Genomic DNA, 288,358 nt, shown 5'->3' on the forward strand with positions numbered 1-288,358 from the left:
TTCTTCAGTTCCAATTCCCATTGGGTGATTATCTTGCTTCCCTTGCTTTCAGGTTCACATATTGGTCCTGATAGAGACTGACTAGAGATATCTCTGCTCTGCTAATCACGCAGATGGGGTAGCAACATTGGTATACCCATCCTTATTAAGAAAACTCTTCCTTATCTTTCTGTTCACTCCCAAAACAATGATCTGAGAGCACTATTTTAAACACAGAATCATAGAACCATAGAATCAATTGAGTTGAAAGGGACTCTTAAAGGCCACCTAGTCCAATACCCCTGCAATGAACAGAGACACCTACAGCTACATCAGGTCCTCAGTCCCATCCAGCTTGACTTTGAGTGTCCTCAGGGATGGAGCTTCCATTACCTCTCTGTGCAACCTGTGCCAATGCTTCACTGTTTATATTGTAAAAAACTTCTTCATTACGTCCAGTGTAAATCTTCCCTCCCTTAGTCTGAAACCATTTCCCCTTGTTCTAATACAAGAGACCCTGCTAGAGAGTCTGTTCCCTTCTTTCTTGTAGCATCTCAATGTTTATCTCCTTCCACTGCAGTCAGATACCACACACTATCTCCACTGTCAGATATTAAGCAGCATGAGCACAAATTCCATTACAGAATCACAGAAACACCAAGGTTGGAAAAGACCTACAAGATCATCCAGTCCAACCATTCACCTATCACCAATAATTCTCACCAAACCATGTCCTTCAGCACAATGTCTAAACATTCCTTGAACACCTCCATTTAGGGTCAAATATTGCTCAGATATGGTAAGCACCGGAAATTCCAACAGTCACAAAGGTTAAATACTTTTTTAACAAGAATTCAAGTTGCAATGACCTGAAATCCTTCAAACTCAGGCTGGGCAGCTTGTCAGAGGCTGGTTCCAAGTGCTAGATCCCAGACAGGATTCAGAATGTCTTGTCCTGTCCTGCAGGTGAGCTGAAAAAGTCAAGTTATCCTCAGCATTTTGCCAGCAAAGGATCCTGGACTGCATTCATGATCGCCCACTACAGGGTAGTATAAATCATAACATAATGCCTTGTCAAAACTACGGTCCATCAGTCCATGATGGAGAAGTGTCCAGGAGCACCCCAAGCAGTTGCTGTCACCCCAGAGCAATGTACTGACCCTCAGTTCTGTGCACCCAGCCATAAAATGGCAGCAATAATACTGATTTTTCAGGATTGATATGAAGCTTAGTAAAGCTGGTTTAAGTGCTTTGTTATGCTTGAGCAAAAAAGGAAATTATTATAATTTTAAATGAAGATTAATTATAAAACTGTTAACATAAGCATATTAGAGAAATGAATGGCGAGGCAGCAATTTAAGTCGCTTTCTTGCGAGATAATTTCATATGCATCTTGTTATCGCTAATCCCCACTTTCCTAAATCCAGTGCTTGTTTCCCTGCACTAAAGCTAAGAGGCAATATGCCATCACTGAAATGCTGATTGAAAAATTAGCCTCCATGCAGAACTGTTCTAATCACTATATGCTATACATCTGCCTGTCACAGCTTCAGCGTGGAAAATAGAGCAGTGCACCAAGATGGCATTTGTAGCAAGTCTCTCTTGCAATTTTGTACAAGAATCCTCTTGCCTTGCACTCTTCCCTTAATCTGGTAATGATATAAAATCCTTTCCTAAGCGCGCTGCTTGGATGAAAACTTAGGACTAAAAAGCATATAATGCTGAAGATGGTACAGATCCTGTAATAAAGGAATTAAGCAAAATAACCTAATTATGTTTGATGTACAAAATTATCAAAGCAAGTATTGATTCAGTTCCTAGTCCCTAAATCTCCTGTAAATATGTTCTATGAGCTTATGCCCCATCACTTATGCAATGCATGCAAATAAAGACAGAGCTCCAGGCTCATCTTCAAATAGAAAATAAAAGGAAAAATCAGCCAACCCACCTCATTGCATCCTCCAGTCTATTTGCATTACAGAGTCTCCTCAGAAAAGTTAAATCACCATAAAATCTGTTTAAATCTTCTAAGAGGATAAATATTTCAGGCTAAAACAATGCATCTTCATAAAATCTCCCCTGCACTTGTACAACTTCCCTCCCAGAATTTAGGAAAGCATTGGTGGTTTTTGGAAATCAAGTCAAATGAACAAACATTCAAAATACTTGTCTTTGTTCTCTAGCATCTTCCCTTTCTCTCATCCTGTTCTCACTACAATGTGTTACATGAGATTTCACTACTAAACACAGCACTAGGCGAACAAACAAAGGCGCATGGATTTATTGCACACGGATTTATTGCACACAAAGACAAATCATTTAAATGCCTTAGTTATAGGGCTCCTAACACCTCCTTCCAAACAAACAAACAAACGACAAAAAACACCTAGAATCAGAAGTACAGAAAGTTAACTGATTGCATTACATTTTGTTTGGGTAACAAGCCTGACAAACCAAAGCATAAAGGTAGTGGTGAATATACATGCAACTAAGGAATTAAGCTACACAATTCTACAGCGTGTAGAATAGTGCAGAAGAGCACACATGCTCATAAAAGGCCCAGTTCTGCATCCTGAGTAAAGAGGCCTAAATTCTGCTGGTCAGTTGTGCTTCACATCTCACAAGACAAAGTTGCAGCAAACACCAACATAGCTTGTTTGTTTTTTTTTTTTCTTTGAGTAATTCTGTACTGAATGCAGTACAGAGATGTCATCAGTAGAAAGCTGAAGTTTAACATGAAAAAAAAAAAAGGCCTCAGTGCCATATAAGGAACATTATACTAAAGATACACCATTATCTGACAGCAAGCACTTGAAACTTAATGGTAATATCAGCTATTTTTTTTTTTTTTATAAGCATTTGGGACCTCACCTGAACTGAAAGAAAACGCTTGCATCACATACTACGGAGCAACATTCAACATCAACTCATACAACACCAATAGCAGAGCTGCAATGAAAATCTTGATCATTCTGATTACTTCCTAAACTAACAGCTTAGAGCCTATACACCTCTTTTTACTATAGGAATAAAGATTCTAGACAGAAACAGCACATTATTTTACTGTAGTATTATCACTATTCAATACAGCGTAATGGCTTATAACTCTCTTGATACCATTTTTTAATGCTCATACATGGTAATAAAGACCAAAGTTTCACTAATGCACATTTAGGAAATCTACTGGGAGTTACACCAAGTGCTACTTACATAAGTATAAACGCATTTTGTTTATTTATTTTAACAGTTACATACTCACTGAAGTTACTATGAACAATATGAGGTTGACTTATAACCAACATGAAAAACCTCTCCATGCATTGAGACGTTATCAACATTACGAAGTTTCATGTGCCATGAGTGAAATGTTTTATCAGAAAGATAAATCCAACATAATGGTGCCATTAACTACGGTTATTAATTCTGCCTCCATTTTGCTACATTTATACCATGTCTGTTAGTAATCTTCCCATATGCTCATCCTTTGGAGCAGAGATTCAGTCTTTCCAAAACGTAGCTCAGTGCTACAGCACAAAGGTCAGAAAAGACAGATACATTCACTTCAGTGGGGAAACAGAAGGCATTTATTGCACTCTCTTTCTGAGACAGATCTTAACTCCAAGACGAAGCTGTTCATTAGAACATAAGGATCGAAAGAAAATAAATTTCAAGTGTCTGGAGCAAGTGTCCATATGGAAGAAAAAAATAAAAACAGCCGAAGAAATTTTGCAATGATGAAAGGTAAGTTGGTTTTTCATTGGCTGTTTTCTATTACTAGAAAAAGACATGGCATTCAGTGAACAAAGTAGAACAAGTGCTGATTCCTGGATTAGGCAGTGGCAAAAGTATTTTGAGCATCATTATGATTATTTTTTGTGATGAACTGAGGACTTAACTGATTAAATAAAGCTTTTTAGATAAGGAAGCACAATATTGCTAATCCTGGTGACTGATATTAAAAAAGCTTCCTCTTCTTCACCCTTACAATGAGTTCTGGAATGAAGCCAAAACAGTTCTGCTGACATCTGCAGAAAGCGGGAGAGGAACAAAGGAAAGCAGTAGAGGCCAGGCTTCTTCCTCCCCCCACCACTCTTCATTGAAGCAAGTACATTTGGGAGGTATAAAGGGAGAAACACTCATAGCTGCCATCATGTACAGAAGCATAAGGTAACCATTTCTAGCATTTTAGATTCACCAAGATCTAAGGCAGTAACTCTTACCATCAGCATGCAAAAAAGGCTGCTCAATACAACAGATAAAGGATCTGACAGTAAAAATCCTTCTAAACAACGATTTAGAACAATATTCTCAGAACATCCCTATATTTCACTACTAACGCAGTTCTTTTGAAATGGCATCTGTTTTAATATAAGTGTTTTTAAATTGCAAAAGGTCTGCAAAACTATTAATATGGAGCAAGTGGGATGCGAGCAAGTAGTGGTAGTGGTTGGTCAGAAGGAGCTCATGTGGTAAGATCAGTAGAAGACCAAAGTATGCTGTGTAGCCCTGCAGGATGAGTCACAAAAGGCCTAACAGCCTCCTGCTGAGGGGGAATACACATGAAACCATAGGTTAAGTTGCTCTACAAGGACAGCCATCACGAAGTAGCATTTGTCATGCTTCAGGAGTTGAGCCTTGTTTGGTAATTTCCTTAGCTCTTCTTTTTCATATATAAACACCTGCTAAGTAAACTTACGCTTATGCTTAAAGATGACAAAAATGAGTTTTCTGAGCACCAGAAAGTTTCTCTGCAGCATGGTCAGGTTTGAGGTCGGAGCTTAAGCTATGATTTGAATGATCAGCACTTACAATTCAAGTAGGGCTTTGTTGGTGACAGTCAAACTCTGACAGGAGATTGCAAGTTTATTACTTCCCCCCCTATGCTTTTTCTTCACTGTAAAATAAAGCAATTTTGGGGTCACGTCATAGAATGACAGTTGGAAAAGACCACTAAGATAATTTAGTCCAACTGTCAATTGTTTGATTTAGAGAGTGCTGAGTCTCTAGGAAATAATTTTAACTACAATGTTGTCATTTTACTAACTGCTACTATTGCCTTCACTTCGTTAATGCAGGAGCTGGGTTCACCAGTGTACCACACTCTCTCCAGCCCTAAGTCAACATTGCTTCTTCAGACACACCCAACAGATCTAGACCAAAACTGCTCAAAGTCTGCTCTGAACTGTTCTGATCTCTTACAAGTTGCATAATAGAGAATTCACATAAATTAAGGAACCAGTCAAAAAGCACTCTTAGTGTGGGGGAAAAACATACAGCACTTGCTCAAGTGCTTGATGCTCCTTGAGGTCCCCAAGCCATTCTACGATTCTATTATTTAAAAATCCCAAAAGCTGTAGCACTCACCAGCTTAGGCGACACTACCAGTGATAAAACCACAGGACAGCACGGAAGATGTTCCTTACTACTGAAAAAAGTATTTGGAGAGGAGGAAGGAGGAAAGAATCCATAGCTTTCCTTGCATTTTATTAAAAACACCGGAATTTAATTGTGTCAAAAATCACACACATTTATAATAGCATTTAAAATTTGAGTCACACTTCAAATTTTTCTTTCATTCATTGATAAGAATAAAGTAGCAATAAGAGTGGTCTGGCAGCCTAGGAGCTACAAAAAAGGACCTCACCACTCATTTACCATCAGCACAAAGGAAACATCCAGGCTGTCTGTGCATCATACCATTTTCATGATCCACCAAGGTTCCACTACCAGTTAACAGGTTTGACTACCTGGTGTGCAGATCACAGTTGTCAGGCCAACAAACTCTCAAGCTCACCAGGCACATCCGTGCTAAGATTCAGGTGAATATTTTTTTTTCCAATATGCCTGTTCACACACTGCCAGGAGCATTAAACTAAATAGAATGCAAATGACAGCTTCTGTAAAACATCATAGTCCCAATGAAATCAATAGAATTGCACTGAGGATTGGAGCCTATACCTCATCTCAGCTAACAGTGGCCATGTGAAAAAATTCCAGAACCAAGGTGACATCTATGCCTATATTTTTTCAGAATATATATTTTAAAAAAAGGATTGCACTGTAAGTTTCTTGGATTAAGGAGCACATAACATCTTGAAAACATGGGTTTTACTATCTATAGATTATCGCAATTTGTCCAGACAAGTATACTTGCCAAACTCCTCTCTTACAAAAGGCATCCGCCATATTCCCTTATGCAGCTTGATAATAAAATTAATTTTAAGCACAGCAGCAAATTAAGCTTTCATAGTGCCATAAAAATGTCCATCAACACACGGATGACTGAAATCTAACAAAATTAATGCAGACGCATAAGTAGGATTGCGATACATAATTACCACATGCAGATTTTTTCAGGAACAGCTCAATGATTTTTCTTTCTTGTGAATTTTTTCTTTGTTTCAGGAGGTGCTGTTGCATTAAAAGTTTCACTTGTTTTTATCTTTGAGCTCTTATTTAAAGATGTGAGCCATTCTTCAAGCACCAATTTCTGTGGTGGACTGTCTGCAGAGTGTTTGAGCTAGGCATAGGGTAGGGAAGTTAAGTGGCAGATATCTTCCAACAGAAGGAATCGTGATCAGAAAAGGGCTTACTTCTAAAAGAACAGAGACAAGAGCATTTATTCATATAACATCATAGCTCAATACGCCATCTGGTTCTGATGTGCAACCAACAAAAACCTTCATGTCCATGCTATGAAACACATGGAAATGAATTTCTCCCTGATCTCTGTCATGCTCTCTTTACTTCAATGCTAGCAGCTTACAATGGAAGCAAATCCTCCCATCCCTCTTCCTCCTGTCCCTATCACTGCAGTGCTGGTGGGTCGGAGCAAGAAGTATCTACAGTACTGCTCAGACCACTCCATCCCATACACAGCTCCAAAGAAGTAACCCTGGTAAATAGAGCCCAAGCCGCATTTTATTCCAGAAACAAACACAGAAAGGAAGTGGATTAGGAAGTCTCTGTATCATATACTGCATTGATTTATACAAACTAACCTGTGATAGCAGCCATGTAAACACAGAATTGTATACAGGGCAAGTTACTCCATAGGCTGCTGTACAAACAGAGCCTTTAATGATGGCTTCTTAACCACCCAGAACCAGAACTCCTCCTCGAGGTGTGCTTCACAGCCTCATAGTTCTTTCAAAGACCCTGCAGTCTTACAATGCAAATATTTTTATTCCTGGGATAGGAGCAGTAGCTTCACCTAATGTCAACTAGAAGTCATAATTTGCTCTGCAAGTAGAACTTTTTATTCACATTAAATATCTAGAAAAGAGATCATAAATCAGGAAGGAGTTAGAAAGTGTTGAAGATGGCAACATATAATATGTAAAAGATGACCAAATATCTATCTAAAAAAACCCCCAAAAATACCAACTAAGATACAATCAGATTCCTGGAATATCAGAGAGCTCAAGTAATCATTAGAGCATTCTTTGTTGTTATCTTGTTCTTACTTTTAATCCAACTATTTGGTTAATGGCCACTGAAGGCAGCAACCTAGGTTTTTCAAGTTACAGACAGGCTGAACAACTCCAATTCTTTAAAAAAAAAAAAAAAAAAAAAAAAAAAAAAACAAACAACAACTACACACAAAGCTATCCACTATCCAGAAGCTCAAGCACATCCATTTAATAATTATTTCTCATACTCATGGCAGATTAGTTGTTCTAATAAATTTCACTAGCACCTCAGAGCACAGTAATAATGCACAAGTGGTGGTACCATCCCTGCAATGGTCCTCTTCTCACCAACCTGCCACCCATACAGAGGTCTGCATTCACCACAAGGACACTGCAGAGCCTGAGGATCAACCTGTGTATCTACAGGGAGTTGGGAAAAATCCCAGAAAACTCAGCTTTCTGGAGAGTCCTCCTCTGTCCATACCTGCCAGACCTTTCACTTGCTCCCGTTGGCAGACTGAGACACGAGATCATTTTTGTAACAACAGCACATAAATAGGCACAGAAATCAGAAAACACATTAAGAAGTGTAGAAGAGGAAATAGGGAAAGCATTTCCTTATGTGGTTACAGAATACTTCCTACCACTTCATGTACTACAGGTATGCCATGACCATACACACAGCTGAGTTCACAGATGCTTTGGTCTCCTTCCTACCTCTTTGCTGGCACCATTCTCTGTGCTCTGATTCAGCATTTTCATTTATTCCTCTGCATGCTATTTAAATTATCTTTATACAACATGTACAGATGACACTGAAAAACTATTCCAAGATTCAGAGGACATTTGTTTGACACTGTTCCCATATTCTGCAGCAATACTGCTGGATGTTTCATAAGGTTGGGAGGAGAGCCTGCCAAACATTGAATTCACCTTCCAGGTGGCACAGAGGTAATGCTTCCATCAGCAACTCAACAAATACAGCAGAGATACCAGCATTTCACCTGAGACATTCACCTGGCACAGGGAAGTATAAGAGTCATTAAGTTTACTCCTTTTCACTAAGCACAGACTGACATGGCAAAATAAATTCATTTGATCATCAGTATTACAGAGTGAAACTAAAGACCTGGAGAACCCCTGAAGACAGACATCTGCATTTTAACATCCATGTCTCAACAAGCATTCAGAAAGATGATGAATGTGCACTTCGGTCTTATGATAAATAAATAAAATAAAGGCATCATCTTTATTAAACAACATCAAACCCAAAAGTCAAAATTTGTCACATGTTCCCAAAATCTTGTGATACCACAAAGGAATAACCTTCATGGAACTGCTGGAATGATTTGAAGCCTTGAGCTGTAAGATATTCAATTTTTTTTTTTTTTATTTTTATTTAATTTTTTATTTTTTTAAATGAATAAGGATGAAAAGCCTACTTTTTATTAAAAGGAAGCTCACAGTTTCTCATATGTATGTGTCACTGAGCCTAGGGCTTTTTAAATAGCTGCAAGAGTTGAGAAAACTGCATTTCAGTATCACTTAATTAAAATATGAATTTTACCAGCCGCAAAGAATATCAAATGACAAACTAAGGACGAAGGAAGAAGGGATATGCACCAGAGTGAGAAGTAAAAGCAGAAAAAAGAATTCTGGCTTCAGAAGGGAATTAAAACACCCTGCACAACACTATCCAAAAAAAGTTTGTCTCATTTGTTGTCGTACAGCAGATTTTATAGACACAAGCTTTTCCTGCTAAGGAAGACAGGGAAGCAAAACACCAACTTCTCCAGAAATCATGCTCTGAGCTCCTCTGACAAAAGTCTACTGTAACTACCAAACTCACTTAGTGTTTACACTGGCTAGATGAAGTTCAGAATTTGACTTTATGTATTCTGCATTTAAACTGATGAGTAAAAGAGAAATGAGATTTTGTACACAAAACATAGCCTTGGTTACACGATACAAAAGCAAGACTCTCTAAAGATTAAAAGGTACTTAATTATTTAAGAACTCACAAAACCAAAATTACTGTATCTCAGGTGCTTTGCTCATCTGCATAGATATATCAAGCCTGGCCTCCCCTTTCACACAATTTCCAACAAAACAAACTCTGTGCCCACCAGCCCTAGCACTTAGCTTATTTTCATATGCAAAAATACCCCAGAGTTTTTTCACTACATAATTTCATGAATATTAATAAATAAAGCTTTGTTCTCCAAATGCTGCTCTTCCTGACCATTTTGAAAATGTTTATTTTTGTCTTCCATACGGGCAGTTCTCTGAACAGTATAGGATAAGACTCTTTTTTCCTTTGAAAGTTAAAAGCAAAGTTTTGAACAAGGTTTCTGACTTCACATACAACTTCCACTGTTATAAAATCTTGTTTCCATGAACAGGAATGTTTGGATGAAGAATGAATGAACTTGCATGTGTATATGAACAATATTAACTGAAGAGATCCTGAACAGAAAGTATAAATATTTTTATATCAAAGCTAAAGATTTCAAGTTGTCCTGACTTCATGTAAGTTTCACAGGACTGTATCTACATCTGATCACAACTCATAAAGGGCATTATATTCCTAAAGAGACACAGACTTTCCTTCCTGTGGAGCTGGGTATTCAGAGCAGGACCACACATTCTTTGATTTTTCTCTTAAATATACTCAATAGTTCTGACTCTCAACAAGACATCGTCTGGAAGGAAATTTTCTCAAGTAAATCTCCACTTACAGCATCTCTGAGGAAAAAGATAGCATCAAGCAAACTCCTCATCACATAGTTTCTGAAAACCGCTGTTTGTGTTGATCACCCATCTTCATAAAATCACTGAGGTTGGAAAAGGCCACTGAGGCCACTAAGTCCAACCCCCAATCCACCCCACCAAGCCCACTGACCACATCCCTCAGTGCCACATCTCCATGGTTCTTGAATGCCTCCAGGGATGGTAATGCTACCACCTGGGCAGCCTGTTCCAATGCCTCACCACTCGTTCTAAAAAGCAATCTCTCCCAGTATCCAAGCTGAACTGAAAAAAAAAAAAAACTTAAAAAACAGATGGGAAGAACAAAGCTAGAGGAAATTACTCAGAAGAGAGCACTGAACTCATAGAGAAAGTCAACCAAACACAACATGCATGATTTAAATACTGTGCAACAGTATTCATAGCTGCAATACTCAAAGGCATCTTGGTGACCTGAGGGACAAATGATCAAGTCACACAGCTTGTAGGCAGAAGTATCACTGTGTTCCATGAAGACAAAATGAGCACTGAGCTTTGCATATACCACTAAATGCTATAGAAGTGGGGATTACACTCAGCTTCTTCAAAAGCAATTTTCAACATATTCACCAATTTTTAGAATATTCACGGTGAGAGGGTATGAACTCACACCTATGGGCTAATCATGTTAGCACATAGACAATATCATCAAAATTCCATGCAACTTATCTGATTTAATTGCAGACATGTTAACAAAATCCTGTATTTATTATATTAGAATAAAATTGCACAACACATACTTGCCATGAGTCATATTTTGCTGTTACAAGTTTACACAAACTGTTATTATCTACAACTAGCAAATTACCTCTGTGCTGCTAAACACAGAAATTAAAATTGAAAAAAAAAAAACAGTGGTATGGTTTTGCACTTAATTCAAAGCTCAGCCAAACCCAATCATATAACAAGAGTTAAGTCTCACAGATGTAAGAATCAACATACTACATCAAGATAAAGTCTGCCTTGCTAACAAGAGCTGCTTTTGATCAGATTCCATAGACCTTAATTTCTAAGAATTCAAATGCATCATGGTGGTAATACAGGGAAGTTTTCAAGTTCTAAATGAGCACCTTACACTGAATGTCCACAAGTCAGGGGAGAAGACATCCTGACTGGGATTCTTTCATGAAGTATTACTCATGTCGAATACATGGTTTCCTGCCTTGGAGGCATGTTAAATTCCAACAGTACACAACATCTTTCAATGGTCTCATACACATTGCTTTTCACTACATTCTCACACATTTTACTCCAGAACAGAATCATGTAGATAAAACCACCTAATCTTTTCTTTTTGTTTCTTCTTTCCAGCAGTTCTACTAAGGATGACAATGGCACATTATCAGACACTTACTTTATTACGCTATTAGCCACGTACCGCTATTGCCCACCAGTCTGTATGTACTGCAGGTGTTCATCTTTGCCTAATCTACAGAATCATAGAAATTCTATATTTTGCTGGAAAGTAGGAACATTTTGATGACTTGAATTTATACACTATTTTCGCAATAGCCTCAGAAATGGAATATGACCTTAACCATTAATAGCAGCCAGATCACAGAAGACTTTCATGAAATCTACAGAGCAACTTGTACCTGATTCTTTTATTCAAAACTCTTGACTTCCTGTTCATGCTGACTGTGGTGACAGGAGCTAGTCAATATCTAGCTGTTATTAAGATGGGGAAAAATGTGTATAAGCATATTTTGAATGGAAATTTGTTTACCCTAAAGACTTGCAAGATTTCACAATGTCTATTCTCTAATTACATGAGACACATAAAACCAGCTCTGCATATCCCAAAGATAAGCCAGAATAACCTTAGAGAAAACATCAATGAAAACATCTTAAGTAATTTTGGTCCTAAAATTACTCCTGTAGATTTGCATATGCTTAAAGACAGTGTACTTAAAAAAAAAAAAAAAAAAAATTTGATTTTTATCTCTATTCTCAGAATTTGTTTTCTTGCTGTAAATTTCTTCATCCCAGGACAGGAAAATATGTCACAAATCCTCTTATGCCTCCTCAGTCATCTCACAGACAGAGAAACCAAATCACCTTTCCTCTCACTTGCCTCAAATAAAAGAAATATAAAACAATAATAAAACAGGGTCTCTCATCTTAGTTTTATTATCTTTGTCTTCACTCTTCCACCAAAGCCATATTGCCAACACATCTGATAGCAACATGTACAACACAGAACCGATATACTTGGAAAAGGCATTTACAACAAGAAAACATTAAGCTCAAGTGCATGAAGAGTTACTAGAAGCTGAAATTTTATCCTCACACTTAAAATAGTCAGCATTCACTCTGGCACTGTTATTCTGCCAAGGAACATGATTTAATAAAATGGTATATTGTCAACTCACCACAGCATGTGCTATGCCTCATCTATAGGAAATGGTTTGAAGGCATCAGCTTCACACATGAGTTGCCATAGCTGATACTGGAGATGGGCTGGCTGCTGGTACAGCTTTCTAACACTAGCCCTAGACATTAAAAAAAAAAGAGAAAAACATTTGGGTTTGGGGGTTTTAGGCAAGTTAAACACAGACAAACTAAGTTAAACCAGAGCATCAATACTTGCATGTCACACAACAAAGAAATTTACGATTTTTCTGATATTCCCATTCAGGAAAGTATCTATATGGACCATTAGTTTACTTGCTTACCTGGAAATAAAAAATGTTAAAGACCAAAAATAACACAAAATGAAGTGCTGCTTAAATGGGAAAGAGGTGTCATGCTTATTTTTCACAAAAAAATAAAAGTGGAAAAATAAAGGATGGCAAATCCAACTGTTCAGGACCTCATGTTCAAAACTATTCCCAGTTACAACACACTGCATTACAAATCATGAAACTGTCCTTAAGTCTGTTTCTATTTCATCTTTTCAGATGAGATCTTCTGATTTTTCCTTGGAGGAGGAAACTTCAGCAACCTGCACTGAAATGCTGAGATTTATACACAGGCATCTATTAATAATAGCTGGGGATTACACTGTAATTTGACTTGTGATCAAAAGTTGGCAACAGAAGTGCTTTATGAAACGTTGATACACCGAGGCATAAGGAAAGCCCTTGGATTGCTGCTGTCTATGAAATTACGATGCTCTTAAAAAGCACCACCACAACAAAACACTTTGAAATGATGGAGCATTCGTACTTCCATACAAGCTTAAGAAACAGGGTAAGCAGCAAATGTAAGAAGCTGTGAGAATAAACAGTAACTGAGAAGAGAAACAATTGCATACCACTCTGGTGTCTAACTACTGAACAAAACCCCAAGCATACAAATAGGTGATGAGTGTTAAGCAGAAGGCAACTGCATTCATCATTGATCATCACTAAACTCTGGGCAGTATTTTCTTACCATTGTTTTGCATTGTCTTCAAATAACTCCAAAGAAAAGTGAACTGTATCTTGGAAGTCATGGAATATAAATAAAAACCTATATGTTAAAACAACTGCTTTATCAGTGAGAGACCACAACACTTTACATCCAAATCACAAACTCCCCAACTCCCTGAGATGTAATTCATAATTCCAAGTTACCTGATCCATTGCTGTGAAATCCTGCTGAAACAGCTATTGATGGAATTTTGCTCTTCAGAGCCTTCTGCTTTCAGTGTTTATTACAACACAGAAAATTGGCATCTATGCTAGGAGCTGGAAGTACCCTAAATTTTCCATACCTCACTGTGATACAAACAAGAGCCTATAATCATGAAGTCACGATGGTGTTCTTAATCCTGGACAAGAAAAGAACCTCAGTGTAAAAGCACAACTGCTCTTCCCACCCCACCCCACCTCCCCCTCCCTAAAAGAGGCTCTGATTCTGTCATATTCTCCAGACTTAATCCAAAGATAAAGTTAATGACCTTCCCTTCCCTCGACCTGGAGGTGAGAACACTACTGCCACCAGCACATTCACATGCAAAATTAAAAATAAATCAATCAATCACTGTTTAATGAACAAACAAAACAGACTAAGAAGTATTAAGAGTTGAGCTTCCTGTCCTTCTATATTAAGCACAGCTAGTGTGAAGGGCACTTTTGGCCTAACAAAACCAGGTGCATTAGGCTAAAAGGGAAATACAACAACTCAGCTGAAGGACAACTGTTCAATTTCTGCAGACTGTAGGTCATGGAATCCTGTACCACCTTCAGTCTTGCTTTAATCTATCCTTACATCTCATTATCACTGAGAAAGATAAAAGGAAACCAATTTCTACTACCTCACATTTCACATCAACAAAGTTACACATTGCTTTCAGTTTCAGACCAACACCATTACTTGAGTACAAAAGCTTTTTTGTTTCTCTGAAAGACATGTTCCTATGTCTATCTACACAGATGGTGCTGCAAGAAAGAAGCTTACAGCAAGAGCAGCATTGCCCCTCCTAGCTGCTGCCCTTCATTAGGGTCAATTTTTCTTGCAGGTGGCCCCATTCAAACCACTATTTCATAAAGTCAGTGACAAGGCAGAAATGTTGGTAGCAAAGCTGTTGGTTTTGGGATCCAGAGAAGTCTGATGGGATTTTGATGATTTTGATTCTGATGTTGGTTTTGGGATTCAGAGAACTCTGACAAAACAGAGCAGCAGCTATGGTAGCATTGCAATCATTAGACCTTCAGGTTCTGATTTCTAATAGTGGTGTTTTAAATTCAAGATGGAATGGGAGGGTCTGTGGATATAAGATTGGTCACCATAAACAAGCAAACAGGAAAAAAAAAAAAAAAAAAAAATCAGTAACACACACAACAGTCTTAACTTTGTTCTGAAGGCTTATCAGCACACTGACAATATTTTTTGTTGCTTAAGAATTATCCCAAGAACTGACCCAGTTTACAGTGCATAAGAGTTTAAGAGATACCAATTTTTAAAGCTGGGGGTGCAAGTGCAGATTTTCCATTTTCCAAATCTTAATACAAATATGATATTCTAAAGAGCAATGCCAATATCCCATTTCTTCCAGGCTGCTTCATCTCCCCCTTCCTGCATAAGTTGTACAACTGACTGCAAATCGTGGGAGAGTTTTGTGACATTTCCAAATACAATGGTAGAGACATTTTGATGGCTTTCTCTTTGTTTTCTAAAGTGAAATTTAATACCGTAGCACTACTGGAAGATTTCTTGCCTTATAACAGCTGATTAATTACAATTAATTCCCTAAATGGCTATAAACATGCCAATGACTGACAGCAACAAAATAATCATAATAATTATAAACAAACAATCATAATTAAAAACAACAAAAACCCACACATTCCCAAAATCTGCTCACTAAAAGTTCTCTCAGTGCAGACATTTCCAACAACAGGAGAACATTTGCTAGCACCAAGCAGGCAGACAGGCAACTGAAATCAACCAGTTTTTCCACATCAAGTAATTTTTGCCCTTACCCATTTAGAAACATGCCTGTAATCCTAACACTGTTCAATACAGTAACAATTACACCAGGACTCAGATTAATTCTGCATGCTCTGGAGCAGCAGGATGGAGCACCGTGTGAGCACACAGCTCACTGAGGGTCAGGAGAAGGAATATGGTTTAATGGCCGAGGTCAAATCACCTTTGTCATTCACATCTGCTCCCCCCAGGAGAAAGCCATTAGCTCAGCCAGTTGAAAGGTATTTCCTTGCCACCTTTCCTAGCATCAAGACAGTGAGCACACAGCAGGAGTATGAGGAAGAAAACACTGCTCTGGAGCTTTCTTGGCTGATGGCTACAGAGCAGCATTCTGAAATAGGGTTAAAGATCCGAGGTTTGGAGAACCTCCCCAAGGCACAAAACCAAAGCAAGCTTACATGTGGGCAAAGGTAACAGCCCTGTGCAGAAACAAGGCCATCTCATCCCATTTAAACCTTTCCCATTTTCTGAAGCTGGCTTTACATTCTGTATCCTTTAAAAACCTGATTGCAGACTTCTCCCAGGCATTTACGTTTTTCTCTTTAAAAAAAAAAAAATAAAAAAAAATAAACAAACAACTCCAGTCCATTCAACTCCATTATTCTTTTCCCCCTCCCCCCAGAAATCTGTATTTTCAAGGACTGTTGGTATGACTTTAAACAGATCTCTGGCAAAACTCACACAGAGTACATCACAGGAGGGAAAGGCTGCAGTGAATATACCATGTAGCTATGCAGCAAAAGGAGCCCATGTAAAGAACTGAAAGCCACTGAAGACAAACGCCATGGAACATGCCCAGTTTGAGTCGCTGGGAGCACAACAATGCTGACACTTCATTAGGCAAATACCATTTGTTTTCTTTCTTTTTAGGTCCCTCCGTAGAAGAAAAACTACTGTTTCTTCTTGTAACAAGAGCTTTTCTGCCAAAATATCTCCCTGCAAAGCAGCACTAATTCCACTGCAGTATTCAGCAAGTGTTGAGCTCTTTTGCAGAGCAGCTGCCCTGCAGCGTGCTGTAAACACCTCTCCCAAAGCTCCCATGGTGCCATCAGACGCAGTCAGCTTTTCCATTCACTTATGCTGGAGCAGTCACACAGAAGACCAATGGTTTCCTTGGACAGCTTACTTACAGGACATTTCCACACTCAGAACAGCTTTTCAGATCCTTCTGAAAAGCTTCCTTCCACCAGCACCTTTTTCCCTTTCTCTCTCCATTGAGCCACTTTGCTGAAGGCCAAGACTTATGTCATAAAAAAAATCATAGAATCATAAAGAATCAAAAAGACCTCTCAGATCATCATGCCCAACCTCTGACCTATCCCCATCATGCCCACTAACTCATGCCCTCCAAATTTCCATTTGCTTAGCATCACCTTCTCTTCTGCTTTCAGATTCTCATTTTATATGGCTTTACATGGACAATACAACTCCCATAATGTACTCTTTGCTGCTGAATTGTGCACTGAGACCCCTCTTTCCTCCCAAAGCCCCCAGGCAGCAGTGAGGCTGAGCAAACCACAACTGTTTACATGAGCCAGCTGGCGAAGCACTGTCACCCCATCCATGATGTGCGCTGCTCTCACAACCAATGAAACACCCAAACACACGCTTTTACAGACCCTAACACAGGAACACGATTCTCAGCCACAATACATAGGGATGCAGCCATCCCACTCCAATTCAGCATTTGCTCCATTAATCTGCCTTCTGTTCCCCCATCCTTAAAGCAACACTCAGCATCCATCACCCCACCCCACAAGAGCAGGTCAGTCTTTGACCACCAGTGTCAGATGCCTACCATTCCGTGCTGCCTCTGTCCTCCTCACCCAGCCACCTTCCCCCAGCTGCACGTCAGGTGGTATTGTTAAGCCACATTCCAAACAGTGCCAAGGAAGAGATGAGCTTCTTATTAAAAATATAAATAAAAATAAAATAAAAAAAGGTGGGCAGCTGGATCCAATGTTCTCCTTTAAAGAATTACATAAAAGAGAATGGAGGAGAAAAGAAAAAGGGGAGGCAAAATGTCTGATGATAACAGAATAAAAGAAGAGCTTGGTTGCTGAATCACGCTCTGTCACTGCCTGGGAACCATTGTGCAGCTGATGCTGGCTGTACCATTGTGGAAGGACCGGAGGAGACAGGCGGAGCGATGGGGAATGGGGCTGCCATGGCAACGAGCAGGAGCGCACATGACGTCAAAGCGCAAAGGTCTGCAGGGGGGGTAGAGGGGGAGCAGGGAGAAATAGGATCTGCAGACATAGCTCCGGTACCTCCCGGGGAACCGGGACAGAGTGGACTGCAGGGGGAGGCTGCAGCACCAGTCAGTGCAGAAAGGAGTGATAATAGCAGCATTGCTCAGTGCAGATATGCTCTGCTGTTTGCATCAGCTGCTCTACACACAGGAATAGATACCCATCACACTCCAAAAAAAAAAAAAAAAAAAAACAAACAAAAAAAACAAACCAATATCTGAAATTAATTTGTTTTGTGCTCTACAAGGGAAAGAAATCACAACAAATATAGCCATCACTGCAGCCATCCATGCTGCTATTGCCAGATGCATGTAGCAATGAAGCTTCTAAAAACAGAATCCCTTGGAAATCCAAGGAACAGCCAGAGATCTGTCCCTTCCTACTGGCATGCCTCATATCTCCAGACCTACAACATGCCACTTTTTGTGGGCCCAATGACTTGTAGTAACATCATGCTTTGAGCTATCACCTGGATTGGTGATGACTACTGACCCGCTCGGGTTGACAGCTAGGCAGAACACATTTCTTCTGTGTGCAAATGGCAGATCTCTTTTGACATTTAACAGCAAATGAAGTACACTAGTAACACTTACTGCACTGGATCAGTCTTTCACAAAATTTAGAATGGGATAAGAGCAAGTCAGAAATATTGTCCCGAGTTGGAAGGGACTCATAAGGATCATTGAGTCTAACACCTATCTCCACACAGAACCACCCGAAAATCAGACCCAACATCTGAGAGCACTGTCCAAAAGCTCCTTGAACTCCAACCTGGGGCTGTGACCACTACCCCATGGTGCCTGTTCCATGCCCACAACCCTCTAGCAAAGTACCTGTTCCTAACCTCAACCTGACCCTTCCCAACACAGCTCCATGCTGTTCCCTCCAGCCCTATTGCTGTCACTGGAGAGCAGAGCTCAGCACTGTCCCTCTACTCAATGTGAGGAGCTGTAGGCTGCCACAAAGTCTCCCCTCAGCTCCTCTGCTCTGGGTTGAGCAAACCCAGGAACCTCAGTCACGTTTTACATTCCAGACCTTTCATCACCTTCATAGATCTCCATTAGATACTCTTTGGAGAAATGGGGAAATTTTACCCTGCTGGAATACTGATCTCCTTAGAAAGAAAATTCCATTCAGTGCATCAATCACATGGGGCAAGTACAGCTCCAAGAAGCCCAACGTGCTCTTCCAGACAACAGTCCAAATACTCCACAGGTTTTATCATTGCCAGAGCCATACACAGGCCTGCATGACCCAGAACCATAGCAGATGTTATTAAGTTTAGGCCAGGTAAGTGAGAATGGCCTTCAGAACAGTTAAAGAGCCTTCAGCAAGCCATACAGTAACACGCAATGCAATCAATGAACACTTCCACATGTTAAACATAACTACGGATGAAGTCAAGTCACAAGCTCTGCTGAGTCCATGAAAAGTGGTGAGGCGATGGAACAGACTGCCCAGGGAAGGGCCATCCCTGGAAGTGTTTAAGAACCATGATGAGGCACTGAGGGACATAGTAGAGATGTGTTGAGTGGTTGGATGATCTTAGTGGTCTTTTCCAATCTTCACGATTCTATGATTCTCAGGAAAGGTTAGAGTAGAAGAAGGTATGGGTTAACAGTAATACAAACATGAGTGAAGTGGTTGTTTAGAGAAGGAGAAAGATAGAGAGCTGATAAAATGAGTTTCATTGAAGTTCCTGTACCTTCTTTTCTGATTTAAAAGGCTCAGGAGACTCAGCCTTTTGTAGTACAGAACTTCCCCTTTTTTTTTTTTTTTTTTTACTTCAAATGAACTCACAGATAACTACACTGAATGTACAATCCAGGAGATGGATGCTATACTGTACATCTGCGGCCCATTGTCATTAGAGAGACTGAGAGCACAGGTGTGGGAACAGCAGCAATTGCTTCCATTCAGAATTGTGTTCAAGGGGAAAAAAAATGGAGAGAACTTATAAAATAACTCCACTAAGCTGAAATTCTGGTCCACTTAGACATGAAAATCACTGGAAATTCACTATGGCCTCATGCGCAAGGTTATAAACATGGGGTGGTGTTCCAAAGCTGTTAGACTCAAGATATCAGCTTTTATATGCATCTGTGAGCTGTCTGCAGTGTAACTCCATTGCACAGAACTTCTCAGCCAGTTTTAGTGAAGTGCAAGACTTTCAAATTCCTTCATTGACTTTAGTGTATTATTTTTCTGTAGAATAATTACTGATGAAGGCTGGTCTGGACTTAATCTCAGCCAAAAGAAAGAACCACCTTTGATTTTGTGCTTATCATCATCAGAATGCCTTTAAAAGCTATTGCCTTTTCCTCATGACCATTACACAAGCAGCTAAGAGAGTATGGCTGATAGACAAGTCCACTTTAAGGAAATTATTACTTCACAAGTTGAAAAAGGGCTTCTGTGTGATAAAGAACTGAAAACACTGCTCAAGCCAAAAGAGATACTACCCATGTATTTCTAAATCAGTATCATATATATATATATCTATACTACATCTTGCATTAAGCAGTAGAGGACAGTACTTAACATAGGAAAAGTACACAAACATACACATAAATGAGAAGGATTCCAATGCGCTCACACTCACTGCAATTAGAAAAAAAGCAGTCCTGACCTGAAGCCAACAGATACCACTAGAGGTGTACAGGCATACATTACTGGGCAGTGAAACAGACAAAGAAATTGTACTGTTAAGTACTACATAAACAAAAGGAAGGAGCAATGAATAACTTAAAGCATACATGCACTGTAGAAACAGGAGCTTCTTAAAGGGCATGACAATGCTGTTTGTAAATTCAATTGCTGCATTTTTAGTGAAAATTATTTTAGCAGTGATTTATCTACATAAATACCAAGAAAAGTACTTCAGCGTACCATAGCACTGCTGTTTTTGAGACAATCACTCACCTTCATTATACAGTCCACTGTCAAGGGCTGTATGACCTCTAAAATTCTCACAGGTGAACACACACCAACAAGAATAATAGAGTTTTAAACTTATTGTGGATATTTTTAGTATCCCAGTGACACAATGCATTATATCCTAAAATAGAGGAGATTTAGATTGAGTATAAGAAAGACATGTATATGTTAGTATATGTTGAACATAAGACCGACCCTTATATGTTAAGGGTGGCAAGGCATTGGCACAGGATCCCCAGAGAGGCAGTGGAAGCCCCATCCCTTCAGATGCTCAAAGTAAGGATAGACAGGTCTCTGATCACCTTGATCTGGCTGCAGGTATCATTGTTCATTGCAGGGGGGTTGGACTAGGTGGCCTTTCAGGATTCATTCCAATGCAAATGATTCTATGATGAGATGCTAATGGTGCCTTAAACTGAATGCTTTCTACAAAAAGAAGTGGTAAATTTAAATTGTCCTATGAAGGTGAAAACAAAAGCCTGCATACGTACCATGTATTTTTTGAAATTGCCATTTCCTGCATACAATAGCTCTTCTGAAGACCACTGTTTAATGCTTGGTTTACCCTGCAGAGCTACATATGACACATATCAAAGATTCAGTTGTAAATGATTCCAACACTAAACAGAATTTAAACTTGTTCCATGAAGAAAAACAAACAAATTCACTCCTTTCCCTATACACAACATGAATACGCTGTCACCACCTAACACACCACAGCTTCACCTGAAAAATCACAACACGCTCACTGGTAACTTCTGTGAGCATTTCTACATAGCAGTTCACCATGCCTCAACCTTAAGATTTAATCCTACACTGACAGGTGGCATCAAGCCTGCCTGAAGATACTATTTGTTATATTATATTTATTATTTTAGTAAGTTGTGCTCCATGCACGCATTCTGAAAGAATATAGTTTTCTGCCTTGACTTTGATGGACAGTAAAAGTCCCAGCCATGTAACATGTTCCAAAAGTTAGGATTCATGAATGTTGAGCCAAAAAGTTCTCCGGGCTTTATTCAAAGTTGCTCAGACCTATGGAAATGAGAAAATAAACATCCTGATCTGGTAAGCTGCATTGATCTCACTGTCCTATTGACAGTTCAACCTTCTCTTCTACTGAAGTTTGTTCCTTGAAAAACTTAAGCCCTCCCATGCACTGCCTTTTCTTAAAAGCACATTTGTTGGTAAATTATTTGTCTGGGAGACATTTCTCTTACTCAAATTGCTTCTTGGATCACCACTCAGGCAACACATAGATGTTTCTCATGCTTACCAGGAGATGTTTTGCATATACAGATACCCAGTTTCATGTGTCTTGCACACTAGCAAGCCCCTGCTCCCATGAAGAAGCCAAAGCGCTCCAACTAGAACTGAGATGATACCATGTCAGAACTGGCAGCACATGATTCATTTAGTTTAGTGCAGTCGGTCCTTGCAGTTCATTTCCATAGTTCTCTCCTTTTCCCAAATGGGAGAAATTACTCAATTTAAACAGTTTGTGTAGTTAAACAATTTGAAAAGTTTGAAAGAAGTGGTTCTTCCAATCTGTGAGCAGAACAATGGTGAACAGGAATTTCTGGACTCTAGGAGTCAAGAACTGTCAGCAAATCAAAACAAAATAACATACGAATTCTCATTTGTGCCTTAGAAAATTCATCCACAGCAAGATGTCAGACACCCAGTGCACCATATAGGGGATGCGTGCTCTCAAAGTAGAGAGAATCCTCTTCACCAATAGCCTCTTTATGGGCACAATGCCAAAGGAATGGTTGCAGTGCTCTGAAATGCTGGGTGAGGGCCAGAGAGCATGCATTGCATGAGATGCTGGGATGGAGCTTTCCTTTCCCAAACACCACGATCAAAGGGACCTTTGGCTGCCTCGTCCCAGCAGCAGTAGCTTAGGCTCTCCCAATTCCATGCCATACTGGCCAGCACAGAATTGGAGAGATAGAAACAGCAACTGGAAAAATCACGTTTTCCTCCTTCTCGCACAGCTCCAAAGAAAATTCAAGGTCTCTATCCAGATGCATTGCAAGGCAAAACAGACAACTGTAATTTAATGCCACTCTCTGATCGAGCTTGCTGAGACAAGCAACAAATTCAGGACAAGAGCCTTGTTAATTCCACAACATACTCTCAGCTGCTTCCATTATGTACATCTGGCAGACCAACATTTTCAAGCACCATATTTTAATATTAATTTTGGAATGCAATAACAGCTAAGTGAGGATGATGAGCAAACTTGTCAAGCCAGACAGGTCCATAAATTCCCCAAAGGTGCAGACTGAAATTAGTCTAATTTCAAGCCAACATCTTTTCATTTCAGAATTGAAATAATAGCTGAGATACAATAGAGCCTGTGTTCTCTGGCTGTTCTGATTCTACTAATTGTGATGCTATTTGTGCTTCAAACTTACCCTGCACTTCATTGCCTGAACATACTTGTCTTTGTGTTTCATTTCATTCTGCCATATTGCAAAGGATGCCATAGAAACAGTAAGATAAAAAAGGGACACTCATGAAATGAAAATTCTGCCTAGGACAGAGAAACATGGATCCCAATCTGTTTATCTCAGTGAGGAAAAAACCGATCACAGTGTCTAACTACTTACAGTGGAACAATAAATCTGCTCTAGATACTCTCAGTCAAGGAAGTTGGGACAAATCTACATCCAGCATTTCAAATATGAATCTAGACAAAGTCAGAAAACAAGAACATCTACAAGCTCTGCAAGTTTTGCCAGAAGTACAAGACAGGCATCAATTTCATCTTGCGCTATTTCTGTAGATGGGGAAAGCAAGACTGTAACCTACCTGAATAGAAATAAAAGCTGAGAGGACTGCTAATGTTGACTGAGAACAGTTGTAGAGGCCAATTTCAGATTTTGTTTTTCCACAACCAGTCTATTTTGCTGATGCTGCAGTACCATGCTACATGTTCCATACAAACCACTCAGTGACATTTCACACTGCACTGATGCCTATGTTTATTCAAGTGAATTGAGTCCTCACTGAGCTCTGTTATCAGCTCTACACCAACCAGGTGCCAATTCACTCCCAGCCAGGTTGCAGTGTATGATATGCTCTAACTTATTTCTCATTGCTATCATTCAGATGAAGCAACATTAAAACAGAGCTCTGACATGGAAGAAAATACTATTTCTTTCTTTTCATCAACATCTCTAGGTGATGCTTTGGCATGGATTCCTTCCTTCTGGTACTTCACCCCCAAGAACAAAGTTCTGAGTGCCCTAACCCTAATGTTTCAAGCTCAAACATCTCACTGATGCTTTAATATGGTTCTATACAATTCTGTCATATTGTTACTGCATCTGAGGAGCCTAAAGACAAAAATAAGGTTCACTGAGCTTCACAAATAACAAACTACTACCTTTGTGTATAATACAATAACGTTTCTCCCCAAGGAGACGTAAGAACACTTCTTGACATTCAACATAGCTCAAAACATAGTTTAATAAAGAAATTATTATCTAGTGAAGTAGAACAGAAATGCCATCAACAGATAACACACCAAGAGGAATATATTTCTGAGTTCTTTCACTTTCTTGCAGTACACCATATGAAGATGCCACTGTTCAAGTATCCAACCGATTATGGTTGGCCCACACATTTTGTAAAGTTGAAAGGCAATATATATTGAGAATATTAATTTAAGCAGTAATATAATCATTTATATTGAAACTTCTGAACAGTTATCACCTTCACATGAAGGAAACAACATTCTCTTTCTCTAATTACAAGATTTACAGGAACAGAACACTTTTTTTTTTCCTTCCTGCAATAAAACAGTACTTCAAATACCTATTAATAGAATTCATGAGAAATTCATCAAAAAGACTCTTGGAAGGCAAAAATAAGAGCAGAAAAGTTATCTAAACTGGACAGAAATGACTGCACACACCAATTTAATAAGTAATTTTTTACACAAAAAAATTAGATTTTTTAAAAAAGACATTTCCCCAAATAAAAAATAATTTGAAGAATTTCATTCGTATGAATACTTACTAACTAGACAGGAAAAAGCACTGTTCTGTTTTTAATCTTTTCATAGGTATAACATGAATTCTCACAGTAAGTTGAGTAATGCTTTAGTTCTGCATTTGTGCAGCTCAAAATCTATATATGTATTTTTCCTGGAGAACAGAAACATCTTTTGCCCATGTATTTGAACTAAGAGACCTCAACCCATCACCTAACCTGCAGTCATGTGGCTTTATGTTACATGTTCTCATTAACACAGAACACTCCTGAAACAGAGAGGGTTAATGGTTTTGTCATTAAAAAAAGCAAGCTGGAAGATCTGGCTTTACTACCAGTAGCAACAAATGGAAATTGCTGCCAGATACAAGCATCTCCTTCAATTTGTGCTGTTACCCAGCAGGCACTTACAGTAAAGCTTTTGTTCTGAATTGACACTGAAATGATTGTTAAAGACGACTTGAGAGGAAAAAAGAAAATACAACACTCATCTCTTCGTAAGTTAACTGGGGAAAGAAGACATGCCAGTCCATGGGATTCCTAAATACACCATAGAGTTTGAGTTCTCTTTTCTCCTTAGATAGTTTCAGACTAGCAGCAGGAATAGGAACAAATTCCAAACTAATTTTAGCTTCTTTCCTATCACAAAAAAAAAAAAAAAAAAAAAAAAAAAAATCACAGAACAGATGGACAAAATGCTGTGCGATGAAACTTTTGCTGAGGACTCCTGCTCCCTACAGAAAAACTGCCTGAAATAGCCACTTAGATGCTGGCCCAGATCACTTCACTGAGCACAATCTTTGTTATGCATCTTTAGATACTTCTAGGTTCAGTAGTAACCTCAATATCTGGGAACAGTACGCGGATCATAGAATCAGAGTGGCCTCAGTTGAAAAGGACCGCAATAATCATCTAGTTTCAGCCTTTTTGCTATTTACCAACCAGTAGAACAGACTCCCCAGAGCCACATCCAGCCTGGCCTTGAATGCCTCCAGGAACGGGTCATCCACAGCCTCCTTGGGCAACCTGTTCCAGTACATCACCACCCTCTGTATGAAAAGCTTCCTCCTAAATGGATGTATCTCCCTTTGAAGCCTGTGGCTCCCTGAATGGAACCCAAATCTCAAATCTGTGTACCAATACTTCCTGTACAATTTTGGAGAGAAAATAGTGTTCAGCAAAGCCTATGCATAAGCAGGCAGGGAGGATAGCAACCAACTATCCACCATTAAGCAAATAGTCACTGTAACAATACGCCTGAATCCCTTACTTTGCCTAAGAGATTGACTCCGTGTCTCTCTTCTCATCACCTTGGGTGTCCACAGCTGTACTTCAAACGGTGAAAGAAGGATCACTTAATTTCTGCAGCACAGCTAGAATAAGAGGCAGTACTCGTAGCACAGCCACTTTTCCAGACAGGAACAAACGTGGAGATGCACTGTGTGTAAGTGAATGGAAAATCCAGAGATGGAAACAAAACCAAGAAAAGTAATTCACCTGTGCAAGGAAAACAAGATTCTGCATTTCGTTACAAGAGCTGCCCAAGTATACTGAACTCTGTGGGCACCCAAGAAAACTCAGGGCAGTACTCCAATCACATGGCTACTGGTGTGGCAGGCACTCATCTTCACATCTTTCTCTCTTTGGTTGCCTTTATAAACAAGGCAGATACAGTTGTGTTCAGGGAGAGACATGTTATGAATCTTTTCAGCTCTCAGCAGTCAGTTGCAGCTCACTTTTTTCTCTCTTCTGCTTTTTGCTCACTTCATTTAATTACTTCAGTTTTTTTTTTTTTTCCTAATTGAGAAGATTTACTTCTTTCAGAAGTATTACTGCAAACAAGCTACTTTTGCAAATATAATGAAGAAGGAACAAGACTTAAGTACAATGTCCACTGTTATTAGGGAATAATAGAAAGCTCTGCCATAGGACCTCTTCCTTCAGCCCATTCACAGTAAGCAGTACTCAAACAGTTTGTCTTAGAAAAATCAAGAGGATGGCTCAAGCCTTTCCAAACATAAAACAACCAATCAAAGCCTAGGACAGCACAACAAATAACAAGTAGCAAGCTTTCACTCAACAATTAATTTACACTCAGTATTTGTCTTTTGTTGATAGTAATACCTCCTTAAGTCTTGTGCACTTAGCTTACTTAAAGCATTAACAGCCAGGTCTGCATTCCTTGAGAGCATTTTAGAAATTCATCAAGAACTCTGTTTTGACATGATCAGTTAGAGCACTATTTCAGACTTGTTAACCAGTGACCAGAAAGATTTCTCATAAACAAGAACCCTGTGCTCTTCCTTGATCCCAGAAGTGCAATATCTAGCAAGACTGAAATCTCTGCCTAAAAAAGAAAAATTTACTTCCTACACCAATGAGAGATGCCATTTCTATTCAGCAGTGCTTGTTTCTTCCCCCCCCCACCCAATAATAGCCAGAGGACTTCTCTGCCAGAGCTGGTCCATTTTTGCATCTTTGCAGAAGTATGACAACACAGTCAGGTTTAGTTACTGAATCTTTATACAGCTATGTCTCTACGTGAAAAGACAATTAGATCTAAACAATCAGAAGAAATAATCATTTATTCATGCTTTCCCAGAAAATAGAGAAACAACACTGTTTTTCTAAAACTCCTCTATACAGCAAACATTGCATATATTTTATCATATGTATGCACATCTATGTACTTACAGAGTAAGGAGCTGCTTTTTTATAAAAACATAGAAGAGCAAGTAAAAAAAAAAATCTACTTTTATTTAATAATACCATAACTCTTATGATGGTTTTCCATAGAACAGAGGAAACAATTAGAATTTATTTCTCTATTTCCAAATTATATTCATATCTAAGTTTATCAGACAGGTATGTACAGAAGCAACACCTACAAATCTGTGATTATGCAATCTATTTTAACTGGCTTTTAAAGAGCAAGTATTTCTCCCCATATTGCTCAAGTCTCGACACAGGAAAACACCGCTTAAGCCAGAAGCATAAGGTGGAACACACTGTAGATATGGCTGTTCTAATATCAGGTTCCAAATTATTGGCATCTTTGAGGAAGACAAAGGAAAACTGACTTGTCATGATCACCATACTTATATCCTACGTAACTTATGCACTTGCTTTAGAACTTTCCTGATTCTGACACAGCACAGAAAAAAAGAGTGGGGTTTACTTTTTTTTTTTTCTTCTCCTTTCCCCCCACCCCTTTTTCAAGCTTAGTCTTTTATAGTTTGACTTTTGGTTGCAGAGTGAGAGGAAGACTTCCTCATAGAGCTCAGAAAAGCCACCATTCTGAACTCCTTGGCCATCCCTACACAATCAGAGCATGGCACCTACATTTGTACAATACTAGAAACATGCATATCTTTTGATGGCAACTATACAGACCACAAGCATGAACTCTTGCTGCCATTAACCCTCATCCTGAAATCATCTAAGTTAGAGAAGGATTTCATGAACTGCTGCTGTCACCAGCTTTGCGCTCCTTATACTTAAACCTCCTAATATTTATTACATAAGATCTTGAAGCCCATGGATGTCTTTATACCTCACTGCAAGTCATAAAAACCTTCCAGTGAGCTCAGTAGCAATGCTCCAAGTCCTCAGGCAGCCATTTGTCATCTCTTAGGTAAACCCATGCCTCACAAAATAAGATTGCTCTCCTCTAACACTGCATATTAAGAAACGTGGCAGAATAGAGTATTTTCAACTCATGAGAGAAGGAGTAACACAAGAGAAACAATGACTACAGAAATGATGCAAAAAATGGAGGGTGTGGGAGAGTTAAAGACAGCCAGTAACTATGCAAAAACACATTACAAGGAAAAATCAATAATTAAAGACAGATTGTTAAAAAAATAAATGGAAAGGGAGACAGTTCAAAATTACCCCTTTCCCAAACCATAATTGGATTTTTAGGTGAGCATCCACAGAAGAAACAACACTTACTGATATTTATTAAGTTAGCACAAGAGAATACCAGTTACTCCAGTTACTGTAACAGCCCACAACAGCAAGAGCATGAAGAACTAAGGCAGAAAGGTGACACATGCAAAGTTTGTGAACGTGAGAAAAGCATCTCGGCATCTGTTTTCAAGAATGAACAACAACAAAAAAAAAAAAAAACAAAAAAACCCAACAAACAAAAACACCTTTTCACAGGCTGGAATCTGCACTTCTACATGGAGTAAGGCTGTCTGTTCATTCTGATTACAACCAATGGAATGAGGTACAGACTGCAAGCAACATTCGCTAGCATTAACACCTGTATGCACAACAGCACAATCAAAAACAACACAACACCCACAGTTTGAAGTTATTGAAACCTTTCTCATCCATAGGTAAAGTTGAAACTGCTCAAAACCCTGGTATAAAAGATGCCAGGGAAGATAGAGCCAGGATTTATTACTCAACAACCAAACTTAAATACATAGAGAAATTAATATAAAAATGTAACCAATAGCCCTTCCAGTCCCACATGGCCAGCTGGCACTGAATGATGAGTGAAAGCACTGCAAAGTACTTTTTCTCTTGCTGTTATATCACTGCAGTTTTTATATGCAGTACATGGCACATTGCCACTTCCATTTTTGAGTGCAAAAGCCTTGCACAGAGAACAGGGAGTACAGCCAATAGAACCAGATCTACTGGGGACTTCAAATGAAAATTCATTGTTTCACACGTGAAAAGCAATGATATTTTTTTCTTTATTTACTCCTGATGTTCAACATTAATTATTTAATCAAGCAAGCTAATAGGAGAAGCATATCTAAAAAGGCATCTGTTTGTAAACTCTGCTTAAAACTCCCTTTTTCAAAGACCTTTACAGCTACCTACGTATGAATGGCAGAGTCTGCAACAGGTGAAGGCACAGAGCCATCCCATCTCAACACCCCCAGATTCCAGAGAAGTCAATGCTTTCAGCCTTACCAACCATCTGCAGAACCTGGAGTCTTTATAAGTTCTAACCTACTTGATGGTGCACCAAGCAGAAAAATCACCTGAGGTCAATACTCAGCTCTACATCACTTCCATGCTGTCTTAGAGAGGTCAGTCTCAAACTAAAAATGTTCAGGTATGGCTAGATAGGGCACTGAGAGGGCACAGCGGGTGGGGCTAGATAGTCTTAGCAGTCATTTCCAACCTTAAGGCTTCTATGATTTTAAAATGGATATTTGTGCATGAACACCACTAGAGGTAGCATTTTCAACCAAGAAAAATGCATGACATATTCCACACATAGAGAAAAACGATAGTAAACATAGCTGCTTTAAATAAGTTCAGGATAACCCAAGCAAGATAGAGGTCACAATCTGGTAATAAAGAAGGAATTGCTTACCCTTTTCCAAGGATCAGGGCTCATCAAACACTCCCAAGGAAGCAATCTCCAAACAGAGAACTTTCCTATGTGGCAGCCAGCCCTTAAATGAGATTAGGGACTTCCAATCACACAGGTGAGTTGCTTCCACCTGTGCTCCCAGGGCTGGCTACACCCCTTCACCAGGTGCTCAATCACTTGTTCAAGCCCTGATATAACAGTTTCCATACACCATGTAATCGCAAACAAGTGAGCACTTAATAAATGATACTAAAAATTCACCTTTTTTCTGGTACAGAGCAAAGGGAAGTGCATACCACCTCCAGGTGAACCACTGATTCAACTTATAAAAAAGAATACAACAGCAAAAAGCAGCATTTACAGCAGCGGGTGGATTTTTTTCATTCTGTATCTGTTGATGTAAGAGTCAAAGTATCCTTCACATGTCTTTGTTGTTTGGTTCTTAAAAAGTAACCACAGAACACAGAACTGCACAGACCAGGACAGCCACAAAGGACAGAAGAGACACTCAGTACTCAAAGCATAGTTTCAAAGCATAATCCTTTATGTCAAGGGTCTCCATTTGTAAATGGCAAAGAATATACGCGCCTTGTCAAATTTCTATAACAAATGTGAAGGCATAAGACTTCAGATTATTCCATTCATCCCACAGCTTGTCAATAGCTTATTTCTGTCTGCATTACGTACCACACTGTACCTGCGGTGCTTTGTCTTGAACATTTCCTCCTTAAGCATTTGAATTCCTACTGAACAGGACAAACAGGCAGGTTATGAGACAGCATCCCTCTCTCAAATACCACAGTCTCCTAAACACATTCTAGAGAAACTGGTAAGCGGGTTAGAAATCTGAAAATAAAAGGATAAGAGCAAGAGAATTAAAATCAATACACTTCATGTTAACAGTCATGCTGTCAGCATACTGACAACAGTATGTCAGCTTCACAGTATTATGTGAGCATTGCAAAGCATGATTATTGGTGCTGCTGATACTAATTGTTGCACCACATCTACCAAAACAAGCAAATAAAACCATCAAATGATACTTCATTTACAAAGCCAGATTCACATTTATAGGGTTTTGGTGCAGAAGTCCAACTATTTACTGGATTTCCCATGCCAGAGTATATGAAGTGTTAAATATCTCATGTTCCTAAGGGGTATGTTGGTTACAGAAGTGGTTAATAAAGGTTTTCAGGGTTGTTTCCAGCCAGGTTATGATCCCTTGTTTTCGAGCACACTCCCTGTGTATTTTACAAGACAGCTGTTAAGCACATTGAGTGCCATTAAAGTATGAAGGAGATGTTACAGCTGCAGCAATTGCAAGAGGGATATATGCTGTTCTTTGCTTCCAAAGAGGAAATTACGCAAGGACACACATCATATTATAAAATTAGAATTACTGGATTAATCTGAGCATTAAATCCCTGAATGTCAATCAGATTCTTCCAGAAATCCTCATATTAATCCAGGCTGTCTGTTCACTAAATAAGTAGCATCCATGGGGGCTTTGACCCACACACCACAAAAATCGACTGGCGTGACTAATTAAAAAAGCAATAATGACAAAGTGTTAATCCTTAGCTTACAATTTCCTCCGTGTGAAAAATCCAAAACTTCATGACTGTTTGGATGCTTGATAGGTACAATACTGCATGGCTGCAGGAGCTTGACTAAAGCAGCAGCAAAAGAAAGAAAAAAAAAGTAAAACAAAACCTCATGTTGTGCATGAGGAGATTCAGGTTGGATGTAAGGGGAAAAATTCTTCTAAGGAAGAGTGGTGAGCCATTAGAACAGGCTGTCTAGCAAGGCAGTGGCATCACCACCCCTGGGGGTGTTGAAGAATCGTGGAGATGTGTCACTGAGGGACAGGATTAGTGAGCATAGCGGGGATGGGTGGGTGGTTGCACTAGATGAACTTAGAGGTCTTTCTAATCTTAATGGCTCTACAGTTCTACTTAATAAATACTGGAGATGGTTTTAAGAAATGAACTCAGATACTCTTCCCTGATTACAGCCCATGGAGAATAATTCTGGCTGTTCACATTTATTCCAGAGGGGCATCACCTTGTTTTTTCTGGCTTTCCTCAGGAGCACAGCTATGCGTATGGGAATTGTTGAGTCACTGCCTGAACCCCTGATTGAGCACCTGGGGAAAGGACCCAGTCAGCCCTGGGAGCACATGTTGAATAAGGTTGAATAAAACAATATATGAGCTGAAACTTATGTTTGTTTCCATGAACCAAAGTGCAAATTGTGCTTACAACAAGTGTGCGCTGTAAGCGTAGACTTACAGAAATAAATTTCTAGGTTCACAGCAGTTTTATTAAAATAAGGACATCAAAGATTAAATAGTCTTACAATTTCTCCCATGATTAACATTTTGGGTGAAGAAATTTTTTCCAAGTGAGATAACTGCTTTTATTCTCTGCCAACTTGGTTATGCTAATTTTAGAAGTAATTCCTGATTGTTATGACTGCTATTTGCATTAATTATGTTGTACTGCTTTTCAAGAGATGTGCAATTCAGAGCAAGAATGCAGTGAAACATTAATAGGCATGTATGTGAGGTGGGGCGGCATGCAGTGATGTGTCACGCCAGCACTTGTTGGTTTAAAATTGGAGATTAGCATCCCCAGAGCTGGGCAGAAAGTCCTCCATCTAGAACACCTCCCCATCTACGGAGAACTCTTAGCACTTAACCAGAATAGAATAAAGTCAATCATTCAGCACAGCTCTCGTCACAACTACGTGCGTGGTTGTGCTCATCTCTCCTATGTGCCCCCGTTTCTGCATGTGCTGGGATGAGTGCCAAATGTGCACCGCCTCCTTTCTGAGCATGCCCATGCAGTAGATGTAGGGACAGGATTTTCCAGGAAGTCCTCCTGGCTTCTTTACTTCCTAAGAAAAGGGAGTTCTGGGTCTCTTGGATGAGGAATACTCCCCCTGTGAGAGACAAGTGTTTCTGGTCTCACCTGTGTGTCCCCCAAGGACTGCCCCAAAAACCCAGATATTGCACCCGCTTCAAGCACTGATTGCATGACAGGAATAGCATCATTCTTAACACTAGTGAACTGGGTCCTTCCAAGCAGTTTAAACAGCTCCTGAAGGACTAATTCTGTCCTTGGCTTACATGGAAAAAAACACAAACACAAAAGCCTACTTTCCATTATTCTAATAACATTCTAAGGGGCTCTTGCTCCCTTTCTGCTCCCATTTCAGCCAAGTCACTGACTTACATATAGGATGGAAATGATACCGTTGAAGCTGTATGGACATTCATACTTAGGTTTTACTGGGCTGTCAGGCACGTGGTGCATTACTTGATTTCAGATTTCAGATAGTAAGTCCAGCAAAGATTGTTTGTTTGTTTGTTTGTTTGTTTTAATGTAGACTTATTGCCAAGGGAAAAGAGAAAGAAAAATCAATACTTCCATTCACCATGGAGAACGGTGGTAATTTACACCTGTCATGGATCAATAATACATTGCCAATCTTTTTCAAGTTTGCCTTCATTTAAGAGGTTCCAGTGCTGATACCCAACTGCAGAGAAATCTGCAAATCAATTGGCTTTAATGGCTCTACTGCCTGAGCTTAGCATGAAGATCTGTTTTGTGCTTGTGCAGAACCAAGCTCGCTTTGTCACACTCTGTCACACACCTTCAAGCACTACAGCAGACAAATATATTTTATTATTCCTTTATATTAGAACTGAGGTCACACGCTCCTTCTGCATGTCCTACGCAGGCAGTTCAGCTCCACTCAAACTCAACTCCTTCACATAGAAGCTTTCCCAGTGCCCCATGGTACATGCATGGACACCATTTTCAACAACCAGCAGTGATTACTGCTTTTCAAAGTTTTTTTTTTGTGAGTTGTAATTTTTACTTACATATTTCATTGCAAGTACCCTAAGTAAAGTGAGCAAAAAACCCTCAAATGTGCATAAGGTAAAAAAAGGGTCACCCTGTAGCCTCTTCTACACATGATGCGATGGAAAGCAGAAATCCAGAACGAGCACTCCACAGCCGAATTTCATTACCCTCATTTTGTAAATTCTATCTTCAAGTTTAATATTTAGGCTGCAGCACCAGGAATGGCCTTTTAAGCTTTCAGTCTTCTGAGAGGCTGCCATCGTGTGGCACTTGGGGATGCTGTTCACTGCCTCAAATAAATGGCTTGTACATGCTCTAAAGTGAATGTAGTGCACATACTCCGGATGCTTCATAAGTAGATAAATACTTCCTCATTCCTGTTCAGTAGCAGCTTCAAGACAAGGCTGTGACGACTTCTGTGTGTCAGTTGTATTGCAGTGCAGTTCATGAGCTGGGGCTCAGCTGAAGAACTTTTATTTCCATCAGAGAAGCAGTGAACTTGAGCATATATTCAACTTCATATGCATTATGTGGTACTGCTGCCATATTAAGCCATAAATCCCAAATGCTAAATGTGCTGTGCACCATCTCAAGAACCACTTCTCATGATTGCTTCACTCCCTTCACCTATTTTTCACTTGATTTGGACTATGGGTGGAGGGTAACGGGCAATCTCTTAGAGCTCATTCCTTCAGTCAGTAATGTGTATATCCGATAAATCAATGGAGTTTTAGAATGAGAACTTAAGGATTTTACCCTGTGCCTGGTGAACTGATTCAACTTCAGTTCAGTTATCTAGTTTAAAGCCCTCTCTACAAGTCCCGCCAGCTCCTGGGCAAGTATCCATCTCCCTTTTGGAGACAAGCAATTCCCATCAGTAGACCTCAGGCCAGATGCCGAGTAGACCACCCCATGATCAAAGAATCCAAAATTTTTACGCTTGCACCAGCCTCTCAGCCATGCATTTATAAGATGGCTTTTCCTGGTCATCTCAGCGTTCATCCCTGTCACCAAGGGAATGCTGGCAAACACTGCTTGTATGCCCGCTCCATCAACTAACTTCCCCAGTCTCCTAAAATCATTTTTTATAATCCTCAGGCTTCTAACAGGGATCTCATCACTGCCGGCCTGAACTATCAATAGAGGATAATAATCAGAGGGGCGGATAAGGCTGGGGAGTTTTCTAGAAATATCCCTGACCCGGGCTGCAGGAAGGCAGCACACCTCCCTACGGGTAGGGTCAGGACGACATATTGGACCCTCTGTTCCTCTCAGAAGAGAGTCACCTACAACTACCACTCTCCTTTCTTTCTTGGAGGAGGCAGTCTTTAAACGCGGAGCTGACCGCCTCACCTTAGGCAAGCTTGGCGGCAGTGCTCCCACGTTATCATCTGTCACCTCTCCCTCTGGCTTCAGGGTTTCATACCTATTACAGAGAGGGATCAGGGGAACCGAGGTAGGTCGAGAACTTGGGGGTTGCCTGCGACGCCGGGATGAGACCAGCTGCCATTCCTCATCTTCTCTCAAGCTGTCTCTCCCTGTTTGACTACAATGAGAGAGAGGGTCCATTTTCTGCATGGGAAACATGAGAACATACGATTGTCTGTACATAACTTCCAGGAGGCTGTACTAAAGGAGCTATGTTAACACCCGCTTTGAAATGTACAATTTACATATATCTGAGCTGCCAATCTAGCATTCTAATGAAACTTTTGTATGTCAATCAATTGGCTTCGAACTCTCTTTTGGGGAACACCTTACAGTGGTGTTGTTCCAATCCAGGAAGTTTTTTGCACAGAGAAATCGTATCACATTGCCAAGTGTGCAAAAACAGTAAGGAGTAGGTACATCATGTCAATTCAATGACTGTGTCCTCCTACAATATATAATTTAAATAAGAAGTAATGTGGCATGGTAAGCCATGTTTCTTTAAATAATACAGTAGTAAGGCCTTGAGGATTTATGGTTCAATTAGAATTAGGCAGTTGAAAGTTTGGGGTCCAGTCAACAGCTTAAAAACAGAAGTATGATGAAAACAGTCAGACCCAATATAGCTCCAAAACCACTCTTCTAATCCATCCTTCTTTGGAACTTCACTTCTATAGCTCTATGTATCTGTTCTCACCTTCTGACACTATCATTTATGACCACTTTTTGCTTCTCCCTTGGAAACGGTTTGACAGTCTAAAACGGCTGCTATCTTCTCTGGATGGAGCACTACGAATTTAAGAGGGCTATAAAAAGATGCAATCAATGAAGAGAATTGCATGCCACTGCAAGTGTTGGCATTTGAAATTTCAAGCTTTATTTGTGGCTTGGCTCCATACAGAGTAGACACCTGACAGTTTGCAATTTGACATGACTTTGGCCAACAGGTGAGTGGTGATTCGTAATGAGTTTGGAAATAATCACAATTGTTCAGTAGTGCACTTTGAAATGCACCAAGTGACACTCATATCTATGGATATGAGTATCATCAGGAGTTATTTTTCACTTTTTTATAAGAAAGAAACCACATAAAGTGATCTAAGACTTTTTTTTCTCCACGTGCAATTAAACAAAAACTGTTTTTTTTTCCAACTCTTTCTCTCACTAAAAAATCAAAAATGAAAAAATAAAAAGGCACCACCACAAAACCCAACAGATTAAACTGTAGTATTTACCTTCAAAGTGTAGGAATAGTGATCTCTGAGCACTCTGCTGATAGCAAATGCTGTCCAACGCATACTGGAATTTTTTCAAATAATTATATCTTTCCTAAACATCTAGGTCAGCACAGCAACCTGAACTGAGGCACAGCGCACCATGAAGATCCTGGCCGAGGACAGTTATCTCTGCTTTGCTTATTCACGCTCAATAGGATTTTCATGAAAGTAAATTATTCTCCTCATTGTTTCTACTCTGAAGTAAAAAGGATGTTCAGATGAGAGATCTGCATCTGCAAGGTCTTCTGCCAGGGTTACCATCCCAGCTTGTCAGTCTCAGAGTTTCTGTGGCAGAAATACTGTATCAGAACAATTATTTTGCATGTACAGAAAAGGGAAATTGTTTTCTCCTCTGATAATAATCTAATTAATTCAAACAGTTACAAAAATAGGGGACACTAAAAGAATTTGAGAAGTCTTCAGGCAAGGAGTAAGAGCATGACCAAATCATGCTATTCAGCAAAGTACTGTATTACAAACATCTAATGGAACACTCTTGATAGCTAGCCAAAAGAAATGCACACATGGTGGCAGAGCTAAATTACCATGTCTCACAAAACAAGGTTATATATTACAAAATGGAATACCTATGCTTTTTTGGAGAAGTTTCAAGCTTACTGTTTCTGTGGTGCAAAGTGAATTTGCAGAGTTGGTTACCTGCAGTCTTCCCTTTAAAACTGGTTATTTCCCTTCTTTAAGCCTCAGGATTTTTTCTTATTTGATGTTTAATACTCTCCATGCTTTTAAGTGTCCCTTGTGGTTCTTCCTCATCTGTGACAGAAAATGTAACCACCACTAATGCAACATGGGTCTTACTTACATTCATAAAAATGGCAGCAGATGCTTGAATATTTATAGACTGCAGCAGCTTAAGATAAATATAACATGATGTATTTACATAACACCAGTTTAAAAGGCCAACAATGCACTCAGTGTGTAGGCACTGATTCAAGACTCTGGATGAGAGGCTCACAGCCTGTGGTAAGCCCCACTCCTCCTTCCTTCTCTTCAACCTCACTCTTTCTCAAAGAATTTGGGGTTTTGTTTTGGGGAATCCACGAACCTCATAGATGGCACTGAAAACTGGTTGGAGTTTGCAATGTAGCAAGGAGGCATCAGATGCTTACACAAATTTTTCTTTAAGTTTTAACTCCCCCACCCCAAAATAGTATCTTAAAGCCCTTTCTGTTCTGTATGTTAATCACGAAAGTAGAATTTTTTTGCTGAGATTTAAGGTGGTAAAACAACTTTTTCTTTTGCTTTATCGCTTTAGAAAACTAGCAATTCCCATACTGAGCTAATTTTATATGACTAGTAATGGCATTCAGTATTAGGAGCTAACACTGGAATTGCAGGTGGTAAAGAATCTAAAGACAGAGCTGCCTTTTTATTTTTATTATAATTATTATTATTATTATTACATTTGTTTGTTTTAAGGAAGCTATTGTTAGCCTGCAGATGTACTCACATAATTTCAGTAGAGCATGTCAATTCTTGCTAAGAGCTCAAAAATTCAGGCTTTATTCAAACATCTATTTCCTGGATTTGGATCACAGTTGTTTATATTTGCAAGGTTTGTTCTGCAGCTACTTTTATTTTTAGCATTAAATCATTCTCTGTAATTTGGCTTCATCCATGCAGATACTTGGTCCGAGTGACTCGCACTTTGCAGAAAATCTAACAGAGCATTGGAATTAGTAAGTAAAAAGAAGAGTGGGAAGATTCTAGCAGTGAGTATCAGTAATCCTTGAGGAATTGTACTTAGAATTGTCCAAGAGGAAATTTTACAAGGATAAAAAGGCTATTGTCAAGTGTGAAGTCAAGCTCCAATGATGACCTCCAAGATGTTCTTCCTCTTCCAGAGCCGAAAAGGAAGAGCACATTTGGAGTTTGCCTTGAGGACAGAATTTATCCTTACATTCATCAAGAGGAAAAAGGTTTTGCCTTGTGAGGAACTGCCACTTTCCCAAGGTAGGAAGCATGCTTCCCTGACATTTTGTTGCTTGAACTCTCTGCCTAGTCTCTGATAGAAGTGAAACAGTTTGTGGTTCAACTTTTCTGTGGTTCAATTCTTTTCTGTTCTGCGTTTATGGGCACTACCAGTTAGCAGGCTTTTGGTTTGGCTTGACAGCCCTGTATGCATCTGATTTAAGAGCTATATCTTACAAGCCGAGTTTAAATGGGCTGTTTTACCAGATTATGCAGTTTGACACAAAGATATGCCTGGCTTGTCTTCCAGAGTAGACAGAAGGGAGAGTTGGTTTAATAGCACAGAAGGTTTAGTGTTTCTGCTTCCATATCACTTGACTTTGATTGCAGAACATATACTGAAGGCAGATAAGAGGAAGTGTCCTGTATTTTCTGCATAGCTGCTGCCCTTGTGAACTGAGATTACTAGAGACACTTTAAACAATTAAATAGTCAGTCTGATTACGTAGTAAATCATTCAGACTGAAACAGACTTTGTAGCGATGCAAACCATAAGACTGCTGCATGGGAGCCTGGAGGTTCAGCAGGTAGGGGCAAAATGAGATAGACCCGGGGAAAAAAAAAGTCTGCTCATCTCTGTGCATATTGTATATTTGAGACACAAATGAAATTCACTGTAACATATGCTAAATCCTTCAAGGTTTTTCATTACATAGGGGCAAGATGGACACATCACGCTATTGCAGTTTGAAGCGTGGCACGTTTACAAGGGTAGCATCTCAATCTTTTCACTGTGTTTTCTGAGAAATTTATCAAGAGCTATGCTTTGAAAAAAGGTCTGTGACGTTTTTGTTTGGCTCTTTTTTTTTTTTTTTTTTTTTTTTAATACAGAACACACATTACTACACAAGTTCTAGGTAGATGAATTAAAACACCTTCAAGAAAGTAATTGCAATAATGTCTTTAGCAAAGCCAGCATGACACTCAAGAGCAGAATGTTCAGCTTAGTTCTTGATCTCCCCATGATATACTACTTATCCAGAGATGAAACAACAAGCAGAAAGAACTGTGGCAGGATTGGTCCTGGGTCTTGCCTAAAAGGTAGAAAGTTTAAAAGAGGAGAGGGAGAAGAGCCAGCAAAAGATTTAGGATCAGCAATTTATGAACTTAAACTGTCATTCATGCGTTGAATAGAAATGAGTAGTCATTCCTCCCAGAAGCATGGGGAGATCAAGGTAGCTGCTGCATAGGAAATGATAGAGGAGTGCTCTGCATGTGTTGTGCCACTGCCTTCTCCAATACAGCAGTGCTGGGCTCTCACTTCTGCCCTCCAACCTAAATTTATGTAAACCATTCTCTAATATCTTATTTCTTTTGAGTTTGTTGGGTGTTTTTACATGCACACTGTCAGCGTGCATCTGTTGACTGCATGAGTCATGTGGTTTGGACTGAATGAATTAAATTCAGTTTGCAGGTAACAAAACAGAAATTCTGTTCTCTTGCAGTTTTTCACGCTGGCGCAGGACTGAAATCATCTCCCTATCAAGGAATGTTGGTTGTAGTCCACCCTGGACTCTAAATAAAACCTTAGAGAATTGAGTCAGGCCCTGTGTAAATTAGGGAAACCTGTGCTTCCATTCGACCTCGTATCTCTTCATTTTCAAACCCCACTGTATTTTACTAGCAGAATTTTACTGCTCAACCAAAACCTTCTCTTGGTTTGACTCCATCTTCCCAGCCCAAATCAAAGTCATTCTCCTGATGTGTTCTTCAGTGCTCAATGCACACCTACTTACTCTGTATCCCTCTTCTGAAGAATTTATTTCAAAATTTTTTTAATTCCTAAGAGGGAAATCAGTATTTGCAACTATTATTTTTATGTCTATTCACCAACACGGGCATTAATTTCCTTCCAACCTGTGACTTTTTATTGCATTTGTGAGTTGCAGTGTATTTGGCTCATCACAGTAACATCTAGATTAATTGAAGTATTGAAAACCAGGACCAGCATACTGAGAAGCATGACTTACCCAAGGCATGTTTCAACATGGCATTATGGTTCTATTACAGTGCACTGGAATTGAAGTTTGCACAAAACAGAGAGCGTATCTAGACCCATGCAAAGATACCACAGCTGAGTTTTCATTTTTCTTTTCCCCCTTTGCTTAAACAGTAAAACTTAACACAGAATTAAAACACAAATAATTTAAATTGTCTTAAAAATTGTGCATAACCTATTTGTCAGGAAACAAAAAGCCGTCACATTGGGAATCCACAGCACCTGCTGTCACCACTTTTACCTGCAGAACGCTGGTTTAAACTCAGCAGCACCTTAAACCAAACCTGAAAGCGATCCTCCAGGTAGTAAACCGTCCTGGCTCAGGAGTAGGGCACAGCTCCAGGAGCGAGGCATCCCCACAGCTGATTGCAGTTATGTGTGTGTTGGCACAGAGAACAGGAGGAATGCAGCCAGCATGGGCAACCACAGCTCTTGGTTTGTCTGCTGAGTTTCCAGAAGAATGATATGCATGGTTGTGCTGTGCAGGGAGCAGTGTTATGACCAGTACATGTTCCCTGAACAATGTTTAGACCTCCCAGCCTGACCAGCTAGCCTCAGATTCTGGCTCCCACAGCTAATCAGTGACACCCCTCATCTACGTGAGAAGGGCAGTCCCACCTTAAACACTAGCTTCTGTCTTGTCTGAGTGGATGGTGTGTGAGCTGGCAGTCTGCACCAAAACATTAGGCTCTGCTGCAGCAGACTCCTGCTGGCTCCCTGTATAGACAGCTGTCCATCTTTACTCAGTAGGTCCCCTGCCTCAGTCCCATAGCAGTGCTCCACCTCATCCCTCATCAGGCAAGGTTTATAATAGCTGAGTGTGCTTTTGATCTCTGGGAAAAACAGGCCTGGCTGGCAGCACAGGAACAGATGAATGAATAGTTCATGAACTGTTCTCCTAAGGGCCTGTGAATTGCCTCCAGAGATGCTTCGTTTTTGTCATGGTTCATACTCTGCTCACTTTCCATTACAGCTTCCTTTGATGCAAGTCCCTTCAGCCAGCCAGACAAATACCAATTAAGTCAACTGCGATATATTCACTATTAATACTAAATTATACAAATACCTCCTTCATTACCCACATGCACTATTAGGGCATGCCTACACATGGAAACCATTATGGAACCAGACAGGTATGAATCTGAAGCTGTTTCACACACCTTCCCAAGTGAGCTCTGGATATAACACAAAATGCACATTTGCCAGAATGAATTAAGTAAAACCTCACCACAGTGTTGAGTCTGGGTTAAAAGTGGCTACAGGAAGAGGTAGCACCACATCATACAATCGCATAATATAATGAGTTGGAAGGGAACCATAAGGATTTTGAGTCTCACTCCAACAATCATCCCGTTCTGCCAAAACCAAAGTGCTGTAGTTCAGCCCAATATAAAGAAGGTGCTGTTAAAACTACCATCCACTGATGTATCTGATATAATAATAATAGAAACAATCTTAGCAGTGATGAGAGAGAGCACTAAGAGAGCACTTTCTGCTATGAAGTATGCAAAACTTATTTGCAAACACTGCTTTGAACAACTGTAGCCATTATTTCTACTGAACTGTAGATTATGATTCAGCAATCTGACCCTAAAAAAAAAGAGGGGAACACAAAAAATAAAGCCATAAATTTATCTAATTGTTACAGTTAACTGCTATGACCAGAAAACAAAGAGTGCCATCCGTATCTGAACAACAGGAAATACTGCTGCTCAGAGATACCCATTTGGTCTCAATCCAAGTCCCTTCCCACTTGCCTTACAGTTAGGAATTATAGCCATGCTCATAATAGTATTCTAACATCACAGATTCAAATCCAGTGAAGTCCTGCCGAATATAAATCATCTTAAACCTCTTTAGCATGAAGAGAAGAATACAGAAGCAGAGAGATTTTCCATTCTCACATTCAGGAGATTCATAAATGAAGTTGTATTGCGTGCAAAACTCATTATCCTGCATTTCTTGGAGTAAAAAAAAAGGGGGGGGAGGGGGGACAGATTTGCATCACACTCATTTTTCTGGCTTCAAATTTTCTCTGCTCTACTATTATTGACATGCCACTTGTTTTGTTGCTGACAAGCATTTTGGCAGCAGAGCTACCATCACTAACAGTGAATACATGCATTATAACAGCACCTAAAAGCCAAGCAGGAACATGACCTTTGCTACTGTTATCACTTCCCAAGCGTAGACACTCTGTAGAATCGTGGCAGTTGATATCAACAGGGCATCTGCTGCATATAATTTTATTTGCTGAGAATTGCTGGTCTGGAGACGCAGAATGATGGTCTGGGGGCCATTAGCAGCCCCCAGAGCTGTGCTGCTCTGACCTCCTGAGGCTCCCTGCTTTGCAGGCAGCTGCTCTGCCACATATTTCTCCTCATCAATCCTCAACATTAGCATGGGGGGCTGCCAGCAGCCAGGAAGGCGGCCCGTGAAACAGTCTGGCTAATGGTGTCTGCACAGAAAGCCATTTAGAGCCAAAAAAATCTCAGAAAAAACAGTGCAACATTAACTTTGGTAACCTTTCTGTAGAGATGATTTTTCAGAAGAAATGCTATTAACCAAGGGCACATGCCTATCGCCTATACACAGCAATTTCATGTCTATTTGCTCCCTTGTTCTCCTCCTCTCTCCTGTTTACTACAGCTTTGCATGTCCACATCAGAAGTGCCCATGCTCTTATCTTTTCTCCGACCTTCCCCCCACATTTACACAGCCCAGAAAATATTCGTTCTAGCAAGTTGGATCTTTCTCAGCTACTTTACACTCTCGCTGCTGGATAAAATGCTGCTCACAGATCTTTCAGCAGTAATCTCTTGAAGTTCCTCTCCTCCACATTCTTATGAAAACCTAAAATACCTGCTTTGCATATCATTTAACAGAAAAATCTTTTATGTACTAATTTTAATATTTGCAAAAAACTCTCTGTGAGACATTGAAAAAAACATTTAGCCAAGAATAAAATTAAGCTTAATTATCCTGTTACGCCAGAGCACTTCAAATAGAGATTCTTACAAACAGAAAGGAAGACAGAAGCCATTCTGAGCACAAGAGAATCCAGCATTTACAAGGCACTGTCAGCATCTGCCACCAATCTGGTTAATTCAGCAAACTTGTGTGGGGCAACATCACCCACTGCTGTTTTCTGGTGGGGGCTGGAGATGAGATTACAGCACCAACCTAGTTCTGCCGCTTACTATGCGCATTGATTGAAGCATCCTGGTAGCCTGCTTTTATGTCTGTACTGCTCTGAACTTACACTAATGAATGTAATGTTATGCAGTCATCCCCTGTGATTGGAGCAGAAGGTCATTAGTTCCTAGGAGGAATTTTTTTCTGCAGGCTGTGCTGATGAACTGTAAAAGCATTGCCTATTGCACAGTGAAGGAGAGACCAAGAGTAGCACTGGGCTGGACGGGCTGAACTGCTTGCTGTACTCCCAGCTTGGAGCTGAATGCTGAACTCCCACAAACATTATTAATATGGGAAGTGCATAGAAATACAGCAAGAGAGAGGCGAGAGCAAATGACCATTATACCATCTCATAACTGATAGCTGAAAATCTCTGAGTGCACTCTCATGTCAGGTAACATTGTCAGCTTGGCCTTAGAACATGACTTATTCCGTTATAGACAAATGACAAAATGGATTATTGACTGAAGCCTCAGTTTCACTCAAGTACCTTGATACCAACTTTCCTGGAAGAATTGCTTCCACATGATAACCACCAGTCAACAAGTACTCTGCATGAAATCACCATGGTTGTTTTTAGAGCCTTTGTGCTCAAATAGCTTTGACCTCAGTCCTCTGAATGCCTTGCCACTCTCTACTCCACTGCATGAAAAGGAGCAGGTTTTGTCCTTTGCCACCTACATCCATTATCATGCTCTCCCAGCACTGCTTCTGCCAACCATGTCAACTTATGTCAAATGCTGGAAGTACTCTGTTACTTGCTTCTCAATGTAAGAAACAGTTCTGAAATGTGTGCTTTTAATCTGAAGAAGCAGGACGATAATAGGAGCATCGTGATGACTGTTAAGGATGCAAATCAACTTCATCACCACAGCCAAAATGCTAATGAAACTTCACACAAAAGAGAAAGATGTGATGCTGTGAATTGATCACGATGGCAGCGGACACGTTATTGGCAATATTTTCCATGTTCACTGTGCCTGCTTAATTTTTCTGGTCTGCCTAGATAATTTCTGCGCAGAGAATGAGGTGGAGCTTTGTTGTCCTGGACTGCGTTGCAAGAAACGAAAGATACCAGCACTAAGCCACATAACTGGAAACAGAAAATTCCTTGAGGAATTGAACAACAGTTACTGGAATATCTTTCCAAAGGTAAAGACAAGCTTTAAACCTGGACATTAACAGATTCTGCCTAACACAAGTTTCCAAAAATCATTCAAAGATACTTGGAAGAATATGGTTCAACACAGTTTGAGTTGATTTTAAATGGTATAGCTGCAGTGAACTTGTCTGATATTTTATTGAACCAATACAGGGTCCTCAACCACAAGACAGCTTAACCCAAAGAAAAACTCTGTGCAGGTTCAGCTCCAAGAAACAGATCACCATGGCATGAGTTGAGTGATAGGAATACTAAGAAGTAAAGTACAGGAGTAGATCACAGCAGCAGTAAGAAAGGTTTCAAATTTATCCAGGAACCATCATCAAAATGAGCAGGGCTAAACAGGAGCCTCAGCTGACTGTGAGGCCCACATCAGATACCACGATCTTTGTCATTCAGTTTAAAAATCAGAATTAACACAGTAAACAGTTTCCTTCTCTCACCATTTGCACCAACATTTGTGATTGTGGCTAGCCAACACAAAACATTCTCCTTCCTATTATCTTGATTTCTGTCTTTTTCTCATTTGCATCCAAACTGGATGTGCACTAGACATGTTTACAGTAATTACCGTCCTAACTTGGGCCTCTGAACCCAAGATAACACAAATAATTGTTCCACGAACACCACGTGTAATGCTCCACTCTAGGCTGTTATTTTCCTGAAATGTAAACCTCATATTTATTGCCCCGTATACTTACCACATCTAATTAGTATTTATCTAATGCACATGCTACAGAGAGCACCTCTTTGAGGCTACATTCTTAGATCTCAACTGGGGGTCAGCGATAATTGCAATACATTTGAGTGACAGTAGAGGGAAGCCAAGATGTCTTAACACCTTCTGAAGATACAACTCACAGTCTTAAAGACAAAGATAAAAACAGGAAAGGTCTTGTGGATGGTATAGGAAACATCAGTTACACCTACTATGTATACATTTCCAAATAGGCTGGCCTTTCACTGCACAGCTTGGCTGCTTTTTGTTGGCACTCTGCAGGCAGTTCCTCTGGCTGTTTCCTTGATTATGTTATGATCCTGAGAGTTTCCACAGCTTAACACTTCACAGAAGTCTCAACTCGGAAAGCTTAGCTGGTCAATATGCACTGTAAATATAGGTGGTTAATGTGTTCTTCCTTATTTGCAGTTTGTAGTACAGTTGCCTTGCTAATTTCTCCTCTGCTCATCAGTTCTGCAGGTCTCTGTTTTGTTTTGTTTTGCTCAGCACCCATCACATTGCTAAGGCATTCAAGATGTACAGTGCGTCTCTCTGTGTGTCCCTTTGCCAGTCTTACAGAAAGGATTCCATACTCCTGTAGTACTGGGGTAATTCAGTCACAACAGTGGTCAAAGCACGGTTTATATCCCTGTTCTGAGCTGCAGTGACCACAGGGATGTGCTAGAGTACCCCAAAAAGCACTGGCTCTATAGATCAACTTCTCTTTGAGTTGCCCCTTCTCCCACCTTCTTACTCGTTACCACTACATTTCCTCTCAAACCTCTCTGTTCTTTGAATACTGACTGCTCAATGTTGGTGATATCCTTGTAGGGTATTTGATACAAGAGCTCTGGTAACTTTAGTCAGGTCATCAATTCTCTTAAATTAGTGCCCCATTTGCCATCCCCAGCATGCTGCTCCTTCTCATCCAGCTCTCTTTTTCAAAAGCGACACAGACTAGTGCTAACCATTGGCACATGTACCTTTATGTATCTGTTTATCTTCACTCCCCAACAAGAGGGAGGAACAAAACAAAACAAAAAAAAACATTTGATATACAAAATAAGCTGATGGTAACACAATGTCAAAAATAGCTTATGTTAAGTGCAAGGGAGAAAAGCCTTGATATAAAGCTTGATTGCAACAACATTTCAATTTACCAGTTTAAATACAAGACTTGAATTAAAATATTTCTTGAGATACATCTCTCACTCTCTAAGATGTTTTTTTTTTTTTTAAATTTATATACACATATCCAGTTGTGACACTTGACAGTAGTCTCATGAAGCATCCAAAGAGTATGACTTGATAAGTACACACTGTAGATATGAGTGGTTAACATGTACGATTTCTTCCTTCAAGAGTCTATAACATTATGTTGAGTGCTAGCCTCAGACAGACAGGTGACCAGCCACCTGACTCAGTATAATACCCCTAAGCCCTTTCCCAGCATCCCACAGTCAAAGCCTCCAATGCTCACTGGATCCAGATGGTGTTGCCCCTTTCTGGTCTGCGAGGCTCCACTGTCAGTTCTCCAAAAGTAGAGAAAAACTGCTCCATTTCCTTCTGCAGCATGTCGTTCCTCTTCTCTGCATCCTCTTTGGCCCGTTCTGCATTACGCATTTTGATTTCCACCATAGTGAACTTCTTCCGCTCTTGATCCAGCTCTTCATGCAGGGCTATCATTTCCGTCTCCAGGGTGAGATTTCTCTGTTCCAAGCTGCAGAAACCAAAATAAAAGCAGACAGCTCCTGAACAGCACTCCTCCCATTCAGTTGTGTAGAAATGCACACCATCACAATTTCATGCAATTGCATTTTCATTTACAAAGCTTAGATTGAGTTTCTTAGAAGTTTACCTACAAAGCACAGTTTCATCAGCAATCCATTCCCAAATGGCTTCTCTACTCTGTAGCTCATTTAGAAAATGCACGATACCAGCCACTGGTTATTGCGCACAGGGACAACCAGCTCCACTCAATTCTCTAGCAAGCAACCTAGGGAAGTCTTTTACTCCTGCAAATACTGGTTCCCAGCTCCCACTGTAGTTGTAATTGTGTCATTTAAGCGGTCAAAATAATGCTCTGAGTCCCTGATTTTTATCAGCTGATTTAAATCTATTTACAAGAATAGTCTGACAGTCCGAAAACTACAGCTGGAGTGATCTAAGACACTGATTTCATTGAAAGTCTCAGCCTCCAAAGAGCAGGCATCAATTAATGAAATCATTATGGAAGCTACTGATTTCATTAGTTAGATTCCAGAGAAACTTGTAAGGTTCTGGATTTATTTCTGGTGCCATTAGGACAATACGTCACAACTGTGGCAAAGGATTGCTTTGCAACAAACCCAGTTGAGTTGTGATACTAGAAGAAAAATTTAACACATCAGCTCTGAAAGAAATGAGATGGTAACACCGCTCCATCTTACCTTTTTATCCTTGTCTCATACTCAAGTTTTTGTTTGGCCATCTCTTGCTTCAAGCTGGACACCAGGCTGTGCAGAGCACTATGATTGTTAGTACTGTTGGCAACAAACGTTTCACTGTTATCACTGCTGCTGGTGGCTCTGCTGCTATGGCCCCCCACACTCCTTCGGTCACTTCTGTTCTCATAGTCACCAGTGTTAGAGAGGTCTTCCTGTGGTGGTCCATCCAGCACAGAGTCTTCAAAGTTACCCGCAAAGAAGTCCTGCTCTGGGCAGGTGGTGGTGGATGAACGACAGGAGTTAGAGTGCTCAGGGAGGGATATTTCACAGGAGGATGTTGACCAGGTAGCACTGTCCACACTCTGTTTGTCATCAGAGTTCACTGTGGAGAACTGCTGGTGGACATTGTCATAGGTGGAGAGCCTATTGTGCTGACCCGACTCACTCACTGATTCCTTCTGCTTGTTGTCCCTCAGTGTGACACAGCCATTGGGTGCCCAGCCTGGGCTTCGGCTGTTGAGGGTGTTGGTGAGCCCATCAGTGCTAGATACTCCCATCCTCACACCTCCATTCTGCATGCTTTGTGTGCCCATCTTAGTCACCGGTCCTTTCAGGGAGGATGTCCTCCTGGCTTGCAGGGTACAGTTTGGTAAGGTCTGGCTCTTCTCATGGCTCTCCACAGAGCTGCTGAACGACCCGTTGGTGACTATGCCACTGCCTTTATTAAAAGCAGGATTTTTTTTCACCGTGAGTGGTGGGCTTCTGGTGACATCTAATTTCTGGATGCTGTTTCTAGGGCTATTGGTCTTGCTGCCTGGCAGCGCAGTTGGAGACTCATTGTCCATGCTTCCCCTTTGGGGAGACTCAGGTTTATCCCAAGAGCAGCGCCTCACTGCTGTCTCCTTTGTGTTGTTGTTCTCTTTGTTTTGTAGTTGTCCAACGATTGCCTTTTTTGGCACTTCATTGTTATTGTTGCACACTTCGGGTCCCACATCAGGGTCTGCATCCTTGGGAAACAGCTCTTCATGTTTGCTTATCATCACTGACATTAACTGCTGGACTACTACCGTACCTGAAAGAAGGTACCAAGCAAGCACATGGTAATTAATGACCTGTTTGGGGCATAAATAAACTTAATGGCTCAGATTCCACAAATACTTAGCAAAAATCCTATTTATAGAAACATTTACCCAAAATAACCACAGTTTTTTTACCCAAAATGACTACCAGTTTAACACCCTGGATGTTTAAGGTGTCCAAAATGCATCTGCATACCAGGACAGATCAGCACCACCTCTTCTTTCCATCAGAACAAGCCAGCATTCCTCACAGACCCCATAATAACAGCAATTTTTGCAAAGACACTATTGCCATGACAGTTTTTGCATCCCCGAGATACTACGGAAGGAGTTTATGAGCAGCAAATGATAATGTCATTATAAGCAATGTGAGCAATGTGCTTCAAGTTATTGTGGCAATCATTTTTAAAACCAAAGACCCCTTCTGGCAAAGCACTTTCATGCGGTAGTTTAAAAGAAAAGTGGCAGGCAAGGGATTTGCACTGTTGGAATAACAACAATTTAGTCTTTGGGATCTAACAGGGTAATAATGTGACAGAATTTATTTCATGTGAATGCTTTTAACCTGTCTGTAGTTAAACTACATGCAAACAGGCAACTGTGTCATGTTATGTATGTTCCATGCACAGTATGGAACTAATGCAGAACCACAACTTCTGAGTACCTCTAATAAATGGCTGCCTCTCTAATAACCCCTTGGTGTGCACACCGCTCGACTGCACAATTTACACACTACCATTCATAACTGGACTTAGGGTAATGAAGACATACAACTATTTTTTTAAACTGAATCTCACTAAGTACTGTAAAGAATCTCTCAGGAACAAGGTCAGAATATTTATAACAATCATCCTATCTTTAAACTTCTAGAGTGCTTTCAGAGGCAGGCTGTGCCCTTTTAATCAAGAATTTCCCATTGTGCCATATCAACTCCTTTTAAATATTCCGGATTTTTATAACCTAGCCTTTTAAAATACAACTACTAAGAGATCATTCAAATTAGCCTGCAATTGGAAGTCAGGAAAATCTCACTTGAACTAGACAAAACAACTTTTCATCCACATTATACAGATATGGCTGCACATAGCTTCATGCTTGGCTTTAAAAGGCTATGCAAGAAGAGCACTTTTCATTGTCAAGCTTTCTCTTCCAAAAAGCAAAGAGCAGTGAGGAAGGCTGGACAGAGGCACTATTCAATGTGTAGTCTTTGTTAACAAAGATCCCACGTATTTAACTATGAGCAGCCCAACTGCACATCAGCACAGTCCATGTCAAATCTAAAAGGTTTATTTCTAAAAGGTTTACTTCTATAAGAGAAGTATGAGAAGTCATAAATCTGTTTAGTTAAAACTGTTTCCTCAAGTGAAAAAAATATATACTATTTCCCTTCAATGAGCATAGTATCCATGCCACCTCCTAAAGCAGCCACTAAGCTTGTGGGCTGTTGAGAAGCTGTCTGGAGATGTTTTCAGACATTAAAAAAAAAATAAAAAAAATCAGTATTTTCCATTTCCACCCACTTAAAACATCTTTCTCATTTAAGCTTTCACGTAAAATACTGGCAGTAGCCAGCTCTGAAAAAACACAGACCCAGAGGATGACTTCTTTTTCTCCTTTTTGACTAGCTAACTACTCTCATCCCATCCCAAATCTTGATTTGCCTCCTTTTTTCCCAGGTGGTCTGAAGATACATGGTATCCCAGCAGTAAATGCTATCCTGGGAGGTATGACAGGTTGAGGGTCTCAGCCTCAGTGAGATTCTCATTGACTCCAGTGATGAAAGTCATCATTAAAAATACTTACTTGTATTTTTAATCTAATGAACAATTAGAAATATTTTTGTATTCTTTCATTATGTGACTTGGAGACACTACATTTCTGTCCATTTACAATAGGATGAGGATGAAAGCTTTAGAAGAAGGGAATAAAACAGTAAATGAACAAAGTCTATGAGAATCACAATTATCTTGAAAAAAGAAAAAACATCATATTCAAAGGAAAACAAATTCACACAGTCCCAAATAAACAAGCTACAAGTTTTTAATACAATGTACAGTGCAAGGACTGTTTACAGCCCTTATTTCTGGGTAGGTTAACTAAATCAAGCATACTAGGAAACAAGTATTTGGAGAGAGAAAAGGCATCATGTGAGTTTATGGAGAATGATGGGCCACTGCAATATGAATCTATGAAAACATATCTGACCCTTAAGAACTGCAGGTGATGCAGTTAACTGCACTTATCCTGCACGTGCTGGGAAAGAACACGCCGTATTTGGAGCAAGCGTAGAGGGGAAAAAAAAGTTTTTAATTAAGCTGCCAAGGCAGCACAATCTCATGCAAGGTCTGTTTGCAATGCTATAAACTGTAGTCATTTTTATAGTATCTTGGAAGATTTATCTCAGCTGTCTATCCACACTGAAGAGTTCTGTGTCTTTAAAATGGACATAGAATGTAGTGTATATACCACATGGATTAGTAATTGTTAATAAACCTAAAGATATTCTTTCGTTCTCTTTCAAGTTATTTACAGTCAACTCACCTTCCATGATAGTCAAAGGATCTTCCACTTTAGGGCGGAGGATGTTGGGGCCAAAAACAGTAGCCAGATTTTGCACGCTCATTTTGTTTATGCCTGAATAAGACTGGACTTCATCCAGGAATCTGTGAGGAAGAAATATGCCTTTAACAAACATTTTAAAAGGAAGGAAAGAAAAAAAATAATCAAAACATACAATAGTTTCTTAACGTAGTCTGAGTATTCCACTCTAAATTGTGAAGGAATGTCTTGGAAGCTCAAAGTTATACTCAGTGTCTTAATATTTTCTTAAAAATGATACACTGTTAAAAAAAATATCTCTCTGATCTAATTTTAAGATAACTCTGTTGAAGACAATGACTTTCTCTAACATACGCAATCAGTTATTTGGCTCATAAAATATCCTCAAAATGCAAACTCTCAACTAGGAGAAGTTTAAATTTATTTTCGAATGTTTCCTATGCTGAGAACATCCTTTGCTACACACTTTACTACTTTTCAAGACACATTTTTAAGATCTTGCTCATTTCTACAAAACTATTCTACCAGATGCTGCAGTTTACAGTGCTACCATGCCTCAGGAGTGCACAGCTAAGGCCAATAACTGCAATTATAAATGGGAAAACTGTGTCCTAGGAAGAGGACTTATATATCCACTTCTGTACTTTTGGCAGCTTGCTTATTAAGTCACCTCATAACTGCATCTTGATAAAGCGAATTAGAAATGAGTGCAGTAAGCAGGTTTTTAGTGCAATCACTGAAGTTAACCACTCCTCCAATTCTGTAATACTTTTCCTTCAGAGTCCAAATGCAAACAAATCTCTCTGTCAGCTAACAGCTATAAATATCACTGTGATGTTCTTGCAAGGGCACTTACCTACAGATGTATTTCAGCAGATTATAATTGACAGCCGGCAGGCTCTTCACTTGCTTCACTAATTCTATCAGGCCCTATATACGTGGTTAAAAACAAAGTGGGGAGGCAGAGTTTCTTAGTATTTTGTCACTGAAAAATGCTGATAATTTCAGTTTCAAGACAATAAACACATCAAAGAAACTGCAATTGGAGATGGTTGGAAAGGAGGGGCTCATTCTCCTCCCAGTTAACTGGAGGGTTAAGGAGAAGAAGGGTCCAGTTCTAACAGAATTTGAAAAGTCAAAACGGAATTAAACAGTTATAATAACCTTAGAAATTTAGAACAACAGACTGCAATCAAAAGAATGAGCTTCTTTATTTTTATTTGGAAAACACTGTGTTGACTTGATTACCCATAAGCACACATAACAGTGTAAAAATCAAGCTTCATTTATTACTTCTTCAGACTAATACAAGGGTATTCCTCTGCCATTGCAGGGCACTTAATGTACCTCAGAACCCATACTAAGTTCATCTATATTATGCAAATTTTAAAAAGTTTTGGATAGTTGCCCACTTCCAGACATCTTTCTGATGCTTCTGATTCAGTGATAGGCAATGAATAGAGCCCTATGGTCTTCAGTCTAAAGTCAGTGAAATGTGGCATCCTAGAACACTTAGAAGAAAATAATCTGATTTAACAGCACAAATTGGGTAGAAACTACTAAAACCATCTATATTTCAGCTCTGGATGATGATCCGTGAAAAGATAAAATGTTTCCTAGGCAAAATGGAAGCTACTGGCCACAGAGATGTTCATTTGGACTGAATTTGATGATGTGCAATAAATGCAGCAAAGGTTATGCTGAGCCTGACATAGGTAGCAACTATTTTCCTTTAAAGAGAGCCTCAGTTAATACAAACAAGACTTAAATTAGGATATGTAATTACTTGCATCTCCATTCCTCAAAACTGGAACAGGTTATAACATACCAATCTTTTTATTCATTGTACGCAACATGCAGACTCACCATTTCTTCTTCCTTGCTGAGCATTTTGGCACAGGAAAGAAAATCTTCATATTTTGCATATGGTATGACTGGCTCTGGGAGTTCCCTTAGGTACAGCTTCAGCAGTGATGCCACCGTGTGCACATCTGTATTGCTGTTGGGTTGGAATACAATAGGGCATTACTGCAAACCAGGAAGATACTATGCAGTTAACAGGCTAAAAACCTCTGCTTAGCTTCTTGATTGTCATTCTAGATTTTACTATCAACACTATGTATATTTATAGATCATCTCTGTAATCTGCTTTTAGTTTTGTTGTTCTGTAAGCAACTTGTAAGAATACCTGCAAATGTAAATTTGTCAACCGTGTTGGTGCATTATTATAAATAATTACAAATAGGACCCAATTTGTAGACATAGGTATTGAAAAGATCCAAAATCTCTTAGCTACATGGTGCATTTCATCTGGACCAAAGCCAGCAACCTAACATCGTATTGATACATTATATTAAATTATTCTCCTCTCAGATATGCTGTTGCTCCCAAAACGTCCCCACTTGTATAATTTATTTTGATATAAGCATTAAGTAAGCATGGAGATCATATATTTCATGTCTTCAATCCAAACCTGACATTCATCTTTTTCCTATGGGGTCTTGCAAAATGACTAGGAGTTGGACTTGATGATCCTCATGGGCTCCTTCCAACTTGGGATGTTCTGTGATTCTATGGTTCTGTTACTACTCTGCCTTTCAGCTACACTTTTAAACAGAAAACTTTATTAAACATAAATGTCAATCCCAGGAAATGAATTTCAACTCCATCTTGTACTGGATAAGGCAAAACACTGTAAGTCACTCAAATTTAGGAAATGTTTGAGTACTTAGAGCAGCAGGCAGTATTTTAGGGCAAAGGGTCACACTATAACAAATGCTTTCTTGTAGTTCCATTTATGGAAACTTAGATATTTTCTTTGCTGAATCTGCAGTGGCATCCCAAGTTGATTATCAGGCATATTAAAAGCAAAAAATGGGGACAAAGAATAATATCACAAGTTATACATGCAATAAAACTTTCTTAAGACTTTCTATAGTGTGTAAAGTTATGTTACAGAAACTTAAGAGTGTTTCTATGAAAATAATAGCTAAAAACAGAATAATGCATAAAGAAAGCCCGTATTACTTCTGAATCCTCTGGATTTAGCTGCTCGAGACTTCAAATCCTTCCTTACTGGAATGTTCCACATGCTTTCCCTGATTCATATAAGGAGTTGTATTGCTAGCTGATAGCCTTCCCTTTGACTTCTGAGAAGTCTGAAAAACAGACTCTAGATGATGCTAACTTCAGAAGAAAAAAGTAACATAGTAATGCAAAGACATTTCTGCAGTGTGCATCAGCATGTTTTCTCTTTTTCTAAGACTTAATGCTTAAAACTGTTTTAAATTTGCAGTCTCTTGGAGGTAACCACTGGTATTTGGTGTTCTTAAGCTCTGCTAGAAGTATGTTAATCATTATTAGTGAACGATCTCTGTTACAACAAGAATAGTTTTAACTAAGTTAAATCTTAACAAGAATGATGGGAACAACCTTAGATTAACATGGTCAGGTATGTGCAATCTAAGTCAGAACAGAAGAAGAGCGGCGATAAGCACGGTATATATTTAAATGTTAACCACCACCACCCTCCCTGAAACAAATTCCCAGAAAACACTGTTATTTCAACCATGAAAAATATGCCAACAAAAATTCCAAAACATGTATGAAAGGGCTTTCTAGAGAAACTTTATAAATAAAGCATTAACTCAAAACTGCATTTTTAAAGAAGGTGCAAATTCTAATCCCTGGGTTGCAACCCCAGACTGCAAGCCTAACCATGTGTGGACTGGAAACAGGAGTCCTGTGTTTCTACCCCTCTTGGATACATGTGAAAAAGGATTATACATGAAACTAGAGATAGTTGCACCATATTATGAAATTTTGAATGCTAGCTCGGGTTCAGCCCTTATCCTTTGCTTTCTACCTATCCTATATCCAGATATGAATTAAAGCCCTTCTTGATATGTTGGCCAACAGAACCTCTTACCAATTGCACAACCACCTGAGGTCTCACTGCACAGATCCTGATTTCTCGGGTACTCACTCCATTAGAGCTGGCAGCTCTAATACAGCCCGACACTGCAGCATGAGAGGGAGCACGCACTGAATAAGCAGAGAATTGAACTCCGATTGCTCTACGTTTATATAGTCTCAAGATTTGCATTATTATTTTTACTAAAAAAGGAAACTCCTCAGGCCTTGCTGACCCACATGTTTCCAGGGGACTACTTGTGTAAAACTGTGTACAATTTATCCATACACATACACTGATCCCTTTGTGTGCAGGAAAATACTTGCTCCTGAAGGTCACAGCAGATGGGAAAAAGGTTGAAGAAGGAAAAATAAATCCCCAAACCCCCAACTCTGAAGCAATTTATGATTTTTCTTCTTTCAATATTAAGCATGTATCCAGTAACATCCTGAAGGGTCAGGTCCATTATGTGTTAAAAGCTTTGGTTCTGCTGAAGAGGAACAGGGAGAGAAATGAAAGACAGAGTGCCAAGGAGCAAGAAAAATATAGAAAGACTCACATACTCAAAGTAAGGTCCTGAAATACATATCTGAGTCCACAGAAAGGTGTTTTCTGAGCTGAGGTAATCGTTAGTAGACGGGGACACACTTGCTATCTTTTAAATTAATGTGCTTAGACCAAATGCTAAGGCAATGCCACAGACTGCCACAAGATGGTGGGATTGCAAAATAAGATGATATCAATTGTTCTCTTACAAATTCCGTTAAACTGTGCTGAAACACTGCTGGGGACTTTGTTTAATCAATGTCTGCAGAGGAGAGCTGTGAGTTTCAAAGGAGTTATCAAACCTAAGCTCTCTTGAGATGGAGATGGATTTGTTTTCATTTCCTATCTGCTATGTTGTATCCACAATCCAGGTCAGCCATCAGCATCTGCATACCTTCCTTGATCGCCATCTCCGTGACCAGTAATCAATCCATGGATCTTTTCAAAGCCTGAAGAGTGCTTTTTACCTCTTGGACTTTTTCCAGCTAAAACAATCAGTTTAAGAAATGACACTTTCCATATGTCCTAGAGCCAGTACAACTACAGCAACTTAATAATCACACCTATCTTGACTCTTCTTTTGCTATTTGACATTGTAATATCAAAGTGTTTAATGATTGGGCATTTGTCATTAACATGATTAAAAGAATTCATTAAGAACTATGAAAGTAGAGAATGCAAATTCTGGCAGAACATCCTGTTATCTACACTGGAACAACCCTCATTAATGGAGGCAAGATTTTTCCAGGTGCAGAATGAACAATTACAAATGTGAAATGAGAAAGCACAAAGCAGAAAATTGGATGCAACACAACAAGCAGCAGCAAGCTGAGAACCAATTTATTTCAGCATCTCGTGCTAGACCGAGAAACGTTGCTTACCTCACTACAACACAGATATTGCTTCACTGCTGATACGTTGCCAAAAGAGCACTCCACCACAGTCAATGCAAAGACATTACAAATGCATATGCACCACAGCCTCTCCTTAGTCATCAGACTACACATATCCAAAGCCCCATTCATCCAAACTTTGTCATTAATATCCCTCGTGGCAGTGCTGCTTGACAGCACTTTTCTTTGTGATATGCAGACACTGTGGAAGTGGCTGTCAGACCAATTACACTGCCTGGAGATTTTCAGCCTCTCCACCATAAACAAAATAACTGAGGCCCAGCAGGTCGCCAGAAATCCCCGTGTAACCCTCACACTCGTGTGTTCAGAGAGCTGGAGTCAGCGCTTCAGAGCACAAAGCCAACAAGCTCCTCAACAGCTTTCAGAGAGGAAACAGAACAGGGCAGGGTCACTGTACAGAAAGATTAATGCTGTGCCAAAAATAGCTTAGACCATGATGACATATACAGTTTGCACAAAGAACAAACAGCAGGGAACAACAAACTGGGAAGCTATAATTAAATTCAAGAATTCTGGTAATAAAATGAAGGAGAACAGTACAAACAGTTGGTGTGTCAGTACATCCCCGAATTACTGGAATTGCATCTCCGTCATTTGAAATATGTCACAGATCACAATCCTGCAAACAGAAACTTTCCATCACCACCACATCCTGAACGACCACATGAGTTGGTGGTTATGTTGCTGCGTTCAAGTTTTATGGAGAAGCTCTCTCAGACCACTACAGATGTCCTTTTGACTTGGGAGGAAGAGTTAATGGCTGCCTAGTGTGCACACTGCTCCTAGTCAACAGGCAGGATGAGATGCCAGAGCCCACTATCAATCGCTGCTGAAACATCACAACTGAGCAACACCAAGGAATGTAACAAATATGCGTAGCTCTTTATAGAGAGAATGATAGCATAGTTAGCGCTGAGAAACCAGTACTCAAAGGCTGGCAGGGCAAAGCCTGCGTTTGGTAGTGTTACAGTGAACCAGGTGTATACGAGTGATGGAGTCAGGCTTTGGTCCAAAAATGCAAAGCTCATATGCATAACATAATTGGTAGAATGACCTATGCGATGCCTGTCCCCTTGTGCAGGTACATTCAAGGAATCATATTCCTACACAACATACATACAGTACAAACAGCATAGTGCAAAAGCTAAGTACCAGCTGAAGTCTTGCCCACAACTTGTGAAACATGCATCAAAGTCTTTTTGTTTTCCTTGCCACAAAAACTTGGTTCTATTTTGAGTAAACTTCATAGAATCACCAGAGGTCACCTAGTCAGACCCCTGCCCAAAACCAGCCCAATTAGAGCAGGTTTTTTAGTGCCTCACCTAATTACTTTTGATTATCTCCAAGGACAGAGACTTTAAAAACCTCTCTGAGTTCCTCTTACACTATTTGGTCACACCCTTGCTGAAAAATAAAAGAGAAATGATCCTGAGAATCTCTCATGTTTCAGCTTAACAAATTATTTAGAATTGTTCGATTGGAAGGGACTTGCAAAGATCATCAAGTCTACTGATCTATTAAGAGGAAAAAACACAACCCACATATTCTTCTCCTTCGTCCTTGTGTTCATAAGCTTGAGATCCATGCTATCTTTCAGGGACCCATTCAGGGGAGTGAGCACAAGAAATACTTCAGATTGACAGACCTTATCCCCAAGCCTTATATAAGGCTGTTTTAAAACACTCCTCTTATTTTGAAAGTGCCATCCTTTCTTAAAAAGTCCATGTGCGTAGTAAAGGAATTGACTTGTTGGCAAGTGGAGAACACTTATTTCCTTGTTAAATCACAGCCGCACAGCAACAAGTACAAAGCAATGTCTTTTCAACTCCATTTCTGAAACTGAAATTCACACAATGCAACGCCCAATGCTCATTCTCTGCCAATAACTAAAAGCACACACTCCTGCAGCAGGACACCAATTAAGCTGATTTAATGACCCTTTGCATCACACAAGAAATGCATCTCTTAACGTGTATTTAATTGCTAGATTAAGTCTCTTAACTCTTGTCATATGCAGAGGCTATTTCTGCTAGCTGGATAGAAAGAGGGCCGGGATTAGAATTGAAGTAGTTCCAGACGCATAACTGATGAGCAGAGTGTCATTTGTGAGGATCAGGGAAGGAAGCCTGGATCGCCACAGGCAGAAATAGACGGCAATTTACACAAGCTTAAGGTCATTTGTGTTGGCAGGAACCCGCTTTCTAGTAAAGACTTCATTTTACGTAAGTGCTTTGTGTAGGGATTACTGTGCTTTTCCTCTAGGGAAGGAATAAAGCCTCTCCTTGGAGGGAACTATTTCTAAACAAGCTCTTATGTACAGGATTGTGTTTGGAAAACAGAAAACTTTATTTAACTAGTGATTTTCAAGTCATCATTTACTCGTAGCCCATATAGTGCCAGTGCAGATGCATCCCACTTTCTTGCATTCACCTAAATTTTAAAACATGTTTTGTATCTGGAGGATGAGATTGCAAAGGCAACTATGCTGCTTGCTAAATTACCAAAGCACCAAGGCCCATGCAGTGCCCAGAAGAACCATTCTGAGGAGGGTGATGCTACCTCCTCAAAAACACTAATCAGCCTTAATGGCAATTAAAGGTGTGTCTTTCTTTTCTCCTCTAACATTTTTCCATGTTCTTCAATAATGCTAGTAGCACATTGCAAAGAACAAAAAGATCAAAATACTTCAGCATTATGCTTTCAGATGTCACATATATTCACCTCCTAGAACTCAGCTTTACATGGAGCTGCTAAGCCCTAAAAGCTTGAAGTATATTGATAGATGACTGCCTCAGGGCTAAAAAATGCTGAGTTTTTTCTGGAAGCACAGTTACTTCCATGGTACAAAACATTTGCCTTGTTAGATTTTTCTAATATTCAGTTGTTGTACCTTAATTCAGAAAAGATACACAAAACACAGCATAATTATTCCAGCAGGGATCAGAGTATTTCTTTATAGATCTACTTTATTCATTCTCCCTGATTTCATCTGCTCAACAGGTTGAAAATAAAATTTAGCGCCCTTGCCAAGTTCATCCTTTAGCCACTATTCCCACGTGCACTGCATCTTCCCTGTCTTCTCTAAAACACATGCAGTGTTCACTGTCTTCAGGATACACGCAGACACATGGAGTTTACGGGAGTCTATCCTAAAATCAGTCAGTCAGGTCAAGTTTGCAATTGAAATTAATTGGTAATATCCTTTGACTATGCCCTCACTGAGAGGGGATGAAGTAATGACTGGTAGGCAGTGCATTCTCTATATATTGAGTTGTGTATGTTGTTCGAATGACCTTCTTTGTACCATCCTTATCAAACACCTACTTTTGTTTGACAATCCCAGTAATTAAATGCACAGGGATATATTCAGCTCCACGTTCTGGATTATGTGATTCCAGTGAGCAGCAGCTAATATTTGTCAGCCACTGCATACTGCCACTTTATCCCTTTCTCAAAAAATGGCAATGGCGACTACAGTAACAGTGAGTATTTTATCCTATCATACACTGCATTCTTCTCAAAAGGGACTGATACACATAAGAGGATGCAATAGGGCTTTTGCTTTGTTAAATGTGCAAGCACGTACTTGCCTTTTCTCCTATGCATACTCACAGATGCAGGCACGTAAGCTCAGTAATTCTGAACTCCACTGAATCACAGGGCTATGTACATAGATTATTATAGTTGTGAAAATCCAAGCCACAAAAATGGATTAATATGCTCAGTATCTTAATCATGTTTAATATCCATTTCAGGGACATTTCAAATATTTTTTTCTCCCTGAGAAATCATAACTGCCATGTCTTCTGGTAATAACTGTGACGGACAGTGGATGGAATGAGATGATATAAAAAGGGAAATCAATTTTTGTTCCTTTCTATGTAAAAATTGCAAAACAAACCTTTGTTATTTTCTTTATGCAGATGCTATGCTAATTTTACAGATCAAATACTTATAATCCACTTTGTATCTTTACAAATGTCCGATTTGTAATTGCAGGAGAAGTACTTGAAATTTAAAATATAAGCCACACAAGAAGAGGGAAATCTCCAACCTATGGACAAGCAAAGTGGATTCCCTAAAGGAGACAATTCTACATAGAAATGCTAATGTTTCAAACAGCAGTGAGAACAAATGATTGCCTCACTGCAGCACTAGTTCCAGAAGCAGACAGTATGTATGTAGAGTCACAAACATGCAGAGTGACACATTTATTGATTTTTTTTTTTTTAACCAACATTCACTTTTCACTATTATTTATTTTCTTCATACAAAAGGCATCAGCATTTTTCTGTTTTAGCAACTATACCTTCCCTTTCAAGGACTACAAGAAATGCTGATGTGCTAGTTTTCACTGCAGAGAGATAGGACACTGGATGTTTCAGATGGATGTTGGATTTTGCCATTCTGCAAGTTTTAGAAATTTCACTTATAGGTTCCACTCCAATTGAATTGCATAAAGCTCACAGTTCTTCAACAACTGTAAATTAAAATAGTCTATCAAAAAAGATCAAGTTCAAATTAATACAAATTAATATGTGAAGATTTTTGCCATCATCTGAATTTCTCTGGATTCACTGCATTTTTGTTACTGACTGTGGCACAGCACATCCATCTGCCAACTCATATGAGAGTTACAATTTGTCAAACATGCCTTATGTTTACAAAACATGGATTTTTTATTTTTATTTTTTTAATCCTTTGAGCAAGTCTGGTTTACTTCTTTAAAACGTGCCATACTCCTTCTGCTTCATTTGTCTTAGTCAAACGGGCACAGACAAGAGCATAGGAGAGAAGAAGGGCAGGGTGTCCACAGAACTGCGGACAGCAGTTACTTCAAGGTCACTAGACAGCAAAAGACATCTGTGCATCCGAACTTCATCTCCCTGTGCCCATAAGGTGCTTTAAGAGCTGTATCTTAAAAGAAAGGCAAAATAAGCACTAACTCTAGCCATAAAAACTTACCTTCATTTTTCCTCCTGCTTCTGAAAAAGCTTTCTATCTTTACTGAGTAAGTTAACACAGCATAAAGAAAAGATTAGCTAATAATATTTTAATTTCATGAAGAAACTCATGCACGTGTACATACACATTTCACAGTGACTTCATTTGTTAGAAAGCCTTTGTTTCACTTACGTGCACCTAAATGCAGAAAAAAGGTCACCATGAAAAATGGCAAACTACTCAAACATCAGCTCTTTGTATGACTTCCAGTACCGGTAGAAGCTAGTCTCTGTCCCAGTCAGAGCTAGTGACCCAGCACTGCTATGTAAGCGTGACCTGGATTCCATTGTTCCTTGTCCCATCAAAGGAAACTGTCATCCAAGCTCTAAATGCTAACTCTTTATTACTATCAATGCATAAGAATATGGGAAGGAAGATTAAGAAACAAAACCCAGGTATATCCTGCACTATACACTTGTGACTACAAACAGGTAAATACAAAACAAACACAGTAGATCTCAAACTCCATAAGAGGAACTAAGCAGAGACTCCCCTTAACATAGATTCTTCTTTTCTGTACAGCAACTTTTCAGCTTGTGGCTACTCTACAAGAGCTCAGCCTTCCATACCAATTCCTCCAAACCTGAAGGTCATGCTGCTGCTCAGCAGAACAAAAAGAAAGGCTACCCAAATCCAAACAATACTTTACTGTGAAACCAACTCCACTTCCAAAGCATACAACTATAACAAAAGATTGTACAATAAAAGAAGGTGCCCAGTGACAGAAGTGAGAGCAGAATTTAAATCTGACTTCTGATACACTTGCTACATTCACAGATCATCTCCAAATTTGAATGTGAAAACACAGTCAGAAAAATAACTTTTCAAAACCAGGACATTCAGGCACACAAAGCTGGTGTTCTATAAATCCTCAGCTTCAGAAGAATCACAGTACCAGACATTTAAAGGTAACTCCTGCTCATGTTCCTCATTACCAGAGTAGACATTATGTGCCTACTTCACAGCAGTGACACATATAATCTTTTCTTCATTTCATCTGCTGAAGTTCAACTGGTATGCCTATTCCTGGGTCTCATTAGTGTGTGCTACAGATATTGTTAAATAAGTTGGCAAAAAATATTAATTATGCAAGTTCATCCCTGGTCTCATTTGTTTGGAACAGATAGACCCTCTGTATTTCTTTCAAGCTGTATCTCTCAGCGGGTGTTCAGCGCATCATCTTCCTGGAGTCTGGGGGCAGATTATTCTTAACATTTCTGCCACAATCTTACAGCTTACAAACACTTGAAAAAAAACAAACTATTGGTTTCTTCAGCCCCTTGCATTTGCCCACTTGTATCTGCAATAGAGATACAAGGATATGACCAGCAGTATTTAGCTTAACGTCAAAGAAAGGAAAAGATCTCCAAATGGTGCCTGGTTACTGTAATTTTCTACTGTTAGTATTTGAACAGTCAGTATACTACAAATGGTTACCAGCTAAGTCATCACAGAATCATAGAATCATTTGAGTTGGAAGGGACCTTTATGGGTCGTCTGGTCCAACTCACCTGCAATGAACAGGGACATCTGCAGCTTGATCGTGGTACTCAGACTTCCTAGAGTCCTCCTGCATAAAACTGTCTTCTAGTCAGTCATCTTAACTCTCAGCTACTGATGTAGAATTAATAAATCTCGAATGAAAACAATCACTTTCCCTTTCCACAGCATTATAAATTCTTGCCATTTATCACAGCGAGGGTCAAAACTGAGGAAGCTGTTGAAGATAAAAGAGATCTACAGATGTCTGCCTTCTGTGCATCTGTGAAAAACACATATCTCCATACATATCAAATTTGCTCACTTCAGAGCAGCAGGGAGGGTATGGAGGTAAATGTTTTCCATCAGGTTCATACCATGGCATGTTTTTGCACTAAAAGATCAAGCTGTGCTTTTCTTCCTGTTACTTGTACTGCTATCAGTCAAAGGTCCCATAAAGTAAATGTGTTCTGCTTCTTCCTCCTAAAGCAGATCAGGCCTTCAGTGGGAATGAAGGATCCCAGTTTCATTTAGGAAGTATATTTGTGTGTTACTTAAAGCACACATCAAGGACAACAGTTGTTTAACAGTCCTTTATACTGAAATTTCACTAACATCATATAAACTCTAAATACAGTTTAATAAAGGGACTGGGGCATTCATAATCCCCAGGTTCTGTTTCTCTGACTGCACCCTCTGAATATACAAACTACTGCTATCAGTGCTCATGGCAGGAGAGCTGAATTTACCCAAAATGTTGACCTTACAGGTTGAAGCCATCTACAGGAGTGTATTGGGTTCTTGGCTTCACCTTTGCAAAATTATATAAATACTAGAACACAAGTTGGACCTGAACCCTCAAAACCAGTTAGGTTTACTAGCATGGTCATTTTATCTTCAGTTTTATAAGTAACAGAACATATCACAATTGGTGATAAAACAACTTCTTCCTTTGCTGAACTGACTAAACCTCTGCATTTCAAACGATACTAAAATAAAAGCTTTTTCATTAATCCAAGACATTAATGATACAATTCCTAAATGAAACTTCTCTAGAAATGCTTTGCAGTTAAATTTCAAAGTCGGAAAAAAAGGAAAATTTTACATTTATAATAGGAAATGTGAAGAAAAACTGTAAAAGCACTCATTTTCTCTGCCATGCCACATGTTTTCTAGCAATGTCATCCAGCAGCAGATCTCTGTGTTCTGTCCAAGCTTCAGGGAGTGGGAGGCAGCCAAAAGAGTTTACCTGTCAAAAGAAGGCTTCTCTCCACAGTCAAAAGCATCCTGCAGCTCCTTGACAAGATTAGCCTGCCCAGGCAGTCGGAAGAGGCCTTCTTCCTTCAGCCCCCGCTGTCGGATGAAATCCACGCACTGCTCCACCAGCATGGGAGCCAGGCGGTTCCCATATCGCTTCTCATATCGGACAGTGTCTTCTAGCTTCTGGCCAAAAATACCTGTGTGAAGAGAGGTAGGACTCAGTTGTGATTCACCAAATGATATGAGGAGCCTTTGTCTTCTCCTGCAACCCATGAGATCTATGGCTCTTCAATGCACGGACAAAAATCCACCCCTCTCTTAAGGATAAATCGTTTAATTTCACATTTGATCCCCTCACAGAAATATGATGGAAGCATATTTTACAACAATGCTATCAAACATTAATTTAAAAGAAAAATAAAAAATAGCCTGTAAATGATTTTTTTTTAATACAAAAAGGACAAAATTAATAGAAATACTATAAATAGGATTTTCTGTCACAAAACTGCTGATTCAAAAGTGATGCATATCTCCATTTACTTTGGTTCATGTCTAATTATGTATATAAAACTAAGTAGTTTCCATGTGAGTTTCAATGACATATAAACATTATCTTCACATGCAGAAGGGAAAAGATTTATAAATATAACTTGGGATTTCATTTGTTCTGAACCAAACCATCAATTACACTTCACCACTTAAGCAAAGATTATTCCTATAATTTACCAGCTGCATTATCACTTCCGCAACTATAAATGGTGTACAAAAAAAAAAATAATCACGAAATGAAAGGTGAAATACGTCAGACAAACTGCAGGAAGCTAGCATTTGGCTTTAACATCAGCAGAACACAGAATTATACTGAAAGAATTAACTTCAACCCTGATCTGAGGATATCACTGTGGGCACTGAAAAGACAGTTACTGTTTGGTAATTATTTTCCCTCCATTTCAAGCTGCAGAGCCAGCCATCACTGGTATTATCACAGCAATGTTCAGCATATCATCTGTGATGGAAGCTCTCCCTCGAGACCATTTGTTGACAAGAATTGGGGCTGGAGCATGGCAATTCATTTTCTATATATAGCAGCACAATGAGCAGTTCTAAGGCAGCCCATGATAAGAAACTAAATACCAAATAACTACCTACACTTGAAAGACTCCTTTTGCAATTACTTATGTCATAAAATGGGGGAGGTGAGGGATAAAAGCGATAAGACAAATTCTGCCCTTCACTGAGCACACAGTTTGTACCAATTTAAAAATACTCAAGAAGAGGAATGGAGTTGTTTTGGTTTTTTTTCTAAAGGAAGCACAGAATTGAGCTTTCACCCCAAGAATTTCATTCACAGAATTTGCCTCTCGTCCCAAGAACTTAATTCACTCCCAAATTAGCAGACATGAGTAAGTAAGCACAAGCTAAGGCAGGATGCAGACTGAAGCATTCTCTAGAGTTACCTTCAGTGCACACGATTTTCCTGCAACAAAAGAAATGATAACTCACGCCTGCCCTTGAAGTGAAAGTTATTGTGCATGCGATCCAGGATGTTACAGCAAACTGTCAGTCACCCATCCTGAGGGTCTGGGGTCTGTATTTAAGTGCCATTACTTTTATGATAACAGAGAATGACTGGAGAGAATATATATGTCCAGCTAAAGAAGTCCAGAAATTAGGCTGAGATGCAGAGCATCACGTTTTGTGATATTCATTCAGCTCCTATGCGTGGCTGCCAAAAATAGCAGTGGGAAGAGTGGGGGAACAAAATATTACAGTCACACTTCATTAGCCTCCCTTTTTTTTTTTTCCATGTTGCATAAAAAACAAAAGCCCCAAATTTTCAATTAAATAATGAATTTTTAAAATTTCAGATTGAAAAGCTTAGAAGAATGCTGAATGATGTAAAATATTTGGTGTCCATTAAAGCTCAGCTTCTTCACACTGTCAGATGATATCATGTTTTCCCACTTCTTTCATTCCTCCCTAATCTCTTGCAAATTCCCTATGGGCATTGCAGGAGGGTTACATAAATTTGGGCTTCCTGTACCTGTCTGACTTAAGGGTTTCTGCTGGTCAGCACAGAGGAAATCCTCAATCCCTCCACTTCCTAAACTCTCTTTCCAAACAAAGTATGATTTAGGATAAGATCCACTGAAAGTTAATTAAGGAATCAGTGTGAATACAGGAACTTGGTGATTTCAAAACCCCTTCTGCATTTGGGATGGCATCCAAGACCTTCATCCAAAGACGTGGCATCTTTAGGGAAATCAGACCAGAAATCACCCCCAAGAAATCTGAAGTTGAATTTCAAAGTCTATGCATTCTGAGATATTGTTAAAAGAAACACATCCTTCCAAAAATAAGCACACATTTACATCCACTGAAATAAGTCTATGTCATTTTTCAGTAATGGGATGATGTGAAAAACTCCACTGAACACCAATTCTTTATCACTTGAGCCTTCTGTGGCACAGTTCAATGGGCAGATGAAAGAAGTGGCACATGACAGCTTCAAAAATGGTTCCCAGACTCTCTGGGCAACCTGTTTCTAAACTTGACTGTCACTGTGAAAAACATTCCTGTTTCGATGCATGTCCAGGGTCTCTAATCCTTCCCCCCTGCGCTACCGCAAGCAGTCCTGCTCTATTCTGACAATATTCTCTTACAACCTGAGAAAGAAATTTTGTTCTACCTGAAAGACTATCCCTTTCCCTGGCAAAACACATTCCATTTCCTTTGCCTGTATCAAAACAGCACGTGCCTCAGCTCCCCCACATCTCGGTGCAGAACTTGGCCCTCTTCCTCTGAGTTTGGCCTATGAAAATTGAGTCAGAGCTTCCCTTCAAGAACCCTTCAGAGTTCTTGTTTTGTTCTTGTTTTTAAACAAGAATTTCCAATTCTTTTCAAACAAAACTGATCAACAGAAAATGCAAATATTTCAATTATATGATGTACAATTACGTTGCATATCCACTGACAGTAAAATTAGTACGATAAGCTCTGTCTCATTAGCCATACTTTCTTCTCTTCGTGCTAACATTCCTTTCAATAAGGTACATTTTGCAGACCAGATTAGAACCTGTAGAAGAATAAGTTCTCAAATCTACCAGACTGCTTGGAAATTCGCTATCCGTAATGACACCACAGTCAAAACAGCATAACTTTATATTAATACATTTTCATTCTGTCTCTTTTTCTTTCTTTCTAGTATTGGCTTTCAAAACATGTCTAATACACATTGAGTAAAATTAGAGTAAAGGATTTTGTGCTGGGGGAGAAAAAAAAAGCCTACAATGTTATAAGTTGCTGATGCACCCCAACACAAGCTGCAGTATATTTAAAAGAGCTGGCAACCACAAAGCATTAAAATATCTGTAAGTTGAGGTAACAAGTATTTTTGAACACACATAGAAAGTAATAACAGATTCACATACTAAAAGCGATATACTTTAATTGAATATAACTAACTTGGATCTGCATTGTAGCAGCAATTCACAGATACTGAAGGAAAAAACCTTTAAAATAAAACAAGCAAAATCTATAGAATTTAGTATGACGGAGAAGTGACCAGTGATGTCATTGAAATCCCACTCTTACTACCTAAAGTGTAAATGCAACTGTTTCTACTACTGGCTGCAGGAAGGTGCTTTACAAATTTTGGGACTTTTTCATTCAGACACTTAAAATACTCATAGCTGAGAATGTCCTGGGGTAGAGGCAGAATAACTACAGCAGTTGTCTAGATTTGACAGATTGGGTGCAGATCCTACATGACCCTCAGAACACGGTTGCATCCCATCTGGTCATGTCCATAATTAGGGTCTCAGGGGTCCATACGCCACACCCCTCACATCCCAGATTAACCCTCAGAAACTCAGCTCTCTTATGGAGAATGGAGATAACACTGTACTTCCTTGGGGGCATGAGGTTCTCCACTCTCTGCTTTGGGAATCCCATATCTAGTTGATGATTTTGACAAGCATGCAGTAACCTGAAGTTAAGATCTCAGTCTCATGGAAAACCAATGGGAAATCACCCTGTTACGTATTTAAGTGCTCCTAAAATCACCATTTACTCTACTCGGTGTTCTCCAATTTGTTTGGCTTTGGCATTTCTCCCAGGCAGGCTTTGCTTGATTTTTAAGTGCAGACTGAACTTCTCCAAAGAAAATATTTTCCTCACCTAATAAATGCAGAACATTGCACCAGGCAGCACTTAGCCACGAAAGGAGTTGGTTGAGATAAGGCTGCATAAATATTGACTTGAAGTTGCAGACTTGCTGATGTCTTATGGAAAAAGCACTCTGCTGCCAGGGGCAGAAGTGGCAGAAACATGACAACACTGCTTCCACAGGTTTTGTCCTAACTTTTATCTTGTTCAATATCTTTCTGTTTCATGTTGGTTTTTTTTTACTGTTTACTGTAAAGGCCAGATCATTGCCCCGTAAAGGTTCCTTTTCTTGCATCATCTTTCTCAGCTTCTTATATCACAAGTGACTACTACAGAGATACTGCAGATTGGCAGTTCACAAAGACTAAGACAACAAAGCAAAGACAATGCTCTGATCAAGTGTAGTTACAAACATGCTGTTAACAACTTAGCAGAGGCAAAGCTGAACACTATTAGCTATGCCTTGTAATACTGGCAACTCCTGTATAGAGAAGCAGTGAAAAGATAGTCCAAATTACAGAGACTACACCATGACCAAAGCCACAGAAATAATTTCACATGACATTTTTTTTTTTGAAACGTTTCTACTACTGTAACTAAAGAACAAAAATTCCACGAAGAAAATGAAAGAGCCCTCAATGTTGCAATCCATATCCAAGCTCTTCTAAATCTCAGAGTCTCCAAAATCCAGAAACAAAAGTGCTGATCCATGGTTTCGGTTTATCCTAAGGATAGAGTGTCAAGAAAACCTGACATTCAGAATGGCAGCAGCTTGCTTGTCTGCCTCACAACTGGAATATGGCAGCTAAATGTACATGTTTCCAGTTCTGACCAGTCTTTAGATTTAATCAACAGAACTGCTTTTCCAGGGAGGCCCTGGTAGATCTTAAAGCTACATCCAATTAAGCCAAGATCATGCATAACATCAAAGAGGAAAATCACATGATAGCAAAGGGCACACAGAGTGGTTATTCATTAACCAGAACATTCCCGTGGCAGAAGTTTTGTAAACCTTTTGAGAAACTGGATTTCCAAGCTTCCATAAAGCTTATGAAAGACATTACAATGCTATACCCAAATTCTGTTTATGTCTGCTCAAGAGTTGTGTAAACACTGGGGTATTTTCAACAGTACTTACTCAGAGCGTGTTTTTGAAACACAAGAATGCTGTTAGTCAATGATTTTTGTTTCTGCTGAACAAAGTAAGAGGCCACATCTCAAGTCTGCTGATCCGTAAGAAGAAAAGAAAGATAAAAATGGCAGTTCTGGCACCTCACTCCATGCCAACTGCTTGAAAAAACATACCTGCCTCTCCAGCTCCATCACATCATACACTACCTCCACACATTGTGCACCAGAAACAACCTCCTCCTTTCCAAAATAAGCTCATAGTTTAAGGGCCATAGCAACTAGAAAAGGTCAGTAAAGGTCTAAGGAGCTCACCTCAGCTTGGGCTTTGGAAGAGTACTTTAGGTATCCCTCAACTTCAAATTAATAATTAAATGACACTGAAAATATAGAAAAGATGAGATGGAGGGACTTCAACAGCAAAGTAGGGAATACAGTAACTCTTTGTACAGAGTTTTAAATTGTTGTTTCTCACCAGCTTTCTATTCTGCTGTTCTCCATCACCAAGTGCTGCTCTGAACAGATCAAAGGCAAACAGTATTTCCTTCTTCTCTACAGAGCTTTTTAATGGAAACACAAACACCAAGACACGGTGATGGCAGAATTTAGTTCCTGCTTGACTCTTTTTCTTACCAACAAGCCTTTTCCCACCCCACATTCAGTGTAACACTGGCAGTAGATGAGGTCCTTCTCCTGGAGCTTAACACAGTTGCACATCTGATGCTACTGCTTAGAACAAATACAACTCTGAAAGAGCAGAAATAGCTACATGCTGGAAAGGAAGGGAGGCAATTTGTAAAATGTCACCAGGAACTCATCACAGTCAGATCAGGACCCGTACTCCCTTCTCTTGTCATGGCCAATGCACCTTCGGCTCACTCTGGTGCATCTTGAATGCTCTCACGCTGCATGTGGCAGCAAAGCCACCCTTGGTATTCCTTTCTGCACTCATCCTGCATGTCCCTGCAGGAAATTCCCATGGTGCTATTCAAACAGAGAGCACTTTCCCTGAAACAGGCTTGAGAGACTCCTGGCTGTGTCTCTGTTCAGATGCCCCCCACTGAGAGGCTATTTCTCATAACTGAGGTGACCTCCAAACATCTTTGACATTTTGTTTTTCAGGGACTAACACAATGCAGCTTTAATGTGAATTTCCAGCGGAGGTTCCATACCTTGCATCACCTTGGTGGTGCATTTCTGCCTCAGTGCACAATATCATGTAGTTCTCCCAGTGACCAGCCAATGGCTCTTCCTGTTCATTTTAATTTCTGTGCTGTGTTGCACAGCTTAGAACCAATCAATCTGTTTTATACTGGTTTGCAGAAGGCTGGTTCTGCCTTCATTTTCACTGAGGTGTACAATCTGCAAATGAAGTTGGAAGAATTCCTGAAGCCAATTCTAAGAGTGGTGTCGTTTGTTTAATTTACCTGTTAAAACACTGTAAAGCCCAGTTAACATCCACCTTTCTATTGTATCCAGTAGGACACAGACCTTGTTAAAAATGCACACAGCATTCTGCAACTCTCTGATCTTGAGGCCACGTGACAATGCTCTTGACAGTGCATATACATAGGAAAGCAATTGAAATAAATGATGTTTAGAGGAAAGCAAATTAGCAGTGTGACCTCCCTCATCCAATTCTCTGCCCAAAACACTGCAGCTTCACTCAGGATTTTAGACAAGAAGAGTTCGTGTGTCAAAGCAGATGGGGAAATAATAAACAGTTGAAGCTCTGCTTGGAGTGGCTAAAACTGCACCCCAGGTGAAAAAGCAGCTGTCTGCAAAATCATCTGTCCATCCTTTATTAAACTTCCAAACATTTCTCAAATAGTCAAGCGTACAAACAGCACACAGCTCTAATTGACACTGACACCTTGAAACACACCTGCACACTTTGTACAGACATATCCATGTCCTCTTGGACAGCCTCCAGGGGGGCTCAACTCCAGCATTCACGGGAAGCTCTGGCCTCAGAGAGGGAGGTTATGGGGGCAGACAGCTTTCAATGCCATGCACAATTTCTGTTCCCTCCCTTCCAGCCTCAGCACCATAGCACCTTATCATCACTTGTAACTCTCTCTCTAAAAGTGTGTTTCCCTTCCAGCTGACATATTTTGAAAGACAGCCTCCTCTCTGCCTTTCTCCATACTCTGCTTCTACAAGCGTATGTGCAATGCAGAAAATGGCCTTATAAACCTCTTTGCAGCAGGTGGGAAGGCAAGTGCAGACTGCAGGAGAGCACAGTAAATTGGCAGTGCAGCAGCTGCAGCAGGACAGTGCACTGTAGGGATCCGCTTTAGTCCATCAGAAATCTCCAAATCCAAGGACTTGGTGTTCTGCACATATGTGCATATTTATCCTGCTCCTTTACTCCCTCTTTCCTCGCCACTCCTCCCACACAGACAAAAATACAAACCTACACTCTTTCTCTTGGAATTTTGCAAGCCAAAGAGGTAGCACTCAGCAACACTCAGCTCCTCTCCATGCTTTTTGCTCACATGCTCTGCAATAACCTTGTTTCCAGCCACCTCGCTGAGGCGGCCCATCCATGGGTTATTCTGTAGAGCAGACAGCATTAGCTGGCCAACTACAAACAAACGAACAAAGAGGAAAATAAATCATTCATGAAATGTCAGCATCTGCACTGTTTCATGCCTTTTGTTTGAGTGTTCTCATCTGCCTGCACACACAGACCCCGACTTTTGGCATTGCCTGCAATAAGAACACAGGGACAGAGCAGACCTACCTTTACGGAAACTAAAGCACCGCTTAATTTTCCTGTAAGTAGTTTTGGGGAGGAAAGGAGGTGCTGCTAAGGCACCAGGGCTGCGGACTCCAGCATTTCTGTCTTCAGGCATCATACAGGCCGGAGCCCCACGGCCCTGCGGAGATCGCCTTTAGCAGCTGCATCCAGAAACAACGCAACTGCTCATCTTCACTGACTGCTGAGGAGTTTTGAAGCAGTATATTTTCCTCTGGAGCAGGAGATGAACAGTCTTCTCACTACCAGAGAGAGCTTGAAGTAATTTTAATGTTCTCTTCCCCACTTCAATTTGGCTTGGGGGAACAATTTCCTTCCGTCTCTCTGTTTCCTTTCGTTTATTTCCTGCGGTGAGACAACCGTCTCTTATACAATGTCACAACAAAAGAGTTTCAGCAGAAAGATCTATCTTCCATTCAAACTGAAGTGCCAGCACAGAGAGATGCAGAGTCTCCTTCCTCCTGGCCAGAACAAGAGGCAGAGACTCCAAATTCACAGGACAAGGTCAGTGCTCTGCAGTGTGCAAGGAGAAAGGGGAGAATAATACCCGAAAGGCGACTGAAGGGTCTTCTGGGACGTGATGCTCCTCGCTGGCTCCTATAAGCCCTGCAGCTGAGGAGCAGAAATAGCGGCCCCTTCGCCTTAAAGGCTCTCTGTCCATCACGGATTCCTCTCCAAGCACCTTTTATATCCCTGACGCCGGCGTGGGCTTCTTACTCGCTCGCCTTCGAACCACCAGGAGCTCTCGTGGGAGAAGGACGTCAGATGCAGCATGAGTACATCCTTGCCAGCAAGACCCCGTGCTGCTGTGAGGAAGACGTGCCTACACGCGGGGATGCTCCACTCTGCCTCCTGCTCCCACGCCGAGCAATGGTAGCCTGTGCCGCTGCGTGCAGCAGGTGCAGGGAGGAGGGCTGTGCTGCAGCGCAGCTCCCTGCTCTGCCGGATGACTTTGGGCTGACTCGAGGCAGCAGCCTGCGCCCTGGCTCTGCAGGAGCTGCCAGACCTGAGCGCTGCGCTCCTTGCCTCCTCCCTCCCCCGTGGCTGCAGGCTCTGCAGCTCACGCTCAGGCCTTTCCCTTCTGCAAAAATTGCCTTTCTATGTCTAATCAGGAGAGGAATTTCAAGTGCAAACAGGCACTGCATGCCCTGCCTCATTTACATTGCTTTTCCCCGTCAGAATTTTTTCCACAGTTCCCCAGTGCTCTTCAATAAAAAAAAGCAAAAAAAAAAAACAAAAAAAAAACAACAAACAAAAAAACCCGACAGGCTGTTTCTGAACACCTTAGTAGGTTCCCACCTCCCTCCACTCATTCCTCCCTTCTAGCACAGGTTAACAAATAACATTGTAATGATACGGTTAATCATCTACAGCAATCCTTGCTCCAGTACCAGGAGTCCTTTCCTACTGCTTTAGGTACTGGGGATTCAGCATGGCTCACAAATATCCACGGAACACACACATGATTTGCTTTCAGCACGTTACAGAACCAGAAAATTCAAGTATGTTGCTTGTGAAAGTGGTACTTGACTTGTACGACAGCAGACTACTGTGCTTTGCCACTAGTGCTGAAATTTAGGCAACAGCTAGAGAACTCTTTTGATTAATTTACTGTCTGAAATAATTTTATGTACTTGTTGGTGCACAGGCTCCTAAACACCTGAAGCCAAAGGAACCCTTCTGTAACAGGATCAGACTGTTGCAGGCATGACCATGTAGGAAGGAATAATCAAAATATCAGCATGTCCACCCATATGTAACTACAGAACAATTAATAGGGCTTGTTATAACTTGAGGTATGTTACAATATCAAATAAGCAATGATTAATGAAATGGGAGACATCCTATTGCACAGATCTAGCGGTGACAGCTCCCATGACACTGCTTTTTCCATGAAACGACAGCCAGACATTCTCCACAATCATTAAACCCCAAATCATTTTCTATCTATTCTCATGTTTTCCAGGAGTTAACTGTTTACTTCTCAGTCCACTTAACTCTGAAATCAAAGATATGCTCAAGATATCCCATAGGGAAAAACAAAGAACATTTTGGTAAATGTGTTAACTACAAGTGAACTTAAACAGTAATTGAAGGATTGCAATCTTCCCTTTCTTTATGAAGATCAGCATGCAAATGCCTCAGTCAGGTACTTCTCTGAGTAATTGGCATTACACGTTCCTATGACAATGAGGGTGTCCTATGAGTTTCCATGGTGGCTGGAAAGATTCCCAGCTGCAAACCAGAAATAGCTTTTGCCCTATAAAAGCAAATGAGGGGCTGATGAAGAAAGCATGGAGTCAGGACTCGGGAGATTTGGTTTCTATTTGTAGCTTTGTCATAGCCTCTGTGTGCAGATTCACCAGATTTCAGCTCCCCACTTCTCCACTCAGTGCTGCAGGGCTGCCTTGGCCCACTGTGTGTCACAGAGCAGTTTTATGCAAGCAGAAGCCACATACAGCATGTAGTTAGCTTCTTTCCATGAAAAATGCACTTCTGTTAGGTACTGACAAGTTTATATCGCAGCAGTAGTGTATGCTGCTGTTTGGCTGCAATAGAATCTTAGAATGGTTGGGTTGAAAGGGATCCTGAAGCTCACCTGACCCCAACCCCTTGCTGTTGGCTGGTTGCTCACAGCTCAGGCTGCCCAGGGCCCCATCCAACCTGGTCTTGAGCATCTCCAGGATGGGGCATCCACAACTTCCCTAGACAGCAGTGCCAGGACCTTTTGAGTAAAACATTCCCCCAGACAAATAACCTAAATTTACCCGCTTTTAGTTTAAAGATGTCTCCCCTTGTCTTATCGCTATCAGACTGTGTAAAAAGTCAGTCCTCCTCCTGCTTATAAGCTCCCATCAAGTACTGGAAGGCTGCAATGATGTCTCTTCACAGCATTCTCTTTTCCAGGTTGAACAAGCCCGTCTGATTCAACTTTTCTCCACAGGAAAGGTGTTTCAGCCCTCTGAGCATCTTCATGACTCTCCTCTGGACCCAATCCAACAGTTTTACCCTTTCTACTGCTGGGGTCCCCGGGCCTGGACAATTGGCATTGGCCTTAGCTGTCTCTAGCAACAGAATCACCAACAGATTCTCATAACAAGCACTTGTGAAAAACATGGGCGGTCTTCTACCTGGTGACCAAAGAAACTGCCCTAGTTCTCCCAGAGAAGAGCTAATTTCATAGGCCCATTTTCTGTGACAATATCCCTCTTGTACTGATAAAGTGCCATCCCTTCCAGGAGTAGCAGCAGCTCTGGCATTTCAATAGAGCCCTCTGCACAGGAGAATGCCTTATAGATGCACTGTAAGTTAAACCAATGGGCTTGTTCCACTTTTTTGTTTTGTTTTGTTTAAAGATACTGTTCTTCTCTTCCAACTCTGTGACTGAGGGAGAACAAAATGCCTCCTACATGCTTTGTGCAGCCAAAAGCCTTGCATGTTCACTCACTGACTCACCTCCTCCAAACGGTGCCCATATAACCCTGCGGATGGACTTCACCCAATCCTCCATGTCATTCTGCGTGCTCGCCATAAGAAGATATGTCTCATGATTAGCTGTCATCCGCTCTCGGTCTCCTCCTGCAAGAGAAGATTGCAGCACTTTAGAATAACCCTTCTGCTTTCCTGTCAAGCCAGCTCCTGCCAGTCTGAGCACTGGAAGGAGTAACAGCAGCTCCATGGCAAGCAGACACTGTACACTGGAGCGTTTATTGTCAGCCATGGCATGTAGAGAAGGTTCTGTAAGTACACTCCCCATCAGAAAGCGAGAAACTGTTGCACTTCCAAAAGGAAATGAGAGGATAAATATCATCGGTAAACAACCCATGCTGTTCCAAGAGCCATGGGGCCCGCACTAATCTGTAACTTGATATATGCACTGGAAGTGTTGCAGCAGCCACTATACTGTGACAGAGAAAATAAATGCAGAGACAGCTAAGTGTGCTTTGAGCAAGCAGCAAGGACTCTGTTTTTATTTTCAGGGATGCAGCACGTCACATTCATAGCAATGACATTTGATACACCAGAGTGCTGCTGCGACTTTCAAAAGAAGCAGCTGTTACTAGCAGTGAGCACAGCACAACCCACTGCTTTGGATGGGCCTAATGAAGATTAAACTTGAACTTGGAGGCTAAGGGAAACTCATTTTCTACAAATTGCAGCTATTCATACAGCATGTATTTCCCCAAACAGCATCCAATGGAGCAATGCAATAACCTGAAGTACAATATATTTTGAAACATACCACCACCTGAAAGCCTGAGAAACACTGCTTTTCTTCCTCAGTCATTGTTAAAGATAGCAGTGAACCTACTTTAAGTGCCAATGCTATAGAAAAAACAGCATGCATATTCTCTTTTGAAATATATTCAGTTATTAGTATAGGAACTGGTACAAAGCATGGGTTGGTTGTTCTGCTCCAACCATGCTCTGAAGGATGAGGAAGCAACCTGACTAAAGCCAGGACAGATCTCACACTCAAAAGCATTGAGTAGGCGTGACATAGTCTACTGAACTCAGGTTATTTGATGAATTTTCATCCTGGAAACACCCAAAAATAGATACACAAACAAAAGGTCTTAATATATTGTCATGTCTATTAAATACAATAGTAGTAAACAAAATACAGAGAAAAAGCCTGCATCACAGCCATGTCGGTTTTTTTCTTTGTTTTGTTCATAAAACTTGTGCTTACACAAACACAAGGAAGAACTCCTTTCCTGTGAGGGTAACAAAGCACTGGAACAGGCTGCCCAGAGAGGTTGTGGTTTACTTCTCTGGAGATATTCCTGACCTGCCTGGGGACACTTTCCTGTGCTATCTGCTCTAGGGATCTGCTTTAGAGTTTGGGTTGGGGGATCTCAAGCAGTCCTTTCCAACCCCTACAATTGTGTGATTGTATTGTTGTTTTTTTTCCTCTACATAACATTACTGTTACTGCTATAATGGAGAATGAGCAAGAAACATCTCAAAAAATGAGACATCCATTCATACCATAGATACTGCCATTAAGTGCTTCAACTTGAAAATGGTGCTATCATTTAAGTCCATTAGAGGTATGTATATAGCCTTAATCCTTTCCTGTGGACATGCAAATCGTCATATATTTTACCTGCGTTGTTGTATAGCTCTGAATTGTTTTTCAGGATCCCCTTCCTGCCTTGTCAGACCAAGAGCAAGAAACACAGAATGATGTGGGTTGTGGGCTGCTTATGGCCAACTCAAGGGGCTGGAATACAAACTCAGCTTTGTTTCATCTTTTTCACTATGTTGCAGGTGTTACAGGCATGGAAGGAGCAGAACCCAGTGTACCTGATCAAAGAAGTTGACTCTGACATATTCAAGATGAAAAGCTGCTGTTTACACAATTGATGTGTACATCCTGTTTCTTCCAGCCTCTGGCAGTTGCCAAAAATACATGGAACCCATCTGCTTCTCAAAACAACAATGTAATAACACATTTTTGTTCCTACAGACCTTACCAATCCCTAATCTGTTTTCTTGGCAGCATCAGAAATGAGGTACATTTACTGAATAAATCCACCCAGGATATCCATTCAGAGTGGAAAATGTGAAAGCACACAATGCCATGGTGAAGCTTCCAATTAGGAAAGGTTGGATTTCTCCTTCTACCCGTCCTTCTGCACCAGCAGTGATGTACAGGTTCTCAAATGCCACCTCCTGCCTCCACCAGCAGCTCAGTAACCGGTAAGTACAGACTGCTGCTGCCTTCCTGAGCAGGATCAGCCCCATGCTGAGTGCAGCTCTGTGCAAAGCCAGCACTGCTCTGATATAAGAGAGGAGGTATTTTAAGAACTCCTGCTACCAACCGGAAAAATACAATTAGAAGAGGAAGAGGTCAGCTCCTGCAGGGATCCACTCCACAGGGGAAACGAGCAGGAACAGCCTGCATTTGCTCATGCAGCTCCACAACACAATTGGAAGAGCATAAGAATGTGGTGACCAAATTTAAGGGTGATTGTTTCCTGTAGTGTTGGGCTCAACAGCTCACCTGCTTCTTATCAAATGTGAATTCATTCAGCTTAAAAAAAAAAAAAAAAAAAAAAAAAAAAAGTCAAGCAAGGTATTTTGGTGTCTTTTTCTTTCTAATCCATCACCTTTTTCCTACCTGACTAAACTGAGGCTCAACTTAAAATCAAGTATTTGCTTGTCATTTTGAAAGCATCTTGCATTTCTCACAAGCAGTAGTTTCAGCATCCTTGAGAATGGAATGCAAAGGGATTAAATTCATACCATCTGTTTAAAAGAGTTTTTTCCCAAGAGGAACATCAAAAAGTAGGATTAATCTGATTTTTCTGAGCTGAGAATGTCATGGCCAACCTCAAGCGAATATTCACATTCCAATTAGAAGAAACTGGGAGACCAACTTCCAAGTTCCCTGTTTGCTTGTGCAGCCACATTTTCAGAAATCCTCAAGTTGAGAATGAGAACTGAAAGATGGTGGAAAGCAGACTGGCACAGCAGCAGAATTTGCTGATTTTGCTCCAGACACAGCCTCCTGCTTGGATGCTTCACATTCATTGTCTACATTTTTCATTTCTCAGGAAAATGCCAAATCATAAAATTTTGATCTGCTAGAAAGTTTTCAATGAATGTACTGAATGTACCTCTCTGTGGTATTCAAATACTCCTAACCACTCTTCAACTGACAAAAAGCAAGATAAAACAAGTCAAGTCGCTTATATACATACAAAAAGACTTAGGAACTGATATTTAGACAAATTTCTGAAAATCCTGAAGCTTCTTTTGTGATTTGTTTTTTCCCCATTGAATCCTTTTTTTGTTTGTTTGTTTGTTTGTTTTCATAGATTGTCTGTCTTTTGGATAGTTATGACCACTGCGTGGTCTGGAATTCTCTTCCAGCTACTGCTGTCTATCACTACTTCTGTGGTGGTGCATTAAGGAATACCCTCCTCTTCTCCCTCACACCTTGTCTCAACTGAAGCCTCTGAGCTGTAACAGTCTTTAAGGTAGAAGTCCCAGTCTGGCATAGCTGATATTCCATACCATTTGCAAACCAGAACATATACAACGTCTGTGTTCTGCATAAATCTGAGCCTGGCCACACATAGAAAAGAGTACAGTGATGCAGACATGCTCTTCTCCACTTAAATGTATGATATTAATTTGTACTTCCTGCACAGGACTACAGTAGTCACACAAGCAACACAGGAATAATTACCAAAGAATTCATGACACTCTCCTATCTTTGTTGTCTTAAGTCTTCCCATGTGACAAGCAAACAGTGTAGTAAGTGACATGTTATGGCGCTTCCATGCATTTACTTCACTGAGTTTCATTTTACATAATTTGCATTCAGGTTTTTTAAACCAAAGTAGTAATCATCTTTTCAAATGGTAGAGGATACCAGAGTAGCACAGACCAAAAACTAACAGCGTTAGACTTTTTTTTTTTCCCCCTAAATGAAACTCCTTGTTTAAGAACAAAACTGAAATGATGATTACCCAACATTGCTATCAACACTAATCACTGTTGCTTTAAGCAGAGCTGTCTGACTTGACATCCCAATGAGCTCCTAAAAGACAACTCAAAGCCATGTGTATATACATCTTCCATTGACTGACATCAGCAACTACAGGATCCATCTATCCTGAAGCTGTAAGCAAGTCAAGAAACTCTGTCACAGCTGTTACATCTTATAATCACATACCCTGTGCTTCCCAGTCTGACTGGAACCATGAGTAGGTGCTCATTCCAACTGGTCCATTAGAAAAATCTAACTGCTAAAAGTTTGGTTACACAGACTGAAATTTGCAAAGGAAAATGAAGGGGCAAAACACCTGGGTGTAACTGTGTTTTAACAGCATTTTAATACCTTACTGACTCGGGGATTCATTGAGAAATCTTTCCTCAAGGCAAGTGCAAATAAGTTCAAGGCTTCTATTACAGTGCATCAGGCTTAGCAACGGCTGTATCTCAGATGAGTGATTTAAAGTAATAGCAGAAAGAGACACATCTGCTTCAATCTTGCAGCATTGCTGGTCTGCACACAATGCTGTCTAAGCAGCCATGTGTATGCTCTTACAGTAGGGAGGAATTTCTGCAGATTAGCTGGGGCATCTTTATGGTGATGCAGATATAATACAAGACTTGCAGACAATAACCAGATTTTTTTATTTTTAATTCTCTAAACTCTATTCTGCATGTATTCGATACTGCTTCCACTGAGTCTACTGTGTCATACCAGTAATGGAAATGAGGAACATAAAGCCATTTTTCATAGTATATGATCAATCAGACTGCAAAGATGAAAGAGACAGTAGGAAAAAAAAAACACCGTATACTTTCTAAGTCTCCACAACATATATTGATTGGGAATTCCACTGATTTTTAGATAGATAAATCTATTTATGGCTGGGTTTTATGACACAGTAGTGGTCACCATTAATTTCTAAGCATTTTTCAAAAGGTAAACCTCATGTTTTACAGATTCAATTGTTTGTTCTGTCAAAACCAAAGCAGATACCAGACCCCATGCAATATTGTGAATGCCGTCATACTGTTGCATTGCCTCCACAGCCTTGATGATCAGAAATAAGCTAGGTTGAAAAAGATATACACATTACAGTTCTACTCAGGACTATCCTATTATATCATAGAATGGCTTAGGTTGGAAGAGAACCTTAAAGCTCACCCAGTTCCAACCCCCTGCTTTAGGCCCTTGCCATCCACCAGATCAGGCTGCCCCAGGCCCCATCCAACCTGATCTTGAGCACTCCAGGAATGGGGCACCCACATCCTCCCTGGGTTATATCCTCTGTTCTGTAGTCTGAAAGGAAATTGAGATGGTTTGTAGGCTTGCTTCCATTGTTCCTATACCTTTTAAATAACTAATATTAGCACCACTAAGAACCTTGGCTTTGAAATACAAAGTTATCAAACTCATTTCACTTCCATATCAGGGGCACTATTTAATTTTTCTTTTCACAAAGAACTAATCCATTTTCCTTAAGAGAGGAATTAAGAATCTGCAAACAAGTCAATAATGAAGATACTGCTTTTTAAATACCTCAGTACAAAAAAACCCACACTTTTTGCTGATAGCATCCAGCCTGATCTTTGCATTAATCACCTTGAATAGCAGTTCTTTGCAGTAAAGATATATTGGCTTTTTTGTGCATACTAGCTTTTAAGAGTAAAGGCTGCTAGCTAATTTAAGCAGCTAAATGGCAGAAGACTGCTAACAGAAGTACATTCCCTGGTGGGCATTGTGCTCCATCACAATTTCCCTACTTACAGCGTAAGCCTGAAAGACAGCAAGAGGTTTTCAAGAGGAGGAACTGTTTGCATGAAGCTATGAATCAGCTGCATTTGGATACCTGAAATTAAGTTCAGGAAATTTATTCACCATCTGTAGAATGATGAATAGCCTGTACAGGAGATTTCAGCAGTGCTGCAGGGCTACAACTGCAGCATGTGTCTATAAAGGTTTTACAGAAGACGTCACACAATAAGAGCATGAAAACATGCCATACATGAGCGTTTTGCGTACTGCACAGCTGCTAAAAGCCTTTGTCCTAATGTAATTATTGCATAAGTACCTAAGTAACAAGCTGTGATTCTAGCACATCAGCAGTCATAGCTGTGTTAGAAAAATGTAAGAGGGAAAAGAAAGGTGAGAATTCAAAGCATCTCTCATGCATGTGTTTTTTTCAGAGCACTTTCTCTTTTCAGGCACAGGTCTCACTATTCCTCTCTCCCTTACTTTTGTTCTGCTTCCATTCTTCCCAGTTTGAAATTCTCCTCTGCTTCAAGTCAGTCTCTCAGTTCACTCCCTCATCTTTGGACATGGACCCCACACGGTACCTACTTTGCTGTGTCTGTTCCTCCCCCCTTTCCCTTCTCCAAGATGCTGGTGCCAGCACAGCTAACTTCTCCCCCTGCCCTCGTGCCATTCCCACTCGAACATGTCATCTCTCTTCCTGCTCAGAGCACAGCAGCCAGAACATTTTGTTTACAGGCTGCATTAAAAGCCCATCTCATCATGTCAGCCTCTTCACAGTCCTACGCTCCACCAGCCCAGAGCAGCACCACACATCACTGCCTCCCCAGCTAATCAGTGCCATGTGAAAGTAAGAGGCATGCCTGTTTTCCCCTGCTGAGAATAGTTTCCAGCTTTCCAGAATTTTCCAATGTTGTCAGCATCCCTGCCATATAAAATGCAGTCTGAACTGTCATCTTTGCTGTTCTATTGTTGCAGCTTTCAGCCGTTTTCAAAATTCTTGGTGGAATTTTCTGCAACTGTTAGTGAATCTACTTATTTACGCTGAATTGTTGAGAAACTGCTGCAACAAAAAATATTTTTTCTACAGGTTTTCCAGCCATGCTAACTGAGATGAAATCAGACTCTCCTGCCTATATAGCCAATATTGGAGATGAGTTCACAGAAGCAGATAGATGGGGAAAAGAAAGACAGATTTAATTGAAACACAGAGTGGCTTGGCTGAGAGGGGACTTTGACGATCAGTGAACTCCAACCCTTTGCTATGGGCAGGGTTGCCAACCACTAAATCAGGCTGCCCAGGCTACGAATAAAATTTTCAAAGAGCATAACCTTTTCCAGTGCAGATGACTGCAAAAATAGAACCAGGTACTAATGAGAAATTTTCTAATTTTCTGAAAGAAATATGTATTGCAATGTTACCAGGTCTTGGCAAACTGTTAGCACTTAGTGGAGCTAAGGAGTGAAGCAGTTTGATGGAACTAAAAAAGTTGCACTCCATATCACTTTTCAAAAAGGTTTCTCACTCCTTGTCTCTTGCAATGGAACCAGACATGGATATTTTTTGCATCAAGACATGGAAAAAATTAAAAAAAAGCCACAAATAATCCACTTCTCTGCATTCTTCCATACCACTAGTATTTAAGAAATACACAGCATTGATCCTGTTGTAAAAAAAGAATTGCAGAACCCACTCACATGTGCACATTTACACCATAAGGAGCCCTCCTGTGAAATCATGAGTTCACAAAAGTAAAGATTAAAGCATAGTCTTGCCAAATTCCATGAACAATTAAAGACATGGGGCTTTTTAGAAAACTTTTGAAAACTTGAAAGCACAGAGGATATAAAATCAGATTGTCAATGTCTTATTTTTAGACAAAAAAAGAAGAAAAAAAAGAAAGAGTATGTCCATCTTTGTGAGTATTCTCACATTCTTCTGACTTTGGCCTACTGCTTTCTGGGGATGCAGACAACAGGAGATGCTTCCCTTCTGACTGTTCCTTGGATGCTCACAGACAGCAGAACTCATTTGTGACTTCCCAGAAGAATCAGAAGAGGAACATGGTTTTTCAGTGATGTGTGCAGCTGAAATGTTTTACTGCTTTAATTCTGCTGTCTTTGTGTTGGGCAATGTCATTTGTACATCTCATTTCCAATAACCAAGAGGCCTGGCATTCTGCAGCCAGGTCTAAGCTCCTGGGCACATTCAGCCAGCAGACAAAACTACAGAAAGGGTTCCACATTGCACTGCTTTGTCTGCACATTAGTTGCTATCTGATTATTGCAATACTGCTACAGAGTCTACAGACAATTTCCCAAATTTAACTTTTCTGATTTGCCATGAAATTACTGTTTTACTTGGTACTTCCTATAGCTGTTAAAATTTGTGGAGAAAGAGGGCTCTGAATAGGACTTGCCAAGATGGCATCAATATATTCAAGTAATTGGGGAAAGGTCTTGGGGAGGTCATAATATCAAGCATCAGTGGTCAGGCAAGATTTAATAGGTCCCTCTGCTGCAATCTGCTATGACTGATTTATCCTGAGAGAATATAGATGATAGCTAGCTCACAACTTTCTCTGACTTATGTGACATATCTTAAAGATAACTAACAGCACTCCTATCATTTGACAATAATTACCTTTTTTGAAGTTCTCAAGTTAGATATCCAAAATGACCATTATGTAACTTGAAAATAGATATTGAGATAAACCAAATGCAGAGAAAAACTCTAAAGGTATATATCCATTTCTGCTTCTAAAGACAGAGGAGAAAAAAGAACACATGCATGTGTTGGTCTTTGTTGCAGCTCCACACCGTTCCTTTGGGTTCTATCGCTATCACCAGAGAGCAGAGATCAGTGCCTAAGCAGTTTCACTTCTCAGCTCCTTCACATTCTTGGCATGGCACTTTCCAGTCTGCACTGAATTATGCTCAACATATTTCATTTCTGCACAGAGCAACTTGTGAATTCAGCCAATATTTGACTTCTAATTAGATCACAGATGAAAATAATAGCTCCTCGAGGCACGGATACACAACCCAAAGGATACCGATATGCTAACGGAGCAAATATATATTGTGTATACATATCATTTCATTATACTTGTTTGAGAATGCAAAGCCATGTTTTAGATGCTCAGAAAATAAAGCAAGAATAAGTTATTCTGAAGAAGGTTAATAGAGAATTATGCCTCCGCATATGACCATCTAGCTTATCTGAAGCAACAGAAGGTTTTAGTCATCAGTTCAGGACATTTGTTTCGTAAGTTCTCTGTAATCAAACCTCTCCAGGAACACTGTGCCTCTTAGCAACATTTTGGGCTATCGGCTCGGCATGACCTCAGACAGAAGCAGCATCACTTCATGAATTATCAGCTCAACTCTTCAGTCCTTTAAATGCTTCTGAAATTTCTACATCAAGTTCAGCTTTCCTCAAAGAAGGGGCACCAAGCATCAGTTACCTGCAGGGCACAAACAGTGCTTAACATCTCATAAATTCACACAACTCCAACACTGGCTTCTTTCCTTGAAGAAGACTGTTTACTGCTTTCTGCCTCTTCCCCTCAGAAGTACACAGTCAGAAAACACCCAGCAAAGATTTTGGGCCTGGCTGGTGATGGCTTAAGTGATTTCAGTGCTATTGTGATCAGCAGAGTTTCAGCTTCTCATAGCACAGAGAAGATGCCCTCATAGCACTGAGAAGCACTGCCAGATCCTCATTTCATTTGCAAGCAACCCCAAATGTGCTCCTATGGCACAGTTTAAAAAAAAAGCAGTCGGGCCTTGAGGTTTGAACTAGTCATTACAAGTTCTTTATGAAGAAAGAGGAAAGAACTTCCACAGGGTAATTCATCCAGGTTATCCTAGAACAGTCTTAAGAGATGAGATTAATCACTGTGGAAATACTACATACTCTTGTTGACTTTTCATGCAAGGTTACTGACATGGCAGTGTGTCTGCATGTGTACTTTATGGGTCCACTTGTACAGACAGATGTTGGCTCCTTGTTTCTTGGGCTGTTTTGGGCTGTATAAAAAACACTGAGAAAAAAAAAACGTAATTTCAATGCCTAATGGTTGAAAACATAACCCTGAAGTATCTACAAACTATTCATTCCTTCAGAAATATCACTAACCATACAAGTAAATAATTCTTAATCATGAAAAAGTTATTTCAAACAATTGATTTTTCCTATTAGAAAAGAAAGCTTTTATAATAGCAGTCTTTTCCAACCTTAATAATTCCATGAGTCTATGATAATTAAGTCATGACAATACATGACAAACAACCATTAGGCATGAGAACAAGTATCAAAGTAATCTATATAAGAAGAAAAACAGAAATTATACAGTAAGGGGGAAAACTATTTGCCAGCAAGATGATTAAATTTATCACCAACACCTCCCATTCCAAATAAAATGGAAACTGCAAGATCTCACATTGTGCTGTGTGTAGATGTTGCCAAACTCCAGGGGATATTTTGGAAAGGTGTCTCTGGTATCTCAGGAACACTCTCCGAGAATCAGTGACACAGCTCAAACTGCCAAATACCAGAAAGCACTTCCTCTCACAAGGCTTCCCATATCATTTCTAGAAATCCTGAGGAGGACACAAGCTCTCTGATGCTTATCCAAACCAAACTGCTGAGCCCTGCTGAAGCGTGCCAAGACACTCAGCAGGCACTCAGAGAGAGAGGCACCATTGGAGGTGGGGTGCTTTAGGTGACAAACAATGCACCAGCAGAACTGTGCTCTTTTAAATCATGAATACAGCAATAAAACAAAACAAAAAAAAAAAATCAATTGCCTTTTAGACTTACACAGAAAAATCTGTTGCACAGCTTTGGAAAAAGCAGCATCATCTAATCTTTTGGGCTGCAGTTCCTTTGCAGGAGACTTCTTCCCCTGCCACTTTCCCAACTATCAAGAAAATATGTAACTGGATACAAAGTCACTTTGAATGTTGAGCTTTTTTTTAAGGAAAAACTGTTCTCTGCATCCCCACAAATATATTACTGCAAATACATTTGCTGATAGCAAGGTGAACAGGATCACAGTTTCACAACGTGCTACATTTTCATTGAATCACAGAATCATTAAGGTTGGAAAAGATGACTAAGATCAACTAGTCCAACCACAAGCCCACAAACCCATCACCACCACATGCTTTCTGATTTGTTTTGAAGTAGCGAGTACAAGCATTCCTAGAAGAATTACACAGAAAATCTTTATCCAAAATTAAAACCTCTCAAAGAGGCAAACAAACAAACAAACACCCCACAAGTTGCTTACGGCTACTGAAACAAAGATCACTTCGCTCCTTGTATCTTAAACACACAGCTGATGTCCAGCAGTACAAATTACTCCGGGACGACACAGCACCACAATGCTCAATAATGCTCAGCCACCAAGTTGTTGCATTTTTATTTATTTCATAATTTTTATTCTTATTTCGAGGAGAAAATCCTTATTCAAAAGGAATGCAATGACCAAAGGACATCCTGCTAAAAAGAAGCCACGTAACTTTGCGGCTTATCCATTGGGAGTGGTACCCTGGGATGGAGAAATAGTTGACCTGGCAGCTGAGGAAGCAGCCCAAAGCAGCTTCAGATGCTCTGTTAGCAAAACGGGACAAACTGCCCGGTGCCTTTCTCTGTTCATTGTTCTGAGAGGAAACACTCTGTTTAAATGCTGATAAAGTAATTACAAGGAGACAACATCCCAGGGAAAAGAAAATGCAAAAGGCAGCAGGATCTGAGGGGAAGACTAGGTTAATTCAGAACGGTGGTGGAAATGTGATGGTACAGTCAGAGTGGTAAACACATCCAGATGTAATTAATTAGTATATTAAACTAAATGTCACTATGCATTCTTAACGTGTAGGCATAATTCTCACAAGAATGCCTTGAATAACTCTGATGAACTGAAACAACACCAAGACTGCAATTTAAAATCTAATACCAAGGTCTACCATTCAAGACTGCTAATAAGATTTCTGCAGCTTAATAGCTTTTCTCCCTAAAAGCAGATTATGCTTAGTCATGTAACTACACTCACAGATCTCTCAACATTTAAGTGCAACTTCCACAACTGTACTACAACACACACCACAGTGCAGATGGGAGACAAGTTTGCCACCAGAGGCTGGGTGAAGGACAGGCCAGTTCTTCTAGTGACCATATCTCAGTCAGACTCAGTTGGATGGACCAGCAGCTCTATTGGTGTTCAGCAAGAGGGTATAAATGGGTGGCTTTGGAAGGAGGTCCTGTTTCTGGAGTGAAATCCTAACAGCAATCTAGCAGCATGCTTGAGGCTTCCAAAGGAAAGAACATTCCAAGAAAGAAGGGAAATTCTACTGCACGCTGCTCTTGAAGCACAAGTCCTCATGAAAAAGAATCAAACTCATGTCATTAAGATGGGACAACACTGTCATGCTCACAGAAGGTTTCCAGTTACAAAATAAATCCAGCTATTTCTTTGAAACTGAGAAACCTGTTGGGTTTACAGCATGAAGGAAATCCTAAGATTTTGCTGGGGAATGCCAGATGAAGAGAAAATAAAGCAGAAGTACTCCAAGTTATTGTATTTCTGCACTTAGACTCACAATGATACAGTAAAAGAGCATAGTCAAGAACTAACTTGCTACAGTTGCATTTGCAAACTGAAGTCTCTAGTAGGCTCAACAATTAACTCTTGCTTCACTGAGGAGCTAAGAAAACAGCTAGGGTTGACCAACCAATGTTAATCTAGCAGTAAATAAGTGCAACACAATTCTCATTTCACCTACCACGTAAGCCTATTTCCCCCCTACTTTCTCTGCATACTTCAGTCTCCCAAGGCACGTGATGCTGATCTTTCATTCATTTTAACTATCATCCTACCTAGTTTTAACTCTCAAGTGTAGATCCACACCATGTATACTTCCATAATGATGTGTGAAATTTGTTCCTAGAATCATTAACGCTGGAAAAGACCTCTCAGATCATCCAGTCCAACCCCAGCCAATCCCCACCATGCCCTCTAACTATGTCCCTCAGCACCACATCTCCACAGTTCTTGAACACCTCCAGGGACTCCATCACCTCCCTGGGCAGCCTGTTCCTCATCAGACTTTCTGAGAAGACATTTTTCCTTGTATCCAATCTGGAATACTTCATGAAATCAGTCTGGGAACATGAATCACTATGAAAACTTTTTTCTCATCAAATGCCTCTATGTCTCCATTTGTGTACCCACCAGAGACTGGCAGGACTGGGATTCATCCATGCCAGATCAAAAATGATCATGAGCCATTACATCCATCATGAGTCATTACATTCAGCTGCTGCTGCTGCTGCTTTGGGATTTTTCTCGTATGTCATGTTTGCTTGAGCAAGAAAGGAGTGTTTCTTTCTTGGGAATGTGGAATAAATGAAGAGGAAGGGAGAACTACAGCAACAAGACAAGGGCAAGTGGCAAAGGAAGGTTTGAGGAGCTGTCAGATGCAGAGGAACAAAACCAGTCAAGAGGGAAAGTGGCATCTGCGGGGCCTCACTCGGTAACAGAGACAGCTCACTCTCTTTGGTGCCTTTTTTTGTTTGTTTGTTTTTGCAAAAGCTCTGATGGGCAGCATGCAAGTGAAAGACAAAGCAAACAAAAAACAATGCTTGTAGGAATCCTGCTGTTAATTCCACTGACTCCTGATCTCTTGTACTTAATCTGTAAGTAAACACAACTGTGTACCTAATAACCTCCCACAGTGTCCAGCCAGTTGTTTTTTTTTCTTTTACCCTTCTTAAGTGTGTTTAATGCTCCTGACCTCATTGGTTTGAAGAAGTAACCTGTAAACTGGAAGGCTATCACCTGTGGAGAAAGCCAACAGAAGGCTGTTTGTACTTTACTTAGGTAGAATCTCAGGAATGACCTTTAGGGGCAGGATAATGATAGTTTCAGCTCTTAGTAGGAAATACTCGAAAAGGATATAGATATTCTCTGCCAGGGGTTGGCTGAAAGAAAATGAGGTTGTTCCGCTCCCAATCCTGCCCTGTGCTGTCCAAGAGCACAGGAAGCTTTGATGACAAAGTGTTGTAAAAAAAATTAAAAACAAAATAGCTTTAGTAGTACAGAACGGCAGACAGACGGCCACCCTGTGTCACTTCAATAGCAGTATTTCACAATGAGTTCACTTAATTTAACTTTGCTATTGCATTCCTCTTTTCCCGGCTGAAAGAAGCATGTTGAAACTCAGATATCAGCTCCAGCGCATGTGGAAGAGCTTCACTCATCCTCTCAACACACAACAAAAAACACATCTTGCACAAGGACTAAGAGCTCACATAACACTACATCAGGAGTACATCCAAAGCACCACATTACAGCTGGAGAACATGACCTTCTCTCAACAATCCCCTCCTTACAGTTCCAGAAAACAGGCCAGCACAGGAGTAGATATGCTCAACAGGTAACTGCTGCACTGACCAGGAAAGGTGTAATGCTACCACGTAGAATACAGCATGCCTCTGCTGCACATCCCAAAGAACCGACACGAACTCAAGTTGGTGTCATCCAGCTCCACATAGTAAGCAAGTCATGGCCTCATGCACCAGTTTTTGTTTATGAGTAGTCTTAAGATGCAGCTCCACGCAGAGCTCATTACAGTAATTCATCCCTGAAGTAAAGAGGTGTTGGATGAATTTGGCAAATTGCACAATAGAAAATGGTTATGTTCTAACGAAGTGCAGATGAAAAGCAAAAGCGGAAATATAACAATAATCTAAGACACCCTCCTCCAGCTGCTGTTTCTCCACACTTTGGACAAATGATGTCAGTCCTTCGTCTAGGGGCCCCACTGCTTCATTTCCCCACTACTACCTCTGAATCCATCTTGCATGGACCACAGACACAGTCATCCAAAGGCCACTGTGTGCGCACTGCACAAAATCTTCCATTTCACTGTCTGTTTGTGTGCAACAGCCAAGACATCAACCTCTTGGATGACATATCCCTTTACTTTCTTTCACTAAGCTTAGAAAGAAGGCTTCAGGCTGCCTCAATAAGACATATAAACAAGAGTTTGTACACAAAACTAAATGTCTGTGGGAGGATGACAGCAAAACCACTAGAGTCTCTCGATGTTTGACCTGATTGTCCAGATCAGACAGCTCCTACCACTACCACACCATCACCAAAACTGCAGAACACCATTAGAAGCCTTGTACATACTCTGCAGACTGGCTCACCTTGATGCTTGCTTTTATAAAATCTAGCTTGTGGGTCTCAAAGAGAATGTAACTATTCTAGAAGTGGGAGCAGGGAAATGCAGCTCAGAATCATAGCTCAAGTTATAAGTAACCTTCCAGCCAGCTCTACAACTTTTTGCTCTGTTATCCACCTGCGGTTTCTTGCAAAACACATCTATCTTCCCAGTCTGCCTCTCCCTCTAAGGGGCAAAGGAGACATGGAATCAAAAGACAGACAAAGATATCAGGAGCCGACCAAATCTGCCCAAAGCCCTGCAAACAACAGCTGTGACCTTGGAAGCAGTCAAAGCAAAAATTAAGTCTTATCTCATTCCCAGCACGGGCATCTGATTAGCTGGAAGGACACTTGACATGTCAAGAAAGCAGCACTCTGACTACACACTGGAAAACCTTGCCTGCACACAACAAACAGTCCCAAGAGTAAATTCACGGGAGTAAATCCCAAATAGTTACTTCATGAAAGGAGGTGAAAGGGTCCTCACACTCAACAGCCTGGATGCCATCCTATCACTGTGTATTAGGTCAGCTGTCACTCCAGACTTACCAAAGTCCTTGTATTTAAATTATTTTAAAGGTACTTCTAACCTTCAAAACATAACCATTCACTGGACAAGACTGAGGAAGGATGAAATGGCTGACAGCGTTCCTCAGTGTCAAATGGAAACTTCTGTTGGATGTATAGAGGTGCAGGAAGCACACTGGATTGTAGAGAGGGAGGACTGATTGTAGCACTAGGCTAGCAACACACAAGTTTGCTAGGGAAGAATTCTGCTGTTTGGTTGGATAAAAATACAAATTCAATCCAATATACAGGCTTAGAAAAGAAATGATAAGGTTCGTGCCATTTGTACCAGAAGCTTTTCAAAGCAAATCCAATCAGAAGGAGGCTTTTTTTTTTTTTTTTTTTTTTTTTTTGTGATAAGAAGGAGAGGTGAGAGCAACAAGAACCTCATTTATTCTGGGGGTAGGAAACAGGTCTGAAAACAGAAAGGCAGCTTTCATCTAAAATATTATTGCTGGATATTTTGTGTACTATGTTTTGTTTAAAGGAAGGAGATCCTGTCCATTTTGGTCATCTCAGTAGTCATGTAGTATCAGCTCTTCTTACTTCTCTAAACCCAAAAACCTCACTGGGAAAAGGAACCAGAAATCACAGGATTTGCAGCAGCAGTGAAGCATTCTGAAAAGCCAAATGCTATTTGAGAACAAACCATGTTGAAATTGTCCCCAGACTGCACTTTGGGAAAGGAGAAAGAACTGATTCTGGCTCAGGTCCTTATAGACAACCTGACATTTTCTAACCTGGGCAAATGCAGAAAAATTTTAAAAATAAATAAAATTAAATGAATAAATAAAAATTAGCCAAACACATTTTCTATTCCCCCACCCACCCTCTGTATTAGTTCTTGAACTGATAATTTAAGAATAAAGGAGTTGCTGATCCTGGCCATTGACTCCACGGAGCAAACTAATATACACTTTTGGCAGAAATACAGCAGAAATTGCTGTGTCTGAGCCAAGTGCTGGGAATTAGCAATTTATTTTTTAACTAGTAAAGGTCAGGGCCTGGAAGGTACATTGCATGAGAAATTTAAGAGACACATATCAAAGCACAGAAAACCAGATTAATAATATTTCAGATTATAAAGCATTTGGAAACAGTAACTAATGAACAGCATGTATATCACCATCCTGTGAATGAGATGATGACATCCGGAAATGTTTGCCAAAGAGATATCCTCTCCTTTCTGCACCTGGCATGCTGAGCATGTTGCTGCACAGCTCTGGATACTTTACCCTCCGTGGCATCATCTACCTGCTCCTGTATACAACCTCAATAGCTGTGAAGAGTCAGGAATAAAATCAGAAGCATTTAAGTAAAAGATCTCCGGGAATCTGTCCACATTTGTCATGATGTCAGCTCAGTTACCCACTGGGAGCCTTTGTCTTGTGTAGAGCTTCAGAATCCAGTTTCAGCAAGAAGAATGACCGCTACTGAGCCAGCAGCAGCCAAGCTACTGTGCTGCTCCTGCTTCCTTTCTCCTCCCGGAGCAGCCATACAGCAGGAACGCTGCTTACCAGGAGCAGCACTCACCTCATCTCTGAGAACGAAAGCCTCAGGTATGGCCCGAACCAAAAAGATAAGCATCTGCTCCTTCTGCACTGGTACTAAGCTGTTTCCAAAGGACACACAGAAGACTCCGGCAGGCTCTACCTGAGCTTTGCTGCTTTGCGCTGTCACAACCTCAAATGCAGACTGAATCAGCCAACAGGGATAATGCACAATTAACAGTTTTCAGGGACCTCAAGCAGCACACGTTTATCATGTTTTACCAGCACTGCGGGTAGGTGCTAATGTTTTCCCTTGGGTAAATCAGTTTTTAGCAAATTGAATCCCTCATTTTCCAACAGCAGTGATCTTAAGCTCCATTTTCACTCAGTTTCATTGATTAGAAAGTATAAACAGACACGTGCTTCTAGTTCAATGCATACAGTGACAGATGTGATATGATACTACCCAAAATTCAACTTGCCAGTATTACCCACAACACTAGGTGCAAATCTAGAATATTTCCTTCAAGAAACAATAACATTAAACCCGTCCCAACATGCCAGCAGACAGCTTTCACAGCTCATCTTTTAACTAATGATTAAAATGTAAATCCTTCTTCTGTTGCAGCCTCAAACATCTGTTGCTATCAGTGCTAATCATCTCATAAAAGAATGCGCAACTGAACATCCTGCAGTCAAAAATATCACTCCAGAAACCTTTCACTTCAAAATTCATGGAAAATGTTGTGGTGGTCTTTCTCATTTGGCTTTCAGAAAAGATAGACTGATTTTCCTTATTTATTTTACACAGGGTAAGTCTAGAGATTAATGCAAACTAGTAACCTGCATTTAACAACGACAGACAACTACTTAATCAAAAAGATGTAGGAGAAAAGTGGTAAGGCATCAATAATGATCCTAATTGCCATCTGAGTTATAAAATGCCAGTTATCAAAATAACTTTCTTCATGATTTGGGAATCACTTTGTATCTACCTCTCACTGTATCACATGGAGCAGGAAAGCTGATCACTGCCAAACATGCAGTTAAAGGCTATGTAGAGTAGAAAACCTTGGTAATTACAGAAATTACGTTTTTATTAGACTTTCTGTGTACCATCTCAATACTGCAAATCTGCAATGGAGCGCGGTTCATTGTTACCATCTCTGTTTTTCCGACAGGCAATGATAAACCAAATGAAAAGCTCATTTAATTCTTAGTTTATTTTCATGAAACTTTCTGCTTTCCCTGTCAATGCCTTAAAGAACCCTGCAGTAATAGAGAGGCTTTGCAGAGATCCTAGAGGTCTTTATAAAAATAGGATATGGTAATTCAGCAGTCCCTGCAGAAATCTGAAGGATTTTCAATAACATTATGACAGAACATTAATAAGGGAATGCACATCTTGTGATACGAGTATTGCAGTACTGCTGACAATACTTCATTATGAAAATTCCTAGAGGGCAGCAGGGATCCAGCTATGAAGACAGCACTGACACCCTCAGCTCATAATGTAAGGGAGCAGAATGTAGGCTATCATTTATTAAAGAGAAGCTGGTTTCTCACAGTCCTTCAGAGCTCATTCTTTTGGGTGCATGTTCAGCCTCCAGCCCACCTAAAGCACAGGTTATAACACATCAAAATGGGATTAGCAGTTGGGGTGTAGTTGTCTTTCAAGGCTTTACTTTAATAGACTCTTTACCACTGTTTTTAATTAATGTAATTGCCACACTAAATTCTTGAGGGGAGAACATAGATGAAAAGACTTTACTAGATACCAATATGACAGGTTTATTAACATTATTGCGCAGTGACTATAATGCCTATCAAGGTTGATCCTTCCAGATTGACATCTGTGCCTGTAATTCAGAAGGGGGACTCAGTAACACATAACCTTGAGCATGCAGTGGTGTAATTACTGAGGAGAAATGAGGTGGAATTACAAATTTAATTTCCTTTGACATATTTGATAAAAAACATAGTTAATGTGATCGGTAAATTGTGAGATCAAAGAAGTAGAGATTGGAAATGAAGCAACGTACATCCTTCCTCAGCTTGTGGTTCCAATCTGCAAGTGGTCTGCACAGCCAGAAGTATTGCAGCAGAAGGCTGCAGTGGGTCGGTGCAAGCAGTGGACAGGAGCTAAAAGCTACACTTGGTTTTTCACCTGCTCTATACTGCTCCAATAGTCACAGTTGAGCTGAACTCACATTTTCTTGGCAATTAAGACTAGCAGGAGACTGTGCATGCAGTCTCAGCCCCAAACAGACCAGATACACCAGTGAACACTCTGCCCCCAGTAGTCAGCTACAGATGACGTGTGTCTTGACAAGGATTTTACCAGTAATGTATCCCAGCAGTGCACCCAGTCTCAACTCAGTGTGCTGCCAGTACCTACAGGATTTATCACAGAATGGTTTCGGTTGGAAGGCACCACAAAAACCTACCCTGTTCCAGCCCCTGCTGTGGGCTGGTTATCCCCCACCAACTCAGGCTGCCCAGGGCACTATCCAATCTGGCCTTAAGCACCTTCAGGAATGGGGCATCCACAGCCTCTCTAGGAAACACGTGCAAGGGCATCATCACTCTCTGAGTAAAGAATTTCTTCCTAACATCCAGCCTAAACCTTCACTCTTTTAGTTTAAAGCCATCCCACCCTTGTCCTATCTCTATCAGAGATGGTCTCCTAAGCATTCCTCAGGTACTGAATGGTAACAATGAGGTCTCACCTGAGCATTCTCTCCTCCAAACAAAACAAGCTTAGCTCCTTTTTCATAAAAGATCTGCTCCAGCCCCCTGAACATCTTTGTGGTCTCTCCTGAACCTTCTCCAACAGCTCTGCATACTCCTTGTGCTGAGAACCCCAGGCCTGGACACAGTATGATAGTCTCACAAGGGCAGAACAGAGAGGGACAATCATCTCCCTCACCCTGCTAGTCACTCATCTGTTCATGCAGCCCAGGATACACTGGCCTTCCGGGATGCAAGCACACAGTGCTGGATCATATCCAGCTTTTTGTCCCCCAAGTCCTTCTCTGTAGAGCTGCTCTCAAGCTCATCCCCTAACCTATATTCATATTTGGGATTGCCTTGACCCAAGTGCAACACCTTGCACTTGACCTTACTGAACCTCATTTGGTTCCCGTGTACCTGCTTTTCGAGCCTGTCCAGGTCCATCTGGGTGGCGTCTCTTTCCTCTAGTGTTTCCTCTAGTGTCTGTTTCCTCCAGTGTCCTCTAGTTTCCTCTCTTTCCTCAGTTGAACCACTCAGCGTGGTGTCAACAGAAAACTTGCTGAAGATGCGCTCAATACCACATCTACATCACTGATAAAGACAGTGAAAAGCAGCGGCATCCACCTGAACACATTACTGTTGACAACAACCCTCTGGCTGTAATCATCCAACTCTTTATCCACCGAATACTCCAGCCTTCAAATCCGTATTTCCCCAGTTTAATGATAAGAATGCGGTGTGGGACCATGTCAAATGCTTTGGACAAGTCCATGTAGACAACATCAATTGCCCTTCCTTTTACCACCGATGCTATCACTCCATCATAGAAGCTCTGAGCCTGCAGCTTGCCATTTATGCCAAGTGCTGCAAGTTTCTGTAAAATCTCTTTTCTCCTCCTCCCTGCTCATTTAACCTCTCATAACAGATTCACAGAAAGACTTCAGGAAAAATAGGCTATTACACTACTAAGAATTTTTGATTTGTTTAGACAATATGAACAGAGAATGAGAATGTAAAATATTTATTCAAGCCAATGACATTTTACCATTTTCCATGCTAATGTGACAAGAAGAGAATGAAAACTACTTAAACTGGAATTCCCTCAATGGATGGAAATTACTTAACGGATGGGACAATTAAAAGAAAAAATCTTTTGGGAAGTTAACCATGCCACAACCCGACACCTGTAGCTTGAACCTCCTTTCTTTGTGCATATGTACTTTTGCATATATGTAGAGAAGAATGCGCAAACCAGTCTCTGCACTGGCTTCCTCAGCCCCCTTTCTAGCGCCATTATTTCCATAGACTCAAGTGGCTCATTCTTCAACTTGGCTCAGTTGCATCATTACAACTCCCAGACTTCTGGCCAAAACCTCCCCAGTCATAGAAAACAAGTGCAAAACTCATTTCTCAGACTGTAGCAAGTCAATAGTAGCATTGAAGTTGTGTTTTTTTGTTTTGTTTTGTTTTTAACACAGGTAGATAAATCAGCTTACAACAAGCAATTCCAAACATGACATGCCATCTTGCTGCTGATGTCATGGAGATGCTTGGACAAGGAAACCCAGCCTCACAGGCTTGAACCTAATAGCTCATGGTCAAGTGCTAGACTCAGGTATGTCAGCTCTTGAATCAAATGTTTTGTACTGCATAAATTAAATACCTAGATTGTATTTGAAGCTGTTTATAAAGCACAGAGCTGCTATGGCAACAGCTTTTGTAGGGATCAGCTTCTCTCTCTCCATGCCATCAGTGCTGTAGCAGTGCATTCTCAGCAAAACCCCAAGGAAATACCCCAGCCACAAGAAGTCCAGGGGGCAGCTCACCACTTCCATCAGCAGTGCTTTCTGCAGGCTTGATTGGCTTTCACTGGAGATGTGCTTCCTAAATATGAACCCTGAAAGCAACGTAAATAGCCAGGGCTACCTTGGGGACTCCTGCTGATGTTCTGCGGAATGACAGCAGTTCTACTCTGGCCTCAGTACGCACTGTGTGCATTAATAATCACCACAATTACCACAGTGAAAAGATACAGAGAGGACCTAAACAACCAGCTACTACAGACATAGATTCATTAAAATACACAGGCCTTCCAGGCTGCTGAGCACCCGTGGTATGTTTTAATAACAGAGCAGAAAGGCATCCACTTCTTTTCATGATTTCCTGCAGGGGAGATGGTGTCATGCCAGCACAGCCACAACAAGAAGGACAACAGAGCATTGAGGCGGACGAAATTGCAGAGACAGAAAGGCAGCAGCTACCCAAGTGAAGCTTTTCATTAGCAATTGCCCTGGACCAGAACACAGTATCTGAGCCCTTTCTCCTGGAGACGCTCTGGTGGAGCTGTGCTCCGACTTTGAGCCCGGAGCCCACGCTGTGTTTCATGCAGCGCTCAGTGTAAGGCCTTGTGTTAAAAGCGTCATGGGACGTGAGGCCTAATTCCTACCTTGCTGCAGCCTCAGCTCACAGCTACAACATTTTGCAATACACACGTGGAGCTCTCCTTCATCAGAAGCCATTACAACCGCAGGGATAACAAAATCCAGTTAACCAGAAGGTGAGCAGCTGCTGCTGGCCAAATTGCTAGTGACCCACAAAGACAAAACCAGAGCCAGGGCTTACCAAGATGCCACTGGAGCCCCTAGAGCAATAGAAGGGGATGGGATGACAGGAGCTGCAATAGCCATTTCTGGGTGGCAGAAGCCTGTGACCCATACAGTCCTGCCCAGGCAGCTGCACATCTACTGGGGCAGCTGTGCATCCCTGTAGGGATACGGAGATTAAAGGAACACATCACACCCATGTTGTCCTTGAAATGCTGCCACCTCATTTTCATCATGTCAATTCACCTGCTGCTTCAAGCAGAGTCAAGAAACAAACCTGTGCTTTCCAGAAAAGAAAACCAACAATCCTACCCTAGCAAACTCCCCTGCAATGCTGGCTACCAAAGCAATGCAGGGGGGCTATAGGAGAGGCTGTGTACTCCCATCTCAGGAGCTGTGTCCCTCATGCACAGGCAGCAATGGGAGAAGTGATGAGTCAGATAGGAAAACCAACAGCAGACAGCACAACAGCTGTAGCAACTAGTGCTGCTACAAACATAACTCACTTTCAGCTGGAGAAGAGCACGAGGATGAGAATATCAATATTTCCTCAGCTCCCTCCACAGCTCAAGACTCCATCTGCTCCATGTCATGGGGGATTCTGAGGCACCACCGACTTTGTTATTGTTGTTACAAAAACCTTTCTCAATGAACGCCTTTGATCCCCACGTAAATCTTTTTTTTAACATCCATTGTGGGCTGTGACCCAAAGACAATACACATTTTCATACCATCAGGATTTTTCTGTCATGTGTAAGTCAATTAAGAAAAGCAAGATGCATACGTGAGCATATTTTTCGGCATTTTGCCATGCTCTGGGAAAGCAGTTGTTTTCTTTAGCTGCTGCTATTAAATCAAAGCATGGAGATATGAAAACATTAAGGTATCCTTATTTATAGCGACGTAAGTGAGTTTGTAGAGTGCTGGCCAAAGAAAAAAAAGAAGTAATCTCACTGACTCAAGATGATGAGATTTTTGGCTTCCTGAGTACAACAAAACTAGAAGGATTTTTTTCAGAGCAGTAGAGCTGGTAATCCAATATGAAATTATTCTTCTGTTATTATGCCATATTGCAATAGCAACACTGATGATTTTAAAAGAATGATAAGGTTCTTTCAAAAGGAAAAAACAAAACTTTTTTTTTTCTTTTTATAAACTTCAATCTAAATTTGTTGAATTCAAGTAAACTACAGGTATAGTTTCAGTCAATTAAGAATAGCAAGGGCATGACTCCATGCGGCCCCAGTAACATCTGCCCCTCTCTATGCTCTCCTCTAGGTCAGTTACTCTCATAGATCTAAGTTAAACCACTGCAAACACAGGACTTAAACACTCAGAATCACACTGATTGCTGTCACTTCTGCTTGGTGCCATGGCAACATATTACCTGGGATGTAGCTGCCAGCTGCACTGTTTTGCTCATTTGCTAAGCTGTTTTTTTTTGTAATTTTATCATTATGATGGGCAATTAAATATATAATAAAGGCAATTAAGCATAAGGCACAAGGAGCACCAGTAGTTTCTTTTGTCTTCTACTGCAGGGATCCAGGCTGATATTTTCATGTTCTTGGGCATTAACCAAAGAATTCCTATAGCAGGAAGTGGTCACAGTAGCTTCACTGGCCAACATATCCTGCCATGGCTCAAGCCCATTTGGCAGATTGGCATGCAATTCCTTGACCCAGGTCAGTAGTTTAATCATCAGCATAGAAGCTAAGCTGAATTCTGCACATTACCAAACAATGATTTAAAATATTTTTGCTTGTATTGCAAAAAATGTTTCTGCCCACAGAGCTTCCACCTCAGTCTACATTGAATAGCCATACTTTAAAAACAAATTTATTTCTAAACTGGAAAATGAAAAATTGCAAACTATTTCTGGATCTCCAAAAATATTCATTTGGAAGTCATAGAATCACAGAATGGTTAGGGTTGGAAGGAATCTCAAAGATCATCTATCCCCAAGTAAGTATTATACTTGAGTCCACACTTGCCTTCCAGAAGTCCTTTTGGGCAATAACAGGTCCTATTGGCACTGGTCTTCCACCCACTGTTCCCACAAGGTTCCTTTGTCTTGATGGTGTCAGGACTGCATCTGCCACTATCCACAAAGAAGAATGTCCCAGTCCACTGACTGTATTTAACCCAATGCAAAATGCTTATTTCCGACAGATTTATACTTGGCTTTTATTGCAGCCTTCCTTCTCTTGTATTTTCCCAAAGTTCTTCAGTTGGGAACAGATAGCTATATTTTATGACTATAAGGCAAGCTTCCCAAAGGAAAGCTATTTTATGAAGTGCTTTTTTTTTTTTTTTTTTTTTTTTTTTTAAACAAATAGAGAAAGGATGTAGAAGCCAAAATGAAACACAACAGTGATGACAGCTGGATCTGAAATCTACCTGATGACTACTGCCTGGTTTTCAACAGCCTCTCGGCCACAGCACATAATGCAGCCATTCTGTTCAAAGTGGTGTCAGACAGTATTAATTAGAGGCACAGGCATGTAAACACAGCCACCAGACTGCTCTCTCAGTCTGCTGAACAAAGGCATCATTTTCCTGCTCCTGCTCTTCTAAAATAATCTCCATCCCCGGGTAAATTTAGATTTCAAGGGGAAAGTGCAGAAGGTCTCCAACAACCTCATTAAAGCACTCCTTTCATTGGTGAAAGGCAGATGTTTTTGTTTGCAAAAACAAACCACTAAACATCAACACAGAGTCCCAAACCAGGGACAAACATGCTTCAGGAAGAAGAAGGTAGTCTACACTGGCTAGCAAGTTTCATTTCTGGAATTTGCTTCTGCAAAAGATTAATCCTCGATACATTTCAGGGATGCAAATGCTAAATACATATGGACACATGCAATATGCAGGTCTTATGGCCAAAGACAGAAAGGTCACAGGTGCATGTCAAACTGACATTTCTGCCCCAAAATCTCACTGCACAGCAAGATCCATACCATGACCCTCTGCCCTAAGTCACACAGACATGAACTAGAGAATACATATCCCAGGGTGCAGGGAAAGAGGCAGGAAAGTATGGTAGGAAGGTGTACAGGAGACCTCCCCTGTGCCCCAGGCATCCCTTATCAGCCCTGGTTTGTGCTATTGAACACAAATGAGGCATTAACAATTTTAAGCCATGTACAAACACAATGCATGGACACTTGGTTTGTGTAACACTACGGTGATACAGACATAGCCATTCTCTTAGGCTTCTCCTCCAGCAGCTCCAATCTCTTGGGGTGCTCTACTCAGAGAAGATTGACAGCGCAGTGAGAGAGATGTCACAAATCAAAAATCCAGTACTTCATAGGTCATATTCTGAGGGACAATGACAATAAATCTGAATTTATTTCCTGAATTACAATGCTAGCTTTTTCCTCAGACCTGTATTTCAGAATACCCTTGAGAACTTCCATATTTAAGTATGCCATTTCCCCTCCATATTTACTGGAATAGCACTTTACCCTGTAATTCATCATCTCATTCATTTTGAATCTGAGCATCTCTCTTTCTGCTGTATTAAAAAGCTTGCTCATAGCAAGCTTGCATCATAAAACAAAAGCAGTAATTTTTATGATGTCTCTTTTGCATGAACACGAGTATTTTGCAATTTTTCTTTTACCTCCACCTCAATCCTAATCTGATTTGGAACGTATTAGAGATTAGAGTTTACTGTTACAGTTTGCCCACAGCGAGAGAGACTTCATCTTCATTTCATTTGTTTGGACTAGCATTACACAACCGTCATGACTGCAGCACAAATGTAACATATTCTTCATATGTATTTAATTCTGATCTTATTTGAGAAATACAGTTTTTCCCTTAGTTTCCAGTCATTTCAATGGCAAAAACTCCTCTCACCCAGAAATAACCCTGCCTTCTGGGTGTAGGATTTACTAAAGCCATTCTGTCCAGAAAAGAAAAATCAATCATATTTCCATTCCCTAGAAACAAGAACTCTCTTCCGTCAGGGAGCTGGGAGTTGCTCACAGCACACTCTGACATGCACATATACGGGCTTTCTCACTGACACAATGGAAATTTCTCATCAGGAAGGATTTCTCTGCCCTCCAGCTGGAGGTGTGCTACAGCCACAGCTCCCATGCTCACTCTGATCAGCTTCAAATGGAAATTTGAAACAGAAAGTTTCAGTGGATGCAGGTTTTTGCAAACAGATTCCACTATTTATCAACAAATCCCAGTATATGCTGCCACGTTCGTGTCTTTATATGACAACAGATTGCAGTGTTGGCAAACACACACAGTCCAAAATGCAAAAAGCTTCATCTGCTGTTCACCCCGGGACAACGTGCAGTTCTTTATACTGGGAAAACACGTAGTTTTCAGCACATTCTGAAAAAGGGACCTGTCTGCTCTGTCTCTACCACAACATCCCTCCAACAACTGTGTCTCCTTTCACTTGCCTGGGACAAAGGGAAACACACCTCAGTACCTTTGCTCCCACTGCTGCTGTTCTTCTGAGGCCTCCCTGTAGTCTGGCAGGACATACGATCTAACTACTGATACGGGTGCTGCAGCGCACCAATATATGCTGTATTTCCATCAGGGCTGCTCTGTCTCCTGCCTACACAGTCCCAGACAAAGGTTATGCTGCCACAGCACTTTCTACATGGAAGAGCCATTCCCCATGAATACCCCTCATCCCGCAGCAGCGTGAGGCTGCTCCATGCAGCCCTGTGAGCTGTGGGCAGCAGAGGAGAGGCACAGGGCTGCTCCAAAAACATCAGGCTGCATCCATCCCAGGAGAAGCTTTGCTCAGGGCTGCTGCATGAGGCTTTCCCTTTAGAAAACTCAGATTTAATTCACCAGATGTAAAAGTAACCCACCAAGGGAGAGAGCAAGAAAGGGGGCCTGCTTAAATCCACCCTGTTATGGGATACTGTCAGTTTGGTTCTCCCCAACCCGAAGCACACAGCGTACCAAGGGCAGTTCTCAAAGGTGATGCCTCAGTGTTTTACCTCCCAGATCTAGCAGCTGATCAGCTCCTGCAGAGTTGCATTTTGCTTACTCATGGCCAAGAAGCACTTCCTGGGCTCAACTGTGCTCCTAAAGGACTTTGGTCATGTTGGTTGGACAAAAGCACAGGAAGAAAAGTCTTACAGTCTTCCCCGCAGAGGTGTTGCACCATAGGGAGCACTACCACAAACTCTGAACTTGGGTTGTCAAAATTAAAGGTTGGGTCCCTTCTGTCTTCCTGGAGCCTTTCCTGACAGTTTAGAGAAATGAGCTTTTCCCAGTTCATAGTGAGATGCAGGAGAACCATAGACTTCATCTGCAACACAGCAAACACAACAAAGGCAGACAACAGGAAAAAGAAGAAATAGAAGGGTTTGTGGGTTTGGGTTTCTTTTCCTTTCTAAAGAAGGCAAGCTGTCAGAAGTTTAAATTTCATGGCAACGACTGCATCACTCACATTCCAAATTTAGCTGCAACAACCACACGAGATAAGGCAAAGAGCCTCAGTGCTGTGTCAGAACTGCAGCTTGCTATACAGAGCAATACCAAACTCGTCCTCTTTTGGTGTCTGCAATAGAGAGCTGAAGCTGCAGCACCTTCCCAACAGCTAAGGAGCACACTCCATTCAAGCTTCCCTTCAGTTCAGATTCTCCACTTGTCTACTTAGTAATAAATTGGTTCCCAGTATTCACATACCAAACCACGGGTCTGTTCCTCCTCATTCTGATGCCACTTTTTCTGGTCTAAAATGAATGTTGCTATCATCTGCTCTTGTTTGTTCTGTCTCAGCCCGTCCCATCATGATCTATCACAGACTACCTGTCAGCCAATTGTGTGTGAGCTGCAAACACCAAAGCTGTGATAAACTGGAGTTTGTTCCTCATTGATTCTCATTTCACCCAAGGCACATTGATGCTGTGCCTTGAGAGGAGATGACCTCTGCTCTGCCTGGCCTGGCTATCACCATGCACAGAGCACCACGACCTCAAGAGCCCGACATAGGGAAATCGTGTTCAAACCCTCAGGGTATTTCTCTTTGCTTTAGCTTCCTAAAAAAAGCACTTATGAGGAGAATAAGGTTTTCTGGGTTTGCTTGTTTCTTTCTTAACCAGTCTTGAAAAGATTCCCTCATCCATGCACTTTTAGCAACTTAGTGCTCAAAGAGCAGAAAGCTCCTTGACAAAGGAGACATGACCTGTATCTTGCCCTACTCAGAAGCACTGTATCCTTCTTCTGCCTGCTTATGGAATAAAGCAAAGTGTTGCACATGAAAGGAGGTTCAGCAATTAGGGTTTCTGCCTGTGACTCTCCAAGAGTTTTTTGCACTGCACTCATGAATTCTTTAAAAATTTCTCTGCCATGTTTTTCTCTTTCTGCAAAAAGCAATTAAGAACATTCACTGACCTCACAGAGAAGACACGTCGTTTCAGTTAATTAAAGACTTTAATATCACGTAGTGAAGGGCTTTATAGGGATGCAAAGTGTGTAATACACCCAGAAAATGAACCAGTGGAAAGTGGAAAGGAAGAGGTCATCTCCAAAGTAAAGTGTGTCAAATAGAGATCTTGCTGAGATTTAAACACAAAGTTTTCATTTCAACCAGCACAACATGCTTTCCCACTGTACCTTAACTGAGATTTTACAATGTGAGCTCACATGCTAGTTGGGGAACTGGAAGAATATATTTAAAGACAGTTTGCAATCAAAGGTACCTGACTCAAGCTTCTGCCTATATACATCAGTATGCTGACTCCTGCAAGCTGTAAAAAGGCATCAAGCACCAATAACAGTGCCCTTCTACCACAATTCACTGTCTCAAGCAAAAGCCTCTTGAATCTTTTGAGGTTAAAGAAAACAATCAGCTGCTTTCAGTATAACACCTGAAAGCCTGGAGAGAATGGCTTCTTACAGGATATTGCCTCACTGATCACTTCCACTGGCCAAACAGCATTTCTGATGCGCTAACAAGTGTCCAGAAATCTGATTTACAGCTTTCTGCCAACAGCAACCAGGGTGAAAACCTACTTCTGGACTAAGGAGGAAAAGGCAGTGTGGAAGAGGCAAATATAAAAGTCAAGGCACAGTTCAATCTCACGATGAATTTTACTATCACAAGAATGAATTTACAATCACAAGAATGAATTTTACTTTCAAGCCTCCTTAAAACAACACATCTATTTTCCTGAGAACACCTTTCGTTCTCCAAGCAACCACAGCTCTCATAAGTGCCCAAATAAACACACTGCACAAGCTGCCTCTAATAAGGACAGATTTTTCTATCTTGTCTTTCATTGTTTCCTGCAGTCTCTGACTGCAAGGCAATCTCTCAAATTTGAAGTCATTCTGGTCTTAGTTTCAGACCTTCATTTATTTTTTCATGAGTTCTCTTAGGAGGAGTGCAAAGCAACCAAGTCACTAACCCAGCATTTTTCTTTTAAACTAACGCAAAGATTCCAATGAAAGGTGATGGGAGGACCAGAGAAGGGAGACGAAGATGTGAAGGGTCTGGAATACAAGCCTTATGAGGAAAGCCTGAGGGAACTGAAATTGCCCAGAGTGAGAAGAGGAGGCTCAGGGAAGACCTTATGACTCTCTACAACCTGCCTGAAAGAAGGCTGTGGTGAGGCGGGGTTTGGCCCCTTCTCCCAGGTAAACAGTGGTAGCATGAGAGGGAATGGCCTTACCTTGCTTGGACGTTAGGAAAAATTTATTCTCAGAAAGAACGGCGAGGCATTGGCACAGTCTGCCCTGGGAGGTGGTGGAATCACCATTCCTGAGGGTGGTCAGGAGCCTTAGAGATGTGGCACAGAGAGACATGATTAACACAGGCGGTGGGGGTGGGCTGGGGTCCTGCTTGGTGATCTTAGTTTTTTTCCAACCTTAATGATTCTATGACACAAGCAAAAGGTACCCCAACACACCATCTCTTTCCATTGGTAACAACGCCAGCAATCAGCTCCCCAAGAAGTGGATGTTCAAAATTCACAAACAGGCACTGTGGCTTTTCCCTGCGAGTGGGAAGATTTTTAGCTTTCGGCCACTTTGTATTGGCAAGTTGCTTCTTTTTCATTAAAAGTGTAGCTATGATGGTCTCCCATCAGGAGAATAAAGGAGAGTGAACTACGAAAAGGTACAGGTTGTTAGAAACATCATACTCTAAGCAACTAAGCTGAATGGACCCCAATCCTGGTGGTGTTTCAAGCCTGACACTGTCATGCTCAGATCAACAATGCATTTTTCAGAAGGTCTGTTCCAAAGAGCAGGTGGAATCTTGAAAAATCAGCATCAAAGCAACTCTTCTGGCAGCAGGAATGAATGGTGAGAACTTGCAACTCATTACATGCACATTGTTACAGCACTTTATAACTCAGTAAAATACGTCTTGGAGGTGTCTGTGGATAATGGTCAAGTTAAGCACTGCAGTAATCTGCTACCATCTGACATGCACAGAAAGAAAAGTCAACAACTCAGTATAATGATTTAAGGATTAGAATGACTTTGGTTTTGTATCAGACTTGGCTTAAGAAGGATGAGCTGGATTCATTAGAAAATGGAGTTTAATTAATGGACTACTTCAAGGTATAATTAGCTAATGAAGTACAGAAACAAAAATCAGAAAGCAGTTTTAAGCCAAAGTACACAACTGTGATTTACAGCTCTGCAATTAAAACATGTGGAAAGAGTGCATGTGATAACTGCTCATCTTCACTATTAGCCCAGAAACTAATGTTTCTTTGAATTGATGTTTAAATATTTAAGTGCAGTCCAAGCTTCACAATTTGCTGTTGAGTTGTATCACTTGCATTTATAGCCTGTAGTAGGCAGAAGTGCAGAGCTGATGTGCACTCCACTCCTTTTTCATTACCAGTGGCACAATAAAACCAGGAAGATGTTGCATCAGCTAAGATTCCTGCCCAGTCTGAGCGCGCACGGACATTATGGCGTGAGTGCAATCCCATTTTGGAAAGAGAGGTAGGAGATGGCAGCAGCCCAGCCGCAGAGCAGGGCAGCTCTGCAGCATCCAGAAGCAGCTCCAGATCTGGGTGCTCCCACACAGCCCATGGTACTGCTGTCTCCAGTGGTGCTCAGTGCACGACCAGCAGCACAGTGTCTCACCCACTGCCCCAGGTAAGAGGCTTAGGGTTCTGGGGGAAGAGAAGGAAGGGATTTAAAATCCAAATCCTGTACAAGCACATGTTGACTTCATAACAACAAACCAGAGATGGTGTTACTCCCTTCAGCATGGTTTCCGCTTTTCACAGAGCCACAAACATTTATCATGTGATATAATTATCCAGTCTGTTAATATGGGAAATTGAACAATCTGATCCTCTGCTGTCATCTATAGCCAGGACCGGGCAACAATAGCAAAACCAACCACATGTTGCAGTGTGCTGGGAGAAGACCCAAAGAGTGCAAGGATTTATCAGGGGAAATGGGAAGACACAACCAAGAACACACGAAGGTAATTTCTGGAGGCTAACAAGACCTTGATGCCTCTCAGTTTGGGTTGTTTGAATTCAGGATCACAGCATGAGGCAGCCCAGCACACAGCATTGATGTAGCCATTTCCAGTCAACCTTTCCTACAGTTGTAAACCTTCAAAGCATTAGGTCTTTATAAGAAAACATGCAGCTTTTCTTAACACAGACACTGCCTCCCAGAGACATGCTATTTCCAGCAGCACTGAAACATTCATCATTGAAACTGCAGTAATATCTCATCTACTTTTTCCAGAATTAACCCAACTGATTATCATCTTCATTATTCAGAGTGTCTAACATATTCTAGACTGCGGAAACTCAGCTTGTTAAATTCAGATCATGGAATAATTGACTCTTCATCCCCACTGCCTTCATTTAGGAAGTCAGTGTTGTGACTGACAATTCAGCACTCACTGCTCAAGACCATTTCTGTAAGAGGTAAATCTAGATTTGTCAGCCTTAACAAGAGCAAATCAGTGGACTTCTAGTATTGGCATATGTTTTCTAAACACATCCTAAAACACCATTAAAAATAGAATCCCACAGGAACACAACTGATCTTTGCCATTTGTCTTGATCCAGTTCAAACAAGCTTGAGGCAAATACATCCTATTGCTGGTGTCATCTGTGCCATATACACACAAATGCACACATCTAACAGGGATACACAAAGCCAGGCTGACAAACTGCTCCAACATCTCTCTTCATATACACCCATGGCAGCCCTGGGAGCAGTGTGAGATCCTGGCCAGCACATTGCAGCAGCATGTTTTTAGTGAATAGAGCTGCAGCAGCTCAGCCTGCTGATAGCAAGATGAGATTGCTAAATGCAGAGTTCATGGGAATTCAGCCATGCCCCTTTCCTCAGTGTTCTACAAAGTGCATCAAACAAGAAACACACTATGCTATTTTAAGACAGTATTATCATAGAAGATAGATACAGGCAGTTTTAAAATTCAGCCAAACTTCAGGGCTCACCCTGAATCTGAGCCTGACTGAAGAAGGAGTTGGCAAACATTGCACAGCTATGTTAAGACAAAAGGCTGAGAACACAAAGCAGCAGAACACAAGCCAGCAACCCACAATATAACACGTGCGCTGAAGTGTCCTTGCCCAAGTCCAGTGACCAGCGAGCTGGAATCTGCTCTCCAAAGTACACCTGAAAGAGCATCGCCTCCAGTGAGCCTGCGAGGAGGTGGGAAGGATGTTGTTGACATCCGACAGCTTGTCCCCTCAGCAGCATCACAGCAAGATGGGGAACGTCCCAGCAACCCTCCCGAAAACAAAGCTCTGAGCTCTCACCTGGCACCAACTCCCACTTGCAGCAGATCTGGCAACGGCACAGGCACCTCCGGCGTGACACTGGGGTGGCTGCCAGTCCCTCTCCCACTATCGGCTCGCTGGCGGCGCTCCCTCCTGTGACTCCATCGCCTAGGAATGGCACCCCCTCATCCCCTGGGTCGTGCCTTGGGCGCGTGGGGCTGGGCTGTGCCAGCCGCCGTGGGGACAGGCAGAGGTGGGGAACACAGCGCCGGAGCAGAGCCCACCCGTGGCTGGCACCGCATGGACATACAGGCAGACACTGTCTGTCTGCCAGAACCCCCCCGTCAGCCGGACTGCCAGGGAGAGGCGGAGAATTGTCTTTCACAAGTTAATAAAGTTAGCAGAGAAGAAGGGATCCAGTACGTGGCTACAGGCTACTCACCCCAGCACTGAAAGGGCTCTGCTGTTCTGTCGTTTTTGGTTTTGTTTTTTTGTTTTTGTTTTTGTTTTTTTTAAAGCAGAATTCCTTCACTTTGGGAAATGTACTTTTCCACTACTCTCATTTGCTAACTTGCTCAAGATCCTGCAAAATCCCCGAAAAGGCTCGGAAAGAAGAAGGAAGGATTTGAAAGCTGACGGTCAGGGCAGGAATTCATGGAACGAGAGCTTTAAGGGCCAGAGCAGACAGAGACAGCCAGCTAACGCTTTCCTGCCCTGTCTCTGACCCGCAGACCTGCTCCAGAGGCACGCTGAGGGTTACAACAGGGCAATATATACCTGTTCTTGATGGGTGCTCCTCCGCATCAGCGTGGGCTCCTCGGCGACCCGCCTGGCCCCACCACGTCCCGCAGACCCCTCGCAGCCACTGCGCCGCAGCTCCCAGGCCTTACAATCGAGCGGTTGGTTGTAAGACGACTAAAAATAGTGCTGAATTTTTCACTGGAGCACTTGCTTGAGTGAGCATAGTGCCAGCCAGCCTATGCGTTAGCAGGCTGCATGCAGACCTCTAGCATTAAATACAGCCTGGATCTGCCTGAAAACGTGGCCACAGACAGCTTTAAACAGACTTTGTGTTTTTTTCTTTTGAAGGACAGCACAAAATAAATCCCACTTCTGACCACTCTAAAACTAAATGAGCAGAGTTGTTTTAAGAATGTCCCCGGGGAAAGAGTGAGTCACTTCAGCTGCTTTTATGATAAAAGATCCCTGGAGGAAGCATATCTCTTTAGTCAGTAGTTTCTGAGTTTTTCAGGGATATGCGTGCCCTGCTGAAAAACATCATATTGTTGGGCTTGGCAGTTGTGCATTTGTTTGTCAATAGCCTGACCACCTGCTTCCACCTCAGAGCTAACATCAGCAAGGGAACCAGAGCAGGATTTTATACTGGCATCAGGAGGAGGATTAACAGAAGCATCTGCCCTACAGGAACCTTAAGGACTACGCACATGGAGGTTTATGGCACCAGTTGCCATGTGCAGGAGAAAAACAACATAGGGAATTCTTTTGCAAAGTCTCTCATTGCTGAGAGTTCTTAAGAATCATGGAAAGCAAAGGGTGCAAAAAATGGCATTTAAGACAACGACACCAGCACTGCTGCCAATGTCCAGGCTAGGAGCCCAAAAGCGTGTTTAGAAGCAAATCTGCCCATCAGTATATGCCAGACTCACACACATTTACACATACAGCAAATCAGTGGAAAAGTGACCATGGACAATGCTCTGTGACAACATCCAGGATCCTGGATTCCATCAATTACAGCGGCAAAAAGTCAGCTTCTGCATCTTCGCTCTGTCCTAAACTCAGTAACTTCAAAAGTCACAATAAATTTGTAAGAAAAATTATTTTTTCACCTCCATAAAGAAACTCTCACTGCCAGAGAAGCTTTGCAGAAGTAATTCACCAGAGTAATACTGTACATACACGCACATATATATTTACATATGAACACACAGGAAAGAGAGAAAGTTAAAGAATTTCAGATGGATGAGAACACCATAAAGTCAGAGAGTTTATGGGAGTGCCAGAGGAGAGATGCTGTTTTTAATGCTATTCAAATGGTTTTCATATGAAGAAGATGAAACATAAGAAGCTACATGGTCAGTTTGACTGTAAATGTACAGTTGTGTCTGCATTTGTATTCTTCGTGTGCTTCTGAACACAGGTTCAATTTTATTTGTGTTGTAAAGAGAGAACTGCGATATTTTCTTCCTTGTGAAAGGGCTGGTAAAATCTTCCTGCTCTTTGTTACTGCTGGGGAAACATGCTGTAGACTTCTGCATCCACACAGCAGCATAGGTGGCCACAAACAACAGTTCATCCCAGCTCCACTCTGCAGCTATTGTTTAGACAGAGAAAGAGCATTAACAGAGCACAAATCTCCCACTAATTTAGCCTCACTTTGCCATCTGCTACTTCCGAGAAGTTGATCTTAACGAGAAAATACTTGAAAGCACTCTGGAGGACCAGCTGCACACAGTACAGTCAACAGTGTACAGTGGAGGGGAACGTTGCCCTCTGAACACATCAGCCCCTGAAGCTGCCTGCCTGCTCCCTGAGCAAATTCCTTTTGAACATCTACCTCCTTTCCTGGTGGTGGGACATCAGGGAGGTCAGGAGCTGGTCCCTTAGTCTGTGCAGTTTGGCTCTCGAAGGCTCAGTGGTGGAGATTCACTGCAAGCACTCGCTACCAGATACATATCCACACCCCAGAAGACTCAGGAGCCATGACATCCTATTACTGCTGCTTCTCACCATTTGCTATGATGCCTCAGTTTACCCACCCATAGGGATCTCAAAAGCAACCAAAGGAGGTGCTAGTGCTACAGTCATATTCCCTTGGTAGGCAGTTGGCAGTTTGCTGTATGTGGCTCAGCAGTGCCACTTCTCCTTCCTGGGTCTCTTAACAGATAAGGAACAGGGCAGATACTATAGGAGTATAGCTCACAGAAGACAACAACATCAAAACATGAAGACTGATGATTGGTGAAATGCAGAATGTGACACAGAATGCAGTTCCATATTCTGAAAGGCCAACTCTGGTAACTCAGAAAACAACAACTGTCCAAACTAAGGCTCAAAATCTATTCGTCAACATCCTTACACCATCTCAAAGCAGCAATGAGCAATGCACTCTGTCTGTTGGGAGAATGGGTACTTTTTTTGTTGTTCTCTTTCTTTAAACACAGTTTTTGAAGCAGAAGTGTTACAGCCCCTGATCCAGCCCAGCAGCTCAAGCACAGACAGCGTAAACACCATTTCAGTGTGCAAATGGTGAATTACACTCGACCTCACATGCCAATAGCCTCACAAGGTGCCCTACAGCGAAAATCAAGCACTCAATCTCCGCAGCAGAAATTACACTGGTCATTTCTGTTCTGCCTCACAGGCCCAGGGGCTGCCGCTCAACGCCTCTGCTTCAACTCCCCAGCATTCTAATGAAAAGATTCTTCGTTATTACAGGGAGACAGTAATGAGCACTCTGGGATTATTTGCAATGCTTCATGTAAGCTCAGAAAGCTGTTCTTTTTCCATTGTCTGTGCTGTAATGCATATCTCTACCCCCTTCAGTTTCAGCAGTTTAAGGCAGGCAAATCTTCAGGGGTGCCAGCAGGGCTACACCCACGTGTGAGGCAGCAACACCCAGAAACATGAATCATAAGGATCATGCACTAATGTAAATTTAGCTGTCCAGTGGATGCCTTGTACTTTACGACATATGTTTAATAATATGAGTGCAGACACATCAAAGAGGGAGGGACGAAGGTGGACAGCTGAGTCGTGTAGGTATTCATAAAAGAATGCTGAGGAGCAATCTTAAAAACAGCCAGCACTCCCCAGGTGCTATGTGAATTTAAAGTGACAAGAACACTGAGTTCTTTGTTAAATGCTCCTAGACAGCGTGGGCATGGCCAGATTTGGATATGACCACTGCATCATGAGAAAGCCTCTCATTTGTTAGTAATTTCTCCTGAAAGTAAGGCTGGCAATTTGACTCTCAAAACTACTAAAAAACACAGACACTAAAAGACATTCCTTCAAAAACCCAAGATGTTTTTCTCATCCTCTGCTGGATAAAATCATGGTATGTGTATTCCACGGGTGGGTGAAAAGTCAGCCACATGCAGGACAAGAACAACAAATGAATGGACATGCCAAGAAGGAGACGAAATCGCAATTCCACAAAATGGGAATCAGGCACAAATATGATTTCCTATGAGACACAGATACGGCATCTGGTTTTGCATATTCTAACGGAGAAATAAATCTTCCCAAGCTCTTTTCTCCATTTCCTTCCAGCTTCACCACACTCCTAATCCAGTCCAGCTGATATGTAAGAAACAAATCTGCCTCTGCACCTGGGTGCATTTGGGGATTTTGTGTTCACAGCCCACAGGGATGCCCAAATACCTCTCAGTATGACATAGCAGCATCTCTTGTGGAAGCTTCACTCAGCTGCACCACATGAAGGTCTCTCAGCTGCACAATCATTTAACTTGCCATTCACATTTTTGGCTGTACTCCTGCCTTGCAGCTTAGACAAACCCTCTCCAGGAGCTAGGTCACAAGGAGGAGCTGCCAAAACATGCTACTTCTCAAAGAGCTTATTCCTAAGGGAAACAGGAAACATGAGAAACGTTATAGCAGGCCTGGAAGAAAGTTTTTCGCTGCTGTAATCTGTCAGGACAAGATCTTTTCTTTCTCTTTTGACCTCTTTTATCTGTAACTTTGAAATGCACAGGTTTATAAACACATATTTGTATGCAAACGGCCCTTCAGACACCAACTCATTTTTAGTTTTGATGCTGGCGAAGTACGGTGTTTGTGTGATGCATTTGTCTTCCTGACATAAGCAAAAGCCAGCTGTTATTTGCTTGGTTTAAAAAACTGAGAGTAAACACAAAATTATTAATTAAATGGGGAATTCAGAAAGCTTAGATGTGGATTCAAAACTTATTACACAATCACATCCAGTTGGAGTCAAAGAAAGTATAGCAGAGCGGAGGGACTCAGAATTATATTCTCAGAAGCAGCAGCTAGATACTTTCTGTTGGTGTGCCTTCTTTGGCAGGGTATGGTCTTCGGTATATTGGGTGATTAGGCAACCTAAAGACCTTTGAGTGTCAATAAGTGCCGAGATGCTCATTCTGCATGTGTCATCCTGGGCTCCACAGTGAAATGCTGGTGGAAGCAGCACCAAGGTTTCAGATCCAGAGAAGAGAGAAGAAAATGAGCAGAGGTTCTGAAGAAGTGCATGGCTGGGAGGTTTGATCATGAAAAATAACCCTCTAGGTGAGCCAGAAAAAGCATGTTACTTACTCTCTCAAACAGAAAACATATCAAATTCCTTGCCTTTAGAGAACAGTAACAGCACATCCTTCAAGTTACAGGGCTTGTTTCCTAGCCAGTTTTCTCCCAGCAGCCCAGGAACATGTTGCCAGCATAGTACAGTTTGTCTACAAGGTTTGTCAACAAGACCCAGCAGCAGAATCACTGTTATGAACAAGGAGTTCCAAACACTGAAATTACCTTGAATCTCACAAGTCATTCTCCTGAACTTTAAACAGCACATTGTTTCTTCATCTAATATTTAAGCATAGTTTTGATGCATTAGAGTACTGATACCAGATGGGACCTGTCCTACACTGCATAACTGGGTCTTTGTCAAGAGGCCAATAACCATTACATTCCCAGTAGGATATAGAATCACAGAATCATTAAGGCTGGAAAAGCCCTCTAAGATGATCCATTCCAACCTCAGCCCATCCCCACCATACCTACTGACTATGTTCCTCAGTGCCACATCTCCATGGTTCTTGAACGCCTCCAGGGAGTGACTCCACCACCTTCCTGGGCAGACTGTGCCAATGGAGTAAGGCAAGTTTCTTTGTACTCCAGAGCTTCCAGGGAAGCACAACAATGACAAGCCAAGAATTAGCTCTGCAGCACAATTTCCCAGCTCGCACCGACACCAGCTGCAGCCTGCCAGCTCACATCAGCAGGGTATTCCAAAAGCACAGACTCAACAGCAGGCTGGAAGGCAAAGTTAAATTTCTGTCCTTCATACTGATCTAACTTTGAGAAAGGACAATGGGAAAGGAAAGCAGAAATCTCACCTTCATACACAAAAGTGCTTTTGTTTAATCTATAAGCAGAGACAGAAAAGTAGCAGTGAATAGTTGCTCATTCTCCATATCTTTTGTAGGCAAATCCTAAAAAAATGAGGGTCAACTAGGTATTGACTTCTTCCTTCAGGAGACCAAGACAAGAGAACATACATTCCCATACTTAATGCCAACAACGTATTTTTGAGAAAAGAGCTATAAAAACAAACATATTATTCCTCCAGGCTGCAAGAAGTAGATAAATATTTTTCTCCTCTTTCCACAGAAAGCAAAACAAATGTAATGAGCAACAAGGAGATTACCTAACACCTGAGAGGGGCTGCTCCAGGAAAAGAAGCTTAACACATGGATTCCCTGGTCTCTCTTCACTCCCAGTGCTGCTCCATCATTAAAAGGCTCAAGGCAATGCATGACTGTTAGCAGCTACTCAATAACCCCCAATTCTTGGTCCAACCTGCCAGTAGGAAAAATGGTGAGGAGAAAGAGTAGAGCCCTCTTGAAAACGGAGAGAAACACAAGGTGCCACTTTACTCCTTCCTCTGAGAAAACAGACCTTCACTTTTTATACTGTCATCACACACAAACTAATATGACATACTTCCAAGTTCTGCATAGTTTTAACCTGTTTGGATAATGTTTTTCCTATATGATCCTCAAGCATTTGCTTTTCCAAGAACAATTTCTTCTCCCTTTTACCCTGAAACAAGCAATCCTTATTAAGAGCCAAGAAGCAGAGAGACCTTGAAGGCTGTGATATCCTATGTAAATCTACGCCTGTTCCAAACACAACAGGAATTCAGAAGAACAAAATAAAGCCTGAGCTAACTCTGCTAATGATGCAAAGTGGGATCATTCTCCATGTAGGACACACACAAACCCTGAAATTACATAAGTAATTTTGCAACCGGAACATGAGAATTTTAAAAGCACAGATGATTTCCTCATTAATACTACAAATGTAACATTTTCCAAAGTGCAGATGTGTGCTTACATTCAGAAGCATGATTCCCTTACTCTGTGAATCCTTCTCTGTCATTTTCCGTAGATTTATAGGGACATTTGGTAACACGTGACTTCTCCATGCCCACCCAGACATGGTAGCCCCACCAGACTAACAGCATTTGCAAAACCCCAATGCCCTTCTGCACACTAGATGGGCAGCTCTTAGGTACCCTCAGGATTTACGAACACCAGCATTAGTTGACATCCTCCCATTACACAAACAGAAGGAGCTCCCCAAATTCCTGTGGTTACCGTGATTACTCAAAAGTTGAGAAAAGAGTGGTGCAAGAAACTTGAGATGAGGCAGCTACCAATCCAGAAAGAAGAGGCAAACTCATACCTTGCTCTTATATTCTGAAGCAACTGGAAAGACAAAAAGCAAAAGCAAAATCAGTGGGTTTACTCATTGCTACTATCAGGGAAGAGCTTTCCTTCCAAAACTGGGGACTTGGTGCCACACGAGCCATGCTAAGCCCTAGTCCTAGCCCAGCAGGCAAGGAGCTTCAAACACAGCCGCACAGGTCCTGGGGCTGGGCTGACCACACGGAGCTCACTCGCCATCACTGACAGCTTCACAACTCTGTTGCAAGCAAATGGCAGCACAGCAGCACCAGCCTCCCAGAAGGCTCCATCTCTTCACCAGATGCTTCATCACCACGCCAGCAGCATAGCAACCACCACACTCATCCCCCTTCAGCACAAACAGACCGAAACATGAAATAGTTGGCCTAGCATTTCAAAAACTTACATAAAATGGATTTTGGATTCAAATTATCAATTCATTTGCCTCTTGGCCTTTCTGGGAATTGAACCCATTTACACAATTAAAGTGGATAAAGATTTTCTCTGAACCTGTAAAAGCCTGTTATTTATAGCCACATCTCACCATATTAAACACTGTGCTCTAATCTATTTCAAGTTGATGAGATGACAAATACCAAGGCACAAGCTGAATACATTCCGCACATCATGTATTTAAAGCACTGCAAAATTTTATTTATCAATTTCCTTCTGAATTAACAGCGATCTTCTCCTGAGCTGCTGGATTTGTATGAACCCAGTGGTACATTGCTAGCAGGGAATTAATATGTCAACAGCGTGGGTTTTGCAGCCTTACTGACAGATCCATTTGCTGGTCTTTAGTTAGCGTATTTCATTTTCATCTAAAGCCTAAAAGCTCCACCAGCACTTGTGGCTCACACTGAGTAGCAATGCAGTGGTAAAGCAACACCTAAAGAAAAATCGGTCATGAAAGAAAAGAGATGCAGTTTAGGAACAAGATGCTACAATACATCTCGTTTCAAATACCTACAGGTATTTGGCTCAGGGCCCCAGCACTTTGGTGTCAGTACATCTTTCTGAGACTCACCAGGCATCACTGAAGCATCCCTCAACCCAAGAAGCTGTGCCGAGAATTGCAAACAAAACCCACCCAGATGGTACTGTCTTATCGAAGTTTCACGTGTCAATCTGCTTGGTTAATTAAAACCCTCTACTCTTCACAGTTAATGGCAGGTCTGTGCAGCAGAAATGGCACCAGAACAGATGTTAGTGAATTTTTCAAAGCTGCAAGCAGGATGATTGTTCTGACTTTGGTGTCGTTTGAAGGACTACTCTATTTACATTCCCACTGACCTCTCATGTCAAATCTGGTAAATATTACCTCTCCTTTGGCTGCTCTACAGGATAGCCCAAGCCAAGTTTCTTGGTGAAAGCTGTTCGCGCTCAGAAAACACCACAGGATTACAGACAGCTTTTTCTACAATTTCAAGAGAAAAACCTTCAATGATGAAAAGTGTGCCTTCATTTCAAAGAGGTCTTTGTCTACGTCATCTTTCATCTTATCTGCTCAGGATTCCCTTGAAAAACTGCAGTCATGACTTCAGAGAGGAAAATGAAGCCGGGGGTACCTTGGCTCACATGACTGCTCCCAGAGGCAAGTGGAGTACTGTGGGGCTAGCCCAAGCAAGAAAGAGCAAAAAAAAACAGCTGGGGCCAGTGAGTGGCAGATAGAAGTGCATATAGAAGTGCAGCCCTGTTACCACACATCCAGAATCAATAAGCAAATCTTCTCATCTCTGCAACTCTGTGGGAAAGCTCTCCATCTGAGATGCTCCAAGACAATGACCATATATTATGAAAGTAGCACTGACACAGGTATTAGCTGTCATCCATTTCAATTGCTTAGGCTGCTTTCCAAACTCCATTATAATCTCTTCAGTTTACCAGTACGTAAATGAAAACAATTAGGCAGCAAGTAGCCGTCTTGATTTTATGTGACCATTAGAAGAGCAGAAAAGGAAAAATAAGCTGGGTCAATGCTAAGTTGATTTATTTGCTGTAAAGTCATGCCATACAGTAATGAAAAAGGAGCAAAAAGAAGGGAAAAAGCTAACAGAAACCATCCTCGATGCCTTAATTGCACCCTAAATGCACTGTCACATTTCCTGCTCAAAGATAACATGCTAAGGGCTAATAAAAAGAAAATGAACAGAGAATAGGTTCCTTGATGAATTTGGGACTAGTTATTCTCTAAGCAGAATGTCACTAGCAGTTATTCCTGCCTTATTAAGCACTTATTTCTTAACTACTTTATGATAAAATCCAACTGTACTTGGCTTTTAGGGAAGATGACCTGAAAAATAAGACACAGTGCTGAGATGCCTACATCTAAGACAGATGATAAATTATTTCTACATTTTAAAACATGCCTATTGACTCCAAAAACTAAGGCTCTGCACAATCACTTATTTTCTTCTTGCTTCCTAGCATGAAGGAACATGACTCAGGATCCTTAAGTGTTATCCAAGAAGCAGAAAAATATTGAGCAGCTACAAATGCAATCCACCTCCATTTTAATGGGATTTGTATTTGCATTAAGGGCAGATGGATCACTTGGAACTGCATCCAACTGCACTAAGCAGCACAATACCCAGTACTGGTACCTGTATGGTTTGTTCTTTCAACAGTGTTCTAGAGGTACTGGTTGCTTGTTAACATAATTACTGGGTTAAACATAATTCTCCTATGGAGACATGTCCAGTTGTCCCAGCTTTGATACATGTTGGTTTATGTTGAGGTGATCATCCAATTGAATCTGTTCTCGTTAAGAGAGGAATTACCTTGTCTGGGAAACAGCCAAGAAGCAGTAATTTCCTTGGATAATGTATGCAGGACATAATTGGCAGTAACCAAGGATAATGTGAATGGAGCCAAGCACGTGTTACAGTGCTATTCTGAAACAGCTGGAAATGAACTCTGATAATCACTGTGCTGTTTTGATCTTGTTCAGGATAAGCCAATGCCTTGTGAAAGTGCTTCAACATATCCCTGGAGCTCTAAAGCCCAGTCATAGCATCCCCCAGAACGCTCCCATGAGCTGGGGATGCAAACACAGCCATAAATCCAAGGAGAACTAAGAAGCTGAGCCTGAGGCTGGCAAGACATCAAACCCACCTGCTGCTTTGTGCCAGCTTAGAGAAAGAAACAACCCATGCTCACAATCACTGAATTGCAGGGGTTGAAAAGGACCTCAAGAGATCATCGAGTCCAATACCCCTGCTAAAGTAGGCTCCCTACGACAGCTTGCACAGGTAGGCATCCAGATGGGTCTTCAATATCTCCATAGAAGGAGTCTCCACAACCTTTCTAGGCAACCCATTCCAGCACTCTGTCACTCTTACTGTAAAATTCTTCCACGTGCTTGTATGGAACTTCGTATGTGCAAGGTTTAGGTCATTACTCCTTCTCCTATTGCTATTACACACCTTCAAGAAGAACCTGGCGTTATTTGTTTTCCTCTTACCTCCCTTTAGAAATTTATAAATATTTATCAGACACCCAATTTTCTTTTCCCAGGCTGAACAGACCCAGATCACTCGGTCTTTTCTCATACGGGAGACACTCCAGGCCCTTAATCATCTTTCCATAGAACTCCTTCTAGGAGAGTTCTTTTTTGAACTGGAGAGCCTAGAACTGGATGCAGTATTCTAAAGATGGCCTCACCAGGGTAGAGGGGGAGGATCACCTCCCTCACCCCTCACCCTGATGACCATGCTCTTTTAAATGCACCCTGGGATACCATTGGCCTTCTTGGCCACAAGGACATGCTGCTGGCTCATGGCCAACCTGTTGTTTTCCAAAACACCCAGGTCCTTCTCTACAGAGCAAGTCACCCCCTAATTCATACTGATGCATGTGGTTATTTCTCCTCTGGTGCAAGACTCTACACTTGGTTTTATTAAACTTCGTCAGGTTTCTCCCTGCCCAACTCTCCAGTCTGTCCAGGTCTTGCTGAATGGTAGCACAATCATCTGGTGTGTCAGATACCAAATCTTTTCTCTTTTTGCTACCTTAATGAATATTCACCTAAATAACATTAGTAAGGGTGTATTTTTTGTTGTTGTTGCAGTTGAGACTCATTCAATCCCTTTTTTCACCTCTGCAACCATTGGGAAAAAGATTTCCAATAGCAGTTGAAGGAAATGCAAGTTACCTTATTTACTTTAAGAAAAAAAATCAGGAGGTGACAGAGTGACCTCTGAGGGATGCCTTGTTGCACTTCAGAGGAAGAACAAACATATCTTCACACCAAGTTTTCCTCTGAAGGTGTTCAAGCCAGGTTCCCTACATTTCTCCTTTCTTTCATATGTATGCAAGACACGTACAGAACATTGTGTTTTAGAGGCTGCTCAGTGGTGCAGTGTTCTGTTTATGCAGCCAGTTCAATGTTATAGAGTTTTCTGTACAGAATTACATTTGAAACAACGTATCTGAATAAGTTATCATCAAAATTAACACCTTACGTGTTATTAAAACCAACGCTTTGGAAAACTTTCCTTGTCATATGTGATTAAAAATATATTTTAATATCCAGTTAACGATTTAAACATTTTACATCATTTACATTTGCTTCTCTTCAAATTTAGCTAACAAAGCTTTTGCCATCGTGTCAGCAAGCCAGTATCTCACTCAATTGTCATGAGACTTCCACAATTTTAAATTTCTCTACTATGATTTTGACAAGAGCTGTAGAAATATCTTGAGTCATGCTAGCTGAAGAGAACAGCGCGCTTCTAGGGCAAACACAGGACTGTTTTGTCCTGCTACTGTCCTTACAAAGTAAACAATAAGTTTCCAGAAAAAAAAACTATTCCTCGCAGATGAAATTACAGACTACTACAGAAAAGACCAAAAATATTGTTTAAGAGTATGCAAAACAAGGTAGAAAATGGAAATCAGCTAAGGAAGCAACCTCAAATCACATAGGATTTATTATGAGATAAGATTCATTACTTTCACAGATGCAATTTTTGATAGCTTTAATTCTGACGTTCAGTAATTTTACTGGAAAGAATTCATAACAAGCCATGGGAACTGCTGGATTTGCAGCAATTAAACGTCAGCATGGGAAAAGATATTATGCTCTGCAGCAACAGGGAGTTCAAGGTACCACGTTAATCCAAGTCTCGTTCAGATTACGCTCAAAACAAATGTTTTTGACAGAGCCTTTAAAAAATAGAAGATACTTAAGAAGTTGGGCTTTTTCCATCTTTGGAGATGGTAAAACTCCAGACTTCAGGTTTGTGAGGTTTTTTCCAACATACACGAGCCAGCTGCCCATCAGCCAAAATGGCAATGAGTTGCATGCCCTCCAGCTGGTATTTGTGATTCCAATTTAATGAATCAGCACTGAACCAAAAATACACATGGGGTAACGGCAAAAAAACTAACTCAGAAACATAGGAAGAAAAGTCAAATTAAGTATGGTTGTAATTTCTGAAACAGTAGGTCACGATGGGTAGGAAATTAGATTAATGTGCAGTTGTGCAAAGGTTAAGGAATGTGTCTTCTCTTCCCACACTTGAAGGGAATAACAGAAAATGAAAAGATTTTTCCAGGTCAGGGGTTGTTTACAGTTATTAGGATTAAAGGTCAAGGGCTTATGGGAAAAATGTATCCCGAGGTAGATGACTTCCCCTTTTTTGGGACGGTTTAGCACGGGCAGCCGTGGCTGTGTCTACAGCACATCAAGAGCGGAAGCAGCACTGGGAACAGCCGTGCCACATCAGCCAGCACGCCACTGCCTTTGGGCTGATCCCCACAGCCATCAGCACCAGAAAACTACATGGCTTATTTCAGGCACATGAGAGATGTACTCAAGCTTTGACACTCACGTACTAAATAAAATGAGATTTGTAGATGCATATACACTTCTGGACAAAGGGCACAAGAGCAACCCCACACAGCCATGGCTGCAGCACTCTGGAATAGACCAACCATCATGAGAAGACAGTGTTTGGGAACCATCATGACCTCAAACAAGGTTTCCAAAATACCACGACCCAAAGCATTACAGGTCACAAGGGACATGCTTCTTCTGAACAGATAGAGAACTGAATGCTCTCTGTCCCTTAGGATTCCTTGTCTTAAAAACTCATGCCACCCAGCCACGAGCTTTTGTTGTATTTGGAAAGTCCCATCCTATGCTTGGTGCTAATACTGTTACAGCCAAGCTGTAACACACCACCCAGTTAAAATACCCAAGGGACCAAAACATCCCTTTCTATTCCCCAAAGCAGCAGCCATTCAGAACTGCACATTCTACCTCCCAAAATCCACAATCACACTGGTAACTCTGGAATTTCCCAGATGAAAGAAAGCAGAGCACTGTTGTTTCCAGACATTCATCAAGCTGCTACCCAGAAATGGTTCCTCTCTCAGATCTGACTCTCACATCCCATCATGGGCATACCAACCAACCTGCAGCCTTTGTTAACGTGCACGTTTCTACAGGAAGATGCAGGCACAAGAGTGATGTCTAAGAAGATGCCTCAGCAGGTCTCTGGACATCTGTGGGACTCAAGCTATACCCCAACCGCAGTATGACAACGCAGCTCAAACTCGACGATCACTTTCCAAAAAAACACAGTCCTTGTGTTGTATTTTAGGTAGCAAGGCAGGTTCACCTGCACCTCCCAGCACTCAGAGGGAGATATAAGTGATTTACAGTGCCACTGACACTGGCAATAATACTGACACTTGCTCCAAGGATGCGCCCATGGGAACAAGTTCTTACGCAAACATATATTCCTACCTAATTATAATAAGAAATGGATTCCTCAAAAAACAAACTAACAAAAATCCCACAACAGAAAGCCAAACCCACCATTCCCGTTAATCCTTCACAAGAGTTAACCAGACAGCATAAGAATGACTTGATAGATGTTGTCTCATGGAAAGCTCATGGAAAAAGTATTCATCTAATTTCTGTGTTGAACCACAGGGAGTTGGTTGGACAGATGGTATCGTCTGACGGGCACTAATGCAGTCTTAACAGGACTGGCCAAGAAAGAAGTTCCTAAACACTGTACATAGTAAGCTACTTCCCTGGGCAAGGGCAGCTTCAAAATAGGTGAAGTTCACCCTATGAGAAAATCACAGAGCTATTTGTGGGTGGGAAAAACATATGTTTACCATCAACATCACCATTTGGAACTACACGTGTACATGTTAGAAAAACTATTTAATGGTGTCCAACACTGACTTTTTTTTTTTTTGCATACTTTTCATGAGGAAATGCAGGATGCAAAGGGGAGTTAAGCAAGAGGCTCCAAGAAAGAGCAGGTGTAGGGAGGGAAGATGAGCAGAAGGAAGGCAGCAAAAGGAAGGAGGCGGCATTATACTGTAGTTGTCCCAGTACAGCATATGATAACACTTGCTGACTGCTCAGTGTGCTCCCAAAAAGCCACTGGCCCCTGTGAGAGTTATTTTCTTCCCATTCAGTACAAAACAGAAATACCCAAACAATGAATATTTGCATTTACTCACTCATTACTGGAAAACTGCTTTCCTGGTTCTCCAGGCTCAGTACTGGAGCTTGAGGAGCACCACTCTTGGACACACTCCCTATCCAGCACTGTGCAGCTCCCCACATGACTCAAAGCACAATGCCCACACCTCAGACAGCGTTCCTCAGCTCCCAGGCTGCTCTGTTTGCTTTGCAACAGCCCGCAGCAATAGAAACTCTGGAAATCAGCTATGGTGTGTGAAAACAGAAAGGCCACACTACTGTCCTCCTGACTGCAGGTAGAATAAGCAGTGGTTTATTTGATAGCAATCCACTCCCAAAAAGTAACGCACTGCTCAGTGAAGAATTAACATGAGAGAATCCCAAGGAGCTGGCTGTTGTGAACCATGTTGTGGCATGCTGCACAACCCACACTATTCCTGCCTCTTGCTGCATTGTCTTGCTGTTTCCTCATTACCAAAAATGATATATACCTTCAATATTTATAATAGTACTTCAGCTTCTCACCTTCAACTAAGCATAAAGACAGAGGACGCCATAGCGCATTTGAAATACTTGAAGTTGAAAGTCCAAGGCGTATTCTCTTTTAAACATAAATTAAATCCTCATTCAAAAAATAAAAAGAAAAGAGATGCATGGTAGTGCCCTCAAAGAAGGCTTAAGCAGGATCACTGATTTCTAGTTGCTCAGAAAAAAAGCAAACATCCTACTTGGGGTCCTTGAGAAAAAGTGACCTTGGGCATTGCCATAAGTTGTGTAGAAGTGCCCACAGGGAGCAGCTCAGAGCAGCACTAGGACCACCATATAGCAGAGGTACTCCACATTTTACTGCTTCCTTAGCATGCAGCGAAGGCTAGTGCTGACTGTGTGACCTTTTCAGAGAAGGGACTCATTGAATTGCATATCTCTTCCTGCTGCCTGGCACGAGGCGGGCATAATAACCAGGCTGCATACCCAGAAAAAAACGTTAACAGCTTTCAGAACAAGTGCCAACAAGATGGACCGTGGGCACTTCCACACTTTCTCTGTAGCACTCAAAGGGGAATGCCATGGGGATGCACCCTGAGTTCCTGCTGCCTGGCCACCCTAATCAGCAAAAGAGATGTCAAAATATAGACAAATTAATGACAAACAAACAAAAAAAAAAAAAACAACAAATAGAAGTCATCTCTAATTTGAAAATGGAAACTTCCTTCCACTTAACCTTGAGTGTATCTCTGCACAAGCATCAGAAACAAGTTTCCTCCCTCCACTTTCTGACACAAGGCTGGAACATCCCAGGGCAATGGGTCTGAGGCTCACTAACAGCATGCTGCAGAACTTAGCATGTCAAGAATTGAAACAGCAGCTGTGACAACCACGCTGTGTTGACTGCACAGGGGGAAAGCACTGGAACAGAAGAGCAGCCACCCCCAGTAAGGGCAGGCTTGCTACCACCACTCCAGAAATACAAGCAGGCTCCAAGGAGACTTCAATTAGGGAGAAAAATAGGAACCATTTAAGACAGAAGCAATGCCCAGCTTCTAAAGTTTATGACAAGGATTTTCTGTCTTGAAGAGTGCAGTCCCCACACCTGCCCAGCCCCATCAGACCTGGGTGTGCCACTGGACAGGAAAACAGACACACTCCTGGCAAGCACTAGCTGAATGTAAGCCTTCCCTGGGCAGCTGCAGACCCAAGGACGCATTGTTCCTTAGCATCCCTTGCAAAACAAACTTCATCCATTCTCTATGTGTAAACTAGCATTTTCTCATCCAAACATTTCACAAACAACAGATGGACACTATTTTTTGTAGTCTTTTATTCAGGACATTCAGACCAACTGTACCTCTCGGGTTTTCGCGGGCCCCAGATAACAGAGGAGAGAAGGAAGAACAGTTTGAAATTCCTGTCCTTCCCCACTGAGAATGCTAGCAGAACAAAAATATCAGACGTTACAAAAATAATTTAAACACAAAACATTCTGTCAGTCTTTCTAAGAAATGCAGTGCATCACCCTTTTCCCTGCTCATGACTTTAAAACTTAATGCTTAAATATTTAATTTTTAATTGAAACTCAACATTTTCACCACCAATCTTATTAGAAGCTGCCTAGAAATCTCAATGATGGCTTCAGAAATACAGAGAGGACTGAACCAGTTAGTTAAAGTTAGAAGCCAAGTCTAACATTTTATCGTTTTCCACATTCTAATGCAAGTTTGGATGTCTATTCAAGTGCATGTGAACTCCAGACCTTGTATATTACAGTAAACGTAAACTGTGAACATGTCAACCTGAAGAAATAACCCTATCAACAGAGATGGATTTTATCTCATTCTTCTTCAAAGTTCAAGCTTACAAGATCCTAATTGCCAATCTGTTCAGAGGGTAAATGCACAGCTGATGCTCTGGGTCTTTTCTCTGAGCTTAAAGTGCAATGGCTTCTCTGAGCAGGTTCCAAGAATATTCTGGCATTATGATTCTTGCCAAACTTCCTGACTTTTCTGTTTTCCTTGAGCAGAACAAGTTCTGCTAATTGAAGCAGCAGACCCACAGCAATAGTTTGCACGTTACTACAGATTTTTAAGTGATTTGTTTCAGTTGCTGATGATTGTAGAATAAAAGAAAAATTGTATTTTTAACATATGGTTATTACATTTTTTAAACAAGAAAGGAAATCATTTTGCACAGGCAGTCTTATAGATAATTCAATCTCCCATCTTGGCTCACTTGCTATTGACCTTGAGTTCAGCAGCAAGCTACAAATTACATTACCTCCCAGGTTTTAGGTCCCAGTGCTGCAATTACAACAATGGGCTTTTTGGGGCTTTTTCTAGCTTTTCCCATTTCCTAGCTTTTTCTAGGATGCAGTGCCCATTCTGTGTTTACCTTCCTCATAAAGACTTTTCCATTGGACTTAAGACTCACTAACTCTGCCATAGGTGTCGCTAAGTGGAATTAAATGAACTCTGAGATCCCTTCCAACACAAACCATTCTATGTTTCATTTTAAGTCTTCTCCTGCTGCCTGGAGCTCAGGCCCATGTACTTAGGGCTTCTGCAGGAGAGAGCAGCAGGCAGCTTGACCTAAGAGCAAGCACATTCCTCATACAGCAGAGACATACGCTCAACACATTGACAAATCTACATAATCCAGAAAAGTGTCAGTATAGAGATGCTTACCCCAATGTACTCCAAGGAGCATGTCTTTGAGCAGCACCTAAGCTGCTACAACAGCCAAACTGACATTAAAGACAAGGGAATGCACTCATCAGATCTTCCATGACTAACATTACAGAGGTACGCAACACTTCCTCAGCTCTTCACTTGTTAAACACAGAACTTTGAAGCAGCACGGTGGGGTTAAGACAGAGGAGGGGTTGAGGCTGGTTTTGTTTTAAGGTCTTTGTTTCTATTTCCAAACTAGAGAATGGAGATCTCTCCTTTCTCTCCTTCCTCCCCTTCTAGTCCAGCTCTCAGCTTAGCTGATGCTCCCCAAGAGCATAATGCTCTTCACATCTACAACTCAGCTGAGGGCATGAAAGATATAAAAATGCTGTTGAAAGAAGGAGCCCTTGTGTCTGCAGTACCAGTCACAAACAACAGTTCCTGATTGCATTGTGAAATCCTATCTGCCAATGTATTGGTGGTGTGTGCAAATATCCCACAAATGCAACAGGGCTCACAGTGGTTACACATTTAAATCTGAAGGAATTCATTTTCCAGCTAGTGACACAAGCTGAATTCCACTTCTATTTGCTTTCCAAGTTAATGAAAAACTTTCAAACAGTCTCCAAGAACATCAGCTTTGAGGAAACACCGAGCCATCTGCTACCACAGCTTGCAGATGGAGAATTCTTCTCCCAGAGCTCACAATATCTTCTCTTAAGGCCAAACTTCCTAAGCAATATCTCCTGTACCAGAGTACTATTGCTTCCATTTGACAAGAGATACTGATCTCAAGAGGGTTTGAGTTAACGCAGGCATAGCATTGAGACAAGTGTGTTCTCCCCATTAGATCTTTCCCCTATTTTCCTACCCCAGAAGCAAAATATGCTTTCATACCTGCCTCTTAGGGAAAAATAACTAGCAGACGCAGTTGAATGCATCTGACAATCAGATAACAACCACACCCACAATTACATGATGAATATATTGGAGTTGGAAGCATTTCAGCTGCTGTCACTCATTTTTGCAGGTCTGTCCATGGTAGTAGTTATCTAGAAGATCAAGTTACATTCTACAGTTCAGTGAGTGAATCCATATCCAGCTAATGTGCCACTCTTTGAAATGGCTTCTCCGTGGCTGCTGCAGACCTGAATTCAGAGCTGGTGGTCACAAAGACAATATTATCTAGGGCTTTGTTTGCATTTTGGTTCTGAAACAAACTGCATTACATAATTTGTAGCAAAATGACTCAAAGAACCTGCTGGGTTTCTGTCCACTGACCTGCTGCTTCCAGTCTGTAGGGCAGCCATGGCACACAGGGCAAGAAGTCCAGCCTTTGGAATGGGAGTTGCCTTCACTGAGCCTTCCATAGTAATCTCACACAGTGAGAAAAGAGCAGAGCATCCCAACACTCACATGTGCTGAAGGCAGAGGTTTGTGCTCTGGCAAAGATGCCCTTACTTTATTTCTCCCATACCTGGAGCAATCTTTCTTCCCCTGGCAGTGCAGATCAGGATAAGACTTCATAGCACAGAGCATCCAGATAGAGGACCGAGCAGCTGCATTTTTCTATTAACCCTCCCAAGCAATTCCAGCAGCTCACACTCTACAGTCAAAACCTGCAGTCTCTAAAAGTGTAACAGGCACTTCCTAAGCATGTCAGATTTTTGGGCATAAGTGAACAAGAGCGAACTTCTAGGTGGCATTTCCATAGGGTTAATCTACACTTGCTTATTTTGAAATACAATTATTTCTATCAATAGCTATTTCAAAAATCTGTGTTTTCAAGGAAAAAAAAAAAAAAACAACATTCCTTTGTAGGGAATAAAAACATACATACAAAGCACCACACACAAAGCAATGAACTGTCAGGCAGGTGGACGTGACAGGCAAAAGGACTTCCCCAGGAGGATATCTATGTAGTAGAGTACACAGTTTGTCTGAAGTTCCCAAAAACTATCATTCTATAAATGGTTTTCTTTGGTACAAAGCATAAATTCTGGGCTCACAAAGAAGAAAGTTTATTTCTAAACACATCTGTGTGTAAGCAAATATGTAATACCAAGTATATAAAAATACTTGCATTAACATACAGCCCTCCACAGAGTAAAACATGCTCTGTAGATTTTTTCCAATATGAAACATTGTTTCTTAGCATTGAAATAGGATCTGATCTTCACAAAGCATTATGAGCCCCTTTGAGAGAATATCCAGAGGACATCTGCAAAGGTGAAACTGCAGATATTGTTCTTAAAGGTCAACACATTTCAGAGGCAGTGCACCCCTCACTGTCCTTTCTTTTTTCATGCTTTATTTTGAGCATGCTGAGAGCACATGATCACAGGTTTCTTACTCTTTTCATGCAGTTCTGTAACACAGTGAGGTCTGCGAAGAACAAAAGACTAACTGCCAATGTTATTGTTTGATTTTTCCACTTGAGAACATACTCCCAGAGCTGCAGCATATCTCATTACATGCAGGGCATTTGTATGAAGCCTGGAATAGACTTCCTGACCCACATGCAGTTATTCAAGTACTCATGATGACTTTTTCCCTCCTTGAGAACATTCACACAGGGGAGAGAGGATGTTTAAACATGGCTATTCCGGCTAAATTCCAATCTGAGACTTAGGAATTTTCAGTCTCAAATCCTCTTTCCAATTTCAATGCATTACAGTACTTTCTGTAACATCCTGTCATCATTAGGCTGCAATCTCTTTTTTTTTTTTTTTTTTTTTTTTTTAACACTGCTGGGAATTTTGCCTCTAGGATTGGGAATCAGATGCACTGCTGAAAACTTCTGGCTAAGAGGTGATTTGCCAGATTGAGGTCATCAAATGTTTCCAAGAGATCAAAAATATATATATATTAGAATTTTTTTAGTCTTTGGGAACTTGCTTCTTGTAAACAGTTACTAGAATCAGTGAACCAGGCACAAGTACGATCAACACATAGGAATTACATTGACTAGACTATTTCCTCTTTACATTAGTGAAACTGTTTCAGTTATGTGCCATTGTCTCTCAGGCAAGTAAGAAAACACTGACAGCTAAAAAAAAAAAAAAAAAAAAAAAAAAAAAAAAAAAAAAACCACCCAGAAAACAGATAACTGACTGACACATTATTCCTTTTTAAATGTCCATAATACAATGTAGAAACTTCAGTGCAGTGATACAAATTTGGACCCGTGTTCACAAAGAAGTTGCTTTTGCTAAACGTTTTGATGAATTTGAAAAGGTTTCACAGCAGCACAGATCAACACAGCTGCAGATGCTCAGAGCACCAATCCTGACTGCCACAAAGGAACCCCCATAAATCTGTTTGTGCACTGCAGAACTATAAGGGAAGCATCAGGACACAGCAGTTGTGTTCTCTGCCCCTCTCCAAAGCTGAATGCCCAAAGAGAAATGTTCCCTCTGGAAGTGTTCTTATTTTGGATTCTCTGTTGTGCATTGAACTCCCCTATGCAAGTGTGTTGGTGAGACCCAGGCTAGACTGCAACATTCTCTAGTTTTTCCAAGAAGAAATTCTTCAGTGTGAGGGTGGTGAGGCCTTGAAAGAGGTTGCTCAGAAAAGTGGTGAATGTCCCATACCTAGAAATGTTCAAGGCCAGACCAGATGGGGCTTTAGGCAGCCTGATCTAGTAGGTGTCCCTGCCCAAAACAAAGGGGTTGGGACTAGATGATCCTCAAGGTCCTTTCCAACCCAAACCATTCTGTGGAACATTATTAACCAGAACATTAAGTCAAGCCTAAAAATAATTCCATATTCTCTTTGTAAATCTTTTGCAAAGCATGATCTAAACAGCCCCGGGTTAAGAATTCTAGTTGTCTTTCTTGCATCATGCAGGTGAGATTCCAGCTGTCCTGACATCTGCAGCATTTTAACCTAACCACTGAATGTTTAAACCTTTAATCCTGCAACAGGAAAATAATAAAAATCCCAATTGCTTCCTAAATGGATGGAGGCCACTTGGGGCCAGAGTTCCAAGAATTCCCACAGTTACACAGAGAAGAAGGTCAACCGCCACAAGCAGCGCTCAGCATTCAGAGACCTCACATAACTGTGTGTGGGAGCTTCTGTGCTAAGGAACAGTGAATCATCCATCTTCAACACAAGCTAGTTTTGCAATATGTTAATATCAAGAAATAAGGTGGGACATTTTGTTATTTTTTTTTTTAAATAAATGTTATGCATCAGTATTCAAGGAAGACTTCTCTAAAATAGTTGCATGAGTTAAAACATGCCCTGGGTAGCACACCGGTATGCTCATGGTACACAGTCACAGAATGCTGGGATCGTTGTGTGCGGTACCTTGCTTCTGCTTGCACGTGCAAGCTTTGCTTCCAGAACCTGGTATGCCAGTACCTTAGGTATTCCAGAACAATACCTAAGGATGCTCACAAATCACCCTCTAGGCTGCTCCATGCAGCCCCTTAGATGGGATGATTCATCTATCTATGCAACCTGCTGAAGGAGCAGAGATGCTGCATTTTACAGAACTAATATTAAAAGGAATCAATTCTAGTCTCACAGTTCCCCAGTCATGGAAATTGTCAGTTTAGATGAAATCTCCAGAGGTTCTCTATGCCTCAGTGTTCAAATGGAACAGATTGGCATCCTTCCTTTCCCATGTTGGGGCTGAGGGAACCATAGATGCTTTTGTATATAGCACCACGGCTAAAAAATATCAAAAGGTACCTACAGAAATTGTTTGCAGCCAGGAGACAAGTCCTGCTGTCAACCCACTGCTATCAAACATTAGGTTCCTCCTTTCATTTCTGCATACATCAACGTGGCTTTATTTTGGCTAACAATTTAGAGAATGAGCTGTTACCTTAAGAGTCATTTCTCTGCCTCTGTCAGCCAGGGATTGCTCACTACTCTGAATACAGAATAAAGCCAGCAGCAAAATCAAACCCAGAACCCCACACTGATTCTTCAAGCTTCGTGAAGATCAGTTTAAACTAGGAAATCAGACATACATCTGTAAATTTCATACTAGCTTTCTGAACAGAATATCACTGTTTGTGTTTAACTGCTGCAAATAAAATAGTAACACAGGAAAAAATGACAAAGCTGGCAAGAGGGCTCTACAGGAAAACACAATGCAAGCACAATGCAAGGAGCCGCTGGAAGGGTTAAAACAGAATTCCCCAGCTTAAAAGCTGAGGCACGATTCAATTCTTACAAGTCACCAAACACACATGTACAGGACTTGGCAGTATTTGTTAGGAAGTGAAGTAACCTGCTGGGATGAGTTTAAGTTGAATTACTCTGAGGCCAAAACCCTCCTCGCTTACCATGAATAAAATGTGACTGCTTTGATTCGCTTAAACTTTGCAAAAAGTCTGAAACAAAGCTTCTGTTTCTGGAAAGCATTTTTATCTGAGTGATGCACACCAAACCATGTAGGATAAATATGCACTTACAGCTACAAATACCAGAAAACCTGGTGGAGAAACTAAGGATACTTCATGGCAGAACACCACATTCTTTGTGCATGTGAGACACTGAATGGATTAAATAGACTCAACAGTCCTATATGGGAGCACAAATAGAGCAGGAAGGGCTTTGTTTATTTGTTAAAGTAATCTCATAGGATCTAACAGCTGCTTTTTGCCTATGTAATGTTACTGCTGCAAAAGATACATAGTGATCTGAACTCTTCTTCAACATATCACCCCAAGGCATAGCCCAGGGAAAGCAGCAAAGCATGCTGCAAACATTCAATACATTTTTCCAAGTTGACATTACTCCAGATGAAGATCCGTACCCCACAAATCCTTCTGTTGCTGTGTGCCTGCCTTGCACATTGGGTCACTCACCAACACCAGAAGCATCAGTATGCAAGCTACAGCTTGGCACATTCCGCAGCAATGCCACCTCAACCGAAGGAACAGCTGACAGGGCACACAAGGGCCTACAGAGGGAAAGCCCATTAGCAGGGTGAGGACAGGAAGCCCTTGAAGTTGCTGACGTGAGTCCATGGCCAGCACAAAGGGAGGCTGCAGAGGGCAGCACTGCCTTGCTCTTAGCTCGCGTTGCCCAGCACAGGCCACAGCAATGAAAATGAAGCATTCGCTCCATTAACCTCACCGTCGCATGGATGAAGAAACTCTCGGTTTTAAGGCTTCTCTGAAAAAGAACGGATGCTCGCACGGTGTCTGACCGCGTGCCGGCACCATTCCCAGCCCCGTGGACTGGAAAGCTCGGGACCGTGGCCAGGGCGGACACGTGGCTGAGCTGCAGGGCAGGGTGGCACGCAGAGGGGAAGCAAAAGCTCATCACAGATGGAAAGAACAAAGGAACGCTGGAAAAAGCCAATGCATACAGGAAGAGCCAGAGGCCCGGTTACAGAGCTGCTGCCACAGGATACAGGATCCACGGGGAAATGGAAGCTGCTGCAAACAAGTGGTGCTCTCAGCTCATTGCCTGCCACAGCATCCAGGAGGAGGGCAGCCTGCTTTCCAGCTCTCTACATCTGAGAGGTCTTTAGCTATCACTCAGTCATCTACCTCAGCAGAAGAAATGGATTGGGAAAAGCCGAGCCCTTCTTACCCTCGGATGCCTTTTAAGCATAGATAGGCTATTAGATAAGCCAGTCTAGCAACGGGAATTAGGAAGTGGGTTCTTTGTCACTCCACAGAACAAAGTTTCTATGGAGCACTGAGAGATCAGGCATCATTCTCTGATGCACAAAAGTCCAGCCAAGGCTTTAACCTAATTTTAAGAGCTGGTCAAGATGAGTAGCTTCAGTATACAAATTAAAGAAATGGCCACTACATGAACTGCAACACAGTCCACCCAGCACAGACCTCACCCACCACCCCACAGAACGCAGTTTTCACATTGGTAGCAAAGGGAACGCAAATTCTGCTGAGCAGCAGGGCTGTGCAAAACTTTGATATTTTTCTTTGCAGTAGGCTGTGCCACAGAGGGAGGAAAGGGCAAGATAAAGAGCTAAGTACAGCAGTTAATCTTTACCTTTCCTCTTCAGAAACAGAAACAGGTTAAGCACAAGAGACCTCCTGAGATAATCTTTGCCTGCATCAGGGCAGAAATTGTCTAAATGTTTTCTTTAAAGATTTGTGCGTGGCACCTGCTCTAGAAAATAAACTTGACATTACTATAAGAATCAAAAGTTGAAGAACAAGAACAGTGGCCAATTAAAACGATGGTCCTGTGTTCAGATTCACAGAACTCAGTAGCACCCCAGAAAACATATCCCACCTTACTGTTTCTGTGTCAGATGTGGGGACATTGCAAAGCCAAGTGACTCAGGCAAAGGCTGCCGCTGTCTGAGGGCATCACACGTGCCATTCAGCTCCACTAATTGCCAAAGTGCATCTCCGCATGACAGATTATGTTTTCACACTGCAATTTAATCTGTTGAGTTACAGTGTCATCAGTCAGGCATTATTTAATTACTGTGGGATAAAAGCCTTATTAAATCTCTCCCCGGCCTTCGTCAGAGCAGTGCATCTTACAAACAACTGAATCTCCAGGGTATTTGAAAGGGAGTATTCCCTGTCTATTTATTTTAAATAACGTGTTGATATATGTAATTGATGCTGTCAAAACAGAAAAGGAATTAAAAGAGCTAGTGAATTAAAAAAAAAAGCTGCAAGCTAACAGGACTTAATGGTACTCTGAGGACATTAAATCTGTATTTTCCCAGCTCCAGTGTTGACGCTCCCTGCCAAGCCCATTTGAAGTGTGGTTTTATCATGGAGATATGTAGGAGTCCCACGAGATCAAAAACACTGTCAAGTGGATAATGACTTGCACGTTTCTCCTCTCCCACCATCTGCGTGTACAGACAAAGCTGCACCCAGAACATAATAGCTCAACATACACACGTATACATATTACAGCACCTCCTGTATGAGAGCCCACTCCTCAGTAAATCTGCATGGCTTTACAGGGACTGACAAGTAAAATGCCCTTGGGGATTCTTTAAATGTGTTTCCTTGTACGCAATTCTAACTTGCCTTTGACAAGGCTTCTAAAAGACAATCCCAAATCTGCATTTGGAGTGAACAGAGCAATTAAGGCATTTTAAAGTCAGTAATCAGAAAAAAAATCCATCATAATCCACAGAACCACTATAAATGGATCTGCAAGCATTTATGGAAAAATTCTGCTCTTTTGAATCCACAACAGCTGCCTCTAGAGGTGCACAGAAAGAGCACAGAATTGGAAGGAAGCCACACTTGCCCACAGCTCCTACCTCAGGAACCGCTTCCCAAAGTAGCTCCGCGGGCTCTCCCTATCCACCTGCACTGCTCACCTCTTCCCGCTGCGCAGCAGGGAGTAACTGGGAGTAACTGGGAGTACTGCTTGCATGGGGCATATTTTTACACACTTCTCATTTTCATTTTTAATTATAACAGAACCATAGAGGAAATACTTGGATGTCTACTTTTGATCAAGCAGTAGCAGAAATTTACAAAAAATTAGATGTTTACAGTTAAGCAATCATAAAAAACATTGTTGGGCAAGTAATTGATTTCTCATGTGACTGTAGTTGAACAGCTAGCTTCTTTATTATTCAAGCTACGCTCTCTGTATAATACTTCACAGACATAAAAAGTAGGAAAATTATGCATATATTCCCAGGAAAGCAAAATTAACTACCTGAAGAGTGCCAAAACAACTCACTGTTCCCATTCTCCATCCTTCCTGTACTAAGTTCAACAGTAGAAGAGGGCAAGACAGGGAGAGCCTCACATTATCTAACGCTTGTAGCTAACAAACACCTGCAGCATATCTGGCAGTACATATCATTCAGAGAAATGGATGTCCAATAAATAGAATGGGAAAAAGAACTAGAACAGCTAAAAATGGCCTTCATTTCAAATATCCATCACTGCCAAAGCTATGACCCTTCCATAGCCATCATCCAAAGCAGAACAGATGGAAGCTAAACATGCTTTTATCCATCACGGGCTCATAATAAACTGTAGGCTGCTCTTCCTGCCTGGTTCTTTTTCACCATTTCTCAAGTGCTCCTCTACAATACTGCAAAAAGACAGCATACAGATGTACGTGCATCTTTTGTAAATGAGTTTCATGCTATGACGATCCTTTTGTCTTCTGGGCTTAACTTGACTTCACATTGATAAGCAAATGAAAAGAGTATGGTCCAAATTATTGCATTTTTTACAGTGTAAACACTCATTTTACTTGTCTTTTTGGTGGCTCAGTGTTTATTTTCATTATTCATTCTTAGTTCCAGCCATTCTCTCTCAGGCCTTGCTTTTAGGGTTTGGCTTGCCTGCTGCATATTCTTTCCCCCTTGTGCATCATTTTGTTCACATAGCTAAGACAGACACTCTGCTCTCTGAGCAAAGATTTAGCTAATAGCTTAAGCACTAAACTCAAGTTTTCTCCTCGAGCTCACACTCCTCTGTTATTAGGAAGCAAGGTCCATTTTCAGAGACAGCGGTGTGACATGAACTGGACTTCAGTATTTTGCCCTGAAGAATGGCAGGCCCTTGTGGAGCCAGCCTCATTTGGGGACGTTTCCTCAAGTTCAGCAAGGTCTGCACTGAGCCATCTTATCTCTCATCAGGCTGTACCAACCTCCTGTTACTACTCTCTAACATTACCAAGAGCACTCATGGCATCACCATTCTTGATGTGCACCTTATCCCACCACACATGGAGAGCTCCCAAGGGCAAGTGGGATACAATTACTCCTGGCCCACCGTGTCAGAGGCTTGTGTCCCTTTCCTGCAGCATCACCCCATCCTTCCCACTCCCTTCCCAAGGCCAGCAGCCCAGCAGGCTCAGTGCCAGCTCCTTCTGCCATGGTTGAGGACAATAGCACGCTCTGTGCTCTGACGGCTGAGCTATGCCAAATGGCAGCAGATGGAGTCTTCCCCTGGGGCCCCACATTGGCAAGCTGCAAAGATCAGCCTTCCATGGGTGCTCGCCTTCTCCCTCCTCCCCACCGTCACATTTTCCGTCATCGTCCCTGAAAGGAGCCCTTTGCAAAGCAAATCCCTCTGGTGCCGCAGCTGCCCCGGGGCCCACAGCCTACACAGTACACCAGGAACATCATCTGCAGGATACAGGCTGCTACAGCCTTCACCTCCTCCCACAGCAAGAAAGCCTGCTTGGTCAGCACAGTGCCATCCAGTACTGCCCCGTGACATTATTCCTTCATGAATCATCATGTAAACTGCAGACCAGCCTCATTAAGACCTAACAGCCTGGTGCTTGTGGTTTGAAGTGTTCCTCACCAACGTACATCAATTGCATGCTGCTTCTTGGTATTTCTGCCAGAAAATAGAAACTAGCCACTCTCTCAACCTATGAATATTGTAGAGATTTGAAATGCAGCACAGAAGATCAAGATTTCCCAACTGTCCCACCTGCTAGCTTTATAGAAGATACACTTTAATCAGCAGTGACCTCCAGAGGGAACAGTTCAAGCTACAACCCCACAAGGAGAAATGAAGCAGTGTCATCCTGTGCAAGGACATTTACATCCCAAAGAAAGTATGCTTTTCTGTTGGAGGGAATAAGTCAGGTAGCCTGTCTTTCACCACGCTGAATAACAAATCAACGCCAATTACCAGTACTTGGCAACTGTGAAATTGACAGATACCAAGAAGAAATTATTTTTTTTTAGCCTTACATTTGATTGCTGTAGTCAAGAAACTAAAACTAGCAAGCATCTTATGCTTGCCAAGGGCTTAAAAATTGTTCTCTAATGCATAGCTGAAAAGGAAAAAAAATATTTTAAGTAAGGATCAACGTTCCCATAGCACCAGTAGTGGAAAAGAGGGAAGATGAAATAGCCTGCAAAGGGGCTAAACAACTCCCAAGCCTCCTACAGCCACAGTGCAGGGGATGAGTTCAGGCAGCAACACTCAAGCACATGAAAAAAACAAGAGGTGAAACTGCTTGAAGGTCCGAAAACTTCAGGAAAGGTTTTCATTTAGATGGTCTAAGTACCAAATAATACCATATTTCAAGGATGCAGGCCCCTCTACTTCAACTTCCCTACTTCCAGAGACAAATAGGCTTTGGCAAGTTTGCTACCTGCATCCTTACTCCTCCAACATTTGTGGCACCAACTCTCAGTGCACCAAGCAGTAACTGAAGGCAGGATCTGCTTACAGGCTCAGCCACAACTTCCCACACATCTTTGGGTAAGCGATCTGCTCTTCTTCCTGACTTTTCAAGTGGAGTACCTGCAGCTATTTAACAGTGAAGATACACGTTTTCATTTACCTTTTGCACCTGCAGATGTTCTAGCCAAAAACATTGGTGAACACTAGGATTTCATCATTATTACCACTGCAGAAGCTCATCAGACATCTGCACAACACCCTACAAATAACCACATCTTGCACAACTATACCTCAGAGTATCCCTCAGTAGCAGTTCTGTCTTACTCCTTCCTATACTATTGTCATTCCTTAAGTACAGATCACCTTTTAATAATCAAAATACAGAAGGTACACACAGACAAGTATAAATAATAAAAAACATCATTATCTTACAGGAGTAGAACTTTGCACAGTGACTTAAGCTGATGGATGCTCAATTCTGTTAGCACAGAGAGACAGCAAAATAATAATTACTGTAATACACCAAGAGCATCAGCAACATGGAGATCTAATAAAACATTTTCTCAAAGTGCCCAAATTAGCACTAGTTTAGTACTGTTTTACTCAGTACTACCTTTTCACTTCAACTTCCATCATTTTTTGGGAAATTTGAGTTCTAAGCTGAACTTTCTAATACGTCAAGTATGTTGCTGACACAAAACAAGGTAAAAATTGAAGCCCTGCACAGGGTATTCAACACAGAAACTTGCTTATTACCTCAGTGGACTGTTGGTCAATATTAGGGGGACATGCATTGAAGCCTAAAACAAATGAACTTACTAGTTGTTCAAACTACTGTTGTAGTTACAGAGATAATAATTATGTTTCTTTTAAGCCATGATGTTTGTCCTAACACAGAAGTGCCAAAACACACGGTTCTTCTGGCTAATGAAAATGTGTTTCCATGATATACCATTAATGCACATAATGTAGACATTGCTGAATAGCTAGTGTAGCTTCTACTTGTAGCTTCATAGCTCATTCAGGCCATGCACCCAGGGTTCAATTTATCTTCAGCCCCACACAGTCCTGTCAAGAGCTCTTTCTGGTTAAGCTTGTGTGCTAGCAATAGTGCTGAGGTAGAGAAACTCATCACTGATGTACCTTTCAAAAAGGGGTAGGAATAAACTATGTCCTCGGATTTAACTTTTGTGACACAAGCTACATCTTCCCTAAATGCAAATCTGGCATACAGGTGTATTGATAGTGAAAATACATACCACAAACCTGACACTCAAGTTTGGTCTTACACCACAAACTTTTAAATATGTCAATGCCATTATGCCCCAAACTCTTCAGTGACACCTGTGGGCTGCACATAGGAGCTTGCCCAAATGCACATTAATGCAAACTTCATCTATGAAACAAGCACAGCAGATCACACACATCATATTGAGCAGCAACAGACATAAACAGTCTGCTTCTGAAGTAGAAACAGCAATTAAAAATTGTTTTTTTTCAACTTTTATTGTATATACACATTTCAGTCACAGAATAGCAAAGTAAAGAATCTGCACACATTCAGAGCAGTTGCGCAGTATTCGCAATATGTATTTTGTATGTATATGTATGTATTTTTAATTTTGTATGCTTCATACAAAATTAATGCCATTGAGAACAGATGATTGAAAATTAAGTGGTATTATTTCGCAGTAAAGTCCATGAAACCTGCAAGAGTCCAGAAGTCTTCAGAAGTGCTTCATCCATCACTAGTTTCCAAAATAGATCTTAGCAAATCAATAGCATTCAGAAAGCAGGCAATAGTACTACCACGCTATTATAAATACACATACTTTTAACTTATAATCTGTACTCACAAAGATAAAAAGGAATTGAGACAGCAGGCTCCATATATGTAGACTTGTGACAGCTTGTGTTTCAGTAGCTTCAGAGTTAAGCACCCAAGCCGTAAGAGTGCAGTAACTTGCCTATTCTTCACATACTGAGGGCTTCAGAAGACATTTAGGAAAGGCTCTTTACCTCTTTTAAACAGCCTTTTCATCTAGATTTAATTCCTTTGGCTTTAAAAGCAGACGGGACAAACTCAGTGCCTTCTCCCAGCACCACTCAGTAGTCATGACAACAGAGGCAGGAAAAAAACATAGCTAAAAGGTATATTATATGCACTGACCTGTAGGTAACTGAGCTTGACATTAGCAGATTTTATGATGCCAGCACAACAGCTTGATGGCATGACCCACCATCTCATTTCACAGGTCTGCAGGATCAGGGATGGTTTGTGTGGTTTTTTTGTTTCGGTTTTCAACTGTGAGCGTGTCACACATCTGTGCATCATGATAGTTGCTGCTCAGGATAAGAGTACATTGCCCCAGAACCAACACTATTAACCTTTGCTGGCTTTACTTCACTGGCTCACTGATTCCACGCATTTCTAAGGGTCGGACAAAAAAGCTGCAGCTTGAGTGTGGTACAGCTTCCTTCAAAGGTCATAAGCACAAAGCATGGCAATGTGGCCGCACACAGAGGTTGCTCCGTACCAAATACATTTTGAAGAAATTTCTGCATTAATAAGGACAGCAATGCATTCAGATCTTCATTATGAAGTGAACAGCTAGTGTCCCTTTGATTAAACTACCTTCCAGCTCCCTCTAAAAAGATATCAGAGGCACAATTAGTTCAGCCAGCAACATCAGCAGTGTCCTTGAGGGTCCTGTGCTCCTGACAGCTAATGAAGAGGCACTGTTGACTGTCAGTGCACACGGGGGAGGCATCCATCTTGGTGGCAGCACCAATTAAATCCACCAGGGTCATAGCAGGAGACAGGAATCCAGAACAGGGAACAAGTCAGAGTCGACCACTTTTAGATTCAATCTGAGTTTTGTATCCTGCAGAGAAGGGAATCAGTGCTGCACTAGCCATTTTTGTGGTGAAGAGATCATCTGTGCAATAGAAACTACAGTGAGAGTTCCTCTCTGCACACAAACAGTTTTCTCCTGGAGCCAAATGTAGAGAATTAGCTCTGTGCATTGTATTCCTAACATTCTCTGTGCCTTCAGGAAAGCTACCCACAGTACATAGGGATGTATCATCACACTGGACATGGCATTTAATCCTAAGAAAATGAGACAGATAATTCTAGCCTCTTATTTCTCAAAAGGCTATATATCTTTAGTGGGGTGGAGGAGAGGGAATGACCTTACTTTGCATCTGGGGAGGTTCAGGTTGGATATTAGGAAAAAATCCTTCTCAGAAAGAATGGTGAGGTGCTAACATAGGCTGCACAGGAAGATGGAGTCACCATCCATTGGGGAGTTCAGTAACCTGAGTTACTGAAGTTACTGAGTTACTGTGGCTCTGAGGGACATGCAGACATGGTGGGGATGGGTTGAGCATTGGACTTGATGGTCTTAGTGGTCTTCTCCAAACTTATGACTGTGATTATGAGAAACAACTCTATTTCCAAACATCAGGGCTCATAACCCTCTAAAGTACTTCCAACCCAGAGACATGAGGATGCAGCATGACTGGCAAAATGAAGTCTCATCTAACAGTTGTGCCTCTTTAATACCTCCAGATAGAGTCCAGCCTCTGTCATCCCACAAAAATCCTGTTTTACTAGAACTGTCAAGTATTTACATCAGTATAATATTGAAATAGATGTTGCAGGAAGTGTTTTTGTGATACAGCAAACTAAAACAAATTTTGAAGTGTCTTATTAGCAGCAGCATGTCTTTAAAACATCAGCATCAGGTCTGGACATAACACTTGGCCTTTGAAAAACTGCATCCTTCTCATACACATTACAGAAGGAAACTGTATAGTGCTTTCCAAGCATTAAAACATATGCATTGTAGATCAACAGATAAAGACAGTCAAAATCAATATCCAACTTAAGGTACATAAGAGCATTGCAAAGAAAACAGCTAGTCTGTTCAAGAAAAAACAGTCATACGTAATATGTCTGCTTTGTTTTTCTTGTATGTCCCCTAGGAAAAACAAAAACAAGTGAACTTGTGAAATCCACACATTCCAGGCATTGATGAACTCTTGATAAAAAACACTAGGTAGCAAGAAACATCTTTTGCAGCCTTCCCATTGCAGCTGCTTAAGAACTCACGGTGAAATATCCTCAAAGGGCTTAACCTGCCAAACACTCTGCCAACAAGGAGCCAGAGAGTTTTTAATGACTTTACAGTGCACCAGAAGATGTATATCTTCTTATAACTCTCATTGCCATTCTAAGATGACTCAAATAGAAAGCAGATATTCTATACAAATGAAACACCACTTGGAATTGGAAAAAAAAAAAAAAAAAAAAAGACTGCAACCATTAACTTTGAGGAATGAAAGCATGTTGCAGCAATAGAAGCAAAAAAGTTTATTATCCAATCTTTTACATAAAGGAAGCTAAGAAAAAAAATCAAAAATTTGAAACCACTTCACGCTCCCTACCAGAACACTCAGTCTGTAGAAAACTTCATTTGCCAGATGGTATGCAATTAAAAAAAGATGACAGAAAGGAAGAAAAAAGGCCTGTGGACACCTCTTTTTTCTGACTAATAAAAAAATCATTTTAATGATTTCAAAGTTCTGGAATTAATATTTCACTCCCTTGCAGAGATTCTCTCATAAAGCTCCGTGCTTCGGAGAAATGCTCTGTATTCAAAAGACTTCAAGTCTACACCTAGAAACCCAATGAAATAGCACTCGCTGCTCTGAGAAAGCACAGCATGAGAATCTTATGCCAGAGGAGAGAGACTCAAACATGCTGTGAGCAGCAGCAGCTCAAGTTTTCCAAAATCTCAGACTACTTAGTAGGGTACTCTCCATAGCAGCAGCTGGGAGCACTTCTTTAACACCAACTTGTGAAACCTACTGCAGATTTCTAAATTACCTGAGAGTAATTCTTAGAGGGGAAGCCGAGATGTAAAAGCAGCCAAATGTTTGAACAATATCACTGAGAAAAAAATACCATCGGTGTCAAAACTAAACCCTGAGGCAGATTTGCACATAGCAGTCTACTGAAACTGGTTTTGTTTAACAATCTGTCCAGTTAAAGCATTTGAAAAAGGAGCTGAAATATTTTACACTTATGTCCTATTTCAATGTATATTCAATATTTCCTTCCACTTGAAGAAGCAGAAGTTGTCATTGCAGCAATCTGTTAGGCCTTTTTCAATTAGTACCACAAAGCCAACTAACACCTTGCTCCCCATGCCCATGGAGAAACTCAAACTGCTTTCTGAAAATCTGTATGTGCAGGAACCATGAAGTTCATCTACACCGAAATTGAAGTGGTGTGAGATGTTCTCCAGCAATGTGCTTCAACTTAGCTTCCTCACTTCGTATACCGTAGTAAGCTTACATACTTCCATAGTAATGTCAGCATATAAGCATTTTTCTCTGAAATTAGTCTTATTCAGGCAATTGATTTCCCCATTTGTCCCCAGTCAAGTGGCTTTGTAACGCAGTACAATCAAAGTACAAATACACCCACACATTGAACTGCCATGCTTTGCCAGTGGTCAAAGTCGCAGTACAATTACACCAGGTTTAAAAGCAAAAGACCCCATAAGGAACGTAAAGAATGACATTTGGAAATGTATGTTTTAGTTTAAACAACTCTAACAAAATATTAACACTCATCATGTTCCCCATTCAATAAACATCAATCACTTCCAAGCAATTACTCTGTCCCGGATCATGTTGAAACTGTGGTGATGCACCAGAAGACCAGGATTCAAGTCCCAAAGGTACCTACACACAGCCTTAGAAAGCCACTGGCCCTCACACACAGCTCTCCATGCTGCTCTCACCCAATCTGCCTTCAGATAACACCTGGAAACCCAGAGAACCCCAAAGCACACTCAGCCTTGAGTGAAAACCCCACAGGGAAGGCAAAGCTCCCCACACGCTGCTTAAGGATGGACTTGAGTTTTACAAGTGCTCCTCCTGAAAAAACAGGAACTTCTCATCTCAAATCCATGCAGTCACTCACTACTGAATTCCTACTTAGGAGTTATCTCCAAAACCTAAAGAAACCACTGCTCTGAGCAAAAGAGGCTATTAATAAGTCATTAGTCACCTTGTAGTCACATGGACTCTGGGGGCAGAACAGGAGGCAGTTTCACTCCTGTAAAGCAGCCTCATCAGTACAGAAAAAAGAACAACTTTAAGCATTAAACAATGCCATGACTTAAGGAATGAACAGAATGTTTTGAAAATGCAAATTCAAAGCATCTGTATTGTAATTAGAGCACCAGACTGCAAGATGTTTGTTTCCACATATTCATTTCTTTCATTCATCCTCAGACACAGCTATGTACAGAGAACTAGTTTCACAGTATAAACCAACTCCCACATACATTCCCAAAATAATTTGCATGTATTGCCAACAAACAAACATACAAGTTTTCAGGCCACCCCCAGATGCAGCAGACAAAAAGAGGACTTGTCACTGCTGCCTAAAGGATTACAGAACACAGTTCCAAGCAGTTCCAAGAAGAGAGTGAGCCTCAGTGCTGTACATTTCACACAAGGTGCAGTTAGGCTGACAATTAATTTTGTACTACTCGTGCTTCTACAATACATAAAAATTGCCATGCTTTGGTCAGGACAGCCAAGCTTGTAACTTGACATTCTCCAGTTTAAGAGCAAGGCCACAAAGATTTGTTTCCATAAATGTTATCCTCAATTGATCTTTTTCAATGCAAACATCTTGCTGATGTGTAGCTGTTCTCTTGTACATAAGTGAACAAAGGTTAAGGAAAACCTTCTCTGTAATATTTCTCTCAATTACATCCAATAAACTACATCCAGTTGCCGCAGCCTGCCTCTAAAACTGGCTTTTATGAGTCAGTACAAGCATCCTGGTGACAAACAGCTCTGTTGGAAAATGCTGACACTACTGGCCTTAAGGAGCAATGGTGACAACGACAGGAGGAAAACTTGTTTCATCTTCATTTGACATCTGCTGACAACATTCCCACAGGCACTGATCTGCCTTCCTGGTCAGCCCAAGTCTCAATTTCATTTTCAATTCCCCTAAACCAAACTTTTTTCCTCATGGCATCAGGAGAACAGCTCTGGTATCGGTTGCTATAGCTGCACAGTTAATAGCAAGGGGCAAACTGGTACTACCCTAAACACATTCAAAATCTTATAATCAGGACTAACAAAACCAAAAAACCCTACCAGATAAATACTGATGACAACCTGTGTTCAAATTATTTAACCTGCAGACATGACCTGAAAAAGCATTCCTTCAGTTGAAAATAATTCTTCTCAGTGGAAACAAGATTTTAGCCAACACCAGACCTGCAATTTTATCAACAGGTTTAATTCAGTACACGAAAAAGGTAACAGTTTAAAATATGAACTCAAGCTAGAGTGAGTGCTAAGGAAACTTCACAGACAGATATCATGCTTGTTTTCTTGGCATACTTACCCTTCACTGCACATAGCTTTCATGAACAAATTCCTCACTAAATACATAAAAAGAAAAATAAAGACACTCTGTTGAGCTGTGTCTGCAAATTCCACTCAGCTCTGCTCCTCCTTACTTTCTGAGTGGATGCTCTCTCCACTCTGGAAATCTATTTTGTACTACGTGTGCTTCCACAATACATAAAAATCGCCATGCTTTGGTCAGGACAGCCAAGCTTGTAACTTGACATTTTCCAGTTTAAGAGCAAGGTCACAAAGATTTGTTTCCATAAATGTTATCCTCAATTGATCTTTTTCAATAGCCATGACTAGAAAGTACACTAGTACATAATATGAGGATTAAAACAGAATACATTGAATAAACACAGTGATCTAACCAGATGTGGAGACCCTTCACAAATTGCTCCAATAATATACACACTCAGGATTACTACTCAGTTGGCAGAACAACATTCTTTAGACAAATCCACCCCCAGAAGAACACAAAAAAAAAAAGCAAAAAAAACCAACACATGTTAAAAACAAATTTAGGGTTTCAAAGCAGCAATGTTTGGTGGTGTTCAACCAATTTAACCACCCAAGGGACACGGCATCAGTATCAGGTGATGGCACCAGTGCCATCAGCAACTATGCAGTAGTAAAATGCTGTTTGCGCCAAGTTACTGATCCCTCTGTTACCACTGGAGGCTCCATTCCATAACAACCAGTTCTACTTCAAATAATTACAAAACCCACTCATACTGCCAGTATTCTCAGTGCCACAGCCCCAGCTGCAGAGCAATCACAGTTTACACTGACAAATAAAAACCATGTTGTTTTCCTGCATTGCCAGAGGTATGCAGGGGAAAAAAAAAAAAGAATGAAAGTATTAACAAATTAACCAATTTTTTTCCTTTAATTGAATCATTAATCACTTTCAGCTTCTGTTCTGGCTGAACAGATGCAGCCATTCGTCACTGAGAACACAACCACAAAGTCTTTACAAGGTGTAGAATATCATACCTGGAACAACTTCAAAAAGGAACTTTCCTGGACTCTCTTCATTGCAGGGGTGCTCAATTACTCTGTTGCCAGGCAGAAAGATAGCACCCTAAGGAAGAAAACAACATCACATATAGGGTCAGAACTGCTGCCTTGCTTGTGATAGACAAATGCTCCTTTTTGCTGTGACTGGGGGACACATGCATATGCTGCTGCTCCTGGGCAGCTCATTTCCAAACTCTCAGGGGAGATAAAGCCAAACATCATAGATCACCTTCATTAACTAAGGCATTCAATACTGGCTTTAGGTTTTTTCCCCATCTCTTTAGTTTTTGATACTATGAAGATTTTTGTACTATTTATGTTCATGCTGCAGGGCATATTCTGATATGCCTTTTACTGAGAGCAGGGGAAACTGAGGCTGTGTTGGCAGCACCCACTCACCATACACTCTATGTACAGATGTGTCCTAAAAGCAGTAGGGGCACCCAGGCCCAGCAGCTCGCCTCAGATATATTTTCCCTCAATTCCTGCACCCAGCATTCACTCAAGAGCAACTTTCAGCAGCTCAGGAGCTTGTGTCCATGAGTACAGAAAATACACTTTGGATAATTACACACCATTTTATTCAAATTAAACAAAAACATGAGATTAACACCTAGCCAGCAGCACTGTAAATACAAATCAATTTATGAAATTGAATGAAATGAAAACTGCACTTAACTTGGCTGCACACTCATTAGCAGCACACATGCTGTGGCCTCATTACAATGGGATGTGATGCTTTGCCATTCTTTGATGCAAAATCTTTTCAATATTTACTTCACAGCAAGTTGTCACAATAACAGATTTTTGAGAACACAAGAAGAAAACAGTCATAACATTTTTAACTTCATCTCCTTCATTTCACGGTTCTAACATTCCATCTACTAAAACGCAAAGCCTAAACCCCACGTGACATCTGAAGTAATATAAAAGGATCCCATATAGCAATGCCATATAAGATATTACTGTGATTTAGAAATAAAGCATATACTCAAATGACAATTTGATATATTTTATTCTTTTTACATCTATTACCAGAATCAAAGCATGTGAAATACACTCATGTGCATATACATACACACAGACTTGCTTTTTTTTTTTTAAATTAAAAATAGTTGTTTGAACAACCTGCACCTGGATGCAACAGACCAGTGGGGGAAAGTGAGCTCTCTCACTTCTCTGTCTGCTTTCACACCCATTTATCTGCCTTCCCCAAGCAGCACTTCCCCACTGTGAAGCATCAGCTCCAATCTTATTGCTTCAATAAACTGAGAAGTGCAGACTGGCACAGAGTTGCGAAGGTTCAGCCAGCTAAAGTTTGCTTTTCTCCTTTAGATCTTCTTCCTATATAGAGAAAAGCAGCTTTAAAGCCTTAGAAATTGTGCAAGATGCTTATTTGCACATAAAATATGAAGGTGGTTTCCAGAGGAAATCAATGTTGTGACTTGGGTATTAGTGCATGTAAGCATTTCAAAATTACCATGCTTCACATCAAGCTCAGCTTATCATTCTAATCAGCTGAATGCCTCACAGTACGGACTGCAACACTAAAGTACAGCTCAGCAGATGAGCACCACATAGAAGTACGGTGGAAGGGACAGAATGGCTACCACAAGTGTGTTGTGACAGCTAGACAGGTGATATATCTGCTTTGCACGCTACATGACACAGACTAGCATAGCAACCTGGTGCTTAGCTTTCTTATTATTGCCTTACTTCTCTAGCTCCGAGTTCCATTTCCCATAGCAGATTTACTCTTCATCAGCATGGAGGCGGCACCAGATTTTTCTCAGGGAAGCTCATGGGACAAAGAGCTCCCACACTAAGATGCAGGCTAGCAGCTCCAAATACCTGATTTTTAATACCTCCAAAGGGATTTTACTCAAGAAACAAATAAGTAGATGAAGAACTGTTTTCTTGCCCAAATATGTTTTTTGTATTTATTTTAAACCAGTTCTACAAGGCTTAACCAGTCCATTTCCTTCCTGTCACCTGCTGTGGAAAGCTACTCAAGAAGCCAGGTTGGATAATCAGAAAAAAAAATTATTCTCAAAAAGAGCGATGATGCAGTGGCATGAGATGCCCAGGGAGGTGGTGCAGCCACTGTGCCTGGAGATGTTCAAGAACCACAGAGATGTGGCACTGAGGGACACGGTGGGATTGGGGAGAGGGGAAGGGTGGGAGGAAGGTGTGTTGGGCTTGGTGATCTTAGAGGTCTTTTCCAACCTTAAAGATCCTATAGTTCTTTATGACTGCATTATCAGTGGTCATTCATATCAGGTGTTCCTCTGCCTTTCCAATTTCTATCAAAGATTAATAAAAATTTATTTCATCTTGTAATTAAGTGCTGAGCTTATTAATGCCATTTTTCTTAGTTTTTCTTCTTTCATGGAAAACCTGCCAGGAATTTGTTGGTACCTTATCCACTGTCTTAACACAGAGGATCTTCACAAAGCTTATTTCTTGTTGCCTGATGCTAGAAGTTGGTTAACCACATCACAAGTGCTGGTGATGGTTCGGCACCAAAGTTTGAGGGTTTTATACCTGTTGCAGTCCCACAGCTCTCATCCATTGATTAATTTGTGGCAATTACTTGGTAGTAATTCTGTAGCAGGGTAGTTGCTGCAACCAAGCTTCAAAGCTTTTAACAGCTCAAGTCAAGGGAATGCTCTTACTGCTCACTGCCAGCAACTTTGAATCTACCATAATTCTCTTCTCCAATTTAAATGAGAAGTAGTTCTTTAGGGCAATATCTTATTCCCCATGTGCATCATGGGTTTCAAGTCTCTCTAGCACACGCTACATAATGAAAAAGCTTTACTGAATATGAATGTTCTGAACTGTCACTGTAAAACGTACAGAATGTCAGACTTCCTGCATACATGACAATATGACACCAACAGCAAGTTACAGTCACAAGTTACAGTTACTGTAAGAGAAGGAAGGAACTGGATGTTCTGAGTATGATAGGTTTTTACAGCAGGTAAGCAAACCAATCTCTAGCAGTAATACCATTACCATAGGTGATACAGCCACTGACATGCAGCTGTTGCAGCCTTTTACAGTTTTGCACACACTCTGAGAGAACAACACAAGTGCTGTTGTATAAAAGCATGCCAAAGAGGGGGGATGTAACACATCAGGAACAAACACAGGCAGAGACAAAGTGCAAAAGAGTTGGTTGAATAAAATTCTGTCAGTGGTCAACATGCATTCTTCTGGCAGAAATTCCATTGCATTTGACATTTTCTCCTCCCACTATGTTAATACATTATTCCAGTTTGTTTCTGTTGAAGAATAAGAATTGCCATTTAGTTCCCAGAAACTGCCTTAAAGTACTGAAAAGAACTTTCCTCCACCCGAAGTTAAAAATCTAAGCTCGTTGCTTAATTTTCTAATTGAGAAGCAAATTGACTTCCAAAGGCAGTGATATAGCATGTACTGTTGGCTTCAAAATGAGCACCAAAGCATCCATTCTAACATAACAGAGGGAGAGCTTAATTCTACTAGGATGCAATGATGGTATTTTCAAAAGATATTTCTACCTTTCTCTCCTGCCACATATTTCACTTCATGGTTCAGTGCCTCAGAGACATTTTTCCTCAAGAACAAAACAATCTTGCCTTGAGCAACCACTAGAAAATCTCCCTTTTTGTTCCCCAAGAGAAAGAAAACTCTCATGAAATAGAGTTGTAACACCACAGAAAACTACATTTGCCTAAAAACAGAGCCTCATGCACAGTTTGCCTCTGAAATTTATTTCTACTGTAAGGGCAAAAGATGAGTGGTCATCTCCTGACTATATCTCAAACACCTGAAACTATCATAAGCTTTCTCCTCTTTCTACATTTATTTCTCAGCAATGACTGCTCCCTTACTGCTGAACACAAACTTTAACATGCTGTCTTCCCATCTTTAAATTCCACCTGCTATCCTAAGTGGTTTCAGACAGATCACGGATTAGTATGAAGCAGCTTTCCAACCCAAAGCAGATTTTCTGCAGCACCCTAAATAAGCTTTAGCACCTCTACTTTACCCACCCTGTCCCAGCTTCTCCTTAATGAATGAGCTTATTCAATTGTACATCACCAGCTTCTGTGAGAAATGCTGTTCCTCCTGCACTGATTTGTTTTTCTTTCCCAGGCTCATCACCAAGGGATACCAGGCAATGGCTAGGGAGCTGGGGGTGACCCAGGTCACAAGTAATAGGTCCGCTCCTACCTGAGGGGTAGTTAGGACCAAGTTTAAGGACTCAGGGGTTCATGCTAAGCTCATTTTCCAGCATGTAATTAGATGTATGCATGAGATTTTCAATCAAATTCAGTTTCATTAGGTTCATGAGATTTCACCCTATAGACAACAATATGATTGGACATTAAGGAACTACTGTAGAGGACAGGCAATTATAGAAAAGTCTTACCTCCGGTAGATCCTTCCTGCTAGTAGAAATCTAGATTATTGATAGAGCCATTCTCTCACAGTTTTACTACCAAAGAAAAAAAGCCAATAAGCCATCATGCTTTGCTTGCTTCAGAACACTGAGGGTCAAGGCTTGTTATACAGACCTCATTTGCAAAGAAAATTTACTGATTTCTAGTATTAAGAATACATAGGCCAAATGAATGATTTCATTGCCTAATTTGCTCTTACCTGGCAGAAGAAATATTTCAAGTGTGGCCTTGCGTGTACACGTGAAGCTCACCAGTGACAGTCTTGACAGAAACAGCAGCACTGAGAGATAATGCAGCATATGTGATCGAGGAGGTTAAAACCAAGTCAGCCATTAAATACTGAGCCAACTATTTTTCAAGATAGGACTCAGAGGCAGAAGAAAAAAAAGGGGGGATGCTTTAAAATTGAATTTCCTATGCCATCTTGATTTATCTTATTTTGAAAGGGTGGGGAAGCAGCCATCACTGCATGCAAGGGTAGCAGGGAGATAATTTATTCTCTCTCCTTGGCTGAATGCCCACAACTGACTGAAAGGATCATGTCCACAATGGAAAGAAAAATATTTAGAATTACCAGAACACTACTGATCATCAAGTGCTTTGTAGGACTCATACTGAGTTACACCATTACATTCTGGGGAAGATTAATTTAGAGAGAAAACCACCTAGGAATCTGTAGAAACGCTGCAATACCTTATCAGAAAAGGAAACAAAAAATAAGCCACTCATCATTACAGATGGCTTTCAGAGCAGATTGTCAAGACCTGCCTCATGCAAGAGGTACCAGAAGAGAATCAGAGAGCACGAACAAGGGAAAACACTACTCAGGAGGCAGAAGAGCATTTTGGGGACACATGGGAGCTATGCAATCACACTGGTTCAGCACCAAGAGAAACCTCCTTTTAATGCCGCTTACACTAACAAATACTGCCAGGAAAGCTATAACAAAACAGTGACTAAAACCCTGGTCAAGCACACCCTGCAGTGAGGTCGAAGTGCTGATGGCCCTCAGAAATAATTTAACACCTCCAAGATTCTCTCATCTAGTAGTAGCATCCTTTTTCCATCTTTGCTCTTCAGTGCTCCTTTTTGGCTTCGCTCACATTAACAGCCTTGCTTATGGTAACTCATACTACTTTGTTCTTGTAAAGCCTACTCAAAAGACAAGAATGCAATATCTAAACTGAAAAATCAAATGAGAGAAATAGTTTAACTGTACGGAAACTACCCCTGTTATCCAGAATGAATAGGACAAGAAACAGGAAGCAGCCAAATGCACGGTGTGAGGACTATCAGGTCTTCAGCACCACAGTCTTCCAAATGCACAGCAAGGCATGTCTCTATGATTCAAATTAGTTCATTTGGGTTTTGTTTGTTTTATGGATGTCCATGCTGACTTTAAGAAGTGGAATTGCTTACAACTGCAACATGCACAGCTTACTTCCAAAAAGGCTATGTACTGCCATGCCTCCAGCTTGCAGAAGAAGTGCTTCCAGCTCAGTAAGTAATAGAGGTTGAAATTGCAACAGATTACCTCATTAAAATTTTACAGCAAGTGCTAAGAAAGGCAGCAAAGACTTAAAAATGAGAACATGATCCCACTGACCCCATTTCTTCTCTCTCCTCTGCAAATATCCTTGCTTCCTTTTGACTACCAAGACCATTGCAGTGCAGTTTATCTACCCTATACAAGTTATCATTTTTCAGTTTTTCATTAAATAAACTACAATTTCACATGGAAAAAATATTAGGACTTAACAGCTAGAGTACTCCTTCTCTTCCAAGTTTGTTTTTTTTTTTTTAATGCCTACACTACTTGTTGTAGTAACATCTGTATGTTGTTTATATTTTGTCTATATAATAAACATTTTATAAGCATGGCCTAGATACTGCAATTACTGCACAGACAATTCACACAGCTCATCTGGCTTCCTAGCATCTGGTGTATGGTGCTAAGTTAGCCCTTATCTAAGTGAGGACAACATTAACAATAAATCTATCAAGGTGCAAGGAGTTGTCTTCCACATTATTCAAAGAAAACAACCTGATACACTTACGACCGTTTGCTTCTCATGCACTACAATCTGTGTATCATCATAGAAAGGCTTGGGTTGAAAAGGACCACAATGATCATCTAGTTTCAACCCCCCTGCTACATGTATTTTGATCATTTATTATTTTCTTAAAAATGGACACCAATTTACGCCATTCATTTGATCTTGGTTTTCCAAAGCACTTGACTAAGATGTGCAATAATGATTGCATAGGAAAGAATAAATCTGTAGCTGAGTCAAAACACAAATGATTGCTTCTTGTTCAGTAGTGGTAGAAAGGTGCCTTGAAATAAGCCACCGCTCCTTAAAAATCTAGGTGCGCGTCATTATTCATTTAATAAGCACTTTCTACATTCTTTCCTCTATCAAGGAATCTGACTCAATAGCAAAGACTCACTGCTTTGAAATTGGGAAAGTACAGATGTGTTGTCAGCCTGACCTTGATCTCCTGAAACCTAGTTAGTTGCCTTTCTTGTTGCATGCTTGCCCTGAAATTTCAGGCTGGTAATTTGCAGTGCACTTCATTACGAGGGCAGTTTACAGCAAACTGAACTACGTTTTGCAAACAGAACTGCCCATGCTCACTGGTCTAAACAGAACCTCTGCAAGGACAATCTTCATTTTCCCCAGGGAGGCTTTCCTGCAGGAGTGTTGTGGCAGTAACTATTTCAAGACCAAAGTAATTACCATTTTTAACGTGCAACTTAAATATTGAGCAGAGAGTTTTGGCCGATTAAAGGTGAAGCAAACAGTTTGATACTGTATAGGTGCACCACATGAAACACTGAGGTGGTAAGTAAACTTTGAATTTTCCTTGGAAAGCATACATTTTCAGCAGGACAGCAGATGTCTTAAGGGCTGGACCCTTGGGCAAAGCAGATACTACAGAAGTGTCTATGAATCGAAACATACTTTTACAAGGAGACAGTATAAAACAAACATGTGAATGTCATCAGGGAGTTACTGCATGGTCCTGGAGTGGAATTTGACTTAATGCTTTCTTACTTAGAAAAGAAGGGAAGGAAGAGCTTTATAGGCCAAGGCTTTGCAAATTTCAGTTTAAGAATACATTTTCCATCGCATTTATGTCAGCTCATTAATACAAACACTTCACATGTTTTTCAAAGAAAACGCTTATATAACCAGATACCTAAGACACAAGACATACCTCCTAATCTCAGCAGTTTCAAAACCAGCACTAAGTTGACCAGAAGCTGGTTTGCATGAAGCAGTGCACACCAATGGGCTGCAGCAGCCCTGAGCCCTTCAACCTAACAGAACATCCCCACAGCTCCGGTTTGCTTCAGATGTTTGAGCACACACATTTTCCATTAAAAAAAAAAAAAAAAAAAAAGAAAGAAAGAAAGAAAAACTGTGGGGAAAAGGCTTGCCTAGCCCTTATCTCACCAATTAGGGCACAAGGCCACAACAGGAGATCCCACTTCAAAGCCCTGATGTCCCAAGAACTTAGCCCAGCCCTCCCCAAAGGCTGCAGGGCTGCTCACCCTATTTAATTAAACATCTTGGGGGGAAAACAGACAAAAAAAATCTTTTTCAAGATTATTCTGCCTCATTATAGGATTGATTAGAGCAAAACCAAAAATGACTTCCATCATCTGTATTCTCACTGAGTAACACTGGAGGTGGTACAGTACAACCAATTGTACAGGAGTTTACTATAACTTTTTAAGCGGTTGCATATGCAAGTTCCAAAACATCCCTGGTGATTTGCTTTCCCATAAAAGCAGGGGATTCTGCAGCACTATCAGGAGATCTCACTACGTACCAGACAGCCTTACGTAAAAATATGTGCAGGCTGACTGGAGGCCAGTGTAATGAACTGCACTGCAGCAGCTGCTCCCTTCCACACTGTATTAAGTATTAATATAAATAGTTTAGATTCAGTGCTCCTATTTTAATAAACCACCAAAATATAAACATGCGTGAAGGTCTTCACAGTCTACAGCAGAGACTGCAGTATCCCTTGCCAGAGGGGAAGATGAACCACAATTTATGCAAGAAAAGAAACTGGGAGCAAACCCCCACAATGGGTAAGCAGAAACAAAACCCCAGCTTTTTTGGGAACATACTGATTGCACTCCAGCCAGTGGAGCTTTCTCTGCTTGAAGTTGTTGTTAAAAAGACAACAAATCAGTTTCAAAGAGAGATAGCTCCTATGGTAAGCTCTTTTAGATACACATCATTTATTGCACGTTCATTTTCCTCATAGTGAAAGCATAGGAGAGCAATGTCAAATCTAGAGTCCACCAAATTCTCAAGTGAAGATAACTACGCTGGAGCCCTAACAGCAGCACTCAAGTTTTTGGCAAGTTGAGAGTTACTGAGCCTGCTGATTGCAATGGAAACAGGCATCAGCATGGGAAACTGATCAGGAGGCAGCAAGCAAAGGGCAGAGGATGTCTCAAAATGGAGAGGCTTCTTAAGAAAACTGTCAGTTTTATCTCTCTAGTAGAGGCTGGTGGACAGAATGAAGAAAGTTGGGAAAGCTCCTCAATTCCCATCTCACATTAGAGTCTTCAGAAAAAGATGCTTCAAAATCTGCTGAAGATGGAATAACACATTGAAGATACTTAAAGAAGTTTTAGTATTATTCTTTAAGTATTTAATCCTACAAGCCCTGCACCGCTACCAGTAGCTGGTATTGACCATGCCCATTCCCTGCACGAACTGCATTTCTAGTGTCACACACAAGGAAGCACCAAAGTGACAGTCAGCTCTTTCCACAGCTATGCACTGAGCAAGGCAATCCTCATAGATAAGTTATAGGATCCATGTTTCCTTTTCAAATAAACCCAAAAACGCTATTACATTGGCTGCATAAGCGAACCCTTCTCCTACAAAGCCCTGAGTTCTGGGTCCTACAGTGCTTAACATGCTTACCTGGTCCCTGCCTACACAAAGGGGCTCTCACATGCACATACAGCATCCTAGTAAGTGTTTGGTTTACTCTCAAAAAAGCATCTCAGTTAGAAACTGCCAAGGAACTGATTCCCTGTAGGTCTCACAGCACAACATGAGTTTCAGCCTCCTTGGGCTCCTGACAAATGCCACATCCCTATTTGAACAGAAATCAGATTCCCATGGCTGAGCTGCAGGCAAATACATTTCACATTTAATGGTCTTCTTTGCCAGCTTGCTGGAATTCTAATTAAAGCAACAGAGCTGCTCCACTGAGAGGTATGTGCTGAATGCTATCACAGAGCTCCTGAGATAAGGGAAGCCTCAGCAAAGGTTAATGACAGCATTAATTTGACTTTTTCTGTTAAATAAAGAACAGGTCATTAAAATCTTAAACAGGTGGCAGGCTTGGCAGCTCTACAGCATGTGGGCTCTAGACAGATTTATCTTGTCTTTCATTTTAAAACATTTATGTGAACATATTTGCTGAGTTAAATTATCTTGTTCACAAAAGCATCCCATTCAAGGCTGCTGCTGTATCTGTTGCATTGATCAAATTATATTGTAAAAATGTTAGCACCCATTCTGATAATTGTCATCTCATATTTATAACTTTGGGACTCCCCTCATTAGTTACCTATTGCAATTTTAATTTCTACATCAGCATCACCAATACATAAAAGCAGCAGGACAGCTCACTCAATGCAACCAGACTCAACACACATTGGGAGCACATTATGAAACTATTCCAATGCTGAGAGCCTTAAGAAGAGTTTCTATCCATGATCACTTCACTGTAAGCCTTCTTTCTTCCCCCCTAAGGAAGAGATGAAGATGAACTGCTAAGATATTATTCTCCTCAAGGGGATCAAGTAGATGTTCATCTTCAAATGCACATTTGTACTGCAATTCAGTAACCTCCCTTGCTGAATGGAAGATAAAGGCTTGTGTTCCCATCTATGCAAAGATTTAAAAAGCACTAAGAAGAGCTAAGAATAAAGAAACGACTTCCAAACAAATTAATTATCATCTAGGAAAACCAAAGTGTCAAGCACCCCTATGTGATGCTTGGTATGCAGCCCTGCTGGCTGAGTTTCAATGCATTTTAACTGACACAGCTGCTTGGTAACAAATATTCAAGACACAGTTGGCCAAGAGGCCTTTGAATCTGCCAATCAAACAAGTGACAGCCACCATCCACCTCATGAAATTCTTGTCTCTATTATTAAATGGAAACAGCCTCAAGGGTGGGGCACAGGCTTATGTACAGACACTAGCAAGATTTTTAGGTTTCTGCTGTGCACTATTATTGGTACCATGTGAGCATCAGCCTGTCCAGGTCACCACCGTGCAATGAATATACAATAAAGGGACATTTGATAGGATAAGCACTAGCAGCTTCACATTGTACCAGGGGAGGTTCAGATTGGATATTACGAAACATTTATTCTTAGAAAGAGTGGTGATGCACCAGCACAGACAGCCCAAGGAGGTGGTGAAGTCACCGTCCCTGGAAGTACTTAGGAACTGTGGAGATGAGGCACAGAGGGATAAGGTCAGTGGGCAAGGTAGGGGTGGATTATTAGCTTGGATTGGATTATCTTAGTGGTCTTTGCAACCTTAGTGATTCTATGACAAGTAGGCAGTGGATATCAAAGTAGGGCAATAGGGAAGTGTTCAAAGTTTAGATTGGGCCAGTCTTGGCAACATCAAAACACTTTGGAAGTCACTTCAGATTGAACCCCGTGCAGCCAATTTTATGTGCTTTACTACCTGTGTTGCACCCAGGTAACCAGATCCAGCTCCTGTAGCAAACTACAGAGCTATTTGGCATCCAACCGCTCACTATTAAAGTGGAAGAGCCCCAGTCCAATTGCCAGTCCTGCCCTCCTCCAGGATGCAGCTTTGCTGTGCATGACTGTGCTACAGCCATTTCCCCTAGGTATGCCCAAGCATAAGTCTGCCAGGGCTTGGAGCTAAAGTCATAGAATGGCTTGGGTTGGAAGGGACCTCAAAGATCTGGCTCCAACAACTGGGCCCCAGTGGGCTTCATTCCTCACTTCTGTCACATTCTCACATTGCCGACTGTTTGAGCAAGAAAGTCTATTATGGAAACATTTTCCGACTGACAGCTGAGGAGCAAAGAGGATTTCAAGAACGCAGCTTGAGGTCATTCAGCCTGCATCCACCACACAAGCCACTGCCTGGCAGAGAACTAGCAAAGCCTCCCTGTAGCAGCAAGGGTGTTGTACACACTGCTCGCTCAGCTGCAAATACTGCTTTCATCCCCGAGGTAATGGACTTAAAGGAGGCTATTCTTAAGTACTAATAGGCTAAAGAGAACTCAATTATCGTCATTTAAATACTAACGAGGCTCTCCTGTGAGTTTTTCATTTTGTTACTTGAGGAACCATGAAGCACTTGTACCAGATCCAAGTAAATAAAGGGAAGGGAGACAAAAGTCACCACGATGAGCCTTTTTAATAGACACAGACCACCTACAGCGTTGAAATTCCCTTCAAACAGGAAAAGAAAGCCATCATTAAAAAGCCCACCACAACACTGAGCAGTGTGCAAGGGTCAAGCTGTAGACAAAACCAATTATCACTTAACTGCTCAGCAACCCTAGCAGGAATTATTACAACACTATCATTATTTAGTGAAGTGTTCTCTATCCTATGCTCCAAGTGCTGCTTCCCTCAGCCACCCACTGCTGACCTGATATCATGATTAGTTAATGCACAAGAACTCCCTCCTGACAAGATCAAGTGATTACACGAGATTACAAGGACCAGGCCCAGTTATCAGCTTGTCACCCTCACCTTGCATTGAGAGGGAAGTCTTTGTGAAGCTGCCCACCTTCCACACTGGCTACAAGAAACTCATTACTGCAAGCATCCAATCACACATACCTCTAAAGGTTCTGCAAATGCTGGAAGGTGAGAATACTTTTGTGGCAAAGGCAAGGATCTGGCACTACCTCACCAATTTTCCTTAACTATTCAGCTTACTTGGCTGTGTCCATCCTCTCCTAGAGCTAAGTCTTAAGAAACACATTAAATGACCTACGCACAAATACTTCATATCTGTACTATCTGCTCCCTGTTATTCCATTTACTGTTAATTTAGGAATAAGTAGATACAATTTTACTTGTCCTTAAGATGATTACAGCTCTCCTCATATCACATCCAGCAGCTACAGCACAGCTCCCAGATACTCTGCTTCAGCAAACAGTGTTATCCCTAAGCACAGCCACAGCATACCCCATTTCCCCCTTCTGACATGCCTTCACACACCTACTGACCACAGCAAAGGCAATGCCCGTGCTTCTTTACAGCACCATTAAGAACAGCCAAGCTCCAACTGTATTCAGATCTGTGTTTGGAAGGAGCTTTTTATAAAGGCCACTTCTACTGCTGTGAGCATGGATGATAAAAGCCAGACAGCAATGAATAACGGCAGTTTGTGTGCAGTCTCTCCCAGTATGACACATTGCCCTTGATCCTCTGCTGTCATAGGAAGCTTAATGCCCCTTTTTCATTGCAAAATTCATTCTACAGTCTTCTACAGAAGATCCAATCTGAGCCGTTGCTGGCACAACTTACAGATAGGCATTTTCAAAATAATTTAATCTTCTTTTTAAAAACTCTATTCAAAACAATATCTCTACCAGCTTACAATCACATTGTGCTCCTCATTGTTTATCCAAAACTAACTGTGGATAAGTGGAAAACATCTCAAAATTGCCAACATCAGCTTTTCCTTGTGGGATACTCAGTCTCTGCCCACAGAAGATTGCAAAGCTTTTGCATCCTGTGCACACCTTACTCCTTTTACTTAGGTCTTACTCCTCCACCACCAAGCAGATTCAGAAGCTCATAATTGCCTATTACGTAATATTTTTAGAAAACAGATCCCTCTACCTTGAGAGCACCTCAGGAAGGGAACTGCACAGTAGCTACACTGCTAATCCATGGTAGGGCAAGGAGCTAGACTTTGTACAGCTGAGGAAAAAGAGCTGGGAAGGCAAACAACAAGTGCTTGTACCTTCCCATACATAACTGTTTTCACCTGCACTCAGCTCTGCACCTGCTGCTCTTGGCACAGCTCCTTCACTAGTGCACAGCCAGCTAGGTTGACATGCCTCATGTAGACTCCATCTCCACATCAATACGACCTAAGTTGTGTCCTTTTTGCTCCCAAGTTTCTTGAAAAAGGGAAAAGTATTAGCAGAAATCCCCAGATTTCTGCTACTTCATCATGGGCACTCTGCCTGGTACACACTCCTGCTGGGGGACTGATCTCAGTCATTACAGCCTTTTTTTATGTCACCCAACATAACAAGTGAAGCTGCTGTTCAGAACTTACTCTGTTTTTGTGCCAGGCAGGACATTCCCAGGCACCCACCTGGGGAGCCCTGAGGACATGCTGCTGGTTCCCCACTTGGCAAGGAACACCATGGTCTGTCCTAAGCCATGCCTTGCTGCCAGGAGCCACATATCCATCTGTGACCAACTTTTTCATTTTAAATAAATTAAAAACCCAGGGTCTGCTCCTGTAAGGGGGTTTAAGGTATTTTTCACTGATGTAACAATCGCTATTGCGAACGAAGTAGCCTAAAATGAAAGTGACTGCAGGTTTTTCTTTTTTTTTTTTTTTTTTTTTTTAAGCAATTCATCGCCACTCAGAGAAAAAAACTAAAAATGTTAGCTATTCTGCAAGACACAGAATAAAGTATTTATATAAATGCATTACACTCATTTTCTGAATGTAAGAAAACTGTGCCTAGAGTTGGTGAAATGATGGAAGGTCAGTTGTCTCTCAGGGAAAGCAAATAACTATGTATATTTCTCACAACACCTCTGGGCTGTGCTTATGTTTCTCATTTGCACACAGCAGCAGTAGGCCTAAGACTTCCTCAGGTTGCCTTTCCCTGCTTGCCTTCAGATTCACACTGCTGTCAGCATCTCCAGTTTCTTAATCTACAGTCCCCTAGACACTGTCAAGCACTTTTTCATCCCAACAGTCATGACACGCATGTGAGAGGCCTGCACATGTACTCATCCAATAGCCTCACAGCTTAGGCATCTCCTTTGCTTTCACTGCAAACCAGCAAGACTAAAGCACAGAATTGTAGAAGCACAGAATGGATCAGGTTAAAAACGACCTTAAATCCCACTCAGTCTCAACTCCCTGCTGTGGGCTAGTTGCCACCCACCAGACAAGGCTGCCCAGACTTTGAAAGCCTCTAAGGATGGGGCAATTCACTCCCATTCTCTTTGTGCTGCCCAAAACTGCACTAAGTTTTCAGATCTTTTCCAGGTTCTGCACCTCAAATGGCTTACCCCAGAAACTCTGGTTTTCTTGGTGAGAGCCCACAGAAATGCACTGAATTCATCTGGAAAGCAGGGTGTGTGCTGGGAGCTTCAAAGCATCTTGCAATCCTATACTTCACATAGGAAGTCAAAAGATTCATCTTTAACTTAGTTGCATTAAATTACATCATCACCTTCAACATTTTCTTTTTAAAGAATCTTTTAAGTGTTAGCTCTTCTTTTTGAGAGGCTTGCCAAAAGACTATCTTTTCTTGTCCCGCCTCCAGCTCAGCTTCACTGCTGCCCCAATCCTACGCACACCAAAGCCATCTCTACATCTCTTTCCAACAGTTCCTTCCCCTCTCTTCTAAACCTCACAAGAGAAGGGCAGGCAATAATGCCTCTCCCTCCTCCAGGTGACACAGCTGCAACCCTAGAGCTCTGCATCAGCAGTCCTCACAGGCAGGGTTTCCAAATTTCAGAGATAACTGCACCAATTAGGAGATCTCCTGAAATGGTTTAGGTCACTAAACAATTCCTTAATGCAATGTCACCTTTGGGTCAGGTGAGACAAGGAGGTCACCTACCTGTATGCATTCTTACAGTCAGCTCTTGCAAAGCAGATGGCCACAGCTTTTTGTTCAGGGCTGCCACACACTGCTGCTGGGCACACAGCTCCCAAGTCATCTGTGCAGACAGTCAGCAGCCACATCTGCTACTCCACCTTTTCACTGACTACACACACAGAGGAACGTCATGTGGAACAATTCTTTTCTAGATAGCATCCACCCTATACAAAAAGCCATTATGCTCTTCCTAAATGTTTGTGGCACACAGGGGATCTGCTGGACACAGTTCACAGAAGAATAGTTGATTTTTTTTCTTTTTATTTGCCTTCAGCTATTTTCATTCTCCAGCAGCTTCTTGTTCCGTTGCTGGCATCACCACTGATGAATAAGAATCATATGTACTGTTTTAACATCTCAAAAATCCTTCGGCATTTTGTTGCCTAGTTTAACGTTTTTGTTCTATTGTCCAACACCAACCTAAAAGCATCTACATGCTGAGACTTGGAGAGCACTCTACAAGAAAGCCCCTTTGTCCCTGTGCTATCCGCAGAGCAGATCTTCCTGAGTTCCACTGCAAACTGCCTAAGGTTTAAAAAACAATAGTGGCTACAGTTTTTTATGAAAAAAATTCTGCAAGGCAAACACTGAATTTAATGCTGTTTGTAGATGTAGATTATGTCTCACAAGCTGAGCAAGACAGAATAACACAAGAAAATAATTCACCTCTGAAGAAAACAGAGGATGTGAAGCATGGCAGTTAACAGATTAACAAACATCTTCACAGCTCCTTAGGTCCTCCAAGTTCAGCTCTGTCTCTTCCCACCTCTGAAATCCCTATCCTACTCACCAGCCACTCATTTTGTGCTCTTCCTTCCTCCTCCCCCTTTTTTTTTTTTTAAAAAAAAAAAAAAAAAACAACTCTACAGTACTAATGTTTCTAATTCAGGCCTCTCTACCAATTCACCCTGCTTCCCAATGCCCCAGTACTTACACTTGCCTCCAAACGCCCACAGCAAAACATTTAGGCTCCACATTGGAACAAAACAGTACAGCTCTGCAGGCACACATAACCCCTCTTCAACTTCTCCCTGCTTGTAAGAGCAGCAGTAAACAAATACTTTGAACATCACATCAGTATTTTCATCAGCATAGAAGTAACAGAAGTCCCAATGCTGTCAGAATATGAAAAGCTGCAACAACTTAACCTAGAAGACCTTCATTCTGCTTAATTTAATACTTCACAGGAAATACTACTTTATTTAGCATCAGCATTTACTTAGCAAATCATCATATCAAGACAGTGCAAGAATACAGCAGTATTGTTAGCATAAGCCAAGAGTGGGCATCTTTGTTTTCCTACTTTGTGTTTGCTTGATGCCATCTGAATAGCTTAATTGGCTTACCTCACAATACTGAACTCTGATTTAGGCATAAAACCAGCCCTTGGGGAACTCAGAGCAGTAAATGTAACCTGTTGACAGAGAAGAGAACATCTTCCCAGTGAAGAAAAGGGACATCAAAATAGTCACTGTTCAGCCATTACACTAAATAGGTTAAAACAATTGCTGCCCTGCACAGATGTTTCTGAAATCAGGTGAAATCCATTCCTTGCAATCCAACACATCCATGAGAGACATCACCTAACTCAAAGGACCACAAGGCACTGATTCTAAAACCCTAATATTGTCATTAGAAGAAGTGCTGCATAATAAGATTTGGTATTGTTCTGATGGGGAAAAAGTCCACATCTCCTCAGCATAAGGTATGTGAACCCCAGCTGCATCTGGCTGAGAGCATCCCAATTCCTCACCTTACTAAAAGGTGGGATTCACTCTTGCCCTGGTACAAGCCAGCAGGAAGATAACACACTGTAAACATTTCTTCTTACTGTCGCATTATAAACCGTTGAAGATTTATTGCACCTTGTACCCCTCACCCCAGCTCAGGGTAACTTAGGCAAAAATGAGGCAATTGACCAGAAAATAAGCCAAAAACTTCAGTAAATCAGAAAGGCTGACACACAGAGGCTCTGTATGTTTTATTTTTCAGTCATGGTAGTACCTCTTTTTAATCAGATAGCACCAGTTATATAAATGACATTATATAAATACAGAAAGAAATTAAGACACACCTGGAATAACAATCAAACCCAGGAAGCAAAAGGAAAAAGATCTGTTGATATGAGACTTTTTAAATACGACAAATGTTTTATTGCCTAGACTGTGAATGAAATCTAATGCTTGACTTCTTCCAGACTAACTCGGTATGGTTGTTGGTATGAGAATTCACTTCAGCAGTTTGCTATTACATGCATCTTGCTAAGGCTCACTCCCACATAGCTTCCCATTGCTGGCAATGGAACTGAGGACAGAAGAGTTTTGGTAGCATACAGAAATTCACACATCTCCATTTAAAGGAAATTAAGAGCTTTAGATGAACCTCACTTCTCCCCTCACTTCTTTTGCACCTTGCTGAAGGGGAGTTGAGAAGACAGAGCTCAATCACAAGCTACAGATGAAAGCCAGCACAGCTGAGTGGTCACAGATGAGTCTTCTGAGATCCACAGCCTGCTCTAGTAAATGCCCATACGTCAGCCTAATGAAGCATCAGCCTGTTACTTAAATCACAGACTTATGTCTGTTTTCCATCACCTGCCTGACAAACACACTGCAATCATGCTCAGCTCACATTGGTGGGCTTCCAAAACTCATGCCTGTGTCTATGGAAGTCCTCAGTACTACTTAATCACTTGCGGTCATTATTCAGAAGTTAGAAGCATTTGCTTTTTCTTAGAGACGCTGCACAATTACTCAGAGCAGGAGCCCTTTGTGGGCAGTTGCAGAGGCAATGAAGGATTTTAATGAGTTTCATTCTGCAGCCCAAGCAGTAACAGAGAGCGCTTTTGTTTGTTCAACTTTTGTGCTTTAAGTCTGCTAAAAAGGATGTCCCTCCAGCACTGGACATTAATTTTAGCTGCTTCTGTTAGCATTCAGCCCTCAGTCCCTGTTCTGAGGCTGCCAACACAAACACCACCTGCAATGGCCATTCTCAGGAATTTGTTCTGTATGAAGGGATTTGAAATGTGTCCAAGCAAGTAAGGGTAGCATTTGGCAACCTAAAGGACGTAAGAAGCAACACTTTCAGGAAGCACTTTCTTCCCCCTACAGCATAGATGTTATACAGTGTGCCTTGATCCATGGTTTTAATGTCTTTGAGTTTGCATAGGATCCAGCTCACTTTTCATCACATACACACAGAAGAGCATTTACACATCCCAGCTGCACAAGTCTGAGATCAGAGGATGTGAAAAAATGCTACTAAAAAGTTCTCTAGAATCAGTCCTTGGTTACTACAGCAACAGCTGTGAGAAAACGAGCAAGTACCTAGAATTCCTTGAAATATGATCTGCATTAGATAGTAGCACAAATTAATCTTCTGCACAGCTTGAGCTCACTAAGTTAGAAGCTAACTACTCCAGCTCCAGGTTTGGATCTGACCAAATTCCCTGAATCTGATCAGGCAGGCTTCAAAGCACATTATGAGTCGTTATCTTAAGTGACCTCCTTAGTCAAGAACACATAGCTTCTTCTGCTCCTCTCCTCCTAGCAGCTGAAACTTCTAGAGCAGATCACCAGTGTCCTAATGAACAACAGAAGGCATGCACTGTATGGGAGCTTGCAATAACCACTGGCACAATTAGCAATTCAGACCAGCCGTTCTTCAGAAGAGAAGTTGGCATTAAGAAGATAAGCAGCAACAATGACCACAGCCTAAGCTCAGGTGTACTTTTAACCAGCAGAAGTCATGAGCCCTCCTTACTCCTCTCCATGCAACCCCATCAGCCTGTTAAATACACACTCCTTAGCAGTCACCAGAAGAGCACTTGTCACCCAGCAGGAAACAGAGTGAAGTGGAAAGGAAAACTCCCTTCTCCTTCTGCTGCAGACCCTGCCACTTGGCAGAGGCTAAAAAAGCAGGGGCCAAGATGGTACACGCAAGACTAGAGAAGCAATTACAGACAGGCCAGCTCCCTCAAACCTGACCCCAGTAGGAAAGAGCAGCTTGGCCCCAGCTTGCCTATGAAACATACTGAAGCACAAAGATTTAATTTTGCTTCAGAACTCATAAGATTTCACACCCTATTGCAAGAAAGAATAGTTGGGGCAGTGCAGTGAAAATTTGGGATAAACAGACACGTTGGCCATTAAGAACTGAAATGAGGCAGTTGGCTAGTTTACATATTATTCAAGTGCCTCTCTTTTCTAACCTAGCAACAGCTGCCAACTAAGGCTAACTGCACAGTTTGTACAACACATGGTAGCACACTTGGGAGCTTTAGCTCTGAATGCAGACATGGGTCAGTGGTGCTATCATTCTCCATTGTTGCCACAAGGGCACTAGTTTTTTTCTATTCTAAAAGTATTTTCTAAAAACTAATTTCCCAGCTTGGATTGAGTAAAGATACATAAGTTTGGAAACATGTAGTTGGTTCCTGGTTCCCCAAATAGCTATGGAAAAGGAACCGGAGCTGCAGTGCTCACACAAGCAGACAGACTCATCTTTTCATTATTCTCCTGACTTTCACAATTTTATTGGAATAGCAAAAATATGCTAAAAGCTAACATGCACAGAGAAGGCTGATGAAGGAGAAGTACTCACCAGGTTTTAGGTAACAGAGTAAACAAAAGTTCTATACAAAGTACAGGACTGAATGCTCCTTGCATTACACTCAACCCTAATAAAACATCTTCAAGGAAGAAGTGAATATCTATCAGCACCATTTAGGGCAAAGCACTGAGTAGAACTGTCTGAATTTGCCACAGAATACGTACCTCTGTACAGCACTTATTAGTGACACTCCTCTAATTACCACGGGGCTTACTGCTGAATGAGACACCTTTTTCTCTCTGTTAAAGTATTTAAGACTCCTATTGGGCCAAACCCAAGGCCTCAGGAGATTTTAGAAGTAATAAAATAGAACAAAGAACAACTACTGAAAGTTTAGCTCCACATTTTTGGTCTGAAATAAGCAGAAGGGATTAAAGCTGGAATCTGATCACCTCCGAGCTGAGCACCTCAGTGAATGGGTTTGTGGATATTTGTCTCAGGCCAAGTACAGAAATTCAATCTTGCAGATGTGAGAAAAACCTTTCCCAAATAACAGTCATGGCATCAGAAATGCCCTGATTTCAAAACACACAGTCTTACCACACTAAACTCTTTTGTACAAAATTCCCATGTGTGTCTACTGACAAGAATACATTACACCTTTAATTGCACTGATTCAAGTCACTGTGGTGAAAAGAAGCATGTGGCCAAATAAACTGCTGAAATCTGCAACAATAAGAGACCTATAAACTTCAGTGGAGACAGGTATTAGAAATAGCAGAACTCTCTCCTCTCTGCTAAGACTTATCCTTCAATAGCCACCTCTGCGTTCCAAAAGTTTCACTGCCAAAGTTCCAAGAGCCTGCTATAGTAATAAACCTATGAAGCCATTCCCAGAAAACACATTAAAAGACCGACCCCAAGCAGTTTTGGAGCTCTCACTTCACTTTCAACATTAAACAGCCAATATGTCCATTTGCAGTGTGAAAGGTTCAGATCGTTTTACCAGCTACCACACCAGGTCACACCTGGTTTTTTCCCAAGCAGAAAACAAGCACAGGAATATAGGAGATTCTGCCACTCAGATCACATAGAATGCAACTCTTCTAATCTGAAACTGATTCAGTCATGGTGTTAAGAAATTAATTTCTTGATTTAAAACTTGAGGGATCGTATGATCACTGGAGACCAAGAATGACGCGAAAGGAAAAAAATGCACTTGCCCTAAATAGAAAGATGTGTTACATAGAAGCTTCTCTTCCTTCAGCTAAGTGTTTCAAAGGAAAAATCATCAGGAACACATGGCTAACACAAAAATCTGTTTCAAGTTTGCATGACGCATACAAAGCTGAAATGAGCAGTACCTCTCTGCAAATCTGAAAGCAGTGAAGGAAAAGGAAAATATGGGAGAGTTTATGTTCCAGACAACAGAACAGCAATGGCATAGGAAGAACAAGCAGGTGGGGGCTGCACGGAGCCCAAAACTAGCAGCTGCTCTGTTGCAACCTGCAGCGCAGACATATCCAGAAGCAAGTTGTTCATGGGCAGAGCACAATGGAGTAGAGGCAGAGCCTTTTAAAATAAGACCTACTCAGACATCTGAAAGTGGAGCCCCTTGCATGTTCTTTACTTCCTATTTTAGGTAAAACGCAGCAACGCCAACTGGCAGTCTTTGGTAAGAACTGCTTCAGAGCATGTTACATGCATGCTGGCAGCTGACCGTACTCTTGCAGAACACTAGGTCACCTGACTTTTTTTAAAAGCCTCATGTAGGATTCAACTGGATCTCCTTGCATTCCACCCACATGTTTAGTTACTCCTTAAGAGATGGTAGGAGGTCTTTGAGTGAGGCACACGAAGCCAACCAAGCATGTAGAGGTGTCCTCCACATCATCCTCCCCCGTCACAACCAGAGGAGCTGCAGCTACACTTCAAGCAGTATCTATAGAGAACTGTTCTGCCTGCTGTGCTGCTCTTCACATTCACACAAAAGCTGGTTCCTGTGCATTTCCATTGACAAGGATTATGATAAATAAAACTCTCCTTTTCCTTACTGGAAATCCTCTAGATAACAAGCACATAGTCATTTCTTGCAACGCAATTTTAAAATGCATGTACAATTAAGATTTCCCATATGCTTAGAAATGTTACCTATTCCTTTTTACTTGTAAAAAAGCATGATGTTCAATCTTTCATCATATCCAGTACTCACACGTTTCCCTTTCAGGCAGACTCATTTTAGATTCCTGTAATTATCGTATTAATTTCTACTCAATACATTCACTGGAAGCTTTAAAAAAATCCAACTGAAATTTGTTGGCTACTTCCATTAATGCCACTAAATGGAATACACTGCCATTTTTTCTTTCCTCCACACAAATTGGATTAGATGAAAAGCACATACTTTGCTGGAAAGCAGTACTTTAAAGTATTCTGTTTGTACATCAGAGAGAATCTTTCCCTTACAGATGGTGGTTACCTGTACTTAAGATTCCAGCAGACAGTTATTCAGTTTCAATTAAAGACTGACTCACAAAATCTTTAAGAATCGCAGAATCATTAAGGTTGGAAAAGACTGCTAAGATCACCAATTCCATCTCACCATGCCCACTAACCATGTCCCTCAGTGCCACATCTCCATGGCTCTTGAACACCTCCAGGGACAGTGACTCCACCTCTTTTTATCTAGAGGGCAAAAACTACAGGCCAAGTAGTTCAAGATGGTATATAAGCTGAATAATATTAACATCAATTTTAAGGCATACACCAAGTTTTTCCTGGAAGTCATTTTGAAGATCTTTAAGCTCTCTTCACACCTCAAATTTGAGTCCATACACATGCAGGCTACTGCTGTAGACTAGCAACTAAACAGGTGCCTAAGCCACAAATGCTGTCTAGACCAAACTTGTCTATTCTTATTCATTTAAACATCAGTGATACTCCATCCATACAGGTTTGCTTCTAGAAACTCACTTCAAGTAAGACTGAGCTACAACAAGAAGGTAACATCTGGAAACTCCTTGCTGCTATTCACAAACCAGAGAAGTTAACCATGGGCAGAGGGGAAAGCGAGATATGTGTTTTCACTAGCTGCACATAACAGCTGTACTATGGAGGATACTAAATTCTGATTTTTTTTTTCAGCCAGCCACATATCAAGCTGGATAGCTGACCTTTAGATCTAGCTTAATAGTGGCTTTCTAAAACATAACAGGCAGTCAGGAATAAAGTGACTACCAGAGGCAGCAGGTAAAAATCACCAAGGCAAAAATCCTGTATCCTCTCCAAGAGGCAAAAATAACATGGAATAATCAGAAATATGATGTCTTCACATGATGGGCTTGCTCACCTCTTTTTGTCTCCTGCAACTATATCTATTACTATCCACACCTGCATTTTCTGAAAAGTTCTGCCATCTTAGTCAGATCCTCCAAGATATTTCACAGATTTCAGAGCAAAAGACAACTGCTGTTCTTATCACTAAAATATTTCAAGGGTGAAATCGTGTTTGATGATAATAGGGAATCAATGAAAAGTCACCAACTTTGACTACAATAGCTGTGTATTCTTTTCCCTCTGCTTTCTTGCACAAGCACTGTGTGCCTGTAGGCAGCTGATACAGGTTGGCAGAGAGCTTACCTCACAGTTAAATTGAAGCCTATAACAAACTGATACCAAAGTGCTAGTCAATGTACACACATACTTCAGTAATTGTTGTAGCTGCTTGTAATACTAACAGCATGTTATGGAAAGTCAAGAGTATTTACTGATAGTTTAGATATAAACTGATGGTATTTATTCTGTTAACTCCTGTCATACAGTCAATCTTAGATTAAAATCTGACATCTCATTTTTCCTCAAATTCAGTTCCATTCACATCTCCATCACTTGCAAACATACAAACATCACTGTGTAGTTTTTAGTACAGACTGGACAAAACCCAAGTCCCAAAACACAGTGCAGACTGGTGTGAATTCAGTAGATACTTCAGAACCATAAGCAGTAATCTGAATTTCCCACATTCACATTAGGACTAAGAAGATAAACTCACTGGCTCACTGTCTACTCCTGCTCAAGTTCTCCTACTTTCTATAAATGCACAGTGTATTTCTCAAGATGAGGAACCATAGCTCTGTGTCTGCTTCCAAGCACAACCAGCCAAAAAGCAAAATACTAATTTCAATTCAGTTTGTGGGAAAATAAAAAAACCCATACACCTCATGAACTCTTTTCCCTTTTCTATTACATTATTGCCTAAATTAATCGTATCTAGTAACAAAAACTATTACTTGTCCTGAACACAAATCCAATAGTATGCTGCAGTATAATATTGACATAATGCTGCTCTCTACCTCCTAACGATATCTTCAGACACTGGAAATTGATCCTATCATTGACATCTTCTCTTTATGTCTCCACTGAAAGCACACCAGGACTCCTAGAAGGTCACAGTAATTTTCTTACTGAATTGAACGCAACAGATCCTTCTATTTACTTAGAGGGAAAAAGCACTTCCATACATGGTATTAAGCTTGGATGCATTTCAGCAACCAATACTCATACAATTTGAGACACTGACTAAATGCTATTTGAGTTGGCCCATTCATATTCCACACCTACCAGAAACAAACCTTTTTATCTGTGGGCATCTTCATAAACTACTTCACACTTACATTGTAAACTCAAGCAAACTCTTAACTAATGATATCAACCACTACCAAACTTATCATTGAAATCAGAAGATCAGAATATCCACCTCCATCTTGCAAAAGGGATGCAGCAAAGTGATAGCATCTTCTGAAGTAATGGCAAAGAGATTAAAAAATTGTGCTCCATAGGGCTGTAAAATGCTCCATGCAATACAGCATTGTGTCACCTCTCAAAAAAGCAACGACATCCTCATATGCAAACATGCTGCCAGATGCCAAGTGCTAGGGAGAAGAGCTGTACTTTCCAAAACCCAGGCTGGCTCAAACACTTTTGTTTTGATGACTGATTATCAGATGATAATTTTCCTGATTATCAGAATTATAAGAGATACATTCACTTCCAAAAAATTAATTACCTCATAAAACATTTGCACTAATGTATAACATGTAAAAACACCATAGATGATTTAGTTAACCTATGCTGTCTGGCAGTGTTTTAAGAGGAAACAGTTACCAAGGCTGTCACATGAAAATGATGCTCTGAAAGCAGCATAAACAAGTACTTTCTTTGGGAACAATTACCTCAAGACTGAATATTTTCTTAACATGTGCAGCATTATGCACACCGTAAGCTTAACAAAACTGCTGTGGCCTTTACCATATAGGAAGCTGGATTAACAAATTCTACATCTCTCAATTGTTAAAATCCTCATAAACGTAAACCATCAAAAATGAATAAACAAAGATATGACTGTGCAGGTGTTTGAATACATATATCGCACTCATAATTCACAGAGCATTTTCTAAAGTCGCAGATGGGGATGATCAACTACCACACTGCTGAAGGTGCTAGCACAAGATTTCTCAACGTATTATCAGAGGGGTTCAGACTTGCCCTGAGCTAAGAGGCAAAAGTTATTTACTCTGTTCTTATGGCACTCTAGAGATAGACAGCCCTAAAGCATGCCTGTCAAAAAGCTAAATAAGTAAGAAAGTAGATGAACATTAAGGAGCAGTAAATTACCACAACAGAACCAGGCAGCAAACAGAAGTCTAATCTACACTACAGATGGCAAGGTATCTAGGCTACAGTCTTAGGGGATTTCCTATCTGTAAAGACACAAAGTAGAAATACTCCAATATTTTAAATAGTAAAAAAATAGCCAATACCTTTAAAAATACAGCTTATCCATATGCCTCAGGTAAGTATATCATACTGATTTTTGCCACTCGAGCTTCATTTAGACTACTTCCCTTTAAAAATGCTGTAATGAGAAAACCTGACCGGGAAAAAGAAACTTCAGAGATCATATGGGGAATCATGCAACTGCCAAGGCCTGACTTGGTTCTGCATTCACAAAACCTCAAATTTTATGGAGACAAAGAGAAGGAGAGGTTTCTTAAAATGTGACAACTCCACTTATGTTAACTTAGGAATGTCACTTACCAGTGGCTTGATTTCATCTTCATCTTTGAAATAATAAAGCTGGTCCCCTTTGAGAACAAACCAGCGTGTGTGCCAGGTCTTGACGAAGCCTCCTTGCTTTCGCAGCCATCCACACTTGATCGTGCCATGCCGCCCTTGGCTTGCTGGGGGCATCTCCACAGAGCCAATGTGTTCGTCCATACTGGGTCTGAGCAACTCTCCTGCCCAGAAGAGGAAAAGGGAAAGAAGTCAGATCACAAGTCAAGAAGTAACCTGTTCGTTTTCGACAGGTTTTTGGCATCCTCCAGCTGAGAGAGTACTACCCAGCTACAAGAGAATGCAATAATGATGAAATTAGTTGTTACAAAAAAAAAAAAAACAACAAAAGAGACAAAAGATTTTTTCAGCTAGTGCAAGATATCTTCTTTGGCACTGAGGAAGACGTCAGCTTTCTTCTCAAAGTTAGTACTGCTGGATTATGGGCCGTAAGCAGCAATGAACTGATGGTACAACTTCATATTAAAGAAGGCAGGATGCTTCCTACTACCCACACCTCATTCACCATTATCTGACATATCTTTACCGGATAATCCAGCTTTTTTTTTTTTTTTTTTTTTTAAAGTAAAGTAATGAAGTTAATCTCCAGGTACAGTGGACTGTAAATAATTAGATATACCATCACATAACCAATCCCCCTAACTGGAATTTATCACAGATTAGAATCATAGAATCATTTAGAATGGAAAAGACCTCTAAGATCACCAAGCCCAATCATTATCCTAGCACTACCGAAATGATTATCTTGGACTACATGTTGCTCCTTGCTTCATCCCTGCAAAAAAAAAAAAAAAAACAAAAAAAAAACACCCAAGCCAGCTTGACCTATTGCTGCCACTTAGGCCAGCCTCCAAACAGAACTAAAAGAAAATTTTAGGTAATTACTTGTCTTAGTGCCGTGTTAAGGAAACCAGGTCCCCCAGACAAACAGGAGTCTGACCAAAGTTACAATCAACTTACCACTTGGGTGAAAGGTTTTTGTTTCATTCCACAAACACATTGCACTAGTACTGACACTTGTACATGAGCTAAGTATTTGTATTTTAGCTTGACAAGCAAAGTGTTAATTGATATGTATCTCCTTGTTGATAAAATATACCAAAGTATTTCCGTAATACTAAAACAAATGAGGTGTAAGACAGACAACTTTCTACAAGCACTGAGTTCTCACATGTAGGAGTAAGATTTCTGTTAAACTAATGTGATATGCTATACTTCGACACTTTCCATACAAACGACCATATTTTTTATCAGTGAAATTATTCTCTTCAGTAGCTAGTTCCAGCCACCCAACACATTTTTGTTACACATTATTATATTTAGACACGAGATTAAGTTTATTTGTTGTTTTCCATCTCTCCTTTCCTTTCAGAATCTGCCTACTACCGACCAGACTGAATCAGAAATTCCAGCAGCTGGCTCACTTTCACTAGTTGTTTTTACAGCTGCTTCAACACCAAGATCATAAAAATAAATTGCAGTAATATCAGGGTGCTGGCACCAACACAGAGAACAACAAGGTGCAAACAGTATGTAAATAACATATGACAAAGTGTGGAATTATACCAATGTACTCCAAGCCCTCTCACTCTCATGAGATGAGGCAGAAAGTCATACATTTTCAAGCACTGAATGAGCATATTCCTCATGCTCATCTTCCGAGCAGGAAAATGCAACTTGCACTTTCTGCCAGAGTAAACTCTATAGACTTGGCCAGCCTCTAGCTTAAGTAATGACCAGAGTCAAAGAAATCCTACACAATCCATTCACTCCTGGCTGGCTGTGAGCAACATTCTCAGGCTTGCCTGAACATTGAGAGAGCAAATTAAAATACAAGGAACATTCCAGCCTCAGCCCTGCTCACTGCACTGGCTCAAAGATCAATATCAGTACCACCATTCCCCATGCTCCAAGCAGAAAGGCTGTGCTGGTACTGTGCACAAAGAGCAGGCAAGCATTTCTTCTCAGCTACTGCTCACTTGATACTTGAAACATGGAATTGGGCAGCTCCCACTGAATCTCAGCCCTTTGCCAGGAAATTGTTGGAAAAGTCATTAAAACACAACAAATCCAGTTACATTGAATAGTCACAGGACTGTAACAAGATACATTTGGCAGGAAACCCTGGTTTGCTGTATGATCTTATTCTCTCTGAAATTTCTCATGGCCTAGAGAACACATTTACAGCACACAAAGTTGCACCAGCTTTCCCTTCCAGTAACCCATCTCCACCCTTGCCATCCAACCACACGCTGTATCTTTGCAGGCCAAGGTCGATCTGGACCCAAACAAATCAAGGTGAGAAGCTCCAGAGCGCTGGCCCCAACCACCTCCTCTGGCCTAACACAATTCTGCTTCCCTTTCTCTCCTGTTGGGAAACACCCCAAGTCTGCACAGAATTTACTTCTCTGCACCAGGGGCATTGAGAGATATCCTGCAAAAGGCTCAGATTTTCCATCAACAGCAGACTCATTTTTTGTTGTATAATATCTGCCATCTGAATGTACACACATTTGTGTGCCAAAAATCATAAAAGTCTTTACGTCACAAGGGTGCTATATACAACTGGGTTTCAGTGTTTCAACACTTAAATGAGATATAGCTAGTTTTCCAAGCAATGTCTAATTTTGGGTTCCTTTCTGCTTATTTCCCCTGAGCTGCATAAGCAAAGTGTCTAAGTTTAAGGTTCTCAGCTTCTTTCAGGTACAGAGCTCTGCCTCCAAGCACAGAATTTCCTTTTGATTCTTCTGTGTTTGGTCTGCCTGAATAAAAACTTTTTAATACTGTTGAGTGAAAACACTGTCAGCAGTTATCCTGCACTACATCTGAAGACACCTGTATCTCTGAGGCAACATGGGACACATTTGTGAGCAGCTGCTGCAAGCAGCAAAAGATTGTCCTATTTCTTCCTATTAGGGCACTTCAAGCCAGGCACTATTCATCAGTTGTGTACAAAAGGAAAACACATCCAAAGAGGTTAAAAAAAATACTCAAAGAGTTGACATTCCGCTACTGCTTAGCAACCATTTTTACGCTGCAAGGAGAGTCTCTCAAGTTCTGTTACAGCAAGGACAGATTTTGAAACATTCCTGCCTTGCACTTAATTCAAAAGCTGCAGCCACGCACTTGCCAGTGGCTCTCCAAACACCTTTGGAACGCACATTATACTTGTATCCAGTAGGCTTCCTGAGACATCTGAGCGCCTTTTGTGCTACTGGCAGCAGCAGCCCTAATCACAAACACCTGGCTGTGAATTCCCCATTCTTATGTTTGTCTTATCAGGGATAGGCTGAAGATACTTTGCTTGAAATAATTCACTTCCAAGGCCTACATAATTCTTCAGCCAAAATCATGAAAGCTGTATCAGATTAGAGAAGGCCTGATCCACAGTCCAGTGAAGCCATGGAAAGACATCAATTCTCAGTGCATTTGGGGATTGGTCCCAAAAAGAAGGAGCCAATACTTTTGCCAAGATGTTGAGCTCATGGTCAAATATAATGCTTCAAGTACCTAGGTTGAATTCAGCATACAAACTTTTCTAAGTATGCAGTTTATTGATACAGACCCAAGCACGACTATTAAAAGCACAAATAAAACAGCACTAGAGAATTTTAAGACTATTTGAATGCATTACCAAGTTACAATTAATATCAGTTAGCAAATTCTCTTAGGATTCTTAAGGGAATAGTACCTGCAAACATCAATTTCTGTGTATGCATATATAGCTTCTGTAGTTATGGTGGGTGTTGGCTCAGATACACCCTGTATAAACCACATAAATGAGATCTGGACACCAGCAAGCCTCTATCACCATCCACAGGGCCAGCGGCATCCATTCTTGTGTGAATCTAGCCACTAAGGGACATCAAATAAACTCACATTACAGGAATCACGTAATGGATCAGAATATCAAGAAACATGCCATAATATATTCAGGACAGCACTCATCGAAAGCTGGTGGACAGGAAGCTCAAGTGTGCCAGATGCTCTACAGTTGCTGCTGAAATAGCAAAGTAAAGGTAGTGCCTAGGTATTAAGCATGGCCTTTGATACAAAATTCTGGTAAATGAAGGTCTAATGAATCAGAACCTCTTCCCACTCGTTTTATGTCCTTTCTGCAGCCAGCATTGAAGGGAGTTCTGAATCCCTCCTAAATGCATAATTTCTCTACTTGCCAAAATGCATTTCTTCTCCACAGAGCAGCAAAGTCATATTGGTTTTCTTACTAGAGAGTGTACTTTGGTAACTTGATTATGTCTTTCTAGGTGTCCCCAGAATCCTTCAGTTCCTGCTACATACAGCAAAGCAATTGCTGCAGCTCAGTGATTACAGCTTAGTACCATCATGTACTTTGGGCAGTTGTTTCAAGGTTGATTTCCATTGTTTTAATGCAATCTTCACATAGACAATATTTATCCTTCCACCACTTTTGCAGTAGCAGGAGGCACAACAAAGCTGTACAACTAAGAGCCCTCTGTCTGCTACACTCCACTGACAACCATAAGCAACTCTGTTCTTTCCACCACACCTCCTAATCTGGCTGACTATTTCAGAGTTAAGATGGAGTCCATCTATAAAAGACTCAGAAAACTGTCACATACTTGCATACAGTTGGTCTATAGCTATCTCTTCCCAAGTGCAGATGGCCTGAAATAGTCTGATTTAACAGCAATTGCACAGCACTAAGAAGAGTTTTGAAAGCTTACAGAGGAAGTTGAAAGGATAACACCATCTCTGTTATGTTTCTGCAGGTTACTTATTACACACACTCAGATTTTTCCTCACTTCGGAGCATACAGCTGCAAGATAAGGCTGATGCTGCCAATGTGACAGAGAAAGTAAAGGTACAAAGGAAGGAGAGTGGTCACACATCTTACAGGATTCTACCTGGGCTTCCGCTTCAGGCTTGTTCTGTATAAGTGGTGATACTACAGAGAAATTCATACTGCAAGATATCATCTGTTACAATCTGAAAAAGCAGACAAAACAGAATAGATAGAGAAGAACCTCTGGTAGCTGAAGGGTCAAGTGATGTAAGACGGGCAGAGAACTGCAGAACAGTTGGCAAGTCTCAGGCTGAAATGCTGAGCAGCTAAAAGGTCAGAGAGCAAGTCAAAGGCAGCATCTGGAAGAGCAAAAAGACCTTCCAGCTCCCAGATGTCACTCCCAACTAATGAGCTACACTGCCTCCAAGCATCTGACACTGAAAAACCCCAAATCCTGTTTACAGCTTCATACTTTACATAGAGAGAATGATCACAAGGGCAGCTTAAAAACAACATAATTTGCACATGCCACTGGTGAATACTTCAGCATTTACAGCATCATCTTACAAAAAGGAATTAAGAGATCAGTCCAAACATGATTCCAGTACATAACCCCTCAAAGTATAAAAAATATCTGGCACTACTCTTTGTTCTTAAAGACTGACAGCCAAAAGCATCTGGGAATTGAAGTCAGCAAGCTCTCAGACAGCAACGCGGCTGCATGCTCTGCTAGGAAATCCAACACAACTTTCCATGCTGTCCCTCTCTACTCTCAGCAGTTGGAGCTTCCTTTGTTTCTTGTAAAACTGACCAAGATAATTAAGATGTTGCAATTACATTTGCTAGGTATGCAAGCAGGGGAAAAAAAAAACCAAACAAACATGATTTAGTTTAGCAGCAGCAGCAACCTCCTCACAGATCTGCTGCAATTGACTGCTTCCTCAAAGCTTTCAACTCACTTGCTCCTTAGCAAAAAGCTGGAGGTCAAGTAAACATTACTCCCCTTTCGCATGAAGCATGCTCCACAACTAGGTAGAGAAAATTCCTCTGTAATCACCAGGTCCCATTTGCACCTGCACCAACAGCATCCCAAGAACAGCTCTAAGGACACATGTCTGCAGGTACATCATGTGCAGCGTGCCTGCAAGCAAGCATGCTGACAGCAAAGAAGCCATCACGGACTGTACGCAGATACCAAGAACCCACCCTCTTTTGCAGCACAGTCTCAGGACCACAAATTCAGTCAAATCAGAACCAAAGGCTCAAGCTTGGCACACTCAGGAATGTAGCCCCTTCCATTCCTACTCACTTCAGCAGCAGAGCCAATGTTTATGTTCTCCTTGCATGCCAGCCTCAGCAGGACCTAAACTTAACATAGATTTACTTTTGAGCAGGAATCACTACAGCTCTAATGCTTTTCAGAAGTGTTTTATGTGAATGGTAATTGCCTCTGTCACTTGAAAATATTAACCATACTGATGAATTTTGACACTACGGAACTGGAGATAATACAGTCAACATTTTTAAAAGCATATGTATGTCTTTCCATAGAATGAGCCAAAACAAAATAAGCACCATTACTTTCTAGTTGGTATTTCCACCTTCAGCCCAGGAAAGCATTAATGCATGCTTACAAACTTAACATTTCACTTCTTTAAAACCAAATTTACAGTAGAGACACAGACTCCAAAATCCTTCATATATTGCAGGAAGCATTTCCAACACTCATACCCTCTAAACTGTTTCAGTAAAAAAAAAAAAAAAAAAAAAAAAAAGCTTCAGTGCTGCCCCTTCCAGTAAAGCTCCCTGCTCACAGTATCCCCATCTTCATTAACATTTGGGCAATGATCTTAGAGGTCTCTTCCAACCTGACTGATTCTGTGATTCCTAAGCCAGCCTCAGGACACACAGCCTCGACTCTCAAAGTAGGCTGCAAAAAGAAGAGTGGTTGCATTAATCCCCAGACAGACACAAAGGAACACCGCCACAAACACAGCAGGTCCTGAATCTGCAGGAGTGGGCCAAGGACATTCATATTTACATAGCTTAATTTGTTCAGCACCTCCTTTAAGAGTGGTGAGCTATCTGGGGGACATAAGGTCCCCCCTGCTGTGAATGACAGCTCATTAACAGCATAAAACAACGTTAAGCATAAAGTAGCATGATCTACCTTCTCCTACCAACTCCGTGCACAGCAGGGAGAACCTAAGCTTTATAAGTCTTGATCTGTACAACAGAGTATCAGCATGCCCAAGGGGAAGGAGGTTACCAAGCACATCCAGAGGGCCTTGCTATTTCACATTGCTGTAGTCAAGGCAACCAGGAACTTATATCCTAGACCTCACTGCAGAGCCATTGCACTCTAGGATTTTTAGTGCCATGTACATACTGCTGAGAGCTGCTATCTCATTTTTCCCATCTCTTTGGTGGTCACTGTTGAAGAAGAACAGGACCAAGTCAAATTTCTTTCACAGAGTAAATAATGAGGTTTTCTGTCTCTCATCTATTACAAATATCAAAACAGTCATAGCAAAAATTTTTTTTGGAAGATCCAATTTCTTCACACCTGCAACCTTTATGCTATCTGTAACATGTACCAACGCCATCCTGCACAACAAAAACAATGTGTTTATTAGTGCAGGATACCACCAGAAGTTTAAATCAGTACCCCACAAATTCAAGCCGCTCCCTTACTCGCCTAAGCACATAAATACAGAATTTGTTTCTGTAAAACACAATGCATTTCAGAAGGTATGAATTCTGTGAGGTGACTGCTAAGTGCCATCATCAGCACCACAGATCATTCCATAAACCAATCTTGCACAGTAGAGATGGGTAAAAGTTTCAGGTGTGACTTCCTCTATTTTAAAACTGTACGTTATGTGCAAGTTTTCCCACAGAACTGTATAACCAACCTTTAGAACAGAAAGCAGAAAGGCCAGCGTAAGGGATTTTAACTCAAATACCTTCACCCTGAGCAGCACCCTGTGGGCAGTAGATTGTGGTAAGCTCATAATTTCAGAGAGAACACCAGAGAAGGAAGGAGGGAAGGCACACCAATTGTGCACATGTGGGCAAACAGTCATTTCAGGGGGTCCTAAACTCTGTAGACTAGCAGTGGCTTCAAGTACTGAGTGTCTGGAATGCATCTTATACTTCATTGAAAACTTGCACTAGTAAAAAAAACCACTAGATATTACAAAGCAATACAGTCTCACTGATAACAGATTGTTTGCTACCATTTTTTATCCTCTGAATACTTTTTCATTCCACTATTCCTTCAAGTTAGAAAGTGAAATACCCTGGTAGCAAGCCTGTAGAAGACAATTCTGCTTATGAAAATTGTCTTGATTATACCAGCTTGAGTTGTCCCTTATGCAAACTTAAACACCAAGTTTTATCAGAACAGATACAATCTCGAATAAGATTTTTCAGTATATCTCCCAATAGACACAGTGGTTCAAGACTGTACTTAGTCTTTCATGAATGCAAAAATGTAAGCTGACTTTTTCTGAAGCTAGACCAACTGGTGAAAACAGTGGAAAAGACTGCAACAACTGCATTTTCCAGAAAAATAGACACTGGTACTTGGCTTGTGAGGCTGCAGAACAGGCATCCTTTACTTTTTCTTCACATTTCTATTTTTGTTATTTTACAGTCTTGTCTCTTTGAAGAAATAAGATTACTGGTGCCATTTCAATAGTAAAAGTAAGCATCAACACATCCCAGATGCTGCATTTCTTAACAAAACATTCAAGTACCTAGAAAGTTCCCAAAGTTTCAAAAATAGCATTAGACATAAAATATCCAGATTCAGCAGGCTGAGAAACAGTCAAGCATAGCTGACAGATGTTAGACTTATTTTGTTGACTGCATTTGGCTTCCCTGGAAATAAGCTGGTAAAGATATCTGGAAAAATGCATACAAAAATCACAGCAATGCTTAGCAGCACCAACTCTTCTGAAATCCTAAAAGTTCTTGTTGGAGAAGCTTGCCTCTTAGAATGGTGAAATTTGCTACGTGCTTCAGTGAAATGACAATGAATTAAACTGAAGTGCTATTTGTGACTAGGATCCAAATGCAGATGTATCACCTAGATTGCTAGGCTGGATGCGGCTCTGGGCAGCCCAGTCTAGTAGTTGGTGACCCTGCACATAGCAGGGGAGTTGAAAGTAGATGATCGTTGTGGTCCTTTTCAATCCAGGCCATTCTGTGATTCTATGATTTATGATTCTAAAATATTCCAAGGCCAGCCTAAGAGTCCAAACACACAATACAAAGATATCAAACTCTATCAAATGCTTTTTCACTGGACATGAGATTATGGACATCAGGTCATCATGCAGGTGCATACAGAAGAAGCAGGGGCAGAGCAACAGTGGGCTCCTCCACAAAACATAGGCTGAGTAGAACCACAACTAGTAGCTCTGACATCAGCCCACTGCACCCGGGCTCAGCCCACACTGCAGAGATGTGGACCATAACCTATAAATAGATAAAAGAAGCTACAGTGAGGAAATTCTCTGTTGTGCACACGGAGGAACAACTCCAATGCAATGCTTTCATTTACAGTGAACATGCAGCTATATTTCATGAGGAATGAAAATGTTTCCGGCATTCCAGCTCTCTGCTAAATTAGACACAGATGATGGAGGTTTTTTTCCAAACATATGGAAGACAATGCACTTGAAATCTCAGCCAGGCCTTGAGAGATCCTGTACGTAAAGCACTAAGCTTTCTACAGCACAAAAGAGATCTAGAAGGCTACTACTGTGCTTTCAATTCTGTACTGTGATTTAGGATGATATTATGAGTCTGAAATGTTAAAAGAAAGTAATAGAAGCCTTTCAAGTGCCCTCAAAGTCAGATATCTGCGTGTCATGTATCTGGACAACTTCTGCTTTCAATGGAAGCCTGATCTCTACTTCAAAGAGAAGAAGTTAGGCAAAAAGGGAAAGAATGTACACCTAAGTGCTGGCAGCCCCAGGAAACTCAAGAGCAAAGGGCCATAACTATCAATTTCCCAACACTAAAGACACACCAAAGACTATAAAATACTTAACCAAGAACAACTAAAGACCCAAGCTCTTGCATTCCTCCATCTCTGCCACCAGTTCATAATATTTGCTCATTTAATTATTTGAATAATCACACAATAGAAGCATGAATCCTGCACATACATTGCTACATAACTTCTGATTGCTGCAGTCAGTGGCTTCAACACTTGGGATGTTCCAAAGTAGAATGTAAATTCTGCATGTGATATCTTTCTCTGCTACTTTCTGCTTGTTTCAAAATTTCCTATGAACACAACAAGATGGTGTTTTGCAGGAAATGCCTGAAACATTCTCAAAGGAGCACCCATTTCTGGCTCAAGAGTCACAGAAGATTTGCAAATGAGCTTAAAGATAAACAGTTAACCACAGGATTTTCACGCAACCAAGAACTTTGGTGTTTCAATGGTATTAAATACTTCACTAGGATTATTGACCAGAGTATGATAAATAGGACTAGGTCCAGAAGGTTACTGAACTAGCCATGCAGAACTCTTCACACAATGACATGATTTCTGTATGTATACACACACACACACACACACACACACACACACAGATATACACCAAAGATGTTGGGTGTTAGCAAAGTCTTCCTGTTGCAGTACTGCTGGTGCACATACTATTAAAAAACACACACTGTAAGCAGATGGCCTGTCTGCAAGGTCCTTTGCACAGGAAGTTTAAACCTTTTGTGCTAGAGGGAGAAGAGTGCTCTAAATTGAGTTTCTACAAGCAGTTTTCAAAGTACACTTCTCAGTAGTTTTACCACAGATGGAATTTTCACCTATGGACAAATGGCTACCTTTCAACTATCAGGTTAAGACATAGAACATGGCACCATGAAGGACAGTGTAATAGAGTCCTTCTGTTCACACTAAAATGGATTGTTTTTCCCAAGGAAGTCACTAAGTGAGCTAAAAATGAACCTGTCTCACAATCTAAGATTTGTCAGCAATACCCAGAGGGCATTTTGATTTGCAACCCTGTAGCAATATACAGTATTACCACTGTCACAGTTGCACAGATTTTTGAAGAAGCAGGTGCAGAAGTGAGTCAACATCAAAGACTTTTTTCCAATGGACCTGTCACTGAAAAATCATGCACAGGACAAAAGTGAACACAAAGATGTACAGCCTCTCCCTGTTTTAAATTTTTTTTTCCAACCCTGAAACACTTATGAACCATTTAGTAGAAGTCTGAAAAAGGTACTCAGGAGAAACACTTAGCTTTCCCTGTGATATTTGCTGCAGGTAACAAATTCTGCAAGATGGAAACGTGAATACAACAAAGAAACTGAGGAACAAAACACACACATCAATTTTAGAGCCTGGTCATTGTCTGTTCAACCCAGAATCCATCACAGAGCAAGGATCAAGTCCTCTCTGAAGAGATCTGCTTTTGCAAGGACAAAATGAGTCTAACAACCAGCCTAATGTTGACCCTACACATCCAGAGACTACCACCAGTGCATCATCACACAAATCACAAGAGGTGATTCAAAGCATAGAGAGAACATTACAGCCAGCTCTTTCAGCCTAGAAGAGAATGAGGCAGCAGGAAGAAAAAAAAAAAAGAACAACAGATAGCTTTTCCATAATATTATAGAGGCAATTTTTACATATGATTTTAAATGAGCAACAATAAAAGCAAAATAGATACTTATCGTGTTTATTGCTTGATGCTGATACTTGGCAATAAATCTTTGTATGTGTGATTTACTGCCAAATTCATGTATAAGCTCAACTACACATAACAGTTTCTGAGAAAATGAATAGCATCATTTTAAGGTTATTAGACTACAATTATGAACATACTCCAACCAATCCAAACTGAAGTTCCAGCTTCACATTCCAAACCCTGCACATTTCTTAATATCTTCTCTTTTCAAATTTGATTTCAAGTCCTGCTTTTCATTAAAATCGGTGATTTCAGAAACATTCTAGTACATGAAAATTCAATGCAGGGTATTATTACTTACATTAGATACTGCTTTACATACATACTGAAAAACAATTTTAATTCATTTTAATTTAAAACCAAAAATATATATTGTGACCATTACTGGTCACAATTACACAAATGAGCATTTTCTGAGAGGAAAAGTCTTCAGGAAAGCAGTTGACCAGCCCTGTTGCATACAACACCCAAAGGAATATTGCATGGCTCCTAGAAATAGGAAACCAACAGCATTAAATGGTGGCAAACAGTTTCAATAATGCATCTTCTATGCAGACAGAACACTACCCTTATACTTGGAACACGCAGGCAGAAATCTGACCCTGTACTCGTGTCACGCTTAATATGAAGGACTAAGTCATGGTTTATCCCTTTTATTACTCAATTGAGAACCACACAAAGCAAAAGAGAAATAGAAGGAAACTGAGAAAATGTCACCACAATAGACAGACAAAAGGAAATCTAGACACATCTGGATGTTATGAAAGCAACATATTTTCAACATGACTTGCCATTCTTCTATCTGGCAAATGTGTATTGCATGTGTGAAAACCTAATCCTGAGTTTTTTGAATCACAATGCAGAAATACAAAATACCCCAGAAGAACAGTCAAGCTTTTGCTGGTGAAAACAAAAAGCCCATGATAAACAGCATAGCACAAGATGAAGAATGTTTTAAAAGGAATAGATTTAAATACATTATTCCAAAACAAAGCTGCCCTAGTATCCTCCATGCGGTTAGATGTACAGTTATATTTGTGCAGAAAAAGGAAGGGCACAAGCAGCTCTCACAGCAGTATAACACTCCTGAGAAACTGCTGCAGAGCCTGGGGTACCCCAGCAGAGATCTCATATTTAGGTTTTGGAGAAACGTCCATCAAGAATGCACCTCAGGGCCCCAGTTTTCACTCAAGTAGCCCTGCAATGAAGGTTATTCCACGCAAACATTTAAAGCTTCAGTCTGCAAAGCAAAGCCTTACAAGCTGTTTTGACATCCCTAAAGAATGTGGTCATTTGGAAGCAATTAAACATTTTACACAGCTCAGACTTAGTCCAGAGTTTTCCTTTCGATCCTAACAAAATTGTTGTTCTTGCATAGTAGTGTAACTTCAAGATGTAAAAGATTATTTGATCCTCAAGAGAAGCGCAGGAATCACTTTTGATAGTGAAAGAACAAATGACACATTTATTTCAGCCTATTGCTTGCAAGAAATCCACAGTTTGAATACACATTTTGTCTTCTCTAATTAAAATAGTCTGAAAGGAATATAAAGTAGACATAGATCTCCATTACTGTTTCCTAACAGCAGTAATATGTAACAAATTATTTCCAAACTTGCTCTCCAATTCAATCTGAAAAATAATAAATCATACCAACGTATTAGCAGCTTATTTGGGGTGTTTGATTTTTCTCACTGGAGACAAAGACAGCTTGGAAGGCACTCAGGGCAGAGGAATGAAGATGAGCATTTGGTTGTACTGAGGCCGTGGCAGCCAAGAAAAGAATATAAAACATTCCACAGATGTTTAGAGGGTGCAAATAGCAAGAAGAAAACAACTTAAAGGGGAAGATGACAAACATTGATGCACTGAGGCAGGAAAGGCAATGGCTCATGAAGACGTGATGGACATCAGCCATGTCCATTGGCAGCTCTATAAATCAGTGGAGTCATCTTCCCACAGCATGTGCAAGCAAGCAAACACTGCCTCATTTAGGTAGCAGAAATAAAAACCGTGCTCCATGTCTCGGCAAAAGCCCTCCCACATCTCTCCACTGCTTCAGAGCAAGAAACACAGGCATGGTGAGCACAAGTGTGGTTACTTTTTTCCATGCTCCACCTTCATCCATATACAGACTAAACAAAATGCTCTGGATCATATTCACACAACTTCATAATCCTGACAACTACAATACCATAAAACCCAAAGCTTTTGTGATGATCCCATACATAAACACATCTATATTCTGAAAATAGGATTCTTTTAGTGTTTACCAAACTATTTCCCAGTATTGCTACAGCCTTTTTTTTTTTTTTTTTTTTTTTTTTTTTAAGTTTCCCAGAGGTTTGAGATTTGCACAGTTTCTCATCAAGATCACAGTTCTAAATGTGGTTCCAGTGTTATAAAAACACAGCAGTTCAGGTCAAAGCATCTTAGTACTCCTCACTGGTAGTTATTTCTATTGCCTACATAAGAAAAAAAACACATGTCAAAATTATTTTTACAATGACGATAGCAAACCTGCACGGGTTGAAACATCTTTGAGTACGGAACCCAATCCCTGCCACAAGCAAGCTGCCAAGATATCACCAGCCACACCTGTGGCAAATGCTTCAAGCCCCATGCTAAGAGCTGCTGTGAGGGAAAGGGGTGTTCAACAGTTCCAGCAAAATGCTGTTGATCATGGAGCTCATCCCAAACCTATTGATGCACAGGTATGCTCCTGAATACGTACCTAATTTACTCTGGCCCACTGTAGGCAGGGGCTGCAATGAGCACCAGCTTGTAGGTAGCCTATGAAGACACGTACACCTGGAAACTTCTTTGCCTTCTGATATCACAAGATAACTTTTTACTTATTTACTCAAAATTTGCCAACCCTGCACAGCCACAGAAGGGCAAATGAAAATCTGGCTCTCCAGAAGAATGAGAAATTATCTCTGATAATAGCATTCGTATTTAGCCATTGGAAAACCTTGGAAAAGTTTACTGTATCTCAACAACAGTAAAACAGTTCTGAAGAACAGCTTCTTTGCGTTAGCTGTAGAAAACAGCAGCAGCACTAGCATAACTATGCAAAAAAGCACGAAGTTATCCTGCAGACCTTAGCTCTGATTTAATTACTACTGAATAAGGAGTGAGACATTCACAACATATTTCACAACTTGCTATGCTTAAGCCTATTTGTATGGCTTTTAGAATGTTGCAACATACACAAAATGAGAACAGGAAATTAAGGACTACCCACTAAAAAGAGGGTTTCATTTTAGGCACTGCTCAGAAGAACTGGCAGCTTCAAGTTCAGCAGCTTGCCATTACACTGAAGACAATTCACAAGGCACTGCAGCAGGGAGCATCTGTAATCACTTAATTCATTTCACTTCTTTGTTCCCCCACCCCAACACAGCATTTTTGTGAAGTGCCACCCTGAGCTATTCAAAGTTTTCTTGAATTCAGCAGTCAGATAAAAATCTAGAGTTGCTCTTGCTTGTGCTTGATATTTGTGATCAATAACATGATCCCATGTCTGTTCTCTGACTGATAGAATTAATTTTCCTGCAATCATTCACTTGCAGACTGTTCACACTTATCACCTCCTTCCCACAAATGCCTTACAAAGTTGAACAGCTGCACAGATACAGACATTTGTGCTGCCCAACAACAAAGCATGGCTATTAGCAGCAAGCAAACACTGAAGACGTGCAGCTTGGGTAAACTGAAGGGGTTTGAAAGCCTAGAGAACCATGGCAATTACTCATTTTTTTTCCACAGACTTATTTTTCCCCTAGCCCTGTCAATGACATCATCCTATTTACACATCTCATCTGTACAGACACAGAATAAGGTATGTCTAAACAGTTCAGCAGCACTGCTTCAAGAGGCACTGATTCAGCACCCTGCTCTGCCTGTAACACCTCTCTCACATCCCACAGCCAATTGGCAATGGCCAAGCTGTAGATCCCTACTTGTACATCACACCCAATTACTTCTGCTCAAGGCCAGGCTGGATGTGGCTCTGGGCAGCCTGGTCTAGTGGTTGGCAACCCTGCATATATCAAGGGGTTGAAACTAGATGATCATTGTGGTTCTTTTCAACCCAGGCCATTCTATGACTATGATCTCCTTCCAACCGGGGCAAAACCATGGGTTTTTCTCAGCAACATGGGACAGCCTAGAAGCTGACAGAAGATAGATGGGCACAAAAATGCTAAAGCTATAGAGAAGAACATTTCTAGAAACTATCAAGAAGTACCTGTTGCTAAACACACAGCAGCACAGCATCATACATCAACCTGACATCTGTAGATTCTATTTGTTAGCTGCAAAAATGTTAATAAAGTACTAATAAACTCACAAGGCAAAAGTTAAGCTTAGATGCTACCAGCAGAAACTGAATAGCAACAGGACCTGGGTAACAGCTTCAGGATCTCCAAGACAAAGTAGCTCTGACTTTTCCACAAACAAAAATAAGTGCAGGAAAAAAAATAAATCACTGTTCCCTTTTGGTGGGCTCTTTGGCTGAGAAAAACCTGTTTAAGAAGTGAATTCAATACTAACCTCTGTGGTAAGACTGAGGCTTTACCCCCTTCCCCCTTCCCCCCCCCCCCCCCCCCCCCCCCCCACTTCCTACTGCCCACTGCAACTTCAGCCTGCTGAATGTGGCCTCTATCTCATGAAACTTTTCCAATTCCTCCATCTCCATGCCCTGCTTCACAAAACTCACAGCTAAACCAACCAGTCATCCTAACATGACAATGGATTCCCAAGCCCCTTCATGTGTGCTGTTGTCCCAGGACAGGGAAAATTGCCTTCCATTCTGCTGGAAACCAATAACCTTCTGACAGAAACCTGGGCAGAACCAGTCCCTTCTTATATCAACTTTCAAGAAAGAGACTGTGTTTTTGCTGGGAGATCTTTCAGCACCACCAAACATATCACAAGTTGCAGTATAAAGATACTCTCTAAAGAGCTCTGTAAGATTTTAATAGGCTGGTTAAAAGGGGAAGAAATTGCAGGATCATGTCGTGATTTCCACAGTATTTTACTTTTTCCTACCTTAAGAGCCTTGAAAAATCATACAAATGACAAACTAGCCAAAAAAACATCATCTTTTTGTTCTGCTGTCAGCGAGTTCCAGAGCAAGCAGTTTGAGCCTATCAGTTTCCAAGTGATGTGTCTAGGCATCCAGGCTGCACAGCTAGGAGAGCCATTCAAGTCTTCCGGCTTTTAAATACATCCAGAAAGCTTGTTTAACAAGCCTATTTGGCACTGATTTATTTTTTTCCAATAAGTCACCTTCTCAGTTTTGTGATGAGACTTCCATGCTGTCATTGTTAGTCCTCTACACTAGATGCCAAAGAAGCTGTGCTCCTGCCTGCTTCTAAACCCACAGCAAACTGTATTTTCCAGGTGCGCAGAAGCACTCTCAGCTTGTCTTTGAGGCCCTCTACATCCTATGTTTAAACCTACCCATGATCTTCACGTTGACCTAAAACAGACCTTGTGACAACTCAGTAGTTTGTGAGCTCACACCTTTTAGTCTGCACAAATCCTTTTACCTGCACTGTTACACCACTGCCAGCATTCAAGAAGCGCTGGCTGAAGCTGTCAGCAATTTCCTCAAAGAAGGGTTTTAAACATGCTTGCTATCTGGCTTCCATCCTTCTAGGCAGTTCCACAATACCATCAGTTACTCACAAGTGTGTGCAACACTCCATTCCCTGAAATCATGAGAAGGCAGATCACAACTGAGAACAACTTATGTACTGACATAAACCAAAACCTACTCTATCTTACCTACTGACCTACACTCAAGAGCATTGGGTGGATAAATGCAGGCCTTTCTAGCTGCATGTCATAGTTTGTGAACAGCGTAATTTCTGAACATAGGTAGAAGAGGAAAAGCAGATAGGACAATTTCACCTACAGCATCCTGAAGTTCTACTGTATCAGGTGAGGAGGTTTCACTGATAGTCAAAAAAGTAATTCTTGTTGAGAATCCCAAGCCAACTAAACTTACATAGGTAATTGTCTGACTAGCCTAGAAATTCCTTCATCAGAAGATTTAGTTACCATATCCCGGTTTTATTCTGTGAGTATGTCACAGTTAAAATGGGCCAAAAGGGACCATTCTTTAAGCAAAGTTGTTGTACTGTTTTTCTGTTACCCCATCTCATCTACCTGTTCATCCCAGACTTAATCACTTTTTAAAAAAAAAAAACACAAAACAGTGGAAAACAGAAATTCTCACTCAAGATGAAGAGGAGATGTGTGCCAGGCATACTACAGAATAGGACTTCATAGAGTTTGGTGGCACACAAATGGAAGTTATTTGGGACACAAAGATTTACATTTAATGGGAATTATCACAGCACTCTGAGTACTCAAGGCTACATTAACTAAGATGCACACAAACCATACCTCACAAGGAACCTCTGACCCCCAGCTAGGGATGAAAGGAGCAATGAGGCCATGAATCAGTAAGGTATGCAACTTCATATTCACATTAGAATGCTATTTAAGGCAACATGGCAGAAGAAACTGAACAGCCTCCTGGTCTGTCAGACAGAGCAGTCTATCACATGGCACCTCCAAGGTTCACAGCAAATAAAACTTAACATGCTGGACTTTTTCAGCAAGAAGTACAAAAAAAGTCAAATAAATGAAATCAGGCCACTCCACAATAAGATGTTATCACAAATATCACACTCAGCCTCTACTCTGCCCCATACGGAGCCATACCGTCCAAAGATACGTTGCATAATTTCTAGTATAAGAGGAGATGTATTGCCAAGCTTCAAGTACCTTTATAAGGGAGAGGTATGACAGACCCTCCATATAGAGCGCCATCAGCCTGGCCAGGACACCAAGCTGAAAACCCAAGAGAATTCTGCTTCTTAATGACATCCTGCACTGCCACAAAGGTGAGCAGAGCTACCAGATCTCACGGGACACATTTCAGCTAAGAGCTTCTCAAACCTCAACTTGTGCATGCACCAGCACAACCCAATTGTTCTGCCCACAGTCCAGCTGCACCATCAGCCTGTGAGCCAATCGGACCAGTTCTCTGCTTGCCCTACCTGTGCACAGCAATGCCTCTCTGACACCTGCCCATTTTTCAGATCCTCAGAAAAGCAGCTGAAATGCCACCCAGACTTGCTGGTATCCCTCAGCAGCACTGCTCACAGCCCATTCTTCCAGTTTTCCTCCTGCCACTGTAGCAGCATGACCTTTTCATTATTGTTTCCTTGCCCGGGACTCATTCAGTGCTTGGTATAATGGCACAGACTAGAAATTATTTCTTTTACTGGCTATTTCCATTAGGTATCGTACACTATTTCATCACTACTTACTGTACACTTATGGAGCAACAATAATGAACGTGCCCTTGTGGCTAGAAATGACACCATTTTCTATTACTCCCTAAGAAAAGGAAGAAAAGAAAAACTCACGTCTCAAAGCCTTTCTGCTCACACCAGGCGATGAATACCTCCGAAGCAGCGTCCCAGGAGTGACAACATCAAATAAGGTACAGACATCTGACGGGAGCCTCGGCATTTAGAATTCTTTCTTCTGATGCTAGCAGAGGATCACCCTGATGCTAAACTCCTGTTCTGCAGTTCTCCAGTTGCCAAGGGCAGGTATCGGGTGCTGTGAGCCTGCATTGTACAGCTCTGCTGCGTGAAAGCTTAATCTCGTTATGTGATAAATAGTCTTGACACTGAACGTGCCATGTGGCGCACACTCAACTGGCTGCTTTAGTCCCTTTCCCGTGTGAGTCCTGCACAGCAAAGGGCAGCACCACAGCTGATACTGCATGTAGTAAATCCTAAGTAACAGCTGACCAGACCAGAGTTGAATTGCCACAGCAAGCAAGAATCGCTTGCAACATCAATGTTGGGATATTGTAAATTCTTCAGAATTAGTCAGGTTTCCCAGACTCCCCGACTCATGGTTTACTTGCTACAAAACAGAACCCTCAAAAGGAAAATAATGAAAAAAATCTTGCCACAAGCAAGACAGGGGTTTGCTGCTGGTTGTATTTTCATCCTGGCACATCACGTGTGAAGTATTCCTGCAGTAAGGGACTATTCTGCTCTTTCACATCAGTTCATGCACAGAGAGCACAACCTTCCAAATCATTAAACACAGCTTCTGAAGCCAGCCCCATGGTTACTTCCAGAATGAAAAAGCACTGCCAAAACAGCTGCTGTAATGTTTCCCCACGTTGCACTCCCCACAGTCCCCAGTCAGGAATTCCTGACCATAAGAAACCTTTGTTTCACATCCCAGTTCACTCATGGATAGCCTATACCCATTTACTCCTGCATTACCATGTAAACTAACAGTGCTTTCCCACTTTCACTAGCTTACATAAAAGCCAGTTCTGATTCTTTCATATAGACAAGATTCAACAGTTAATGGAGCAACCCAAAAAACACCCAGTCCCTTTTGCTTACAAACAGATAAATGGTTTTTACCTTCAGCTTTCAGTATTTCAAGCCATGACTTGTGGCAGTGCCTTCTTACAGCTTCTTGCTGTTCATTCAGGTGTCCCTTGTCAGAAAAACCCAAGCTAGGAAAGCCTGCTAGCACAAGTCCTTGATCTCTACTTGTACAAATATGTGCAATTTTAAATGCTATTTTTCACAAACTGAAGGAGTGACTCAATTTTGAGTGCTGTACATGAAACTCTTCGTCCCATGACAATACAACTGAACAACACATTCAAGTGTAAAACTAGTTTGCTCCATATTTTACAGCTATCTCCCCTGAACCACGCTACTGCCCAGAGCACAAGCATGTGAGCCATTAAACTCACTTGAAATCACATGGTTTTGATTACCACTCTCCATTTGTCTTTTTTTTTTTTTCTTTCCCCTTTTCTTTTTTTAACATTCAGAGTTGAGCATCTAAGTCCATAGCTGCTACAACCTAAAGCAAGCTGACAATTCTTGCATTAAATTATTTCAGAAATCTGGGCTTCAAGCTTCTGAAACCCTGTGGTAACGAGGACACATTTCATAACAGTTAAAAGTCCTTCTCCATGTTAATAATTGCTTACTTGCAGATGAATTCATTGACTTTTACCTAAACTGTATTTTAAATGCAGCTTTCAAATGTTTGGAGTGCCATACAACAAAATTGTGCACTTTTACTATTTTTAAAAATAAATAATAGAATGAACAGCACTGCAAGTAAACCTGTCTTACTGCAAGTACTGAAGGGTATTTTCCCATACAAATAAAGAAAATTTGTTCTTAGCCTACAACAGTTACTAATTCGTAGTAGCAGCACTGCCTTACGTTTTCTTTCCAAAACTTTATTTTTGGCTAAACTTCAGACCTATTATTGAATTAAGCTTCTTGAGCAGGACTTCTCTCCCATTCACTTCTATACTTGACAAATTTTACAAAGTTACTCAGCTCCAGCACGTGCTCCAGCAGTGCTGATGATTAAGGTCCCCAATACTACAGGGAGCATCATAACACCAAGCCTATCTGCAAATCTCACATTCTAGGTGATTCCTTTCAGCTCCACTAAATGCAGAACCTAAGCAGGTTTTTCACTTGCAAGCCTAAGAACTCCCAGTCGTTTAAAAAAAAGAAAAACAAAAAACAAAAATCAGTTGCATCGCTGTTCCAAGCCTCAAAATAGGTCTTCTGACACCTTTATTTATCTTAATACTTTAAAAAAAAAAAAAAAAAACCTAGAGGAGGGGAAAGAAAGAAAAATCTGTGGGAGCAGCTGCACAAATATTGCAGCTGCCAGAGACAGAGCTACTCTCCAGCATCCAGATTTCATGTTTTGTGTTGTGCAATACACTTTGCAGTGGATAACCACAGTGACTTCACATGCACGTGACACAGGGTTTTGATCTCAGTTGTGGCTGTGAGGCAAAAAAAGCTCCACGCACAGCCACCAGAAGACAACACACTCAGGTCTGTGTGCCTAGAGAGTAGCTAGGCATCCAGAGGCTTAGAGGAAACTCCCAGACATCAAAGTTATAGAACTGATATACTGCTTGCTGTGACTTCACGTGGACAAACACCTTGAAACTATCATAGAAAGCAAAGTTCCTTATGGTACAAGGATTTACATGAACTTTTTTCTCAACATCCTTCAAATCAGTAAGAGCTCCTACCCATCCTAATGCCCACGCATTTCCCACTGAAGAACAGCAAGCGATCCAGGACAGCAAGGGTCTCTGCCAAGCTGCCTGCTGCAATCATTCAGCTTCTTCAAACAAGCAGCAAAAATATCAGGTTATTTTTCTCCCAGTTAATGAACTTCCAAACAAAACAGAATTGTGACAACAAACAGCAGCTATGATGGGCAAAAGTCATCCCTGCGGCCCAGCATGCTACCTTGGGCTGAAGTTTAGGTCTCAGTAGCAAGCAGAACTAACACAAGCACTGGATGTCACTCTCAACTAGCTACCCCTTAACTCTAGGTTTTCCCCTTATTAACCACAACTTTTTCCAGCAAGTATTTGTGCATCTGAATTATACTTTAAGTCTTACGTGGACAAGTCCTACCTCCTATTTCTTGCAAACCCACCACTCCTGCTCTTAGATATACCCCTCTTAGAGCTCCTGTACTAGTAGAAATATTACCTCTTCTCTCAGGTAAGCAGCAATAGGGCAAGAGGGAATGGCCTTAAGTTGCAGCAGGAAAGATTCAGGTTGGATACCAGGAAACATTTCTTTTTAGGAGGAGTGGTGAGGCAGTAGCACAAGGAGTTGTCCAAGGAGGTGGTGGAGTCACCATCCCTGGAAGTGTTCAGGAACTGTGGAGATGTGGCAATGAGGGGCATGGTGGGGATGGGTTGGACTGGATGAACATTTTTCAACCCTAATGATTTTATGATTCTGTTATTCTATAAAATTGCCTGTTCACCCTCCCAACGCCAATCAAACTTTTTAGCTTCTATAGAACTTCACGTCTGCTCCATTTGGAATGACCCAGTTAATTCTTAGAAGCAAAAGACACGAAAAACATCACTCCTTAAGATACAGTCTTCTTAACTGATGTGACACTTAACTGCACAGAACTAAATATAGGAAAAAAAGTATCTTATTGCAAGAAGCTATATAAACACTGCCAAAGGAATTCAACACGAGTTGTTGAAATTTGGTCTTGTTGGGCCACAGAACATAGAAGCCCTTCTAAATGAAACTGTACTGCAGTGATCAGAACAAGTTCATTCAAGTTAACAGCACCATGCTCCTTCAATACCCCCAGCCCAGTGAAGAGTGGCATTTTGATCAGAAAGGCCTAACAAAACCAGAGCTGGGCTAGACAAACAGAACGAGCTCAAACAGTTAACAGGTAAATTGCAGACCGTGACTGCAAATGAGACACTATCTCAGTGCAGGTGGTTTGCTGTCTCAGGGGAACTTGCTTATTTCACTGCTTAGCCAGTGGCTTAGAAGTAGAAATAAGAACTGTGCAGCTGACAAGTAGCAGGGAAGCTGCTAGAGACAAACAGGAAAGGCAGCTGACAGCCACCAATCTGTGCATTCCTATTCAATAGATGCACGAGTGGCAAAGAACTGACAACAGTCAACAGTGCTGGGGGTCTGCTCAACACAACCACCAGCATCACCACCAGGTAATTTAATGAGGACAGAAAAAAATGCAATAAATCTTCGTATTGCAGCAGGACTGCACCTAAAACATCACCTCCAGTGAGAATATTCAAATGTTTGAGTGTTTCAAAGAACTGGAAAGCATTTCAAGGAATAAAGAACTAGAGAGACATTGACAGAATTGGGTTTCCCACTTCTAAAAAAAATTCTGACAATTTAAAGAGAATATATCCTTCACTTTTCTTCAAGTCTAACAGCTAACTTACAGTGTGTTCACCCACAGGAGAGTTCACAAACAAATGCCAGCCCAGTGCTACAGTTTAACTGCCACAATCTGCACCAGGAATTTTTAAAAAGAAACTCAGGTCAAGCACTCCCCCACCTAATGCGTATAAAGCAAAGTAGCAGCAGCTCCAGGAAGAAAGCATATTTCTAAAGGCCATTCGGTCACCATAAACACCAAGAAGCCTGCAGTGAAGACAGCTAAGTGTAATAGGATGCAAATCACTTCAATCTACCCACTGTGAATTACAACTCTATTTTTCCCCAGTGTGTTTTAAAAATCACATACTGAATCAAGCAACAGGAGCTGAAGAGGTCCTGAGAGCTGCTATGTGCTCTAGCTGCACCAAGAGCTCACAGGGGATTTCTGTTTCCTGTTACTTCAAGACACAGCCTCATCAGAAGCCCAACCTATTACCTGGGAGGCAATTCTCTTGAAGGGATCTCCATTTCTGTCCCTCTGAATCCCATCTTCAGGACCAGTTAAAGCAACCTTCACACACTTAGCCTTTTGTGTGGATGCATGTATTTAAAGTAGGGTTAACTTCAGAATTATCTCATTTAGGAATAGAAGCAGAGAAAAGTCCAAACAAAGAAAAACACAGCTGGGAAACAAGGCAGCAAATCAAAGAAGCAGCAGACAACTTTAGGCATCACGCATGAAGACACACGAGTTTTAAGCACATTTATTTTTAACACAACCCACAGTATCACACAGTGGAAGATACTTTTTGCAACAACAAAGCCTGCCACAACACAAGAATTTCATGGGAATGGGAGATCAAACTTTGCTTTTCCCTTTGTCTGTAACTCCACATGGCACTTAGCTGATTTCATAGAATGGTTTGAGTTGGAAGTTTGGTCCCAACCCCCTGCTATAGGCAGGGACACCTCCCTCTAAACCAGGTTGCTCCAAGCCCCATCCAGCCTGGCCTTGAGTGCTTCCAGGGAGGGGGCATCCACAGCCTTGCTGGGCAACCTGTTCCAGTGCCTCACCACCCTCACAGTAAAGAATTTCTTCCTGATATCTAGTCTAAATCCACCCTCTTGCAGTTTAAAACTATTTCCCCTCATCCTGTTGCTACACGTCCTTATGAACAGTCCCTCCCCAGTTTTTCTGGAGGAGGGAATTCTGGCACTTTGCTTTGTCCCTTACATAGGTAACATGCCCTCCCTTAACTCTCTACCCAAGGGGAACCTAATCCCTGAATACACAGAATGAGTGTCACCATACAGGTACAGAACTACACCACCACTGAAGCACTTAACAGCTTAATAACAGTTGATTTAATAGGAGTTATTGTCTTCCCCCAGAACAAACACAATTTAGATAAATATTACACAAATTCAGAGTATTGCCTCTATGCTCACACAAGGAATTAATTTGGTTTCTTATTTCTACCTACACAGGACAAGGGCACCTAACCAAAAAAGACCATGCAGCTTATTTCCAGTTCTCTGTTGTGCAAACTTTCCAACACCACATGCAATTTATTTGCTGCTGAAAAAAAACCAAACAAACACCTTATCTTACAGCCTGCATGCACATTACTGGGAACAAACAGGTAAGTGTTCTGCACATCTCAAATAATAAGAAAAAAAGAAAACTGCTGCTTTATTTTAAAAAGAAATCTGCTTAGTAACTCTAAAATCCACTGAAGATTCTCTATCTCGTGGGCGATTACAATCAAAATGCTCATTGTAAGTTTGCACCAGCGAGCTTGTTATCTCTGAAAGCTTACTACAGACATTTACGAAAGAGAAAAGATGTTAAGACGAGTATCGCCAATCCAAAGACTAATATTAGCCTGGGGATGGCAGAACGCACAAAGATCTTTTGATACAGAGTCCCACGAGTAGTAGGATCGCACATCTTTCGCTCGCATCCCCCGAAAACGATAGAAAGGCGTGCTGCTGGGGAAGGCTGAGAAGAGCAGCGTACAGCTAGGCGCACGGAACGCAGCACCCCTCGGCAGGGCAGAGCCACCGAGGACGCACCGACAGCTGCCGCCTCTCTGCCCGCTCGGCAGCAGTCGTTTGCCCGCTGTACCGCTCCACGGAAATCACAGCCGCCCTACCTGCCCCGCTTCCAGCGGGAGCCCCACAGCTCCCCGACACGAGGGTTCCTACCTTCTACAAGCGGGGTCGATGCTCTCCCCCATAAGCGTGGCGGCTCCCCGAGACAAAGTGGGGAGCCGTGACAGCCGGGTTTAGACCGCTCGCACTTCCAAGTTGCTTTCCTTTTCCCCCCTTGGCAACGCTCGGAGATGGCTCCCTCCGGCCGTCCCTAAGGAAGCAGCCCAAGAAGTTGGGAAGAGCGACCGCGTTGCGGATGCGTGCACGCACAGCCCGGAGGCTGGAGCAAACTCCCAGGGCCGGCCCTCAGACGCAGCCCGGGGTTTCACGTTTCATTGGCGGCTCCGGAGGAAGCCAGCCGCCTGCCCGCACATCGCTGGACGCTCCGCATCCCACCGCTATCATCCCCTGCAGGGCTCGGACACGGCCGGAGCTACTCACCGCCGCTGCACAATTCGCCGGAGCCAGGCTCAAAGGGAGTTCCGTCCCCCGTGACACGCGTAGGAGACGGCAAGCGGATGCCAAACACCATCACCCTAGGCAAATTTCTTCCTCTCCCACCCCAAGGGTTTTTCTGCGTGCAGTCCCTCTAGTTAGCCAGACATGCTTCGGTGGCTGTGACCCATCTATTCTGAGCAGCCTGCAGCTCTGAGCCATGGAACAAGAGTTTTGCCCCACACAGACCAGACAAGGGTCGCCTTGGACTGGGACACTCAAAACTGTGCATTCTATGCAGGCTCGACTGATTCAAAAGGATTAACTGATCACAGTACTTTTAAGAAGTACAGCATGACACCTCCAAGCCTGACCAGGGCTCTACACACTAAGCACACCTATGGCAAAGCCTGGCCCACTGCCAACCACGCAGCAGGCATAGTTGGTGGTGGGGGTGCATAGTGGAGCTGACAAGTTTATAGAAGAAACTGAAGCAGTTTTTGCGCTCTACCCAAATTTCAGCTTTTGTGCACATGGACAGATCTAAAGTCATAGACTTCCCCCTCCTGCTACTCACCTCTTACAATTCATCTGGTTCCAGCTCCAATCCCCCACCCCCAGCACAGCAACACTAAAAAAAAATCCCAGCTACTACAGGAATTAGTCACAACCTTTTGAAGGCAAGCAGTTTTCTAAGTTTCACTGGACTAGGAAGTTTTTAAATAAGTTATGAATATTTATACACTGCAACATGCAATAAGCTGCAGCTTTGCAACAGGAATACCACTGATATGGAGTGGCTTCTGCTTCTACCATAGAAATGTGTCCAGGTGTCTGGTTATCCATAGTGGATCTGATGGCTGAAATTACAACTCTTTACCCCTCTTTTTCTTGGCAACTGAATTTCCAGCACAACTTGTAGCTGCACTCAACATCTTCGCATTTCTTAAGTTTCTGGTTTACACAGGCAGGACTAACATAGAACTCATGAAGTTCACATTGCAGAGCTAGTCAGAGGGGAGAATTCATAATCTTTCCCTTCAAATAAAGCTTTTCCTTTTCTTCCCTTCTGTACAAGTACTCAGAATAATGCAGTGTTTAGTTTGGATTCCAGTATTCAGCAGGGAATGTCTCCTAGTCCTTTAAGAGCCCAAACACTTGTTTTTTTTATCTAGCCTCACTTCCTCCAAGTCTGGGCTGTTGAGTCTAGAGTTGTACCCAAAGCATTCTGAAGAACAGCTGAGATTATACCGAACACACAGAAGGAAACTGATTCGACCATGTCCTGACTGATGGTCACCCACACGTGAGTGTGCCAAGTCCTATTAACACAGTCTTTAGAACTGGAAAGCTGTCAGGAGCCACAGAGTAGAGCTTTGATAGATACTGTGGGAATTTATAATGGCAGATCAACACAGAAATAGGGAAACAAGACAACAGATCAGGTACATAAAAGAAGAAAACTTTTCAACTAATTGAAAAAAATATTCTCAATTCAGCCCCTAGCAGCTGCAAGATTTGAGTCTTTCACAAAACTGTTGCTGGGACCTCAGATTAGAATTGCTTTTACAACATTTGACTTTAATTTCCTCAAATTCTTCCAATATTGCTTTGAGATTACTTTGGAATTAGCTCTTACTAGCATAAACAGACTTCTTGCTCAGCCATAAAGCAAATTTGGGCTTGCTGGGCAGACAGAAGGGTAACTGACCTTGTGCCTTCATTCAGAAGTACAAAGCAGAAACCCTACAATGGATAGCAGCACACAGGAAGGAGCAAAAAATAAAGAAAACTGCAGCAAAAATTTTAGTGCTCAAAGTGCAAAGTAACAATTCAAAGCTATTCTCAACCTGTTGGCATTTCACCCCTGAACATTTTACTTCTCTTTGTTTTTATATAGGATAAATCCTTTTGATCACTGCATTCCATAGGTTGCCTTAAGTGACCTAAAACATTTCAGTGCCATGAAAAAATTACTACTTTGTAAATAAAAGTAACAGGAAGAAGGGAATCTTCTTAGAAGCTGAAATTCGCTCATAGATAAAAATAGTTTTTCCCTCACCCATGCTGGGAATGCTGACAATGCAAAAAATATTTCTTCCCTTTAAAAAGTGAGAGACCCATACTGCAGCACTTCTATTCTACCACACATTCCATAAACCTCTTCAGCTGTCCATTTTGCAGCTGCAGCAGCCTAGCACTGAAATGGACTCTGTCACAATAGAAAATGCTTGGTGCACAATCCTTGCACAGTTTGTTTTATGGGGAGTGATATCATGCAAGTTGAACCAGAAAATGCTTTGGTTTCAACAAATTGCACGCTGAGCTGGCAGGAATGTCTGCCCCAAGACACAACACAGGGCAGAGCCCTGCCAACACAGCCCTAACCCTTCCCACTTCATTCACTTCCCCAGCACCCTTACCATGCTTTGAATTTGACTTTCACTCCCCTCCTCTCCCACATTATTTGTTCTCTCAGCCTCATGCAGCAACTACAAATATTTTATGCTTTCAAGTTACACAAACTGCTTAAACACCATACTTGGTGTTAGCTGATATCAAGAATTTGGAGAAGTTAACAACATGAAGGTCTAACTTCCTCAGTTAAATCAGTTCGTTTATCAGAAAAGTCATATTGTCAGCATGAATGATTTCAATACGGATCAAAAACTATTTAGTCTCTTCTTTCCAGACCAGTATCTTGGAGTCCTGAGATACGAGTCATGAGCTGTGCCTTCAGTTAAAAAACATTGATATGTAGTACACGGAATCTGAAAAGAGGTTGAAATATGTGCTGCTCAATGGCCAAAAAACCTAAGATTATTTTAACATTGTTATTACTGTTTTTTAACTGGTTAGTATAATGTATATTAGTTAACTGGTTAGTATAATAGTATACATGGTCTTTTTTTCATCTCAGATGAGATCCTTAACATTTTCTCCAACTCAGAGCAGTCAAGAAAGCCTAACAGCCTACTTGCAGAACAACCAGTAACAAAGATAGTACAATATCACTGTGAGAAGATACCTCAGTACATATTGCAATGAAAATATTGTGCTACTATACTCTGATATTCAAAAAATGCACTACAGGAACACAAGATCTCCAGCAAGAATAAAAATTTGTCTTGCAGATGCATTTAAAACATATGCACAAGCATGCAGGTAGAACTTAATAGTGCAGTTATGATCCTGGTCCAGCAAGCTTCTCTAGAAAGTGAAGACACGTTCTTACATACATCAGCTGCAAACGGGAACTCCATTTACATCACCTCCCAGTAGACTAGATGGAAAAATAGAAACACCCACCGTGCAAAACAGCACTAAACTTATACAGGAAAAACAGCACCCCGCACTGACCTCACTGCGGGAATAAATACATAAGAGGTAATGAATTTAGTAGTTATGCCAACAGGCAAGGAGCTCAGTAAAGCATCCTCAATGAAACTATAGAAGCATCACTGCATCTGTATTTCAGTCAGCTTTCATTAGTGAGCATGTGTGATGAGCAAGCCAAAGTAGTGATGGAAACAACTTAGTTTCATATCACTGAAAGATTATTTTAAGGAATGGATCACAAAAGAGGACTGCTAAAATGCTTTACCTTCACCCAAGAGAGTCACTTAGTCAAGACTGCTGCTATCAAGACACAAGAGATGCTGTGCTCAGTTCTAAGGGACTGTGCAAATCATGCATATCACACCTTTTCTCATGCATCCTTCTCTTGGGTGCCTTCTATTAAGTCTCACTAACAGCTCTTGCCGCACCTTCAGCTTTAATATGCATGTTATTTCTCTGTACTGCAAATCAGGTCTTATTACCTCCATCATAGCATGCAGAATTAAACAAACAGGAAAAAAAAAAAAAGCAGAGATGTGATTCCACTAACATTTGCTGGTTGCTATCCTGGATTTCTTCCATCTGTGAAAACAGCAAAAAAGACAAACTAGCAGAACCATATGGATTTAAATGGAACAGACTGCACAGAGTCCTCACTACCACCCTGCAGTAGGCCAGCCAGGAACTCTCAAAGCATCGGAGATTTCAGGGACGAGCACAAACTTTGCAGCACTGTAACACAGCAATGAGAGCTCAAACACAGCTACAGCTCCCTGCTCCATCCAGAGAGCTGATGGAATTGTTCAACGCTGACAGCTGCTCCACATTTACTCTGCTCCACTTTGTTTTGGGAGCTGTCAGAATTGCCCAGTTAAGTTCCTCACATTCCAACAAGATATTCAAGTAACAGATAGCTCCAGATCGGTTAAATATTACAGGAATACATGTCACTGCAATGTCACCCCTTTCTCTTCAATTCTTCTGGACACATCCAGAGGTACTATAGACAACCCTGTATCTCAGACAGTCACACTTACACAGAGAGCTCTTGAGCCATTTGATTTCCAACAGTAAAGCAAAATAAGGCTTCCATCTTCATAGCTCAAAAGCTTTGGTTTGCCACTCCACTCAAACATAGATGGAGACCTCTGTATTATCCATTACACCAATGCCCCTCTGGCATCTGCTCATTCCTCCCATACACAAGCTGGTTTTAAGATCATTTGATTGACCCAGAGAATTTCTGTTACTATGTCTTCCAGTGCTTGATAAAGATCTTGAAGCAGAAGGAACTACAATTATCTCTCATGTTCTTCTCTTGCAGAGTTTGGATGGGTTCAGATACTCACATGAAGCAGCCTACCTGGATACCTAGCCATAGATATAAGGCCGTTGCACCTCTCTCTGCATGTCTCTTTCAGCTTTGTGAGCATTTTCTGAAACCGAAAGCATGCTCAATGAGCTGCATACTCAAAGTTTTTAATGCTAGAAATTTGATATAAAGTAAATGGAGTGGCAAATGACCACATTCTCTAGTCAGACAACCATAAAAACAAAAAAAAAAAAAAAGGATTTTCTTTGGTGTGTTTTTATTACAGTCATTAAATACCACTTCATCCAAACCCTTTTATCCATCCAAATACAACCATGCTCTAAATACAGTTGAGGATGAGATGCAAGAGAAGATGAAGCAGTTTCTGTGATTAGCGTGGGCTTATTTACCTTTGGTGATGGTTTTGTTGTTGTTTTAATATATGCAAGTTTTTTGTTGGGAATCGTGTTGAAGGCCGCACTCATTCCTAGCCCATCTACAGAACTACAAAAGCATGGCACGAAAGTCCAAACAGCAGCACATTACTGCCCTAACATGACATGGATGTTAATGGAGCTCAACAAGGCAGAGGAGAATAACGTGTTCCAAACTGTTAAGCCATTCCTTGCACAGAAAGTATGCTTAAGTCAGTCCTGTAACCAGGATATTTTGGCAAATGTTGATCTTAAGAAAACCCACTGTTACTTTCCCCTTCTAATATCCCCTATCTCTGGCACCAGGAGCTTCAGGATATTTTTACTGCAATTGCAATAAGTCCCATTAACTTCTTCTCAAGCACCTACCTGGCAATTCTCAGGAAAGAGACATGCCGTGAGTGATCTAAGCAGAAAACAGGATCCTGACCAAGAAAAGCAATGAGCTAGGGGCCCTGAGACTAGAGTTTGAATCCAAGTTTCTGCCAGCCAAACAAATCTGGGCAATCCATGCTGCTATTCTGTGTCTTTCTTCCTCCTCCCCCACTTCTAGCACATCTGTTTCAAGTTAAGCTCTCCAAGACAATGACTCTCTGTTGCTACAGTGCCCAACATGTTGTGCCTCCATCAGGAAGCAACAAAAACCTTATATGCCTAAGGTGGCTGTTCAATAGCCCGGCCCAATTCTTAGAGATTCTGGCACAGTATTTCATGTTTTCTTATGTAGAGGAACAGGATGAAGTCACCCACTCACTGCAATGGAAGAGAAGTTAGGAAGAACTTAGACTGTGAAACTCGTTTGGTCAGAGAAAGAGATGCACCTAATGTCATTTCCAGCAGCTGTACAAAACTCAAGTAAATAACATCCCTATCATTACAACAGCAACATATTTCTAAGAGTTTAAAACACTTAATGTTATTAAGACATTCAGACAAGCATCATTCAAAATATGTCAGTTAAATAACATTAAATCAAAAACAGGCTTCATTTCAGTAAATAAGTTTCTATACCACCATAGGTACCATAGCTACCTACTCACTGTACATAATCATCATCAGGCATGGGATGTACACAGCACTGTACATGTACATCATCAGGCAAATGGAACAGAAGAACTGGAGTGAGGACATGGGGAAGATAAGGATTCGAGTTAGCTGTGTACCAAATGGTGCATAACACCCCAACAGATAGACCTGTGATAAATCTCTCCATCAGGTAAAAGCAGCTTTGAGACACACAGAACTAACACATATTAGAACATACCACAGCTGAAACGTACAGCATAACATGAAGGTGCTTATAACAAGGCACAGAACAGAACACCTCCAGCATCCCAGTGTCCCACTGGTAAGCATCACTCACCATAGAGCGATGGAGGAGAACTGCACCACAGAAACAGCTGCCTCCAGGGAGGTGGGGACCATTTTTAAGACTGAATGATAACCATATCTTCCCACAGCACAACCTCATGGCTGTTCACGCATTCCAAATGAGCTCAGGTAAGAAAAAAGGTGAAAATTACCACAGCCTGAATCAAATGACAAAGGAAATCTATAATATTGACCTTCATGGTTGCTTATTCTCATTTTGCCTGAAATTTCTGTATTCCACAACTGTGCAATGGCACCACAGCTGCATACATTGTGCTGGTTAGGACTGGGACACCTCCTGTCAAAATTGCTCTTCAATGTGCTGATTTAATTGTGTTTTTAGGAGTTTTAGGTTTTAAAGGTTTTAGGTTTTACAGGTTTTAAATCACTTCACCCATTGCTGCAGTTTTAGGGAAGCCAAAAAGGAAAATGCTGCTCACCACCACCGTTAGGCCTCTCTCTATATTAGGAAGCGTCTTCAAGAATGACAGCGTTAACATGGCATCACCAGAATTAAGAAATACACAACTTGTTGTCATGGTTTTATGATTTTTGGTCATCAGTATTCCACACCATAACATCATGTAATGCACTGGGGGTGGGGTTTGATATCTGCCGAATGTTCGTCCGACGGAGAAGAACTGCATTTCCCCAGGAGGCTTTGCGGTCAGCAAGGGGATATAACTCCATGCAAGGTCACCTGATCCTTCTTCTTCGCCTGCGCTTCGCTGTCTGCGCTTCGCTATCTGCGCTTCGCCGCCTGCACTTCGCCGTCTGTACTTCAGTCACTCAACTGGACTGCACTTCTCACCCCAGCATTGTGGTGAGGTCTATACAATTCAAACAGATTCTCTCTCTCTCTCTCATTGTATTTTACTAATACTATATTTAGTAAAATCATTTGTTTCACCTCAGATTAGTGCTGTTGTTTTCAAGTATTTTGGGGTCCCCTGCTTCCCCTTTCCCAGAGGCGCGGATCCGCAGATCCCTCCGCCCTGCTGGTCACGGAACTGGGCCGGACCAGCCCATAAACCGTTGACACTTGTGAAGAAAGTTAGCTAGGAGAAAGGCAAGTTGGGCTTCAGATGAAATAACAAAGCAAAATCTACTATAAGTAGCTCACGTTTGCTTTTGGTAAAACAATTGTATTAATCAATTGGACCTTTGCTTAGAAATAGTAAAAATGTAAAAATAACAAAACTGTCATCACAGAGTAGAAAATCCTCTTAGAGGAATGAGGGAAACTCTTTTGTCCTTCTCAAAGGTGAAGAAAGAACTATTAGCATTCATGTCACCGAAAACAGACAACTGGAAAACTGTAACAGACCACATAGTCAGCCTATTCTGCTTCTGCTTTTTAGAATTCAATTACAAATCAGAGTTTCTAGTCTCATTTCGCAAGTATTTTGCGGGTGCCCCTTGAGGACCCACGCTGAGAATTCAGTAACATAGGCTGATTTTGTGAATATTATTTTCAGACAGCATCTCTATCCTTTGCAGGTTGAATGCAAGCATTTTTCCTACTTTATAGTGGCAGTTCAAACACCTTTCCTAACTAATTTCTGAGTCTGAGATTAAGTTTTGGGCTGAACGACATGGAGCCAGTCATAGGTGGATGCAACCAACAAGGAAGAGATGATATGGATAAAAGCTATTTCATTTAACTTGTTTTTAAATAGAGTGCGTCTTGAAGTAGAATTGATTTTATGTATGTGCAGAATGGCCACAATTCAATAAGCCATACTTCTATATCAAGTTGCAGAATTTTTTGGAAGAATCTATTTGCCTCTGGTGCTTTTACTTCACAGCTTTTCCATCAAAAAATAGATTTCATTTCACTGACGAGAGTAGGATGCAAAGACTCCAATGGTTTTTGAGGCAGGGATTAGACGCATTTGTCAAGCCCAGAAAAAAAAATTAAAAAAAAAATGATTTCAATATTGGACAAGAATTCTTGAGAGATTCAGAAATACTACAAAGCCAAATTTGTTTTCATTCCTATTATATTGGTAGAAACATGAGCATGAAAAAGAGAGATGTTTTAGTGATGTGATAAAACATTCAAACTTCTCCTGTGGCCTACAGTATCACCAGGAACATTTTCTGTCTTATTTCCTTGCATTTCTTCACAGTCCTTTCCTGGTATCCCCCCACTACACCATTATTCTCTGCTGAAATTACAAGTTTGCTGCACTGAAACTGCAGAACTTCCAGGAAACCACAGAAGGCATTGCTACAACCCGTGTACCTACAGCCTCCCCAAATGCATGAAAACCTTCCATGCCCAAACTGGTCTAGTATCAATGTAGCTACATTTCTTACACAGACTTACCTCCCACTGTGGAAAATAAACATATTAAAGCATGACTAACATTTCTCCACACCGTGAGAAGTGGCAAGTGCACACTGAGACAGCACTATACACTGATTTTTGCATTCATGGAAGTATTTCTAACCAGACATGGAAAGCTTACTAGGGCAATATTATTCCTCCAAATACGGAAAGAAAATCTGCAGCTCCACATGCCTCTGTAGACCCTTAATGACAGAGCAATGACATTCACAGGAGCTCTGCATATGAGAGACTGCCCAACTCTGCAGGCCAACAAGGAGCAACCAGAATGATGTACTCCTGCCTTATTCAGACCACTTGCATTTACAGTTCAGCCAGAACTTCTTACAACCTCACTTTCTACCAGTATTTTACCGTTCACACCTCCACAAAGCCATTCAGTCACCAGGCAGAAAGGACAACCGCTGAAGACAGACTGTCGCCAAAGTTTGTACCATTATCAATTCTTACCTAGAGTACAGTTCAGTTATTTTCTATTTGTGCCAACATCACAACAGGACAGACTCAATCCTGAGATTTGAACAAGTCCTAACGTCTGACAGTCCTGAATCAAAATGACTGCTTCATATCCTCCAGCACATTTCCAACACTTGGCCGATTGTTTCTGATCCTGGAAAACAAATTTCTCTCCCCAGAATCTCAAGCAAGGCCAGCTGTTTGCCTCATCAAGACAGGTCACTGCTGGTTAGCTTTCAGCAGCCAAGCACAAACATGTTGATGATTATCTACATCATGCAAGCGATTCATTTTCCATTTCTGTGATAAAGCACTGAAGGCCTCATTAACCGAGAATACATGCTGGTGACAGTTACAGCCTGAGGTGCTGAAAAGCCTCACAATGGAGTTTCCCTTTCTGCCACAAACCTGACTAAGTTGTGCCAAGCTCCAGAAGGAAGCAAATCTCACAGGCCCAGAAGTTGTGCAAGTTCTTAATGCTGAAGGGTATTTAAGTTAAGCCACACACAAAAGTAGAGATATGCTTCTGTAAGAAAATAAAAATACACAGCCTCATTTAAGGCGAGATCTTTGTCTTTTATTGTGTCTCCACAGAACTGTGAGGTATTCCCTGCCTTACATATATTCTGAAAGATTTACACCCTTTCAGCACTGGTCTGCGTGTCTCAGCTTCACCGTAATGCTTTGCATCTTACTTGATCCCAGGTTCAGGTGCATGTCCATGAATTAACCAGAGCAGAATTCTAGTGCACAACAGTGAGGACACATGACAATTCTTGTGTTCTGGTGCAACTACAAAGACTCCACAGCCCATACTATGGTGAAATAAAGCAGGCAGCAGCTACTGGGGGGCTGTATCACTGTTAACATTTCCAGAAATTCAGTCTACATTGTGTGTACATTTTAAGTAACAAATTACTAAACTCTATATTGTTACAGAACCTTAGAAGATTTACACGTTTCTTTAAGGAATCAGAAATACTCTTTAGCATACTGATAAATCTAAGTATAGTTAATGGCAATGCTTACCTCAAAACCTTGCAATATATGTGGGAGACACCTATGCACAGTGTTTTCTAAATCCTACAATCCCTTCGGCAACAGCCTCAGCACAGTAAATTAGTAATATGTATTAACAGCAACAAAACAGAAGCTGACACTTTAAGTGCTAAAAGGAGGTGAGCAAATACTGGATGTTTATAAATCTGCCTGGGAAAGTGGAAGACCAACAAGGCAAGCCATTTCAAGACATTACTTGCTTATAAAAACAACGGCTCAACATTCCTCCCAAATGTTACAGCCACCTCCTCAACAGAGGCCATGTATTTTCTGCTGAACTTTCAGAGAAAAGTAAACAGAAAACTACTATAAACATGATCCCAATTTTTTAAGACTACCTCATTTTTCTGCTCTTTATATCTTTGTTAGGAGGAAAAGGATCTCTATGAACAATCAACCTCCAAAATAGAAGGTGAAGTGCTTTTGCCCCGTGGAACTTGGATTACTACAAGAAGTTAACTTCTTAGTGGGAATACGGCAGTAGCCTGTTCCAACAACTGACATGGAGTTACTTAGAACACGTTTTTTAGCAATGGATGAAAATTCGCTTCAGGAGTTTGAAGAGTTAACATTTTCCTTGAAGTTTCTTTACCCTTTTTGTTCCAGGTGCTTTTATCAAGCATAGCAGGCAGAAATTAGTTGACCAAACAAGCTGACACTTGGCAGAAAACACTGAAAACTAAAGCAGCTTAGCAATATTGAATAGTAAGTTCTGTAAAATTGATCAATAGCTAAGATTACTGTCTACATGGCATAAATTGTAGCTACCACTCCGTTTTCTTTGCTACTCCATTTCAAACCACATTTGATGGAAAATTATAGTTAATATTACTCCTACCAAAAAATATAACAGCATGAAGTCCCTCAGAAAAAAAAAAAAAAAAAAAAAAAAAAAAAAAGGGATATATCTCCTCCTTTCTCCAGCAGAGAACATTGGCAAGACTTCCACAGCTCTATATATTTTTAATTTTTATTCTTTGGCTTCTTTTTTTTTTTTTTCTTTTGTCTTGCTTTTATGGGCACCAGCAAGACAATAGCTCAAAATTAGCTTTGTCTTAGCAGGGAAAAAAAAAGGCAGCCACGGTGTCTTTTACATGTAACAGTCACTCTAACATACTGTACGCTACAGAGTGCATTTGCTAATTCAGCTACACTCCATGCATACATACACATTTGTCTCTGACTTAAAAATAATGGAAGTACTTGGTCCATACAACAGAGATGGTTGTCTGCCACTCTCGGGGGGGAGAGACATGGTTGCCTTGCCAAAAAGTCGTGTTTGTTTGTCCAACTTTCTTCAATTAATATATATACATACATACACACACACACACACACACACACACACAGAGTGATTGCTACTTTAAGGAATTAGGTGGCCTTTAAGGTCCCCTCCAATCTAAGGATGCGATTCTGTGTTATCAAGGGCTCCAGTTATGACATCCCAAAACATAAGTACAGAGTCTAAGTACATGAAACAATGGTTTTTTGGAAAATAAGCATTTCCAGCACAGACTCATTTGCTTGTCATTTATGCTTTAATGGATTTCATGCCCAGGGAGGCTGTGGATGCCCCATCCCTGGAGGCATTCAAGGCCTGGTTGGATGTGGCTCTGGGCAGCCTGGTCTGATGGCTGGCAACCCTGCACATAGCACGGGGGTTGAAACTGGATTATCTTTGTGGTCCTTTTTAACCCAGATCATTCTATGATTCTATGATAATACCAGAGGTGTCCAGTATTTCTAGAAAAATAACCATGGAGCAAATATCTGAACAGAGACGTCTGAGTTAAAGCTGTATTAAGGAGACATCCTCCCTCTTGAGTACATTGTTACAAGAGCAGCTGCTGCCCGAGGAAGAAGACAGACTGCAGCAGGTGCTCCAGGCAGCAGGGCCAAGCAGACACTTCAAGAACCTCTAAACTAGAAACACAAATAACATTGAGCCTCACAATTGTTTCCTTCTGCCATCAACAGCAGTCATCAAAAAGCAGTAGTTAAGGCAACGTATCCCTTGAGAGCCTGGTCATCAAGGGCTTGGGCTAGGGTTGAGGTATAAGGAGGCACACAGGAAAGCAGAGACCTCAACATTGAGAGCTCTTTCACACCCTGCATTGCTGCTTAGCCATACTCCAGAGAAAAGACTTCAGCCCATCCACTTACCTTGGTCTCCTCTGTGCTGCCTATCACTGGCACAAAAAAATACCCTAACCCTGTTATCTCTCTGCATAAGGTGGATGTAGGCATGTAATGAATGAGCCTAACTAAATCAGCTCAGTCTCTTACTGGAGTGGAGCATTTCAGCAGACATGACATTGATCCAGGAGGCTGATTACAAAACTTTCAGGGCAACATTAATTCAACTATGATAGCCAGAACATCACTGGAATTAGAGCAGTATTTCATCTCTGAAAAGATTTGTTCATTGTTTTGTACAGTGCTCTCATCTCAGGATCCATCATTTGCTTGCTCAGTTTTTCTTTTTACTGTCATATCTGGAGCTTAGGTCACAAGCTGTGATAGAAAGGGTAGTCTGACTTAGCTGAATTACACAGATGTATGATTAAGAAACACGAGTTAAATATGGCTCAGTAACAGCTACTTAAGTTCAGAGCTGCAAGGGAGCAGAAAAGACTCATTACCCTTCCCTCAAAGCAGGCTCTCTTTGGCAGGTGCTTGGACTCCCCAGCTGGTGGTACACGGTTGACCACCCTCAGGCATGAATTCAAGCAGCCTCTTCTTAACTCCCTTCCCAGCTAAATTTTTCTACAAACTTCTGAGACAAAAAAGACATCCAGGTGAGAAACAACAAGAGTATTCTGCGGGTAGAGAGGAGAATGCCAAGGGTTACAAGTCAAGCTGACAATGGGCACAAATGTGATATTTCGGCCACCCAAAACCTCCTCCATTGCCACCTCACCATTCAAACCTCAGGTACCAGAGCACTCACATCATCACTTGTGCCAAGATGGGATAACACTCACACTGCTTAATCTAGTCAAACATCCCAACCGTACCTCGATAAGACACTAACTTGGGTTATAAGTTATGTCTGGATCCCGGAGCCTTTTTGGTTTCTGTCAGTCAATCTGAAAACAGGTTATCAAGAGCTCTACACTGGACGCATCACATATATGAACATTTTGCAAGCGTACTTCACTCTTACTAAACCATGCTGAGTTCAGTATTAAGTTGTACATTTGTACTCATCACTACTACACCACTGAACAGAAACCAAGGCATGCTTTGTCTTGAAAGATTACGCACAGAAAGTGACATTATATGTCACAAATGACACTCAAACCTAACAACAACCTTGCCACTGAACATGCGTTGTTTTAAAACAGAATCTTGGGCATCAAACAATCAATTCTGCAACATGACATATGAAACAAGATAACTGGGTATTGAACTTGAATTTCTAGATATGTAGGGATCCCTTGAATAAAAGTGTTCTACAATACCCGACAACTAGATAATTTTACATGTACTATGTATACATTTACATGGATAGTATACGGACATGTTTGTATACACTCAAGCATTGTAACACAGACACAGATGCGGTGTGCAATCTTCCAGCAAAACTTAGTGACAGTAGTAGCACTTACTATGCTCACATCTCTAAGATATAAACAAATGATATTAACATATGCAATTTCTGGAGATGCACTACAAAGGAAGCAGATCATATACTTCCCTGAACTAGTAGCCCATTTTATTACTGGATCTACCCTTAGGCAACCACTTCAGGAAATAAAAGAAGAAAAAAAAAAAAAGCAGTACGGTTTACAGGACTTGATCTAACTAGCTGCTCTTGAATAAAGCTAGGCAAAAATGTTTATTTTCTGTTTCTCCAGTTTCTTGAGCAACTTCACCTTCAAGAAAAGAAACATCTTTTTCCCCCGGTATATAATATAGGAATTTTAATCTGTACAAATAAAATGAGCATTGTAAAAGAAAACTTACCCAAACACTCCAGAGTAATCAGGGCAGTAGTTGAAAGCAGTGCTCCATTTAATTCTTAATTTTTAATTGATTTGAGTCACCATTTGTCAGATATTAATTGCTGATTTTAAATCCTTTGAAAAATACTTGTCTGAATTGTGATGTGAAAAATAAAAAGAATCAACAAACAGATGAGAGAACTGGTAAAGAATTCAGTTACGCAAAGAACCAAAGTTTCTCGCAAACTGATGCTCTAATTATAAGCCTCTGAGTGAGAGCTTCACAAAGCTTTGTATTCACTGCTGCTATTATCAGTAGCAACCATTCACCCCCAAATACAGCAGTGAGATGTCAAACTGCAGTGGACAAACCAAAAAATTCCAGCCACTTCAGCACATATTAAACTAGTTGATGTATCAGGAAAGAAGAGCTCTGCTTTCTTCCTTTATCTGTGTGTTACTACCACTATAGAGAAACAGCTTGCTAACTACACAGCCAAAAAGGTGTTTTTTTGTTTGGTTATTTTGTTTTTGTTGCTGTTTAGGACAAGTAATACAGGGCTGTAGATAAAGCCAAACAGCAAGGAAAACCACATACCATACAGAGAACAAAAAACCCATGGGAAAAATTCAGTATCTAAAGGGGGGCAATAGGAAAGAAGGGGACCAACACTTTAGCAGGGTCTGTTCTGATAGGAGAAGGGGAAATGGTTTCCAACTAAAATAAGGGAGATTTAGACTGGATATAGGAAAGAAGTTTGGTGGGGTGTTTCCCCCTCCCCTTCGGGTTGGTGAGGCACTAGCACAGATTGCCCAGAGAGGTGGTGGAAGCCCCATCCATGGAGACATTCTGAGTCAGGCTGGATGGGGCTCTGAGAACCTGATTGAGCTGTAGGTATCCTTGCTCATTTCAGGGAAGGTGGACTAAGTAGTCTTTCAGTCTCCTGACCAACTCAAACAATTCCATGATGATTTTATTAAAGCAGCAATAGAGACTTCCAGCAGACAGAGACCCCAGAAGTCTGGCTAACCCTCTGGAAAACTTGGAAGCACAGGAAGGTTTAAAAAAATGCTTGCTGGACACTGACTTAAGGCCCCTGGATGTACATGTCACAGCCAGAGCTCTGGTCTTCATCCATGAAGCAAGCATTCTCAGGCTGTTGAGGGGAAAAGCTGTGTTTATATCCTGCTAACTTAGCTCATGCTGCCCATTTAAAAAGGAAGGCGAGACAAGCTTTTTGGAAAAAGATGAAAGGAAGAGTTTATCAACAGAGAATTGAACACCTAACACTTCAGGTGTTATTAAAGAAGCAGTATTTCTCCTCAAGAAAGCTTCAGAGATATGAAAGAAAGAGCAAGCAAATAATTGAAGCAGAACTACCAAGGATTTGGCAGTATATTGAGTTGAAGATGTTACGTGACTGCCTTAAGTCACTTTTAAACAGGACTTGAACTGTTTACTGCTAACTCCACAAGCAGCCTGCTTAGGTTTTTAATTAGAGTAGGCCACCCACATCTGACACAGTGGAAGTGCATGCTGCAAGAATCCCCAAAAAGCAGTGCAACTATTTAAAGCCATCTGACATTCACCAAATGAAAGATTCTCCTTTCATTCCATGTTTATAAGGAGAAAAAAAAAAAACCAACAACAAAAATACACAGCATTACATGATTTTTAAACTATAGGAAACACACAAGTAACAGTATCTGGATCAATAAGCATAGAAATAAGTAAGAATCAGAATTTCTTCTTCTAAAACATATCAATATTCCAGCATTTGTTTTAGTTCCAGATTCACAGAGAAGTATCAATACCAAAACATCTATATGCCACACATGCACCTAATTGGTTTCAGCCTAGCAAGTGAGCCCAGGGATACCTTGAGGAAAAGCACAATGCCGAAGAACCTAAGCTGCTTATTCTAGGCAAGGCTGGACACCATAGACATACAATTGCCACATTTACGTGATGTGAAAATGTGCATTTTGCTTTTATTTCCTTTTTGGCAAGGGTAGAATGAAAACCAACAGCAGCTATGTTTCACCTTTTTTTTTTTTTTTTTTCTTTCCTCCATCTAAACCTACAATTTATTCATGGAAAAATACTTGCAGGCAATCTGTTAGGTTTCAGAACAGAGAGAGCAAAGAAACACAGCCTAGAGCAGCAAGAACAGCAAACAAACCAACCTACAGGAACCAGAGAATTCTCAGCAGCTTTAAGTTAGTTTTCAAAACCATAGCTTGGACTTAAGCAATTGGATTTATGCTTTCAACTTGTTGATGATATGGGGTTCTCATTCCCCATGGCTCAAAGTAAATCAAGGACACTCAGGTAAGAATAAGCTCCAACATAAAACAAACACTATTTTTATATATGCGCCACTGAAAGCAACTTAACTCTTCTATAGATAACAAGCGTGCAAAATTAGCAGCACTTCTGAACAATTATTTGCAGCACTCTGATGTTCCCACAGTTATTACTTTAATGCAGAACTCGAGCAAGACATGAGGGAACTGAAGGGCAGTGCCAAAGCCCTTCCATGAGATGCAGGGATACCTTTAGGACAAGGGTAAAGGAGTAAATCACAGGAGAATTGAGCTCTGCTGTTGTCACTGTTCTATTTATGAAACATACATGAAGGAAATCAGCCTTGCAAGAGACTTTGTAATAGGCACAAAAGCAACTGCCAGGAACTACCTCCAGATTAATTACCAGCCAACACATCCCCTTTCATCAAGCAAGGGCTTAGATTGCTACCATCAGGAAACTTGCCGAAGGATTAAAAATCACACTGCAAGATCACATTGATTATGAATGACACTAACAGTGCTTTTCATACAGTCAATTAAACGGTAGCCAAAGCAAGGACCATGATGAAGCTTCAGGGAATGCTTTTCTTGCACAAAAGCAACTCAGTTTCACATCTTCAATTTTCTGTTCTCAATCCAGTAGTGTGTGAAGCAATAACATCTACAAACAACTTCTGCTCATGGAAATCCAGCATACAATCCTTGGGCACCATCAAGTTTCGCTCGCATTTTTCTTTGTTTCTTGATAATAGAATACTGCAAAAATGAGAGATGCTGCTTTTCTGCATGTACTTTGATTACTTTTTGGGTAGAAAAGGTTATTGCCTAATTATATGTCAAGTGACTAAGAAATAAATAAATGCCCAATGCCCCTCAAAACTCTCCAACCCTAAGTATTCAAGAGCTAATAGGCAATCAACAATGAACTCAGTGTGCATGCAGTGAAGTAAAGCAGCTTCACGGTGACTACATTCTTAAACTATTCTCAAAGTTAATTTTGCATAAGTGGTCAATATTCTTGAAAGCTTCTACAATGCAAAAGGCTTTAAGAAGCCAAGAAAAATACTACTTGCCACTACTACATTTTGTGGTTCACTTGATTTGCTTATCTACCTCCATAACCTCACACTGCAGGTTTCCTAAAGCTAATCGTAAAACCACACGTGAATTGTAGAAAGGTAAGCTAGACGTAACAGCATGTTAAGCAACAATGGAATTTGGTTCTCCATACTAATAATACTTCTACTATTATTTCACAACATTGAGTCTAAGCTCTTTTACCAAAATGCAAAGCAGCTCAAATCAAAACTGATAGAAGATGATAGCCTACAATTTATTACCTGCAAGTGCCCGGCTGGACAGTAAAGCTTTCAAAGGAAATATGGCAAGCCATAACCTCAAATTATCTGTCTATGATAGCACAGGGATGACAGAGGAAAGATTGCCTCTATACATCCTATAGGTCATCACCAGGGCAATCACTGTCTGGCTATACTGTCATTTCAGTTCTGGATAAACAGATCACATCAGTGCTCAGTGCTGCTCAACCCATCTGTTTCAAAAACAGCCACCCAGGCCCATGAGAATCTTCCATAGTTTTCAGAGTTCCGTTTTTATGTGTCATGCACTCAAAGTTGTTTGGATGTTCACCAAGGGATTTAATGTTTAGGTCAACCATAGATTGCATGAGCTGAGAAAGAACGCTTTTTAGATGCATGCTTTAAACAGCAAGCACTTGGAAGTCACCAGAGAGTTAAACCTGCTCCAGACCTTGCCAGCTGCTCTCTGTGTTTCTGAAATAACCAGGGAAAGGAGCTCATAACAACCTATGCCCTAGCTCTCAGAATGTCAAACATCCACACCTAAGCAACAGATGCTCAATGCAGCATTGGATCTTCCTATACAAGCAAACTTTCATTTGTTCCAGTCATCATCCCCAGTGACCCCTCTGTAGTCCTGAGGTCAAAAAACAGAGGAAAAATATGCACTCAGCATCCCTGACAAAATACAGTTTTACTCGATGCAGTGGAATTATCTGATAAACTGAAAACAAAAGCAAGAACATGAAAAACTGGAAATGTTTGCATACTATAATTATACACTCACAATATAACCAAACACTGTTAGCATTAATAACTTCAGCAGGTAATTTAACTTGAAGAAACTGTTTCAATCCTCCAGAAATACCAAACTTAATAAGTTACTAAACAACTACAATTCAATCAAACTGCAATCTGGAAATGCATAACACCCTGAAAAATACCATGCATATCCTGCTGGTCACCAAGCAATTCCTAGCAGCTTCCCTATAGAAACGGATAAAAATAAGTCCCTCAGCTTAAGACTCATCCTCAGGAAATTCTTAGGTGTAGTGTTATTTACCAGTATTGTATACAGTTAGGTAAATAGTTTGCATTTCCGCAGGCATTCTTGTGCCATGAGATATAAACTTCCCTTCCAGTAGCATGAAGGGATGTTCAATCAGCATCTTCCAAAACAATGAAGCTGTTTCCAGAGCATGTCCTGTTCGCAAAATATGTTTGCAATGAAGATGATAGTCACAGTGGAAGAAAACATTAAATAGGAATTCTCAAATAATTCCTAGTACTGTATGAAAATTATGACACGGCAAACATGAGCATGCATGCAAATAAACCTTATCTTTGAATATGTCTCAGGACTGGTACACAGCAGACTTCCTTACACGAGATGAAGAGACCAAAGTTTTTGCGTCAGTACAGCTAAAGAGGACTGCAAACTTCCAAGTCCCCACCCAGTGTTTGGAACATCAGTATCACAGGGGAAAGGGAAGCACTGGGGGACTAGAGATGACCAACACGAAGCCAGTGGCAATTCTCTCCAATCCTCCAACTCCTCCACATGAGAAGCTCAGCAGCGTGAAGTCCTGAAAACCACCTACCAGATTCACAAAGAACTTCAGTACTGGGACTACAATTTCTCATGGTCTCCCTGACTGTCCAGACAGAGGTCAGCTCTACAGCATCCATGTGATGCAGCCATTCCAGAAAGCTGAAGCTAGTAAAAACATGTCATTCATTATTCAGCCTCCTGGAACGTAGCTGACCAGTTCACTCATCAGGCTGACACACAGTTCATGTAAAGAGACTTTGTGTCCCTTTGCCTCCTCTGTTCTTTCTTTCTTTCTTTGGGAGCATCAATTATTACTCTGTAAATTTCACTTCATCTGACCTCTCTTTAGAAGGGAGAGTGCAGTAAATCCTTCTGAAGTACTGGGAAAAAAACAAGTTGTTATTCCAGCACCAGCACTTCAGAAAGCACTGTCCAGGGAAAGATCATAAGAAACCCCATCAACAGCTCCCTTACAAGAACTAACCCTTGCAATCCCAGTTTAGGACTTGACTAAGTATGTGCAATCTGAATTAGATTTCACCAATCTCATCACTGGAGTGCCAAATGACAGCAGAAGGGGTACAAAAAAGTCCTACAAAATCTGCAGATCTCAATGACATTGTAGCAATGAAACAGCTCTCCTGTGTTCCGGGAAACCAAACAAAGATTTGACCTGCCTGTAGTCTCACTGCACTCAAAACAAACAAAAGAGTTAATGTCAACAGAAGACAGATGTGCTGTCCTTTCCCATCAGCTATCCATATCCTGTGCCCAGAAACCACTGAAAGCCAGCCTGGTGAACCTCTGGCTTAGCAAGGGTGCAAATACATTTGTCCTTCCATGAACAGCTGCTGCTTCAGGGAGTTTTAAAGTAGTATGTTTGAAATAGAAATAACTTGGAATACACAAACTAAGAAGAGTGATTAACAACTGAAACCCTCAGGTACTATTCTTAATTATCTTTCTACCCCTTTTCTATCCTGCTTTTTTAGTTAGGGCTGACCATGCCATTCTCATGTACTCTATTCAGCCTTCTCCCAGTAAGTATTCAGAAAAGAAATGTTACTGAGTCAACTTAAAGTTCTTCTAGCCTAAAATTCCCCTGTCCAGGCTGAGACACATCTCAGAGGCTGGATCCCACCCATACAGTGCTAACTGGTTCAGTTTGTATCCCCTCATATTGATTCAGCCAAGACAGCACTACCACCTGTACTGCACTGCAGCCTCTATTGGGCAGACCTTGCTACCAGTCCTGTGCTGTGCTACAGGATATGGCTTTTGTGATGGTTTTCCTTCTTCAGTTAAGCTCTTAACTGTAACATCCTCTTAAGATAGACTAATTCATTGCATCAGTGTGGAAGTAATAATCTGAAGACCCTGCAGAAATCCTCTGAGGAGCACAATTAGTGAGCCAGTAACTGTATGCAGAGCTGTTGGTTGGGCTTCACATTCAATTCACTGAACTTTATGCAAGAAGCTTAAAATACTTGAAAGTGATTAACTGAAGGCATTCAAAACCAACCAGCTGCTACTTATGATCAAATTCCAAGTGCAAGAAGCTTAGGGTTACCAACCACTTATGATAAAACATTGCTTTTCCAAAAGGAAAGCCTCTTAAGATGTGAAATGAACCACTTAGGTCTGCTGAGACCAGTCAAAAATGAAATAAAGACTATTAAGACCCCAAACAACTTCAAGCTTAAATGATGAATCTTCTCCTTACAGTAAAAGTCAAATGCTGTAGCTGTTCCTTTAGTTTATTTCTCAGGCCTTTTATTCCCTTCTCTTGGTAATTTATCATTAGTGTGCACCTTGGTTAAGATTTGCAGTCCCATCCCATAAGCACAGCAATCTAAGTCCAAACAGGCAAAATATGAATCATGCTCCCTGGCTAGAAAAACATATCTAAAATCCCAATCTCAGCGGCCAGTTGGACCATTTTAAAAGATGTCACAAATACTGTAACAAATAAAATGTGCTCCTAATCCTTATTTAGGAGCAAAGGAATGAGATAATTGTAACCTCGATAACAACGACAGAGGTAAGTCAACATCTAACAGGACAATTCATTTCAGCCAATTCCAGGAACTTCTCTACCTATCATAAACCCTAAAAACCACTGAAGCAAAAGAGCAACAAAGCACACCTATCATCAGATTTAGTAGGAGAGTAAGCTACTATAAGGTCTTTGCTTACTAGGGAATTTTGTTAATCTAAATTTCATTTCAACCAGTTTTTCCAGCTCCTTTAACAGCCCATTTGCAGCAAGACATAACAGACACAGACTAGATCAGCAGAAATCACTGAGAAATATCCACCTGCTTATCTGGCACCTCACCTGACAGTCACCCAAAGCAGTGTAGGACCAATGTTTCTGCAGGAACCAAGGTGAAGGAGTGGGCCTTTCTCCCAGTTACTGGGTTTCAAAGACTGAAGCCTTAGGTAACAGAAAGCTGTACCTACATGTTAGCTCTTCTCTTCAGTTGCCTGACAAAAGAGCATCTCTTCAGTGCTTATAAACACGCACTGATAGGCAATTCAAAGGGAATAGCTAGAGTTTTCTGAATGGAAGTTTAGGAACAGAACAGGAGATCCCAGCTTGTTTTCTGACCTTTGCTTATTCCAGGCTTGAGAGGACTCATGCTGCTACTGGGGAAAAAAACCAAACCCTTTGACCTAACGTATCAGACCATACGAAAGCTCACATTTAAGGAAGGTCCAGTATTCCCAGTTCTGGAGAAAAGCATTCCATTTCATTGCTGTGGGTATATAAACATGAAGTGCAGCTCCTGCAGCCAGTCATGTTTTCACTCTGCAAAAAGCAGCAAGGATTCTTGACAGCCACAATTCTCCTGCAGGCTGTAGGGATACACAGGACAGCAGCAACTGCTGTGATCCAATTTCAGTCTTACCTTATGCGACTCTAAATATTCAATGCAGACTTTCTCAGCACTGATCTACATCAGACCCTGTGAAACAGCACAGTGCTCTCCATGACATGCAGCATGAACAACTTCTGCACATCTGCTGCATGTTTTCTCCTGCCACCTGCAACTCTTGAAGTATTAAGTAGCTTCTAGCAGAATAAGATAACTGCAACAAACCAAACCCCAGTAAATACACAGCTGCCTGCTCAAAATCCCTTCTTCCTCATCTTACCTATGCCAAACCCTGTTAATTCCAGTCTTAACAGAAAGTCAGCTTCCCTACAACCATATTTTCCATTTATACTTCACAGTCACCACTGAAGTTACTCATAATCAGAGATTTAATTTTGCTGAACAGTTTAATTCCTCCTCCTTTCAAAACAGAATTGTGTATTCTGATATTATCTCTCTACGAAATCTTTTTAAAAACCATTCCATGGGGTCTTCCTTGGAAATCATGGTGAGTTGGTTGTGTATACGTGTTGGACCGCGTATAGTAAGGCTTGTGACACTTTTCTGCTGTTTTCATTTAAAAAGTTGGTCAATTTCCCAAGGCAGCCTTCTACTGACTTCTCAAAACCTAGCCATTTAGGAGAGCTTCTTACATCACATGCTATTTTGCAGCTGGATACTAAAAATGTCCCCAGATACTGAACTTTAACATAGTAATTTAATTGTAACGGCTACACACTTAGAATAACATTTTGAAGTTATAAAATGAACTCAAAGAAGCAGAAAATTGTGTGCCAGTGCTGCCAGAGCACCCTTAATTGAACCTCGCCATAGCCTGTTACTGTAGCACATTATATTAATTACAAGTTCTCTGCCAAAGTAGAAATCACAGCAGGAGACATTCCTACTGGGAAGGAGAGCCCCACACAACTTTCTGTGAAGGCGAAGGTTGGCTTTGGTTGCACTAAGAAACAGCTCCAACCCTCAGACACTGAATCTCACAAATGGTTTGGTCTCTGACAAAAAGTATAGTGATTTAATTGTTTTCATTTGTTTATTACATTAATTTATCAAGCCAATTAAAGATACACTCAAAACCAAAGTGCCTCTAACATCAACATGCATTGCAAATTAAGCATGAGAACAAGCAAAGCTTATTTTGCCACTTTGCGTTAAAGCCCAGCAACAGATCAAGTAAAGCAACCTGCAGACCAGGATTAGATAAAGTTTTAATTGCATTAGGAGAATTTTCAGATAAATCCATCAGCCCTGCAGAGACTTTCACATGTTTGGTTGCATTCTTACTGCAGTTGCAAATAAAATTGCATATATGAGCAATTTATTCTTAAGCCTCCTTCAGTATTGCATCACACTCAGCTTTTTCACTGCCAGCCAAATTGCCAGAATTTATTACAACATCCTGAGCACCAGCTTTCTCTCCAGAAGCACAGTACATGAACTCCCCACTCCCTTCCCCACATTCCTACGCTACAAGACAAGCCATGTGCATTCTGCTACATCTGCTCACACAGGCATGAAGGGTAGGTCTTAGTTGCAAAGGATGAGGGAAGATGGGACTCGAGGAAACTGATAGATTTCTCTGCCCTTACCAGAAGTAGATTTTTATTATTATTATTACATCCTAAAAGAAAAGATATCAGCTTTTCATGAAAAGGTGTTTTATATACTTCTCACCCACTTTTCCTCCATTATGTACGTCATTTGGCTCCTCAAGTATAGGGCACACAGCTTTACAAATAAAAGGACACGATCAATAGTCTGTAGGAAGTAACACAAAGCAAGTATGAAATAGTGTGGCCTTCCATCCTGTAAAGTAAATTATTTTATACATCTGTTATATAAAAGAAAAAGGTGCGATATTAAAAGGTGTCAGCTTTCTCCTGAGGCAACATATAGGGTTTAACTGAGGCTGCAATGCGAAAACTATGCTTATATAACTAATATTAAACCCAGTGTCACACCTGCTGTATGCATAATTTAACAGCACTGCCAACACAGAAAGATACTGAAAGCACGCAAGTTAAAAACTGAAGACCAATTAAATGCATCATGAGTCAGTCTGTAGGACACCACAACCACATTCAATAGGCTTCTTTGTTATGTGGGTGCAGAAAAAGTCCATTATTTTATTCCTCTTAGACAGGGAATACCACAAGGCTAGAATTCCTTCACATATTTTATTGGGATGAGCAGGAAATTTATCATTTGGAGTTTCTGGAGAGAAAAAAAAAAAAAAAAAAAAGCTTCAGCCAAATTTTGGGTATACCCAGGGATGGATATTCCACAAGCTCTCTAGGCCACCTGTTGTGGTGCCTGTTTTTTTGGTTTTTTTTTTTTTCTCCATTACTTTTAGCCTTTTTGTTGATATAGAACAAGAGCAATCTACCTCCCTTGTTTTCACTCCCAGTGAATCAATAACACTGATTTTTACTCAGAAGGATTTTCAGAGAAGTTTACTGCCTACACCGCTACTCTATACTACAGAGAAATGCAAAAACCTTTCCACAAAACAGAGGACAAACACTTCTTTGAGAAAATAACAGTGAATATATTCCAATAGTCTAAGGGACACTCATATACAGCAAGCACAGTAACATTACCTTACCAGTAAGAATGCATAAAACTAATGGATAAACTACAGAGAGAAAGATAACATAAACAACACTGTATTTTTTAACCAATGGCTAAAGTACAAAATACCCCTGGAGTCCTCCCATACGTTGGGAAGAAGCCACCTGCAGGTACATTAGGACATACTCCCACACATTGAATATTTTAACTAGATTGGGTAAGCTACAGAAAACACTGTGTAATACTCACACATGGTCTGCATGAACTGAATACTACAGAAGGACTAGACATAAAACCCCATTTAATTACATAATACAAGTGTTTTCCTGCAGATACCATGACTAAGTTCAGTAGCCATCCAGGTCAGAAAGCTGAAGCACGATGATTTCAGCAGTTTTTGACAAATTACTCATATCAAAAGAACAAATAAGTCAATTTATTTTTTACCCAAAGATTATTAATAAACCCTGACTTTTTTCTTTTTTGCCCATTTTCAGATCTAAGAGAACATTGCTCCCTGGGTCATACTACCCAAGATTTGTCACTATTCATTTCATTTGACATCTGCAATAAAAAAAATCCCATAATACTTATTTACACAAAACTGGATTATCAACAGGATATTTGCTTAAGTAGAGCATACAGAATTTATTTGCTTTAAAAAAATAGCCTGACTGTCTGAACTTTTACCTTATACCTGACATGGAGTGAAAGAACACTTAAGTCTCAGAGCCGTAACAAGACAGCAAACACTCAGGAAACAGACTGAAAGCCAATCATATAACAAAGACAGAAGGAAGAATAGGTGAGATGAATTAGTTCTACATGACTAATACTGGACACTATTTTCTATTATACTGGAACATTATTTTCTATTGCTGATGATGAAACCAGAAGCCAAGACATTGTGTGACGCGTTATAGAAAATTCTGCCTTTACCTCAGAACAGTCCAACAGATTAGGTTGGATAAGTAACTAGACAGAAACTTGGTTCAGGTATGAACACAAGGCATTAGCACAGGCTGCCCAGGGAGGTGGTGCAATCACCATCCCTGGAGGTGTTAAAGAACCACGGAGATGTGGCACTAAGGGACACGGTTAGTTGGTACAGTGGGGGCAGATTAGGGTTCAACTGAATGATCTTAGAGGTCCTATCCAACTTTAATTATTCCATGATTCTAACTCCCAGCAGAACCATAGATGGAATCCTCAGCATGTCAAAGGTGACAATAATTACATGCACAAGACAACTGCATATCCTTACTACCTGTTTCCAGCATTAAGATGTCATTTTGAAGCGTTCAGAAAGTTGCTGTACTAGAGAGCCTGGACTCACATTCCAGTGGATTTTTCCCCACTCAATCCATTCAGTTTATACCTGACAGTCATTGCAGTCGCACAATATGAAATGCTCTGAGCAAGTCAGAATCTGAGTGCCTCAGACAAGTGACAATGTCTGCAATTCCTTTGTTAGTGCCCTACAAAGAAAGAACAGTCTTTGACTGTTCCACAGTGACACACAACAGAACAGAAACAATTACCACATTGCTGATGAACTGATCTCACAAGGCTGTTCTTTCTCCAGATGTCCACTTCCATTAGCAGAACTATATTCAATCTTAAGGTGTGTAAGACAATTTTATGCTGCTCACATACTGGTGTAACGGAACTTTATTTTCTAAGGGTCTCATTCACTGTACAGGATGAGCCCATGCTGAGGGACTTGGCCCTGCTCTGCTGCAGTGTGATGGCTGATAAGGGTTGCTACAGCGCACATCCTGAATGCCTGTTTTTCCCCTTGCTACTGAGAGACAGGAGTGCCACTGTTCCCACTCACCACATTCAGGCCCAGCCCCACCACTCTTGCAGCAGCTTGCTGTCCAGACATCACCCCACAGGCGCTTCCCAAGGAACTCCTTTTTTGTGGTCTCTGCTCAGCTGTCCCCAGTTTCCATGTTACTTCTCCTTAGACTTTAATCTGCCTTTGGCCAAACAGAAACAATGGTGGGAAAATATAGCAAAAGGCTGCATCCGCCACTGAAACGTCTAGGGAAAGTCTGGTTGTGTGGCATTTGGAGTCACCTCAGCTAACACTGCCATGAGACATGGTTTCCTCACACACAGGAAACCTTGTGTATATAGCTACCTTTTCCCCCCTTCATAGCAAAGTGGCAGAGCCAGAAGTATTGCCAGCACACACTTGGTCCAACCTTGCTCACAGCAAAAGACAAAGAACTTCTGCCAGGATTAGGAGGCACTTACTGCTCCTGTACAATGATAAATGCTTTGTAAAGTTCCACAAAAGGGAAATCTCTTCTTGGCAATAGCAACAGATTTCTATATCTCTGAATTAATATTGCTTTTTACTAAAGCAATTTTCATGTTAAGTATGCATTAAGGATAACCCCTTCATTATCTAAAAAGAGGTGCCGATAGAAGTACAAACAAACTAATTTTTCGTACTGCATTTAATGAAACATTGTTCTCCCCTTTCTTGGTGCAATCTTCATAAAATTGCTTAGGTTATTTAAGATCAGTGTTGTCACCAATTTGTGTTCCTTATTCTTCGTTCCACATTCAGTCTACATACTACAGCAGTAGATCACAAACATCAGCTCTGATGAGGGGTTTGAAATAGAAATGGAAAGATGATGAAACAGAGAAATGATTGAAATAGAAATGCACCTCCCAGTAGAATGGATAAAAACATCAGATAAAAAACAAGATGTGGATTTTATGTTACAACAATCATTCTCTTGCTTTAACAAAAAGCAACAGTAAGTTGTAGGACTACTTTTCCCCACCATCTCACCTCTATGCTTTAAGTCAAGTGTAGTCAAAACTAGAGAAGACTAAAGAGAGGCAATTATTTAGATTTACAGTACTACACGGCCACTAGGAAATTCAACTCCACCTTTTCAAGTACAAAGCTCATTAGGAGAAGAGCAAAGCTCCAAACACCCATCTGCAAATGCGTATGAGTGGGTATTCTAGCATTACATATTCTACACACAGTGCTAAGATGGTACAGAGTCAAAAATCTGCACAAGAACCTCATAACAAGCTCCACTACATTGCTAGAAAAAAAACCACCAATCTTCACACTTGCATAAGACTTCAATTGCAACAGCCAAGCACTTCAAAGCAAGCTGTTTTATAGCACCCTGGTAACACATGCAGCTTTTAAAAACACATTTTAAAAGCCTCTTCATTTGTGGGTGTCTCTAAAGCAGGGATAACATTTTTTTTGTCTTTACAAAGAAGAAAGGTAAGGGTAAGATGCAAGCTGATCCACACTTGAGGTGCTTGCTGCTGATGCACTTGGACGTTGTGGATGAGGAGTAGCATAAAGAATTTCCAGAAATATTTACTAATTGAAAACTATCAGCTGGACAAATGGTTTCTGTCACATCTCAAACCAGCTAGTTCTGGTGGGTTTCTGTCCTTATTGACAACAGGAGTCCTAGCCCTTCTGCTAACACTAATGTGACGCAAGCCCTGCAATCCCACAAAGCCTTGATCCTGAGCAGAAACGCACAAGTCAAACTCAGGAACTGCTGAAGCAATATTTGTGCTCCCTTCTCTCTTCGCTCTTCCTGAAAACAGCTCTGAAAGCAGTACTAGAGGTGGAATATGGTGCTGCCTGAAGCTCCAGAGAAGCAGAGGACATGCCAGTATGTTGCTACTGCATGCTTGTTTCCAAATAATGACAAGTTGAACAGATGGTGCTATAGTTCAAAAGCAGTCTCAAAACCATCTGCAGTTGCTAGACACGTGTTTCCATTCACACACACAAATACATGCCTACAGCACACAAATTAGTGCAACACACTACAAACATATCAAACATCTTGAGAGCAGAGAAAGGAACTAGTAGCAGTGGAGGTAGGGTGCCCTTCAGAATCCACTAGTAAGCAAGATTGCAAAACTTAATTATCAACCACAGATTCAGTTATAACTCACCACAACGCTGCCATAGCAAAGCATGAAATCAGACTGATGAACCCCTGTGCAAAATACAAACCAAGTAACCACAACTCAGCCCTGGGCAGGGGAACTTGCACCGCATTCTCTCCCAGTCCCAAAGACACTGTGGCCCAAATCAGATTTCCGGGACAGTTCAGTGAGATTATGAGCAAGTTTTTCCACACAGAGGGTGGTGACACACTGGAACAGGTCACCTGAGGAGGTTGTGGATGCCCCATCCCTGGAAGCATTCAAGGTCAGGCTGGATGTGGCTCCACGCAGCCTGGTCTATTGAGTGGCAACATTGGCTGTGGCAGAGGGGTTGAAACTAGATGACCATTACGGTCCTTTTCAGCCCACGCCATTCTGTGAGATAAGAATTTATTCTGTTAAACAAGTGAAAATAAACTGTACAGGAAAGCTCAGTAATACAGCTACAGCAGCTACAGTGTTTGGCGTTCTGGAAACAGCAGATTTCATCTTCATGAACAGAAAAGTGACAGTCAAACCATAATAAAATATTAACTCCTCCTAATACACCACAAGCTTAATGACAACTAAGCAATATTGCTGTCCTTAGCACAAGTTGAATATTAAAAGTGGTACAGAAAACGAAGTCCTGTTAAACAATAAAAAAATAAAATAGAAACAATAAAAGCAATCATTCAACAAGTAGAAATATTTAGTAGCTTTTTTTTCAGACAACGGTTTAAGTCTTTGCCAATACGTAAAATAATGAAACAAAACAAAAGGTAAAAGACTTGCCATGATTGAAACCATGAATATTGTACTCACAGCAAGATGTGAGCCACATCAAGAAAGGGATGAACTCATCTCTTACAGCACTGCATTTTTCCATCCAAGCATGTGTCACTCAGGCACGCTGCATCAGACAAGATCCCAGCACAACAACATAACAGTGTCCTCATTTATCCTGGTTGGGAAAACCCACGCCTTCTCAACTCATCACAAGTGAGTCATCTGCTGCAAATCAAAGATCTGATTCTTTGTACCTTCAGGACTCCAGCATTGTCACTTCAAGAGAGCAGAAGCCTAGCTGTGACTTAAGCAGGGATTATTATCTTAATGTTAATCAGCATTCTCATGCAATTATGAGCTCTGTGGCCATTGCCTCACCACTTCCCAGCCCCAAGAGCCACGGCCAAAAAAGGCACAGTCCTACATGGTGCAAGATGGCTCCAACTTTGCTTGATTTTTTGAAACATCAGCAAGCTCCACCCTGGTGGTCAGTCACTGGCAAAAAGGAGACTTGTGAGGACACGGGATAACTTGCCCTGCCAGCAGCATTGATGGCAGTGCATACTACTCTGACCAGAAGATGAGTACAGCTACCTCCTGCAGGCTCTGGAGCATTGATTTCAGGCATACTGGCCTCTGAGCGCATACCGCAAAACCAGTCTTCCAACAAGAAAGTACACGACTTCAAGATTGGGTCTGGCCACTGCATGTCACAATTCTTTAAAATACACTAAAGCAAACAAGTTTCTCTTAACTGTGAAACTGGAGAAACCTCTCCAGAAATTAACAAGAGGCAAAGCAGCAGAGAGACTTGCCTTTTCATGTTCTTTAGGAAGCAAAGAAAAAAGCTTAAATTAACAGATCTGAGCTTAGCACTGGCACAGGTTTGGTCAAATGGCATTTCTGTGCAGTTTCCAGAATTCACACATGCTAGGGAATTTGGCAGACCTCCTGCTAAAACAACAAGCCTTAGTTTCCAGTTGCTTGTCACCCACGAGAGATGACAAAGCACACTGCATCCTCACACCACACAGGAGCAAGCTGAGACTGGGAGAAACCTGGCCACAGCAAGTTCACCAAGGGAGCAGATAAAAGAAAGTTACGATCTGCAGACTGTAAACCATAGGAGGCATCTTACAAGCACGCCTCATCCCAGGTTTGCTCCAAACTTCACTGTGATCAGTAAGCCCTTGAAGTGGATCCCAGCCAATTCATACAGGGAAAAAAAAAAAAAAAAAAAAAGTAAATCCCTTCAAAGAGAAGAATAGCCAAACAAGACAAAAAAAAGTGGAGGCTGCAGCTAAGTGAGTGCAGAGGTAACACATGAATGGCTGCATTCAAGATACAAGTTCACTGAAGCATCTGTAAGTACCACAAGCTAGCATTTTTCTTGTTTTTATTATTTCTCAGCTGAGGGCAGGTGCCTCTGAACAAGTCTCCAATTTCTGCTCTGTTCAGTTCAATAATAAATATCAACTCCAAAAAGAAACAATGAGAAACTTATAATTCCCTTCAGCAGCATAATGCAGTAATTTTTGCTCATCCTCACTGCAGGTGAACCTCACCTCCCTTCAAAGAAAAGGGTGTACTTTCCTCAAGACAGATGACAGATTCTTAACAGCAGAAAACAAGATTACCATTAGCTTTTTCTTTGCAAAACCAGGAACCTTAACACTAACCTGACTGTAGACCTACTTAATTCCAGACAGCAAGCTTCCAAGCATTTGTGTTTTAAGGAGTGTGATAACATCAACTGTCAGAGTGCCCAGTGACTTCACACTTCCCCTGCCTACCTATACTAGTAATGCCATGCTCACCCCCACAGTTTGAGAGCATTTGGAGAAAGTGGACAGTTACCATCTCCTGAGCCCTATCCATGCACAGTTATGCCAAGAGCAGAACTCTGACATGTAAGGCATTATCAAGAACATATACAAGATGTACCCTCCCTATGATTCCTTATGTACTCCTCCTGCTACATAAGCATGCCAGCTTCAAGGTTAATAAATTCCTTTAAGATCAGTGAAGCCCTTGAAGGGTATTCCAGCCAATACTGCAGAGAAAACTCGCACATAATAGAAAGGCTTACATTAAATATTAACCATTGGTTAGCCAACTTCCTAACTATTAAGCCTTACAGTGGACATCTGAGAAAGTAACAACAGCAGTTAAACCAACTTTTACTAAGTCATTTCAGTTATCTCCTATAGTGAACGACTCACAAAGATTAATCTTCATCAGAATAAGATACAACTCCTGAGGGAAAAAGAAAATCCCTGGGCAAACACCCTTAGGTGCCAACATTTTTGCCTTCCCAAACCATTTAAGAAATGACTTAAATCAACAAAACAATAGAAACTTGTTGTAGCAGGAACATGAACTGTGTGACTGTTGCCTTCCTGAATACATTCCTTTTGGTCATTGTTCCCTTTACAAATAACCTGGAATTGCCAAAATCATCTGACCCACCTTTCCCTGGCAGTGAGCAAGGTATGAGCCCTTCCCTAAGATGACCCTTTTTCCTCCTTCACTGATCATGGTTCAGCTGAGATTTCAGCATGGAATCAGCTGTATTTGAGGAAGAATCCGCACTAGCCTTTGAGGACCCCTCAGTATCTGAGCACCTCTGGCATTTATTGCATCCACCCCTGCATATCATCCCCAGTACTTGAGCTGTGCTTACTGCTTTCTGCAATAAATTCAAAGAAACAGTCCCACCTCCAACTTCTAGCTCTTGTCCACCCCACATCTTCTGTGCAGAAGCAAGAATTTGCTGAAGTGGTACATCCGACCTTAGAATTCACCTTTTCTTCACTTCTCACTTTTGCTTAGCCACCACAAATTTCTCTCTATCGATTTAAATGCAGTGTCATACAAATGCCCAGATCAACACATCCTTTTTGACCAGGGAGCTGCGTTGCTGCCAGATGTGGGAAAACAAAATGTAAACGTTTATCTGTCTGGTCAGAAGGCAACCACTGGGGTCTTTCGTGGGGAGATTCTTATCAGGTGGAAAGAGAGGGGTTCTACAGGAAAGCCTATTACAGCTTCAGCTGTGGAACTACTACATTTTCATCTTGCACACTCCAGAAACCAATAGCTTTCACCAAGTAGCATTTCAGACTCAGGGTCTGTAGATTTTGAGGCACTTATTGCTGTGTCTTATCCTCTAACTGCATGTCAGACATGTTATGACACCAACAAATTTGAGTCATACAGAAATACATTTGGTAGCCCTGCCTAACAACTGCTGCATTCCTCAAAAGCTTAGGAGGATTTTGGTTTTTCTTTTTGCTTTTTTTTTAAAGCAGAAAAAAAACCTACAAGATTCAAAAGCAGACAGCTTTCTCCAGGCCTACAATTCAGGTCAAGTGCTTTTCTCAGTGACTGCCTGAGACATCTGAAGAGCAAACAAAAAGCACGGGGCATTTAAAGGTGAGAGTACTTTGACACCAAACAGATAAAGCAGCAATAAACCAAATCCTAGCTCAGTCTGAACAAATAAATGCCTGAGATATCTCAGTCTCAGATACATTTTTCTGTCAGCGATACTGAGCATTCTTCCCAGCTCTCAGTATTTATTGGCTCCCTTCTAGTTCTAGCATAGAGCAGTTCAAGTTCACTCTCTTGTGCCTATGGTCCCATCACTGAAGAACTCTACCACAAAGTCACGTGAAGCATCCAACACACAGTAAGAAACAGGGAGTTCAAAAAGAGCACTAATGTCAACAATCGGCAGGAGGGTTAGCATTTGTGCTCTGCAGTCATCTGCTAGTTTTGGTTGTTTATTTTTCTTATCACAACCGCTGGCCCATGGTCAGACTAGAAAACCAAGCTTGAGCTGAGGCTTTTCCTAAGTTACTGAGTAATTTTCATGGCTCAGGACAGATAACTGAACAGGACAGTGACTGAAATGCACTCACAGCCATCTGCATCCTGGCAAGCTAAAGTCATTGTTTTCCCTCACTAGGACTCTACACCAGTAGTAACTGGCTGGCAGCCAACTGCCTCCTGAGATGGAAGCTGACAGACAAAACAGGGAATGACATCAACTGCCAACAGCCATTGACCTCTACCACCAAGTCCGGGGGCTGAAGCAACAACTCCAACAGCAAGAAAAGCAAGGCAGGCAATGAGTCCACTCTGCAGTGCAAAATCTTGACAGATTGTTACCCTATCCTGTATGGAAAAATTAGAAATCAAGGTATTTTAAGAGTGCAATGCAGCCATTCAAAAATGTGCAGAGTGAGTGTTGGCATGTGCCAGCATTCAAGCTTCTCCAGCTTTGTAATATTATTGACACCCTAGATGACTATCAGTTATTGAGCAGATGTCAGCTCTGGGCAGTGGCTGTCACATGCCAGTGACAGATCAAAGTGCTAATCCTTTGTTAACTGACATCTTCTGCATTAAGCCTGCTTGAATGAAGTAAAGTTCAAAGATATGCGAGGATGAAATCTTACCAACAAAGGTGAAATCTGACGAATTTAACTATTTTGCTGCTCTTGAACAGTTTTTCCCAGAGAGCAAGTTTTTGGTGCAATTATATTTGTTCAAACATTACTTCTAACTATCTGGCCACTATTGAAAAGCAGCAGGACTGAAATTTGCCAAGTATTCTAGCTTGCTCCTTGATCATGGATGAAGTTTAACCTGCAGTTTCTCCTGCTAAGCAACAAGTTTGCACTTTGGTTATTTCTGACAATAAAGACTTCATGTTCTTTTTCTCTGAGTGTTTTAAACTTCACAAAACATCCAGCAGATCGTGCACTTCTAGGAGATGCATTGGAATATAACTCGTCCCTGTGCAATTATAACTCAAGTAAGTTTTCATTGCTTGATGCAGCCATAAATAAAGAGTAAGCTCTTTTACTCAGAAATAGCTTTACAAATGAAAACACAAGTAGGCAAGCTTATGTTACAGTACACCAATAACATAGATGAGTACATTTTTGACATGAGTTTGCATAATGAGGGGCTATGAACAGCCTCATTCAGTGGAATTTGTTCCTGCTCACGTCAAGGAGTCGGAATGAGATCTTTAATGTCCCTTTCGACTCACACCATGCTGCGATTCTGTAAATGAAAAAGGTGCAATCTAAATTGTGTCTGGAACACAGTTTCCCATTCTGACACATGCTTGGAATTACTAAGAGAAGACATCACTGTTGAAAGGACAGAAGTTGAGAACAAAAGCACCTCAAGTGCAGCCACAGGGATCGTGACCTGTCTCTCCAAATCTCATCTCAAGTCTCAAGACTCCACATCTGAAGAAACAGTATGAGAACTCTACGGCACTATTCTCTGTTCTACACTTCTTAAATAAAAAAAAAAAAGCAGCAATGATACAGCAACCTTTCAGCTCTTTACAGAAATGGAAATTGATTGCATCACCTGACTGCTCTAGTGGGAGCAGATGTATCATTCTGATGGGAAATCCATGAATTCACACCTGCATACTCAAACATTTAAAGCTCCTAGAAATAACCTTCTGCTGTATGAGAGAGAAAAAAGCCCAAATATTTGTTGGGGTGTCTTGACTGTTAAAGAAAAATAGTAATCAGTATCTCCTGGACTCACTGCAGATATGTACATAAAAGCAAAGGGCATTTATAGTTACAAAGCTATAGCTTACAGTCAAGTTTGCATTAGAACTGCAGATATTACAAACTGGTGCAGTTTTGTTTTACTATAGAATATAACTAGTTAATATCACACAGAGAATCACTGCTAAAAAAAAGTTGCACTTAGCTACATGAGATCAAATCACAATGGTACTGCAGATGCCTGTCAAGAAAAAACCGAAGTCTACAGAAGAACAGATTATTAGCCATGGCCTCACTATGACTTCAGTTATGTCACTTTTAGCTAAGAGCTTCTTTCTACCACATTTTATGAACTGACTGCAGAAGACATGTTTTATTAGTTCTCCACTGCAGATCTATTTTTGTAAGCATTTTTAATTCAGTACATAACAACAAAGACTCAAGTTCAGCTCCTCATGCACCAATTTTAAGAAAAACTGTACTTATTCTCAATTTTATGATTTCTTGAAATTTTGTGAAAGTCTTTTTTTTTTAAATAGAAAATCTACTTCCTTTCAAAGGAATTTTGCTACTGAGACGAGAAGTGCTTTGGTGCTATTCTAGAATCTGTTTCAGAAAATCAAAATATTTAGTTTGGCTGAAATCTTCAGAAAAGACAACTTGAATTAAGACTATGCTGGAATCCCTCCTCATGAAAAGCTCGATTAATGGTTGCCCTGCACGTGAGTTAAAAAAGCCAACATCCCCACAACATAAAACATTTATAGGGACACCCAGATGCAGTTACATGCAATCTGTGTCTGTGGGATGCCTACTGATCCTGGGCTTAACAGCCTGGCCTTTCCTTCTTTCCTAAGACCTGCCTTCTCACTGTGACCAGACAGAGTATTTACTGCAAACCACTTGCAACACCTTCCAGGAGTAAGCCCAAGTTAAGGATCCCTTCTTCATAAAGTTCTCTATTTCCCAGCCCATCTTTGAAAGACCTAGAAGAAATTGCTGCCGATTCTCTTCATCTAAGCCACAGGAGCCATGTTATACAGCTGTTACCCAACAACACACAAAGGAATCAGATAAAAAAAAAAAAAAAAGTATCTGTATAGACTGCCTGTTAAGTAATGCAGCTTTTCAATACTCTATTTTGCCAAGTTGTTACAGTATCAAATGAAGTTTAATGGAACCACCAGTAGCACACAATGCACCTGTCTATGAAGGGGTAAAAGGAACAGCCACACACACAACAACTTCACAACACAGCTGTGCTACATAATGCACTATAGATATTAAAAACAGGATTACTCTTTTCATGCAGCTAAACACAGATTGTCCAAATTCCTTTTTTTTTTTCCCCCTTCCACGGTTACACTCAAGTTTCAGACACAGCTTGATCCTCAGCTGTTCACTGCAACCACTGAGATTGCATTCAGATTAATGGGCATTAAATATTCAAGTTTCTGAGACCATGACCATCAAACTGAGAACTTTGACAGCTACGTTTGTATGTGTTCATTTGCAATCCACATCCTGCTGAGCAGATGAAATATTTCCATCTCCTGTAATTCATGGATTTCTTGATTCCATGTTTGAAAGAAACCAATCTGACCATGCCACCCTATCTCCCATGTTACACATATCAGAAAGACGCAAAGCATCTGCTTTTGTGTTTTGTGTACAAGAATGAAACTACTGGTTGCCCTCACTGACTGATTAGTTCTCTGATATTCAGTCTCAAGTAAAGAACAAAGCCACACTGCATACTGTGAAATATTTGACTCTGCTGGGACTGAAAGAAAATGCTGACTTCAAAGCTTAACAAGTGTAAAATCTCAGTTAAATAATGCTATTTGCTGTAAAAACTTCACGCTACTACTTAATTTATACAATTAGCCCAGGAAAAACTAGGGGGCACAGCCATGCGAAACAAAAAAGGAAATGCAGGTTACACCACTGAAGCATTCACAACTTACAAAACTAATTGCTTCTTCACAAGATGGCTCTTTCTACAGAGACTTTCCACTTCTTCCAGTCCAACTGTTTCTCTTTTACACTACCCACAAGCTTGCCTTAGATTCTTGTTCACTGTGAGAAAATAAGTTCATGATGTAAACAGGCACTTATATACTCACTCAGAATTACTTCAGGAGGATAAATGCCAGGAGAGAAATAGACTGCCTTGGAACAAATGGCGATTGTCAGACCACAATCAGGGTAGTATTACACAGACAACTGCAGCTGATTTTTAGAAGGCAAATGCAGTTCTATTTCACTACTTCAATCACCCACAACCATCTCTTTATACTTCAGATTTCAGTGCATTTCCTTGCCATTGTCTTCGCATGACAGGATCACCGCTTAAATTAGATGCCCTATTGCTATTTCCTCCTTTTCTTGAGAAGTGCAACCATCCATTCTATATCTGGTCGTAATTTGCCTAAACAGCAGTTACCCACAGAGTTCTATCAGCAAACATCCACAATCACAGCAATACACTCTTGCTGAAGTGTTTAGATGCTGAGATACTCAGCATAGCATCAGAATTTAACAGGACTTTTTGTTAGGTTAAAAGATGACACACTTCTATAGTGTTGTGTATATATATTTGATGCTAATAGGCACTAAAAAAGTGCAGCTTCACAGACCTAACAGACAAAGCACACCATCCACAATGTGCTACATCCAGTTGCTGTACTACAACAGTGAAGACTCCCTGGAGGATATTCACAAGTTAGATTGGCCTACATAAGTGTACACAATCACAAAATTTAACTATTAAAAAAAATACCCTGTGCAGCTCTAGCTCTGGGAAAGAATTCAGCTCGAGACACTACCTGTCTTCCAAACATACATAAAGTAATCCATTGGGCCCTCCTCAGCTTTGCCAGTGCACACAAACTGCATGACAAGAGAGAAAAGTAGGATCTTTCCTTCAGGCTGATCAGAGGACGCACTGTATTTTGGTAGGGTCCAGTCCATATACACAGTGCTTACAACTGGGCAGTGCAGTGATGGAGAAGGAAGACTTTTACTTCACTTTGTTCATTCTGAAGTTTCTTGAAGGCAGAAACATTTGATCATAAGAAGGAAAATAGTTGTGGAGTAGGGCCAAACTTTTCCTTGACTTGAAAACCACATTTATCAACATCTTTGACACAGGTGCTCTTCTACCCCTTATTGCAAACAATTAGCAAGTACAGTTTTGGGCCAGGCACGTGCCCAAGCATGTGAATCAGAGACTACTCAAGTGATTCAGTTACCAAGCTCCTACTCCAGATGCTCCATCAGCACTTCCCACATTGATAAAGTCCCCATGTTACATAGGCTGCTCCAAAGTAGTGCTTCCCATTTGTTTTTGTGAAGACTACAACAGCTGCAAAGATAACACTATTTGATAGAACAACTCAGCTACAAAACATGATTTTTCAGAGCTACCACCATTAGCTACACATTTTCACTAGTGATAAGAAAAGCCTGCATGCTGTGCATGTAAAAGTTTCACCAGCAGAGATGACCCACCAACACTCTCCTTCATCAGACACTGCAGGACATAGCTTAGGGCATTTTTCAGGATCAGCTGTAGATTTCACAGCAGAGGAAATCTCCCAGTGCCTCCTAAATAGGAAGGCAGGAACGCAAAGCAGTCTTCTCAACTGACTTAACTGGAGCATCAAGTGTAGTTAGGTTGCATACAGGAACTTCTGCTTTAGCAGGAGACTGACTTTGAAGCTATGAAGACTAAATTTGGCAAACAAGATGAACACAGGTAAAACCACATTACATCCTCGTGGTTATCTAAACCACATACCCCAACCTCTCTCAGGGCCATGGTACTCCAAATATTCCTAGCACCTGCTCAAAGCACAGTGCAATTTCTTCCCACACAGATAGGTTTTACTCACTCTGACAGGGGATGCTGAGTGCTTTAATGCTATCTTCCATGATACAGCCAGAATCGAGAAGTGACAGGCTCTTCCTATTGTTATTAATATATACTCATGGCTTCACCGGGCCTTAAAAATCGATAGGGAAAAGAAATCGTAAGCTGGCAGGTCTCCGCTGACCTTGACTCAAAAAAGGAAGCACCCCAGTTTTGCAGCTGTGGTCACAGAAACCAAACAGCTGCGCCCACTCTGCTCTTCTCATGGTAACTGAAAAGCACAGGGTGAAAGCAAAGGTCTTAACACATTTGGACAGCTTCTCTCAAACTTACATTCCAAATCATTACTTGACTGCACCTGAACTTCCCCTCCTGATTACTAAGAAAGGGACAAGAAAGTTGAAAGGCAAATCACATGAGAAGATGAGAAAGGAGTCATAGCTTTGATAGATAAACTTTTTCTTTAGTCAGAAACAGAGACAGATCATAAATTTACTCACTTCAGGGGAAAATAACAAGCAGCACTCATTCATTTCACAAGCACAAATTACAGTAATCTATGCTTATGATTTGACCCTTCCAGGCAAAACTTAGAGTCCTATTACTGGCTTCCCACTTAAGTAATTTTTCAGATATAAAAAGGTAACAAATCTAAGTTTCATAAATAATAATTACCTACGACTATCTCAAACTTACTCTAACTTTGTAATACTAGTTGCTTAAGTTAACAAATCAGTAAAATTACATTGTCCACTGAGAAATGAGCCAGCTTTGCAGTTCTGATCATGTCAAGAAAACATGGTCAACCTGAACACTAAATTCCAACATAAGAGCAGAGCAAGAGGGTGAATCCTCACATGGTTTTGGGTAGTCCACAATATGTTTAGGAAGACTCCATGCCAGTGCTGCTATCAGTGGCAACAGGCTAGAGTCAGCATCCTGAGACAGCTCTTCCCATCACATGCTATTTACCAGGGCTGTTCCAGGGGATGTAAGACTCCACATAAACAGCTGCCATTTGGTTCCTGTTTGCTTCTCCATTCCAGGTGTCTTTATCCAAAAGCCCAGGTCCTCACCACATTACATAGCCTTAGAGGATGAGGTGCATACAGAGCAACAAGGATGCACCCCAGAACTTCACAAGGCTGGCCAGCCTTATCCTGCTCACAAAATATCAGCACAAAATTAGATTCAAGGCAAATAGTGTCCAACAGGAGGACTGCCTAGGCCTCTGGCTCCCAAACTTTGCCTGTGCCTGGGCAGCAATCACAAGAACTTCAGGCTAGTATCATCATCACACTTAGCTGATGCTCTAAAGCAGCAGCTCTCCCAGTTTCAATTTTAATTCATGGTGGGCACAGGACTTAATAAGGATTTCACAGGCACATGGCCACCAGCCACAGATTGAGAATTGCTGCCCGTGCATGGAGGTGCACACATTTTTAAAGGAGTAAGCAGTACATGCCTCTGGTCTACGTCACAAGTCTCAGACCTCCACAGAGCAGCCAATTAGCTGAAATTCCTGCACAGATAAGTTCAAGGTACATCTATTTCTCCACAAGCCTGTGAGAATCTGTTAGATCTGTGAGATCTGTGAGAATCTGAAGCCTGTGAGGTCTGTTAATCAATAGTGAAAACAAAACAGAAAGGAGAAGCTGATACTAATCTACAAAAGAGGTTTTTAAATCTTCTGTGGGCAGATTAAAACCTAGCAAGGAACCATGATAGCTTTTTAAAAACAAAATACTGTCTAATGCTTGCCCCTTAAGTCATCCTGTTCCATGATGACTAGAATAAACCTACTGGTCTTTTGGTCTATAGATAACCTGACCAGTAAATCAGAGACAAACAGCACCTAATTGAGAACTAGTCCAGTTCAGATTATGGAATATGCTATTTTTTTTTTTTCCACAAGTAAGAGGATAAACTCCATAATTCACCTAACATTTCACCACTGCCTTGAAATATCATCTTTCTACTAGTGAAAATGTATTGCCTAGCAGCTGTGTTATATATTTTACCTAAATGTATATTTAGACCCATCATGTGTGCAGTCTATCAGATTTGTAGCCATTTTAAGGAACAGAGACAGTTGCTATTCAACCACATGCAGGCAAGTTGAGAAAACATCATAGTAAATAGCATTTGGGTAAGCAGAAGAGTAGTGGGGTGAGTGGAACTACTTTTTAATACAAATTCATTAGTACCAATCAGTAAATATTACCACTTGTCTGAATTAATTCACTCCAACCTGTAGCTGCAAAACTCTAATGCTCAGAATCAGTTTGCCTTTATCTCCTCCATCCACTACAGACAGCGCAAGTGTTGAACGTATGCTGAATCACTCTGTTCAGCCTCAGCTCCAGCACAGCCTATTGCAGCCCTAGACATAAGGCTACATGATTATTAAGCCAGTAGTATGCATCATGGAAGGGACATGAGAGGGAACATCTTTCTCTTCTCTGGGGCTCCCATTCCATGACAGGGACACAACTATGTTCTACTTTCCTCAGCTGGATACTAACTATGGGACACAGTGAAGAGATAACATCAGTTCCTCCAGTTACAGGCACTGAGATAATGTTTGCTAACAAAACAAAGTGTGAAACCTTAAGTAAGCAATCCTTACTTTCATTACATTTGTCCTCAGCTCTACTTGTTATCCATTACTTCATGCCCCAAGAGAAGTCTATATTCCAATGAACAGAGAAGTTATTTCCTTTCTGACATTGTACAATTACCTGGAATTAAGAGGGCCTGCTAAACCAAAGGCTGCTCGGGCCATAGCCAGGAATAAGAGTATGGTATACATTTCTCATCTTCCCTTGGACAAGGAACAGCTGGCAAGATTATGCTGAAAATGAGCTCCTGTTTCAGGCTAGATTTGGCTGATTTTATGTATTGCTACCTCAAAAATCTCCTTGCAAGGCAGGTCTTCTCAGGTCTGACACTGCTCTTGTCAAGTTCTCACACCTGACACAGGAGGTAAAGGAATATATGTCATCTGGAAGGACAAGTCCTTAGAAAAAATTACTTGAGCTAAAACACAGCCCTGAGAATTACTGAGCACCAGCTACTCTGCTTTCTATATGTACTGTTTATCACACACAGGAGCCATAAGAACTACTCTCTTGCCGACTCTGAAGTTATTGCACACGATTTATAAAACAGCATGTCCTGAAAGAAGACATTTCTCTTAGCATTCCCATAGCATTAGGGATCTACCAGACACTCCCATAGCAACAGAAAACTGAGAAATAGGAACAGAACCTGAAGCAAACCCTGAGAACAAGCATCTTGCAGCTGCACAGCCAGGAATACCTGGTACACATACCCACAGGCACACGGGAAGCTCACTTCCCTTGCTGCTCTTTCTCCAACCAAGATTTCATGACACAGAACTGCTTTTTACTAATTTAATTGCTGTGTAGAAAGGAAAATCACTCCTGAGAGCTAGCCATCTCAAGCAAAAGGAGGAAAACCACAATGACTAATTGGCTGAACTGCATTTATTCCGGTAGGTCAGCTGGCTGTAAAAGATGAAAAGGCAATTTTCAAGCCATCAGAGAGCAAGTTCTGATAACAAGGGAAGCATTCTGAAGAACATTTTTATGACTCACAAGTTAAAAGGAGTGACTAGAACAGACCCAGAAAAAGATTCATATGCAGAAACATACTCTGAGACAAAAGAAATGTAACTATCCCATTAACTCTATTTTGACACACATAAGCCATTTTTTTTCTTGTAGTTTGAAGTGCCAAAAGTGCCAACACTAATGAAACAGCACATTACAGTAATTCTGTTGCCACCAACACAAGCACATCTTCCACTCATGTGATCACATCCGTAGCTCATTTGGAAAATCCACAGAGAAGCACAAGCAGTTGCGGTTAATCTGAATAGCATCCCCAAATCTGGAGCATGACTAGTTTTCAGAAGAACTATTAAACCCTTGGGACCACACAGCTGAATCTACTGTGGCAATGGGGATAGTGCTATGAACACCATCTATCCTGTCCACCAGTCTCTAATAGTTTAAGCACATAAAAACCAGTGTTAACTCTGGAAGGAGACGAGTAAGAATAGCAGTGCTTGTCTAGATATAAAGCATCTCACACATACTAGAAAGAGAACAACCCTCCGGTGCCTCTTAGCTGCAGGAAATTGGATGGCTAGCTCTCCTTACAGTGCAACAGGTAATACTGTGCCTTGCTCCCTATCCACTGCACAGGACACACTAAGATGGTCTGCAACAACATACTTCTGATTAGCCTCCCTGCTAAGCAAAAAATTCCACCCTAACTCAAGTGGATCAGCATTAGCTCCCCAGATTTGTCAAGTAGAACAGCAGGACCTGCATCCATGTCCTTCCCGTGCAAGGCTGGTGCATTAAGGGTCTTTGGACTAAGCTGTATTTTCCTTCTGAGAATTGTGAAGAGACCTATTTGCCTGGACACACAAGGGCTTCATGTAGCTCCTCATCACAGCTTCCAGCCACTGCTTCCAAGTCATCTCAAACCCAGTGAGCCTGAAAAATCCAAACCCCTAAAGGATCCTAAACTTATACATAAATCCCAGCTGCATTCTGTAATTTTTTCCTCTTGTCTAAACAGATCTTAGAAGTACACTGCAGCTTATTCTTTTCTGAAGAGGAACCAATAGAAGAGACAAGAATAATTCCTACCTCTAGATACTGGAACAAGATATTCATGCTGAACCTCCTCTCATGCCTTCCTCAGAGAAATTTTAAGCCCAGAAGGTGCTACCAGGGACCAGCATAATTCAACAGTTCTCCTTCCACTGCTAGAGAGATTTCTGTAGGGCATTTTCCATCTAACACAAATTTCAGTCTGGAGAAGAGGAGGCTCAGGGGAGTCCTTATTGCTCTCTATAACTACCTGAAGGGAGGTTGTAGTGAGCTGGGGGTTTGGTCTCTTCTCTTCTGTAATTGGTGATAGAACTAGAGGGAAAGACTTCAAGCTGCGCCAGGGGAGATTTAGGTTGGATGTTAGGAAATACTACTTCTCTGAGAGAGTGGTCAGGCATAGGACTGGGCTGCCCAGGGAGGTGGTGGAGTCACTGACCCTGGAGGTGTTCAAGGAATGTTTGGATTTTGCGTTGAGGGACATGGTCTGGTGAGAACTATTGGTGATAGGTGGATGGTTGGATTGGATGATCTTGTAGGTCTTTTCCAACCTTGGCGTTTCTGTGATTCTGTAAATGACTGGCTAACATGCTATATAAACATTTTCCCCAACCACCAGGGAAGATGTTTGATAGGGCAAAAATTAGGTTTTGAAGAAAAGCTCTTCATTATGCTTAAGAAAGGCTTTTCTGTACTCTCAGCTCAGCAACATCTTCCCAAGATTCTCTAATGCATTAGCCTGGAAGATGGTCTAGTGCTCAGCAAGGTGATCCCTCCTCTGTGCCACTGCTGAAGACAAGCCAGTGCTAATGTGAATAACCGTGTCCCTAGGAATTGAGTGTTTCAGTAAAGAGGAACAGCAAAAGGGACCAGCAGCTGAGAACATTAATAATGATTAGTGATTAAGAGACGAGACTGACACTGCTCTTGTCAAGTTCTCACACAAGACAAGAGTCTGAGAACTCATTTGCACTGTATGGCAACAGCACTCAGGTTTTGTGGTAGAAGAGAATTGTACAGTTTTTAAACAAGTTCAGAGTAAGGGTGACCTGGAGAAAAGGGTACCCTAGAAGTTGATTCCTATTGTCTCCAAAGGGAAATGCATTCAGCTCCTGTGAAGCTCACAAGCTGCTGCTGGCAGAGGTGAGAGCATTTTCATCTATTCTGCAGCACTTCTGCCTATGCTGGGTGCTCTTCTTGCTTCTTTGAGAAGCCTTTGCACTGTCCTGATTCATCCTTTAATTAGTTGACTGCCGTAAGTCCACAACTGCTCTAGGAGAAGGCAGCTCCTATTTCAAAGAAATTGAAGCCACTGTAAGCCATGCATAAACTAATTATCCCACAGTATGAGGATACAAAGGATAGTCTTAACCGGGCTGAAGTGAGTTTGGTGCAACACCTTGAATCTAGTGCTATTTTGTCCTATTTGTCCTTCCAGAATAGTTTGCGTGTGTCTATGGTGCACAGTACAGACACGGCATGTGAATGTAAGCTTGAAACAAATCTTCATTCTGCCCCGTGGTTGTTTAGTAAGGCAAAAATAACCATGAAGGTGCACTGCAGTGAGGGCCAGCACAGCTTCCTGCCTCGTTCTGCTCACAGTTCATATAGCTATCCCATGTTGCAAGCACTGCTCACCTCAACCCACAGTCATGGTCTTCCTCCACAGTGGAAACTTCCAGTGAGACCTGGCAGCTTTTTAAGGAAAACTACCCATATATTTCACCCGTGCGGTTACCTAGCTGCAGTTTAGGACAGAATTCAGGTATCTCTCTGGGTCACCATGCAAAATAACCATTGCCAGGAAATAAAAACAAACGGAGTGGAAAATATGAATAAAACATATCCCAGCATAGCAGTAGAGAACAACTTTTTATCACAAACATAAAACAATGCTGCACAATTCCATAAGGCATGCACCAAAATAACTAACCAGTTTAAAGAGTAACTTTCTAGTGGGATGCAGATCAGAGAACATTTTATGTACCAGAAAAAAAATGCCATTTTGCTGTATACATTTGGATTACTAGCTAATCCAACATAAGAGTTGCACTTAGTTTCCTAAGCAACTTCTGCTACACATGCTTTGTGTGATGTATTTCTTTGAGAAATTACTCACCTGCTCAGAAGTAGGCATCTTTCTGTGGAAGCTGTGCCAAAATACAGCCCCTTTGCAAGAACCACTCTCCAGGAAACTAAACTCACTAAACCTGAGCGGGTTCTCTCCTTCTCTGGGACTATCCCTCAGTAACAAAGGCTGAGTTACTTTTAAAACTCCACTTAGGGTATCTTACAGCTCTATACCTGCTGCTAGGGAACATGTTTGCACCACTAATGGTAGCAGTTTCCTGTCAGTCACAAGTTAAGAGCCAACTGCCTGCAAAGCTGAGCTATGCTTCATGGAACCATTTAGTCACTCTCCTGAGGGCAAACAGCCAATTACAGCACAAGTCTTGCCCCGTACCACCTGGTGTTCTGCATGAAGATGGATGACTTCCTTCTCATAATTTATTTTTTTAACCACTTTCCAAAGGGTCCTTTGACAGGTATGTCAAAGAATTAGCCCACCAAAAATGAATACCAGTCAGAAGATGGGCTCACTCTTCAGCTGTTCTTTAATTACAAAGCCCACAGTAGCAGTTCATAGGGCAGTTACAACTTGCATTGTATTCTCCAAACATTGACTCCACATCATGTTAGGTGCCCACACTCAGTGCAAAAGAACAACCAGGCTGATCACCTGCATAAGATCCAGAGGTGCCAACAAAAAGCTTCTGCACCTGCTGCAGAACAGTTTTTCTGTGAGACCAAACCAGCGTTTAGCTTTTGAAACCCTTTCAATGTGAGGAAAACACTTCTTTCCTCTACACTGCACCCAACTTGCAGAAACTGTAAGTGGACATAGCCAAATACAGCAGGAGGATGTTCCTCTGCCAGGAGGAATATCTCCCGTTCTCAGGTAAACACAAGGACTTACTCTGCTACTTCCAGGCAGCTTCAGAAATGATAGTAATGTATGGTGAGAAAGAGCTCACCACTTGTATTACAGTATGAGAATTTATACAAGTTAATACCACAATCAACGCTGATAGCTGCCAGAAGCAATTCTAATATGCTAACAAAGGACAAAAATGCTTGCCAAGCCTGCAAGTGTGGGAAGCAAAATAGCTGGCTTGGCTGAGCACACATGAAGGCTTTAACCACCCTAGTTGCTTTAGACCCTCAGAAACAGGTAGCAGCTGGCTGACAGTTGTCTCCTAGTGGGACTTTTCAGTGAAAATAAGTCATCAGAAACTAACACAGCAATTAAAGTATCTCAGTAAGAGAAATGCCCAGAAACAGCCATGTCTCTGAATGAAGCCACTGACCTACCACTAACTAGCATGGTCAGTAAAGACAGCATCTGTGCAAAGCATCTGAATAAAGAAAGATTTAAAACCTATTGCAGAGCTGCTGTACAGAGCCTGGTAACAATTGCAAGTCTTTTCACCCTCAAATCACTTCACAGCTTCAGAAAGCTTACAGACTCAACAGAACATCAGGTTACCCCTGCAGATCAGACCCTTTTATTTCACCTTTAGTTCTCAACTGAACTCATTCAGCATGCACTGTCAGGCACATTTCAGCAAGGCAGCCAAGTTAGATTTCAGGAAAAAAAAAAAAAACAGTGAAAACATATCCTTCCCCCTTACAGTTCCAGAGTTTCATCACTACTCTTAAGAGCTGCCACCATATCTTCTAATTGCAGTTCCATTTTTTCAGTTTCCAGTCATTTGTTATTGCACCTCCTGCCCTTATTTAATAAACAGCCTTTCCACAGAACAAAGTATATCATAAAGCACCCACTCCAGGGACTTCTTTTGAAAGATAACTCAAAAGCATAGATTCCTCAGGTCCTCCCTAAAAGACGTTTTCTATGTTTAAAAATCCACCTGACAATGTTTTGTTGCTTCGCCCCGATACTTTAATAACCCATCTAAAATTTATAGCAATACATCAGGCTTATTTCTCAATGGCTTTCCAGGATCAATATGCAAGCCAAAAAGTAATGACATATTTATGTACCTATAATCTAACATTGCATGCATGCACCCATTTTAAGGTCTGTTTTGCATAAATGACTCCCTGCCACCCAGATTGCCTTACCTTGCCAGCCTGTCCTCACCATAACATGACATCCAATTTATTCTGTTTACTTACAGACTATAAATAGAAACACTGAGTTGTGGCTGTTTCTAACAGCAGATAATGATTCTTTAATCAATAGCTAAAATGAGATCACTTGACTAACTCATCCTTTCAGCTCTGAACCATTAACACCTGCAAATCACAACCTCCTGTGGAGTACCTCCCCTTCCAAATTCATTACACCTGCAATTATTTTTTTCCCAATCATACTGCTTCTACTGAAGAAACACATGGTTTGTTTGCCAGCATCTTTTTTCCTTTAAGTCATATTGACTTACAATAACACATTCCCATCCTGTAATTCATTATTGGATGAATCTTGTTTGATTTCTCATCTGTCTTCTCTGGGACTACTGACAAGCTAGCAAGCCCATCAATAAGCTTAAACTGAAATGAGTTCTTGGTCCAGTGATCAATTTCCCTCTGTTTGTCTTTCTGCACATGCTACGAAGAAAAGAACCAGTATTCACCATCCAAAGGCAAATCTCAGCTGAAAAATACATACCTGCCATACTCAAACATAAACTAGGTAAGGGGCTTAAAGAGCAGAAGCTGTAGCATCATGTGCTTAGATCACTACAAGTCCTTCTGATCCTGCCTTGGGTGCTGTTACCCCTACAGCACAACTGTTCTTGCCAGGGCACACTGCTGCTTTGTTATACCAGCCCTACTGGCTGGGTACACATCCTGAATTTGCTCCTTAGCAAAACCCCATAGGTCAAAGCCATTAGTCAGCAACCTATAGAGGAAGGTACAAAGGCAGGCCTAGATTTTCATTTCCATCTCTTATCACTGCTTTAAACAGAAGGATAGGCATAACACCAGCCATAGATTCAGTTTTACACTTAGCATCTATTTTTTAAGTTAGTATAAAAGCCTTCTGCAAAAGATTATGTTTTCCAGTTATTTATTCTATATCCATACTCTTTTATATCCATTCATTTTATGTACAACACAAAACCTCTGAACCACAAGATTTTGAGGATTATACATAAGATCCTGAATTTTGTTTCAGCACCTGGCCTCCTACTCTGCTGCTCTTTTTCCCCTGCACTTGCCTTCATTTAAAGCCTAAAATTTTATCACAACATATTTATGTCTAATATATCTAACAAGGTTGTGAAAAGAATAGCATAACGCATGGGAACAGAGAAGCACCACCTTTTCTATTTTTGTCCCACAATTTTTCTAAATATCATTTTAGTTCTCTGTGATTATTCAGAGGTTTGTAAGAGGTCCAGAACTCACCTGGGGAGCAACATGCTATGGGAAGATGTCTTTCACCTTCAGAAGTCAGATGGCAGAAGAACAAGAACTGAAGGCTTACAGAACATTTAAGTGACAAGATATATTAAAGAAACCATGATACTTTGAAAGAAAAAAATACCTTCAAGTGCTCTTCTATTCTTTGCTACTTTTACCCATTGTTGTAAAGCAGAAGTATATAACCACAGTCCTCTTTCCAGATAATGAGTGTGCTAATTCACAGAACAGAAAAAAAACCTAGTCACATTGCTGCAGGAGACACTAGAGGCTAAAGGGAAAAAGCACAACAAAGTGTCATACCCAGCAGTAACAGGGTGTAGAGTAGGAACTATAAAGTGATTACTTCCCATTGTTCAGAGCAGATGATTATAAATGACAGTGGGTCATTAACATATGATGTAGCTACAGAATACCATACCTTACCATTTCACTGTAGCTTTATAGCTGTCTTTACACAGAGTCCAACTGCAAGGAGTATACTAGAAAACGCAGTCTTCATGCCGACTAGCTTTTTCAAACATTAAGGGGAAGTTACTGCAAATAATTAGACTGCACTTTTATGGAGCTCAGGTGTGTAGCTGCAATAACTGATTAAAATGCAAAAGTCACAGCAGAATGGCAATATTAGTATCCAGAAATGATAATATGTTCAGATATCATTTCTTGAGTTCTCTCACAAAGAAAAACAGAAGTGTATTTGTACCCTCAAACGTATAGAGATTGAAGTGATGAGTCAAGTGTATAATCAAAGAACATTAGGATGTTATAATCACAAAATAAACAACAGAGTTTGGCAAAGCAGACTATGATAACAAAAGAGAATAAATAGAAGGCTTACCCCTACCCTGGGCTCACTCACAAAACACCAACAAAGACGATCTCCAGAGGAGATCCTTCCCCACTGGTAGCCAGCTCTTAAATAGGTCTAGGAGGACTGGAGCCTGGCTCCACCCCTTCCAGCAGCACAGGTGAATTGCCTTCAGCTGTGCTCCTGTGGCTGACTCATGGCTCGCCTCAGGTGATCAATCAGAGGTTCAGGCCGTGACTCAGCAGTTCCCATACAGTCAGGCATTTGAAAGCTAACTGTATCCAGACCAAACTTCTCCTTCAGTCACTCATCAGAGACTTTCTACTCACTCTGGGCAGTAAAATACTTGATCAATTACTTGGCAAGTAGTAGGGTAGCAAACAAAAAAAGGAAGTTAAGAAATACTTCTCATTTAGTGCATGATAAATAACGCTGGCAACTTATTTCTTCCTAGGAAAATAGAAGCTGAAATTATCATAGGAGTAACCATAAAAAAATATATTCAACTTTCCCCTTTACAAGAAAGTAAGGCTGCATACAGATTTTGAACTAATTAAACCAAAAAGATACTGTAACACTATAACGGGATGGAAAATACAATAAAAATAGCAGGGTAGCAAAGTCCTTGACTACAACAAACGAGGACAAGCCCAAACACAGCAACCACAAATGCAGAAGTGAACAAAAAATACTGCTTACCTTTAGAAGGCCTCAGGTAGGCAATAACCTCCAGCAAAACACCCTTACCTCCAATGCCAACCCTTAAATAAGGACTAGGAAGGGGTGGATCCTGGATCCATCCCTACCAGTCACTCAGCTGCACTGCATACACCTGACCTACCTTGGGTTGGCCCTGCCTTCCTGCCAGGTGCTCAATCACTGCTTCAGGATGTGGCTCAGTATTTCTGCTACAGATGCAAATACTGAATACATAACACAATAATAATTTACCTAAAATAAGGTTTTATAGGCTATGTTACAAGATTTGAAGAGGTAAGTAATAATTTTTGCTAAGTGTTAAAAAAAGCAGTAGCTTTTTCAAATAGCAAAATACTGTTGAGGTTGGTGTTCATCAAACAACTGATAAAAACTGAGTCTTTTGTTACAAACTGTATTAATTTTGCTACTAATAATGACTTAATCTAGGTTAATACTTGGTAGGGCATGAGAGGGAAGTGCATAAGCATATGCTAATAAATCGGGAACTTTTATAACACATAAAAATAGTGTTATACTATGTAGTCAAACTTTTATCCGCATTTCTATGCTAGTTTTTACTTGTTGGATGCTTCAGAATTCTTGAAGAGAACTTAAATAAAATAATGGCTAGTGGTGAAACTGTAAGCTCTCTGAATATGCTTACTTTTTCATCTAAAAAGAGTATTTTCTTCAAGCATAACAGAAATAGCAATTAGTTTTTCAGGCCGTAAAAGTTTTACTAGCAGAGCAACATAGAGAAGGCTGGTACTGGCTTAGTTACCTAGGTCATTTTCTACAGACTATTCCTCAAAAAAAGCTGAATTTTGGAAGCGTTTTGAGAAATAGTTACAGTTTCAAGTCCATACTATTATAATTATATGGATGTTGAATGGCTATTAAGAATTATTTAAGACAGACCATTTTCTAGTCTAGCCTCTTTAATCCAGTAAGTTTGATTTTCTTTTCTTATGAAGTACTTTATGCAGTGAAGATTTGAGTCTAAATTACTGAGAAGAACAATTACATAAAGAAAACATCTCATGCTAGAAGAGATCTCTAAGCTTTCAAAAAACATACAAAGAAAGTGATTTGCAGAAGTCTTCTCTTCCTCATATGTATTTTGCATCATTTTGAGGAGTCTTTTTAGAAGTTGTTTCTATCAGATCTGGATGATTAAGTGTACTAAGCTTTAGCTGGAGAATGACCTAAAACAAGCAAGAATATTAGGAACTCCAAGTACAGTCACATACCACACTTGGAAAATATGTTATATATTATCTTTAATCAGTCTACAAAGCTCAGTAGGAATACCTGCTCCTCGACAGTCATTCCTGTCTTTTTGCCTCTTTCATCTAGTGGAGAGCAAATTTCCTCTGGCACCTAATGACCCACTGGTGGAAGGAAGTGAAGGCAGCATCACCTACACCTGTGGGAGGTATGCTTTGTAGCATGTTCTGAATGCACATGAAGGCTCAGAAACCTAAAAAGCTTGGAGGCTGATAATATTCATTTCTTCTGTGATTGCACAGGATGAACACAGTTTAACCATAGAATAAAACTGGCAGTGTGCTAGTGTTTCTCCAGGAAAGCCTGAGGACTATGCAGCAGTTATGTGTGCTGAGCTCTCCATCTAGAGGGGGTTGTGCTTGTTTTGGCTGTGTCAGGGTAGGCTGTGCCTAAAGTAGGAAGGATACCTCCGTCAGCAATGCAGATTGAGCTCACAGGGATCAACATTGCCCCTGTTTAAATGCTGCTATTTGATCATCAAAGATCACTTCTGCTTTCAAGCTAGAGCTTTTCACCTGGCCATCCTGTCAAATATGTTTTAGCACAGCCACCTCTTGCTTTAGAAGTCACTCCCGGCATGTAAGGAGAAAAGATATTTGACAAACTAGTTTCGCACATCCTGTCATGGTTCTTTAAAGTTATCTTCTCTCTTATCAGCAGATGTCCTAAACTGGCATTTATGTGCATGGCAAGCCCCTCCCATGTTGCAGAAGATACGCTCCCAAGAGAACAGCCATGAGCACATGTCAGTGTGACTTCTTTTGCAGGAAAAAAATAAATCTGTAAAACCAACACCAGAGGCACCAGTGACCATACTCACAGTTCTGTAACTGAGACAAAATTCTCAGCTAGTACCACTTTTGACAGTCAAAAAAAAGTTCACCTGAGAGTATTTTGATCATTTCTTTTCTTGAAAATGGACACCAATTTACGTCATTCATTTGATCTTGGTTTTCCAAAGCACTTGACTAAGATGTGCAATAACGATTGCATAGGAAAGAATAAATTTGTAGTTGAGTCTAAACACAAATGATTGCTTCTTGTTCAGTAGTGGTAGAAAGGTGCCTTAAAGTAAGCCACTGCTCCTTAAAAATCTAGGTGCGTGTCATTATTCATTTAATAAGCACTTTCTACATTCTTTCCTCTATCAAGGAATCTGACTCAATAGCAAAGACTCACTGCTTTGAAATTGGGAAAGTACAGATGTGTTGTCAGCCTGACCTTGATCTCCTGAAACCTAATTGCTCCCTTTCTTGTTGCGTGCTTGCCCTGAAATTTCAGGCTGGTAACTTGCAATGCACTTCATTACGAGGGCAGTTTACAGCAAACTGAACTACGTTTTGCAAACAGAACTGCCCATGCTCACTGGTCTAAACAGAACCTCTGCAAGGACGATCTTCATCTTCCCCAGGGAGGCTTTCCTGCAGGAGTGTTGTGGCAGTAACTATTTCAAGACCAAAATAATTACCATGGGCTACGCTTGTATCATAGAATGGGCTGGATTGAAAAAGACCACAATGCTCATCAAGTTTCAACCCCCCTGCTACTTGCAGGGTTGCCAACCACCAGACCAGGCTGCCCAGAGCCACATCCAGCCTGGCCTTGAATGCCTCCAGGGCATCCACAACCTCCTTGGGCAACCTGTTCCAGTGTGTCACCGCCCTCTGGGTGAAAAACTTCCTCCTAATATCTAACCCAAACCTCCCGTTTCAGTTTAAAACCATTCCCCCTTGCCCTATCACTACCCACCCTTGTAAACAGCTGTTTCCTCTCATGTTTATATTACTCCATATGCACACATCATACAATATGGAACTGGTGGTGAGGTTTAGCTCAGGCTAGAAGCAGCCTGAATCTCTAGAGAACATGCAGGGCAGGTACAAGGCTGGGCCACAGAGACAGGAAGCACAGCTGGCCAAGCCAGAATCAAGGCTGCAACTGGTGCTGCTCTCAGTGCCATCGGTGCTGGCTTGCTAGGGATCTCTGATCCCATGCTCTCGTGGAGTTGTCCCCCAGCTCTGCTTTGCTAATGATTTGGAAAAAATACAAGGTATGAAGCTAAATAAATGATTGAATGTAATTCCCAATAGAAGGGAGAGAAGCAAACACAAAAGTCTCTGCAGATTCAAAGTTTAAACACCAACATCTTAAATAGAAAAAGACTAGTAAAATCTATTAACATTTTATGAATGCCCATACCAGTGTCACTCTTTTAGAAGGAAATTATGTATTTACTATTAGCAAACACAGATTTTTCCAGTTACTATCTTTTCTATCAGTTCCAGTGCCAAGCAAGTCCTTTGTGTTTATCTTTGTTTTGGAAATAGTGTCTCTGTACAATTGTTTCTTTTAAATTCAGATGTTCCTGAAATTGCTTTTTCTCCCAGAGGGGAACTGTGAAATGAGTGAATTCTTGGCCAAAATAAATAAATAAATTCTGTTGCAACAAGGCTAAGTTATTGTTACTGCAGAAGCACAAATCATTCTTCTTGTAGGATTCAGCAGACAATAGCTTGTACATCTAAGTTAACCCCGAGTCCATAAAAAAAAACATATGCTGCATGGGCCACTAGAGTATTGAAGGGCCAACAAGAACATAAATAGAGTCAAATACAAACATAAGCAATCTTTGTGGATAAGCTATGCAAACAATGAACCCTTTTAGAGCAATGAGGCAGTGAAGTCTGATCCTCTCCAGAGTAGTTGTTAACTGAGGTTGTGCCGAATATTTCAAGCTGTAATGGTGTGAGTAGTTAAGGACATGAACTCATGACACACAACAGTAGTTCACATCTCAGGCCTAAAATAAGTCCCCGAACTTTACTAAAGTGATCAAAAGCCTCATCACAAACTTTGAGAGCATATTTTTTTGTTGACACTCTGAATGGGTACCTGTCTTACACTGTCTATGTAATTTTTTTTCCCCTTCTGTAATAAGCTTAAAAATCATTGGGAAAGTTTTTACAGTGATACCTTAAAGGTAATCTGGAGATAAAATCATTTATTCAATGATTAGCCAAAGTCAGCTTTAAGTTTTGATGCTGTTGATTAAGAGAAAGAAGTGTGGCAAAAAACACATATAACACAGTCAAGGTTCATTCTTGGTCAGCTTGTCTCCTACTGCCATCTATTGAAGTACCCAGCATCTTTCCTGTAGCTACTACGTTTAAATAAACGTACTGCATCAGAGGATAAAGCAGGATGCTCCAATCAGCAAATATGCCAAAGAATGCAGAAGAAAAACCAAGACAATACAACTACAGATTTTGCAAAATCTGATTTTGATTGCAACATACTATTATTCTCTGGATTTTGAGACAAAGGAGAATGAATACAGACCAAAAAAAAGCTGTACAAATAATTACCTAACTGAAAAGTAAAAAGGAGCTCCTCAATGCAGTTAGCATGGAAATTGAAACATGATCATCTCAGACTAAAACCTAACCTCTAAATAGTTTTATCAGTAGATGTTCCCTAAGTCTTGGCTCTCTATAGTCATAACAGCTCTGTCAAAACCTTGCCAGCAGACTGCACGGTAAGACTCATACATTAAGCAGACCATCTGGATGCAAAGAGTACATAGCTACCAAGTAACATCAGAAGAACAATAGCTACGCTCCTTGGCCTGTAAGCAAGCAGCTCTAAGACAGTGACCAAAGCATTCTATATTGCTACACTACAAGCACAGTGACTAAGCAGGTGAGGTAGAATCTCACAGGGGCTGCAAACCTGCCGGACAATTACAACACTACTTCAGTTGAAGTGCTGGAGACAGAAATATTGTACGGAGCAGAAAGGTTAGAAGTCACTTAACCTTACTATACTGTATCTCTATAAGCTGTGAAAGCTAGGCCATAGTCTTCCTTTTTGTGATTCAGTAAGTGTAGTAAGAAAAGTTTCTCCAGCAGTAACTGGCTTGCAGCTATCACATAATTAATAGGCACATCACTCTTCAATGCTTTGCTCAGAGCACGTCATATGAACATTTCCACTCTGCAATGCAGAATCGTTGCCTCTCAAGCTCCTACTACAGCTCCAATTTCAGCAACAGTTTTGCTGAACTATCAAACTTCTGCTGACCTACAGAAGAAAATAAGAGTGCCAGCTTGCTTTCTAGTATTTGATTTGTGTTATGTTCAAATCATTTACTACAACATTTGTCGTGACCCTCCCTATTTTCCATGGCCGCTTCTAATCCACAGAATACCACAGAGAGTTCTGTGTCCTGCCGCACCAATGTAGTACAACAGTCAATATTTTTTCCAGTTAGGATTTAAGACTTTCTCTTCTCAGAAAGAGAAGCACGGCACAGAGGAGCTGGAGTTATTTTCTCAGTTTACAACTTCAGATGCTGAAACAGACATTTCTAAAACCTTGAATTATTTTGTGTTGCTGCCTTAGGGGAAAAAAAAGCAAACAGGTCCCTCTAACGCTTAAAACGAGTGGCTTACTGCAGCTTTTATTAGAATAATTACAAGTAGAAGAAACATGGCACTTCTATTTTTCACAGTGGGATGAACACCTTAGGAACTAATGGGCTGCAAAGCTATAGCAATACAGTGGAAAACCAGATGACATTAAATAAACCAAAACCCAAGCTTGTTCCGACATGACAGCTCCTTCTGTGCAGAAACCACAGCTCTCAGGACAGAAAAGCACAATGCAGATGCAGCAACATCATCCTACACTCAGAGAACAGGGAACTCTCACCACAAACATAGTATCGCCTACTGTGTCCTAAGGCAGAGTGAAAGCGAAAGGTGTGGACACAAAGGTGGGTAATTCATTCAGCTAACAGTCCTGCTCAGCACTTGCTCCCCTCCAGCACAGAAGACCACAGCTGAGCAGTCACTGAGCCATCTGAGCCTCCATTGCCTGGGCTGTCCATTCTGGGGCTGTCTGACTTATCTTCTCCAGCAGGTTGTTCACTTGGAAACACAGGGACTGAATCTGCTTATCCCAAGTTGGCAAAGCTTCACGAGCTGCAAAAGAAAACCACAGAAAACAAAGTATAGTCTTGGCAATTCACTGTCATTGTTGAAATGCAATTTTCACCTATGGCACTGCTCTCACCTGCCTTGCAGCTATCACACTCAATTCTTTCTTCAAAAGTTGTAATGATTTTGATGTCTGTTACAAGCCTGACTCCTGCCTTGCAAAAAAGTGAGCAGAGAAATTCCTGATATCCTACAAGGAGACTGACAGTATAAATTCACACTTTGCTATGGATAAAAGAATGCAGAACAGACGAATGTGTGAAAACTGGAACCTCCTCTGTTAAACGACAAAGGAGAACTGTCAAGAACAGATATGGAGAAGGCTGAGGTACTCAATGAATTCTTTGCCTAAGTCTTCTGCCCGTCAGGCTTCTCGTATTTCTTACAACGCTGAACCTCACATCCATGAACCTCTTGGTGTGAACTGGGGAGCAAACTCCCCTCCACTGTAAAGGCAGAGCAGGTCCAAGACCATCTCATAAGACAGAATGTGTACAAGTTTATGGAGGCGGGCAACATACATCCCAGGATCCTAAGGGAGCTGGCTGATGTGTTTGCTGAGCTGCTCTCTATCATATTTAAGAAGTCATGGCTGTCAGGTGAAGTCTCCAGTTTTCCAGTGACTGGAAAAAGGAAAATGTCACTCCCACTTATAAGGGAGGAAGGAGTCTGGGTTACTACAGGCCAGTGAGCCTCACTTCTGTGCCTGGGAAGATCATGGAACAGATCCTCCTAGAAGACATATTAAGACACATGAGGGATAAGAAGCCCTGAGTGTGGCAGTGGGGTTGAAATTTGATGATCCTTGAGGTCCCTTCCAACTCAAGCCATTCTATGATTCTCTGCTGTGGAAAATTCTGCCACCTCTTGGCCAAAGATATACAGCAAAATCATTATGGACAGCAGTTGTAAATCATTTGCTTGCATTGATAGACATCAACTCAAAAGGACAATCCCGAATAGTGCAAAAGAAATTAAATTAAAAAAAAAAATTAAATCCCAACTTACTCTCAAAATGAACAATTCCGTCAATCTGATCAATGAATCCATTCATGCGCCCCTCAGTTATCATCTGAGAAGCTATCTTTTCTGCCTGAAATAAGGGAGAAAGAATGATATTAGGTATCTGATCCATTCTGAAAGAAATGATAAGGACTATCAAACCTGTAATGGCTTTTATGTTTTTCATCTACATGAGAATATAGGCAGAACCGTACTGAAAACATCTGATCGTGCACCGACCGACGTACTCATGGCATCAAAATGCATTACTGTCTCTTCTACACTGTGCACCCTTCCTTCTCATAAAATGTGCTAAATATTTAACTTTTGTCATGTGTCCAGTACTGAGTATTTAATTTCCTATCAGTAACCTAATTTTCCTAATATTTACTAGAGCTATACTTGTTACATCCCTGCTGCTTTTTATTACCTTTTTTTAAACAAAAGGTGTTGGAAGCCATTACCTTAGCTGCAGGGATCTCTAGTAATGCTCCAAGCTCTTCAAAGGTAATATTGTTGTATAGTTTGCTTGCAGATAGTAAATTGTGTTCAATAACAGCTCTGTCCAGGATACTGGAACCTTATGGGTTGAATAAGACAACAATTCATTAACATAAATGAGACATTTGGTTTATATTGTAGAACAGATGTGTTTTTTCTGAAAGTTATACATGGAAAAAGTATAGGTGCATCTTGTTGCATGGCATCATTGTAACACCACAAAAAAGCAAAGTGAACAAAAAGATTCCCTGCGGTGAATTTTTTTTTTTTAATACAGGTAGCTTCAACCCTTTTATTTAGCATTCTGGGAAATAACTTTAAATAATCACATGTTGCTCTTTTCTGTCACTCTTAGGGATGCAAAGGGCAAACCTGGATGAACAAGCAGTGCTGTGAGGCTTTAGAGAAATACATACCATCAGCTGTAGTTGCTTTCTGGTGAGGCATTAGCATAGCTGCAAACTCTTGCAGTTGGTTACCACGAATAATTCTATCGAGATACATTTTCTCCAAGATCCCATAGGCTGCAAGCTGCTGGCATCTCTCATCCTTGAAAAGTGTAGCAAGCATGCGAGAACGCTGCTGTCCTAGGAGAGCCAAGAAGAATCCCCATAAACTGCCACCAAGTAGTTGAGTATCGACAAATAAACAAAGATCTCTCTTTCCAATACATGCAATTAGCAAAGAACTACCAGAGAAGACTCAGTTGCCTTCAGTTCCAAAGCACTGCTTGCAACGGACTTTATTTTGCATCTTTAGATGGCCCCTCATCACTGACAAATAAACAAGTACTCCAGCTCTGAATTAACACTATGCCAACAGATTACTGACACTGTTGACAATTCTGGATTCCTCAGCCCCTTCCCCCAGTAACGTATGAGTTGACTTGCTTCAGGGATAAGTATGTTGGGTCTCTTACACAAAAACATATCGCACTGTACCTGCTGATGCCAGAATAGTGCAATGCAAAGCATGCTTCAGTGCCTCCAGTCGCTCACTTTCATGAACTATGCTCTTATAGGACAGCTCATTGTATCTTTGGGCAGCCTCAATGAACTTTCTTCTATAATCAAGAACTCGAGCATAACAAACCTAGAAAGAAAATGACTGGGTAAAGGAAAACAAGAAGGGATGGCTGCATAGTACAGGTGTGCTTTAATTCCTGCAAAATTAATTTGCAGCTCCCATAAACATTTCTTTATTGCATCCTCAGCAAATCTGTGTCATCAAACAATCAGCTTGGCTTGTAAAAATCTGGCTGAAGTGCCACAACAGATGATTGAAAGGGCCCAGCTCTATTCAGATGTTAATCACTGCACTTGCCTAAATGCAAGCAGCAGCAAGTGGAATGTTGTACTGTGATGAAGCTGCCCTTTTGTCAGTGAAATCAACAACTAGCACTTAGATAGCAATTTCTATTTTACAAATGTTTGCTTTTCTCTCAAAAGCTGTATCAGCATCTGCTATTTCTCCTACTAAAACTTCTAAGATTTTATAAATTAGTGTCCCAACTATATACACAGTAAACCAACCAATAAGCAAAAAGGTCAATGAATTTACTGCTTTTGGACTTCAGACAACTTTTGTGGATGGTATTTGGTATTTAATTATGGATGGGCAAAAAAAAAGCAAGAAAAAAAAAAACAACTCTAATTGTCCCTAATATTGGACGTTTGGGGTTGTTTTTTTTTTTTTCCCCCCTCTTAGATTTACAAAGCTAGGGGACAATATTTTAAGTAAAATTTGGTTATTTTGAGCTGGTAAAGCTGGTATAAGGAACCTTAGCAGGTTTCTCTCCAAATTCTAAGGAATTAGCTGCTTAATTATTGCTAAGATGCAGCTCCCAAGTTGCCGAGACCATTTAAAAGCTTTTCCCCTTGTCTCCTTCAGTGTTATGAACGCTTTGATGGCACTGTATGAAAACCATCCAATTGCAGAAGCGTTTCCCTTCAGAAAGGGGAAATCCAAGTTAGACTACCTTATAATGGATTTGCAGTTGTTCATTTGTTGATTCATTCTGAAGAAGGGAAGCTCGATTAATATAAGCTTCTGCTTGAACTGGGTCATCATCCTCCAGATACAGCCTGGCAATTTTCAGATAGGTCTCCAGTTTATAATCTACATTGTACTGTCTGTAAAGAAACGGATAAGCAAGAGTTCAGAGATACTCCACTATTGCCTTTGCTCTTTCCTGTTCTAAACATTCTGCTGCTTAAGCACATGGAAGCTTTTGTTTTACTGTGCTTTCTTTTTAACTAAATAAAAATGAGATAAGAAAAATTTAAAACTGGCTCCTAAAACATAAGTAGAATTGAGTTTCTAACAGGTTGAAAATTTGCCATAGACAAGGAGACACCTGGGAGCAAAAGGCAAACTTGCAGTAAAACAAATAGGAGCTAAATGGGTAAAGCCTACATTCAGCAACTTCTACATACATATTGAGAAAAAGGTGAAAAAGGAAAGCCTGGAAAAATAACAGCAAGGGTTTTACACTGAAACAAACAACAACAACAGACTAACATCAAATTTCAAACCATGCCTTCGTTTCAAACTATAGAAGTCAATACCTGGAAGAACTTTCAGAAACATGTCAATACATTTGATTAATAAATAGCAGAAAACTTCCAGAGCAGTGTTTAGACACAACTAGAATGTTTTCTGTAAGGATCGGTCACCAAACTATATGTGCACAGTCTGGCTAATATGCACCCCCAAACTTCCCACTCTCTGGTCCACTTAACTAAGGAAGCAGCAAGCGTATTACACAATGCAGAACTGTGTCTAGCACATTACTTACTTTTGCCCTGTTTCTAAAGGGATCCCCACCAATACTTGTGCTGCATTTCTCCAGTCTTCTTCTTTCTCATAGATGGATGCAAGATGTTGCCTTATTGAAGCAACCTAGACAACAATTAAGTCGCAAGGAAACATTTTAAAACACAAAAGCATTCAACTTCTATGCATTCACCTTCCTCTCCTTGTATGCTAACAAAGTGATACGACAGCTTCACACTGCACGCACACCATTCTTCCCACATGAAGGTTTTAAGTCCTCAGTTGAGTCTTAAGACTGAGCCTTTTCAATTTCAGCAGTTTGAAGTACCTCCTAATAGGCTTGCAGCTAGATAAAAAGAGCTGGTCTTTACGGAAAGATAAGCAGCAACCTGTTAGGAAACTTTTAAAAAGATGAAACAATGTTTCTGAGAACCAAAACACCAAGATTCACAAGCCCTCTCTTGCAGTTGTACCTCATACCAAGCCTATGAGATACAAATGAGGTGAGCTATGACAAGGTCTTAATTCTGGAACTTAGATTTTGCACAACAGCTGCCAGAAGGCAAATTATCAGTGGTACAATCTGGGTGCTGTAAGAAAAAGTGTGGGTAAAAAAAGAAATCATCTGGCCTTGAGGGTTTAATTTACACATAATCATTGTAACATATGGGTAAACGTGTTCAGTTTGGATGAGAGTGACAGCTGTTTAAAGAGACAAAAGGTAAACAGACATAAATACAAATTGACAGAAACTGTCTTTTCTTCTCTAGAATAGATCCTGTAGGCTTGTTACATACTTCCTTAAGTATTCTCAAACAACAATGAATAATCATTGAAGGAAATCTATCAAATTCAAAACAAAGCAGTACCTTCAGTGAGTAACTGCAGAATTGGAATTTCATTACCTTCCCCCCCCCCGTAAGTGATTTTAGTGTAAATATATATCAAGAAATACATACATAAGCATACATACCCATACAGGGGTTATTTATTTATTTATTAAAGAACAGCTACTCAACAAAGCAATTCTGTCCTTAGATCACCTGCCTGCTCCCTCTGCTGGGTAAACGCAACACAGTGAGCCCCAGTCCATCTCAGAACAGTGCCTCCAGTTGCTCACCCATTGTTTCATTCTAAGAAGCCATTTTCTGGCAGCAGGGGAACATGCCCAGCATCCTGATGAAGAGACTAAGTTGGTATTGTTTGCATGGTTCTAAATGCTTGTTTCATATGAACAGTACTGCAGAACAGGCTCAAAATAGGAATAGCCATTTTGATTGGTACTTCTGAAAAATAGTGAGCAGTAAATTAAAAAGAAAAAAAAGCCACCAACAGACCAAAACCCCTTGTGACTGACTTCTCACCTGCTCTTCAAATGAAATGACTCTAGGCTGTATCTTTTCCAGGGTGAAGTGGTATATTTCTTTGGCCGTGCTGTCAGGAAGACTTGGAAGATGGGTACAGAAGTCTGTCAGCAGCTGACGTGATATCACTAGGCTGACATTCTCATTCACCACTAGTTCAGAGACAAGTGAAAGAAAAGCACAAGATAGATACAATGTTTGTCAACACCTTCAGTGTAAGCGATCCCTTGCTAATCAATCATTTACTTTTACGTTAAATTTAAGTAACTCAAATGTTTAAATATCTGTATGCCAGTCAAGACGTGTTATTTTTCTAAAAATGAATATTATTCTCTCAGAAATTGTTTACACTAGAGGTCACTAGAGTTCTAACACCTGGCAAATAATGAATTATTTCTCACTCTGATTTATAGTTTATAAAGATATTCCATTCTGAATCGTTGCTCTCAATTGCTATAATACCTTGGACAAAATAAACCATTAGGCTCAATTTCATTAATTCTACAAAAAATACAAGAGGTATAAATTCTGTTTAACCTATTCAGTAGGCTAAATGTACAACACAATATAAAAAATACCTAACAATTTCTTTCTGGTCATTTTCCAAACTAAGCAGAGTCTAAAGATGAAGGGAATTATTAGTTTAAAGACTGCTAAGCATCTATATGATCAATGGATATTAAGATGTATAATTGTATATTCAATAGATATTAAGATGCATAATCAAGGGATATTAAGATGTTATAATCACAAAAAACAACAAGAGTGAGACAATACTACCTTCAGATGCTGTCACACTGACAAGCTAGAAAGTTAAATCAAAAATTCATCAAGTCCATTTTCCCACAGTTTTTGAATATGCTGCGTATGGTTTATCTCTTAGTCTTGTTTAAGTTCCAATAAGACCAAAAATATCACACATTTACGTAGATTCTAATAGATATGATAAACATGTAATCTCATGGTTATCTGTTTTTCACTCAATATGCAATCAATTACATCAAATGCACTTACTTGCTTCCACAAAAGCTTTCAAAGCTTCAAGTTGTTGTGCACCTGACAGCTGAATTGCTTTTTCCAATATTTGACGGTATCTGTTCACAAGAGGAAAAAAAAAAAAAGTAAACACCTATATCTGTGAGGTAACATTTTCAGTCACCATGCCTGTTCTTGTTTGTTTTTTTTTTTATTTATTTTAATCTTTGAGGTGGAATTTTTCCAAAATGTGCTAAAGTGACTGAACACTCACCTGAAATGCATATCTGCTCTTTTTAAATATCAGGACTAGACTAACAGATAACAGCTCATTCTGTTATCTTGTACTGTTTTGTGTAATTGAGGTTTAAAAATAACAGCATCTCCATGATAGAACAGCTCTCCTTCACCATACAAAGGTGCCAGGGAAAAGTAAGTAAAACTACATCCTCTGTAGATGAGGACTACTGAAATAAGAGAAAGGTTCAAGCTGCCACATTCAGTGAAAACAATAATTCCATGATTAAGGTTGGAAACGTCCTCTTAAGATCACCAAGTACAAGTCCAACCCCAACCCATCCCCACTAATAATGTCCCTCAGTGCCATGTCTCCATGGTTCTTAAACACCTCCAGAGACAGCGACTCAACCACCTCCCCAGGCAACCTCTGCCAATGCCTCACTGCTCTTTTGAAGAAATAAAGCTTCCTGATATCCAATCTGAATCTCACCTGGTGCATCTTAAGCCCATTATCTCTCATTCTATCGCTGTCAGTGGGAAAAAGAGGCCAACCCCCACTTCACTGCAACCTCTTTTCAAGCAGTTGTGGAGATAGATGAAGTCTCCCCTGAGTCTTCTACAATCCCAGTTCTCTCAGCTACTCCCCATAAGCTATCCCAGTTTTCATGCTTTGTAAAACCCAGGACAACTGCGGACCACAATCTCGGGGTGTGTAGTACTGAAATGGAATAAAAACCTCTTTCAAAGTTCCCCTCAAAAGACATTCTGAACATGATCTGTGAGTAGCTTTTTTTAAACCAGGAGCTCTAAAAGCAAAGATGTTCCTCCAGAGAACTAAGAACTGGGACTCGAGGAATTCCAATTCCATCAGAGTCAGACACTGCCCTCGAGGAAGGGAAAAAAACCCGCTGTGACGCGTTGCAATGCGCACACCTTAACATGCAATATCAAAAGATAGGCGTGTAAATTCAAAAAGAGAAACGTTAAGGAAGGTTTCAGGGTGCCCACAGCAGCACAGGGCCCGTCACCACGTAGGTGCCAGGGCCGTAGGGACGATGCGGCGGCCCCAATGCCTTCCCCAGAAATTGAAAATAAGCGATAAGTGGCAAAATCGTGAGGCCGATCTCTCTTATTTTCTTCTTTTTTTTTAATTAAAACTAACGCCTCAGAAGCGTGGCCCTTGAGCCACAGCCACCCAGAGCCTCCTCCAGAGCCCGGCGCTATCCGCCGCCCCCACATAACCCGCCCCACCGAAAAGGAAACCGCCGCCAGCACTCACTTTCCCGCCAAGTCCTTGTGGGAGCCGCTAGAGTTCATTAGCTGCGCCAGCTCCTGCCGCACCGCCGCCGCCATCTTCTCACCTACCATAGAGCGGCGGCGCCGGCGAGCTAGAGCGGCCGCGCGGTGAGGGGGCGGAACCGGAAGCCCGGGGAAGCGGGAGGGGGTAAGCGCTGCGCCGGCGGTTGCCAGGGCGCCGCGGCGCAGTATTATGGGATGCGGCGGGGGAACGGCGCGGGGCGCGTGATTTTGAACAAACGCGGCGGCTCCTCGCGGGCACTGCCGCCGCCGCCGCCGGGCGCGACACCGGAGCGCGGCGCGGAGCGAGGAGGAGGAGGCGGCGGCAGCGGAGCGCCCGCCCGCCCGGTGAGTGCCGAGGGGCGGGAAAGCGGCGGCGGGAGGGAAGGAGCGGCGGCCGGGAGCGGCGGGGCGCTGACAGCCGGCGGCAGGCCGCAGGCCCGGCCCGCAGCGGGACTGCGCAGCGAGCTGCGGGGAAGCGCCGCGCTCTGCCCTTCGGCGCGAGGGGCGGCGGCCCCTCCGTACCGGGGCGAGAGGACGGCTGCCGGGGGCAGGTGCGGCGGGGGCGGGCGGGCGGGCGGCGGTGACGGGGTGAAAATGGCGGATCTTTCGAAATAGGGCCGGCGGCTCCCGGCCGCCCCCGCGCCGCCGCCGCCGCGGGGAGGGCCCGGGGGGAACGGAACGGAGCGGGGCGGCCGTCGGTGGGACGAGATGCGCGCGGAGCGCCGCGGGGCTCGGGTCGGGCCTGCGCGCGGCGGGGCCCGGAGGGAACCGCGGCTCCCGGTTGTGGAGCAAGGAGGAGAACCCCGGAGGAGCTCCCAGAGCGTGGCTGCCCTTTGTCTGCGGGGTGCCGGCCCCGGGGAGGAGGGAGCGGCCCGGCTCCGCGCTCCCGCGGCGCAGGTGTGAGGGAGGTACCTGACCCCGCGCCCCTCGGACTCGAGCACCTGCTGCAGGGGCCCGGCTCACCTCGGCGTCGCCAGCCGTGCTGGCGATTGGAGCGCAGTATTAATTAGTTGTGGCCGTGGCTTGTCGGCACATCGTCTGCTAATTACGTAACGTCGTGCGTGAGGGTTTCGGGTTCCGAAGTGTATGGGATCTCCTGTCAGGATGTAACTTGCGCCTGGGAAATGCTCCAGGATGGAGATCTGCAACCAAGGAGGGGCAGGCAGCAGGAGGTGAGCCCTCACGGTGCTATCCTTCTGAAGCGCTGCACAGTTACTACAGCAAATGGTGAACGCGGCAGAATCACTCTTAGTGCACTTTGCAGTGTTTACGTAAAACTAGTAATAGCTGCTGCTGCCAGCAGCAAAGCCTTCCATGTGTGGTTACTTTTTTTCACGATAGCTTTCTGAGTTAGTAGAGGCAAGAAGAGCAGTGAATTATCAGCTGAGTGTTTCCTCTGGCAGAGGAATTCCCTCACAAAATGCATTAGCCATCTTGTTTTGTTCCCTAAAACATCCAACTTATGTGTGTGTGACGAGGAATGATGTAATTATGTGCCTTGCACAGATTTGCATTAACCAATGAGTGTATGCATGAATTGCTCCATGAGCAAAGCCTTCCTAAAGGCTAACCGGGAGTGCATGTTAGAAAACAAGGCCTAGCTAATCCTGTGAGTTAAAAGCATGCTCCATGCTGGCTGTAGATCTATCAGTTTGAGCAGTTTATTATGCAAGGTTAATTCAGATTACGTATCACAGCTGTTTGTTTTGCTTATTCTGCTGTGTGCAGCCCAGCTCAAATGGTCTGTCACTGAACACTCTGTGCAGTTCAGCTTGTTTTCTTGGAAGAAGCTGTAACTAACTGGTTTCAGATCGAGTATCTGCTAACCACAGGTGAACTGAAAGTGTGGAGAGTGCTGTGGGGTTTCAGACTCAGAGACACTAATATCTCATATGTCTTTTTTATTTTAGATTTTAAGAAGCAATTGCTCTAAGCCCCTTGAATTCACTTCCTTCCCACCTGTTGGAAAAATATTTTATGGGAAATGAAGCAAGACAAACTACAGAGGGCTGTTAGTTTCTGTTTCTGCAGCATATTGTTTCTTGCTTCTGTTTCCTCTTTGTACTGTAGAAGTGGTGCCTGCCTTCTTCACACTTGGTTAGAAAAACTTGTGGTGTCCAAAAGAATTTGTGTGCTGCAGTTTTAGGATCCATTACAAGTGTCTAGGCAATAAACTCTTGGTTTTATCCTTATTAGCTGCAGGACCTCCCAAAGACAAGTGAATAAAGGTTTCTAGAAAGCTTGCTTCTAGGACTTGTCTCGAGTAGCTTCGTTTATCACTTCCAAAATCTTTAAAGCATGGAGTTCTCAGTACAGCCTATGAGTCATCTTGCTAGCTTTATAACATTAGAAAATATGAGTTTGTCTTGTACGGGAAAGGAGACATCAAGAATAACTTCTTGGTTGATTATGGGGTCACATAGCAACACAGTGTGAGAGGTTCATGTTTCTCACGTTCTAGATCTGGACAAAGACTAGCAGCTCCTCAGCCTTTCCAGCCTGTGTGTCACTCCCCTTCACAAGCCATACTACTGCCAGCAAATATGCTGCTTCCCAGCCTTGGGTAATGTTCATGCCTTTGGGCCATGTTTTGATCCATCATGAGTTCCAGGTACAGAGATTTCTGCCAGTTTTTGTATTTTTTTCACTTATAATTTACCTGTTGTTCTAATTATTACTCTCCCTTTTATTTTGGAGACTTAAAAAAAAAATGTAGCTACGCATCCCTTTGATCCCATGAACACTTGCTGCTTTCTTGATGTTGGTACTGTTCCTTCCTCTTTCACGCTTCCCCTTCTCTTATACTGTGCCTAAACTTTGTGTAGTCCACATAGTGAAAGACTCATCTATGTCAATACTAATATGGGTTTTGCTCTAAGCTGGAGTGTATCTGCATCAGATGGCCACCTGACATAGTCTGGTGGCCTCCAACTGCTGGACATTGGTTGTACTCCCTTCTTCTGCTCCTGTTGCTTGCTTTGAACTGGTTTTCTGGTTCTCCCGAAACTCTCACTGAGCTCAAGTAGCTCTGTTTGCAGGCAGAAGCTGTGCATTAATGCCAAGCCAGGAAGGAGGTCCCTGAGCTTCCCTGGTACCTTAACCCCATTGCATCATGGACTGTGCCATGGTTCTGGTGCTCACAGACTTTCAGTCAAACTTTCAACATGCCAACCCACTAGAATCTGTTTGCAACATCGCACAGTGGCTGCCCTCCTGTGTTAATGTATGGCGGTGGTTGTGCAAGAGATCCCTTGAACACTGGTGTTAGCAGCCTGGGGAAAGCAGGGTTGTGACAGCCTGGGTTTGGGTTTGGACAGCTAGATCTAACTCAGCTTCATTCCTCGATCTGTTCCACCCCTGCAGCTATACAAATGTTTGCTAGCACAGGGAGGAAAGAACGTGTTGGATGGAAATGGATAAGCAGATGCCAGAGGAAAACAGGAGGGCTGTAGTAGTAGTGCCTGCTGAGTACTTCTGGGGAATTCAAGTACAAGGTGGTAATACTGCTGATGACATGCTCACAGCAAGTGCTGTCTGAAATAACAATGAAACGATAGATATTCCTCTGTTTTGCACTGTTATCTACCCCAAAATTGGAGCAGGTGCGTATTTTATTAGTATGTAATAGCCAGTTTCTTGATAGTAAGATTGTTTCACTACTGGTGTTCTTTTTAAAATTGTAATGAAAACTTGAATTAGCCATAACTGACCAAGGAAAGAAATTTTTCTTCATAACTGGCTTTTGGGAAGTGGATTTTTTTTCTTTTTTTTCCCCTTCCAGCCATTATTAATAAAATGGCTAGCACTTCCATATTAAACATGGCAGAAGTGACATCAGCCTAATATTTTTCTCCCATTAAAACCTGAAATACTTCCTTTGTAACAAAGAACTATCCTGTCCCTTGCATGTGATAACTGTTACTTTAAACCCATAGAGGCTGCTGATAGGGGTAGTTGGCTCATTCTACTTGCGTGGAGTAATGGCAAGAGGATGCTGCACCTTGAGTGAATTATGGTTGCCTTGGGAACTGTTTTAGTTTTGTAACTATAGCCAGATGAATTTATGACAAAGAACATAAAATGTCTCTTTAGGTAAAGCACTTGATGGTTCTTCTTAGTATTCCTTTTAAAAGATTGGAGAAGGAAAAAAAAAGGCTGCTACTTGCATGAGTTCTGCATTCAGCATTGGATAATAGCAAGGTTGTTTTTTTCACTTGCAACAATTTGCTTTGTTATTGTATTTGATGAATCTAGAAGTGCAATCTTCTGAGAAATGGGCAGACTCCCTCCATATCTCACCTTGCGCAGAGAATGGAAATGAATTTGTTCCACATCATAATTTTTCTTATGTCATAATGATGTGCATTCACTTAGCTGTTACATATACAAACACAATGAGCCTGTGAGCTTAGTTTATTATTTTTTCCACTGACCTTTGTTAATCATAGCTTTCTTAAGAGTTAACATTTTTGATAGTTTTTTTTCTGTGTGTGACTGTATTTTTAAGGCCATCTCTAGCTCAGTAAGCTTAAACAAAAGACTCTCTGTTGGAAGAAATGCACTGCTGAGTGATTTTGTAATTCTTTGCTTTATGACAAAACAAACCCTGTAATTTTCAAGACAGAATGTGAAGCACAAAAGGGATTGAGGAAATGGGGAATACGTGAAATGAAGGGCATCGCTTTGCTCGTTATTGAAATAGCAGTAAAATAGAAGGATGGTAGATAATTAGGAAATTATAGAACACTGATGGCCTACACATGGTTGTGATCTTCAGTTTGATAAAATGCAAATTGTCCTGAACAAACGTTGGGTATGCATATGATTTAGTGAAGGCTTTCCTGCTGTGAAGAGTTTCTTTAGAGTTGTTTTCAGGCCTCTTACACCACTGATCTTTGTGAGTTTCAGTGTGCCTCTATGATCTTGGCAAAAAGACTTGGCACAACAAACAAAATGAAGTGTTTTTTGTTGTTGAATAAAATGACCCAATCAAATAATTTCTGTAATAATTCCTTTTTTTTTTTAATCAACTTACATCATTGAATGACCTTCACTTCTCTTTCTGACCTGTTGCTTGATTCTGTATTGCATGGGCAGGTATTCTGTGTCACCTGCACTAGCTAGAAGATAAGAATCTGTGGGGACTGCAAGGCTTGTATTTTTATATAGTTAAATCAAGATTTTCCTGAACTAAAATTCTTCTGTTTGAGGTAATTTCTGGAGCATTACACCAAGTAGCAATGTTTGTTTTTCCTCCTGCACAGAATAGTTTGGTGTTGGTGCTGCAAACTGGCTGCAGCCTTGGGGACTAACAAAGCTGTAGTCAAGTGGAGGACTGCAGTGCTAAAGGAAAGACTGTTGCTTTGTTACCTGTGAAGAAAAAAATAACAATTGGATGTGAGGTATGAACTCTCTTAGAGCGAAGCAGAAAACCTGTAAGAGGGAGGCTGCAGGTGTGCTTTCATAATGGATGGCTACTGGAATAACTGGGGACAAATAGCTCCCCTTTTCTGTTGGAGGGGCAGATGAGTTTGGGTGTTGCATCTAGAGAAAGATGAAGGCTGAATTAAAAAGCTTTGACTTCTAGCCAGTTGTCTCGCATTGTCAAATCAAGTTTCGCAGTGTTGTCCTCATGAGTTACTCTCTTTTGCTTTTGTAGTTTGTTTATAGCTGTAAAATCAGTTTCTTTTTGTGTGTGTGTGAGGAGGGCGGGGAAAGGGGCGCAGAACAGCCCTTAGTTGTTCAGATAAGAACCTGGGCTTCCCTCAGCAATGCAGGTGCTGTCCAGTTTTGCATATAGGTCCTATAGACACGGTTGGGTGTTGGCTTTAATAAAACTTGTTTTTGGTGAGTGTTCAGTACGTGTCCTGAGCTGGGCTGCGGTGGGCTTCTGAGAGGTTGATGCTGGCTGATTGGAATGCTTTGTGTTCAAGCTGCACTGAGTCACAGCAAGTAACCTGCCAAGGTGGGATTGTTTCTGCACAGTCAGCTTCAGTGCCTCACAACATGTAATGCTGTTGGACTCCATTACAAAAACTGTGAATTGGCAGCTTGCTAACGCTTTTTGACTATATGCATAGCTGTTTCTGTAGGAAAGAAGCAAGCAGTGAGCTAGGTGATTTTGAAAGATAAACATCTTCTGTGGAGAAGCACCAGACTTTGTGTTTAAACTTTCTTCTGTGAATGAGACAGACCTTCTGGATCCATTTCAACTCAGTATGGTGGCAACTTGTCCAGCTATGAATGTGTTTGCTGTGGAAGTGCAATTGGGAAGAGTGTCCTGTGAGACCAGGAAGGGATATGTGGAGCAGCAGAGGGCATGCGTGGAGAACTCTTCCTCACAGGTGTCTTTTGTGTGCTGTCTGGAATAAAGCATCTGCAGAGATGGTGTAAGATACAATGAATCTCTCTGTTGTGTCCAGGATATTGAAAACAAAAGAGCTGTTAGATATGTTGTGTGTATCAAGCCTCTCTGGCTAGTCCACTGTGTGTAAGATGTTTTCCAAGTTTTTCTCTGAAAAACTTAACAGTTGGATTTCTTACAAACTCTTGAGGAAAACTCACCACTAGTTGTTTATATGTTTTATGTCCAGAAATTCTTCAACCGTTTGCATTACCATCTTCAGACATCTGAGAAGCTGGACTTTGAAGTGGCCCACGTACTTCTGGAGCAGAAACTAAGATTTTACTGGAGTTCCCATTTCTATTATTGAATTGATATCTTGTCTCAAAATCTTCGTGTGGAATTGGCTCCACAAAAGCAAGCCAGTTGCTGTGCAATGTGGTTATTCGAATACCTTTCAAAAGCAGTATGAAGGTCTTCTATCTACAGATTTAAGTGTAAGGGAGGAATAATGATGTTCTTGGTATCAGAGCCAAATCACAATTTGCCTGCAGGCAAGCTGTTTATGTTCAGCTTGGTCTTGCTGCAAGTAGACTTCTGTGCTTATAAAGTGTTGTATTTAAGGCTGGTAGAGCTGCTGAGATCTGCAGCTAGATATGCAGGATTCTGTCAAATTACTGCAACTTGACTCTTCATAGAGGTGTTGTTGCCTTTTTTCTATTGCTCAATTGGACTCAAAACTGAAGCAAGCCAACTCACTGATAAGATAAGCAATAGAGGCCGTAACAACTTTCACTGCTCTCTGAATCCTGACAGCACTCTCTTGAAAACATTACAGGCTTGATCTTAGATTTCTATCTAGTTGTAAAAGTTAAAAGAAGTTAGAGATTAAAAGGCTCAAGTAGTTACTTAACCACTGAGATTCTGCAAGTTGCTAATAAAAATGCCACATTGTTGTGTACTTTTGTAAGTGAATTACCATGCTAAAATCAGCATTGCTTGTGTTTCGGTTTCGGCTGAAGTAAGCTGGGCGATGTGTTGTGCATCCTGGAGTGGCAGTGGTGCTGAAGTACACGTGTAATGCACTGTGTAACCACTGTGCTTCTGGTCTTGCCAAGCCTTGGTAAAGTGGATGGCTTACGGCTCCGTTATGATGAACCTTAGCATGTAAATACAAGATGAAAATGCACTCATGCAGAAATTGTTGGCAGCAAGCCTAAGTTAAAAGGTGCCTGGTATGATAACACCTGTTAGCAGTCTGTGGGGAACTGGATATCAAGCCTGTAATGGCAGCTTCTGTGCTGCTTGTTTTCCAGTATGTGTTTGGGGCGATAGTGCCATGTTATCCAACTCTTCTCCAGGCTGGTGTTCAGGAGGCATCAAGAAGGAAAGTAAAACCTTTATTTCAAGCTACGCTTAAAAGACTGGAATGAAGCATTTTTCTCAAATCTGTGTTTCTTGGGCTGATACCTTTTACCTGTCTGTTAGCTTTTCAGTTGAGCTAAGTTTGCTGCATCCATACTCATTTTGACATCAGATTCCTAATGCATTACTTTTCTGGAGTATTGAGAAAGGTAAATGATATGTTGATGTTATGGCTATTTCTTTTAGTCTCACCACAAAGTTTGCATAGAGCCTAAAGTTAGAAATGCTTCACTGAATGTACAGAATCTACAGACTCAAAACTTGGATTTTGTGGTACTGAACACCTGCAAAATGTATTTAATGATCATAAGAACACGTGACTTTTTTTTTAGAGTTTGTGCTGTTGTATTACCATGAAAATGAGGGCAATTGGCAGTGCAAACCAAAGGAAGGAGAAGGGAAATCTTCTGATTCTTTCAGTTTCTATCTTTCAGTTTGCATTGGAGGTATATTTGGAACAGAAAGCAAACTGAGACACTTGGTAGTGTTCTGCTGCAATGAATGTTCTATGTATCCAAGTCTTTCTTGAAGGTTGTAATAGGAGGGTGTGCTCTGAACATGCAGTGCTAAACCTTATTGCTACACCACTCCTTTCTAAGAGAAAAGGGAATGTAGATGTGGGTATGGAGTCTATGCAAAGTTTTATTTGTTAGTAAATGGAGCATAAATAGATATCCTAATTACCTAATTCTGGTTTCTGCCTACTTCAATTGGGCATGCCAGTCGTTTCTCAAATATGTATGTATCAATGTGCATGCAGAATGGGGTGCTCTTAGATTGACAGGCAGAGTTCCCGTGACAGTAATAGCTTTGCTGTTAAGAGCAAGCCAGCATTTCTTGGCACCAACAAGGAATAGACCCTGAAAGGGCACTAAGCTGCCCTCAAGGACCAGATTTATTGTTGACTGATCATGGTTAATCTTCAGCACCAAGCAGAAGTGCAAGTTTTCTACTTGCTACAAGTAGCAAACATGGAATTTTTGACTACTTGAAAAACTACGGATTGAAATGTAGATACGTCACGAAATACAGACTAATATTACTAATATGACATGGTTTCCCTACCTTCTTGATGAACATTTAATTAGCATGTGAATGCTGGGTAACAGCTGTGAGCTATGCATAGAAAAGTAACTTGACCTTTAAGTGGTTTGGTTTTCTAGGTACATGTCATTCTGGGACAGTGTCTGGGATGGGTTTTTGGTTTTTGTTGGTGGTGTTTGTTTGTTTTAGTAATGCTTCTCAGTACCTTTTTTTAATCAACAGTGTGAGAACTGTCTTTCTTGCTAGTTTTGTTTCATACTTGATAGTACATTTGGGCAGTGTGCCAGTGGTTCTTGTGGTGAGAAAGGGATTGTCCAGTTTAGATCTGTTTTAAAAGGATGGCTTTCTAGTAAGCAGGTCACTCATATATATGTGTAATGTAATTCAAGCATTGGTGACTTTATGACATACTGCTTTCATGAAAAACTTGTGTTTTTCCCCTCTTTCTTTCAAGCTTCTGTTTTGCATGAAAGGCTTTCTGACTCATGGGGATTTTTGGTCATGTTCTGTATTTGAGGACTTTTACTTCTATTGTCGCAACTGCTTTTGTACTCTGTGTATAATCTAATTTCTGTGGTAGCGCGCCGTGATGCCTTGTGTGTGAGAATTCATTTCACTGTGAAGGAAACAGCGTCAGGTCACGGGATTGTTGAGTGTTGCAGCATGTTTGTATCAGACATGGTGTGGTGAAGGATGGCTCTGTGGTCGTGTTGCATGCATCACTTCTTAGGCTTTGAGAATGGTCAGTTAAAGGCTTTGTGGTTAAGGCAGTGCTTTTTCATATCTTTATGTTGATAAAACATACCTGTTTCAAGGACCTAAACTTCAACAAAATGTTTTGTTGATCCACAAAACAGATCCACAAGAGAACAATTTCTGTTCCTTTGGCTGCTTTTTGGCTAACTGCACTCAAACTGTCCTTGCTCTTCTGTAGCATTTATGTCAATGACGGCAGTATGGAGAGCTTAGTAATTGTTCCAAGGTTGAAGAATTGCAAAAGCTTTCTTTGTGTCCCCTGTGCTGGAAAATTAGGAAGGGAAATGGGAACAGGCGAATGAATTGCTACTGCATTTCCCCTACTGAGTAGTACTTGGATCTTTTCTTTTTTTGGGGAGGAGCTTCCAACAAGTTGCTGCTGAGAAATTTTAAACCTCTTAATCTCTAAGTGGTAAGGAAAAAAAAAAAAAAAAAAAGATTTTTCTGCTAGACAACCTTGTGGAACATGCATGTTGCTATTGTTGGGAGAGTGCAGGTGAGCAAAACCTGAAAAATAGTTTAGATGGCCGCTATTACTTCTCCACCATTGATACAACTCTAGTATCCAGTCACACTTTCTCCCATTTGCACACACCCTTATAAACCCCTTGAGGAAAAGAAACTGCAGCTTTATTGGTGTTCTCCCTTCCACTTTACAAGTTAACAGGCATCTGCCTGTACTTGTATTTGCTTACCACCTGGCAGTGCTTTTGTTCATCCCAAGGCAATCTCAGTTCTTTAAGGGCTCTGTTGTACTTGGTGCATTTATGAAGCTTTTGGATTTGGATTTTCTTTGTTTTGGGTTTTTGCTTTTGTACTTCATGATGAGTGCTGATACAGGAGGTGTTTCTGGTTCAGTCTCCTTCTTTACTGGTGAAATGATGCTTCTGAAATTGGTTTGTAAGTAGCATTGCCAACAACTTCGGGCAGTCCTGTAGGGTTACGCTGTTGTTTTCTTAAGACTGAGCACCACTAAGCCTGAAAAGACCATGGGAAGCAGGAGGTACAGGTAGCGAGGAGACCCCTGATCCAAGCACATGGGTATCTGTCAGAACCCTTGTCTCCATTCTGTATTTTGCCAACAGTCATTGCATTTTTATCCCCCATCTATAAATCCAACGTTAATCTTCATGGAGTTGTATTGATACAAATATGGTGATCAGTCTCTTTTCTGATCAGTCTCTTTTCTCCTCGATTTTGTATTTGTACTGTAACTAAAATTTAAAAAATGGAGCAACATACTAAGGAAAAAAAAAAAGCACTGTAGCTTTGTAAGGATTTTGAGAAACAAGTATAAGATTCAGAAGTATCAAAATAATGTTAAGCAAAAGCAAGTTTCAGATTATTCCTTTCTATCTTCTTTTTTATGATTATCAAATGTAGGTCTGTAGTCAATAAGATGGGCACAAGTGGGCCACTCAGGCTGAACTTATGTCCCCATGCAGTCTCCATACTCAAAAGAAGGTGACAAAGTAACTTCTAAAAGCCATTGCTACCAGACCTTGGCTGGCAATACACTTCAGTCCCTAATTATTTTTTCAATGCATTTAGGTAACTTTATGTCATGTGCTGGGATAGAGTCTTAATGAACAAATCTTCATTATATGCATTTTTTTCAAGAGCTTTTAATTTGTTGCATTGGCCTTATTCTGTGGGCTCAACTGATCTGTTAATAAGTGTTTGTGCAGTCCTTGTGGAGTTAGCCATAGTGTGCTTATCCACTTGTTTGGTTTAGACAATTCTCATAGGGTTTTCAACTGAATGCATGTAAATACTTAGTAATGAATCCTTCAAGAGTTTGGCATGCTTTATTACTGGAAATCATTTTAATAGGGGAGCAAAAAAATGTAAATAGTACATTTGTTATGAATGAGTTTGAAAAAACAAGCAGCTGAATTGTTGAGAAATCCAGAATAAATACTTAGAAGTAAATAAAGAAAAAAAATCTTCCGGGATGTTGAGAAGCTGCTGTCATCAAAAGCTGCTTCATATAGATAAGATTTCCTCATTTCATTACATGCATCTATTTCAGTTGAGTAAACAAGGAAGAAATAGAACCACTAAGTTGTTTGGTGTTTTTCTTGCTGTCGTTGACACCACCCTATATACAGCAGTCTATAAGATGATGAGGCCTAATACTTCAAAAAAGCTTGCTGTTGATGTCTGTAAGCTGTTAGATTAAAAAACATGTAATGTTTCTCATCTTTTAACTTATCGGATTTTAATTTCAGACTTGAAGCAATGTATTTATTTTTCTGTTTTTTGAAATGCAGGAGGTTAGAAGTCAGTGCTGTTCAAAATTCTGTTGCGTTTCCATTTAAGTTTTTGTTGAAGTAGATAAAGATGTTTAACAGCCATTTACCACCTTGTGGCAGAGGCACAAAGAGTACAAGAAAAGAGTAAGTTTCTGTTTATCTGCATAGCTGCTTAGATATATTTCAATTCTTTATGGTTATGTTACTAAAAGCTACTGAGACTGACCTTTCTTTTATGGAACGGCACATAAGTATGCAATCAAAAGTAAATCATTTGAAATAAAGCATTGTTACTGAATTTGTTTTTCCACTGCTTGATTTAGATGATTCTCTTATTTTCAAACACAGGAGCAATCATTATTTGGGTTGTGGTTGACCTCAAGAGTCCAGCATCTGGATTCAAGCCCTTTGATCCTTTCAGGACAAGAACAGCTTGATGGGTTTTTTAATAGAGAATAGCTCTGAATTGTGAGGTTTAAGGCATAGTTCTGTTTAGGTTGAAGGGAAAGGATGAGGAGAAAATAAAACAGCACAACTCAAAAAAAAGTACTAGTGGTCTTAGCATACGCAAAAACAGTCCACTTCTATTCCAGTTTTTCTGTTACCTTGTACGTGGTTAACCACTTTGACTCCAAGACAGCAACGTGATACTAACATTGCTAATGTGTCCTTAGGAGTAAGGTGTTGTGTCTAGCACTAGTTATGAGGGCTGGCATCAATTAAGGCTGTTCTGGCGTTGCTTTGGGATAAATGCTCTCCAAGAGGAGGTATTTCTGGCAGTGACATCAGAAAACAGACATTTAAGTGTCTGCCAATAAATGAGCTGTGTACACGTTTGACTGTAAGTCATCTGAACAAGTTCTTAAACAGCTGAGGATGCTTGAATATTGGCAGCAGTGTGATACAGCTTGTACTAAAGAGCTGAGTGGAATTAGGATAGTATCCATTGAGATCAGTAGGGCCCAGTGACTCGTCCAGCGTGGCTTTCTACGCTCAATGTGTAAATAAGGTAAGCTGTAGCAGGTTGGTTTTCCCTCATCCCCTGAACTTTATGGGTGAAATGCAGCTGTTCTGTGGTTGCCTACCACCCTGTAAAATCCAACCACGATGACCCCAGATGACTCAGTTGTCACCCCAGCATTTGCTATATGTTTTTAGCAGCATAGTTCCTTAGTTATGTATGGCACCTAGGTATATACAACTTGTCTGCTTTTCCTATTAAGGAGGGAACTGGATTTGTGAGGATCTTGTCCTCTTGCACTTATCAGAAGTACTCAAGGTTGTGGACTGTGTATATCTGTGCCATATACTCTCCCATGTAGAGCTCAAGCATGCTGATGGGGTCAGCAAATGAAGAAAATGCCACAGTAAGTGCATCTGTTTTTAGTCTGACAATAATGCAGTTTTAGTGAGAGTGATAAATGCAGCTTTCTCCAGCAATTCTTTAAGGTTTGTCATGTGAAACTTTATGTAGATAAGTTGGGTATTCATACTGATCCACTAAAAAAAAAAAAACACCTATATTTCAGGCAGGATTATATTTGTTTTGCTTTTAGAAAATTTTATGAGTTGATCATGAGTTTGAATTTATATTTTCTTCGGAGTGTGAAGAAAACAGTTGAGATGCACTTCTCTGCTAACAGAGAGGAATTGGCCTTCACCTTGTGGTGGAAGGGCAGAGTTTTGCCTTGGTCTCAAGGTAGGCTGCTGATTGAGCTTCTGGGGCTTAAAAAATACCAGAGCATTGTGAGACAGCTGTTTGCTTGCATGAGATTTCTGAAATGAGAAGACAACAATGAATCCCTGTTGCATCTGGAATGGAAAACAAGTCTCTGAAGCCAGGCACCTTGCTAGTAGGTGTGACACACGTGACAAAATGAATCATCATCTTTTGGATTTGTGTAGCTTCTTACTTTTTGCTCTAGATCTCGGTAAGCTTAAATATCTGTATGAGCAATGTGCCCATCCTGGGGGGGAAACACTTCTTTAGGCATGCTAAATTGCTAGAAGTGGACTGGTAATCAGCAGAAAGTCAGAGCCTGTATTTTACTCGAATGGATGATACTGAAGAGCTTTGATGTAAATTCTTACTGAAAGTAAATTCAACCAAGTATGTTAGGATTTGATAGCTTTTTCCTTGATATTCCTCCTTTGCATACTCACAGTACTTTCTTTTCTGCTGTCTTATGTTTTCTTCTGATAACGTTATTCATAAAGCTTTGCAGAATGTTTTTTGGAAGCCACTAACTTACTATTTTTACTGTTGTTGCAGTACCTGCTACAGTCATCACTGCCACAACTGCTAAAATGGAGGTGGTTTCAGCAGAAGTAAACAGCTTGCTCCCTGAGGAAATAATGGACACTGGTATAACTCTGGTGGAAGATGACAGCATTGAGGCGGTTATCGTGTCTTCACCAATGGGAGACTCTATTCCCATGGAAACAGAACTGGAAGAAATAGTGAACATAAGCTCCACCAGTGATGCGTCAGTTACAACTACGGCCACAGTCACCTCAGAACCAGTTACTGCACCCAGTAATCACTCGGGTGATGTGACTGCAAACACCACCACTATAAAAACTGAAGGAAATTCAATAGTAAAGCCTGCCTTTCAAAGTGGTCTCCATAAGCTTGGTACTCAGACTCCGGTCACTATATCAGCCAATCAAATTATTCTGAACAAGACCACTGACCTTAAGATAGGCAATCAGAGTATCAAACCAGATGGGCAAAAGCTAATTGTAACAACTTTGGGCAAGACTGGCCAACCCATTGTTTTTGCGTTACCCCGCTGCCAGCTCCCACAGGCACAGAAGACTGTGTCCCAAACCCAAGGTGGAGACTCCAAAGTACAAGGCCAGCAGATCAAAGTTGTTATTGGAGGTCGGTCAGAAGTGAAACCTGTTGTTGGTGTCTCAGCTTTAACGCAAGGAAGTCAGCTGATAAATACTGCTGCCCAGCCTTCTGTTTTGCAGACCCAGCAATTAAAAACAGTACAGGTAAAGTGAATTATGCTGATGAAACCTCTTTAAAATGATTCTGTTGGTGCGACTATTGTCTACTTCCTTCACTGGCTGACACACTGAAAGGTTGCTTTCAACCTTTCCTTGTATAAAAGTACAATGCTGCTCTTAGCCCACTCTTTCATCTGTGAATGCATTTACAATTGTATGGCTTTTATCTCCCAGCTACTGTCTTGAATCTTAGGCGTTTGCCTCAGAGGAAGTTAACTATTAAAATTCACTATATTGAATTTTCCCATTGTTTTCATTTTATAAAAATAAACTCTATATGCTTTCATAAGATTGAATTGAACTCTTGATGACTACCATTATTCCAAGTTTACGCTGCTTTCCTCTTTTAAGAGCAGCTAGCTTCTTAGATTCTTAAATTTAGCTTGTTACAAGTAAAGTCTCTGAAGAACTTTAATGCATTTGAGAAGGAACAAAAAAGTACATCTTGTCTGCCTTAAACCTTGAGCATATCAATGTGTATTGATCAGCTAGATTATATTGTAAGATGGACACTTCTAAATGCTATTTCGTGCCTCAGGTACAGATCTTGAGGTAATTGAAAGTAGAGAGAATCTGAAGGGATCTGAAAGTATGTTGAAAAGACATGAGCTATTAGCTGACGGGGCCTGATATCTGATATGTGGCAGAACTGAATATGAGTGACCTCCAAGTGGAGGTGAGGCACAAATGAAAAATCATGAAAGGAAAGCTGGAACACAGTGGAGGTTATAGTGGAAAATAAACATTTTTACAGTTGAGTAAAATGAGAAAGGAAACTCCCAAGTATACAAGCAAAAACGAATTTCCTGCATGTGAAAAATGACTGACTTTTAAGCATACTGCAAGCAGTGGTACATCCTACAGCTAGTATTTTGTGGTAAGCAAGCATGAACAACTGTTACTGTGATAGTTTGTTTTAAATCAATAGATGATCCTTGCACCTGTGTCTGCTTTTTCCTCCTTCGTCGCTACATTATACCTGCAAGAAAAAGTGTTTCATACTTATGGCTGTTTTAAATACATCTATTTGATATGTTGCTTTTATTTTTGTGCCTTCATTGTTATTGATACTGTTGATATTACAGCTTTCAAAAGTCTTTGCTTGTGAGTCAGTGCAGGAAGGTGTAAGAGCAGATCAGTACCTGTTAGCTTCAGGTACTGCTAACTGGCACACACAAGAAACAGAAAAAGAAAACTTGCCTGTGATGAGCTTCTGCTTGCATTAGATTACTTGTGCCAGCAGTGATTTAATGATTGACCTCTACTGTTTGTCATTAGGAATGCTACAGATTCCTTAGTATAACCTGATACAAATGGACTTAAAACCATTTGTTAATTAATTTAATTGTGGTTTGATTAACTTTAAGTCTTTACTTCCTTTTCTAAAATGGATAGAATTCTTAATTCATGATATTCATTGTTTGTTTTTTCTTCTTAGAAGAAGTGGAAGAAGTAGAAGTGAAAAGCAAGACAAGTGTTCAGTTTGTTAGAACTGTCTGATGCTGCAGAAAGAAACAGTTATGTGAACAGCTCCCAGACAGTACTTATCCCTGCAGAAAATTACTTTATCAAATGGTTATATGAGGCTAAATGAGAGATTCAGTCTACTCTATCATGTATGACAGGGGAGGTGATCCATGCTTCGAGTTCCTGGCTTAGAAAATGAAATCATGCATTTACCCTAAGATCCAGAATAAAACTCTCAACTTTCAGTGCCTTCTTGGCACCTTCTGAGTGGAAAAGGAAGCCGTGTATGCCTCCTTGCTTCCCAGGAGTTATGTGTAACTTAACTCATGTGATTCAGTTGTTTTCAGCAGCAGCATGTCATTTGGACTTGTTGCTGAAAAGTGAATTGATAAAAGACTAGACTTGGATGACTAAGAGCCTCTCTACAATTCTCCTTGCATTATCACTATACTAGCAACTTCTCAGATCAAGGAAATTCATTAGTCTTACTATAATCTATTTGTAACACTTGATATCTCAGCATTTGAGAAAGGGCAAAGTTGACAGAGTTCCAGCAGAACGTTCCTTGTAATCTTGCTCCCTCTCTGCAATGTTGAGAGTTATGAGACTGTGCAGTACAAAACGTAGCATGACTGTAGGATTCTTCCAAGAATCCCAAGAGGCTAAGAGAAGAGGCTTATTGCTTTCCTGTTTGTAGACCTGGGTGACTTGTCACAATATAGTTGAAATCACTACCCTGAATGTGGAAAAAATGACTTGGCAAATGCATCTGCTTTTAGCCTAGGGTTTCGGCTTGCATGCAAGCTTAAAAATCACCATGAGCTAGTATATTAGCTGGTGCTTCAGTGCAAAGCAGAAGTTGAGCCTTGCAGATGACTCAACCAGAGGTCCAGACCCACTACCAGTTGCTGTCACTAGACTGGTCTGACTTGAACTTGTCTTGATGTGGTAACTGCCTGTCTATTTCAGCAGTTAAATCTACACGTCTGTAGCACAACTGCTACCATGGCAAAACAACTGCTAAGCCAGCATTATGGCTGTGTCTCATAGTGGAAAGATAATGTCACGTACACCCTAATTCCACAGAAAATCCCTATTCCTGACACAGGATCATATCCTTATTATCTTCTCTGGAGTATGCTGTTATCTTCTATTTCCAGTCTCAGTGTGTTGTGTTTTTTTCCTTTTGTACCAAGTATAAATTACTTTGGGTGTGGCTACGTGGAAGATCTCCTGTGAGGTCATGTAGGGAGTAGATTTATAGAATGTTAACTTCCTTGTGGTAGTAATGTTCTGTATCTAGCAATAAGTTCAAGGTGTGCATGTTCCTTTTTCTGTGTGACTACTACATTGTTTGACAGCTGAAGTCAGAGTCCGGTCACAGAAGCATGCTTGCTATCTTGGTTGGTGAGGAGTGCTTACAGAGACACAAATTAATGCTTGAAGTAGAGATGCTTGCGTATTAATCGTTCTCCCACTTTACGGAGAAAATGACTGGAATGTGCTTCTTAAATTAGTATTTTCCTAATGAAAAAGCTTGTTGCTACAGGAAACTACTTTTGCAGTCTAATTTGAAGAAACTTGTGGAGAGCGTGCTTAGCTTACATATGCAAAGAGGAATAATGTTAACTTCCTGTGATTAGTATAGGCAATGTCAGAGTACTTGCTCTTGCTGAAGCATCAAAGGGGCAGTCTGTCATTTTGATTTCCTCTGGCTTCTCCAGTCATACTGAAGTGGGTAATGAGTTTCCCACTGAAGCACTTGTGCTATCAGCTCCTGCAGCAGGGCTCTCGAAAAGGCTCTCTGCCAAGGGGCAGCCAGCTGGCTGGGAGCATGCAGCCTGCTTCTAATGGCCAAGGGAACTGTGTTGGGGTTCCTCTATGTCCCCAAAGGCCTGAAGGGATTCAGTCTTATCTTAGATGATGCTAGAACTCCTTACTAGATCAACAGAAGAGTATTGCAAGTTGAGCCTGTAGGGAGCAGGTCTACTTGTGTTGACTGGCTATTATATTGGGGTTTTTACTTTTCTCTGAGATAATTCATGCTGTTGGCTGGTGCTTTACAAGCATTTACACCAGTAATTTAAGCCAAGTTAATGGCTGTTACTGGGAAACAACTGCTGTTCAGGTAGGTGGACATCAAGTTCAGAGTCAGATTTTTGACCTTGCTTCAAAGAATAGAAGTAATAGCAGTTGAGTTGGTCTGAAACCTATGGCAGAATTAAATCAACAGAATGGAAATTGCTAATCCAACAGGTAAAATGTGGGGTACTTATCAGAAACTAGAATATGTGTAGTTTGGCTTATGAAATACTACTAGATTGTGTTCATCCATCCCCTATACATGTGCAAAGAGAGGTGAATTCTTGATGTTAAATGTCTTTGAGTTATGTTTATATAGTGTGCTGTGAATTAAGCTTCTTTCTGTGAAAAATTTATATTTGAATCTGAATGTATCTCCAAGAAGAATGGAGGTTTCTTTGCTGCTTCATTTTGGGGTGAAGGTTTACTCCAAAGAGCACTCCAGTCTAAATGCAGAGGAACACAAGATATCCTCTAAACACTGTTTGTCCTCTATTGCTGTGTAGTGTCGGAGCTGCTGGGTGTCCCTTTCCCTTGGCTGGGTGCAGTTCAAGCACATGCAGACATCCTTTCTGTAGAAGGCCAGAAGGTTCAAGCCCATCACAGGTGGAGCTCTGGCTGCCCTGGCCATCCTGCAAGCATGCTGCTGGCAGTTGAAACAGCCTCACACTTGCTCTTCGTGCAGAGACTGCTTAATTCATTATGTATTGCAGAATATTTAGAATGCTTCAGCGTGACTCTACTATAAAGGTGTTCTTAGTCAGCAAATGCTAGAAATAGGGCTGTGTATAGGAAACAACAACATCCAGCCTACTCATTTGCTTCATTTAAGCAATCACAATTTTCTCAGGCTGTTGGAAGTAGCTGTTATGTCTATATTTTTCTACACGTGTGAGGTTTCTCTGGTTAGCTGCTTCAGTAGCAAAGGCAGATCTGCAACTTGTGTTGTGGCTTCCCATGTGGATGCCATGCCATGGGTCTGTGACATTGCTAGAATTGGTGGCTGATGTCTGTGGGACGTGGGACAGGCCCAAGGGCTGGTAGAAACAGTTAGGATAAATGCATCTGGTAACAGACCCTTCAGTATTGAAAAGGTTTGTTGAGGGGAAGGACGCAGGGAAGTCTTTGTTACCAAACCCTTTTTAAACAAAAGCCTTCAAGGTGGAACAATCTGTTCCACCAAATTGCATGAACTTGTTCTTGGTTCTGCAGTTCTTCTGGGGACTGGATCTGCTGTGAAATGCACCCAAAAGACTTGGATACAGCTAATTGATTTTGTGTTAGTTAACCAGTACCTAAGGCTTCCAGGAGTTTCCAGCTTATTTTTTCTTCCATTTGTAGGGCAGAGTGTGCTGCTATGTCAGCACAGGTAAGGAGATGTTTTAGAGCAGTAGATGTGTTGTTGAAATAGCTTGAGGAACAAGTTATTTTCTAGTTGCCTGAAAATGTGACTTTTTTTTCTAAACTTAAAATTTGAAGACTGATACTTCTAAGGTAATGTTTTTGTATAGACAGACTGCATGTGAAATTTATTTTCAGGACTCTAATAAGGTACCTTGAAATCAAGGCATGTTTGTACACAGACCTTATAGGATGACTGTAAGGGGTTTGGCTGCCGTAGTTTGGCTTGCTCTCTCAAGTGGCACAGATAACTCATGAGAAATTGCGGTAACGTGTGAGGTGAACAATTTTTCTCTACTTCAATGTGTGAACATTGCACTTTTGTATGATATACGTAACAACATGATCATTCTGATCCAAAACACTCAAGTTACTTGAGCTTTTTTTTAATCCATCTTTCAGATTGCTAAGAAGACCCGAACTGCAACTTCAGGCCCAGTGATCACCAAGCTCATCTTTGCAAAACCAATCAATAGCAAAGCTGTTACAGGGCAGACCACTCAAGTGTCACCGGTCATTGCAGGTTGTACTTACTTGACTTGTTTTGCTTTTTTTTTTTTTTTTTTTTTTTTAAGACTATTCAAAGAGGCGATGGTGGTAGAATTCTTTTTGTATTGGTTTTATTATAGATTTCTGAAGCAACTGGGGGAAAAAAAATCAGTAAAGATTTTGGTAGGTAGAAGCAGATATGAGCAGTGGTTTACTCCCTTACACTTCGTTCATTTACCTGGCTGTAGATTTGGGTTATTTTGGTTTTTCTGCAAAATGTTTTACTTTGTGGATTTTAGGAGGAAAGAGAGAAGTGTCTCAGCCTGAGAAAAGGCAACTTGATAAACAAAGTATTTATGGATAACTTGCATAAATAAAAAAGAGGGAAGGCAGGCAAATGCTCTTCTATTTCTATAATCTGCTTATGATAGACTTAAATGCGATACATGCAAATAACAAGGGAAACGTTTCTGAGAGAACTATCAGTGAAGCTGTTGTTTCTGTTGAGTTGCTCAACTGCTTAAGAAATAAGCATTTCAGAAGAGTCTAAGAAGTTAATTAAGGTTAATAAGAGATGGTTTGCCTCTTTGGAAAATAAATCTGGACCTTTTTTGTCTTACTAAAAAAAAAAAAAAAGCCCTCCCAGTGTAAGCTTTTGTTCACTTTGGCAGTGGGACTGATGTGTCCCTTGATAAAATGCAAATTATCACCAAAGGACAAATGTGGAAAGCTGGAGTTGTTTTCAGAGCTCTGAAGGGATTCTTCAGCTGTTCAAACCCAAGTAGGCCTAAAAGTTCTTCCATGTATTTAAATGAATGTGTTAAGTCTTCATAGGGCTGGGATTTGAGCTGGTTGTAAAAAGAAAGCAACTGTCTCCTGCATTCATCATTTCCACTGTTACAGTGATTGGCACATATTTGAATCATAATCCTCTCCTTGTGCTGTCAGACTGGCCCGTGCCCAGCTTTGTGTTGCCAGTGAAACTGGATGTCCCAGTTCCCACTTATTCCTCTTCCTCAGACAGCTCCCCACCAAACATACAGACCTATAAATAAGATTGCTTTGCTGTGTTTATACACATCTGAATTAAGCTATTTGTGTGTTTAAAAAAGTGAACTTGGATGGGAGAAAGCCACTTTGAGAAGCATTACATTTTTACCTGGCGTTACATGAAAATTGACAAGCAGTAAGGAATTAAGGAACCACAGCAGAAATCATTTTTGCAAGCATGTTGTTTCATTTTATTTCTGCTACCTCCGGATTAAAGTAAACATACGTATCACAAGGTATCTATGCAGTATTGACAGACAAATATATTACAAAAGAAATAAACTCCTACCTTTAAAATGAATATGCTGGAGAATACAAAGTACTTTTCCCTGAGCTTGCAAGAGGCGTCACTGGGAGGTGAAGATGCTTTTCTAAGTGAGAGGGAAAGTCTTTCTAAATGCCTTCCTTTTCTCTTTCCACCTCAACCACCAGTAGTATATTTTGCCAGCTCAGAGAGGCTGGTATTAGGAAAAGGTATTGAATTCTGATTTGCTTATGTGTTTTTCTTCTGTCTGATAGGTATTTTTAATTGCTTGGGAATGTCTTCCATCTGAAGTGAAAATTCTTTATTTGAAAGAATTGTCAGTATAAGCACCCAGATTCTGTTTAGGAAGCTGATGTTAAGGGCAGTAGAAGAAATGCAGGGAGAAGGGGAAAAACTTACAAGAGATACAGTGGGGGGAAACAACAATAGAAGTATTGAATACTGAAGAGGGACATTTTTCAGGTTGCGTGTTTAGCAACCAAGTGTGCTGTTACTTTGGCTGCATGCAGTTGCTTTAGAGCACACAGATCTCAGGGCAGCTTTCTGCAAGGGTGGTGTTCCATGTTAGTTGTGTTAATCATCATGTCACCAGATGGTTTTGGATCAGAAAGTTACGCTGTTCCGTGTTTGATTTTGATATATACAGAATCAGAGTTGATATATACAACAGCAGAGTTGGTGAGAGAAGCTATGATAGAAGTACGTCTGAGCCAAAGGGCAGCAGAGGAAAGCTCAGTGGTCAGGCACTCTTTGGAAATCTTTTTAAAAGCATTTAAAAAAAAAAAAAAAAAAAAAAAAAAAAAAAACAAAAAACCTCTGCTGTTGGGGTTTTGCAATGTTGCTGAGGCTGATTTTGTGATTTGGGGCTTTTGATGTTTAAGCTTCTTTGCCATCATAAAAGCAGATTGTATGTGGAGTTACACCTCCACCCTTATTTTCACAAGAGTGTCGTCTATTCTGTAGGCAGTGAAAAAGCCAACCACCAACACAAGCTGAAGGAAAAAGAGGTCACAGTTGAATGTGGAGAGATACCAAGTACCACTTTCATGGTCATATGGAGAGTTTCTGCTGTCAGAGCTGTAAAAAGAGGCACCCACCTCACTCCCCCCTTCCCAGTTCACACTTTCTTGCACATTGGCAGCAGCCTGGGGACTACCTAGCAAGCTGCCAGCTGTCGAGGTATTTGTGTAGAGGCCGGGAGTACTGAAGGGCTTTGTGCCTTAGGATGCTGTGCTAGCTCTAAAGATTCAACAACTGAACATTACAGAAAGATCAATATAACTTTCAGCTTTTCAAAGCCTAAATAAAACAGTCTTTTTATTTGTAGTAATGCAAATTACTTTCTTGCTGAATCTAACTCAAAAGAATTCTACTGTCCTTTCTGCTAGGTAATGATAGAGAGGATCAGCTGTATGCTAACCAGAGAAAACTTTTGCTTTACAAGTTGTAAACAGTGATAGTTCAGCTGACCATACCTTTCTTGATTATAGGCAGGGTTGTTTCACAATCTACCCCAGGAACACCACCAAAGACAATAACGATCTCTGAGAGTGGAGTTATTGGATCATCTTTGAGTACAGCAACACAACAGACACCGAATAAGATAGCTATCTCTCCACTCAAATCCCCTAACAAGGTAAGAACGCTACTCTGGCTGCAGCTTTCTTGTCTCTGCTGCAAAGGAAGCTCTGTGTCTGCATCTTTGCTGCAAGCTGTGATCAGCCACTCCAGTGTCTCCATTGTGAGTCACTATGCTCTGCTCTGCACTAGTGGCCTAAGCTGGATTTTTCAGCTATCTCCTTTAATGTGATTTCAATATGCGTCATGGCATTAATTTACCATTCCTGTCACTTTTTGCCATTCCCTAAGCATCCATTCTGAGAGCAGCTGTTCTCCTCTAGCCAAGTGCTAAAATAGTTTTGTTTCGGGTTTTTTTTTGTTAACAACTTCTTAAAAATTCACGAGACTGTTCAAGAGGAGATTTCAGTTACTTTATAGGCTAACATTTACCAGCCATTGCCTGGTGTTCCATAGATAGATAACTTAGTCTTCGCTAATCATGACTGTCATAGATGAGTTTGGCGATGATTCTTGACAGAGTGGGACATGGATATAGGCAAACAATTGATAGAAAGGTAACTTGTGCATCATCAGCAGTGTTGCAGACAAGCATTGCAGTGACGCTTATATCTTAGACCTGATAAAGTTCCCTTGAGAAGAATAATATTGCTGGAGAAAGGATGAGTCTTAGAGTGGGAACTAAGATATGCAAGCTAAGTACATGAAGACCAATGGGAGAATTAAGTTTTTCTTAGTTTGGATGAGCGTTAGCTATGGAATGTTACACAAATGGAACCAAGGACTTTTGTTTCAGAATTATTACTGAGCAAAGCAGTATAGGGAAGCTGTAAAATAAATCTTATTCCAAGAATTATCAGAAGAGTGGGACTG

General features: G+C 41.0%; 3 protein-coding genes across 6 annotated transcripts in view; 1 reads left to right on the forward strand and 2 right to left on the reverse strand.

The window, feature by feature from the left end:
* Positions 1-47,244: 47,244 nt before the first annotated feature.
* On the reverse strand, positions 47,245-192,373 carry ARHGAP24 (Rho GTPase activating protein 24; the record flags this gene model as incomplete). 2 transcript variants are annotated; one of them, XM_079535129.1, is made up of 10 exons in its annotated part: positions 47,245-47,488; positions 48,198-49,266; positions 51,815-51,936; positions 52,689-52,762; positions 53,699-53,831; positions 64,938-65,145; positions 76,461-76,583; positions 147,244-147,331; positions 173,281-173,480; positions 192,268-192,373. In XM_079535129.1, the coding sequence occupies 10 exons, from the start codon at positions 192,371-192,373 to the stop codon at positions 47,245-47,247; spliced, it is 2,367 nt and encodes a 788-aa protein (XP_079391255.1). The 2 variants fall into 2 exon arrangements, with proteins under 2 accessions (XP_079391255.1, XP_079391256.1); XM_079535130.1 differs by lacking the exons at positions 76,461-76,583; positions 147,244-147,331; positions 173,281-173,480; positions 192,268-192,373 and adding an exon at positions 72,990-73,101.
* A 63,637-nt stretch (positions 192,374-256,010) lies between these two features.
* COPS4 (COP9 signalosome subunit 4) lies at positions 256,011-264,369 on the reverse strand (the record flags this gene model as incomplete). The annotated part of the gene is made up of 10 exons (XM_079534744.1): positions 256,011-256,144; positions 257,168-257,252; positions 257,626-257,741; positions 258,079-258,249; positions 258,604-258,754; positions 259,641-259,794; positions 260,460-260,563; positions 261,802-261,953; positions 262,816-262,895; positions 264,296-264,369. 10 exons carry the CDS (start codon positions 264,367-264,369, stop codon positions 256,011-256,013), a joined length of 1,221 nt encoding a protein of 406 aa, XP_079390870.1.
* A 14,076-nt stretch (positions 264,370-278,445) lies between these two features.
* LIN54 (lin-54 DREAM MuvB core complex component) overlaps positions 278,446-288,358 on the forward strand; it is a gene marked incomplete at both ends in the record, with an annotated part of 20,301 nt that continues 10,388 nt past the window's right edge. Inside the window, 3 exons of one of the 3 annotated variants that reach the window (XM_079535077.1) lie at positions 278,446-279,138; positions 284,506-284,629; positions 287,398-287,543. In XM_079535077.1, the coding sequence (XP_079391203.1) occupies positions 278,446-279,138; positions 284,506-284,629; positions 287,398-287,543 (963 nt within the window). The remainder of the gene's footprint in view (positions 279,139-284,505; positions 284,630-287,397; positions 287,544-288,358) is intronic. The other 2 variants (XM_079535079.1, XM_079535078.1) reach the window with 2 other exon arrangements.

Source organism: Tetrao urogallus, assembly GCF_951394365.1.
Source record: "Tetrao urogallus genome assembly, chromosome: 4".
Taxonomy (NCBI): Eukaryota; Metazoa; Chordata; class Aves; order Galliformes; family Phasianidae; genus Tetrao; species Tetrao urogallus.